This window comes from Opisthocomus hoazin, chromosome 2, assembly GCF_030867145.1.
Source record: "Opisthocomus hoazin isolate bOpiHoa1 chromosome 2, bOpiHoa1.hap1, whole genome shotgun sequence".
In the NCBI taxonomy this organism is placed as follows: domain Eukaryota; kingdom Metazoa; phylum Chordata; class Aves; order Opisthocomiformes; family Opisthocomidae; genus Opisthocomus; species Opisthocomus hoazin.
In genome coordinates, this window is record NC_134415.1 from 119,474,201 (window position 1) to 119,762,558 (window position 288,358).

The window sequence follows — 288,358 nt, forward strand, 5'->3', positions numbered from 1 at the left end:
GTGTATAAATACCGTAAGGGTGGGTGTCGGGAGGATGGGGCCAGACTCTTTTCAGTGGTGTCCAGTGACAGGACAAGGGGCAATGGGCACAAACTGAGGCACAGGAAGTTCCATCTGAACACGAGGAACAACTTCTTCCCCCTGAGGGTGACGGAGCACTGGAACAGGCTGCCCAGGGAGGTTGTGGAGTCTCCTTCTCTGGAGATATTCAAGACCCATCTGGAGAAGGTCCTGTGCAGCAGTAGGTGACTCTGCTTCGGCAGGTGGGTTGGACTAGATGACCCACAGAGGTCCCTTCCAACCCCTAACATTCTGTGATTCTGTGTGAATGTCTGTAATTAGCTATGTGAACATTCATTACAGGTACCCTTTGGTGAGGTGTCACAGCTCAACCCAGTAGCCGGCATCTAAGCACTAGACAGCTGCTTGCTCAACCCTCCTTTTCCCTCCATTGGGATGGGGAGGAGAACTGTACAAAACATAAAACTTGTGGGTTGAGATTAAGACAGTTTAATAAGATACCACAGGAAATAATAATAATAATAATGAATACGCAAAACAGACAATACACAATTCTATTTTCCTCACTGCCCAAAGACCAATTTGCAGCCAGTTCCCCAGCAGTAATCACAGAATTTGTGGATTTCATGGAATTACTGAAGAAAGACCGAATTCACAGAGAAGTTTGAACTCCTGGAAAAAGAGGAGTTTCCTGCCGTCCAGCAAATCTCCGTTTATGAACTGAGCATGACGTCCATGGTATGGAACATTTCTGTTAGCCACCTTGGGCTGGCTGCCTGGCTGCGCTTCCTCCCACCTCCTACACACCCGCTCGTTAGCTGAACACGGGAGAATGGAAAAGGTCCTTGATTTCTTAGCAACAAATGAAAACATCAGTGTTATCAACATTCTTCCCATTTTAAATTCAAAACACAGCAGCTACTGGGGAGGAAAATTAACTCTGTCCCAGCTGAGACTAGGACATGGGGTCACATCATCTCCATACATGACTTCACAACTTTTAGTGATGTGACTGATTTCAGAATGATGAAGGCCATTTTTGTGAATCCATGGTGGACACTAATAACGTAGACCCAGAGTTATGAGGCCTCCATCCCAGACTTTTAAGGCCTTGACCCCTAGACATTACAAACTCCAATCAGTCTGTGCTGTGGAAGCTGGTGGCAGACACACGCGCTATGGTTATCATCCTTGCGCTGATCTGTGAAGTTCTATGGTCAGTGGCTTTTTTTAAGGCGGTTGTTACCCAGTATCACCATGCTCTGAACACTGGGATTGCCCAGTTGTGCTAGGACTGGGCATATTTCCAAGCCATGGTCATTAGAGGTGCCCCACAACTATTATATATGAATTGTTTTCATTCTATTTCCAAGTTTCATTAGTGACCCCAGGCCAACACAAGAAGAGAATATGAGAAAATGGCTCTGTGGAGTAAAGTTATCTTTTCCCACCTGAGCTGTGGGACAGGGAAAGACACAGAGAGAGGCTTTCCCAAAGAGATCAGATGTTGTAAATACAGAAGTATCACTCTCAAATTGTAAGAAATCCTCCTATTTTTAAATTCAACCTTTATGAATATGACAGAGAAGCTATTGGTAAGATGTCGTTCCTGAAAGCCACTTCACGTTGGGCAGCTCTCAAGAAACTGTGAGGACAAAACTCCAGGGGGGACATTCAGATACCTACAGACCAGCTCTCCTTGCTCTGCGCTGGGTACACACTTAGCTACAGAATTTTGATCAGTTTCTACATACTGCAACCCAGCGAAACTGAAGCTGATACTAGTTACAGAGCACTGAGAAATCAGCATTCTTTTGTTGTCTGTTCACAGCTGGTAAAATCTAAAGACCTCACACTTACAAGGGCTAAAATGATGTACAAGGAAGACAGAGTAGCGACCTCATTTAGGGGTTGCTACCATGCAGAGGCTTACAAGCTCTTCCACAGTCACCCTGATGTATAATGCCAAGTTATCCTCTCTGAGACAGAGATGTCTGCTGGTGATGGTGAAGGTGCTGTGGAGTCGAGCCCATCCCGTCTCTGTTCAGCTGCCTGAGTGGACTCCACCAGCTCATTTGCACATTCCCAAGGGAGTTGACTCACGGTCCTGCCCTCCTAAGAGCTGATTCTGAATTCCTTCTGCATTTATTTTCTAGCTGCCTATTTGCTTAGCCCTTTTAAACTTTTACGTAGACGTGGTGTGCTGATAAATAAAGTATAATTTCTTGTCCTGTGATCTCCATAAAAATGATTTCCATTGGCATGGACAGTTTTATACTTGCATTATCAGATTTTTAATGAGCAAGTGTCTGGTTTTGGCTGGGACAGAGTTAATTTTCCTCCCAGTAACTGCTGTGTTTTGGATTTAGTAGGAGAAGAATATTGATAACACAATGATGTTTTCAGTTGTTGCTAAGAAATCCAGGCCTTTGTTCAGTTTCCCATGTTCAGCTAGCGCGCAGACGCGCAGGAGCTGGGAGGAAGCACATCCAGGCAGCTAGCCCAAGGTGGCCAACGGAAATATTCCATACCTGAGATGTCATGCTCAGTTCATGAATGGGGGTTGGCCTGCGGATCAGGAACCTCTTTTCCAGGAGTCCAACTCTCTCTTTTCCCATGACTTCAATCTACAAAATCCACAAGTTCCACGATTGCTGATTGGGGCCTGGCTGTGAATTGGTCATCAGGTGGTGAGAAAAAAAATCTATTGTGTATTGCTTGTTCTGCATGTTCTATTTTTATTATTATTCCTTCCTTTGCTGTCTGATTGAACTGTCTTAATCTCAACCCGCGAGTTTACTTTTTCCCATTTCCCTCCCCACTGAGGAGGGGCGGGAGTGAGTGAGCGGCTGCGTGATCCCAGCTGGCTGCCAGCTTAAACCACGACTGCAAGTTAGTAAGTTTCACTGTTTAAAATTATTTTTAGACCAGGCTCATAGCACTTGCTACCCGTTTTGGACAATCTATGATCCACGGATAAGTTTAGAAACCCGTGGTTTAGAACCAGCTGTTCCTAGAAATAAATGTTCATCTGACATTTTTATTATTTTGTATGAGAATAACTGAAATTACAAACCAAATCCTAACCATTTTCTTAATTTTATTGTCTCATTGATTTTCCTCCACGTTGTGCACTGAATTTCTGAGTTTGACATCTACAGGATAGGCATACTGATACATTTATTATTATATATGACATATTCTGAAGGTTGCTGTTAAATAGATTAAACTATGTAATGCTTCCATCCTTGCACTGCCACTATAGATTCTATAAAAAAATTTATCTATAGATGTATTTCCCTATCAATTCATCTTGTTCAGCTTTCCTTGCGTCAGCTGCAACCAAGTGTTATGCACAGGGGTTCGTCGTCACTGTTCTGTAACGTTTATTATACTGAAATTCTCATCCGCTACGGTGTAAGCTGTGCTCTTTTCAAAAAACTTGGTGCAATTCCATACAGAGGGTTTCTTCTTGGTATCTGTTATTGGATTACTCTTGTTCTGACACTTTTGTGATTTTTTTTTTCAGATTTCACCCACATTTGCTTCTTGCTGTGCTCTAATTCAGTTTAAACTGTCACTATTATTTATTAGATAACACAAATATCAGTATACTAACAATTATTAATAGATGTCCGTAACCAATACCCATATGCTTCAGATCAGCCCAAGTTTCCTCATTTTCTGAGATACATTGTCTCCAGTATTTATGTAGCGGTACTGTGCTGCCATGTTGTATGCAATGAAATGAGCATCCTCAGAATAAGACATTCTGTCTGTAACATTTATACTTTTCCTCCTTCCCAACTCTGCACTGAAAATCAGGAATCTTCTTTGCCTAACATGACAAGTGCACGGCGTTTTTCAGGACACACCTGGAATATTGTGTTCAGCTTAGGTCCCACTACACAGGAAAGACGTGGACAGGTTGGAGAGGGCCCACAGAAGGGCCACAAGGATGATCAAAGGACTGGGAAGCCTGCCGTGTGAGGAAAGGCTGAGAGAACTGAGTTTCTTCAGCCTTGAGAAAAGAAGGCTTAGGGGAGACCTTGTCACCATGTTCCAATAGTTAAAGGGTGGCTACAAAGAAGATCAAGACTTCCTTTTTACAAGGAGTCACATGCAAAAGACAAGGGGTAATGGGTACAAGTTACTCCTGGGGAGATTCTCATTGGACACAAGAGGAAAATTTTTCACAATGAGAGCAATCAGCAATCAGTCATTGGAATAATTTCCCCAGGGAAGTGGTGGATTCCCCAACACTGGACACTTCTAAGATTTGGCTGGACAGGGTGCTGGGCCATCTTGTCTAGACCATGCTTTTTCCAAGAAAGTTTGGACCAGATGATCCTTGAGGTCCCTTCCAAGCTGGTATTCTATGATTCTATGAACTGAAAGTACATCAGAGGAAATGACCTCTGAAGCCTAAATCGTAATCTTCCTATTTGGTAATCTGAATTTACCTTCCTGAAATTCTCCTCTACATCTCTCTAAGTATTTGTAACAAATCCCTTTAAAAATACTGAGTTTTTATAACTATATAAACACGCAGAGAACTCTAAGAATGTCTGAGTAGGACAGAAAATTTCAACTGTATATTTTAATAGATGAGAAATACATGTCAGATTATATTAATATTACATAAACTTTAAAAGGGCCTCATCTTCCCATTAACATTTCCACTAGTAAACATTCATTATAAATCCCTTTGCTATCAAATATTCACAGGAGTATTCCTAAATAAATCACTAGCAAATACTGCAATATTAATATCTTAAAAACCCATAGACCACAAAGATCAAACTATCAACAAAAAAATCTAACATGAAAACATTTCAACAGTTTTCAGGCAGAATGAGTCTATTCAAAGACTGGTAAAAGAAGCCAGTAAGTCATTTCAGATATGGATGAAGCTGTTTGGGCCGAGCTTTTCTTGACAGCCCAATCCTGATGGGGCCTTTGCATGTTTTGAGAGGCTGTACTCTTATAACTTCATGTGACAGAAAGTATCCTATATTAGAAAAAAAAGAAAGAAAAAGTGAAAGTAAACCCAGAATTATATATGTTATACCCCAGAATTACATACTACCGAGATATGTAAATCAGATTAACAGTAATTGCAGCTGCTCTGGCTATTACTACATCCTGTCCCATCTCCATTTTCTTCAGCTGTAGAGCATCTAACATATGCTTTTTGGATGGAATTGAAATGCTGACAGCTGTGTCACAGGCAGATTCCTTCCAATCAGCAGGATCCTCAACCTAACACTATATAACTTTCCTAACAGACTGGCAAAGGCATACAGTTTGATACAGGTCACCATCCTGGGACAGAGGACACATGCCGAGAGGAGAATGCTTCAATACTTTCCAAGGGTCTGAGGGGCTTAGATATACAAATCCAAATTACAGAGCTGGGCATCACTCTCCTGGTGATAATAATCATGATGCTTCTTCTGTCACTCATTTTAGAGAAAGTACGACAGCAGGATGTGGATTTTCTGTTCCGTAGTCTATTAGGTAAGGTGTACACCATCTAGTAACCTGAAGCGTGATTCAGTCATCATTTAGAATCTGTTCTGTTTTGCATAAAATAATATACTCACTGTAGAAGAATGGGAGACCATGATCTTGTAAACTAGAGATTAGGACAATGAGTCATCTGGAAGAAGTAATAATCTCACAAGAAGGTGTCACATTTCTCAAGATCCTTTCCAGTTCTATTTTCCGTTATTCCATAAAATGATGAAGCACTGAGCAATTAGCTAGGATATGAAATAGTGAGTCCATCAGAGCCTAAGGCACTCAGCTGGAATCATTCTAAACGGAGAAAAAAAAATCTCTAAGTCTTCCACAAAAATTCTAAATGATGGGATGAGAAAAAACCCAAAGCTCCATTCTTAAGTCAATGATGACATATTAGTGCTGCTATGCCTTTTATAAGGCTCATAAGAGTCACTTGGAAGAGGAACTGCATGCACTAAAAGTCAATCAAGTGTAACGAGTTTATACGTAGCCAGTAAATCCTGGCAGTTAGTCATGCTGAATTGTAAAACTGCTGAAGTATAAAACGTCTTGTCCTGCCTAGGTATCTTGTTTCCAAAACAGTCACAGTTTCTGAGGCAGCAGTCACTTCATGTGACCAAACAGTGGGATGTAAAACAAAGAACTCATTGATACCAGCAAGTACAAAACCTGTAACTCCTGTTCTTCTGACTACAGGAGCCATATGCTGGATTAAACCACGTGTGTTGGCAACTAAATTGGCTAAATTAACAGGCTTGGATTCCGCAGCAGAAAGAGAGTGATCATATCCAAGACACATAACCAACGCAAATCATCTAAGAGCACATGTGATGGCTCAGAATCATACTGAAAAATAAAGGGAGACAGCAACACGTCAGCAAAACTTCTGACATTAACTCCTATCAGTACAGTAAGTATAGCATTCATCAACAAAATCAGATATAGTCCTTGCTTCAGAATAATCTCTGAGGCAATATTCAGTGTAAATGAAAGAGAAATGTCTCTGCCAACCAGAGCTTACAGCACAGAAGCAATGTACCTCCTCAAGGAAAGAAGATACTCAGCAGTTCCCTACTTGCTGTCAACTGAGTAATGTGATGAGGGGAACATTACATTTCTTCAGCTTCTTCTACTGCAAGGATATTAGGCGCCCATTGATTCCAACAAAGCTCTGGAAATAAAGTGCAGAATACCTTAGAAATCTGCCACTGTCCTAGAAATCTGCACGACTTTTCAGCAGTTGTGGGGATAAAAAGAGTCATTCATAACTGCTAAGGTTTCGTTCAAAATGTTTCTGGAGAAGCTCAGATGGGAACTTAAAAAAAACTAGGAAGCAACGTAAAAGGAATGGTTACTACTAATGGCAATGGAGAAAATGTTTGTTTTTCTTTGCCCTTAGCCCTGTGGCCCAAAACAACAGGGCAAGAAGAAAGGGAAGATGGTCCAGGCTCAGTCGTCTTCTGATCTGCAGGAGCTACAATGTTCCATCTGTAAAGCTCCAACAGCACCTGAACAAAACTTGCAAGAACAAGTTAGTATCAACTACCTTGTGCTGTTGTGCATAACACAGCATTCTGGAATTTAAATTTTCCCGAAGCAATAACAACACCTAGTACAAAGGCAGAAACTAGAATCCACCTGCCACAAAAATAAAACCCAAATACCTTACAGAGCAGTGATAAACAGTAAAAATGTGGAGCGGTATTCTCTGTAACATTTTGCATTTGGTATATGAAATATTAACATAAGGTGACAGACCTTCAATAAAAACCAGGTGAAAAGAACACCAGAAATCATCTGTAAATGTTCAAGATTTTCAGTCTCATTTCACAGAATGGCCTGAATGAAGGAAACAACTTTCTGAATCCTGAGAACAGCAAAGTGTGCATCAGTTTTAAGAGGTGCAATGGGGAATAAAAGTGAAAATATCTGTACATGGTTTGACTTAGTGAAACAGAAGTTATCTATAGCCTTTTCCTTACAACGTCTTAGTACTTCATTTCAGGATAAATCAATACCCTTGTTTTCCTAAATGTTTCCAAGTGTTGGAAAAAATGCAAAAGCATGCTTTTTAAAATCCTAATAACAGATAGATCGGCAATATCCTACTGAATTTCCTTCCACAAAGTGTCCAAAGCTACAAGTCTTCCAGGAAAAGTATATCAAATCTTGTTCTCCTTGTAGTATATCTTGGCTATATCACACTAGTTGGAGGCCCAAAGATGCTTGTTCCAAATGGCTCCAAAACAAGCAAAAATGGAAACCCCACATTGTTAATTATTTTCTTCCATCCAAAAAACTAAAAAGCTCATCTGCACGACTTGCTCCGTGACCAAAGCCAAAGATAGAACAGCTTTCTAGTAACCTACAATTAAACAAAATGTGATTGCTCTAGCAAGCTAAAAAGGGAAGAAACAAACACAAGTATTTGAGAAATAACTTTATTAGCGCTGGTATTTGTGGTATAAATAATGGAATAATATTTCTCTTACCTCCCTCTTTCTGTAAGTTATAATTTTGCTCCTTAAGCAGTGTGTAGGATAAAAAAGCAGGGTCCCATGTGTACGGCTTTTTATAAGCTGCATCAAAATAGCCTTAAAACAGAAGCATAAATACATTTAAGATTTTAACTCATTTCTATAAATAAATAAGTTTTTTCATCTAGTTATTAATTTGTGGTTCTTGTTGACATGAGTAAAACATATATGTGCATATTATGGGAAATACTAATGAAGTTACAAAGTCTCACTCTCAGAGTCTTGTCAAAAGATATCTATACACCTCCTGAAGTTCCCCTTTGCGTGGATGCAATGATGCAGTCTTTAATCCTCTGATGGCATATCACTTTCTCCACTTGGATCTTCCTATTACAGACTTAGGCAGGAAAGTGATCACTTAGTGGACAATTTATCCAGTATCTGTTAGGTTTTCACTCTCTGGGGCAAGGCATTTGGGTGTAACTTGCAGCACGGTATACTGTTAAAACTCTACTGAACAGATTTCCCTCCAGGGCTTTTCTGTGATACTTTTCTAATTGCTTCACAAACACAAATTACCTTCACAAAACCCCTGCAATCTTCACTTTATAAATTTAGAGCCAAGTCCCTGAGAAATTGATTTCAGATGCCAAATTTGAGATGGCTGCAATTTTTTCAGAGAATCTGCCAAATATGACTCTTACTGATTTTATCTGCAGCTGTGAGAACTCATCCCTTCTGCAAACTGACTTTCGGGTACAAAATCTGATAAACATGCTGTTTGAAAAGTGCCTGAATAATTTACTTATCACATAGGAGCTATTTGTAAAAGAAGGTACAGCACTGAACTGATTTTCTTCTTGGTGTCCTTCCCTTACTCGTTAAATACCTCTTGATTCTATGGCAAATGGGGTAGGAGTGTTAGAGTTTACAAAGCAGATTTCCTACATAATGTTTGAAGTGGGAATTTGGTTTCTGCACTTAAAGATTGGAAAACAAAAAAAAAAAAAGCAGCACCTAAACTTTAAACAAACTTAACTTCAGTACTGCCTAAGCTTTGTGAGTGTCTGGCCTGGAAGCCAGAACCATACGCAAGGTACATACACTCCCTTTAAGGTGGATGGAAAAAGTTAGGTCCTTCAAAACAGGATGCTGTACAAACAACAAACCAGGCAAGAACTGCTTAGGGTAATGTCATAAGAAGGATTAAGTGCAGAATATGTTTAGAAACCTACTGCCACTTTCTGAGCTTAATATACTCAGTGCAGCAAACTGCCTTCACCTATTTGGGATCTATGGTCCAGAATTAACTACTGAGGACAGACAACTAGCGCACACTTGAGAGAAATGTGCAAGTTATCACACATGATAAATAGTGCCTACCATGCATGAACATACTCATATGTATCTTTATTAATCTATTACATGAACTTGTGCTAAACTACCTATTTTCCCAAACTATTCTTTAAATAGCAGATACTTGTGTCCATGTCAGATGTAAAAACATGTAAATGTTTCAAGGCTAGCTGCTGTGTTCACTTGCAGGTCTTAAACAAATCAGAGAGATTTAGCAGGTGGCTGTCACCACTGATCAATAAACTCCAAAAGAATTTTTTGTGAGCATTCAACTCCCTATTAATATCTCCTTCTGAATATTACGCAAAATCCATTTTGAAAAGAAGAAGTTGATTTTCATGGCACTACAAAAGTTTTTAGTAGAACATATGCCTGGAAATATTCCAGGTTAGGCTGGACAGGGCTCTGAGCAACCTGATCCAATGGTAGATGTCCCTGTAGGGGCATTTGGACTGGAGAATTTTAAAGGTCCCTTCCAACCCAAACCATTCTGTGATTCTAATGATTCTATGACACCAGTTGTAAGGAAACAGTTGTCTCCTTTGTGAATATTGTATCATGTTTTAATTGAACTTTTTCTCTCTGTAAATGTGCATCTTACTGAGTTTTTGACTCTTTTAGGGATTTTAGGGTGTATTATGATGAAATCCAAGACAAAAGAAATAATCTATAACGGAATTTGTGTTAAGACAGGTATGCACAAGCCTGAGACTGACAGACCCTGAATTCTGAGCTACAACCGCTACAGCACAGTGTGCAAATAGCAGTAGTAGTGTAGTTTTTCTGCATTTAGCTGTTCACAGGCAAGTACCTTTTTCTCAACAAACCTTGTACAATTCAATGAAAACTCCCCTATTATTATGGAATTTTTTGGGTAGAGAAACAAACCTTGTGTAAAATTTAAATTTGCTTATTAACATAACAGCAAATAATTCCTTGTGCTTACCTTCTGCAATAGGTGAATGCAGAAATTCTTCACCTGACAGTCTTGAAATACAATATTCCTTAGACACTTTTTGGTCTTCATTCTCATTGGATATGTTTTCATTCAATGAACTGTCACTACTGTCAGATACGTTTTGCTCTTCTATAGTATCACAGATATGAGAAGAAATACTTATTTTCTTTTGAGAACCACTTTTCACATTTTCATCTATCCTCTCAGAATTATTTAATTCACAACAATTATTGTGTGAGTTTGTTTCCAAACTAGATAAATTGTTTTCATTTCCCTTGCTAATTTCATGAAACATACGTAGCTCTTCTAGCACTAAATCAAATTTTCTCTTCAGTTCAAATTCATATGTGATTTTATTTTCTAAAGGTAAATACTTATCTTTTACATCTTCAAGACATCCATTGTTCATTATGGATAAATCCACTTTTATTTTCTCTTCTGCAGCAATAAATGTTTTAGATTCATCTTCTGAATATGGCATAATCAAGTCATTCAATACAGTCTCACATTGACTTTCATTAGTTACATGCATTTGTTCGCCACTTATCTCTTCCTGTGAGTTTACATATTCAAGATGTTGTTTCAATGTTGCAGGCTCTAAACCAACTGCCTTCCTTGCCTGGGTATGCCCTTGTAAAGGAAACTGCACTGTTACTTCAGCCTGAAATTGCAAGTAGGTATCTGTCATGGTAGGAAATCCTGCAGGCTGATATCCTGTAGTGGCAAGAGTTTTGTCACTTTGTTTTTGTTTGTCTGTACTCAAGGAACTCCTGCAGTGTCCATCTTCACTTGCTATTCCATCTTCATTGGCAAAAGAGCTGCTATCTGATGGCAAAGTGACAGACTGATAAACATTTGACGAACTAGGAAACAAATTTTCAAAATCTAAATAAGTATTTTGGTTTTCTACTTTTTCATTTTTATTTGCTAAATGTGGGCTATATGTATCTATTTTTTCACAATATTCAGGTTTGATTGACTGGCTATCTTGTAACAAGAGAGAAATACATTTTTCCATAGATGTTTTTGACTGCTTGGGTAGAATTAAGACATCGTTTGATTTATGAGGCAAAGTATGAACCTCTTCTGAACTAGTGACTGCATATTTTTCAGACAAATTGTTTTTGAGAAAAATGCCTTGGTTTACAACTGGGATCTGGTCAAAGTCTTCAGAATCAGTACTAAGAGGAATTTTTTCATACGTGTCAAAAATAGGACAAGATTTTTCAGAAAGAAAATTGTCAGAATTTATTTGCAACTCTTTTGACTTAACACGTTCTTCTCTATCAGCCTTTATATAACTAGAAGTACCCAAATATCTCTTCATGTTGAATGTGGCTTCATTTGTGACTTCATCTGTAGACTTCATGAAATTTTTACATCTGGTTGTTTCATGGTTTTCATTTTCACATAAGACAAAAGGGAAAGCTTTAAATCTTTCTCCATGAAAATAACTATTAAACATTTCAGTTGGTTTCTTCTTCTCCTGCTTTACTGTAGCTACCGATATTTCCTGATTTGTACATTTGCTAGTCACCTTTTCAAATTTCAGTTGTGAATAGGCAGGAAAGTAATTCCAAAATCTGAGATTAGCTCCTATCAGATACTGTATTTTTGTGATATTGCAGCAATATATGTTGTCTAGTGAAGAACAATCCAACATGCCCTGTAGCAAGATTAGGCATTTAGCAACTAAAATGTGCTTTTTTGTACCGTTTTTGTGACTGACTGACCTCAAATAGGTGACAAACCCTTTGGTCCCTCTGGATGAGAGGTGGTGCTTTCTAACATGTTTTCCTTTACTTAATCCACTTTTCTGGTTATAAAAGATGGTTCCTCTTTTTAGGAAAGCGGAGTCTTCTTCACCTAAAGATCTAGAAAAATGTCTTCTCTGGAATTCATTGTGTGATTCAAAACCAATGCTCTCCACAAATTTAGACCTTACAAAGCCTGGATAAGCTTCATTTTTTTTACGAAACACTCTGTTTTGTCTCAAAGTATTATCTTTAAAAGAGTTTAATTGAACTTGCTTTCTGCCACATAAATGATGATTCTCCACTCGCCCAGACTTTCCTTCAGTTGGCAATAAAGTATTTCTGCTATTGAAAAAGGAAGAAAGAATTGTCTTTAGCAGTTCCACCTTCAGATGCTTTGAAATAACAGCCAGCAAACAAATGCATATTCTGTTGTTGTCATTCCTATTTATATTGCTCTTTACTAACTCTTGAACACCACATTGCTCGTTTAATGTTTCATGAAAACAAAACCAATGTTTAACACTGTCATCCTGACGCACGGGCACGTCTTTATGTAAATGTGTAGTCCCTGTCCTGACCCATCCAAACAACATGTTTTCAAATGAAAACTTTAATTTGAACATTTCCTTTCCCCTAAATATATTCAAACTCACTTTTGTATCTGGAAAATTCTGCACAATAATGCAAGGACAATTCCTTTTAAATATAATGTTTTTAGCTAAACATCTTTGGAAATAATTTATTTCCTTTGTAGAGAGTTTTGACTCTGCTTCATACAAACTAATATCACTGTTGGAACTATGCACACCACGGTGTATGTCTATCTTATTTTTCTCTGATGCCTCTGTTATTACTGGAATATTTGTCTGTATATGAAAAGTTGCCACAGTCTCATTACTGCGCTTTCTCCCCATTCTCTTCGAAAGATCATTACAGATGATACATTCCTCATTCTGAACGTTTTGGGCACTAATGTAAATGTGAATCCTTGACTTATCATCATCATCACCATCTGAATTCTCCAGCTCTTCATCTTTAAAATAATTTTCAGCAAATATTTGATCACATTCAGTATCAGTGTTGTTGTCTCTGAAATAAGTTACAGACACTTTTCTTCCTTCTGCCAGAGCACCGTACTCCTCTTTGCTAGTTGACTGGTAATTCTTTTCTTTAAATTCAGAACCATCAGTTGAAGCTTTTATGCTGCTTTTATCATTTTGCAGTCTTTGTTTCCCTATCTCAGATATTTTTTGCACACCATACATCTGGTTAGATTGCGTCAAAGATGAATGGCCCTTAAAACTCTTCCAGTCCATCTCCTTCAAGTTAGTTGGTGACATTTTATTATTTATTTTGTTAGAAATGCTAGGAAATTGAAAATTTGGGATTTCCAGTGGTGGCACATTTTTAAAAGATTTTACTGTTGGAATTATATATGATGAAAAATCTTTTTCTTTACTATCTTTTTCTGTAGTAGTTTCACTATCATTACTGGAATAATCTTTGTCTTCTGTAGTCCATGGATTTTTCAGAAAATTATTTTTCTCATCTTCTATGTGTGAAAACACAGAACTGGTACCACATAAAAATGGAATTTGCAAAAGCTGGTATTGTTTCCACTTTTTATCAGAGACAGACTTATGATTTAAGATTTCCATCTGGAAGAAGTCTCTGTCTAAGGGTGTAACTGAAGAATTTTGTTTGAGTTCATTATCACCATTTCTTTTATTATTTTGTTCTATATTGTTGTTCCACTGCACTTGAGGTGGATTTCGTATGTGTAGATTTTTATATGTGTCAGCAGCACTCCACACATGAAGTGACTGTCCACGTACATTTGATGAAATGTCATCTTCTATGGTATTTCGGTCTTCATTTTCAGGACTCCTTTTTTTGGTAGACAGTTTATTTTCTAATACTCTACATGGTAATCTGTCATTACTACAAGTTTGAAAATGGAAAAACTCTCTCATACAAGTTTTTCTTCCTTTATCACAACTTTGCTTTTCTAACGGCCACCTCTTTTGTCTTTCTGATAAATATACAGGTTCGTGTGGTGACGTTTGGTATCTGTTCACACAGCGTATGCTTTGTTCTAACTTTTGCTTCTCCTCTTTCTCTATGCTTTTTTGATTACTTTCTACTTTAATTCGCTTTGGATATAGGTAGCATTCAGCTTCATCTAATGATGAAGAGAAAAATCTTTCAGAACATGTACTTTCCATGCTCACAAAAATAAGTTCTATTCTTGCTGAGACAGTCCTGAAAGATAAAAGAAATATTAAAGTATTAGGCATAAATCATCTTTTAATGATTTCCAAAATGTACAGGACAGAAAATTAGTAATTTTATTGTCTATACATGTTACCACATTGTTGTTTGTTCTGTATACACTACAGGCCTGAGATAAAGGCAGGACCACTGAACACCTAAAACCGAGATCTAGAATTTAAGATAGAAGTGATTTACTAAAGTTGCAGATGTATGCAAAATTAAAATGTGATAATTTCACTGTGTCAACAAGTCAAAGAGATTAATTGAATTTTCCATGCATTTGTCACAATGTATTTTTGCCAAAAACAAATACTGAGAATAAATATCACGAATATAATGCCCACTGATGAACTCTTCTGAACTTGGGGAGTGGACCCTTTAAAACTGTTAAAAGCCGAAAGAAACTGCCAGTCTTATCTTCACTGTGTGATAATGTGTAACGTGGAACTGCAGGCAAGTTTATCACAAGTCCTCAGGTATGACAAAACACTGTAGCAGATTCATGTTCAAAGAAACAGCAGTGTTGCAGGCACAAACCTAGATTGTTAAATGTACTGGTGTCCCTGTTGTTTCAGTGCGTGTGTCCCCAGGTTAGATGCCCTCAGCAGGTTCAAGTAAGAAGTGATATACCTAGGGTGTGGAACATAATTTGAGCAAAATGAAATTTCATCTATTGGTTGAGGGAATTTATTCTACTTGTAACAGACCGGTTCATCAGTATCTCTGAACAACCCCATCACCGTGCAGAGCTGGCCTCAGAGGTCAACAGGAAAGCGTTCAAAACATTCCATGAAGTATATAATTAACAGAATTATTTTAATCACGATTCAAGAATCGAGTAGCGTTCCTAATTTGACTGGTGTACTTCTTTTATGGCACAGGAAAATCCATTTTTGGCAAGGAACGCTTCTGGGACTGCGGGATGTACCTGCGAAACGCAGAGAGAGAACGAATCCTCAAGCTGGAGGCTTTTTCGCCTCCCTCAAGGCTGCTCCTCCCCTCCCAGCCCACCCCGGGGAGGCTTCCCCTCACTGCAGGGGACCGCTCCCCTCTGTCCGCTCCCTGAGGCAGTCTCCCTCCCTGGAAGACGGCCGCCCTCCTCTTTGAATCGAGTTTTACCGTGAGGGAAGCCGTCTCTCCCTCCCGGTCTGCATAACCTCTCGCAAGCCTTTTTTTAAACAGTCTTCCGCAGGGACTGTTCCCTCCCCCCCCGCCCCCTGCAGCAGGGTGGCTTCTCTCTCAGAGCGCCGACCCCGCTCTGCGACGCTTCCCCGCTGCCCCCCTCAGGGACGAGGGGATCCCCCTCAGCCTCCTCGCCCGCCCCGCCTCAGCCGCTCTCTCCGGGCGCTGCCTTCTCCCGGGGCTCCGCCTGCCCCGCACCGCGGCTGCCCTCCGAGCGCGGGGCACAGCTCCGTTTCAGCTGAAACCTGGAGAAGCGGAGCGTGACCAGCCCGCCACACCGCAATCTCTCCCCCACCCGGCCGGCCGCTCCAGGCGCCCCAAGGCGGGAAGAGCTCCAGAGGCGGGAAAAATCCCTCCGCCCGGCTGCAGCACGGCGCCGGCGGTCTGCAGCGCTGGACTCAGTACAGCCGTGTCCCTCCGCCCGGGAGGAAAGAGGCCGGTGGCTTCTCCTCGGCCCGGGCTCCCAGCGAGAAAGACGGGTTGGGATTTACGCGGCTCAGGCTGCAGGTGGAGGCGCATGGCTGCCAAGATGCTGTGGAAACGGCATTTTGGTTGGAAAATCCTTTCTCTGGCACCTGAAAGATGAGGGTCACAGACCAGAGCCAAGAAACCCGCCGGCGACTGCTGCTACCAGCTGGATGAATTTTTCTAAATTGCCTAAATCCTAAAGCGTGAGATGCTGCACGCGCAAATCCTCACGTTCGCGGCCCTTTCCCACCACCCCTCTCTGCTTAACACAGCAGAACAGACATTGCTTCTCCTGCCTTTTTCCTCGTGGTAGCGACTGTTGATTCAGCCGAGGACTTCATTCCAAAAATAACCAGTATTCACACAGCTTCATGCTTTTGAAATAGGAGTTCCAACTGCTGAAATTTCATTTCCAATAGGTTATATTTTAACTTTTGTACTAAACCAGTGGGTTGCTTTAATACCATTAAAGATGAGCAATAAAAATAGAAACATTCTTAGGGCCTGCTGCTGCAACTATATTTTTTTTTGAATGTTTATCACCCATACTACAGTGAACAAATCCACTGAAGCCCAACAGACCTATTGTCCCTGGCAGCAAACATCACACGCAGAAATTGTATAGGACTCAGCCTTAAAATACCTTTCTCTTCAATATTTCTGCTTTTGTAAATAAATCTGGATAATAACTGCTTTCTAATATTTAAGAAATAATATTACTTCAATGTTACGGGTTTGTGTGGCAAGGTTTTGGTAGCGGGGGGGCTATAGGGGTGGCTTCTGTGAGAATCTGTGAGAAGCTTCCACCATGTCTGACAAAGCCAGTGCCAGCCGGCTCTAAGACGGACCCACCGCTGGCCAAGGGCAAGCCAATCAGTGACAGTGGTAGCACCTCTGTGATAACAGAGTTAAGAAGGGGAAGAAAAAAACTGCTGGAAAATGGCAGTCAGCAGAGAGGAGTGAGACAATGTTACAGAAACAACTCTGCAGACACCAAGGTCAGTGAAGCAGGAGGGGGGAGGAGGTGCTCGAGATGTCAGAGCAGAGAGCCTTCCCTTGCAGCTCGTGCTGAAGACCATGGTGAGGCAGGGTGTCCCCCTGCAGTCCATGGAGGTCCATGGTGGAGCAGATCTCCACCTGTAGCCTGTGGAAAGAACCCCACACCAGAGCAGGTGGATGCCTGAAGGAGGCTGTGACCCCGTGGGCAGCCCCAAGCTGGAGCAGGCTCCTGGCAGGACCTGTGGACCTGTGGAGAGAGGAGCCCACGCCGGAGCAGGTTTGCTGTCAGGGCTTGTGACCCCATGGAGGACTCACGCTGGAGCAGCCTGTTCCTGAAGGACTGAACCCCGTGGGAAGGACCCACGCTGGGGCAGTTCGTGAAGAGCTGCAGCCCGTGGGAAGGACTCACATTGGAGAAGTTTGTGGAGAACTGTCTCCCATGAGAGGGACCTCACGCTGGAGCAGGGGCAGAGTGTGAGGAGTCCTCCCCCTGAGGAGGAAGGAGCGGCACAGACAACGCGTGATGAACTGACCGCAGCCCCCATTTCATGTCCCCCTGTGCTGCTTGGGGGGTAGGAGGGAGAGAAACAGGAGTGAAGCTGAGCCTGGGAAGAAGGGAGGAGTGGGGGGTAGGTGTTTTATAAATTAAACTTTCATTTTCTCCCCAAGTTCAGTCTGTTTTGTCCATGACAGTAACTGGTGAGTGATCTCTCCCTGTTCTTGTCTCGACCCTGAAGCTTTTCACCATATTTCCCCTCCCCTGTCCAGCTGAGGAAGGGGGAGTGACAGAGTGGTTTTTGTGGGCACCGGGCATTTATCCAGGCCAAACCAAAACACTGAATCAATGTTTAGTTAACAAGATATGGTTCCTCTCTATTTTTAAGCAACAAATAGTCTGACTGAGATCAAATATATTACATTCACATTTTAAAATATTTAAAATATTGCAAGCAAATAGGAGTCAGTTTAAAATTACTCCTATCTTTGAACAATGAAATGACCAGCATTATATGAAAAATAAAGAAAACTCCTTCTTCTTGCATCTACACAGCTATAAATCAAGATTGTTTATTAAACCCCATCCAGCTGTTTCACCTCTACATCTTACTTTGTTGCATATAACTTAGATACCTAGCATAAGCTGACAGACTTCCACTGAAGCATATCCTGTATGTTCTGCACTTTTCAATTTGCAACTCATGAAAAAAATTTATTCATACTGCATGTTTACTGATATTACAAATTGAATATAGCATATTTCTACTAATGGAGTGGAAAAAAAGACATAATTGCTTTCCTTGCTACTCAGTTCAGTAATATATTAATAGGATGCAAACACATTTTTGTTGTTAAATTTTGACGATTTAAAACTTTCACTTTCTGTTAATTGATTACATCTCCATCACACGTACCAGGTACATCACTATTATTATACTGTGTTTGAAATTTGACAAAGTGAGTTGTAGAGAGGCTTCTTGACAAAGTCAGCAAAGAAGATTTGGGTTCTGATGCAGTAACCAAATCTCACAAATAATCCTTCACTTCAAACCATTATTTAAAACTCACAAAAGGTTTTGTAGCGCTCTTTCTCTTTTTTTAATTTTTTTTTCCTTCTTATTGAAAACTAGAAAAGAAAAACATTGTAAAATATTAAAATAGAAAGGTCAGGAATAAATATTAAGAAAAAAAGTTAAATGTCAGCAAAGACAACACCAGAAATAATTATGCTACTCTATGTGATCAGATGCTACTGTGATCCATGCTACCCTATGTGATCAATCGGATGATCTTGGTTTGTCAAGTGAAACAGTGCAATTTGGCTCAAGTCCTTTATCTCAATTTAGCAGTGCTAGCTTAATGATTGCAGCCTTGTCCTTACAATTCGTTGTAAGTAAACTGCCTTTTTAGAACGTGAAATTTCAAGACTGAAGGACTGTTGTAATCCATCATGTTTCCATCGTGAACTGTAACGCTAAAAATTTCCGCTGTGAAAGTAGCTCACCGTGTAACACTGATTCATCAAAGGTCGTAATTGAGATTCCAAAGGGCATTTCCTGCTTTAGTAGGAAAAGGTTCGTTTTGATACTTGTTTTATGAACAGGATATTGGTCATTAACGTTCTTAAAACTGCATTTTACAAATTGCCTTTTTTGTCATCTTAATGTCACATCACACAATCACTTCATCATTAAAAGTATTTATTAACAAAGTTGATGTGTGAAAATACTTTCTATACTTTTTATCACAACTGCTGTATCTGCAGCCCTAACTCATGTATTTCCTATCTATCAATGCAATTTTGAAATATCTTAAACAAAAACCTGAGCCCTTCCCTCTGTGCCAGAGTAATCCATATTGTCCCCAATAACTAATGCTGTTAAGCTTCTATGCTCCATGGTTTTTGGTAGAATAAAGATAGAACTTCAACTTTACCCAATGTACTTTAAATCATAAAGACAGTAATGTCTCTCTATATGCATTGCATATGTTAATTCCACTCAGCAGAGTGTCTCTACTCACTAAAAAAACCATCACGGAGGAGGTACACTATGTTACTATCAGCTTCCACGCGTACGCAAGCAACAGCCCTAGAGTGATCCGGTGATATATTAGTCCTTCAAAGCTGGACGCAGAACAAAACCGTCCTGAGAATCGCAGTCTCACAGAAAAGTTGTTTAGTAAAAGTTTACTAACTGCTCAGCAGCATTTCTTGGGATGCTATTATTTTTACATTTCCTGCCATTTTTGTACTCCATTTTTTATTTTCCTTTTTGTTTCTGCTGTTACAAATGGTGGCAACTCTTTCCTGACCAACACAAAGTAACCCTCATAAAAGAAGGAAGCTTTTCCAAAACCCAAATTGTTTTCTCCTGTAGCCTCATGCAGAGTTAAACTGAAATTAAAATACTGCTGTAAAACAAGAGAAACAAAGTGTGTGAAGATTCACAGGGAGAGATCTGGAAGGCATGGTATCTAAAGCTAAGAGTAACGGGGAAGAGCGGGACAAAGGCCCCGTCTTTAACCCTTGGAGAAGGGACTGTATCTGACACCGACCATCTTCTCCCTGCACTGGTCTGTCACTGCCGCCTGACTGCCACGATGACGACTTCAATTCTTTGAAGATGGTTTGGTGCTCTGATTTCCACTGGTAATAGACTCTTCTGTTGCTTTCAAAGGGAATTCACTTGCATCTTGAGGGATATGAAGAGAACACGCTCAGGAGATGTTTAAGAACCTACGCCAGCCCTATTTAACAGTAGGGTGAATCATACCCCTCTATGACCCCTTCATTTTGTCCGCTGCAATGAAGCCACTGCTCGACTGCCTCATATCCTACGCATTTGACAGCTGTCACTTTGAATAAAAACTGCTGTTTATTGGACTTGATATTTTGGACACATTCTCTTCCTATCACCTGATACACTGTTTGATCATACCGCTCCACTGCTGCGAGCATATCATTCTCTATTATATTAACTCCCAGTACAATCCCAAAGATGTTCTCATTTTCCAGCTGAAATACCTTGTTTGCAGCTTAATTCCAAAACAGAAGTAGCAAAAAAGGTGTTTTGTATACAGAGCACTAAACACAGTGATACAAAGGCTCTTCATCCAGTTTTATCTGCCACTATCCATCTTCTTCATAAAGGGCAGTGAAAATAGTTCTGCCTGCCAGATAGTTCAAAAACTCTTTGTTGAAAGTCTGCTGTGCTGCTGAATTCAGGTCACACACATCCAAAGGCACTTGGAATGCAGTGTTCTTCTTTTCATGCTAGCAGGGCAATTAACGCGGTCCATATGATCCTAAGCCTGATTTACTTTTGCTCAAGATACTGCATAGAACACACAGGCTTGTTCATAGAGCCATAGAAAAATTCAGGTTGGAAAAGACCCCTGGAGATCATCTGGACCACTCTGCTCAGAGCAGAGCCAATTTTCAAGATGCATCTAGTATCAGTAGTTTTTTATGTCCTTGGAAATAAGCCTGATTGATTAACGAGAAGCCTGATTAACCACAAGCACAGCATCCCTTCTGCCACTACCAACTGGGTATAGCATAGAAGTTGCAGGGCTTAGCTGCTCAGGCAGCTTCTCAGACAAGTGAAGCCATTTAAGACGTGATAAAGTATTGCAGAAACTCACAGGAAGTACAGTTCATGTGGAGAAGTCCAAGGTGTGAAAGCTAAATGTGATCTGCACCCACATAGCATTCTGCCAAAGTATATAATCAAAGTGCAAAATATCCTTGGGACAATAAAGAAGTGCCACAAGATACTTTTCCCTATATTGATTGCACCTCAGTTCCTACATAAGCAAAAAGACAATTAAAATAGGTACTCTACTGTCTTCTGGCAATAAAAGCAGTGCAGATTACTGATTTTGGTTCCTGGACTTTCACACAGAGGTATTTGACAAAGTTCATGATCTATCATTTCATGGTAGTTTGGGGATGTATCAGATGCAGGAAAATAATAAAGTCTTCTAGTTCTCCTATCGATCAGGTGAATTGTTGTTCAGCCACTTCTCATCTAGCTTCTTAAAATTACCCAGATTATAATACGAGAACAGACGAAAATTAAGTGTGCAAGATGAAAGTGACTTTGAAGCAGAAAATCAAAACCTGAAGTGCACTTTTGAGCAGTGTCTATTTAGTATGTAACTCTGGCCATCAAACTTCATATGAAAACAACTGAGGAGCTTGACAAAGCCTTTATTTGTTCTCTTTTTATTCCTGAATAACCTGTGTTGGGAACTATGCTGTTTGACATAGTCATAAATTACCTGGAAAACTACCTAAGACAGATCACAGTTGTTGGAGGTATTCAAAGTTACAGCTGATTGTGAAGGATCCCAGAATCATCCCACAATACTAAATGACTACATAATAAAACTATAGATAAACTTCATTATTGATAAATGAGAGCTAATATGTAGAAGAAAATTAACCTCAACTGTACATGTACATTTAGTATACATTTACTAGCTACTACTACTCAGAAAAAAAAGATTCAGGGGAACCTGCAGACAATCTCTGAAAACAGTAAATCGACATTCACCAGCAGTCAAAAAAAGGAGAAAAAGTAAGAAATTATTGAGAAAACATTACTGATATTTTATTTCTATAATCCATAGTATGTTCAAATTTTTAATAGTGAGTTGTACTCTGGTAATTCCACCTGAAATAGAAGACATAATAGAACTGGAAAATGTAGAAAAAGCAACAGTGATTATCAATGAGAAACAAGTTTTGTATGAGCAAAAACCAAATATACTGGGACTTTTAACTGAAGAAAGAGGAGGATTAATGGGGAACAAGATATGAGTCTATAAAGTCATTGGTAGTGTAAAATAAGGAAAAAGGAGTATTAATAGAAACTGGACATATTGAATCATACTGAGGTCAGTTCAGCCCAGCATCCTACCTAACAGGAGCTAAAAGCTCAGGCATGTTGTAAAGAAAATAAGAATGGGATAAAACATAATGCACCTCCCAAGAAGTCTCAGTCTGCAACCTTTTCTAGTTTGGTCACTGCCTAAGTATTCAGAATTTCCATGTATTTCATTCATATATGCAATAGACTTCTTTCCAGTCTCCTTTTAATTCCATGTATTTTTAGCACCACAAAAACTGGTAACAAAGAATTTCACAGCTTAACCTCAATAATTTTGAGAACAATCCCTTATTATTTATTTGGAACCAGTGCTCTGCTTTGATGCCTCCCTTTCTTGTGTTGAAAGACACAGTGAACACTCCATCCCTATATACCCCTGCCATGCTATTCATGCTTTTCAGACCTCCGTCACATCCTCATCAGGCATCTATTTTTGCAGGTTGAAGAAGAGTCTTATTTGACTGATCCCACTACAGAAGCGATTTCATACCTTTGATCATCCTTGGTGCCCTTCTCTAAGCCTTTTTTATTTCTACCATATCCTCTGTAAGATGAGGGATCAGAAGTGCATATAGTGGTCAACTTGCAGGTGCTTCACATATTTATGCAGCAGTATACTAATATTCTCTGGTTTATTTTTTAGTCCTTTCCTAATAATTTTTAACATTCAGCCTGTTTTTTTGACTGCTGCTGACCACTGACATTTTCATTGAACCATCTATCGTAACATGAAGAGCTGGCTCCTCTCCAATAATGGTCATTTCAGAGCCCATCATTTTAAATGTGAAGCTAGAACTGTTTTTCCCCCCTCTGCAGCAGTTTACATTACTCCAAATTGAATTTCAACTGACAGTTTATTGCCCCATCTCACAAGGTCCTTCTACAGTTCTTCACATGTGGTTCTCATTTTTACTACTCTAAACAAGTCAGTATCATCAGGAAACTTTGTCACCTTGCTATGCATTCCCTTTTTCAGACCATTTTTGGATGTCTCCAAGAAGGTATGAGAAATTCCTTGCAGGACAAGAACTGGGACATATCACTAAAATTACTGTTCCAGAAGCTTACAAACAAAATATAGTACTTTTCATATATAATTAAATTATGGAACCCATGGTAGCATGTAGGGGTGTGGCTCAAAGGTATAAGAGGTTTCAAAACTAATTAAAATAAAAATCATGAAAGATACCTCCATAACCTATTAAGCACAATCCCTCGATTGCAAATTCAGAAAGTTGAAAAATGTTGATTGTCAAAAGTTAGAGGGTACTGCATGAAGGATTATTTTATATTTGCATCGTTTCCTATACACTTTCTCTAAGCATCAGCTACTGGCCAGTGCTGGAGGCAATACACTGTCCCACCTGCATATAGATCTGACATACACATCTGATCCAGTATGGCCATTTTTTGTGTTGTTTTATTATATTTGTATTTCTGGTTGTTATTAATGCTTCAGAAATGTGCTGTATTTTTACATTTTCAAGAAGATACTGTATTCTGAAATGTGCTGCTAATGAAAACTAATAAAACCTAAATATTCATGAAATAATAAATGACCAGTCTTACGAACTCAATGTCCATTATGCAGGTTAATATCCATCACTCTTTAAACCTGTTAAAGACTTTTGAATGAGTTCTTGCTTCCTTTTTTAATTATTCTTCTCTGAACTATTTCTAAAAAGTGTGTCTGTCCAGTAATAAAAGAGAAGATACGTTGATCCTCCAGCAGGCAGAACAGCATAAGGGTATGTTTTGTTCTAATGACAGAAGGTTTTGACTTTGAGCGCAATTGAGTGGAATTTGAAAAGCACATGACTCCATGGCAAATGTTTCAGGGGGAGCTTTCATTATACATTAGTTTCTCAGAAGTTCTTCAAAATTAAAATGTCTGACTTGGACATCAGAAACTGTTTGCTGCAATGGCATCACAATTGAAGACGTCATATTTCTTAGCAAAATACCTACTCCCAGTTATTCACATACGCATTCCATGACTCTAAAGCTCTCCTCCAGACACATGTTCCTCTGCTCCTATATGTCAGCTGTGATAAATAAATATTTTCTGAATTATTTAATTTACTGTCATTACGATGTATTTGCCAATCATGAAGCAAGATTTCAATATCAATAAATCAAATGCTTTGTTCACATACAGTGTAACGGAATCAGCATACTGTAATTGATACATAGATTATTTTTTGTTTTTTATAATCCTCCACCATCCTGATTTAATAAATAGTATTATTTGTGGGCATTAAATGTGGGCTTATACACAACTGTTTAGTTAGGTGTCAAAATGCGGTTGTCGGGGGTTCACTTTTGGCTGGCACACAGAGGTAACAAGGAGCACCTGAAGTGTGTCATTGAGCGTGTGGGCAACCTGTGTGTTCCTTGCTACGTTTTTTAAGTCTCCAGACGTTGTGGCTGTTAATATAAACAACATGGGTGGAAGCTGATTCCTGGATTTCCAAAAATTAGAAAAGATTGAGCTTCTGAGCTACATAAAATACCTAGGTCTCAGCTGGCATCCCAAAAATATAATTTACTATCATCTTACCAATGCAAAAACATTTTTATAACATATGGATCACACCTGTATGAGCCTTGTAGTTTGGCAACTGAAATTCTTACGTTTATTTGGTTCTCGGTTGGAAAACACTTAGCAAAGAGGCACATTGAGGACATCTAGATGAGGTACATCTAGTACATCAGAACATCTAATGATGTGGTGATTTAATGTCCTGGATCTACACTTTTTGTGACATAGTTTGCATAACGGGGCATTTAAAAACTCTTTTCATGCATTTAATATGGAACCATCAGGAGCTGATTATGGCTTATTGTGAATAAAATATCTACTATATTTTAAATGATGACTAAAGGATGAATGATGTAAACAAAGTTGACAAAGCTGAAACAAACTTCACAGAGAATTACAACAGCAGGAATACTGTCATTTGTATTTGAGAAAACTGTGGGATATAATGAGGAAATGGTCTAAATGGCTGATAATCAAAATGGAAATATTTTTCCCCATGGAAGCACAACTCACAAATATCTGTTGAATTTGGAATATTCAAAAATAACACTTTGACAGCTTGTGCAGTATTTGTAAGGTGAAACCAAGTGAACCTAAAACGTTTTATCCAAGTTAATTTTAAACATAACGAATGGCACTTTCCTCTTAGTATCTTTTAAAGTTATTGTAGTCTGAATGCGATTCTCTAATTATAACAACATATATAAAACACTGTAGATCAAGATGCATATTTTTATTTGTTAGCATATAAAACTGAAAAGAATAGGAAAAATTAATAACAGGATACATTAAAACATGGGAGTGATGATGAAAAATGTTATGTGATCATTAATATGAGCAATCCTGTACCTGTTAAAAATAAATCCAAAATAAATAGAAATAAATAAAAATATAAGTAAATAAATAGCACTATTTTTTATTTTTAGGAAGGGAACAGTGTAGAATGCTGCTGTTAGGCACTGATTCTACAACATAAAACCAATGTAGAATTCTTCCTTTCTATTTCTTTAAAGCTTCAACAGTCAGACAATTGGTTGTTGTAATAACCATCACTGTCTTTTTCTCATTATCTTGGAAAAAATAGCAGCCCTTTATTCACATAGTTTCATGTTTAAGCTGCTTTATGACATAGACCATGAAGTCACAGTGTAGATACACTGTTAGTCTTCCTCCACAGACACAGAGAAACACTGGAAGAAAGGAGAAGTACCTAAAGTAAGCAAACAGAGGGATAAAACGTCCATTCACCGACACTCAGTTCTGCCCATCCTGTTGAGTGGGCTGGGTGGCAGTACATTTCCCTGTGATCCCAGGCTTTCCTGACACTGCTGTAAATTGCAGGAGCATTGTATCTGTCTTCAGCAAGCCCCAGGAATCAGGCGTAGCGTACAGGTAGGTAGGCTATTCCTCTCCACTGTGTCACAGCATGTAGTGAGTTGATATAGCTGAAGGTCAACTCTTTAAATGAGACATCCTAGCAACTGGTAAATGGTTTCCACACTGACTGCTTGCTGAAACTACAGCTAGACTATGTTGATTTAATAAGCAGTTTGCTTTTAAATTCAGCAATTATTCTTTCTAATCTATTTTCATCTATTCAGGTGTTGCTAGCTTGAAAGAGAGAAGAATTTCAGTAATACTCGTGGTATGAATAGAGATTGGTTAATAATTTTCATCAAAATCTCTCTTTTAAATGTTTTTCACAGCTTTAGGGAGAAAAAAAAGGAAATTATGGGTGGAAAAAAAAAGATTGAACAAGGTCTATTGGGTCCATAAATCCAAGAAGAATTTAATGTTCTTTTTTTCAAGAATATGAATCAGAAATTTGTGTTCAATAAAAGCCTCAGGGGGAAAAAACCTCTTTAAGAACATTGAGCTTTTTGTTGAGGTTCATTCTGAACAGCTGCAAAACTAGATAGCCTCCTGCTTGGCCCAATCTTAAACACGCTCAGCTATCAACATACAACATGAGAAAGACTGCAAGCGTTTCTTTACTATAAAGTGTCTTGTAAACTGATCAGCATCGTTCTCACATAAAAGATACACCAATTACACACATTTGATACCTGTATAAAATTATTATATATATTTCTGTATATCATATTTATATACATTTATACAATTTCATACAAAATTAATTATTATGTGTAGACAGAGGTATATATTAAAAAATGACAGTTAGGCAGGTCTTTACAAAACCCCTACACTCAACCGCCATTTCAACTATGGATAGAAATTTAGAATAGACTCAAGATGTGGAAAGAAACCTGATTGATTAAACATCTATGAAATAGCTTAGATGATGTCCTGTTAAACATCAACAAATTGGTAAAAGGGACCATTCTGTAGAATGGCTGAAAAAAACCCAAACTACCCAGCTGCCTGAAAAACAACTAAGAGACAGGTAAGTAACAGCCTAAAATTTTCATAAATTAAATTTTGTAAAGACAGTGGCTAATTCAACACATGAGACTGGGCAGTAAATAACGTAGATTTAATATTGCGTGTGTGTGTAGTTGCATATACGCACACAAATTATGTGTATATATACTCACCCACATTTATACAACTCTGATTGATAGACTGTAAGATAAATTTCTCAAGAGAAACAACAGTATCTCAGTTAAGCTATTGCTCAAAATTAAATTAAATGGGGCAAAACACTTATTAGTTTGAAATGGCATCAGAGTGAGAGATCATTAATTACTAGCTGCTTTGCAAAGAAAAAAGGCATCTAGAACACAACATGACTTTAAAACCTAAACCACCACTTCCTCAGGATATTGTGCCTTATAGGGATCATCCTGGTAATAAACAAATGAGCTCTAACCTCTGGGCCCTTCTGCTGTGTAGCTAATTATTACTTATCATTTCAAAGTTAAATGTCCAGTGTGGGAGGCTCTCACCTAGATGATGATTTATCTAAGTCTCTAAGACAGAAAAGTTGTTTTGCCCTGTGGTGATATCTCACCCAACCATGGAGAGAATGTAAAATGATTTGCAGTAATGGTGATTTCTTTATAATAAAGATTAAATTAGGTACAATTATTTCCACCTAAAATGCTGAAAGATCAACATGCTGTAGTCGAACAGGTAAATCTACAATTGACCCATTTCTTACTGGACTTGTCTAAAAGATAAGACTAAAATCAGAGTAATGATTAACAGATTATTAGACTCAAATGATGGTACATGGACCGAATTGCCCTGTATTTTCTAAAATACATTATGTCTGCAGAAGAGGAAATATAATCTAAATTAATGCAAATTTAACAGTGAAGCAACTGAGTGGGTGTAGATCCCACAGATTTGAGCACCAGGATTGCCATTTTTACAATAAGCGATATTTCTTATCAGTCTAAAAACTACAGGGTGCTTTTCATGTAACCTAGTTTAGGACATCTGCGCTAACCACTCCACGTTTCCTTTATAGACAGTGGCAAAAAATAGGCACTTCCAGGCTGACATTGAATCTCAAGTGTTTTAGAAGTTTAGGAAGAGATAAACCATCAAAAATGCCTATTTGTTTAAACTGACTGTACTGGCAACACAGTGTGGCTAACTCAAATGCAGAGGGCTACTCTAATGTCTAAATTTGGTGGTCAATCTTAGCACACATTTGCAACTAGATGTTAATCACTTGAGAAGAAGTTTGTAAAACATTGCTTCAGAAAAGGCTGGAGACAAAATGATGTGACAAAATATCATGAAATGAACGGCATTGCAGAATGCAGTGTCATGAACTCTGAACAATTTTTTGTATAGGAAGCAGTTGGACCAACGGGTAAATAAATCTGGCATCAGGGATGCATTAGCATGACTGTCTTGTTGCTGAAACCTAAGTAAGCTCACTCAGGACTAGGTGTCTCTATCTCGAACAGCGTTATGAGCACAGACATGCCTTTTGACCAACACTATTATTTTATTGACAGTTAACCGATAGTTAAGCTGTCGCTTTTCCACTATGCAAGCTCAGCGGGATTGCAGGGGGAAATATTACCTTCCCTGAGACTGATGCTTGCACCAGACATTTAGGCTGAGCCATCTGGGCTTCTTCTCGAGTTTCTAGATTGTGCAAGCACGCAGAGTTGCTCTACTTGGAAACAAGAGAGCAGAACACGCTCTGCATTTATTAGCAGACAACTCTTTGGAGCAAAAAGAACGAGGAACTGCCTCCCTCCTCTGTCTTGTCCCTTCCTAAGACAACTAGTTCAGAGCACAGCAATTGTATGTTGTAATCAGCCCCTGGAAAGCTCATGGTACTGAAGAAATGCGAAGAAAGGATCTGTCTTATCTATGCGCAACAGATACACAAATACACATCTTCATACATGTGTACAGGGTATGGGGAATCTTTGTCTCACAATGTATGCCAGAGTACAGTACAATAAAGGGAACAGGTCTAAATAGGTTTGCTGTGTTCATGGACCTACTCAGTTCTTGTTCAGTTATTTGAAAATTATTTATGCCCATAAATTTTTAACTGGAAGATATTAGCTCTTTTGATTTAGAACAGCCTTCAGAGTAAACCATTTTCCTTATAAAATTATTTTTAAAATAATTATCCAAGGCAATGGATGACAGGCATATTATAGAGATATTTTTTAGCTGCTCATCTAACACTTCTGATCTGGAGAGACAAAGTACTGCTCAAAAACTCAGGACTGTTTGGTCTAATAACATTACTTGAAGTAAAATATACTCAGCGTTTCCCTAGACCTTGTTAAATCTGATGAAAAGATATTATAAATAAAGGTAAGTTAAAATATCTAGTCTAAGGCCTCTATTAGTTTCTGGGTTTATTAAAACTCATCCAGCTCAATATTGCTTTCATTTCTTGGCTGTTTATGCTGTGGTACAGTGTTATGTTACAATACACCACCCAGTTCGCAGCAGCCTGCAGTCATATAATAATGAGCTAGGGGCAATCTTTTTTTTTGCAGAGAGTTGATTTTAAATTAATTTCAATTTACTCCACGATTTTTGGTTCACCTCCCAAATCACAAACACTGACAGCCTCATTATTGAACAAAACAGCACCTAGGAATGACTTCAAGTATGATGACCAGAAATTTAGACTTCACATAGAAAATATTTATGGGTACAAAAATCGTGATCAGTAAAGAATCTGAGAATGGAGGAAGATTAATTGTACGGTGTACTAGACTGTATAACATGAAATAAACTACCAAATTATTAAAAATAAATAAAAATTTGTGTCAAAGAAGAAAAAAAGATTTTATGCACATAGCAAACATTTGTTATTGCTATATTATACCTAATCTGGATTGTTCAACAAGTGTATGGAATAATTCATGAACATTTTTCATTAATCTCCAGATACATAGATCTCTCAGGCAACCACAGAATAATAAACATAGCTAGAAAAGTTGAAAATGCTTATTTGAGACAACAGTTCTGCAAAGTAGCTGGTGCATTTGTTTGAAGTGTTCTGGCTTCAAGTCTGTATTGCTACAGAATCATTTGTTTATGACAGCCACGCCAGACTGTTCCCCTTTGCTTAATTTGCCTTTCTGTCAACGCTAAACAAATCACAAGAGCAAGTAAAAATATCAGAATTCTCTTTCTCTTGGATAAAACAACAAGCCACATTCGAGCTTTAAAATATAATATGTGCACAGCTACCCTCTCTTATTTTTTGGTACAACCCTTCTCTGGCAGCAAGCAGCCATTTGGAAGAGGGCTTGTGCCCCAGGTAACGGGCTACTCTGTGCAGCGGGGAGCATGGCGGATTCCAGGGCTGAAGGAGCAAACAGTGATGCAGAATGATCAGGATCTGAGAGGGAAGACAGAATGGATGGAAATTTAAGAAGAAGGGCTAACCATAGGGCTTCAGAAGGGAGTGGAAGTTTTTGAGGAAGGCTCGGGGAAGCAGAAACACTTCATAATAGTGTCTGATGCCAGGCTAAACCAGCTACAATGGTTCTCACACGTGAAGGGTTTTGAAGCTCTTAGAGTTTTAGGAGGCAGGTTCTGAGAACACTGCCCCTCTTCACCCGCCCCTCTTCATTCTTTCCCATGAAATATAAAAATCCATCTGCACATGCGTACCCCAGGTGCTCCCCAAGGCCGTCTCTGGGGAAGGCCCTTGAATCCTGCAGCAAGCACACATGGTGATGGGATATGCTTCAGAATACTTGTTTACAAGATTTAAAAGTGGTTGCTTTTTTCTTTTTCTTTTTTATCAAATAGAAAAGAATGGAAATCAATACAATTATCTCAGTATTAATATTTCCTATATTTTTATATTATGTATTTTAATAAACATTTATAAATTTGTATTTTCTAAGTTACTTCAAATTAACATGCTGATATTGCACAGCTTGCTTTCAGTGTTGCACTACATTTTTCACCACTGGATGTGGAAAATGGGTTCTGTATTAACGGTATGGGCAAATATTTTTTCACATATCTAAAGCATAGTTAACGGTGAAACTCCTTGCAACACGAAGTTACAGAAACCACAGATGACAAATTCACATCTAAGCAGCTCATCAGTGCCTGTTAAGTACCATGATCCAAAGGTATGCTCCAGCTCTTCTTCTTCCTAACCTTGAAACTACTAGAAAGGGAGGTGTTCTCGTGAAAGAAACATTGTGTAACTGCTTTGCTTTTGACAAGCTTTGCTTAAGCTGACATCTCTGATACCAGGTACCAGACTAGATGCTATGTGATGTATTATGGGAAGAGAAGGAGCAGCCTGATTTTCACAAATAGGGATGTTGGCAATTAGAAAGGTGTGTGTAGAGGACTGGCACTTATTTTAGGGGTTAACAGATATAGAAAAAGATGACCTAGTATTACAGATGGAAAGATTTCATTGCAAATGACATTATGAAATACATTTTCAATGTTTCATTTAACATCTCTTTTCTCTGAAGAGCACCTTTGTCTGTTGGTTTTGAACTTATTTTATGCCCAGTAGCCTACTTTCTGAGAGGTATCTCCACTCTTAGCAGTACATCCTGCTTTGGCGATTATGGTCCAAGCGTGCTGATTCACTGCTGTTTTCTTAAACAAAATTACATTAAAAAGTATTACTTCTGAAATAAAAACAATTACGAGAAGTCATCATGTCTCACAGTGCAGTTTAATTACAAAAACATAACTACCTAAATGTCCACCAAGATTCAAGTACATTTTGTCCATAAGCAAGTAAACAGTCCTGCTGCAAATTTTGTCCTCCATCTACCCTCCCCGCCTTTTTTAACAGAAAGCACAGAAAGAATAGAAGTGTATCATTAATCAAAAAGAACTGTATGACAAACATAAATAATAAAAATAATGACAAAAATGCAAGCAAACTGAATAAGATAACCTGACGTCCAAAAAAAGGCGAGGTAGCATCTTGTTTACTTTGATGGGTGTTGGCACAACCAAGTATTTCATTATGAATAAAGCTGCTAACCTACCCGAAATTTGTGTCCTTTTCTTTTATTATTTATTTTTATTTCCCGTATTATTGATTTCCACAGCTGCATTCCAAGTTTTTACATGTCACCGTTATAATATTTTAGCTAAGGACAATCACTCATGGATCAAATAAGCAAACAAAGCTTTCTTGGAACATCTCACGACTGCGTGACCATTTTGATTTCACAGGAATTATTTTGTATATGTAAGAGTTCTGCCTTGAGCTAAATGGCAGAGGAAAGCACGATGCTATGTTTAGGACATTCGTAAAAAATGAAATGCTTCTAAGTCTTGTCATTCCTACTCTTCTAAACGACCATTATTTACTTGAAGCTTGTATTTCTCAGGTCCAGAATGTGAACCTTTTACTTCCGCTTGAGCAAATGTCTCACTTAAGAGAAACAAGTGGAAACAGCCTACTGGGGTAAAACCTGGGCTCATGCTATGGAGCTTTAGATACTTCATTTAGGTGCTGAAACTTAAGCGTATTTTTTCTCGACTCTTGGTATCCAGGTTCCCGGTCTGAATCACCCCGTCAGGGCTTTTTTTTACTTTCATTGACACCAGAGGCAATGCAAGGAAATAGGCAAGTAATTTAGCTATCGAATTTAGGTATCTAAAGTTAGGCATTGCATGCATTCCCCAGTCATGACTGTATTACACAACATCAGAGACGATGTTACATAAATGGTATTTTCTTTACATTTCATTCCATGAGCCTGAGAAATTGAAGACTTACAAATAATCTCACTAATAAAAAGACTAAATTATCAATTGTTTGTTTTGACACATACAAGAGTGATCTGTATACATAAAATCATCGCATTTCATAAAGAAGAAAAATCATATTTATTACCGAAGTACATTTTGTTTTATCTATATTCTCGGGGGCATTATTTAAAAATGAATGAGAGATGAATGTGAAAGATAATACACATACATAAAAATGTAATTTTCATATAATTATATATAGCACATTAAAGAAGCAAGACAATCTACAGTCATTTTGAAACTGATTATCTCGGTCACACTCATTGTTTGCTTTTGAGTATCAAGAATCTCACCCTTTTCGAACTGCAGCGTGTTGCAGCAGCCTCATTTAATCAGAAAGCCTTGAAGCAGCTCCCTTCTGCCAATCCTCGCAGCCGCATTGCTGCTTTCAGTTCCCCATGTCACAGACAAGTGTATTTCAGCGTGCAGAAACTGCATGAAGGGAACACAGAAGGGAGAAAGGAAACACCTCCTTCCAAAGGCCTGGCAGATCATAAAGTATACAGCTATAGATGTAGACACAGACTCAAATTCCTTCTTGTTATATTTATTCTGCTATTGATTCTCGTAAAATATATACACAAATAAATTCTGAGCAACAACTGAGCATAAAAAAGAGAGGGGAAAATGCAACCCCTGAAAGGGTATTCTGCAATTAAATTGGTCTCTGTAAAACAGGAGGTCATGCTAAAAAAAAAACCAAAAAACTCATTACCAGTAAGCCACCTGCTGAGATAGCGACTCCTCTCAGAGACTACTGTGTCTTTTAATATTGAATTCTCTACTCTGGAGCAAAGAAGGGAGAGAAATAAGGAGAGGAAGGTCCTCGATTTCATTAGATTTTGAATCTCCCTCTGGAGACGCCTATCTGTCTCTCTTGACAAGATCAGAGGCTTAGAGCATCACTTGGCTTCCTGCAAAGGCATAAGCAGAACGTTTAGGATTCAAAGCCTAAAGGAGACCCGTGTACACCATGGCGGACTGTAAAAGGAGCACGTCCCTACATTTTTGTGCTATTTATTCACACGCTAAGAATCCTTGTATTTACACTGTTCATTGTGATGTTATCTACCTTGACTTCAGCAAGGCTTTCGACACAGTCTCCCATGATATCCTCCTGGGGAAGCTGAGGAAGTGTGGGCTGGATGAGTGGTCGGTGAAGTGGATAGAGAACTGGCTGAATGGCAGAACTCAGAGGGTTGTCATCAGCGGCGCTGAGTCTAATTGGAGGCTGGTAATTAGTGGTGTCCCTCAGGGGTCAGTACTGGGCCCAGTCTTGTTTAACTTCTTCATCAACGACCTGGATGAAGAGTTAGAATGTACCCTCAGCAAGTTTGCTGATGACACCAAACTGGGAGGTGTGGTAGATACACCAGAAGGCTGTGCTGCCATTCAGCGTGACCTGGATAGGCTGGAAAGCTGGGCAGAGAGGAACCTGATGAGGTTCAACAAGGGCAAGTGCAGGGTCCTGCACCTGGGGAGGAACAACCTCATGCACCAGTACAGGCTTGGGGTGGACCTGCTGGAGAGCAGCTCTGCGGAGAGGGACCTGGGTGTCCTGGTGGACGACAGGTTAACCATGAGCCAGCAGTGTGCCCTGGCTGCCAAGAAAGCCAATGGGATCCTGGGGTGCATCAAGAAGAGTGTGGCCAGCAGGACAAGGGAGGTTCTCCTTCCCCTCTACACTGCCCTGGTGAGGCCTCATCTGGAGTACTGTGTCCAGTTCTGGGCTCCCCAGTTCAAGAAGGATGAAGAGCTACTGGAGAGAGTCCAGCGGAGGGCTACAAGGATGGTGAGGGGACTGGAGCATCTCCACTACGAGGAGAGGTTGAGGGAACTGGGCTTGTTCAGCCTGAAGAAGAGAAGGCTGCGAGGGGACCTTATAAATGCCTACAAATATCTGAAGGGTGGGTGTCAGGAGGATGGGGCCAAGCTCTTTTCAGTGGTGCCCAGTGACAGGACAAGGGGCAATGGGCACAAACTGAGGCACAGGAAGTTCCGTCTGAACATGAGGAGGAACTTCTTCCCTCTGAGGGTGACAGAGCACTGGAACAGGCTGCCCAGGGAGGTTGTGGAGTCTCCTTCTCTGGAGATATTCAAGACCCGCCTGGACAAGATCCTGTGCAGCCTGCTGTAGGTGACCCTGCTTTGGCAGGGGGGTTGGACTAGATGACCCACAGAGGTCCCTTCCAACCCCTACTATTCTGTGATTCTGTGATTCTGTGATGTTCAAATGAAAAATATACACTAAACAGAAAACTTTTGGTCAGATCCTGACTTTGTTTAAATTTCTGGAGCTCCATTATGAGCAATCTGTTCTTTGGGTTCAAAACCCATTTAAAGGTGCTAAATGGCAACAATTAGTTTCATTTGCAAAATCCAAAGAACTGAATAGCAAGAAAATGAAAAATCCTATAATTATTTATATGCTAAACAAGTGCAGTGGCTCTAATTCTCCACAGTTTAAAATACAATATTATCATTTACACAGATTAAAAATGAATGTTAAGTGGCTGAAAATGCCCATGGTCTTAACTGGAAAACTTTTACACCCAGCTTACAGGTGTAGGACAGCACGGTGTTAGCCACATCATAACAGCACAATTGCTGATAATGTCATAACTACTTTTCTAATGATAACCCTATGCACTGTTTAATGGGCAACAGTTATTAAATTGTTGATTTGAGGCAAAATCAAGCTTCTTCACGGGCATTTTGGACTAAGCAGTAATACTGTAAATGGGCAGGTTTTACATATATATACACACACACTCTTCAAACAGGATTTCGTATTGCATTGTTATTATAGTACATGAAAAAATCAGTCAAAGTTTTCCATAATAATACCTCAAAGTGCTTCTTTTTTTTGAATGAGCATCATGTTTTCAAAAGTATTTGAAAACACAGTCTAAGTAACCTGATCTTGTACAGAATTATCTAAACGTAGACCAGGAAAGTCGTACATGAAAACACACTACATAGTATCTTCTGCTTAATCTACACTTTTTCAGAGTAGACAGGAATTCTGCCACTGAATTCAATGAAAAAAAAAATTACCATATATGAAAAGTTCTATTGAAATGTGCAGTAGCCAAAATGTTTTAAAATTCAATCTATACTTCTTGCTTTTTGAGGACAAGCAAATGCTCAGCACCTTTTTGAAAAGCATGCCCCTGAACGATATTGAAAGGCTTGTCATTTATAAGTGCCAGTCACCCAGCAGACAACCCCAAGCTAGCTCTCCACCAGCTGACTGAGATATTGTTGCCTAGGTAGCTGTAAAAGAACAAAACAGCCATAAAACCGAACTAAGACACCAAGTAAATACCTGGTCTTACAGCCAACACAGAGCTCTGTGCTCCCATAGCTACTCTGCTGCCAGTGGAAGAGTTACCAAGAGGAGACGAAGTCGTACAGTCTCTGCGCCATGGACAGAGTCAAAACAGGTCACACAGAATTAATGTTGCACTGCGATAGTAAAAGACAAACTTAGAAAGAACTGAACAAGGGACAAAATATGAGGGAATAATGTGGTTCAAACTTACCAAGCAGACACCACAGCACTCTAACTTTCATTTTGCTAAAGATGATTATTAACGATCTGGCAGGCCGAGGAAGCAATGAGGTAGCAAAATATGAAGATGATAGAAAATAATTTAAATTAATCAACAAAAACAGGAATTTCAGAGACACTCAGCGAAGTGGATCACCTCCTGTTTGTTTGTGCTAAGTCTGAAATCAACCTAAATTTTTAGCATCTTCAGCCTGTATTTTTGCACATACAGAAAATCAAAATATCAAAATCAAAAAGTTCAAAATATGAACTGAGGAAAAGGAATGCACTGACAAATGCAAAAGCAAGTATAAAATCTTAAAATTATTGTCTTACCACACAAAAAGTAATTTGGGGTGTAAAATCAGTTATTTTTGCTCATCACAGACATAACTTGTGAATCCAATTGCCTGTGTTAGCAAACTGAAAATACTGCAGTTTCCTGTGCATTTATATGGTACCTAACACATCTGTTTGTGTCAGAATTGAATTCTTTGGCCATTTCAACAATACACTAAAAATTATTACCATCTATCACGTATTATACGATCTTCCTGTTTTCATTTTTCTCTGAAATAATGAGTAGCAGGTTAAACATGGGCATGGTTTGATTTAGGCACTCTGTTTTTATATATGTCATTATTTTGCCCTCCTGTCACCTCTTTGCTGTACCCATCCACTTTCTCTAGTGTTATGCTTAGGACATGCTAAATAGGCTCCATTTATGTACCGTAAACGGTCAGGGACAGCACTCGCCATGCATGAAAGCAAACATTTATGAACGTCTTTGCCCGAGCAGGGGCCTACCCATCAGCCATACGCCGTGCAACGTCGAGGGAAAAAGCCCCGGCCTTTGCTGCTACGTGAAGAGCAGCCACCACGGCGGCAGCGCCAGCAGCGAGGGAAGGCCAGCACCGGTTGGGTTTTACACGGAAGGGCAAGATCAGCTGGATTTCTCAGCTGGATTTCTCAGCTGGATTTCACACCCAAGGGCTGAGCGCCGCGCCAGTGAAGCCACCTCGCCTTAACTTCCACGCCGGCGTCAGAGGCTCGTGGACAAGAGCCGCAGGGAAGGCGCGGCTGGCCAGGCAAGAGGACGGCTCCTCGCGGCCGCGATGGCCATGGACGGCTCCGCGCAGGGGACACAAGCGACACCAGCCCCAGGGCAGCCTGCGCCGGGGGGTCTCGTCCCCGCGGACGAAGCAGCCGCCGACCGCAGCGCAGCCCACGGGGCAAGGCCACGGCCCCGCAAGGCGCACGACGGCTACGGACGACGGCGGGCAGCGGGCGCGCCCGGGCAGGCCAGGGGCGGTTTGCTCCGAGCCGCCGGCGGTGACACCGGGGCCAGCCCCCGCAGGGAGGGTCCTGCCCCGTCCTCCCCCCGGGCTCCCAGCCCCGCCGCTCCGCCCGCCCCGGGGCTTCCCCCGCTCCCCCTCCCTCACGCCCGCGGCGGGCGCGGCGGCCGCGCGCATGCTCGGGGCGCGGGGGCGGCGCGTGCGCGGGGCGGTGCGGGGCGGCGGTCTGCAGTGCGGGGCGGGCGGACGGGAGGGCGCGGGGCGCGGAGTGAGCTGCGGCGCGAGCGGCGGGCGGGCGCGCGCGCGCGGAGCGAGGCGCCGTCCCTCCGGCCCCAGCAACCCCGGCGGGACCCCGCGGCCCAGCGCCCTCCTCCGCACCGCGGGCAGCGCCCGGCGCCCTCTGTAAGTGCGCCCGGCGGCGGGGCGGGGGCGAGCGGAGCGGGGTGGGGGGCTCCGCGCTGGGCACCGGCGGGGGGGGGGGGCGGCTTCTCCTCCCGGGAGGGCTGCGGGCGCGGCGGGGCGGGGGGTGCTGGCGGCTCTCGGGGACCGTCCTCGGCGGGAAAGTTGGCGTGCGCGGCGGGGTCTGGGCTGCCCCGCGCGCGGGGGTCGTTGTGTCGCGGGTGGGGTGGGGCGGGGCGGGGGGGGGGAAGGTCGTGTCGTGAGCTGTTGCGAGAGGGCGAACCCCGCATCGATCCGGGTACGAACGCCGGCAGCGCCGAGAGGAGGCACCGGTCCGTCGCCCGGTGGTTTGCGCTCGGGAGCGTTGCGGTGGGAGCGGGAGTCTTCGCCGTTCTTGCTCGTTTGAAAAGAGATCGCGGAAAGGCCGTTATTTTATTTTTTTTTTTCCCATTGAGGAAAAAAACCAAACCAACCCAAAAACCCCGAACGATCCCGGGTGCGGCAGGAGCCGGCGCGGTCCTCGCAAGGTCGCGGCCCCCGCGTTGCTGCCCGCTGCCCGTCAGGGACCGGCCCAGTGCCCTCACCTGGCGCGCGGGGCGCCGGCCGGGTCGCGGCTGCGGGTGGGCGCGCTCGGTGCCGCGCTCGGGGTGCGGGGGGGGGGGGGGCTGCCGCCTCCCCATCCCCGCTGTCCCCCCGCTGTCCCCGCCGGCCAGCGCCTCCTCGCAGCCGGGCCGTCCCCTCCCTGCGCGCAGCCACCTGCAAGGGCCCCCCGCAGCCCCTCCGCATCCTCTCCCCAGCCCCCTCAGCCTTTCCTCTGCCCCACCCCCCGCAGACCCCTTCGTTGCCCCCAGCTTTGGCTGCTCCGGCCCCCGGCGCGGGGAGAAGCGCTCGGAGATCGAGGGGGACAAAGGGAGGGGGCTGATCTCACGCAGCTGCGGACCCCCCCTCCGCGCCCCTGTCGGAGGTGGGACGGGGCTCTCTGCCCCCCGAAGGCAGGGAAGGGGCAGCCGCAGCTCCCGCCCGCCCGCCCGCCGCGGAGCTGCCGCGGGGGGAACCGCGCTCACGGGGCCGGCGTCCCCCGAAGCAGCGGAGCGGGGCCGGGCGGGGGGAGCGGCGGCTTCCTACGCCACCAGGCTTTTCGGCTGACGAGGAAAGCGGGCCGGTAATAGCGGGATTAACAAACCTGCGCTTTGCATTAAAATTGGGATGTGGTTACTTGCACGCCAGAGCCGTGGCCAGTTAGCAGAAGCCCAAATGTATGAGTAAATTCCACGTTCTTGTGCAGAAGGTGCTGATGTAACGGATGTGTTAAAGAGGTACAGGTACTTCTCCCAGCAATTCTGCCGGCAAAAATGTTTTTCACAGTATTTTGTAGCGAGTGTGTCTGTGGATAGGCATTCTCTTCCTTCATATATTAGAAAGTTCAGCTCTCAGAGTTACCACCACCTCTCTGTGAAGAAGAAAAAGCTGCGTGCATTTACTAACTGGAATATGATAAGGAAGAGAATCCTTCAGAGAAAAGTGTGTGAGGAACCTCAGTATTTGTAAAATACGTATTCACCAGCACTTTCAGATAACTTGCTTACTAGTAGTTTGTTTCTGTGACAGATTTTCAAACTCATTAGTTTTCACTACTACCCTTTTTCTTGACAGAATGCCTTTTTTTTTTTTTTTTTAAGAACACAGTTCATTTAAGAACATCAGTTTACTTGAAAGGTCTTCCAGTACAGTGTTAGAACGGCACTATCCATTTCCATTTCAGGTTTGTGGACTGTGATCAGTTTTAATTAAAACTTTAATTACATTTTGCTTCTCCATTCAAGCAAAGCAGAAAGTAGTCTACGCTAATGCTGCTGTCAAGGAAAAATAAGGAAACACATTCTTTATCTTCATTGTGTATTATTTCTGCCTTTTAATTAAGGACTGAATCCTTACCCTGTTGGGCTCTAAAGGAATTTAGCCACAAACTTTTCTGACATAAAACTGCAGTATTCAAAGGGTTTTCTAGGTTGGCCTATCTTCTTGCCCCATACAAATGCATACACATACACAGAATTACACCACTGATTTTCCACTAATTTTTTGATGTGCCTCGTGTTGTGGAATGTCTAGCTATTGACAGCACATCAGCTGTGTCGTCGAGCAACATTGGCTTCAGACTGTCACAGCGTTACGTAACCTCACCACCGCAGAGCAAATGCCAGAGACGTCCCCGCCGCCGTCAGTTCCCTGCGTGCGCTCCCCTCGCCTCATAACACCACAAGAGCCATAGCTGATCTCGCACGGTAGCACCAGCCAGAAGAAAAATTGAAGAAAAATTATGCTTTGGGCAGAATGGTGAGGCAGAGTCTGAAGGTGGGGTATGATGGGGCAGGGCAGAACAGAAGGTGGCTGCCGATTCAGGACGCAGCGTTCAGGCTGGCCGTGTTGGATGGAAGCGATGCGCTGAAGCTGGCTGTGGGGCTCTTTGGATAAGGCACCGCACGTGTACCCGGGCACGACGTGCCGCTAACCACAGCACGTCCCGCTGTGCGCTGGGGACCCCAGCTTGCCTGCCTGCCAGCGTGGTCCCTCTCAAGGGCACGGGGAACGGGTTGCAGTCCTGCGCTCCCGCAGTGCCGACTCTTCCCTTTTCAGTGCGTTGGGGTGGTATAGCCCTCTTGACTTTTCTTCCTGTTTCTACTCTCAATACAGCTGCAGGCAGGATCTAAATCTAAGAATATGGGTTCCTTTTAACAAACACATGAATATGGTGAACTTTGTTATGGGAGCTCCCAAAACTGCCTTCTTTTCCAGCTGTTGTTCTGGTTCTGTTTTTCAGTTTTGGAGTTCTAATTTTATGTCTGGCTGCACTGTGCATTTCTGTGTTTTCTGTATTATATCTGTGCCTCACACTTGTGCCTTAGGTATTCAGTTCTGTAAATTTTGCGGATTCCAGTGGATTTCCAGAATTTTTTGTCCCTTGGGCACATAACGCTGGCTCATCCTCTAATTGTGAATTAAACAGCAAGGTAGACTAGCTGAAATTAGAGGTAGAAAATTTAAAACACGATAGGCAAATTTGTTTTTAAAGTACTTGGAACTGAAACACATAGCACTTACCATGAGAAACTGCGCTTCTTGTCTGTGATGTCTAACATTTTCAGCACTGGTCTTCATCCTTTTGTTTATAACGCATATTGTTTTACCAGCGTGGACTGAGGCTAAATACCCTTCATCATTAGAGTGGTCTAAAATGAAGATTTTTTCAGAATGTTTTTGATTGCCAGTGGATTCTGCACTTCCCTTTAATTTTGTCTTGCACTAATACAGAAGAGCAACCGTATGGTCTTCTTGTGTTGTTCCTCATGCCTAATTTTGACTCAGACTTCACTGTAATGAACCTAGACCATTTAATCTGTCCCTATTTTCTTGTGGGTGCACCTTACCTGCATTTGCATACCTTTTGCCATTCTGTACATCCTTTGCCTTATTCTATATTTATTTGGAGTGTAATTTTGTTTCTTCTCCGATCTTTGTGTGCCTTAATTGCATCTTTGGATCGCTTTTCTCTTTACCAATTATCTTCTTCACTGTTTATTTCCTCTGATCCTTGGGAGAGATCACGACTCACTCTAGCTTCTCTGTGTGGCATTGCTGAAAGCAGGGAAGGCTGTGATCATATGCAGTGCTGTAAAATGTCAGGATCCAGATGGGCTCCCATCGCAGGGAGGCGCCTTCTTACCTCAGCTCCAACTCTTGGCTTTTTTCATAGAAAGAGAGAATCTTATCTTTTGAATTTTATACTGTTGCTCTGAGAGTAATAGCTATAATCTTTTTCAAAGATAATAAAACAGATGATAAAAAGGATACTTATTTGTAGAATACAAAATCTCCAGGTAGTGCTTCAAATCCACGTTGCTTTTTAAGTTATGATTTAAGTTACCAAGAATATATATAAATTTTTTTCAGTTTGTGTTTTAAGCTTTATGTGGACGTTAGCCACAGGGTCTCTGCTTTCAGGAACTTTTCCACATTTAGATATGAATATGACCCAAAGGACAATGATACACATGTAGGAAATTAAGGCGGATTATTAGACATGGTGTCATAGCTGAGAGTTGTAAAAAGTGAGAAGTTTCAAGGAGGCAGTTGAAGGAGAAGGAAAAGACAGAAATCGCTTGATACTCAGTTTCACTCGTGTGGAGAAAAATAAACTGTTTTTCTTTGTGATTGTTCCCATGAGGAGGGTAAGGAGCAGAATGTGTTTTGTAAAATAACTTGTAAAACCACAGTTAATTGAAATAAACAGTGTTCGTTGGGAGTGAGATAACAAAATGCATCTTTTGTTGACCTAAACATGGTGTATTCTGAAACCCTGATATCAAGAACAAAGGAAAAAGTATTACAGATCTTATTGAAGATTTTCTGCCTGGAACAAACCCCATTAAGTCACATTTTCAATCCCAGATTACAAATTTAACAGAACATATTATAGCATCCCCAGTTTCACTGTTTTGAAAGAGCAAGAGTTTGATACTTTCTTGAGTTTGTCAACAGTTTAGGATTTTTGAAGTCATAGGAAACGATAATTTGAGATAATCAAGTGGCTCTTTTAAGATAATTATAATAAAATAATTTCCTGCTAGAAAGATGAAGAATTTTAAAATTTTATTCCTTATTATCACAACTATACAACTGTGTATTTTACTGAATACCAGAAAGAATTACTGTACCTGTTACTTGTTCACTAGCAGATGTTCTCAAAGTTCGTTGACGAAAAGACCTAAAAACTGAGATCCATAATGGGAAGACTTATGTGTGTTGTATTAACTATTTTGTTTGTTTGTTTTGTTTTGGTTTTGTTTTGGTCCTACTGAGGTATTTTCATACCATAGTAAGGCATAAGAAAATAGTGGAATTTTTTTTAACTCCCAATGAGTTGAATCAACGGGTATAATAACAACCAATGGGATTACCTTGGTTGGTCAAACTTCGATGAAGAATATACTGTCAGCACTGTACAAGTCCAAATGTGTACGCAGGAAGAAAACAAGCTGTGATGGCAATTTACAGAGCTTTTAGACTAATAAATATAAGGCTTTAAACCTTTTGATGAAAATTACTTTAATTAGCTTTATCTTGTAGCTAAATAGGAAGTTGCGTTCGAGAGATGAAAGCTTTCAGATTCATAAATGTTTAACTCTACATGGGATAATAATGAGAATTTTAACTAAGTGTCTAGCAGAGTCCACAACGTTTGACTCAGTGATACCTCTATCTAGTCTCTGTTCATGAACCACATACAGATTTTTGGAAAAAAACAGTCTTGATTTAAAGACTACAGATAATGGAAAATTTATTACAGTTGTCCCCAAGCTTTTCTAATAGTTAATTATCCTTAGTGTTAAAACACTCACCATGTGTCTTGGTTCTGGACTTCATTACCAGTTCTGGAGCCAATCAGTCCCTGAAGTAGTTCAAAGAATATTAATCTTAAATAGGTCAGCTGTTGAGCCAGGGTTGTGTAAAGTATCTGTGACTTGATTTTAGTATCTGAAAATAGTTTCACAAAGGTAGTATGTTACTGGAAATGATTTTTTTAATAAAAGATTAGTGTTCCACTTAGTGGAAAACATTTTTACACAAAAGTAGATATTAAATAATTCTCAATAAGATGGAATTGAATGGCAGCGAGGAGAGCTGAGCATTATCCTTTCTGGGGACTGCATTTGTGAATATCTATGTATTTAATTAGACTTTGTTCAGAATGGAGTCCTCTAAAATTAGAACATCTTGTTTATAAAAGCTCTTAGAATACAGCATATTTCTGCATACTCTTATCTGGTATGTTTAGGAATATAAAGTAACTGCAGACTGTTAGAGAATGAAATTTGGAATATTAGTAGTTTGAATTATAGAAGTTGATACATAGGAAAAAAAGTGATTTTGAAAAGTTAGTAAAAATTAACATTTTTAGAAGGCCTTAGCACTGAAAATAAAGTCAGCTTACATAATGGATAACACTGCAAAAATTTATTTGTCTAAGTATTGCTAATATCCAGCACATATCCAGTCAATATCGCTATAGTCGATGTTCTTTCATTACAACAGAACTTTTTTAAAGCAGTCATTTTTCATTTTAAACTTTTTTTTTTTTCAAAGGATACAAATGAGTACTGACATTCAGGAATGGTCTTGAAATATCTGTCTTGAATTGTGTAAAAGGGTTTCGGTTTGAATATATGATAGCCTGAAAAGGAATTTTAGTTTGATATGTAAAACATCGGATCAAGCTGATGAATTTTGCAAACTAGACCAATTTATGTGAAGGGGCTGCATCTTCAAATGCCCTCTGACAAAGTTTGACCCGTATTTTTCACCTGGGTTTTTGTTTTTGCATCCGAGTTGGATATGTTAGTACCCTTGGATCTGATCACATCAACTACATTCTAAGGTCAAAGGATGCTCTGCTACGTACTCCAGTGGGCTTGGAATCTGGTCCTTGGCATCCATGCTGAATGAGAAAATTTAGAAGATTAGCATGCTTATTGGCCTTGAAATCAGAATGTTAGATGTTTTACCTTGCTAAAACTTTTTATATCATGCATCCTTAATGAGGAGAGTTTTTCCCATGTAAGTACGTAAAGTATGCTGGCCTTCGTCTGTCAATGAATTTCTAGTGATAGAACTCTATTACTGAAATGCCAGAGTGTTTAAGAAGAGTAGCTACTAAGGTTCCATTTTCCTCCTCAGATATGGTAAGTAGATCATGAAGTAGCCTTTATCATTCGTCATTAAAGAGTTTCGTTTACAAAAGGTGTTTCATGCTATGGTACACATTGGACTCTTGCTGTGGTACAGACTGGGCGAGTGCTGAGCTGTTTAGTTGAATGGCTGTTTTTTATTTGTTTTAATTCTTGTCTGGGGAAATAGGAGGGTTTGAAGGTTTATGCTTCTTTGCATTTTTCTCAAGTGCCTGCGACAGAGGTGTGACTGAAACACAGATCAATAAGTAATATTAGTTTCTACACGGTTTAAGAAGTGAACATTACTCATCTGGGCTTCCCCCTCTGTTATATGAGAATGTATATGAGAATCCTGAACTGTCAGCAGGTGCTAACTCTGCCTCTTGTTTTACCTCATCCTTCAGCTTTTAGTGATCCCTTTTTTCCCCTCCCTCTCTGGCTCTGCTTCCTCTCTTCTCTGATTCTGCTCCAACAGTCTCCTGTTGCCTAAGAGTCTTTCTCTCTTTGACGATACCTGGCTGTGCATGTTTCACTGTAGTTGATGCTTTCTTCATCTTGCATTTTAACTGTGGATTTGTGTTTGTTTTTTAAACTGTGAGCTTTATAAGACAAGGATCTGACCTTTGTATGTGTTCTAGGAAGTGCAGCTGTATGTATATTTACAGTGCTATAAACATAAATATTTTTATTAAAATTTTAACAACATACAGGAGATACCGTAACAACAACCTGTGCAGAAAGACAAGATGTGTGTTCAGGGATTTGGTGGAGTGACTTTGAACCAATCCATGTCTGATAGCAGCAACCGAGTCCATCTCCCACAAAGCTAATTAGAGTGCATTTATTCTGCAGTCACTAGATTGTGAATGAAGGGTGCTGACATACTCAAACTAGCCCTAAACCGAATATATGATATACCTGCAGCAAGCCAGACACAGCAGTACGCCGCTTAGCATGGCTTATGTGCTCAGATGTCCATCTTGCCCTTGAGCAGGTTACGCAGCCGCGTTCTGCTTTGCCTGGCGGGGCTGTTCATGCGGCAAAGCCAGGGAGTTAGGAGCTGGCTCAGGCACACACTCTGCTCCAGCTGCAGGGGCTGCAGTGTAGATACGCCCCAGAACACGTTCTAAACAGCTGGGTTTGTATCCAAGTGTCTCTAGACCGCTATTTTTGGAGAAGTCTCCAAGAAGTTACAGCACAATGTGAACAGATGTTGAATACAGCTGTGCGCTTTCTGTGTGCCTGTAGGCTTTGTCTATTGAATCACTCTCTGCAGTGCCCCAACTCCCGTGTTTTAGTGCAAGGCCCCAGATGTAGACTCCTGGTAAATCTGCACATTAGCAACAGGGCCTATGTGTTTCGTTTCTTTTTTTTTTTTTTTTTCCCCTGGCTTGTGTAATGTCGGGGTAGGAAGATGTGACATAGGAGACTGAAAACTTTATAATAATTTAGCATAACATATTCTGCAGCTTTTATTTCTGCATACTGTTACCAACGGTCCTCCTATCAGTCTGTACATTTCACTTAATGCTGTAACATCTATGTTGTCAGTTAGCTTAACAAAATGTATTAATGCAAGTTCTTCAAACACAAAGCAGTTTGCTTTCTTTAGACAAGAACGAAGTAGAGAACTGTTTGCTAATTAATTGCTATTACTTGTGAGATACATCACTTTAGAACCTCCTTCAAATATTTCACTGAATGAAGACTTTTTCATAATATGCCATTGTAAATAAAAAAACAATTTAACAAGGTTCTGAATTGTTACGTGAGAAATCCACGGTAAATATAAAATAATGAAGTAATTTGTATTTAAGCATCAGACACTTCTGTCATTGCTTTGTATTGCTTTTTTTTAATGTTGGTGAAACACAGATAGTCAATTTAAAATAAATTTTTAAAAATCCTGCAATGTCATCTGCTTCAAATATGTGAAAATAACTATGTCTAACTGTGGCTTAAGTTTTAGTGGGTGTCTTATATCCCATAGTCATCTGAGGAGGAAGCAGATATTTTGAAAATTCCACTTTCTTCCATATAAATTGCAAGGTATTGCAATATGTGAGTCATTTCAGCTGTATGTGCCTCCCTGTTGCCAATAGGAGTGTATTAGTGATGACCAATAACGATATATCAATGTCAGCTCATCTCCAGATAAAAAAAAGAGTTCATGAAACGTTCAAGGTTGTTCTGGGATTATATGTAACAGAGATATCTGGAGATTGTAATTCTCGGTGTTGCCCAGTAAACCCAACCGTTTACTGTTGTCAGCATTGATATACTCAGAAGGGCTTCAACATCCAAAGCTGTGTGAGACAACTAACATATTCCCTGTTTCTGCAACTCTGCATTTTGTCACTCAGTAATTTAGAAGATTCCTGATTCTAGTAAGACCTGCAAAGCAACTAATAGCCATTTCAGTCTTGTACTTTTGTTTTCTGTTGAAAATACCTCCAAGAAGTCTGCAGAAATTAGCAGGTTTTCGTTTGTTCTGAATGATCAAAGTTAGTGGTATCACTCTGGACACTTGAGTAACGAGGTACTCTTTTACAAATATTGAATCTAGGAGAATGAAGAAAAAAAAAAAAGTGATTGAATTCGCACAAGTTACAGGGGCAAAGTCACTGCGTGTCAGCTGTGCTATGGTGATTGGCCGTGGTGCAAAACTTCAAATTACAGTAGAAGAGACTTAGATGTGGTTGTACAGTGAAAGGAAAGGTATGCCATCAGTGGGCAGTGGCGTTAGCAGGGCTGTTGACAAGCACAGACATCAGGAAATATTTAGGAGCAAATGGAAGGATGACTTCATGGTGCTTCATTATTAAAAATTCCCATAAAGTTGAATCTGAACTGGAAATTTCTTTTCTGAATTGAGCGCGCTCTGAAGTAGCTGGACCAAAGTCTACCACCATACAAATATCAGGACTCATTCTGTGAGCTGATCTGTCAGATTCCTGCTGGAAAAATTTGATCGGGGAATGGATTTGAATAGTGCTAAGTACATCCTGAACCACCACAGCACTTCTGCAGGTGATTATATTTAAATACATGGGAAAATCTGTTGGTTTGAACACATAGAGTTGACTAGAAATGTAGGTGTAAGTGTTCAGCAAGCTCATAGCCTAAAGGAGATGAGACTCAGGGAAAGGGAGAAGGTGTGACCATGAATCATGTCAAAGATGTAGGCGGGATCAAATCTGTGAGGATTTCGGTGCTAGGGAGAAGACATTTTAAATGAGTCGAAAAGGAAGGGGGAAGTGAGGAAAAGGAGTAGGATCTCATTTGAAGACAGCAGGACGTAAACTTATCATCTAAGAAAGGCTGAGAGACAGAGGAATGGAGAATGTCTCACAAAAGAGGTGATTAATTATAAATGGAAAATTGCCAACAGTTTCACCACTTTTCACCATTTACAGGTGTTGTGAGAAAACTTTGCTGAGAAAAATTGAGTTGCCAGGAAAAACTGGATTTAGTTACGAATCCAGCTGGTATTTGCCACTTTTCTCTGAGCTGCTTCATATGTGATGGTACACAAGCTGTATCAGAACTGTTCTAGGGCAAAAGCACTTGCTGAGTTAGGTGCTTGGAGGAAGCCTTCCTGAGGTGCCAATAGCTAGCTAGCTGAGCTGTGGTAACTTTGTTTGTATGTATGTAGTGAGATGGGCAATAGATGTAGCTGTTGGGGAAGAAGGTGGTGAATTGAGATGGTTTTAAGTCACATACAGGTAACTCCTAAAAATGACGAGAGGAACACCCCCAGTGCAGCCTCCCTCTGGCAGTGAGTTCTGTGTGGGTGCAGGGAAATTTGCTCGTCTAGAGGCATTTGGGACATGAAACTTCAGTGAGGAGAAGGATTGAAAAGTAAAATGTGATGTATTTGCATAAGAGTTTTATGTTCTTTTATCATATGATTCATTGATCTTATGACTGAACTGCTACTTTGAAAAATCCTGCTTTTCTGCAGTAAAAAGCTGTTAGTTTGGGGCCCTGATTTTGAAGTATTTAAATGACAAGTTGCTCATTGTTTTGCATTTGTATTTATGTGCCATGTAGTTTTTCATTGCTGATGTCAATTTTGAATGGGATGTGACACCTACATTATTGGCAAATTTATAGAATCTGACATGATTTCATTCACATCATGTTACATGATGAAGCAGGAGGCAGAAACGTGACTTTTCCAAGACCTTTTAGAAAATTGTTGAAAAGCAGAGGATGGAATCCAAGACCCTGATTCTCATAGTGAATTGTAGACCGTATTTTATCTATTTCTTGATCACAGTGCTATAGTGAAGTTACTTTCAGGGGAGGAGCTCAGTTTGCACTGCTAATTTGAAAGAGATTGGACAAAACCTCAATAACCCCATTTCTAGTTGTTACAAGTCAAGATGGAAAAATGTCTGGCATTTGTGTAAAATTTTCACTTGATAAACTACAAGCATTTCAGTTCCGTCCATCAGTAAAGACCAGTCTCTTCCTCAGAGTTCATAGAGTTCAGGTATCGTTCTCACATTAATAATTGTTTTCTGCATCTGGCAGTGAGACTTGTAATACAAGATCTGCTGGTGGGATGACCACATATGGGGTTTGAAAAGAATGAGGATGCAGACCTAGAAACCTGGATGAAAGCAATGCCCCACTGGACTTCTGGCGTGACACTGGTCTGTCCCGAGTGAAACGCGACGTCTGATTACCCCAGCACCAGGTGATCGATGTTCCTGGCAGTGGGAGGATGAGTGGTGGCACCAGCTTGGGCTAAGCCCTCTATCCAGCCCAACCCAGCCTCTCCTGGCTGGGTTGATATGGTCACTGAATCACGTGCCTCTGCTGGAAAGGGAAGCTTTCCCTGTTGCCTCGCTTCCCTGTTACCACCTATTCCTTTGTGGTCTAGCTCACCAAAATGACCTTTTTTTTTTTTTCTTTTCTGGGTGAAGGGGCATGGCCAGTTTTTTCATATCTTGCCTTGCACATGGCCGTACAAATCCTAGGGTATACACAAGACATTAGGCAAGGAGTTGTTTTCAAAAATGAGAGAGGTTTTCTTTGGAGGGTATAACCCTTTTTAGCAGCAGAACTGGATTATGTCAGATTAGAATCATGATGTAATCATCCTCCCATGGAATAATAGGACCAATACAGAGTTGTTATTGTTGTCTGCCTGTGACCTGTTCCTGAGGCTTGTCTTTCCTCTTGATTCTCTCCGGTACCTGGTATGAAGCTAAACAGTGCAGTTTAGAAATACTGGCTATCCTTATAAATTCTTATAGAAGCAAGTGCTTGTCTGTAGTTGATGAAGTAAAATTGAAATAAAAATATTAATGAACTAAAATAATAATTATTGTGTAGCTTAAATTTAAATGATTAGGCCACCACCAGTCTAATTTTGGAATATCTATTATAAAGTGGAAATAAGCAGGTATTTACGTCTCTCCCAGGTTCCTGTGCTTTTGAGATCTCAGTTGAGTGGTGTTGTGATAATAATGATCCACTTTGACTAGAGCTGATGAGGAAGTGGGCTGCCGAGCACAGACTGAGCTCTTTAAGTAGATAGTGAGGAGATGCATGTCTCTGTTATCTCTGAGTTTTAATTACATTGGATAAATTACATCACTATATTACATTTACATACAATTATTACATCAGTTTTAATTAGCAGTGTAGCCATAGTCCTTGACATATTTTTTTCTTCTTAGGGTTTTGCATAATAAAATACAGGTGTCAGCACTCCACTACACGTATGAAAATTGCTCATGTACACATGGTTGTCAAAGTATTATGAAAAAATAAGGTCTCAGATCAGTTTCTCATTTGGATTTGGAGTTACCCTATAGAAAGAAGCCAGCAACTAACCTCTTCCTAGTTGTGTGCTCTGCGGCAGACTATAAAATGCTAGAGCTCTCCTATAATTTATAGCTGAATTCCATTTTAGACAGGCTTTGTGGCTTTTCCCCTTGGACATGTGAAGCATTACCTAGAAAACAGTTGGACTGTAAATAAAATGGAGTGTGAAAGTTTCTTAGTACAGTGCAGTAAACAGACATAACCAGTTACATTCTGCTGATCTGTGGGGTTGTGCCCCAGATTTGTCACCACAGTAAAAGCTGGCAGAAATGTTCGTGCTTGTATCAGAGGGGATTGGTTATAACACTGTAAAGACTGACACCTGGTAAAAATTGTTTTTTAAAAAGTACTAGAGTAGAATCATAGAATGGTTTGGGTTGGAAGGGACCTTTAAAGGTCATCTAGTCCAGCCCCCAAAGAAGAAAAGGACAGGTATGTATTTTATGCGGAATGGTCCAGAATTTGTGTGTTCACTGATTTTCCTTTGAAAAATCTCTATTTCTTTGGCTAGCCGTGGGGGATCATTACTTCCCATTTATTATTATGGCAAAATATTTAAAAGTGGAGTCATTTGAGCACCAGTCACACTGGATATAAGCCAATTCAACTCCATCAGGGTCCATTAAGTTGTTATTAAGTGTTGTCAGCCAAGTCCATGTTATAGAAGACAAAAGATGAAAATCTGCCATGTGTAATTGTTGGTTGTACAATTTTTTTTCAGCATAGCAAGACTCTGGAGCTTGTACAGCAAACTTTTCAACTTAGGTGTGTATTTTCAAAGTAGAACTCCACAGTCTGCTTGTTTTTCAGCAGAAGAGCTTGCCAGTTTTAGTCTGTTCCTGTAGCTTCAGACCGTTCAATGGCACTTTTTATCACTCTAAATGAAAAATTTAAAGGTATGGTTTAGCTGTAGCGGGACTTTGGTTAGGCTGGCACAGCCCTATATCCCGTGACTAGCTGAAGGGGCTCAGTCACTTTGCTCATTTTTCTTCCTGAGGCACTTTTGACAGCACATACCCTAATGTGTCACTGCAGTTTTGCTTTTTCCCAGGGGGACAGATGAACAAGCAGGGAGGAAGCAGTGCTCGCCCTGCCTCTCCTCCTGGGCAGCGTGTGTCACTTAGGAGACAGGGCAGCTCCCTGCGCTCTGCCATTCCTGCAAGGATTTCTCCAAAGCTTCCTTCCACTCAGCCAAAATAAAAGCAGGCCTCAAGCAGTGGAAAGGCAGAATACGGCTGATGGGAAGCAGCAAGAAGCCTTTTCTGTGGTGAGCAGATGAAGTGGCTGTTCAAAAAGGAGATTATGATAGGAATATATGCACTGGCATGAAGCTTACTTAACCTGTCCAAATTTTTTCTCTCAAGTTTATCAGATGGTTTCTTCTTGTTTTGTGTCGGGTAATAATGTCCTGTGCATCTGCATTGTATATGTATTAGCTAATGTCTAGACTGCTTTGGAGTGAAATAAATGCTTCCTTGGTTGGGGAATGGATGGTGTGGAGTAAAGCACAGAGGATGCTGCTGGGGTCCTGCTTCTGCGTCTGGTGTGGGCACAGCCTGCTGGCACAAAGCCTCTGCTGCGGGCGGGCTGGGGAGAGCCGGCCCGGGGACGTGCCTGGAGCAGGGGCACCCCGGCCCTCCGTACACAGCTCGCCTTGGCACCCACCGGTTTAACCACAGCTGGCACCTACCACGGAGACACTCGAAGTGAACAAAGACCTGAAGACACCAGGGACAGCTTGAATGATAACCTGGTTTTCCTAAGAAGTAAACATCCCGCGTCAGTTAAGCCCAGGTCGGAAGTTTAACCTCCCATTTCCCCAAGGTCTCTGTGAAGCTTTGAGAAAAGAGTTTCTTACTCAGCTGTTTCACACATAGACTAAGGATATTGTGCCATTACCTCCGCTCTGTCAGTTGGCTCCAGAAAAGCCTAAATTTTCCATTTTTCTCTACAGTATTCATGAGGAAATTTGCAAAGCTACCTTCTACCTCTACACAGTACCTCTATACAGTATAGTATGGAGTATATTGTTTGTAAAGTATTCAGCATCAGTGCGCTTAGCATGTGTGGGATCTGTGGATCTGTGGGGAACCTTTTAAAATAGATTTCATTTTAATTTAATTTAAATATTTTTTAAAAGATTCTACAGTTCACTGCAGATTGTTTAAAAGTTTTGATTATTTTTATGCTGTTATTGTCCTTCCCATGCACTTCTGATAAAATTCCATAGTAGAATCAATTCTACTATTGTTTAGCCATTACAATCAATAATAAATAATATAAAAAAGATTTCTGTAGGTGTCTAGGTCCATGGATCTTATATCTTTGATGTAAAATGAGGGATCATGTTTAAGGAGCGAGGTGAATAGGAAAGGGGAGCTCTCCAGTTCCTGATGTTCTTTGGGAAAAGCTATTCTGAAATAGTTCTATGTATAGATACTTTTACTGTAGAGAATTGTTATTCTCTGGAAACATAACTATGTTAATAAGATGCTTTTCTGAAGAATAAGAAAGGGATGAGAGTGTTATTATCTTGAATTTCTCAGGAGTACCTTTTGTAGTTCATATCCACTACTGATTTTAGTCTGAACTGGTACTCAGGTATAGGCATGTCCGTTGTGATTGAATCATTAGAAGAGTTTGGAAGAATTGCATGAACTTGAAAGATTGCAGTTATCAAGGCGGTAAAAGCGACTGTCTATGTGGAAGAATAGAAAGCTAAGCCCGAGACTGAAACCACAGCTCCATAAATGGACTTGCTGCACATCGTGTTCCTACCCGCAAAATCCAGCAGGTAATTACCTGGTTTAATCAGGCACAAAAGAAGGGCTGTCTCAGGGAGAAATTACCTCATCCTGAAGTTGGAACTAGGACAAAGCTTCCTGGTCCTGAGAAAGGTGTATTTACCTTTCTCAGGGTTTCCATGCTGTGACAGCCCGCTCATGAGGCAGTTGGTGGTTAACATCTCCATTTTGTCTCAGTGATGCAACCAGCCTCAATTCTTTTTCCAAAAGCTTGATGTTGTCTGAAATGCGACCGTGTGACCCGTGGAGCTTGCTGCTTGGCTAAGTGAAACTTGAAGGACAGCCTACGCAGTTTCCAGGGTGTAGGAAACGTTAGGAAATACTGACAAAGCCAGTGTGATGAAATAAACAGTATTCTCTGGCTGCTCTTTGTCTAACTTTGAAAACATTACTTTTTATGGCCACAGATTTTCCAGTGGGAAACACTGAATGCAATTCAGGATCAGCTTTGTCTAGACTTCCCCCTGGTCCTCCAAGAAGCTACTTGGGTCCTTGTTCATTGTAACAGTGCTAGAATTAAATTCTGTGTTCTGACAGAAAATCACACCCTGGTTTTGTGACTAAGGCTGTTAACACTAGTGCTACATTAGAGATCCACGTCAGCAATTTTTGATTGTTATCAATCTAATACCGTAACTCAGGTATAGCATTTAATGTGGTGCATTTAATGGTATTTAGTTAACTAAAAAGTGCTCTGTCATAGCATACCACAGATATCTAGGTGGTGGATGTAGTTTTGCTATTTATATCATAGTGTTCTACCAATATTAATAACACTGCACTTCAGAGTGAGCTATAGCCATAAACCTGTAAAATAACTCTCAACAGTTCATCTTGATAGTCTGTTGAAATTGGACTGCTCTGACTATACCCCCTTCAGGCTGACTGCCAATCTCATATTTTATCCTAAAATTCCATGAGGAGACACTCAAAATAAACACTATGCTAGCAACAGCTTGTATTGTCTTTAAGGCAGTAGCTAACATCTGTTTCACTTTAGTCTCTCTGTGGCTTTTTTCATTTGAAAATGAGTGAAGTTTGACCTTTTGGATACATTTTGCTCTTATATATTTCCCCTGTTCACTACAGTGGGAACTGAATGGATGTCGCCGAGAAGAGAATGGTTATGTCGTAGATGCTAACCTGTTATGACTAAATTATCCGTGTTAGTCTCGTGTTGCCCAGCATCGGCCACTTTATATAGTGTGTACCTCCTCACTGGCTTGCTTTCTGGGTAGAAAAATACAGCTGTTAGGTTTGTGTTTGAGTTTGCTTAGGACAGGGAAAAAAAAGGCAACCTGGAAATTACAGGATTATTCTAGGCACCATTTCAGAGATTTTCAGCTTTTTGTTCTGCAAATGCTTTTTCTTTGCTACTACTTTTGAAAATAAGCTGATCTTGTAATTCACTATTAAAGCCTAAAGGTGAATGTGATCAAAATATCTGATCACCAAGGTCAGTATACCCTTGAACCAGAGAGGTTTGCTAATTTTAAACTTCAGTGTTTTCCAGAAAGTATTGTGTTTTGCAAGAATAGAAGAGGTAGAATGTAGGATTGGGACAATATGAATGCGCACACATCGCTGCCAATGAAAGCAAAGCTTGCAGGTCTAATTTTAGGCTTTTCAGCCTTGGTATTGTTCCTTACAGCACAGTTATTTTCCATATGATACAAAGCAGTCCTTTTTTCAAGTTTTATAAACTGCTTTAGAGAGCAAAAGCAAGGGCAAAGTGAGTATATGTCATGGATGAAAGCAAATCAAAGAAGCTTAAGTAAGGTTGAGATTAACAACGATTGCATGTCATTTCTATATTCAGAGGACAATTCTTTAAGAAAATCAAGAATCTAGAGAAACATATGATGAGACCTGGAAGTAAAGAGTTATACGGTGTCTGACCTGGGGCCATTGGATGTGAATGGATTTGCTTCAACCCGTTTAATTAATTTACACTGTGCTTAGATGCCTAGTAACTTAGTCCTCTTAAAAAGTCAAAATGACCTGTGCTGTTTGGAGAAGTAGGACTTAGAGGATATCTTCCTGAGTGCTTGAAAGTAAGCATTGTAGATGCAGTGGGGATGTTACAACTAATTCTTTACGCAACACCAGATAGATAGATAGATGCTGTTTTCTAAAGTTACCTTTTACTGATATATTCATAAAAAGTGAGATTGTAGAATTATAGAAATATAATACTGTAGAAATACTTGTGTTCTTTGCTATATATGAATTTCCAAGGACTGGAGGCAGTTGGTACCAAGCCATTTCCCTTGGAAATGTCAGCAAGTCAATGGTACTAACATGTCAAAACTATTAAAAATACTTTTGAAAATAATTAACATAGTCCCCATTTTTCATCCATGAGAAGCTTGTTGACTGAATGAATGTATGACAATGGCCATACAAGGGCCAGAGAAATCAGAGAACATAAAGCTGTATGGTTTTTATTTGTAAATCTGGACCCCAAAAAAGAGCTGCTTGAAACAGGTTGGTAACTGGCTGTACTGGCAGAAAGACAATTTCTTGGGAGGAGTCTGTGAAGGGGCTGCTGTAACGTTGAGCTGGTATTTTATCCCACAAGTTCAGCCAAGATCCACTGCCTCCTCACTGGACTTCACCAGTCAGACAGTGCCTAGATTGCTAGTACCTAGTGCCTAGAGTCATGAGGATTGAAGCACATTTTGGCTGTTGGCTCTGCAGTTGTCCCCAAACTGGGAGAATCGGCTCAGTCTGACCTTAAGGGCTGGAATTTTGTTTTCATGGCATTCTAGCTGTCTAGAAGTTAAAAGTTTAGTCTAAACTAATTGTGTGGGCTGTCTCGTTAGTCAGACAAGAGTAGGCATCTCCAGAAAGCAATTAATCCCACTTATCTTGTATATACACTTTTAGCATGGGATAAATTGGGTGCCTGTTTCTCACCATTGCACATTGGAGCCTTGATGACTAGTTTAGATTGGATATTCCACTTCTAATGGCTACCACCCAGGTAGAAATAATCTGGATTAATCAAGCTCTCTGCTACTGACTGTATAATAGCTTTCCTGTTATTGTTTTGTGCATGAGTTGTGGATGCTGTGCTAGAGAAGTGTCTGCTCTTGGTTTTCTTTGCAATAATTTCAAATAGTTTGACAGTAATAGTACAGTTGCTCAGCTTTCTGTTGTCCCTGGTCATATGAAAGTTTTAAAAATTGTGACTGATTTTTGTTACTTACTGTCATCATTAATAATAAAAACACATTTTCATTCAGTTTCTTGAGGGAACAGATAAAGTTACAAACTGGCAGTTTGATGTCCTGGATTCTGGCCAAGTTCTCGGAGTCGTAAATCAACCTAGTTCCTTTCAAGTTAAGAGAAAAATAAGGTATCTAAAAATGTTTGGAGCACCCATACTGGAATAGGGTGAAAGTATGACATCAGCAATGAATGAGCTGACTGTCAAGTAGCTTTATTTGGTGGCAGGCGCTAATTTGATGGGAATTTCAAGACGGTAATTGTTTGGTGGTTTGGGGGATCGCAGCTCCTCAGGGCTTTCCCATGGCTGTCAGATTTAAGGTTTGTGTTTTTTTCTGCTTGTTTTGGGCTTTTTTTTGGCAACAGATCTGCATGGCAAATAAAGCAGAGGAGCAAATTGATTGTTCCTCTTAATAAAAAAAGCTTTTTCCTAGATGTTCTGAAAAGGGTTTTTTTGAGAAGTGTAGCTAGTTTTGAAGAGAGAAAGTACAAATACAAGTGACATCTCTGACTCCAATGCCTTTTCCATTTCCATTTTATCCTTTTATCAGGGGCAGACTGGCAGCAGCAAGAGTCAGGTTCATTTCTGCATTTGTTCTGGGAAAAAATGAACAAACTAAACCAGTTCAAGCCTGCACCTAGAAACCTAGGCGATAAGATGGGTGGACAGTGGTGTCTGCTACAAGTGACACACAAATAGGTTCACTCAATGGTGCTTCGTTAGGGTTGAGGAGATAAGAAGGGATATAGAATAACATGTAGAAAATATAAGTAACAACCTCTCTCCCCAGTAGTTTGAATTTTCTTTCTCTCCTTGAGGATACAAAAATTAATCTCTCTTAGGGATATCAACTGTCACACTTCTTCCTCCTATCCCATTTTTTAGGGAATTAGATTCACCAAGACCCTTTAGGATCTGAAAACGTTGTGCTGCATGTCTCACTGGCCGTTATGGCTAATGGGATTTCGGGTAGTCGGAGGAGTACACATAGGTGTAAAACCCTGCATGTTTACCCACATGTGAGGGAGACACTTATATCAGTCTTTCCTTCTTCCCTGCATCTGCATCTCATGCCTGTAAATCACAGTGTTTCTCAGATGGCTGCCTTGGGTTGTTTAAGCTTTACACAACATAATTATAAGCTGCCTAATTCACTTAGCTTTATAACCTATTTTTTAACATGAAAAGCTCTCAAATATTGTGTAGTGTGCAGCATCGTTTAAACATGCTGAGGCCTGCCCCTGGTCCTTCCCGTTTGGCGGTTTCCTCTCTGTGAGATGCTGACAGCCCTGCTGGCAGCCTGGGCATCCATCCCTCTCTGCTCTTTGGGAGTGGCTGTGTTATCTTTGTGCCTGAAGATGCCAAGATTGTTTAAATGTCAGTAAGATGTTCCCCAGATTAATTTCTCTGTGGCTTAAGCAAGCCTATCTCTTTTTTTTTTTTTCCTTATGCATATACCTTGCATGCTATGAACATAGCTGCTCTCAGTGCTTTTGCTGGTGAAAAGCCAAAAAAAGGAAAACTGCAGATAAAACACCAGGGGTGATGAGAACTGGCATTGGGTACAGAATAAGAGCCAGGTAGGAAGAAGAGAGGGAAGGAAAGTGGAAGAAAGAGTCAGGACGAGCTGATACAGATTTGCTGGGAATGGCTTGGCAAGCGCACTGCCAGGGAGGGGGACAAGCCAAAGGTACAGGGAAAAGATTGGATTAAGAGGAAGAAGAGGGACAACTTGGGGCTGAGATTCACAATCAATTTACTGTTACCTAACCGTCTGACAGCAGAGCCATGGTAATACCGTGTAGACACTCTTAATGCTAAGCACATCTGCATAATAAAACCAGCTTAGCCTATATTTATTGCATGTGTACATCTATATATGTGCCGGTGTTTCTGAGGAACATTATAGACAGTAATTTCACTGAGCTGTTCAGGCACATTCTGTACCCCACTCTGTTAATGTGCACTCACAGCTTGGCACTCTCAGCTTCCTAGGATGAACATTAATGTGACATACGATTACTCATGTGCCTGGCTATTTTTATGAAGAATCAAATGCCAACCTGAATGTTTCACAGTGGCAGTGTGTGAGAATTTGGGACCTTCAAAATGCTAAGAAGTGGTACCACATAAAACAAGGCATGAATGCACAGGCTAGCATTATGAAGTTCGGTGCCTGGCCTGCTTTGTATGCTGGTGTCATATTCTTAGAAGGTAGAGGTGACACAGATTAAGTTGCATTTTGAGCAGGGAATGCAGCAACTGAATATTTCAGATGAGATTTACATAGCCGTTTAGGTACTTGGTGAGATTTTGTAAGAGCACTCAAGCTGCTGGAGAGACGGTTGGTACATCTATACTGAACGTCACCTTGACTTACTTGAATAGAAACGAAGCAAGGCAGTTAGGTAACAGTCTCTGCATTAGCCAGTAGTCCAGACCCACAGAACTGCTTACATGTCTTTGTAAACTTGGCTTCTCATACCACTTGCCTTGAAGTCTACATTTTTTCTTTCCAAGATACACACGTTTTCCCACAGAATATAATACAGTTTTTTACAAGTGAGAAAAGAGATTTTTGATCCTTTTTCCTGAATCTGTTTCTTCACATACGCTTGCTCCCCTCCCCTTTTGCTTGGCCTTCGTAACGGGGCTGCTCTGGTCAGGAAAGATGAAGGGATTTTTTCCACCGTGAAAAAGCAGGCAGATTTCCTGAAAATCATTTGTTCTGTGTTCCCCTTTGTCTTGGAGATTGAAAAATATCGCTACTAAAAGTCCATCATTTGGAGTCTTGTTCAGTTCCAGAGGGAATTCTGTAACAGTTTCTCTTGATACTGAGTCTTTTTGGAGTAATTTAGGAAAAAAAAAAGAGAAAGAAGAAAAAAGAAGTGCTACAACTATAACCAGCTCAAAAAATTATTTGCCTGCTGGCAGCCGACAGTTTTTATATTGCGTCCTCTGATCTGGTTTACTAGCTATTCCAGGCTTCTGGCAAGTGCCACAGTAGCTTTTGATTACTCTGTTTCTTGCTGGTGGGTTTTGGGGTTTGGGGCTTTTTTGTTATTATTTTATTCCACTGTTTACCTTATTCCTAAGCTGTATCCTTAATTTCCTTAAATTTTTCCCCTGTATTGTCACACCAGAAAGAGTTAACAGCCGTACGAGTGCAGCATTTAGCATAAGCACGACCTGATCCAACTATAGATCTGGTAGATTATCTGTTGTTTTAAAGCTTTAGATCAAGACCAGGTGCCTATCTAAAAACTGTACTCTTGTTTAATGACAAAGATTGCATGAATTTGTGTGTGAAATTCTATTTCCATCCTAAACGATCACAATCCTTCTTTCCAGGTTGTTAAAATACATGAATCTATGAAACATTTTACCAAGTTTTTAGCCTTTAATGACAGCAATGTGTTTAAGCCATCTTCTGTCTAGCTTTGAATTTTCTATATATGCATAATGCAATAAAAACTAGTAGGCATGAAAACGGTTATCACACATTTTTACAATTTATGAAGAGTGGGGAAAAAAAAACAAAATACATTCGTAAATGACTTGTGGAGTTGACTAGTGAAAGGAGAAAGTTTGCATATGATTTGAGATTGCCCATAATAGTCAGAGTTAAATCTGATTACAAAGTGCTGCAGCATGATTATGTAATACGGAATATTGGGAAGATAAAACGGCAGGTGACTTTGTTGGCAGTGAGAGGAAGGTAATGTCCTTGGGACAGAATATATTGATGACTATGGATTAAACAATAGAAATCAGGAGAGGAACTGGGCATTACTGAGGATAGATTTCTGCAAATACCAGTTCATGACAAATAGCAGTTAAAATGGCTAGGAAATACTAGGACAGACGCAGAAAAATGTTCTGCTCTATAAGCACATGCAGCATCCTATCAGTAATTATAGTCACTTGTATGATAAAGAGTTAGTAAAATTGTAAAAAAGTCTTGAAAAAGAAAGTAAAGTTAGTTAGGAACATGGAGCATAGGCTAGGCAGAGTCTGGCTGTTTCATGACTGATGAGGAGCAGGTGAATAAGAAATACACAATGTTTCTCACAGCAAGAGAAATAGGGTCACCAATGAAATTATTGTATAACGTTAAATTAAATTACGAAACTGATTTCCACAGGATGTTGTGGAGAGCAAGATATAAATATGGTCAAAAAGGGATCAGACAGATTCAGGAAAGCTAATTTAATCAGTGATTATTAGACATGATAGTCTGGAGAGTCAATGGAGAGAGTACAGCACCTCCAAAGCATGACTCATCCCATCCTAGGACAAATGTCTTAGATCAACTTGCTGAGTCGCTATCTGGAGTTGACTGTGTCTCCATTGGCCTAAATGACTATCTTGGTGTAGACACGAAAATTTGAGATCCTTAAAGCCAGGTGATTTCAATACAGATGTTATATTCCTATGCTAAGGTTGTGGGGGATTTTTGCAGTTAAAAAAGGGGTGGGTGCAATTTAAATGGTGAAATGCCATTGATTATAAAGAAAGGATATTTTTCTATTTGTCATCCAAGCTATTTTTGTTCTTTCTTAGCAGCAATTTAATTTGTGTACCTTATTGCAGAAGTGTAAGAAATATGAAAGAAATTATATAATTCTCAAAGTCACTCCCAGCCTCTGAAATCATTACAGAGAGAAATAACCGTTTTTTTTTTATCATAAACCTTTTCACCTCCACATTCTCCAGCTATGAGTGAAATAATCATGAGGTAATGCCAAGGAAGGCAGTGTTTGATATTTCTAGCTTTCCAAATTCTACAGACTTAAATAGTCCAGGGTGGCTGTCAATGCAGTTGCAGCTGTTTAGTATCATGGTTGGGATTAAAAATATTTCACCCACTTCTGTCTCCTGTCACCTGTGAGGCACAGCCATGTGAATGCTGTCCACGCTGTTCATCCTCGCCTGTTACCTCCAGCAGTTCCCCCTTGACTTGAAGAGATACTCCATGATTGACTTCAGCCAGGTTGTCTCAGCAAGTGCAACTCTGCTTTAAAATGGGACTGTCTTTTTACAGTTATTTTTCTTTTCTGTCCAGCACCTTTGTAGTCCAGGTCCATGGGCCTCAACTATTCCCATGGACAATTCAGTGACAGCCAGCCCCAAGTTAGGAAAAAAATGTCTTGCCCTGCCCCTTGAGAATTAGAGTTATATGTCAGCTTTCCAGGATTCATAGCCTATAATAATGTCTTTTTCTTGCTAGGTTTTCTAAAGTAGTTTTACCAGGGGGTCTTTATCTGCCAGAAGTAGGCAGTGAATCAGAACAAAATTTTATTTTCCTAGACCATTTCATGAAACTGCATGCTGGTATTTTAAATTGGCAATTTTGAGACCTTTGAGAAGATTTCTGAGTCAGCTTGTCTGTACTTAACAACCTCTATCAATTGCTTTATCCTGGTGGATGATAAGGAATTCAGCCAGTATTTTTGATGAAATTCATAATTTCATAATTTCATTGCTTAAATTTTTATATAGCTTTCATTTGTTTTCTTTCATTTTTTTATCTGAATCACCATTCCTTTTTCTGTTTTCGTGGTTGTATTGCTATGCCCCGTTCCAGAGCTGTTCCTTTGTAACAGCTTTCCATGTGCTTTGCTGAAGGAATTCTACAGGCACTGATGTCCAAATCAAAAATGTTGATAGCATTTTTTTTTGCTTAGCTTTTCCTGTCATCGCCAAAAGATAACTCCTGAACTGTGTGTCCTAGAAAAACATCATTTTAGAAAGTAACGTGAAAAGCAAGCATCTCTTCAAAGTGGGAAAAAAAAACCAAAAAAACAATAGATTGTCCTTTGCAGGTTGGGGCACTGAAGTTCTCATGGGTGCGGTGGTACTACATATATGTGATGTGTTGTATAGGTCTGTGCTTTCTCCTCTTTTTTCAGTATAGATTTTACTGTTCTTGGCCATGGTAAATACTACGGGAGTTTAGACTCTCTCTCATTTTTTGTCTATCTTTTATTATCTCATCAAAAGAAAGCGTGTGCACACACACAGATTCAGCTGAGCAAGTATATGAGTTTTATTAGCACAGCCACAATAACCAGTTGCTATAAAAATTTATTCCAGTAGAGCTCTCATTGAAAAACAGTTGGAAGAAATTGTTCCTATTATTTTTAATACATGAAAAGATAAAATTGTGCAGTCCTTTAGCATGAGAGGCTTTCTCTCGCTTCCTGCCTCCCTCTGGCTTATCTTTTAACAGAAAGACCCTATGCTGTGATTCATATTTGGTACTTATCAAAAGTTATATGTTTTACCATGCTGTCTCTCAGAACTGTTGTACTGTTTAAATGAAGTCAAAACTTGAAGAAATATGTAACAGCTTTCAATTATTGCTATCCAAGATTTTCTGTTTTCTGTTTATAATTAATTTTTTGTTATGAAGGACATACACAAGGCATAGAGGCTTGCCAGTAAGGTCATGAAATAGCAATGAGGTTCCTGTACTGGGGACACAGAGTCTCCTCAGAGACAGCCAACTTTCTTTTTGCTTTGTCCTTATTGCTCATTTTGCAGTTTCTATCAATGTTAATGTCGGAGTGCATTCTTTTTTTCCCTCAGTGATATAACCTTGCTAGGAGCTCTGTAATCTTTAAAAATACTTACATTTTTCCAGGAAGAAGAGTTGGTGAGACTCATATGTATTGTCTGACAGTGTGATTTCAAATAGCAGTATTACTAGCATGTGCTAATTAATGAGGAAATACTAGGTAATGGTTCTGTGCATTATTGCTTTTTGATGCTGTGTTTACCCAAGTAACAGAAATACTCTGTACTGAAGAACTCATGTTCTTAATCTGCATTAAAGCCATTTTTACATTCTTAATTAATTGTGTGCTTTATGACAGAAATTGGATTGGCAGCTCTGGAAAGTGAAACTCCTGAAGGAGGAAGCACAAACAATGAATACTTCTAAATTCAGTCCTGGTGGGACCAGTTCAGTTTCACACTTTTCCAGCCTTGACCTATTTGCTCCAGTGTCCATCAAGGATACTAGTCAAGGCCAACAGATTACTCGGACATCAACTATGATTTGAACCTTTTGTACATTATTTTATAAAATAGCAAAGGGAATTCTACATGCACTCTTTGCTGGTTGTGTGTGTGCTAGCATGAATGCATGGGAAGGCTGACAGCTTGCTGGTTAACACAGCATAGCACACTGACATCGGTGTGTTAAGCTAGATCAGAAACACCTTATTTCCCACCTAACCTTCAGGTGCACAACAAAGCCATCTTCCTAGCACAAGTGGGGAGTAAGGGAAAGGCAGCCATTTTTCGTGGACTCAAGAGGGAGACCCTACAGATGTAAGCTTGATGAGTTAATTTAGGTGAGCGGTGTTTCTCTGTGATGGCGTTTGTCTGTTGGCAAAATGGGGTGCTTTCGCCCTCAGCTGGTTCATTAGGCTTGAGTTAGCTGTCTAAATTTGGTGGGCAAGATCTCGTTAAACTGATTCATCTGCTTAAGCAGAGGTGTCTAGTGTGATCTGAAAGGCCCTCAGGTGTCTGAAACATCCACGTGGAGCTAGCAGATACTAACACTGGGACCAACTAGGACACCCTGTATCTGGGCAGTTGAGTTGACCCGAATGGCTTAAGTCATTCCCACCGATACTCGCTAAGGCATCTTGTCCTCTCGTTGTGGTGAGATGGTTACCAGCGTGCCTGCTTAGAACTAGACTGAAGGAACTAAAATGTTACTTCAAATGAGCCATCAAACCACTCCAAGTAAAATTATTACATTTATACCAAATCATAAAAATCAGAAGTGATGGAAAACTTTACATTTCATAGTAGTGTGATAAGGAAATTTCTGTATGAAAATTCTGCCTTAAGAAAACATTTTCAGGTTTTCTTCTGTGTTTCTTTGATAATAAGTGTTACTGCCAGTCAAATTTTAAGGATGTTTTTCCTCTTCGAGCTGTTTACGTGATTCATTTGCTCACTTGTTTGTATGAGTAACTTTTTTGACCGCCCCTCAATGTCCAGCTCAAAAGTGTAAAGCCATTGATTTCATTCTGCAGAATTATGATTCATCTGCGCAATAATGTATTTGCGCTGCATTTAATCGTGCTCCATCTGAGCAGTCACAAGGGATAGTTCTGACGATTTGTTTGTAATGAATTTGGGGCGGGCGTTGCACCAATGGATCACTAGCCACAATGATGTAAACACTTTGTTTTGACTTTGAAAGGTTTTTAGTAAAATAAAAAGCTGTAATCTGCTTTCCTGCTAACCACTTCTGTTAATATCTGTCGTAATACAGTCATGTGGTTTTTAGTAATGTAATTGTTTAGCACATAGGTCAAAATCATCAGCTGAAATCAGCTCATTCACAGCCATCATAAATGTGTGTTCAAAAGCGAGCTAACTCCAGTGTCTGAAGCATTCCTTTTTCATGTAGAAATTAAATGGAAGCAAAAGATTTATGTGTTAGCTTATATTTATTTCAATTATCACAACACTGTTTAGAGACCATTTGCTGATATCCCTACTCAGAGTTTTACTCCATCCTTTGTCGGTCATAGTTGTCATCACAGGACACAAAAGCATGAACAAGACAAAAACCAGACCCTATGGCTGCTTTGTGAGGTGGGAACAGAGGGGAAACAATCTCGGCACTAGTCTTGCTGCCATTACTCCCAGCAGAGACTGGAGGAGGACCATACAGTGCTCACCATACCCGGCTCTCCCTGTGAATCCAGACCTATGAGACAGTGTCCTGCGCTGCTGGACACGGCTGCTAGGAAGGCTGTGGTGGATAAAGAGAGATCTGGGTATTAGAAATGGGTTGGAGAAGACCAAACTGTAATATAGCATTTAGATAGTCAGAGGGAAGTTTCTAATAAAGAATACTGTATTTAATAATAAATGATTTTCTTACTCTTCAAGGCCAAGGCTTTACTTGGCTAAGAACTATACTGAGGAAAAAAAGGGAATGACAAGGACATGATGAAACAAAGTATGTGAGCAGCCCGATCTCTACAGTTACAGCTACTTAAAACTATTTTGGTTTTGTGGGGGCTGGAAAAAGGTAGAAAAGAGTTAATTTTTCCACTATTTCAATGGAAGTAAGTAGCAGTTCAGGAAAGACTGCCTGCATTTGGTAGAGTGTTGTACTTACAATGGCATCAATCACACCTGAATACAGGTTCTGATACATAGGAGCAACAATCAACCTTATGTTGTAAAGCAAATGTATGTGCTTCCTAGTGAGATTAGGAATGGCATTTTGATTCTAGGTTATCCACTGTCGATGAGCGAGGTAGCATTTTTCTTACTTCACTTTACACATTTAGAAATCAAGTTTCAGGTCTACGCAAGTTTACAAGGCTGCCTCTACAAGCAGCAGAAAGAAAGAGACACTTGTAGAAGGTGATTCATCCAGTCTTAAAATAAGTGTTCATATATTCGTCCTGCCTCTTTCAGACATCTCTCTCTGCATGGCGTGAATCACTGAAATTTCTGGCCATCTCCATTGACTGGAGAGGGACCAAAGATGACTGACTTTTTAAACAGCTAATGTTTGATGCAATTAATCCACCTTTGCAGAAAAGTAGAGCAGTATTGTTTAAGAGCTGTGATGAGGAATATGGATATAAATGAAGAGTGAAACTTGTACCATGAAGTAGAGCCCAATGACTTATGAGTCAGAGATGCAGACCAAAAAAAGCATGTGATGGATTCAAACTCAAATTAAAATGAGGCTGGAAGAAGAGCACCAGAAGTACCTCTTGGTAAGCATACCAACTTAGAGAGTTTGGCTTTGCACATATCAAACGTAAGAGTACAGTGGTGTTTCATACTAATAAAGCAAACTGATAGCGAATAAGAAGACCTGCTACAATTGGAGAGAAAGCATGTATTTCTATAGGCAATTACAACAGAAAAATTCAGTATCTATTTAAAAATGAAAAATAACCAAGAAAAAAGATGATGATTTATGTAAAAGTGTTCAAGGCAATGGCTAAAGTCTAAAAACCCTTATCCCCAGGCCTGAACCATCAATAGCGTTTATCTCAAAGGAAAGTGCATTTTAATTAGTCTCTGCTAGTTATTAGTCCCACTAGTCTCTACAGATTGCAAAGATTCTGTATCTCAGGCAGAGGAAACGTTGGTCTAGTTTGGCATAACCAATCTAGTTGGAAGTTTACAGTCTACATAAAAGTTGTCCTGTGGTTGAAGAAGATGACTGAAACCTACTCAGGGAGACTATAGGGGTCAGGCATGCCTTGTCAATCTTCCCCTCCCCCAAAAAAAGAGATGTTTGCAGTGACTATCCCAGATGAGGTGGAATACTGAAGAGTGGATAGATCTCTGAAATAGCTAAAAGTTGTATAATCAAATCTTTTGAAATGCAAGGCTTGGAAAGTGAACTAGTGATACCCAGAGGTTAAAGATTTCTCTGTTAACATATCAGGGCATCTCCTGAGGGAAAGTCTGTTGGAAATCATATGTAGAATAAAACCTCAGAGAAAGCAATCAAAAACTGTTACACGTGGTGCAAGCATGTAACAAACTTGTCACAGCAATCAAGGCTAATGTTGGAGCATTCTGGATAATCAGACTAACCATCACCAAGGTGATTAGAATGGTATTCAGCATATGAATTATTACAAAAAGGTACAGTAAACGTTCTGCATGCATTTTAAGATTCTTATTGATGAAGACAAAATTTAAGAGAATAGACCGTGAAGAAAATACTCATTTCACTGCTGAAAAATGATGCTTCTTCTTCAACTCACACCTCCTTGTTACTTACTGATCACCACAGTTGATAGAAGCTAGACCAATAGCAAAATGAAACTATGGCAACAGATGTACTTACGTGTTTGTCTGACACTCAGCATTAACAAGCATATTGTTCTCTTCAGTAATTAATCACTAAATTCTCTAGAACATATAAATCATCAAATTCTGTCGAAATGTTGGAGAAGAGGGGACATGAAAAAAAACCAAACAAATTTGAGTTGTGTCATGCAACAAAGCCAAATAATGGAATTAAGTAAGAGATCAAAATTTTCTTAAGGACCACTGATCATCCAGAGCCTAAGCTTTCTGTAGAAATACGGGCACTGTCCTCCTTGTTGTCTAAAAAGAGACTGAGAGAAAGAGCAAGCAAAAGGGATTTTGTCCCTATCTCTCCAAGTCTAAAGCCGAGTGATAGAGCCTGGAAACTTCTGAGCACTTGGGTCTTGTTGAACAATCCAGATAAGTCTCTGCTTTATGCTACGTACCTCCTCCTATGTCCACTTTCAAAGGAGGAAATCCAGCGATGGCATGCTGTAAGCAGTTTCCCAATCCAAATGAGAAGAGGGCACAGAAATAATAAGACCGTGCAACGTACTGCAGACCATGTGTCTGCAGGTTAGTTTATACCCAAGCAGCTGGCTTTGGCATTGGGCTTTGAATAGAGCCCTACTGTGACCCACAGAGGGGCATCAACAGTGGAGCTACTGGTGAGTCTGGTATTGCCCTTGATTTCCATATTGAAGATGTAGAGAACTCCCTTTTGTTTTATTCCAGACTCAACAGAAATAAAATCCACACTTTTAATGAAATAAATTAACCTAGGGAAAAAAAGCCCTACATACCAGTCATCGTTATGTTAGAGCATCCTCCTGCACAGCTTTTACCCTTTCAAATGGTTTTTTTATTGCTTGAATCTAATTGAATATCCATCTCATTTCAAATAACATTTAAAAATATATCTCTCTTCTTTTGCTTAAACCTCTTCTCTCCATTTATTATTCAATTCAGTTAGATAATTGCATTCCTTAATGTCATTACTCTCTATTTTTCCCCATTTCTTTTACACAGAGAGATTGCAGGCCTGAATCTGATCTTCGGTAAAGCCAGTAAAGTAATCCAAAATCACTGGATTTATTCCAGTTTTTACTGTAGTGTAGTATAAATCAGAACCTACCCTGTTTGTTTCACCCTTAGTTTGAGGTTTATATTATCAGCAGTAAATTATGACTGCTTCTAACTTCAGTAAGGTGTTACACAAACACAGAAATTCTGCCAATTTTTCACTGATGAACTTCCCGTCATTTTGGGATGGGAAGCAGAAGTTTGGTTGCAATTTCAGCATAGAACCCAAAGTTTTGTGTGAAGGAGAAAGCTCGTAGTTCAGGGTGGATTTTGCTTCTGCAGTGGGGAGAACAACATGTTCCTGAGGTCACTGATGGGTGGTATACCAGTATCATGAAAGTACCTTTGCCTATACCTATAATAAATTTCTCCCCAAATTATTGTCTGGCTCCCTCTGGCTTTCCCCATGTCTGGTAGTCTCTGCCCTGGTGGCTCTGCCTGGTCTGGGGTGGTGCTCTTTCCGTGGCTTTTCTGTCCTGACCGTGAGCACCTAGAGGTGGATTGCTTTCATCTTCCACTCCTACAAGTTGTCGCAGCCCTTCCTGCTTGCCGACAAAGTGCAGGCATGGAGCTGCTGCGTGTTTGGCTCCATGGGTTTGGAGAGAGGAGTAGGAGGATGTGACTGGGCCGAGTGAGAGAGTCTTTCACCCATGGGGGTTTTGGAGAGCTACAGATGCCATGGCACGATGCAGTGTCCATCATGAAGTCAAGGCTCTTGGTCACTGAAGAAAATCCAGTTGGCTGGCTTACAGGAGAGACAGTGAAAGAAGGACAACTGCTGTCACCACTAGTTCGTTCTAAGCTGACTGACCCCTTTTTCAAAAGGTTTAATAGTAGTGTAGTACTTACTTGGTATCGGCATATTAAAAGATCTGTATGGTATCATACAACAGTACCAGAACCTTCACCTCTAAAATATCTTCATCTTTTGCACGTTTTGGGGGAAAAAAGGACTTTCTCTGTCCAATGTGGTTCTGCTATGCAAGGCACAGGACAGGGCTCAGGGTCATTCCTGTTTCATGCAAGCTGGCTTAAAAATTGTGTTGACAACTGATGTAAGGAGGTGCTTCACAAGTTGCCAAGGAAGCACAGAATCATAGAATGGTTTGGATTGGAAGGGACCTTTAAAGGTCATCTAGTCCAGCCTGCCTGCAAGGAGCAGGGACATCTCCCACTAGATCAGGTTTCTCAGAGCTCCATCCAGCCTGGCCTTGAATACTTCCAGTGATGGGTCATCTACCACCTCTCTGGGCAACCTGTTCCAGTGTCTCACCACCCTCGTGGTAAAAAATTTCTTCCTTATATCCAATGTAAATCTACCCTCTTTCAGTTTAAAACCATTGCCGCTCATTCTGTCAGTACAGCCCCTGGTAACAAGTCTCTATCTTTTTTGTAAGTGCTCTTTAAGTATTCAAAGTCTTTCTCCATCTTTCTTGTAAGCCCTCTTTATATATTGAAAAGCCGCAATAAGGTCTCCCCAGAGCCTTCTCTTCTCGAGGCTAAACAGCCCCAACTCTCTCAGCCTTTTTTCATAGAAGAGGTGTTCCAGCCCTCGGATCACTTTTGTGGCCCTGCTCTGGCCCCGCTCCAATAGGCCCATATCTTTCCTGTGCCGAGGGCTCTAGAGCTGGACATAGTACTCAGGTGAGGTCTCACCAGAGCAGAGCAGAGTGGCAGAATCCCCTCCCTCGACCTGCTGGCCACGCTTCTCCTGGTGCAGCCCAGGATATGGTTGGCCCTCTGGGCTGCAAGTGCACATTGCCGGCACATGTTGAGCTTCTCATCCACCAGTACCAAGTCCTTCTCAGCAGGGCTGCCCTAAATCCCTTCATCCCCCAGACTATATTGATGGTGGGGGTTGCCACAAGCCAGGTTCAGGACCTTGCACTTGTCTTTGTTGAACTTCATGAGTTTTACATAAGCCCACTCTTCAAGCTTGTCCAGGTCCTTCTGGATGGCACCCTGTCCCTCAGATGTATCTGCTGCACCATTCCACTTGGTGTCATCCACCACTGATGCACTGCTGTTGGACAAGTTCGTTTTAGCTGTAGCCTTTGTTCATGGCTTGGATGGGAAAATTCCTCTTTTTCCACACATACTGTTCCTTGGGTACTTACTTCCATGGGGCTTTGGGTATGAGATTGTTGGGTTTTTTGTGTATGAAAGACAGGATATGGCTCTAGATTTCTTCTTATGTGAAACAGTAAGTGTATTTGAAGGAATGAGGCATCTGTGTGGCTTGATAGCCTGCTTCTATTTATCGTTCATGCTGACATTAGTAGAGAAAAGGCAGTCAGGAGTAGCCTGAGGAGGAGAGAACAATGCTGGGAGTTGTCAGGAGTCACAGTTATTATCAGCACACGGCTGGAAATTTGATAAACAGCCTGCTCAAAAAAACCCATGAAAATTATTCTGTCGTTGTAGATTATAGACAAGTTCTCTGCTTTCCCCAGTATTTAATTGTTTGGGGTTTTGTTTCCCCTATATATATATGTATGTTGGAGTCTATACAGTGTTTAATGTACCGTTTATAGATTTGTATTGTGTCAAAGATTGTGAAGACACCCACCTCGCTTGCCTGCTCAAAGCCTGCATTTCACATGTAATCCCCAGGAGTCAGCACGCTCCTGTGGGAGCTTGTGGGCTGGGAGTGGGCAGAGGGGTGGGGATGAAGCACAGCTTTCCTTCAAGCCTAATGAGTGCCTGCCAGCACAGCTGAGCTGGCAAAGTGAGTGTTGTCATTTGCTTCTGGCATAGTCCACACGACTCATTCCCGCTTCCAAGAGCCAGGGAAGAGCAAAAAAAACATGCACCGTACAAGGGAAATCAAATGCACAGGCCTCATGAGGCTGCAGAAATGTTGGTTGACTACTCTCTTCAGCTCATGCAGGGTTACTGGGAAAACGAGAACGTGAATGGGCAGGTGTAAAAGCAGACAAAATATACTGAGATGAGTTGGGCTGGCCCTGTTGAGTTAGGTGCCTTTGCCCGGTGAATCTCCCTCCACTCCTGGAGTCAGGGAGGGGAGGGAGGTGACTGCAGTCACCAGCACATCTCCAGAGGATCCTTTGGATGAGCCCTTTTTTCTCTCAGCTACCCGTGGAGGGAATTTAGTGAAACTAGGCAGCTACTGTGGATACCAAAAGTTAGGCGGTATGTCTGCCCCGTTTCTCCCTAACTGTTTCACAGAATCACCCAGGTTGGAGGGGGCCTCTGGAGATGCTCTAGTTCAACCGCCTGCTCAAGCAGGGTCAGCTAGAGACGGCTGCTCAGAGATGTGTCCAGTTAGGTTTGGAGTATCTTCAAGGATGGAGACTCCACAACTTTTCTGGGTAACCTGTTCCAGGGTTTGATAACCTGCACAGTAAAAAAGCGTTTTCTTCTGTTCAGACAGAATTTACTAATTTCAGCGTGTGCCCATTGCCTCTTGTGTCTCTGGGCAACCCCTGAGAAGAGGCAGGCTCTGCCATCTTTGTTCCTTCCATTGGTTATTTAGACACACGTTGATAAGACCCGCTGAGCCTTCTCTTCTCCAGGCTGAACAGCCCCAGCTCTCTTAGCCTTCCCTTGTATGACAGATGCTCCAGTCCCTTCATCACCTTCGTGGCCCTTTGCTGGACTCAATCCAGTAAGTCCATGTCTGTCTGGTGCAGGGAGCCCAGCACTGGGCCCAGCACTCCAGATGTGTCTCACCAGTGCTGAGCAGAGGGAAAGGATCACTGGCAACACTTTTCCTAATGCAACCTGAAAAGAAAATGATGTATGTAACTGGGTTTAAGGAAAGCAAGCAAAACGACACAGAACTGGGTTTTTAGGGACACGGTTGGACATTGTTGGTGCTGTCTTAAAGGAATTTGGGTCCTTTTTCAGCACAAATATGAGATCTTCAGTAGCACTCAGTTTACTCTTCCGTAGGAACAGCCAGAATTGGATTTGTTTGCGCTGGGTCCCTGTGAACATTGAACATTTGCCGAGGAGGCCAAAGAGGAACGGAGAGGAGGGAAAAGAGAAAGCAGAAGGGAACGGAGCTGTCTTAGCAACAGTTTGGGGGTGTTTTGAAATTGTTAAACAGCAAACAAGCTTCTGTAAGTCATGTTTTGCTATTGAACTTTAACTTTTCCTTATTTTTCCTTCTTCTTAGGTTTTCAGTAAAATTTTGATTTGTAAAACTGTGCTCACACTGTCAGTTTAGTACTGGCAAGCCAAGTGGGAGAGGCAGACCTGATAAACCTGTGCAGGAATTGCTGTAAAATATTCCAGGGAAAAAAACCTTGCCATTGCCCAGGAGGTTTGAATGATGATCATGTGGAAAGCAGAGAGCTTTTGAAACAGCACAAGCATGTGTGGGACACGTGATAGCATTGCCAGAAAGATGTTGAAAGATATAAACCGGGAAAAACTGTTTTAAAACCAGGTATGGTCTTAGAACTGGAGGAGCTGTCTTCCTCTTCCTGCATGTACCTTCATGGCCGTTACCTCCAAAGCCCCCAATAAATCATAGAAAATCAGCTTGCTAAGCTGTGCTGCTGAGTCATTTTAGAGTAACTTCCACCTGCTGCTGCAGCCCTGTCCTGCTTCCTGGGCTGGCTGGTGTAGACCTCCTGCGGTCCAGTGGGGCAAAGAGCAGGCAAACACATCCTCATATTGTCCCTGCCTGCTGCTGGCACAGCCCCGGCTGCTTCAGGTTGGGGATCAGTTGTTTATAAAATTCCATCTTTTAAATCTGATCCTCCTGCGGACCTGTAAAAGCAGCAGTTAAGGTGTTACTTAGTGAAGTACTGAAGTACTACTTCACTAAGCATTTCTGAAAAGCTTGTTTCTCTGGGTAGCTGAAGGCCTATTTGCAGCATGTCAGCCAGGAGGATGTGTCTTTAAACTCAGCCTTCATTGCTGTTGCTACCTGTGGCACAACAGTAGAGTTCTGGTGTTTTTCTTGATCTCTAACCTGGATAATGTTGCCCTTGCTAGTATTAATAAGCATTTTCCTGCCAGAGTAATCTCATTGGGAACAGACGTGACAGCTTTACTGATGCGCAGTGCCACCCACATACCTGGTTCCTTGTTTACTGTGAATCTCTCCCCCATGATGGTTTGGAATTGAAGCTGTTGCTTTTTGGTTTGGGGTTTTTTTTCTTCAGTTTTTCCCTTTCATGCTTTTTGCCAGTCGGAAAACACAACAGAAGACAAATAGCAGTGTTTGGATTGTCATATTGCATGGTTGGATGCATGGAAGTTGGAAGCAAATTTATAGTTTGAAAGAATAGAATTTACTAAACAAAGAAATGCTTGCAGAGTGACCTTTCCTCCTTTTGAAAACTTAGTGATTGTGCAGCTGTTCTCTCCTGTCTTTGCCTAATGCATATTCATAGATTTTCACAAGGAAAAAACATGTTTGGGAAACCATGATTATAAGTTAATTAAAAATAGTTTTAATTTTAGAAAATTAAGTGTGTTGGCAGTGGCATACTCATTGCTAATGGGTGATTGTATTTTTCAATAATAATAAGAGATTCAATGAAACTCTAGAAGATGTTAGAATATGATTAACTAGATAATCTATGTATTTGAGTTTTTATTCTCAAATAAGACAGATCTCTCAGAGCCAGAAGTGTGAGTTTATATTTGATAATTATATGAGACTCTTGAGCTTTCTTGCAGATTGTAATTCAATTGCATAAGAAAAGAACTTTAAAACGAGAAGAAAGAATGAGTGCCTCTAATTACAGGAAGGCATTGTGACTGGCTTGGTCAGCTTGTTCAGCCTCTTGTCTCAAACACACCCTGGCAGATTATGCACTGGACTGTGCTGGAGCTGCAAGTAAGAGTACAGAACCCAGCAGTCCAAATTATACCTTCCTCAAATACTGGTTTGGTTCTGTGGCAAAAATAGTTTCTGACAGTGTTTATCAGCTGTGGTTTTAATTTAGCAGAGGATATTATATGGTGAGGTGCATCAGGGATGCCTGGGAGGTGTTTGGGAGCCTATGGCAAAACAAGCAGCTGACTGAAACTAGGGACCTGTATCACAGAGGCAGAAAACTGGTGTCTTGTTTTTCTGAATCTGAAGACAGAAAAGGTTATGTGTGGATATTTTTGTCCAGCTCTTTATTCATGTGTTCTTATATAAGTGCAATCCAACTCCATTTTCTATAGGGTTAAAAGTCCGTATTACTGAAAAAAGCATAGCTAACTTTGGAAGATGGTCCTGAGATTCACAGTTCTGTTTGTTTCCATCTCTTGTGCAGTGCCAGGTCCAAGGGCTGTAAAGCTAACGCAATAAATACAGAAAAGTTGCTATTACAGAAAATTTGTCAGTAAAACCACCCAGTCTTTGCCCATTGAATATATTTTTTTTCATGTGTGTTGTTGAATTAAATATTAATGGGGATAAGAATCCAGGTGAAAAGAGTCAAGTAAAAACAGACTTGGCTAAATTAAGAGAGCCGGAAGATGCCTTATGAATCTGCCTAAAGCAGTTAATGTAATTGCTGAGAATTTTTAAGAGTCCTCTGGGTCCTAAGCAAAGCACCTTATGACTGCAAAGGGTAACACAGTTTAAAGGAGAAAAAAGGGGAAATAAACAGCCCCCTTAAAGATTAAACCAAAAACAGTCTGTTGTTTCACTTAAAAACCATCTGAGTTGAAGCTAGAGAAATAAATGTATTTGTATATTTTAGTCTCGATGGGATTTAAATACAGATTATGACAAATGAGGTCAGTGTCACACATGAGAAGATGGGGACTTCAAAGATGAGGCTGAGGCAGCTGTTCTAAATGCTATAAATTGAAAACCCGTGGTTTAGTCAAAATGACCAATTTCTGGGACATCTGCATGTGCAGTTAGGCCTGTGGCAATCAACTGAAAGGTGGAACTCTCCCATACTTGTGCGAAGTTTACCAAAACATGTGGATGGGAGCTTGGCAAAGCTTCAAAGTGAGTTTAGAGCAAGCGGTGTGCTGCCCTTAACAGCTGGATGAGTCCTTGTAGCGGGTTCTTGTAGTTTGGAGAGGATGCCGGGCCTCGAGCGAGAAAGCCCTGTGGCATCTGTCAGTGGTGGTAGAGGAAGGATGTGCAGAGCCTGGGGAGGGAGGAGCTGCTTGCTGGAAGTACCCCAAGAAATGGTCGCCCACTTCCACCTCCAGCTACATCTGTGCACAGCACAGTGCGCTTGTCTAACAGCTGTCTCCCGAAGGTGTTGAGGCATTTCTGGCTGGCATTTCTAGCCCGATGGGTTGTGGCATTTTGTACTTTCCGATGACTGCATTTCCCAACTTTGTAACAGCAGAATGCTTTGACGAAAGACACGTTGCTTCTCGGTGTTGGGGCTGTTTGTGCAGCCATGTCGTACTGTCTTGGTGAAGGGGTTTGCTGTCAGCCATGGTTGTCCTGGTGGGCTGGGGACTGTGGGAGGGGGTAAGTACAAACCGGGGAGGGACATTGCTAAAGGGGAGAGGGACCATGAGGTGTTTCAGGGAGACCTGGTGCCACTGGTGTAATGGCCCCAGAGGATAAGTTGGTCACACACAAACCAGGAGGAATGGCTAACTTCGTGCCTGCTCAAGGAAGTTTCCCATGAAGGAAGTTATATAAATATGTTGATTCGTTGGAACAGTGCAAAGTATGTCCTTCTGAGGAGAAAGAAGCATCCCATTCTAAATAGAGGAAGATGCCAAAAGCAATAGATTAGTATCAGGAATGGTTGGTGATATGGACTATAAACCAATGCATTCAATGTGGTGCTGTCATTGGAGATAGATGTTATACTGGAAGATAAAAATGCTAAGCTAGGCTCAGGAAACAAATTATTCATCACTTTGCAGTTCTGTACAGGACAAGTTAAGTACTGTCTGTAATCTGATTAAACAATAATTGCAAGACATCTCCTGTTATGAAACAAACTAGTAGAATGGGAAAAAGTTAAAAAAAAAAAAGGATGTCTCAGAAATTCTCTCAAAGGACATCTTTGGTCGGATGTCAAGGACCTGTACGTATCTCAGAGGGTCAGCATGAGTAGTACTGAAATTACTGTATTTATCCATACGCACATGCATATTTTGTGTATGTTTTATGTTTAATATTTGTATGTATATAAAATGTGTATAACCAATGTAGCAGATATCTCCAGTGATGGGATCTAAACCATCCATTGTGTATCAACTATACAGAAAATACATTCTTATAAATAAATATATGTATATAAACACATACATGCACATATATATAAAAATTAAAGTTGTTTTTTCAGTTTGGTTTTATCATTTTTTGAGACCAAGTTTGTGGACTCTCATGTTGCTTCCTTCCAGTGGATCATCTAGTGGTGTACGTTACAAGCTTGTCTGTCCACAGCCTTGTACAGTGAGGAGCAGCTGCTAACATGGGTGTTGTATCAGCAGATATTTTCAAGACAAAGATAAAGAGGAATTCTGTGGACACTCCTGAATCCATGAAAAGTTTTTGTTAAATTCAAAGAAAATGAAGTAATCTTTTTCAGCCTTAGTGTAAAGAAAAGCTAGAATTTACCTAGCTTGAAGGCAAATGATCAGACTGTCTCCAGGCCTTAAGACTCCTAAATGAAAGAAGAATGTGGTCTTTTTCACCATTTCAGCCTCTAATTTTCAAACATGGTTTAGGTTCCTGCTCCCTAGTGTATCTGTGAAGTTGCAGTTGACTAAAAGCAGCAGTGAGTACAAAACAAGTGATGCGTTTGACCTTTGTTGCTAATTCCAGTTTGAAATGTTCACAGCAACTTGGCTAATTGTATTATTTTATTTCTTCTGAAGGCAGAATGGGGAAACAGAACAGCAAGCTGGCCCCTGAGGTGATGGAGGATCTGGTGAAGAGCACGGAGTTCAATGAACACGAGCTAAAACAGTGGTACAAAGGATTTCTAAAGGACTGTCCAAGTGGTAGACTGAACCTTGAGGAGTTTCAGCAGCTCTACGTAAAAGTAAGTTATTTATTTAAAGTTCCTGTTATATGGTCCTAGAAAAGGTTTCAAAGTAACATAAAGCAAACGTGGTCAAGAGCTGCCATTAATTTAGACTAAGGAATGCTTTTGCTGGAAGAAGCAATGGAGAGGACGAGGAGATAAATGGGAAGAGCTGCGCCCATCATACCAGCAATTCATATAGCTACAGTGACCAGAACCAAAAGTTTAGGAAAAAAGCTGTGTTTTACTCACAAGAAATATACTCTGCACTCTGTAATTTATGGACCTATTTCACCTTCAAAGACTGGTTGTGGTCCTGTTCAATGAACTGCACTGTACCTGTGTGATAGCACTAGAATAGAAAACCCTATGATTGCTGGACCTACTCATATAAAAACTGTCCTTTTGGTTTCAGCAAAATCGGTGAAGTTTCACGGGAGTATGTTCTGCTGATAAATTATGCACTGTGCACAAAGGATTTCTTTCTCTAAATTTTAAGTATTGTCTTTGTTTTTTCCCTGCTGTCTCTTTGCCCTCGTTATGTATGAGAGGAAAACCAGGCTGCTTGGTTTATTTTCTTCTTATTTTTCATTATTTTATCAAGTTCAGTGTAGTTTTTTCCTTACATTTATTATGTATTTATTCTGTAGCAAGAAGAGTATGGGGGCAGCATAAGAAGTGTATTCATGTTATAAAGATAATTATATTTTAATTTGGAATCGAGTGTCTGCCTAAAGGTCAGAGACTTCAAAGTAATTTTAATTAGAAAAAACATTGGATGGCAGTGATGAACAGTAGGATCAGAATTGTTCATAAATACAATGTGAGGCTGAAGAAAAATAAAAAAGCCTTTCAAATATAAGTAGTTAATATTGAGCACGCTGATAATTTCTGCAGACAAGTGGGACTGTGTTTTCCCTTAAATGCATGCTACAGTCCTTTCCTAAATTTCTTCAGCCTTGAACTAGATCACTCTGCAAATTATTACCTAGCCCCTTTTTCCTGCTAATGAGTGGTCTAGCAAAAACTGCTTACTCCATCTTACATAAATAAGCTTCTGTTGTCATATTTCAACATTTATGGCTCAAGATGTTGCCTCACAATCCTTCTCTAAAGAAACGACTGACTTTGTAATAACTGTTACTTTCAGATGAAAGAATTTTTACTGCCTCAGGTATTCTTCTTGTTATTGACTGATAATTTATAGCTTCCATTTTAAACAGTACTTGGTGCGCATCCACCAAGATCAGACGTCTAATCATTTTTCTTACATATTGCTGAGGAAAGTAAATGGTCTTTGCAAAATATCAGTTCCTAATAAAGTACGTCAACTGTTTAACTCTCTAGAAATCATTATTTTCTTTTTTGGAAAATCACAGTGAAGGGATTGAATTATTTGTTTCTATAATTTGAAAATAGCTCGAAACTGTTAGGAATTCCTCCCTTCATAGGAGTGTTTTAAGTGTTCACAGATATTTCATAAGATACCTTACTCATGAAGAAATATCAGAGAGTAAGTTCAATATTGTGTTTACAAAAATGGTAGTGCAAAAAATAACATGAAGAGCACAGCAGTATTTTGCTCTTGAAATCTGGAGACAGCTCTGTAGTCTTACTAAGCTGCAGTATGACTTTTAGTTTTATGACCTCATACATTTTTAGATAATGCACATCAAATAAGATTGTCTCCCTTGCTTTGGTAGTTATGGGTTTTGAGATCTGCTCTGTAATGGTACAGCCATATATTTAGTCCAGTTTATCGTAATTTCTTATATAATGGCTACATACAGGGCTAAATACTAATTTTGCAGAGGAGAAGTAGGATGAGCTATAGGAAATACAGAGCTTTACTTCTCCTGTCACAGAGATGCTTGTAAAATAATGGCCCTGGACTCTGCGAGGAGCTGATAGTCTGAGTGCTGTCAGTGGTGGCAGCTTCTCCTATGTGGGACGTTCTGCCTGCCCTGGCTGCTGGCTGCAGACGAAACCCCAGATGCACAATTTCATCTTTCCAGGAGGAGCCACCAGCAGGAGACCCAAATTGTTACGATTACATTAAAAGCATTTCAGTTCCTTTAATGCATATTCAGGGTGAAAATGTATGAAGCGTGTATTGATCAATAATTCCTCTGCATGAACTTGTAGTTGAGAGGCATGACATTTTGTCTCTTGGTCAGAACTGGAATCTGTTGGAGATTTCCATCACTAAATATATTTTGACAAGAGTTATCTTCAGATTTATATTTTTCTTGACACCATTACTTTGGTCATGAGAGTCGTGTGGTGCGCTTTCACATGGATTGATGAAAGGGTGCTGGTCATCAGACTAAGATGCGAAGAAAGCTCTTCTTTTCTTTTACTTACACACAACAGAAAATATACTTAGCTTAAAGAGCAAAAATGTTTTAGGCTATATCAGGAGCTTTATTTTGAAGTGAATTTCCTGATTAACTCCAGTTACTGCTCTTCCATGGTAATTACAGAGTGGGGTGCACAATCTTGGGGCACAGAAACTGCATTTTTTTGGTTGAAAAATAGCCAGAAGATGTGTCCTGGGTTCACACCTAAAGTATTACCGTATCTAATGCCTGCTAAGAACCCAGAGTTGGTCCAAAGTAAAACATCCAGAACATGTATGATGTGGGTGTCAGGTCCTCAACACTAACTCTTCCACTCTGTGTTTGCATCAATTGTACTGTGCTGTTCACTGATGTAGATGAAGACTGTATTGACTAAAGGGGGAATTACTCTAGCTTGGCTTGGAAGCCTTTGCTATTGAAGTTTCCATTGTGAATACCAATCATGCAGTGCTTAAAATAAATAGCAGTTATACAAACGGACTCTACAGAAAAATTATTTGCAGCACTGTTAGTGGAAGTGTCTATGAAAACATTTAGTCAAGAATACCTCTTTTATATAAGCAACTAATAGGCAGAAATGTACTTTGTACTGTTGCATATTTAGCGTTGTCTACAATCTGACAGGTTCAGTAAAAATATTGGTGCGTTTTTGGGTGGATAGATTCCTCTTGGGATCCAGAATCTGTGGCAAGCTATTAGGACTCGTGTTTCCCTCCATGTTACTGAATGAGGTGAATGCTTCAGCAGTTTTTGAAATAGTTTATTGAAGAAGTCTTTATATGCTATAAGCCCAGAGCCACAAAGAGACCTAAATGCTGAAACACTGAGTTAGCTGCCCTGGCAGTCTGCACAGAGCTTGGGAGGAGGAAAAATTTGTGGATACTGTTCTGAGAAAGCTGAAAATCAAGCCAACATGTTATAAACAAATGTGACAATGCAAAACCACAAGGTAATGCTCAGGACAGAAATTTGTAATAAATTCTGCATTTCTTCAGGGTATATGCATCTGTCTTCCTGTGGGAGCTGCATCTTTCAAACCTCTCCTGCAGAGACCTATCTAGGACATTGGAAGTCAAAGCAAAATCAAGTGACTGGAGTCTTTTTTCTTCCTCTCTTAAGGAACAAAGACTGTGTGAATGCCTTATCTTTACCACAGTGGTTTAAGTACTCATCAAGCTGTAGGAGTCTCTGAATCAATTATCATGTTCCTGCAAAGAGCTTGAATCTGCACTGCTCACCCTCTCATTGCTCTACCTGTGATGAGTTAGGCCCTTCTGGGCTGCTGGCAGTATCCCAGTTGACCTCTTCTTCTGCAGAAAATAGTGATAAGTAGCATTGGACAGTCTGGAACCTACAGTTTCCATCTTCAAAGTGAATATCCTAACTCGTAAGCTTAATCGTTGTTTGCTTTCTTCATTTTCCTTTTTTCTGTTCTAAAAGTCCTTAGTTCTTTTATCTTACATAAAACATCATTAGCATTGTGGGCAGAGAGCTGAAGGAATTAATATGCAAAAGTGTCATTAAAATAAATATACCAATAACACATTCTGGAATGTTCCTGTTATTCTTTAGGATTTCTTGCAGTGTAGAGGCCTAAATACATTTTCCTTCAGATCTTTTGAATTCACTGGGTTTAGACGAATATGCCCTAGAGTGTGTAAGTGTGCATAATCAGTGCTAATGTTCACAGGAATTATGCATGTTTATTAAGTGGAAAATAGGCTTCTATATTGTGATACTTCTTGGAACTGGGTCACTGAACATGAGAAGCATATCCTCTGGATTAATAACAGAAACAAGCACCAATGGTCCTTTAACTGAAAGGGTAGGGTTGGGCATGATGATGACATAATGCTAGCATTAAATAAAAAGTCATTTGCTTTGTGAATTTATTGCACATCTGTAATTTAGCTATGTTTTGGGGTTTTATAGATAACGTTTAAATAAAAAAAAACAGTAATGCCATTGATTAATTACAATCAAGTGGTTTGTCATATTTTTGGCTTCTATCTCACATTTCCTGCCTTGAAGGGAATTGATTTCTAGTCCTTCATTTTAATGTGTGTAGAATAAAAGAATCTCAAAAATCTGTTGAAATTTAAGTGGGTATATTTGCAGCCTCTTTATCCAGATTTTCAAGACAGACTAGCATCTTTCTAAAGATGGCACAGAGCTCCTCCAAATGTTAGTTTAGAGCTGCGTTTCAGGCTTTCAGTGGCTGTGAAGAAGTGGGATTCCAGAACAGCAAACTGTGTTTACAGATACCCCTAACATTGATGCAGTTGCACTGGCAGAAACTGATTTTCCTGGGATCATCTTGTTTAACTGGAAGAGCCGTGCTGGCTTTATGAGTGCAGTTTGGCCACTTAAGTTCTCCCTATAATAGGAGTACTTTTTAGTTATGTTATACCAATGTTAGGTATATTACACCTAATATAATTAATATATTTAGGTATATTGTACCAATCCTGTATGCTAAAGAACAACAGCATGTTTTGAAATCAGGCAGATTATCGAAAATGCAGATACATCTACTCATACAATGATTTTAGCCCATGCTGTTGCTCCCTTTCAGGAGATCACATCTGGGATGCTAGCAGTCTTCCTGGACAATATGACAGTATGTTTGTTGGATGCACCACTTAAAATTAACTGCAACAGAGAAAACATGATATATATTTATTTATAAACATGACTCTAAAATGTCCTTAAACAGGTTAATAGTACTGCTATGTTACTGAATTTATAAAACCTATATGGAATAATAGAACAATTGTTATTACGTTAGAGACAATTAGAGGTAGCACTGGATGCAAATAAGCTCTGATCCAGGGACATCACAAGGCGGCTCTGTAAGAAGCAGCACATATATAGCTAGACAAATAGAGGCTAGAAAGGAATAACAGTAACATTATTGCCATCAGTGGAAGTTTTTCTCTGGGGGGGTTTGTAGAACATCTACAAAGTAAAGATTTTTAATGCATTCCTTAAGCACTTAATACAAATCTGCACATTTGAGACAATTACAGTAAAATCATTCTAATGATTTGATGAACAAATGCTCCTAAAGAGTAAAAAACCTTTCACCAGAAGCGCAGTGAAGGTTCCTGTGAAAGGAAATTTAATGTAGCAGAATCAAAAGGCAGTATGCTCAAAAGCAAATGTACTTGCAGTCCAGCATTATCACAGGGGAGCGCTTTTCAGGATGCAGTATATATTCAGTGCTCCAAAGCTGTATTAAAATTAGGTTCTGATAACTTTAAAAACAAAAGAGACTGCAAATGCTTTTCATGTAGGACTTAGTTAAAAACAAAAGTCATGGTCTTGTTGCCTGGATGTTTTCCATGCAAAACTGCTTTTGCCATTATTCCTCCTCCTCCTTCTCCTCATAAACACGAATAGGCGGGTGCTGTGCCAAAATGCAGGTCTACTAGAAAACCACATAAGAGGCTTATTATATGTTTCAAACAGAAGCTGAGATTGTGCTGCATGAATTTTAAAACAAAGAGCCAGAATGCTTCTTACATATAAAACCAAAATGAAACAAACCCCAAAGGCAGTGTTAACTTTGAAGCTGACTTTGAATGATTCAGGGAAGGGCAGGATACTGGTAACATGCCCTTCTGCTGCATTTCTCTCTCTGTGCTGATCCCAGGAAAAATAAAGGCTGGGTTTAATATCATTTTATGGAACATTTTTTAGAGTCTGTTTTTAGTAAACAGAGCTTTAAAGATCAGCAGCCATACTGAAAAATAAAATACAGTAAATAAACATGGATTCTCATTTAAGCTGCAAAGTAAAATGATTTTCACAAGAGGACCAGCACACTGGGTAGTGAACTGTTCTGAAAATACAGCCTTAAATCACAACACTGGATGCTAAAAGCCTTTAACAATGCAGAATGGAGGCAGTTTAGATTGAAATCCTAATCTCACTCAAGCTGATGGGAGTTTTCATTCCTGATCTTTGTTTAAGCACTTCAGACTGCTCTTGAAATTGTTTATCGTGGTGAGACTCAAGTCCTGTGAAGTCTGGTGCAAGCTCCATTAACATCCAGTCCTACAAGCTGCATCCAGCATCTGGAAAGCTCCTCTCATCACATGTAAAGAACGTATGCATTGCTAGCTGTCATTTAAAGCAGCAGTTATTTAAAAACTAAGTCTGTATGGATGAGTGGTGAGAGTAAGGGTCCTGAAGTTAGTAGAAAAACAGTTTTGGAGGCAAAGAAGGATAAATCCTTTTCTTTTTGCAGCATTATGGCTAGTGGTTAATTTTAAAAGCTAAAGTATATTTTTCTTTGCTTGTGTTGCAGAGCACATAATGGTCCATATCCTCCGGATGATCTCTGGAGACTCTAAATCTAGGAAATGGGGAAGCTGGACAATACTAAAAGATGAAATCTAACTAGCTAAATCTTAATTGCTCCAAATAGCAGCTTGTGGAGCGTCCAGACTTGTGGGATGAATCTTCCTGATACTTGAACAATTCAGTAGCATATGCTGAGAGGCAGAAATGATGGTCACATGAATCCATAAAGCAGTCTGACTGTACAAAGGCATCTCCAGAGCTTACAAGAGTCAGCAGATGTGTGTGGATGTCAAGGTTTAGTCAAAACCTCTGATTATTACTAAGTATTGAATAGTTCTGTGGTTATATGTAGTTCCTGGAGGCACTCCAAACTAACAGGAAGTCCAAAGTATTGAAATGAGTACGTCCGGCCAAGGCAAGACGATCCAGCCTGGAATGCTTAAAAACCTCACCATGTACATGCATGGCCTAGTTTTCATCATAGCCCACTAAAAGAATCCAGGCTGGGTGAATTTTCCAACAATAACATGCAAAGTACTTTTACTTCATCTTTTATTTTGAAAGAAGCTCACCAGTTCCAAAAACTGCCATGCATTTTTATAAGGGACCTTGTTCCTTTGCAGCTCACCTTTGCTCTGTGTTGGATTCCTCAGAGAAATCAAAACGAAGAATTTGGGATACTGTAATTAGGTCTGTAGCAAAACACTGAATTCATTAATACAGTTATGATTTCCCTGAACGGTCATACAGAAGGAGTGGTGCAGCTTGGATGGAGATAGCCATTGTTAACACAAAGTATCAAAGACCTCGAAGAAAAAAAAGCCCAACAAATTGTCAGCACCAAATCCCATAGCTGTTATGGTATTCAGGTCTACTATTTGTTGTAACAGTACTTACTTTACCATTGTTAAGTAGTCCTCAGAGCAGTCGTCAAGACTGATCAGTGGTTCGCAACCTTTACCCAACCTGTTGCAAATGTCAAGTGTTTGCGACTTCTTTCCTCCTGAAACTGCTTATTTCCTAGTTCCCTTCATACCACCTCAGTGCTTTCCTTCTCAGCACAAGGAAGGGTGTTCATGAAACCAGTGAAAACCCTTGAGGATTTGCAGTGGAGAGAGGGAATGGTGATAATGACTGGTTTTTTTCAGAGATACTCCCTTCTCTTTCAATCTAAATAAAATAGCCATTAATGGAGCATATGAAGTCTCTATATTATGTATGCATAGGTGAGATACAAAAAGGCTAAACCACTTGCTTTGGGTCTTTGCAAGTTTCACAGATCAAAATACAAATGTCCCTTATTTTATTACTTTGGACTGAGAGTTTTTCTCCTGCAGAATGCCGTAGGATGGAGTTTCTTTGACTTGCTGGGTTCATACATGCACCTTAATATGGCACTTCTGGCCAGACTTTAATCGAATGTCTACTCTAAATCTACACTGTGATCTACAGTTTACAGTTAAACTGTGACCACATCTTGATGGAAAGCTGTATTTTAGGTCTTCAGTATCTTTGATTTGTAAAACTGGATCATCCTAAAACTTGCTTTGAAGGCTAGTAAGCATGTATTTTTGTTACTTGAGACAAAGTGAACTATGGTCTTTCAGGGACTTTAGCTTGTCACATTTCTTGAACTGTAAACACTTCTGTTTGTTTAAAATATGAAAAAAGCCGTTTGGTATTACAGGGTTCCTGAAGGAGCCTTTGAAACCAGGACACTTCATTTCAACACTGGAGTAAACTAATACGATGCAAAGTATTTTGTTTTAAAACATAAAAGTGTTTTCCTGTAGTATCAAAGTCTGCTTCCAATATGTAACTTGTACACAAGGCCTGGGGCTGAAAATAGCATTCTTGTTTCGTAAGGTGCAAACGGGAACGTGGTGCTCTGAACTGAGTCCCTTCACTCTGATGTGATGTCTCTGACCTCATACCTCAACTTCACCTCCCCCTCTCCTCCTGGGGAATTCATCAGTCCTTCAGAAAATTAAATTACCTTAGTGCTATGTACTTCCAGAGCTTCCCAGATGGACAGTTGCGAGTCACTGTAGCTGGGTATGAATACTTCAAAATTTAAAGGAGCCCGATCAGTCTGGACCATGGCTTTTGCAGCCATGCGTCACGTCTCAGCTTGCTCCATCCGCTTGTGGTACTGTGAGATGGCGAATCACTGTTACCACTGCGATGCACACTGCAGTGGGTAGCTATAGCTATGCACGTAATGAACATCAGGTGTTTTTGCAGGGTTCTGTGGTGTGAAGAGACATTTGTGAGCTCGCTTAGTTACTAGGTTAAATCCAGTTTTTATTATCATGTAGACATTAGTTGAGATTCCAGTCAGGTTTCTACTAATCATAGTCTGAACGTTTCCAGTACCTTGGGGTATCAACTTTATTTTTCTTCGATGAGAGTAAATTTCCATCTTTTCATGTTTAATTAAGGCTCATAGGAATAGACTATTTGCACCAACAAACCTATTGATTGCTGAATTGAGATGATGTACCACATGAGAATTATCTGGCTATCTATTATATTTAGTCACAAACAAAACAAAATGAGAAAAACATGGTTTGGAAGATAGAGTAATCAACGCGAGGAAATTCAGACTGGAGGAGATTTTGCCATTTTGCTGAAATATATATGAAACATTCTCAGCAGAGGTTAGTGTTAAAACCACCTGTACGAGAAGTTGTGAAGTTTGGCTGGCTGGTTGCATGGATAGCCCAGAAATGAATACACAGCTTTAAATAAAATCTCCCTGTAGTCCAGAGAAACAGCAGTATAAGCAGAAGTGTAAATCAACACTATAGTTCACCTCAAAGTGAATATCAAAGTCAACTGGGGATTATTTCTATGTTAACAAAGCTATTAAAAAAAAAGGAATTAAAAATTCTTAGGTTGTTAATTGAAATAAGATTTTATATGGACCTTGTCAGCAGCTTTCAACAGAATTATATTCAATTACAAAGTTATTTCTAGATGCTTGTGTCCCCTTTCATTTGGAAGATATATCCTAGAATTACTGTTGTCCATTACTAGGAAATTCGACACCTGTGTGCATACTCATGACTCTTCACAGCTTTCTTTGAAAGGTATTCATTCACTAATTTGCTGCTCCTTGCTGTCAACCTGATCAGGCTGGGTGTCGGTTAAAGCCCTGTTCCAAGATACATGAGTTTTGCCTATGTGATTCCTGTCCCTAGTGCTAATACCAACTACACAGGAACTGATTAAAAGGAGCAGTCCTTGAACTTGCTTTCATGTTTGCAGGCTCCAGCTACCACTACTTCTTGTGTCGTGTTGGCTGGATCTGTGTCCCTCTTCTGAATGCCTTCTTGGTACTGGAAACACTTTTAATTGCATTGGTGTTTATTAACGTAGCACTTACAGTGCCTAATTTTATAATATGTATCAGTGCAGACAATTATGTAATTAAAGCATGTAACTGTAATGATGAGTTGTCTTAAGAATGGACCAATTAAAACAAGAATTTCTGTTGTGAAAGCCTCACAGGACACCACAGGTAAAGCCTGTAGATGACTTCAGGAGACGTCCCTCCTAGCATAGATATGTTTTCACCAGAATAAGCTCCAACCAACTGCTTTTCAGCCAGCTGCTAAACACGGGTAGCTGGGAGGTGATGCTCTTTGAATGTGGTCCTGGTGCGATACAGATGTCCTCAGTCCCCTTCAGAGTCTCCTCTCCCTACCCACACACACATGCCCTAACCCCAGTGGGAGAGGAGGCGGTTGTTCCACCCACTAAATCACTGCTTCCCACTTTCCCTCTCACAGGTGCTGGTGTCACTTTGGCAGGTCAGGTGGTGTCCCGTGTATTCCATTAACACTCCTGACTTCATTCAGGAGTAAGACAACTCTCCTTTCCTCAGGGTCCAGTTTCTCCATTTCAGTATAAAGCATCTACAGCACATTGAGTCTTACATTGCACGTGGGTTGGCAAACTTGGTACAAACATTATAGACACACATCAAATTTCTCCTGGTTTCTTGATGAGGACAAGTCACTTAGGTGGTAATCCACTGCTCTGAGCTCACAGTTGCTTAGGGCTAACCAAATCCCAAAGTTTTCTTGGAGGATTACAATCATTCCATTTCATGCATATCTAAGGCCACAGAAAGGCACAGATGAGCATCAGCTTCACCATAACGGTACTTGCACACACAGTTTTCTTCTTAGCTCTTCTGTTGCTCATTTGTGCAGAAAAGCGATGCCCTAACACTCCATTTATTGCTTTAGTAAGTCATAGTTACCAATATTTTGGCTTTTTAAAATATAATATCCACACAAGGAATTTGGGTTTGGGTTTGGTGTTGTTTGTTTGTTTTTGTTTTTTGAAGAAAAGTAATGATTAGATAATACTTGGCCTGACAAAAGTAAATTTTCTGATGTCCAATATATGGTGGTTCTTAAAAAGTCAGCAAGAAAACTGGTTAAATTGCAGAACAGCTCTTTAAAGCTTATGTAATGACTTTTTTTCTTTTTTTCTTTTGAGCTGGAAGAAATGCTGGTAAATGAAATAGGATTCTGAAAATGTGAGTTTATAATAGTAGTAGTCCTATATAATTGTAAAGGTGCTGTATTAATCTTGGCTTGAAGAAGCAATTATTTATCTATCAATTAGTTCTTGCTACAATTAACTACGGCATATGACAAGTGAAGCCCAACAAATTAGTGGCCTTGTGTTAGAACTGCAAATTCCATGCCACAAATTAGCCCCTATGGTGTATTAGTCTATCCGCTCATTTATTTTTAAGATTCTTTTCCCCTGGAGTTTTTCTGTATAGCAGGAAAATTGTGTTTAATGGGCCTGGCGTTATTTTCACAGAGGCATAAATTCTGGGGTTATTCTAATGTACGGCTAGGAGTAGGTAGAATAAGGACAGTTTCTGCTTCCTCTATCTAGTACCCTGGGATATCTTTGAAACATGAAAAATCACGAAAATAGAGCGCATGCTCTAAAACAACATGTAAAGAAACCCTATTTTCACTCTCAGAAAATTAAGTTTCTTGTATAGAAAATCACCAGCATGTCCAGGGCAATAAAGCTGAGTTAAAAACTAATGCTAACAAAAGATAAATGGTGGAAATAAGAAGTTGTCTTTATATTCAGCAGTTTCTTTTGAAGTGATGTACCTCTTTGTTACCTCTCTGTAAGAGTAGTGACATTTTGCCAAAGAAATCAAATCTGTTTCCGAAGGCAGAACGTAACAAATTTGTTGAAGTACAAAGTACAAAAGTACAAGTACAAAAATTACATTAACACATAGCCAAATTTATTGAAGACTTTCAGAAATTATTAATTTGGCACACAAACTTCTAGCAGTCATCCTATAGAAGTGAACTATGAGTGGGAAATTAGCTCTTGAGCTCTGTCCAGTGGGTGATTGTCAGTGTGAGATGAAAGAACTGCATTCTGGCTGTCCGAGGGTGGAATTTTTTCTGCACAGGCACAATAAATAGTTTTTTCCTAGCAATAAAGAGGCTGCCAAATCAGCCTATCTGAATAAAAAAAGTATGTTGTGCTTTACACATGGGAAAAGTGCTCCAGAACAGTTAATCCCTATGCAAACATTATCCCTGCATTATTGCCGATAGTACTTGCCTTCAGGCAGTTTTCAGTTATTTGTTTCCATTTTCTGTACGTGTACCCAGTGTTCTTTATTTCCATGTGATTGTTCATCTCATTCATTTTCTTTGCTCTCATCTATTCTGGGCTCATGCACATGCATTTTACATACTGCCAGAATATTTTGGGCTATATTTAAGTTTCCAGATTCACAGAAATACTATTCTACATACAATGCTATGAAAGCAAGTACATAGTCCTAAGAGCACCACTGATTTCCATGGGATGGCCCATGGCACTGTGAAGTACACCAGTGGACAGGAACACGTTTTACCTTTTCTCCTTCCCTTCTTATGTAGAGTAAAAGCCTGGAATGGTATTTAAATTCCATGGAAGTCCTGTATATGTGTGGTGTGAGTGAGCTCATGTAGCTCACTGGTTGAAGAAGGCTGTTCCAGGTTTTATTACCAGCACATTGGTGTATTAGCTGGGTCAAGGGACAGCTGAAGTCGTGTTACTGTGCAGACAAGAATGCATGTCTTGGAGCCAAAAGAACAAGAAGAGACAAAAAAAAAACATTTTACAAGAAAAGCAGTCCCTAGTTACTGTGTAAATCATTTTGCTGTATAACAGAACAGAGCCATAACAATGCACAAGTCACACGTGTGGTGAAGTGGAAGCATTATGGTGGAGGATAAGAGTTTGACCCGAGTAAGAATAGTTCATTTAATATAATCCATGATGGACTAAAAATGCACTTTTTGAATTTTTAAAACTTGTTTATTGTATTAGGGCCTCAATTCTTGCTATCACTGGGTAAATCCACACAATGCAATGTAATAAGAAAGGAAAAGTTTTCTCCCCCAAGGAGCAAAGTGCCTTCCTTCTTCCTGGAGTGGCATCTCCAAGGTTCTGCACAATCCTGACTGTCAGGCATGCAGAGTCTTGAGCTACACACCCATCTTTCTCTTTACCATAACATGCCTTGCTTTGCTTTTCTTCTCAGCTAGCTCTGCTCCATCTTTCCTAGGGCACTGGCTAGATGAATGGTGAAGCCTGATGTGATATGTGTACCTTTTTGTCCTTTTCTTCTCCAGGGAGAGATCTTCTCTTTCAGATTTCTGCAGCTCTGCCTTGTTGGTCAAGTGATGCTGTAACATCAGCATAATGAGAAGCTTGCTCTTGATTGTGCTCGGTCAGCCTATGATGTGGACTTGGTCATTTTCTTTTGATTTGTCTCTCGCTTTACCTTAAGAAAAGGGCAGTCCAACATCAGAAAACCAGCCTGATCTTTTATGCAAAGGAGGACTCTATAGCTGAAAACTTTTCTGAAATATGAGTCTACCAGCTCTGGCAACACTCTGCATAGCAAACCAAAATGCGTGGGCAGAGCTGAGTGTTTGTTATTCATTGTTAATGGAGCAGAGAAACACTTTAAGAAATGGAACTATCTAGAATCTTTTTACTTGAACTAAAATGAAATGTCTTCAGAAAGATTTTTGAAATGCCTTCCTTTTAATCTTTGAATGAATACTTTTCTAATTTACTGATTTAATTAATTTACTAATTTTCTAATTTTTCTAATTTACTAATTTTGTGTTGTTTCTTATTTTTAAATATTTTTTGCGCAGTAATGCCAGTGATATGAATGGTGGTGGTGTCAAACAGTGTACATCTGAGAAATAGAAGGAAAGTAAAAAGAGCAGAAATTGAGGCTGGATAAGTGTAAACTTGTGGTAGACCTTGGAAGATTTAAAATCACACATTTTTTTATAAACCTAGGGTTTTTAAGACAGATAATGAAGAGAAAGTTGTCAGGGGGACATTGTCTAGACAATCCATTCCATGTTTAAGGTTATACATTGTGGAAGAAAGTGGAAGAAAAGAAGGTTATCAGGAGTAGTCAGCATGGATTCACCAAGGGGAAGTCATGCCTGACCAATCTGATAGCTTTCTACAATGACATGACTGGCTGGGTAGACGAAGGGAGAGCTGTGGATGTTGTCTACCTTGACTTCAGCAAGGCTTTCAACACAGTCTCCCATGATATCCTCCTAGGGAAGCTGAGGAAGTGTGGGCTGGATGAGTGGTCGGTGAAGTGGATAGAGAACTGGCTGAATGGCAGAACTCAGAGGGTTGTCATCAGAGGCGCTGAGTCTAGTTGGAGGCTGGCAACAAGTGGTGTCCCCCAGGGGTCAGTACTGGGCCCAGTCTTGTTTAACTTCTTCATCAATGACCTGGATGAAGAGTTAGAATGTACCCTCAGCAAGTTTGCTGATGACACCAAACTGGGAGGTGTGGTAGACACACCAGAAGGCTGTGCTGCCATTCAGCGTGACCTGGATAGGCTGGAAAGCTGGGCAGAGAGGAACCTGATGAGGTTCAACAAAGGCAAATGCAGGGTCCTGCACCTGGGGAGGAACAACCTCATGCACCACTACAGGCTTGGGGTGGACCTGCTGGAGAGCAGCTCTGCGGAGAGGGACCTGGGTGTCCTGGTGGGCGACAGGTTAACCATGAGCCAGCAGTGTGCCCTGGCTGCCAAGAAAGCCAATGGGATCCTGGGGTGCATCAAGAAGAGTGTGGCCAGCAGGACGAGGGAGGTTCTCCTTCCCCTCTACACTGCCCTAGTGAGGCCTCATCTAGAGTACTGTGTCCAGTTCTGGGCTCCCCACTTCAAGAAAGATGAAGAACTACTGGAGAGAGTCCAGCGGAGGGCTACGAGGATGATGAGGGGACTGGAACATCTCCCCTACGAGGAGAGATTGAGGGAACTGGGCTTGTTCAGCCTGAAGAAGAGAAGGCTGCGAGGGGACCTTATAAATGCTTATAAATATCTGAAGGGTGTGTGTCAGGAGGATGGGGCCAAGCTCTTTTCAGTAGTGCCCAGTGACAGGACAAGGGGCAATGGGCACAAACTGAGGCACAGGAAGTTCCGTCTGAACATGAGGAAGAACTTCTTCCCTCTGAGGGTGACGGAGCACTGGAACAGGCTGCCCAGGGAGGTTGTGGAGTCTCCTTCTCTGGAGATATTCAAGACCCGCCTGGACAAGGTCCTGTGCAGCCTGCTGTAGGTGACCCTGCTTTGGCAGGAGGGTTGGACTAGATGACCCACAGAGGTCCCTTCCAACCCCTACTATTCTGTGATTCTGTGATTCTGTGATTTGTAATAAAATACATGGTTCTGAGAAGAACTGCACTGTAGTCTTTAAATAAAGTTATAAATTAACAGTTTGAATAGCCAAGGGTCCTGTTCGAATCCATGGGAGATTTGACACCTTCTGTGGGACCAAGACTTGGCTTGCATTTTACCAGTTTCTTGTTTTGTGTGGTATACTCTGCAAAAGAATGACAGATGGCCTTAAAACTAATTTTTTGTGATGAAAATATGTTCACCTCTTTTTGTCTTTTGTATGGAAATGCCTTCTTTCTTGGTAACTTCCTTATGCAAATAATCTGTTACTGAGTTCATCCTGAAATGACAAATATAGTATCTGGAAGTGCATGAGAGAAGATGCTGGACTGTGCACTCCTGGGAACTCCATTCAAGCCATTGTGGTTTTTTTGTTGGCCAAACAGATCACCACATCTGCTTAGCCAGATGGTCTTATCTGGTGTCATGAGGCAGGTGTAGTCAAAATACTATCTACGACTAGCGCAAGGACAGTATTGGCAACTTGCTGCAGAAGATCAGTTATATTATGGAAAACCACTGTTGATGGCATTTGATGGTGACTTCCTTTTCTAATAGGCGGATGAACTGAGCACCATGTCCAGCTGCGGTTGGGGTATGCAGGTAGTAGATGGCAGCCTAGAAGAGTAAGTAGTGCTCTGGTTGGTTTCTGGATTGCAAGTTAGGAACATTAATCTTCCTATTAATCTTCTATTAATTTTGGCCTGACCTGCTTGATATCATCAGATCTTTTTACTTCTTTGTTTCTTTTTCCAGCAGCTGTCAATAAAACTGTATTGTGTGTGTTTTGGGTTCATTAGACTACTTGTCTTTCTTTTCTTCTGCTGGATCCACCGTATGTACATTAGTACTGTGGAGTCTATACTACATAATTAGAAAAATAAGAAGAAAGAAATTGCACAAGTGCTGTGCTTCCAGCTAAAAGAAACTACCTGAGAACCTTCTCCAAATTGTCATTCAGTCAATTACAGCCTTATAAGAAAGCTTCTTCCATAGGCTGATCCAGCTGTGCTTAACTCCTAAGAATTTGCAGTGACTGGCTGTTATGATGGAGCCAAATCAAAGTTCAAAAGTTATATGACACTTTTGTGTGGTTACTAAAATGGATTTTGTCCCTATAGACCTTGAAAATTCCAGTATTATAGGAGAAACGTATGGGACTATGTTATTACTGGAGAGCAAAGGCACCTTCAATGGGCAGATCATCTCAATACAAGATAGATGTGTGACAGAGATGGCAGAAAACATTCTCTGAAGGGACCTATGTACCTGTATCTAAAGGGTACCAGTGAGCTGTTAGATAGCTAAAATTGGGAAGAGGAATCCAGACACTGGTGAGACACAACTGTGGTCTCTGGCAAGATTTTGTTGCCCTTTGGTGGAAGCAAGATCAAGTCCTGTGGACTCAGATGGACAAAGGGAAAATAGAAGCTGAGATACATGGAAATTAAGTGTACTTTTCATAATTTGTGAACTCTTTGTTTGCTTAGTTCAAAGCACATTCATACTAAAAAAAAAAAGGTTCTTTTGGACATTTTGTTAGTTTTATGATAATTATGATAATTACTTTAAAAGTCACAAGCCAGGAAATTCTAAATGAGACAGTATAATTATAATATATAACCATAATAATGCTTCCTTCCATTCCTCACTGAGGTATTGTGAGGCTTAATTAGTTAATGTTTTTACAGTAGTAAAATGCAAAACACCATAAAAATATTAAGCATTTTTCCTGGTTTGGTGCTTCAGTATAACTGTATATCTTTCACAAAGTTCTTAAAGAGGGACGATTTAAAAATATCTACATAAGCCAAACTCTATTTTGTATCTGTCTTGCTGGTAGTTGGAGTAGCAAATCAGTGTTCAATTGCATCAGTATTTCTCATGAACATGCTGACACTGTGACAATGGATTTGACCTAGAAATATTTGTTGATTATCATATTTCTGGACCTCGCAGCAAAACTGAAGTGTTCTCATGGGAGCCAGAGGCACAGCTGATGGAAATGAATAGAGAATGAGTGACACAAGCTGACAAACCATCATATTTAGAAGGGAGAAAAAATCACAAATAAAGGGTGTTCAGTGGGAATAAATAAAACCTTTTGTCAAATGTTCAGAACAGGAAAATCCGTTATTTCTTCTCTTCTGATGAACAGAGTTCAGTGGGAAAAGAACTTTGTGCAATGTGTAAATCTGCAATGTATAAACAACAAACAGAGGTAGAGCTCAGGGAATGTGGCACTGTAGACTAAAATATGATGATTTCAATTATCTCTAGATTGAAGGAGTCCCAAACAAGATCTGGGTATCAAAAGAACTCTGTTACAGACTGCAAGAATCAGTCTGGGTTAGAGGTGGAAATGGACTGAAGTTAATTTTCAGGAGATTATTAGCACCTTTGAGGATAGTATTCAAAGCTTGTAAGTTAAAGTCCAGGACGTTCTCCACTAGGTCATTGCTTGTTTAGTCATCCTCCTCCCTGCCATTGAGCTTCAGCACAGATGTAGGGTGTAGGATTAATTGAATCTGAAGGCTGGTTTGTCATGTGGGCTCCGCTAGTGTTGATGGAAAGAGAGAGGCATTTCCAGAGGATTATTCATTTTGTCTGCCTTATACAGAACCACCTTTGTTTCTTTAATAGCTGATGGGCTGCAGGAGAGTTCTCAAAGGAATTAATCTGATCTTGAACATTTATTTTTGGAAGAAATGAATGATCCTTTTGAAATGCCTTCTCCATTCACTATAAAGGGATTCTCAAGTTTCGTAGATGTCTTTTACACTTAGACTATTAACTTTTAGATGCCTAAGCTAAATTGCACCCTCCATGTGCAAAGAATTAGACCTTAAATCTGTAATGGTGAGCATGGGCACAACCCTCTGGGATGTTACATGCCAGCAATGCAGAAGATAATGTAGGAAGGGACAGTCCTCATCATTGACCTGGGTCATGATCAAGTCCGTTTGTTTCAGTTTGGAAACCATTTTACGTTCCTTCTTGCTGATGATGCTGTAGAGTTAAGAAGCTTCAGTTGTAATCCACATGTTTCTGTGACCATATGGACTTGTTAAATACAGATTAGACCAGGTATTTTTTTAAGCAGAGATGGAGTGCTAAGCAGTTGGCTTTCGATTCACATGAACACTTGGATCAGTGGTTTAAAAAATAAATTTTAATGAAAAAAGTAGAGATAATATGAGATCTTCGTTCTATAAAGGCAGCAAAAGTTTTGTAGTTGATTTTCATAAATCCTTTAGTTCACCCATTAAATTAAATGGAGTGTAGTCTGTTATACTGGTAATCATACGGTGGTTCAAAAACTAAGAGTGATCAATACATAAAAACAATCATAATTAAATATTGACTTTTTTTTTAACCTCAGTCTCCCTATTATGTAGGTTGTGTCAGGCTGTTTGGCTTTGTATTCAAGGCTGTATTTTGTTTGGAAAAAATTTTTCTAATCTAATATTGCCCCTTACTCTGCTTCCAGCCGATTTATAAACATCCGCTTTTAGCAGGCAAGAGCTTTCCACTTTTGTAACCGCGAGAATTTCCATTATTGCATTTACATGTGTCTCAGCTGCTGCTAAGCAACAGGGCTGAGTTACCTGCCAAAGCTTGGATGTAGATCCCAGCTCTGTAAAAAGGGTGGATAGAAATATAGATGTGTAATATACTTAAAATAACAAGTGAAGAATGTGTTTTTGGAAATATGTAAAATTGTGAAGGTATAAGAGGAATACAAATCCATTCTAGAAACATGTAAATAAAGGTAATATAATGTATTAGGGAAAATTTAGATTCAATCCATGTTATATTTAGGTGAATTGCTCTTGAAAATAAACTGTTGTCAGATTGGTTTTGCTTTGCCAAAATTTTACCACGAAGTGTTAGATCTGCATGCAGATACTGGGGAGCGAGGAGTAGGGAGAACGTGGAGTAGAAAACTTAATTGAATGCATATAGTACTCCTAAATAGACCAAATTTGATTCATAGCAGTTTGTGTAGTGGTTTTGTTTCTTCGTTTAAAGACAGATGTATTTATATTTGGGTAAGAAATGAGTCAGTCTCAAGTGCTTTTCAAAGACTTGATTGACTTTATTTTCTATTGGTATTTTTCTTTTTGGTCTCATGCCTTTGGCTTGACAAGGTAGGACTGTTTTCTGAGAAATGGATTGGATGTTAGAAATGCTGCTGCAGCTAATAGCATTAGCATTTAAGTCCAAGGGTGCACAATGAGTGGTGGTGTACCAACACAAGGCAGAAATATGGTCTTTCCCCTGCAGACCTTACAGTCTATATTTAAGGAGGAGGTGGTGGATAGGGGGAAATGGACAACGAGAATAAAAGTGAATAATCAAACAATACCAAGAGCCCCAGAAGTGACAACGCAAACGCCAGCTGACCGTTGTCAAGCCTCGGGTAGCCACAGACAGATTTCAAAAAGACAGTTTGAAGAGGAGGAAGTACCCTGCAGTGGGCATGCACTGGAAGAACACATAATGCTGCTTGCTCCGAAACTGTAGATAGTTACAGGTAACACCACTGCTTGAAGTGAAGAGCTGGTCTATATTTGTGCCTTCCTACAGTAAAGAAAGAGGTACCATGAGGGCTGCAGGCTGAAGTGCCAGGACAAGTAAATAATTTTGCAGCAGTGTTGGCATGGTGTTAACAGCGGGAAGATAAATTTTTGTAGGACAAAGAATGTTGTCAATGAGCAGGTTCATACTGTTTGGACAGAGAATGTCAGATTTTCATCATATACAACAGAAGCAGCAGTTCTTTATTCTCCTCTGAAGTTTGTTCATATCCTTTTTTCCCTGCTTTTGAAGGCATTTTACAATTCTTTAAGGCATTGCCTCCTTTAGAAGAACACTACAAGACAAATAAAGCATTTACCTGTCTTTATTAAAGTATTTAAGAGAAGTTTCCTACAAAATGGTTACTCTTTCCTGCACTTCAAGACACATCTGATATAACACTATAAAATGTCATTTTAGACAGGCAATTTATGCAGTAAATTCCTAATTATTTAGTTCGCTTGGTTTGCTTGGAAGTGATGTGTATACATGTAATCCCTTAATTCTAGAGTTGTAAGATACAAACCATTTTCAGATGTATTGCTTGTACTTTGGTACATACTGTTTTACTAACAAAACTGTTGAAATGAGGCAACAAAACTGTTGTGACATTTGGGGCAAAATCTTTAGGCTGTGAAAAACAATTAAACAAAATACTATGCAGAAAAAATGATAATGACACATTTATGACTGTGGAAAACGTGAATAGAATAACTGTATTTGTAGCATAATTTTAAAAATTTGGGACTAGTTTATCTGCCTGTAATAAAATGGCACTATTTTTTAGAACAAAAATTGGCAAGTGACGTGGAAAAAGTGACATACATGAAATCAGATTAAATCAATGGTTTGGTCTAACTGAACACACATTTTTTTTCCTCAGCACTCAGGTAACTACGTCCAGTTTAGCCATAATTCCCCTGTCAGCATCGGTAGTATGAAGTCTGCAATTTATCCATTGGGATTTACATATTTACTGTCTAGTGGGGAAGAGTCAATACCATGTATTCTTTCCTCGCCTCTTGGAGATCTGTGAAGGGGTAGGTGGGCATGTGCATAAAGACAATCTGGTTGATAACATTTACTTGACTTTGCCAAGAATTTGACAGGGCCCTTCACCAAAACGAGTAATGAGTGTCTCTTAGGTTTTGTCAGGTTACAGAAAAGAGATAGTCTCCTCTCTAGGATCACCCAGAACAGTATCTCATTTAAGCTTTCTGATTTGACCCCATGTGAAACCTTTCACACTCTGTTGATTACAGAAGACCTTTGGTAAACAAGTACCCCGTGGATAATTCCAGCCTTTGCAACTGCTCCCGTGAATATCCATGCTGGGTCTTTAACTGGATTTTCTGGATTCCCATGTCTCACAATGCTTTGTTGTTTTTGTTGAATATAATATATTAATGCTGTTTTAAAGGGCAATGTATTCTCAGCCTTAACTGTCTTTTCTGCTGGGGATATATTTAAAGCTGTAAGGAGAAGCAGTGGTTATCTATCTCATTTGAAAATCTTACTGCTATTCTCAGAGCAGTAATTGATATCTCACAGAGTATGGCTACCTTTTTCTTTTCTCGTGTGTATTATGGTTCATAAAGGAGGATCTTATTACTCCTTGAATAACAGTGCCTGAAGTTGCCAACCTGAAGTGCTTGAAATAAAGAGATTGTGTCATGGGCACCAGTGGAGAAAAACCATAGGAAGAAAATAAACCTCTAAATAATTTGATTACTTCTCATGCCAGCGCTTCCATTAAAGCTCTCACCTGAGCTGTTGTGTTTTAACTTAACTGAAAGAATTTGAGCTAATGCACCCAGGGAGAAGTTGAAATGCAAGATAAGACTAAGTAGCATCATGGGTCACAAATATAAGAATTGTAATAAAACCAAAACAGCCGAAAAAAGACATGATGTGGTGCTTAAAGATATGATTTAGTGGTGGACTTGGCAGTGTTAGGTTTACTGTTGGACTCAATGATCTTAAGGGTCTTTTCTTATCTAAATGATTCTATAATTCTATAAAAAACACGTCTGGATAACATCAGTCAAGACAGCCACTTAACATAATTTTTGGTAGCCCTTTTGAAGTGGAGAGTGAAGGAACGATGTCCCTCAATTAACTAGTCGAGAGAATGAACCCCTTAATCGCACTGATGCTGGATGAGAGCAGAGTCTCTACTGCATCTGCTCTGGCAGTGGGGAGCTGTGTTTACCAGTGGCTGTGCTGGCAGCGGTGCTCACAGTGACCCCAGCTGGGACTCCCTGGGGCACAGGGATTGGTTATCACTCCTGAACCAGCAGCGTTGGAAGCTGGGACCGTAGGACAGATCCAGAAAAAGCAGGTAGGCTTTGTCCCTGCCCTCTTCAAACCATCACCCCGGTGTCCTTGCAAATTGCTGTTCAGTGCTGAAGGAGCAAGGAACAGTGCTGCGAAGCTGGAAATGCTCTTTCACTTGCAGGTATAATAGGAGCAATCTGCTGTTAAAATAGTCTACTGGTAAAACAGGAACAGTCTGCTAACAGAGGGAGAAGTCATAGTCAGATGGGCAGTTTTGGTAATGGACAGATAGAAGGAAAAAAGAGTCCAAAAGCTGTGATGGTTTCAGTCAGCTGTCAAAACAATCTTTAATTCCTCTGGAGAACCACCCATCACTAAACTAAGAATAAATAAATCATTGGCTGGTCTTGTGAAGCAATATTTGAAGTCATTAAGGACATATCTTCCTCTCGTTGATTTAATCTTTAAAAGACATCTTCCTTTTGTATATAAAAGCACTTTTCCAGCAACACGGCTTACTGATGTCAGTGAGCTATCCCTCCACAGCGTTGCAAAACCAAGAACATGTGGATGTTATTTTGCCTTCTGGTGCTAGCAGAGGGCTCAACATGTGATGGGTGTAATCAATAAACTCTGTGAGCAGTGGCTGTTCTGTATGGCAAGCCTTACTTTTTTCAAGCAAGGGTCGCATTTGATACAGTGAGTTTGCTTGGGTTTGATCTCTTTTTCTCGTGCTATCTTGTGAGAAAACCATACTTGATTTGTGAGAAAACCATACTTTATCTGCCTTGGACAAGAAGAGGGACCTGGGATGCATGATTCAGTGCTATGTCTTAAACATCCCTGTGTTGTACTCTGGCTTCAGAAGTGAAATCCAAGTGGTAACAATCTGCATACAGGAGATGAAGCGCTTCCCAGGACGGAGCTTCCAATTGCTCGTGAGTGGTCTGGTTTGGAAAAAGTAACATGGACAGTCTGCATAGAAGGAAAGTACCACTGGAGAGAGTTTGTGCAAATGACGTGCCCAAGACATCCTGGGTGTACTGGCAGAATATAAATGTTAAAGAAACAGAAAAAAAAAATAGTACAGTTGACCTAACCAGACAGATTCAACAGGAATTAATTTTTCTTTTTTAATCCATACAAGGTGTGTGTCTAGGTGCCTGCTCAAGGTTTTAAGTGGAGAGCTGCTTCTCCGATGAGAAATGGCCAGGAGGGTGTTTTAAGTTAAGCCCTGCTCCCCAGGAAACATTGTGTCCTGTGACCTGGGCTGAAGATGTCTGTGTCCCTCAGTTTTCTTCACTCCCAGAGTGGAGAGCCCTTCCTGGAGCAAGGCACCAAAGCAAATTCAAGCCTTTCCACAGAAGTAGTGGTTCTGCCTGCTTTACAGCCCCCGGAGTAGTGCCTAAAGTATACTGGGGGTTCAGGTGTAGTCTTACCCCTACTCAAGAGGTTTTAAACGTAGTTTTCCAAACTCCCATTAAGGTGCCTTGACACTTGGTGTTAATGTGTCTTTGTCAGTCTCCCTCAACCTCTCCTACATGATGCTGAACAAAGGGAAGCAGCATTGGTCTGTCCTGTGTCAAAGCTTCTGACCAAAGTCACTGGTTGGTCCTAGAGTTAGTCTGTCATTTTATATCTGTCTGGACAATATTTGCTGTCTCCTTTCTTAAGGAAATAAAGATTATGTGATTAAGCTGTGTGCATGTTTGTGTCTGTCTTTCTGACTTCCCCTAATAAGTTTTGAATTTGTGTCCATGATTCCTGCAATTGGGACAGAGGAATAAAAGTCTCAACGCAAAAAAAAAAAAAAAAATCTACAAGTTTTATGTAACAAATATCCACATGAGGCCAAGCACGCCTATTAATACCCTCACGGAGGACAGTCACCAACATGTGCTGAAACCTTAGGTGTCAGAGAACTCACTCGATTGTGAGGTGCAATGATGAGTTTCTCCAAGTCTGCTGCTCAAGAGGTTATCTGTCCTCTGTTTAACAAGTTTAATAGCTTGCTCAATAATGTACTTCATAAAATTAGTTATTAAAGAGTTTAATAAAGTATTTGATATTAACTCATTACGGTTATGAAGCCTATGAAATCAATCAAGTTCTTGCCTCTCTCCCATTCTCTTAGTAATTTAAAATAAGATTAAAAAGTATTAAAATATTTTGGTCTTATCATTTTGATTTTAAACTTATTACTTAAAATCTAGTAGATTGTAATAAATAGCCTTACATACAGGTCTTGATAAGCCTCCCTGTCTATTATAAGTTTGTAAATGACAGTTTCAGGTATGCACTGCAGACTGTTTTCATGGCTTTTTAGTTGTGATGTAGCCCTTAATGCTCCAGTGATGAGATACAATGATTGTGTGTGTGTAAGGGGACTTCATTAATAAAGGTTATAGCTCTTTTTAATAACTGAATTTGGTCAAATGCCTCTACATTTTAGAATCATTGTTAGATTGACGTTTATCTGGGATTTGTGTCTGATTTTTGAGGAATGAACAGTTCAGTGCCTCAGACAACATCACGTATGTTCATTTCTTCCAGTCATGAATCAACGGATGAAATCTAGAGACTTCCCTCCCAAGTGTTCCCCATCAGTGATATCTTGAGCAGCATCACCCAGTTCACTACCTGAAGAACTGTATAGCCTGTATGAGGAAAAAAAACCACTTATGAAAGCAATATAACTAGGGCTTAAACAGAAATAATATTGGCAGACAATATCATACAGTCATTAGAAACCATGACCTTGCTCAATGACTTTCGTTTGCATTATAGCTGAGTTTAATAGGTATTTCACTACAACACATCAGTCTTTTTGTACAGAATATTGTATACAATATCGTATACAATACAGAGTAACCTATCCCTTCCACTGCCAGCCATCAAGTCTATTAGTCCCCATGTAAATGGAAGTGATGGAAAGATACACCAAAGGAGACTGGGCTGTGCTTTCTGCACACTTGTCCCATCAGTGTCATGTTGTTAATGTACTCGCCTGTTTGTAAAACTACCCAAATGATCTTTTCTCAGGTTAGATCATTAAAATAATCTTTCTTTCTAATCTGAGATGATCAGCTTTAAATGAGGTTTGGGGGTAGGGCTTTCCTTTTGCCTGCTGTTACCAGCTGGTGGTGACTGTACTGAAATTAAAAGTCTCTAGAGCTAAGCTGTTAATGCCGTAAATGATTGATTTAGTATCACTGTTTGGAAATGAGTTTGTCGTGGATGGGAGGTCAATAAATCTGAAATCTGTCTGTTGCAGACTGAAGGGGACAGGTTCTCAGTTCAAAAAATAAGCAAAGCATGAAAAAGGAGCTAGGAGTGAATGCCGCAGCTGGTAGACTGCTAATTGGAGGGACTGCTTGGAGGGGCTGGGGCTCGGTGCGTGTTCCAGCAGCCTGCTCGCAGGCAGGGAAGGGGGCAGGAGGGTCCTGGGGTGCACTCTGTGCCCGGTGCGGTGGGCGATGTCCATCCGCATGCGTGGAGCGGGTCCCAGCAAGGGACATGTGCTGAAGGGGCCCCCTGCACGCCCTTGTCCTTACACACAGCCTACAGACGAGGGAGGGGTAACACTGGCTCTGGGAGCTGCTCTCGGCGAGGGGCAGCCGCGGCGGGCCCAAGGGGTTGTGCAGGAGCGGGGCTCCCAGCTGCTCCCCCTGGGAAAGTGTCCCTGCCTCCGTTTTCCTCGTCATTCTCCTGGCTGGCTGTGCAGCACTGACTGCGGTGTTCCCTCTAGCATCTAAAACCCCATGTTGTTGTTTCAGATCAGGTTGGGGTGAGGGTTTTTGAGGAAGATAAGTCAATTTCAGCAAAAAACCTTCAACACGGAAGAGCTGTTGACTGCACAGCTTCCCTCTGCTCAGAGGCTGGATACTCCAGGGGACGTGGTTTGCAGAGTGAGCTGTATAATCTAACTCTACATCAGCAGCACGACTCAGAACTGGGCTGCCAGTAGTAACACCTTTAAAAATGAAGAGCTCTTAAAATGCAAAATGCAAGAAATTGATATACAGGAGATTCTGTAGTATAGTACGGTTGAAGAAGTATTTTCACTTAATGCTGAAAAAGCCTTTGGGATACAGTCCCATTTCATCCAACCTGTTTGCAAATTAATTATGCTAAGCAGGTTCCTTTAATTACATTGCTTGAAGGAAGAGCAGCAGAACATGTAAACTCCGTAAGACAGAAAGCAAAGGTTTCCACTACCAATTATGGAGCTAAATTCAACAAAGGCAGCTGTAGCATGATGGGGTAGAATGTGATTATTTTAAATTAAGTCCTGAGAAACTCCTGAATTCCTCATTTTTGTTTTTGTCAATGTCCTGCAGCACTCAATTGTATCACACTGGGCACACTGGGCATGACATTTTTCCAAAGTATTAAGACTTTTCTGTTATGCAACTTTTGTGACACAACAGCCTGTAGCAAGTTAAAGCACTGGTCTCTTGCTTGGGAAGGACCAAGGGTATTTGACTGACACCACAGTGGAGGTCTGATACAGCATGCCGAAATGTTTCTCCTTCCTTGCGGTTTCTGAAAAAGGCAAGCAGAAAGTGTCAGGTACTGCGTGTGTGGCATCCAGCACCACCATCTAGTGGTTACCTTACAGCTTGATGGATAGCTGGCTGGAAGGTACTAAGCAGAATGATCCTGGAAACAGGGAAAACTCTCACCCGGGGCTGTTCTACCTTAGTACATTTCTGTAGTGTTTATTTGTTTCCTTACTGAAAGTATTCAAAGTAAAAAAAAAAATCTAATTCTGTTGGTAAGTTGGTCCCTGTTTAACAGCTGGAGAGGCTGTTTGAATGATCAGTATAGAACTTGCAGAATTCCAAAATATAAAATGAAAGAGCTCTCTTCTTCATGGGAAACTGCTGAATGCAAAATATTTGGAAATGTGACTCTTGCATGTCACTTACACAGCTCCAAAAGAAAGTGGAGAAGTTTTAAAAGGAAAATATTTCAAAAAAACAAAACATGACTCCTTTTTTGTCATGTTTCTTATGCTGAGCAGATAAAACAGCACTGGTAGTTGTGAGGAAGAAAGTCTTAAACCCATCATTTTTATCTGTAAGCTATTCTGAGTAGGCATGGGTTTTATTTGACATTGTGGCTAACACATATCTTTAGATAATTTGACTATTACATGTAAAAATGCTGTGCTTCATATAATAGCATCAAGAGTGCATTGTTCAAGGCTTAACCCAAAATATCCACGCAGGATGTCCATGAAATCCTTGAAGAGTCACTCTGGTTACAAAAGACTGTGTTCAACTCACTTAACTCTTACTGTGTTGGAATCTAAGCTAGTTATACATTGGACACCTCCACTTCTGAGAGGAGAATTCGTCCTAACTACTATTTTAAGACATACAGGTCTCCTGTTGGAAGTGATTGCTTCTCTCCAGTCACTGTCACGGGAACTTTGATAACTAGCTTAGGTGGAATACCTAGTTTTGGGACAGATAAAGTGAGATAAATGTCATCCAAAAAAATAAAAGAAGTAATTAGAGGGAAAAAAAAAATCCACCATTTGCTTTTCCAAGTCAAAGTTGAATTTTTAAACTCTGCCTTTTCTAAAAAAAAATAAAAAAGAAAAATCTTTTATTTTTCAGTTAAACATAGAAATTAGAGCTCTCTATTCTGATCTGCAACTGGGAGGATCTGTCTTACAAGTTGTAGGATAATCTCTGCTCTCACTTCCTGATGTTGATGTCAGGTATTTCACACGGGCTTTGGGATTTCAGGCCTTTCTCTTATTCTAACAAAAAAGGCTTTGAAAAGGCAGCAGTAAGGAGTTTTGTTCCTTATTCATCATTTCTGGGTGGACCCTTTATTGCAATTATGTGAATCACAGCCTCACCTTCTCCTCACACCTTGCTTCTCAGCTGGCATGTTGCGTCGTAGGAGGGACCATGGTCTGTGGGCCCACATGGGTTAGCGAGATGTGGCCACGTGCGCTGTTCCTGCACTCCATGGCATCCGCTGTGACCCACCTCAGAGACAGCAGTGGGACCCACAGTGCACATACGAACTCTTTGCTGGACCAAGGTTTGATGACCTCTGTGTGAGGAAAGACTCATGCTGAGGTCATCTTTGTGTTGTCGTCCTCTAATCTTACTCAGAGCTCTTTCTTCCTGCTTACTCTCCTTTTTTGTGGCCTTGGTCTGCTCTCTGTCTTCCTTCCTCGTTCCACGGCTCCATGTGTCTGCCCTCTCATCTGTTGTTTCTGGTTTCTGTGCTGCTCTTGTTGAAAATATCAGGGAGAAGCCCTGGGCCAGTGTGAACCGGTGTACTGCTGGCGCTTCAGTGGGAGCACCAGCTGGAAGACGTCCCTTTGTCTGGCTTCAAGGCAGCAGAGTTTCCACAGCTCTCTTTGAACTGTTTTTTCTTTTCCTTATCCTCTGTTCCCTCACAAAGATTTATTGCCCTTGAGATATCTCAAGTTGACACTAATAGAAAATGAAGCTTTTTGGTGAGGGAGCAGAGGTCCTCTCTCAATGCCCAGTCAGTCCTTGACCTTCCTGCCTAGACTTCTAACAGCATTACAGTTCTGTTGATATGCTTTATTTCGCAGATACTACTAACAGTGGAACCAGGACCACCATCTCATTCTACGTCGCTGCCAGACAGCTGTTAGATATTAATGACCGGAGTTTGCTATGACCAGAGCTGGATTAAAACTGGTGACCTACATGTGGAAGACTTTGTATCTCATTACCTCAAGCTATTCACCCCTAGATTTCTTTGAAATGTGATGCTGTTGGCTTGCTCTTATAATCATGTTTGCTGGTGTCTGCCTGCTTTATTCAGTGAGGTGTCTGGGGATCGATATTCCATGGTCCTCTCTCTCGTATCACACACCATTTTCACCCATCCTAATTTTTGTCCACTCTGATTGACCTTAAGAGATCTAGAAACTGGATAATAACCCAGGATTAAGAAGATCAAAGCTTTTTACATCTAGGTCACTACTAATAATCCAGTGCTGGTCATTAGACCATATGTTTAGCAGCTGATGTAAATTCTTTCAATCCCCTTCCTTGTGGTCACAAAATAAAATGTGCCTTCATTTTATTGGCACTTTTGGTGACTTCAGTGGCTGTTTGGCTAGTCAAGTACAAATCTGTGAGCAGGCATCTATTCAGGATTTGACCCCGGTTTAGTAAGCTGCTTGGAGACTGCAGTAATTTCTGTAAGGTGGGAACCAAACAAAGATCCGGTGTTGGAAAATTAATATGCTCCTGGCTGTCAATACAGTTTAGACCCTGCCTTGCCACGCGCTTCCATTCTGAGGGAAGATCGTTGGTTTGGGGGTCCTACAGAAAGCCTGCAGCTGCTGTGTGTTTCCAGTGAACACTGAATATGAAGAAATAAAGGTTCTAGGCAGAGATCCAAAGCAGGGACATTGCCAGGGTTCAGTCTGCGTTTTAATCCGCTAGCAGACAAATTTTCCAGACAGACGGGTTCAGCAATTCAGATGGTCCCACCCCAACTCCTGGACAAAGTGAGTGAGACACATGACACATGCACGTGTGAGAGGGAGCTCTGTATGCTGCAGAGCTACTGCCAGATACAAAATACTGTGAAGGAACAGAGAAATGCTTTGCATTCTGTCATGCATGCTTTTGGAAGGAGAGTGATGTTATTAGCAGTGAGATTGTCTCCTGAAATGGAAATACATAATTCAGTTTGTGGTTCGGTTAGTTCTATTAAAACTTTGTCTTTATTTCTGCTGTCAAAATACATTTAGAATAAAACCTTCAAGTTGAAGGCAGGAAAGATTAAATTGCTCTTATCTTTTCAAGTTAAACTGAAAAGAGATGTTGGTGGAAGGGTGTTCTGGAGGTAAAGCAGTGCCGTAGCCTCATCATATCTGCTCCCCAGGCAGAGGAGGACAAGCCTACAGGATCTCAGTGCAAGCTTAGGAACACAGGGTAATCTTCCTTGCAATGTCATGAATGTTTCCAGTGAAAATGGTCACTATTTTCAGGAGCTCTGCCAGTTCCCTGAAGCTTATTCAGATGCTGCCTGGCTTTTAGCAGCCCAGAAGCGTTAAGCGGCAATAGACGCAGGGGCACTATGAAACTGGCCCCCACTGTGGAAGCTCCTGCTAGGTCCTTCATGCTTCATACTCTTCCTCAGCTTTGGATAATCTTTTAAGTAAAGCTGAAAACCTGGCTTTAGAAGTGCAATGTAAAGCAATGAATGATGCAGTATTCAAGTGTGAATGACTACGTAAACGGTTAGGACTTGTTCAGGAACATAACACAGACGTAGAAGACTCATCTTAGCTCATGGGTTAGCCTTGGCATTTCTTTCTAATGCCTAAAACCAAAAACCAACCTTTCCATTGAGAATTTGGAAGAAGATCAGATTCATGATTCAAGGTATTTAGAAACCAAGATCTCACCTGCTTTGCATGGAAACTGTAATTCCTGGGCTTTTCAGAGCAGCCAGAAATTGGCCTGCCCTCTCAGTAATGCACTGTTTGCTCTCATGGCTCGAGAGCTGTCTATGATTCAACCGCGCTAATTCTTGCCAGTATCCAAAATTCAAAAAATGGCGTTTCTCATAGTTGTGTCTGGACTTCTTGGTAGTCTTCCTGGGGGCAGGTAAGTGCTCCCACACCATGCATTGTGAATAGCCAGTCGACACCTCCTGGTGTCTGTATGTTGTATAGCTAATGCCTGTATGCTGTATAACTAATTTGCACTGTAACAATGAGCTTTGCACCTTCTGGTCTCAGCCCTGGGCATGTTGTACATGTGCAGACTGAGTCTGCAGTGCACGGGCAGCCACTCTGGTGCTCCTGGTGCACATCAGACTCGCGATGCTTCCCTGGGGACTCTTGTGTGCAAATACGGGGTGGCCCTATATCTGGGAATTTGAGTTTTCCTGAAGGCTACTTAAAGCGACTGTTCCACACTGTTCTCCACCCAGAAGTCCCGTAAAATAATAAGGGGATAGGTCAGGTGTAAAAATGGTAAGAGTAGGTAGGTGGCTTATTTATGTATGATCTCACAAGCTTGTTAGTTTGTTGCCTTGCTTTGTTGGTGCTCTAGTGTCCACCCGTGTGGGTAGGTTGTCGGATTAGGTTGATGCTAGCAAAGCACTTTGGAATCACTCACATTTCTGTAGGTGAGAAAACAGCTCTTTTTAAATTGAAAACCTGTTATTATCTACCCATTTTACAGACTGGTATAGCCAGCTAAATCTACAGATTGTTACGTCTTCTGAGGCAATGCGAACATTGATATCTGTCAAAGGAAAAGCACAAACTAGTTTTCTGTGACTAGAAAATGTACATTGCCCTCTTGTGAAAACACAGTCAGCTCTGCTGCAGCAGTAGAAATATCCAAGGATACATTTCAGTTGAAAAGTCAATGTGTTTTGCCACTCTATAAATATAGCACAGGTCAGTCATTGCTTTAGACTGACATCTCAGAGAAGGTGTGCTCATAAGACAACAGAACCAAATCTTTGCTATTTATGTACACAGGGTAGGAAAAAAAACCATCTTTTTTTCCCTTGGCTCTGCAGTCATTCTGGATTTTAGTCACTTCATCAGCATGCTGAACTCTGCTGTCACTGTGTCTCCATGACAGCTTCACTTGTATTTCAGCTTCATGACAGGTCTCAAACACGTGAGACTGTGACCTCAAATCCGCATCACGTTCAAGCTTCAGTGCCACACCATCCCTTTCTCTCCCTATCATTTCATATCAGCAATTAAAATAGTTTGTTGCAGATTGCAGATATTTATGAATTTTAGTGGAAATGCAAGGGGACTGTCTAGTTCAGGAGTAAATCTGAAAAGGTTATAAGCACATCATCAGTTAAAGACAGCATGAGGAAATATCACTTTGTATTCCAGTTGAGAAATAAAATCTTGTTCTGTACGTAACTATTCATGTATTCAGCCTATAGTTATTCAATCCTTCATAACCCAAGAAATGACAAAGTGCTCACTTGGAATGGGATTCAATCATGCCTCCTGTTGGGATGTATAACCTGTCTTGGGATATATCACCCCATCAAGATGCAGCATCTCTTTCCCTTGATGAAGAAGAATGAAGCAATGAGCTTTGAACCGGTGTTTTTCGAGCCAATTGTTAAACTAAATGTGACAGAACATTTAAACACATTGGCTCGCAAAAATATTTTTTCAGCGAAGAGTGCTACCAGTATAGAGATGGTGTGTTCACAGATGACAAATGTAGGTACTGTGATACCAATTAGATATCAGGACAGTCCACAGCTGAGTGGTGGTCAGAAATCTAATCCATAAGAGAAGCTAGACATAAATATTTTTTGGGGTGGGGCTGAAAGAGGAAGTATTCATGCTGACAGCAGGTAGAAATGATTAAATTTAAGACCTGCTTTCTCTGCCAGCAGGGCTTTATTTAGATTGAGTTTAGATGGTTTTCTTCATGAATAACCTGGACAGCTGTGAAAAACTGGTGGTTTTTTGTGCTTGCTTTGAGTATACTCTTACTGTTCTCCAAATGAAGAGAGCCAAGACCTTGACACAGGGAGCCTCCAACTGGCAGACTTCTGTGAAAATAACCATTGAGCCCTGGGAGCTTGCTAAGAGTTGGAGGTCTGCTTACACAACAGCAGGAGAGACTGAGATATTTCAGATGTACAGACACTTGCCGACACTTGTGTAAGAAAGGAAGAACAGAGCTACCTCAGAAAGCAGTTGCAGTGCTTTCAGAATTCTCTCTCCAGTCTACTCAGATAACCCAAAAACTGCTGCTAACTGGTAATGGTGTTTACTTGGGTGAGTACTTAAAATGTTCAATTTGAGAGCTCTGGTGCTGTGGTTTAGGATTTTGCCTTCTTTCTTATGAGCTGTCTCTGCCCAGGGTCATGGCAGATGATGATGCTAAATCTGCCCTGGCAGCTGGACTTGGTATCCTCTGGGCTCCATCCCAGGTGCAGGAAGAAATGCCAGTGTTGTGTTTTCTAGTTGGACCCGAGACTCCAGCCTAGAAGAAGAGCTTCTCCATATTTTGACAGCATTAAAAAGCACTGGCGCCCATTAGCTTAGTAGGCTATTTTTTTTCTTTAGACGTGTCCTGTCCAAGGCATATTTCAAGTTTCTTCTCTCCTATTGTTTAATAGGGACTATATACAATTCTCGTGTGTTTCTTGTTCAGTAGGTATTTGTCACATCCTCAGAGACTGAATTCCCTGGCTGGTTTGTTGAAGGTCTTTGCCTGGGCAGTATTATCACCCTTAGGTATTTGGCTGTCACTGATGAAAGATGTCAAGAATTTTGAGACTTCTTTACAAGGAAATATGGTTATAACCCTAGTTATGAAGATGCTGCCACCTCTCCATAAAGATCTCATGCTATGAGAATGGGGGGGCTTTGCCCTATTTTTATCAGAGCATGAACTCTAAATCAGTTGAAATGCCAACTCTGTCATATATTTTAAGTAAGATGCCACATGGAGTCTCACTGAAATGAGTTACATTCTAGAGACAGCTGCCTTAAGAGAGTGGTTGTTCCATTGAACGCCTCTCACAGATGTTTTATGAAGTGTTTAGAGGCTTGAAAATCCTTTGACCGTCAAGAAGACCCTTTAATCGAAGAGTGCATTGAGAAAGGAATGTAACAGAAAGACAAATTCAGAGAAGCCCCTGTGCTGGAGAAGGTGAGTACCTATTACTTCTGTGATACTAGTGACCAGTCGAGAGAATGCTTTCTTTTTTTATTCTTGTCTTCGTGTAACTTTAGTTTTGATATTTTTTTTTGTTTGAGAATTTAACAACTTACTAGAATTAGCTAATTATTTTTCATCTTTAATTACATCTGGTATGAAATGTGAGTCTATTGAATACGTGTGAAATATATGTCATTACTGTTCCTCTAGAAATAACTCATCTCTAGAGAGCATTACATGAAGTCAACTCATAGAGGAGATATGTCAGGAATTGGGCTGTATCTCCCAGCTGTAAACTTTAAAAGGACGTTTTGGGAACTGGCATCACCAAGAACAGTGTTCCTGGGAGGATCGCTCTTGGCAAGCATAAACCAGAGTCCTTCTGGAAAACAGTTGGTAGCATAGTAGTTTGGTCATGATTACATAGTTTATTGTTCAACCATTAATGTCTGTAGGGCTTTTTATTAATCTTTATTGACTCTGGGGTACAAGAATATTAAAGATGCTGTGATCTACTGCTCTTATAAGATAAGAGAGTTAACCTGTCCGAAGGCATGTAAGACTAAGCTTCCTTCGAATTCTCAGCTCAATACTGAACTCTTTTTTTGCCATTATTATTGTTATTGTATTGGTGCGTGCTTGCTAAGGACTGAGTAGCTGTTGTTGTGTATTCATGAAAGCCTACAACCTGATTTATTTAACATGTTTACCAGCATACTTGGGGGAAAAAGTCAAATCTATTACTCATATTCATTACTCAGTGTGGAAAAGCAACAGTTGTTCCCGAGTGTTAGCTAGTTACCATAATTATACTGCTAGGCAGTTCAAATTGCATCAGTCTACATTTTTGAACGTATTTTTGAGGTAATGTTTATTAATGGGAAATATTGAATTTGTTACATCCCTTTAGTTATGCTTTGCTGTGTCTATAAATAGACCTTGTATTTTTCTCCTTGCAAGTGGACTTGGTTGAGCTTTCAGGTTTTTAAAGATTTTTTTGTAGCTTAGGGAAAGAATTCAAATGGATCTGATTTTGAAATGAAATTGCATTCACCACTACACTGAAGACATTTGTTTTACATTTGTCATGCTCAGAATTTTGTGCAACTGAAGTGGTACGGGTATCTTCAGCTGGTCTGGTGCACAGAGGGTAACTTAATCCGAAGGAGAACATGTTACTACACTAAGCTTATGTGATAAATAAAGCACCAAGGAATCAGCATTACAGAATTGTATTGCTTAAGCGCTTTTTATTGTGTCTTCTTTTCAGCTGACTCCTAATTATGTTGTTGAAACTTCAGTTGTTATAATAGTGTCAAATAGTGCATGCAATGAGATATTCTGGTGTTGAAAAATGGGCATGGATAGCAGCTTTCTTTTAAGCATGCATATTGATGCATCTTTTTTGCTAGTATAGTTTTGTTCACCTTTATAGATAAAGATATATTTTAATTAAAAGTAACTTATTCTCTGCAAATTTTAGAATTTATTTTATACTGTCACTTTGTATGGTCTTATTACATTATAGTGTTAAGTCATTTATAGACAAAATATATGAAAAATTATAAGGTCTTAAAGGAACCAAGTGGCAGGTAAGCTCTTAGCTAATTGATTTATGTGTAACAGAAGAGGCTGCTCTACCCATTAAAGCTTTTTGCTTCAGTGGTGGTTTTCTCATGGCAAAAAGGAGCTGAAATTCAACCATATGATGTGCTGAAGTATTTAAGGTACTTCAACAGGCAAATGCAGGAGAAGGCAACCCTGCCTCTCGCTTGCAATGCTTTAAATCAACAAGCAGCATGTTCCAGTTCATACTAACAGGTTTACAGATTTCTCTAGCATGAGCCCTTGTGATCATGTCTGATAACTGGAAGAGTGAATGAAACCACAGAAACCCACTACAAGGTGATAATACAAAGTCACAGAACTAAGGAAACAGCATCTGTGAGTAGTTTTCCCCCTCCTAACATCTGGTTCACTTAAGTTAATCTCATAGAAGTCTGCAGCCCCCGAGAGTTCATTGGAGTAGAAGGGATGAAACCCGAGAGAAGCTCTACTCTCTGGGATGTTACTGTCTTCTTTAGCTGACCAGTTGCCTAAAAAGGAGACACCTTTGGCAACCATCTATCATCTGAGTGTCACTAGTATCAATATCCACATTTTGTCTGCATTGGCTCATGAGCACAGTCAGTACCAGCACAGCAACAGCACATTCAGGGAGATGGCATCTCCATGGGAAAGCAGTGATACATACGGTCCGCAGGGAGTTTTTCTACATCTCTTTCTACAGATGGCAGAGAAAATAAATGATGGAAAATAATAATTTGTATACAATGACAATTTTCCCTTCTTGCACCATGTTAGACAAGGAACAAGAATGTAATGCTCCTTCGCATCCTTCCATTTAGCCTTTGAAAGTCTTTGTTCAAGATCGCTTCTGCTGAGGGAAGTTGATATGTGGAGCTAATAGACAAGGAGACAGTGTGCCCAAGAGCTGTCTTTGTTAGAATACCTGTGGTTTGTTCTAGACCTGCCCATACCTTTTCTTAATTCCCAGAAGGTGGCACAATGGGCTGTGTCATTCCCTTCTCCTTTCCCACCCTTGGGAAAATCCATTGGATTCAAGTCACAAAGAATTCTTCCATGCCCCTTTCGCTGACTCCTCTTTCCTCTCTTTTTCTGTGTTGAGCTTTAGGTTTTATCCAAATGCTGCTCAATCAAGATTCCTAGATATGTAACTGTCAGCAACAGCAATAACAATGCTGTTATTCACATGGAGCTACAAATGTGCACTACAATTCACATAAATAAAACTGGGGTTTTTTAAATGTCAGTGAGCTCAGGAGTGTTGTCTTCCAAGACAGTTTTTCTATGCAAGAACTGATTTAGTCCACTCCCCTGATATGTATCTATATATATATATCTATCTAGATAGATATACATATAGATGTGTATGCATGATCCTTTGCACCAGAATGCTGGTATTTCGAAGTTTTTATATCCTATTCGGTTTGTAAGTCTTGGCATGACCTTTGAAAAGGTTTGTGTTATCAGAGAAAGCCTAGATATGGAAGAAAATACATTATCTTGCAAAGCTGGAATCTTAAAACTGCACTGTGTTAAAAGAGTCCTTTTTAATTATTATTCTCTGTAACAACAGAATTGAAAGTATTACAGATGGACGGATCTCCTGAGTAGGGTTGCACCAAATTTTCAGAAGGAACCCTGAAAACCTGTCTGCTCACAGCTTCATTGCAAAAGAAAAGCTTTGAGACAGGCCTTGCAATAGTTAGAAATGTGGGCCCATTTCCAATTTCAAATGATCAGAAACTTCATTTTAGTACAGTTCTGAGTTGCTGGATTGCTTTCAAACTCCATACTTGTTATGGGTTTGTGTGGCAAGGTTTTGGTAGTGGAGGGCTATAGGGGCGGCTTCTGTGAGAAGCTCTGAGAAGCTTCCCCCATGTCTGATAAAGCCAGTGCCAGCCGGCTCTAAGACGGACCCACAGCTGGCCAAGGGCAAGCCAATCAGTGACAGTGGTAGCACCTCTGTGATAACAGATTTAAGAAGGGGAAGAAAAAACTGTGGGAAAACGGCAATGAAGAGAGAGGAGTGAGACGATATGAGAGAAACAACTCTGCAGACACCAAGGTCAGTGAAGCAGGAGCGGGAGGAGGTGCTTGAGATGCCAGAGCAGAGAGTTTTCTCTTGCAGCTTGTGCTGAAGACCATGGTGCGGCAGCTTGTCCCCCTGCAGTCCATGAGGGTCCACGGTGGAGCAGATCTCCACCTGCAGCCCGTGGAAGGGACCCCACGCCGGAGCAGGTGGATGCCTGAAGGAAGCTGTGACCCCATGTGGAGCCCTGCGCTGGAGCAGGCTCCTGGCAGGACCTGTGGACCTGTGGAGAAAGGAGCCCACGCTGGAGCAGGTTTGCTGGCAGGGCTTGTGACCCCATGGGGGACCCACGCTGGAGCAGCCTGTTCCTGGAGGACTGAACCCTGTGGGAAGGAGCCACTCTGGGGCAGTTCGTTGAGAGCTGCAGCCCGTGGGAAGGACTCACATTGCAGAAGTTTGTGGAGAACTGTCTCCCATGAGAGGGACCTCATGCTGGAGCAGGGGCAGAGTGTGAGGAGTCCTCCCCCTGAGGAGGAAGGAGCGGCACAGACAACGTGTGATGAACTGACCGCAGCCCCCATTTCCTGTCCCCCTGTGCTGCTGGGGAGGAGGAGGGAGAGAAACAGGAGTGAAGCTGAGCCTGGGAAGAAGGGATAGGTGGGGCGAAGGTGTTCTAAGATTTGGTTTTATTTCTCACTATCCTACTCTGATTTGATTGGTGATGAATTAAACTTCTATTTGTCCCCAAGTTCAATCTGTTTTGTCCATGACAGTAACTGGTGAGTGATCTCTCCCTGTCCTTACCTCGACCCTCATATTTCCTCTCCCCTGTCCAGGTGAGGAGGGGGAGTGACAGAGTGGATTTTGTGGGCACCTGGCATTTATCCAGGCCAAACCAAAACACATAGCTATAGCATAGTTATCCACAAAGGCAGATATGCACACTGACCAAAGTATTATTTCCTCTTTACTTATGATGCTTTTTTTTTCAGTATTTTTCTTTCTCAAATATAGTGGTTGTTTGTGGCTTATTTCTGCTTTAGAATTATTTCAGAAATACAGAAATTTGAAGAATGATTTAATAATCTATAAGTAATAAAGCTTCATAATTCCCATTTCCCTCAAGCCTTTCATCGTATTTCCTCTCCCCTGTCCAGTTGAGAAGGGGGAGTCATAGAGTGGTTTTGGTGGGCACCTGGCATTTATCCAGGCGAAACCAAAACACTACTGAAAATAAAAGTCAATAGGATATGCCTAGGGACAATGGGGAAAAAAAAATGATACCAAGTCGTTGCCCACCTGTCCCTTATATATTATGCGGAGTGTTGCTTCTATTGATAACATCCTTCTTGCCTCTCACCTCTAACTTTGGGGTCCTTTCCATTTCCTTAGCTCTTCCCCCTTTTGTCCCACATGGAAACCTTATTCTCCTGTTACTGGCTCCGGTCAGATACCTGCTTGTGTGCCAAGACCACAGGAGCTTAGGGACAGATGTTGTGTGGTCTCCAGGCAAAGAGAAGCCAGGATTTACCCGGGTGGGTTCCCAAGTACTTTGTGTCAGTAACTCTGCGGAGCCTTTAGGTGTTGTTAAACGTTTTGGGTACAACACAAAAAACAGCCACTCCCAGTCCATTCCCTAGGGCTGGTTGGGCACAGAGGGGTGAAGTGCACGCCACTGCACTCCGACTGACCTAGGGACTGTGGCTGCAGTTCAGTTACTCATCCTGTTCCCTGTGTTCCTACTGGGACCTAGCTGCCTGGAGGTGCTGACTGGGGTCCCCTTTCCTAATCTGTGATGGCAACGAGCAGCAGGGCACACTGATTTTGGGAGCGGTCAGCCCTTCCCGTTTTCTCTCCTTGAATACTCCATGCATTTCTCAGCAGACCAAGTTCTTGCAAAGTGCTCATGGTATCATACAGGTTTCAGCTTTTTCCACTCCTTTGGTCTTTCTGGACTGCAGGTTGTGGTTTCTTTCCTTGAATTGAAAGGTTTATGGACTGCTCTACAGCCAAAGGTTTTATGAGCTAGAAAAGATATCTGAGTCCACTAACTTCCAGCTCATTGGAGTGAGCTGTGCTTGTAAGGGAATTGGTAGTTCTCCCCAGAAGCTAAGGCTATTTGTTGGTAACTCCTGAATTAGCAGATTTTGCACTCAGTATCAAGAAAAGAGATTTTGTAGCTTAGCATTCCTTGAGATGTCGAGGTTCAAATGCTCAGTTCTCTGATAGTCCCAGCTACAGCCATTTTCCTTCTCTTTCTGCAGTTTCCTTTCTGCAGTACTGGGCTGTAACAACTCCATATGTATAAGAATTTTAGGAGGACGTATTACGTAAGTCTATGAGACAGTCAGGTCTTTCAGGCACAAGAATTTTTTTCTGCAGTTCCATCTGTATATTCATAAGATAGTTGTCTCAGACTTTAGTGACTTGTGTTTCAAATCCCTGTTTGACTGGAAATAGCACTTACTGATGCTTCTATAGTCCTGTTCTTTTGGGAAAATTGCGCTAAGGACTTCACAACACAGCAGGCACAGCGTTCAAGTTAATACTCTGAACCTTTGGAGCCAAAACTCACTGGGAAAATAAAGCCTTTTTCAGAAATGTGAAGGAGTCAGATGATCTTTACTGGAGGGGGAAAAAAAAAGGAAGGGGAAAAAAAAAAGATACGTCCCAGATCAGTGTATTCTCCATCTGGTATGTACCCGGATTCCTAAAAAGATAACATGGTGTCAAGAAAAAGGATGTTGTAATTAGGCTGGGGCATAGCTACAGCACAGCAGGATCCTGACAGTGCCACAGCCCTGTGCTATCGCTGAACTTGGGGTGGTGGATGGCTGTGCCAAACTTAAAATAAATAAAGTGTTCCAGTGCTGCTGCTCAGTTAAGGAAGATTAAAGAAAAATAACATTTAATCAGTGGTAGTCATGGTGTTATGCACTAGCAATACTAATTGTTTTGACGACAATTCTCTCTGAAGATTTTTTTTTGTTAGCACTGAGTAATAACTGATCTGTTAGTGTATTGACCTGTAGCACTACCACAGCTCAATTGGGTTTCTTATTGTCCAAATCTAATCAGAGAAAAGCTGAGATTGAAAATCGATTCATTTCCTGCTAGTTAATGACTAATTCCCCACAAATGTGAATATAGAGATTAACTTTTCAGGTTTAAAGTTTTTTTTTAGAGGTGAACCCTGCCAGATGGATGTTTGAGAAGAAGCGTGGCTTCTCTTTTCCAATCCATCTTCCTGCAACGTCTTGGCATATGCTGACTGTAGCATTTGTTTTTTTACTGTAGGTCTTGCATCTGGAAGACAGGGTAACTTAGTACTTAATGTAAGAGCTAGTCACTGGCCTTGGAGGTCTGGGAAAGACAGAGACTCTTCTCTGATGCCACTTCAGCTTCTACAAGTTGTGAGTTTTCCCCGTAAAGGCGAGAAATCAGGTTTCTTGGCTCTTCTAAATATTTCTTCTTTATGTGAAGAACAGCTGCTTATAAGCTTCCCTATGTGTCTATGTATGCGTACGTGTTCACAGCATTAAAGCTACTGAGCAGAGACATAAGCACTAAACATCCACGAGGTCTGGCCGTTCTCCTGATTTCTTGCTAGCTGTATGACTCCCACTGCAGCACTATCTGAAATGGTCGCAGTCCTTTGTTGTGTTTATCCTCGCAGCATGCCTGTGAGGTGGAGACATCTCATGAATTTACACATGGGGAACTGAGACCTAGATCTAAATAGTCATTTAGACTCTGGTCTTTGGTGGTCCTCGAGATTATCCTTTCCAGAGACTCAGCTGCGTGGCTCAGCTGCCACTGAAACCTGTAGACCCACAGCTATGGATGCTGCCCACTGCCTTGGGATGCTCTGGCAAGCTGCAGCCAGGTGGCTGGAGGCAGTTGTCCTAGGTGGAACATTTCTACTGTACACTGCAGATATGCTTAAGAGTGCAGCTGTACCAGACTCAGCATCTGTGGGGGCAAAGGGCTGGAGGGCTTCTACCACAAAGATTAGCTCTGGGACAGTGTATCAGGTTTTTTTTTCCTCATGTTTCTGTATCATTCCTGCTCTGTGACTGATGCTCTTTCCCTGATGTCTTTTTTTATTTGCCTTGCCACAGAAAATACCATGCTGACTTCTGCTTTGCAGCAAGAAATTTTGCCAGTGTTGAAAGGTTCATGTCTGTGTCCTGTCAGCCTGAAGCCCAGATTCGTGTGTATCAATCCGTTGTAATCCTGTGGGTAATCTCTTGCCTGGTAACTCATCAAAACATAATCAGACTAATTCTTTTGGCTGACTTGAGAGAAGAACTTGATTCCTCCAAAGGAATCTGTCTTGTAAAAGCCATGCAGACCTGCAGTACTGGGTTGTGGCATTGCATGCTCCTATTCTGCATTTTTCTAGTTGGTCAGCCCAGTGGACCTTTTGTCTGTGTAAAGCACAATAAAAAGGCTAGAGCTGGGCCAGAAAATGGCCTTTCTCCCAGATACTGAGTAGGGACTCATGTGCTTTGGGTGTGAAGTGCTTTGGTACGTGTATGACAAGGTGGAAGGAGATAATAACCCTTCACAGGCTGAATGGGAGAAGAGGGAGAAACAAGGAAGCTGGTAATATTTTGTTCCCAGTAAAGGCAGTTGTAGGAGGAACCAAAATGAATCTGACTTCTGAAGCGGTGTAGCTATATTAACATGCATGAGAAAAAAATAACATCGATGCAGTTGCTTCATTGTGTATTCCATCAGCAGAAGCTGCAGTCCTACATACCGACAGGCTAAATATCATCATCTGCTTTGATAATCTTGCTGTTTCTTGAGTTACATTAGTGCCTTGGAGTAACACATTGGGCGTGGATTTCAAAAGGTACACACTCTGACACAGTATACCATTTTTATCCGTTTATTTATATTTTGGAAGTCAGAGGAAATATAAGTCACTAACCATGAACAGACTTCGTTAGGGTTTTGCTTGATCTTTCCAGTTTCATCTGCAAAGCGAAAATAGCTCAGCAAAAAAAATTTTTAAGCTAACTAGCCTGGTAATACACACAAGATGTCGTTGGGCAAGGCTCTTAGATTTGAAATGTGCTCCACAAAACCCTCCTGCTATTCCAGGCAGTTTTACATGCATCATTAACCCACAAGACCCAACCAACCTGCCCACTGTCCTCTGGCTGTACCTGTGGTGGAGCAGAGATCAGGGATCCCCACCAGCCCTATTAGTGCAGCACTCGCTTCAGCTCATGTGGAGATCAGTGGCATCAGTGCTGTAGCTGGGGGTGAGCTATTGCAAGAGCTTTTAGACCTCTCCCAGGATTTCTCTGCCTAACAGAGTGATAATGCAGGGTGGGGAGGAACAGCGGATAAGGACGAGGTTGAGAAGAGGGTCACCATCTGTACCACAATTCTGAATATCATGTCTGGATCTGTTACAGCATCCCATCTCTAGCGCAGTGCAGAACCACCACCCAGCTCCACCCCCTGGAATCTCAGTAATGAAATTAAATCGCTGCAGCCCTCACTTCATTTTTGGTGCAGGTGAACAAGACCGCCCTAGACCTTTCAAAGGCATATGTGCCTTTCGGTGCTGATGTGCTGCTACTCTGTGGCCGAGAGGTGGGAACAGGACAGGAACCTCTCTATCTCTGGGATCCGAATCCCTTAACGTTTGATTAAATTATTAATGGAAGCATGCACAACTGCTGAAATTACTTCTGCTTCTGTGGAGCCACATTCTTGGGTGCTCGTTCATTGCCTGTTATGTCTCTGCAGTAAACTTCAGCCTCGGAGAGCTCTGAGACTGAAATCCTCAGTGGTTATCTAAATGCGTCTAAATGCTTTTCATTTAAAGGGCAGTAGGGGATAGGAACCACAGGACCTCAGCCCAGTGAGGGGTGGTTAATTGCCTCTGGGAGCAGGATCTCCAAGTTTAGACAGGAGAGTTGTCTGAGAAAAGCCCTTGGAAATCCATAGCCAAAACATTTGGGTATCTTAGAGTGATGGCAGACCTGGCTATGGAGGCGATTGCTCAGTTCCCTTCCTTGCCTCTATCCCTTTGTGGGTTTTGCCTTGGTTGCCTAAAGGCCCTTGGGGGTCTGGGCTTGGATGAAAACATTTGGATGTGTTCCACTTCATTAAAGATCTCATCCAATGAAGAGTAACTCGGGGAAAACCTTTGACAGAACTAGAAAGGGGTAAGGAGATGCTTTCAGATTTAGTATGGTCATAGGCCCAATTCAAAACCCATTGAAATAATTGGATTGTTTGCATTGGCCCATTCTGCTAATAATATACATTCTGCTTAGTTTCATAGCAGTTAAGGTGCAGATGAAGTGGAAGGAGAATTATGAAAATTACCTAAGTTAGAGTAGATTTTTAAATGTATTTGGGGGGGGGTGGAACTTGAATCCAAATATTATGTGTCCTAAAGCAGTTCCTCAACCACTAATTTGTTAAAAGAAAAAATAAAGTTTGCTCTCTTTCTGATCCCTTCAATATTAGTTCACACAAGCTGTTCCCTGTTCCAGTTTGGGAACTCCTGGTTCCCTGATCCATACTATGCTGTAGTCAGTGCTTTCTCCTGAGCTGCCTGTTTGGTTTGTCTCAGATAGGGGAGGGAAGAAAGTGTGGGGTTTCCACATCCAAGCTGAGACCTTTCAGCAGGGAAAGGAAGTTGAATCGTCCCAGTGCTGTGATTTTGGAAAGCCTGTTTTGTAGGCAAGCCTGTTTTGTAGGCAAGCCACATTTGTTTAGCCAGAAGTATGTAGAAGATAGCTGGGAAGACGCTTAGTCTGAGAATTACAAGGACCAGAAGTCACAGAATCACAGAATCACAGAATCACAGAATAGTAGGGGTTGGAAGGGACCTCTGTGGGTCATCTAGTCCAACCCCCCTGCCAAAGCAGGGTCACCTACAGCAGGCCGCACAGGACCCCGTCCAGGCGGGTCTTGAATATCTCCAGAGAAGGAGACTCCACAACCTCCCTGGGCAGGCTGTTCCAGTGCTCCATCACCCTCAGAGGGAAGAAGTTCTTCCTCATGTTCAGACGGAACTTCCTGTGCCTCAGTTTGTGCCCATTGCCCCTTGTCCTGTCACTGGGCACCACTGAAAAGAGCTTGGCCCCATCCTCCTGACACCCACCCTTCAGATATTTGTAGGCATTTATAAGGTCCCCTCGCAGCCTTCTCTTCTTCAGGCTGAACAAGCCCAGTTCCCTCAACCTCTCCTCGTAGGGGAGATGTTCCAGTCCCCTCACCATCCTCGTAGCCCTCTGCTGGACTCTCTCCAGTAGCTCTTCATCTTTCTTGAACTGGGGAGCCCAGAACTGGACACAGTACTCCAGATGAGGCCTCACCAGGGCAGTGTAGAGGGGAAGGAGAACCTCCCTCGTCCTACTGGCCACACTCTTCTTGATGCACCCCAGGATCCCATTGGCTTTCTTGGCAGCCAGGGCACACTGCTGGCTCATGGTTAACCTGTCGTCCACCAGGACACCCAGGTCCCTCTCCGCAGAGCTGCTCTCCAGCAGGTCCACCCCAAGCCTGTACTGGTGCATGAGGTTGTTCCTCCCCAGGTGCAGGACCCTGCACTTGCCCTTGTTGAACCTCATCAGGTTCCTCTCTGCCCAGCTTTCCAGCCTATCCAGGTCACGCTGAATGGCAGCACAGCCTTCTGGTGTATCTACCACACCTCCCAGTTTGGTGTCGTCAGCAAACTTGCTTAGGGTACATTCTAACTCTTCATCCAGGTCGTTGATGAAGAAGTTAAACAAGACTGGGCCCAGTACTGACCCCTGGGGGACACCACTTGTCACCAGCCTCCAACTAGACTCAGCGCCGCTGATGACAACCCTCTGAGTTCTGCCATTCAGCCAGTTCTCTATCCACTTCACCGACCACTCATCCAGCCCACACTTCCTCAGCTTCCCTAGGAGGATATCATGGGAGACTGTGTCGAAAGCCTTGCTGAAGTCAAGGTAGACAACATCCACGGCTCTCCCTTCGTCTACCCAGCCAGTCGTGTCATTGTAGAAAGCTATCAGATTGGTCAGGCATGATTTCCCTTTGGTGAATCCATGCTGACTACTCCCGATAACCTTCTTTTCTTCCACTTGCTTGATGATGGCCTCCAGGATAAGCTGCTCCATCACCTTTCCCGGAATGGAGGTGAGGCTGACCGGCCTGTAGTTCCCTGGGTCCTCCTTCTTGCCCTTTTTGAAGATTGGAGTGACATTGGCCTTTCTCCAGTCCTCGGGCACCTCTCCTGTCCTCCAGGACCTCTCAAAGATGATGGAGAGTGGCTCAGCAATGACATCCGCCAGCTCCCTCAGCACTCGTGGGTGCATTCCGTCGGGGCCCATGGATTTGTGGACATCCAGATTGCTTAAGCGATCCCTCACACAGTCCTCCTCAATCAAGGGAAAGTCGTCCTCTTTGTAGGCTTCTTCTTTTACCTCCGGGGCTTGGGATTCCTGAGGGCCAGTCTTAGCACTGAAGACTGAAGCAAAGAAGGCATTCAGTAGCTGTGCTTTCTCCGTATCCTCCGTCACCAGGACACCCGCCTCATTCAGCAGCGGCCCCACGTTGTCCCTAGCCTTCCTTTTGCTGCTGATGTAGTTGAAGAAGCCCTTCTGGTTGTTTTTGACATCCCTTGCCAGATTCAATTCCAGGTGAGCCTTGGCCTTCCTCGTCGCATCCCTGCATGCTCTCACCACCTTTCTGTACTCTTCCCAAGTGGCCTGTCCCTCTTTCCACATTCCATGGACCTTTCTCTTCCACCTGATCTCCGCTAGAAGCTCCTTATTTAACCATGCAGGTCTCCTGCCTCCTTTGCTCGATTTCTTTCTCAGGGGGATGCATTGCTCCTGTGCATGGAGGAAGTGATGTTTAAAGAGCGACCAGCACTCATGGACCCCCCTTCCTTCGAGAGCCCTGGCCCACGGGATTCCTCCCAGTAGCTCCTTGAAGAGGGCAAAGTCAGCTCTCCTGAGGTCCAGGGTTTTGATCCTGCTTATCGCCCTGCTTCCTCCACGCAGGATCCTGAACTTGACCATTTCATGGTCACTGCAGCCGAGTCCACCTCCAACCTTCACATCCTCCACCAGTCCCTCCTTGTTTGTTAACACGAGGTCCAGCAGCGCACCTTTCCTTGTTGGTTCCTCCACCACTTGCATCAGAAAGTTATCATCGATGCTCTGTAGGAACCTCCTGGATTGCGCCTGCCTAGCTGTATGGTCTTCCCAGCTGATGTCAGGGTGGTTGAAGTCCCCCATGAGAACCAGGGCCTGTGACTGTGAGGCTGCTTGCAGCTGCCTGTAGAAGGCCTCATCAACCTCCTCCTCCTGGTCAGGTGGCCTGTAGTATACACCCACCGTAATGTCACCCGTGTGAGCCTGTCCCTTAATTCTAACCCACAAGCTTTAAACTCGGTCCTCATTTGCCCCCAGGCCAAGCTCAATGCATTCCAGTTGCTCCCTCACATATAGAGCAACTCCCCCTCCTCTTCTTGTTGGTCTGTCTTTCCTAAAGAGTCTGTAGCCATCTATGACAGCATGCCAGTCATGCGAGTTGTCCCACCACGTTTCTGTGATGGCGACCAAGTCGTAGCCGTCCTGCTGTATAATGGCTTCCAGCTCCCCGCTTAGGACTGTGAAGACTTACTTTGCAATATAAAACATCATTTAAGCTTAATGATCCCTCTGCACCTCTTAAGACAGTCAAGGGAGAAGTCTCTGACACTTAATTTGACCACTTTGGGTGGCTCTTTGGAGAAGCCTCTCTCCGTTGACCAAAGAGCAATGCATGGCACCGATTCAGGGCGATGCTGTGGCTCTCAGACCCGCAGGCGCTCCTGCTCCCAGCCCCATCCTGCTCGGCCCTGCCCCGTCCGCTGGTCCCATCCCTTGGCGGGATGCTCTCTGCCAGCCCTCTGCGCTCCGGCACTGGGTGTGGAGGCAACTCACCTTTCGCATTTGTTTCACTGGCATTACTCCGGAGAATAAGGGCGAGACACAACATGAAGAAGAGGGGCACATTGTGCCTTATCCATTCTTAATCCACACGTCCTCAGGAAGTCTTAAAAATGTGTCTTTATCTATATTAAAGGTGTATCTGTCCTGACCTGTCCTTCAGCTGTGTATTCCCAGGGCAGCCAAATCTCTTCCAGAAGAAGGATAAATGTACTGGCGGCGTCTTTCTGTGCTGCTGCGGTTATGCTCTTGTTATGTTAGTTTTCAGTTTTGTACGAAGGGGTGCTGGCAGGCAGAGGCTGCAGCCCTGCAGCTCGCCCTGGTGCCAGAATGGCATGACCTTCCTGACAGGTCCCGACAGTCACAGCTGTGCGTCTGTCTTGGGTCTGGCTGGGATGGAGCTGATTTTCCCCGTAGCAACCCTGGTACTGCTGTGCTTTGCACTGGTAGCTAGAAAGGTGTTTTGACTACTGCTGAGCAGAGCTGGCACAGCATCAAGGCTGTCGCTCCAACGTTTTTCCACTGCCACCACCAGTAGTCTGGGGGTGGGGGGCAGGATTTGGGGAAGGGACATACTTAGGACAGCTGACCCAAAACTGACCAAGGGGATATTCCACACCGTATGACATCTGCTCAGCAATAAAAAGCTAAGAGAAAGGAGGAGAAAGGGGAAGCATTTGTTTTTATGATGTTTGTCTTCCAGAGTAACTGCTATGCTCCTGAAGCCCTGCTTCCCAGGAAGTGGCCGGACATCTCCTGCTGATGGGAAGGAGAGAATAAGTCTTTTGGTTTTCCTTGTTTCTTCATGCAGCCTTTTGCTTTATTAGACTGCCTTCATCTTGACCCAGGAGTTTTCCCATCTTATTTTCTTCCCCCCGTCCTGCTGAGGAGGGGAGCGATAGGGTGGCTTGGGGGGCACCTGGCATCCAGCCATCCAGCAAGGTCAATCTATCACAACATCTCTTCCCCTTCTCATGCCTTAACACATGAAGTGCAAGAGTACAGTACGTTGTAGCAAGTTACAATTATTTTTTATAAAGAAGAGAATTAACAAGTGATCTGTTTTCTTATCTCCTCAACTCCCACATTTGCACTGCTGGCAGGAACCCAGAGCTTCATTCTCTTTAAAAACTGTTGAGCAGGCTGCTCCCCAGCCATCACAGGCATCCCCCTCAGTGAGCTCAGTTCCGAGGATCTGTAAGGTGGGGCTTCACCAGCAGCTATCAGCGTCTGGGTTCAAATTTAAGAGGTTTGCTATAAAAAATACCAATGTGAGCTTCCACCAGCAGCCAAACTTCCTGATTCTCAAAGTGCTCATGTTCTCCACTTACAAAGGTGAACTGGGTGCCTAGCAAACTTATTAAAGGGAGGAAAGAAAACCCTAACAAAGTAGACAAAAAGGGTAAGTAACTCTTTCCTAAAGTGTAACAGCATCAAGTGTATAAGGTTCTTCCCATGGGAGCCAACTACTAGGCTTGTTTCCACGTGCTGGCCCCCAACGATGCTCGTACTCCTTGCGCTGGCTGTGCCGCACTCGTTCCTCTTTGCTGCTTCAGCCCTCAGCAGAGCGTGGCAGGGCTGAGCCCTGAACGGGGATTCAGAAACGATTCCTGGGGCAATCGGCGGCTGCCTCCTCCATCTTCTCCAAGCCCAGGACCACCTCCTGCTGTCCCACCTCCCATTCTGCGCTCCAGCTCCCACCTCGGTGCTGGAAGCTGTGATCTTACATCAGTGACTCAGCCGTCACCCGGGCATCTGTAGGCAGCACGTCCAGCTTTCTGAACACTAATTCTGATGGTCTCCATTTTATAGCAGAATTTCCCTTTTAATGGAAATGCATTGCAAACAGGATAAAACATTGCATGAAAAACAAAGCATGTCTCAGCCTGTCTATAAAGTCTCTCCACGCTACCCCACCAGTGAAGCAGAGCCCCTTCTTTTTTGGATCTCCCCATCACTGGGGAATTTGGGGAAGTGCATTGCTTTTGGGTTTTTTTTCTTTGTATTTTAGCCATATGCTAAATCTTTAGCCATATATTTTAGCATATGCTTCATGGTTTTTCAAGAAGTCCCTCCCAAAGATGATCTGAATAGAGCTGGTCACAGAGTTGTCTGTGAGCAGCATCACTTCAAAGATGCTAAAGCATCTGCAGCCAAATATTTCTAGGCATTTGATCAGTTTCCCAAGACTTCAGTTATGTACAATTTGTAGATGCTATTCACTTAGATATTCCAGGACCGTTTGAAAGCCCCCAATATACCAGAAAAGTGTCCAGAAACACTCTGGGAGCTAAGAATCTGCAAGACAATCTTCGCTTCCAAAATTCAGAAGCAGAAGAAGAGGGACTTTTTTTCTCTCTTCCTCTTTCCTTTCCTAATTGGTAGTTGTCTGTAGAGACACTTTCCTCACACACCAGCATGTTGATCTAACTGGTCAGAAAACACCCAGGCCATGCAAGAGATGAGACTAGAAAAGCAGAAACACAGGAATGATCAGCGTTTGCTCACCCATGGAACCGCCTGCTGTAAAAATCCCAGGCAGGTACAGTTTATCTTGATTTTGGGGTGAAAAGAGTAAAGCAGGAGGCAGTGCTGGTGCGCAGAGTGCACGGCTCAGTAGCACCACTGCAGCAGAGGGGAACGAGTCGCTTTCACGTGTAGATTGATCACCCAGAGAAGGGTTTGCGGAGGAGGCTGAAGAACCCCCTGCCTTGCCCAGTGGCTGCAGCCACTGAAAATCCCAGCTGTGTTTCTTTACTGGTTTTTGAGGCATTCCCTGCGCTCATGGCAGAGTACCATATAGGGCAGAGTAAACCACCCTCATATCCCCCTTGCCAAAAATGGGTGTTTGTCTGCCAGTGATCCCTGCCTCCCACCGCACTTGGCTCAGACTAGTCTACAGTAGTTAACAGTCTGTGCCTGTATGGGAGAAAGAGCCGTTACAGCTTTCTAAGGCCTCACTGTATTTTAATAGTCAAATGATGTTTTGCCAGAGCTGGCTTCTTTTGCTTTGTAATTGTTTTGGTTTTTCTTTTATTCCATTTCTTATTTATGAATCGTTTCAAAACAGGCCAATGGAAGTCTTCAGCTAGGTTTTTAAACAAGTTTAGACAATGTTTTTTAGTTGTTCTGAGCTAAAAATAATCCAATCAGCAGGTACAGACTGGAGAAGTGTGCCTTCAGTCGCTGAAGGACCTTTTACTGCATTTGCTCCCTAGAGGGAGGCAAACTGGGGGGATGGGGGGGGAGGGGGGGGCGGGTAGGCAGGCATCAATTCTATTTGTTCACCTTACTAGGCTGTAAATGCCAAGGCTTAGCTCTGAGCAGTGCCACTGCCTTCCTCACCTCAGAAGAGAAAAAATCGTTGTCTTGTATGTGATGAAAAATTAGAAGGAATCTGTTCTCCCAGCGACATGGCATTAAAGGCGTATGGTATGACTGGCACAGAGGTGGTCACAGCTTGCTTATGCTCCTCCCGTGGGAGACTGAATGATAATGTTCATGTTTCCCCAAGAATAATTTAGAAGTGGTCTTTGGCATCTCCAGCCACTGACGCCCCCCTAATCCCCTGCTTCGTTCTTGGGCTCTTGAGTATTTCTGGGTGTCCACCACTTCTTAGCCGTTTTTGTAGGTGAGCTTCTTCAGTGCATTTTTTTAGTTCTTTGGTTCCGCCAGTAAGTTCATTTGTACCATTTCTCAGTCTGGATCATAGGAGAGTAGCACCTGAATGTATTTTGGTTCTCTGGACAGTGAAAGGGACGATTCCATGTCCTTCTGCCTCTCGCCTTTCCGTTGCAGCGACTGGGGAGTGGCAGAGCCACAGAGATACTGCATCGGGCTGCATCCTCAGCAACAGGCAGCCCGTAACCGAAACGCTTGGAAGACTATCAGACTTTGAAGTGTTTTGATTTGTAAACTATACGTCACAGGACAGTGATCAGCACAGATATAAAAAGCAAGAGATTATTCTAATTGTCTTTTTGGTTTTGAACATTTTTTTAGTTCTTTTGTTCCACCAGTAAGTTCATTTGTACTTTAAAACAGATTTTAAAAGCAAGAGATTATTCTAATTGTCTTTTCGGCTTTGAACAGCCAGCAAGCTCCCAAGAAATAGAAAGGGGGGACAGTGGAGTCCCGGTGGAGCCGCTCCTGAACTTCCTACCAGTGATCTGTGGAAGTGAACATATATCTATACATACACACACACAAACATAAAATTAACTATCACCTATGTTAACATCTGCAGTTGATACAGAGGTTGGGGGAAAGGTAGATCATAAAGAAGAGAAAGCAATGAGGAGGATTTTCAATAACCTTCAAGTAACGTTCAGGTTTTGGATAGCATCCACGTAACTTTGTTCTGATGCAGCCGAACCTAGAATTGTGAGCCCAGAGACTCTGTTTGCTTTGACAAAAGGTTCAGGTTTGCACTAGAAGAGCAATTCGGCGAGGTCTGATAGCTGCAGTCACTGCAGTCCTGAATTGTAGCCGAGAATCCTTTACATGTGTTCATAAGCCCAATCATGCTTACCATACCAGCATCCAAAAATGTTTGAAGGTCAAAACCAGAAAGTACAGAAAAGAGCTGCAGCAGTACCTCGAGGTATTTACAGGTCCATCAGTTTGGATTATTAAAACAGAAACAGGGGCTGGGTTGACGACAGACACTTAAGTTACTTTTTCAGGAGGAGACGATACCAAATGCCCCTTCCAGCTGTTGGAGAAGGGGCGTAGAAGCAGCAGTTGGATGCTGCCCCATACTAAGCCAGACAAGGAAATCGCAACTTAAACAGCAATGTTAACCTGGACAAAATACCGCTGGAATGGGTACAGCGTCCCTCTCCCTTGATGCTTCACACCCTGTTCAAATGTCTTCCTGAAAAGATACTTGGGAAGCGAGATGGACGTACTTCATACCTCTTCTGGGATAATACCGCGATTCGCATCCTTTTGGGGGTAACTCACCACAGGGCAATATTCTGAATGGATGGCGGTGGGCAAAATTTAAGGAAGATTTTGCATAGACTATAATGCCACTGAGCCAGAGAAGAGATTGCATAGCGGTTACAGTAATGCAAATGTTGGCCAGAATTGAGTCTGAAAAGTTGATGTCAGAGAAGACAGTAAGTTTAAAGGAAACTTTCAGGTTAGAACCCCTTTGGCAATGCAGCGGTGGCTCCTGACAGGACCCGAATGGCCACAAATTTGTGGCAAGCAGCAGGCTGTGCACTAAGCTTCGCGGTTTTTGGGGCGTGACACAGAATCCAAATGGTCATTTGGTCTCCTCAAAGGAAAAGCAGCGAAGGCTTGCCATATTCTACATCTGTGTTTAGTCAGACAATTAATAGCGCCCATTTCTGTGCGTGCTGCGAGATCCCTAAGATCCTCCACAAAATCCGAGTGTATTTTTCAAGAGCTTTTGCAGCTGACCACAGCAAACGTCAGCCTGCAGTGAAAGCTCTGGACGGGAAAACGGAAAATCGTGCAATGCAGACCCACTTCCTTGGCTGCCACCGAAGCCTTTGTGTTCAAACGTACATAATTAACAAGTAAGAACTGGCATTTTAAAAGGTACAAAAGGAGGTGGCTCTCAGAGTGGGGGTAATGCACTTTGATATTTTACGAGCATGAAAAGCTCCATGAAATTGGGCAGGGAATATAGAAACAATCCTTATTTTCATACAGTCTCTCCACTGCGACTGGACTTTGGCACTGGGTTAAAACTCCCTTTCTTGAGTCTGCGCCATAGAAAGAACAACTCCTGTCTCAAATGTCTTAAATCATACATTTCTGGAGGGGAAAAAATATCAGCTGAAAACTTACACGTTATGGTCATTTAAAATACTTTGTTAAGCTACAGTCAGTTGCAGTGCTCACTAATAATGGATATTAAACCTGAAAAGCATTGTCCTGTGTTGTTCAACTGAATCTCAGTTCTCATTTTCTGTACTTGTGTTATGTTGGTTGGCAGAAGAGAACATATGTTCCTGGTTTTTTATGCTGTGTGTGGATTATTTTTTTTTTTAAATCAATGAAGTTATATAACAACAAGCCCACACATCTACTTGGTTGCGACATGTAAAGGGCTGGTTACTCCCAGGCAGAATAAAGTACTGCTCAAATGCACCTTGGTTGCTGTATTTCATAGTTAGAGAACATTACATACAACCTCCCATTTGCACCCAACTTCATTTTAAGGTTCATCTAGTTAATTTAGCTTTAAATTTGTGTTAAATATATTTGTAATACAGTTGGCAGTAAGCAAAGAGATATTTGTAGAAATAAGTTTTTAATAATCATTACACTGTAACTATTACAGAAGCTTATGTTGTGTATCTTCAGCTTCACACAAAACCCACCAGCAACTCCTCATCAGTGCCTCACACTTCAGCATTTTGCAGGCGGGTACACAGCTTGCTCCCTTGTGTTGCCCACAGTTCTATTTATTATTTTATTTTGCAGTTTTTTCCATATGGAGATGCTTCAAAGTTTGCCCAACATGCCTTCCGAACCTTTGATAAAAACGGAGATGGGACCATCGACTTCAGAGAGTTCATTTGTGCCCTCTCCATCACCTCACGAGGAAGTTTTGAGCAAAAGCTGAACTGGGCCTTCAACATGTATGACCTGGATGGTGATGGTAAAATTACAAGAGTGGAAATGCTGGAAATTATAGAGGTGAGATCAATATAACACTCAAAAATAACATGTCTGAACACTAGTAAAGTTTGATTACTTGTTCACATACCCTTTAGATTTTAAGCGCGCAAACTCTGTACTGTATCATCATTGAAAGCCTTCAGTACGTACACTGATCCTATACGGACTCATACCCAGCTGAGGCAACCACACACATTTTAATAGATGCAATCTCTGAGAATTGCAGAGAGTACATGTAAGCTTTTAAATATCAAGAGGTATTTTTTTTTTCCCCTGATCAACGGGTTAACCATAAGAACGGCACAGCAAAGGATTTACAAAGCCCATCTGAAAATCGCTTGACACTCATGGAATTACTGGTTTGTAGCTCAAGTAGCTGAAACCTGACTGGAGATTAACTTGAGATGATTACAGAAATTTACAGGGATAACACCACACTATTTCAAGTGAGCTCTCGCAGATGGGCTTTAAGATGACCACAGCGTATAACAGGAAGGATAAAGTTTATCACCCTCATCATCGGTTGGCTACTCGCCACAGTAGTTAATAGCAGATTTTACTCACATGTACACATAGAAAGCTATTAAAAGGTGATGACTTCGAAAACTGATTATTTGGAATTTATATTGAAATCTTTCAGTGGGGTAACTAAAAGCCAACAGTTGACCAGAGAATAGGTTACAACAGTTTTGCACTGTGAAACAGAAAGCCACAGAAATCCATTCCAGGATGGAAAATGCAACCACCAAAATAAATCTACATCCAAAGAAAGTAAAACACATTCTTGTTTGGTTTACGTATACAGACATCAGATTCCAAAGAAAAAACCCCAAATCTTTAGGGAAACTGGCAATCATCTTACTGTTGGAATGTCTTTCCAGAATTTGATCACATCAAAAAATCGAGTTATAATTCGTATATTGGATTTTCTATTTGCTTTCTTTCCAAAGGCCATCTACAAAATGGTGGGCACCGTGATAATGATGAAGATGAATGAGGATGGTCTGACGCCTGAGCAACGGGTAGACAAGATCTTCAGTAAGATGGATAAGAACAAAGACGACCAGATCACACTGGATGAATTCAAAGAAGCTGCAAAGAGCGATCCTTCCATTGTATTACTTCTGCAGTGTGACATTCAGAAATGAGCTTGTGTTCAATGCGTCATAGACTGCACAGAAGTTTAATGTTCCATTCAGTTTGCAGCTATTTCCACACACACAAAAATTTGCTTGGACTACCTATAAATGGACTTGCTTCTTGTGTTTGAAACACTTGTGTGCATGAGAATGTCATTTGCTAAAGAATTTTAAAAGTATATACTATAAAAATAAACTGCCACAACGTGATGTGTGCAATGTCATTTCATAACAGCCCTATTCCTCTGAAGCCTGTGCAGCAGTCCTGTGCTGCAGTGAATTATATTATTTATTGTTCATGTTTTACTGATGCTAGCTCTGTGTCTCCTAGACTGAGTAATGTTAGTGACACTGAATTCACATGGTAATGTTAACTGTTTATTATAAATCATGTCACCATTCTGCTGTAAAGTAGTACTGGACAGACAGAGGGGCACAGTTCCTCAGCTCTGAAGTCTGATCCACACATGTGCTTGTATCGTCAGTGGGTATCAATGTACTTCATTTGCATGCCTTTTAGGTTTGCCTTAATTCTTACCTCATTTGCATCCCTTCAATCCAGAAAGAGCTATGTCAGAGGAATGCAGTATTAAAAAAAGAAAATCCTGCTAAAATGATCCCTTTAATTAAAAGTATATATAAATATATATATAATGTTTAAAATATTGTTTTATTGGAAGTTTAAAGGTTTTATTGGAAGTGTATTGATCTTTGCCTGAATTTTCAAAAGCTTCCACAGAGGTTGCAATATATATGTCCCAAAATAAATTTATAACATTTGACCTTTTCCCCTAATTCTTATTTCATGTCTTCAGCAAAGTAATAGAAAAAAGAAGTTCAATCTCATTTAATTATCTGTCACTGTACTACTGGGAAATACATATTTCGTTATGAAAGTATGAAGATGACTGCTTTGCACTCACTCACTCACTCGAAGAATCCAATTATACGAAACCAAAAGTTGTAGTTCTTGTATTTATCAGCAGAGCAGCAGTTTATCCTCTAAGATGCTACTGCTGCGATTTAACAGCATGCCTACGAGACCTGTGCTAACGGAGCTCCCTCCTCAAGCTAGCTGGAAGTCAAATACAGTTCATTTGCTTGGCCTAAACCTGGTCGTTAATGTTTTTCCCTCCTTGAGTTAGAGTCTTTCCTCTTATCATCTGGCACCGTATCAAACCTGGGGTAGTTTAAACAGACATGTTGTCAAAAACCATGACAGATAAATACACCATAGAGTATGATGACTGAGAAGGGATACTGAAGAGAAGCACCTTCTCCCTCAAATCTATGGGCACCAGGCAAGTTTATACTGTGGCAAGTGCGAGTTCCGCGCAGCCCTGGGAAAGCACGGAGAGCTAGCCCACTGCCGAAATCCCAGATAAAAATCTTCCCTTCACCGCGTTTCCCAGTTGCTTTAAACAGTTGTTTGCTCACAGGATTACAAAAAAAAGTCCAAACATCTTACAATTGCATGTTTGGTATTTCTTCTTTGCCTTATGAAGAAACAAGATGGTACTTTTAACAGCTAAAAATCAGACAATGAAACACGACACAAACCAAACCATTCTCTGTATTTTCAAATTTTAAAAGTGAAGATCATCTCAAAATCGAAGGGGGAAAAAACCCACAAACAAAACAGTTTCACATATTTTGCTAACAAACACGGTGGCCAAACACAGAATCAGTTGTTGCCACAACCACAGCCATCCTCTCATATTTCAGTTTCTTCGGAGTCCAAACAAACAGCAAAAGGCAGAAATTTCAACTACATTTTTTAACACCAGGATTTTAGTTAGGCTACACTGGTGACAGCCCTAGAAAATAAGAGTGGTATACTTTGTACGTTTGGTTGTAACTTACAAATAAAACACACATTCTGAAAAGGTTACGTACTTCTGAGAGCACTATGTCCACTGTTTCCACTTAGGATTATCAGCTGTAGAGAAGATGTTGAATATTCCTGGGCGTTTCTGCCTCCCTGGCTCACACACATATGTCAGAGCAGCAGGACCTCAGTCCGTGTCCCCCTGCGCCTCAAATTCAGGCGGCTGGACGGGCTCCGTTTGCTCTGCTGCAGCGCTACGCAATGCGCTGCCACGCGGAAGGGCCACGGGCGCGCACACCGGCACCCAACGCGCCAGCAGCACTGCAACGCGGTTTTGGTAAACTCTGGATTTAAAGTATCAAGAACGACATAGTTTCGAGACCTTAGTGGGATCACTGCAAAAATAAGCGCGTCCAAGCAAGGGCTTCAGTAATTGTTTATTCAGAACTAATCCTCTACCATGAAAACAGTTGCATATATTAACGATACAGCCAGGCACACATTTGCATCATGTACAGGAGTAGATTAGAGTGAATACAATGTATTGATTTCAGCCAAAGACCAGAATTGTTGCCAACTGCTCCAATATTTCAAGTAAGTCTACAGAAAACCTGGGAGAAAGCTGAAGCTCAGTAGGAATGTGGCAATTTTCCTTAAGCTCTTTTCTCCACACAACTCATTATAAAAGTACTAATGAAGATAAACGCTTTTCTCTCTCCTGCCTCTGCATTCATGGTTTATTTTTTAGATGCTGAAGGAAATCAGGAGGAAATAATGCTATGCCATTCTGTAATTTCATATTGTAAAAGGGTCTGAAACATATCCTAGCTTCCCCATAAAAATTGAGTCAAAGTGAACGTGTGGTTCATGATCATGTAACGGTATCAAGGACTCCCAGTACAAACTGGGCTTGTGTTCCAGACAGGTTTTGCCAAGCACGCACGTTGTAGTGTCTCATCCCCACCCTCTGCCTGGTAATTTCACATAGTCCTAAACAAGTTGTAAGTACCTTCAATACATGTTCCATCAGACCACAGGATTATGGAATTGTTTGGTATGGCAGGGACCTCCAGAGGTCTCTTGTCCAACCTCCTCCTAGAAGGAGGTGCAGCAGCCTGTTCAGATCCCAAAAGCCTCCAGGGGTGGTGGTTCTACAGCTTGTGAGGACAACATGCTCAAGTGCCTCCTACCTTCACCACGAACACTCCCTCCCCCTCCGGTTTACCCAGCCAGAACCTCACCACCTCAGTTCATGACAGCTGTCTGTCTCTTCTGCCACGCAGCTCAACAAAAAGCCAGGCCTTGTTTTGCCAGGGGCCTCCTCACGGCTGCCAGAAGTCTGCTAGCCCATTACCCTGGGCTTTCAGCAGTGAACATCTGAAGCCTTCAAAAGATTGCTAGACTTCATTCCCAAAGTCAGAATGCACTAGAACTGCAGTTGGCTTTCCCAGTGTGTCCTTCAATCCTGTGCTAGCTTCCATATTTTAGATATACCTACAAGTGTAATACACACTTCTGTGCAAACTAAACAACATTAAAGAACACACAATAACGTGCGGCAGCTGAAAACAAATTTGGCTATGAAGCCAAGTTAAAACCTGAGTGCAGTGAGGTTTTATTAAGGAATCACTATTTGGTAAGCAGCTGTAGAAACTGGAGAACTGTTCTCTGAATAGTCTCAATGGCTTTTGTATCCCCCTAACAGCAAAAAAAAAAAAAAAAAGTATGTCTTATGTATGGCTGAACTCTAAAAAGTGATTGTTTGTGAAGAGCTCCCAACAATTTCAAGTTCCCGGAGAAAGGAGAAGAGAAAAAAAAGTTAATTTGGGGCAGTCTGAAAAATCTCATCCTTTCTCCCTCTTATCCCCAATAAACACTGGTATTATTTAAACAAAGCAAGTTTATTTTATCGTAACTATTCTAGTATAGTCCTGCTGGAGGTGGGGACAGCCAACAAAACGCAGGCCTACAATGCTGACCCTGCTTCAGCAGGGGTGTTGGACTAGATGACCCACAGAGGTCCCTTCCAACCCCGAACATTCTGTGATTCTGTGAAAAGTTACTGTATTATTTCGCAAAATTCTTATTCCACATCATTCCTCTATATTGGAAAGACTTCTGTCACTTCAGTTTGTGCTAACATCATGAATATATACAGACTCAGCCTATACCTGCAAACTCACACTGTGCAAGAGCTTAGCTTTCTGGAATTAAGAATCTAAGTTTATTAAGCCACAGTTTGCCAGGTTTTGTAAACTCAAGGCCAGGCTGTGTGGGGCTCTGAGCAACCTGGTCTAGCGGAAGGTGTCCCTGCCCATGGCAGGCGGGGGTGGGAACTAGATGGTCTGTAAGGTCCCTTCCAACCCAAACCAGTCTATAATTCTGTGTCCAAAGAAGCTGAAACTCTTCCCTATAAACTCTTCAGGAAGAAATAAAAGCACTTTTTTTCCTGCCCAGAGAATATAATGCAAATAAATGCTTCACTTCGCTAATTAAGAAAGTACATACTCTAAGCACTAATAGTTTTTCATGTTCAGCTCCTGTGATTCCACTGGAAAAAAAGCAAAACACGTGTTTTACTGCATGTATTAGTTAGCACACATTTAAGAAATAAATTAAAGCTAGGAAGAAAACATTTTTAACTTAATGCTAATATTAAGTGTGTAAAGACACTAAAACATTACCACAAGTATCAATGCTCACTGTTTATTAAAATATTACTCCATAGATATACAAAATATATTTCATCTTTTCCAGAAGAAAAAACAGAACAACTGATAAAAAAATTCTACTAGTTGACAGTTAAAAATATCAACTGAACATTCAGGATTTGCTCATCATCAAAGCTGTGCTTGTTCTTGGTCTGTACATACACAGTAATTCTTAAAAAAAAATTAAAAAATAAAAAAAATACAGGAACCTCTGCTTTTCCTGAGAGTATCTAACAGAAGAGCCTCTTACGCAGCATCAGGGAACAATAACTTTGCACACATCATTACACGTTTATCCTCAATAGTATGCCACATTCATACACAGAGATATTTATTGATCTTCCTCTTTGTCATTCCTCTTTTGGAAATTCAGTGTTTTTTGGCCTCTTTCAGGGTCTTGCATTCGGAGGATTCGAATACGGGAACTCGTAGGCAGAGAACTAAAAATAAAGTATGCATCATTTAAACAGTGTTTCTACTCTACAGATTTTAGTATTTCCATTTGGTTCTTTCCATTACATCTTTTCCGTTAAGTAACTTCATCTTTTCTCTTTGACAGTTTTAAAAACAACAGTAACATGGGGTGAGGTTCTGGCTTCGCTGAACTGATCTTGGAGCCAGACTTCAGTAAAAGCTCGAGGTAAAGACAATGACTGATTACAGTCGTGATTTCTGACAATTAGACCACTTTAAATTATAGAAAAGGTACTTTCAAGAGAAACTCCAAATTAAATAATGACCAAAGATAGTTCACATTTGCCTTACAGATCCTGCAGTGGCATGCACTTTATATGTGTGTAATCACTCACCTCATACTAAGAACTGGCACAGTTACTAAACATACATTGTACAGCCTTCTCCACCAATTACCCTAAGTGTGTTTTTTTCTGAAGGTGCCTCTGTACTTTTGTTAAGTTAAATGTTTGCTGAACACACAACACAGAACAAAATATAACATAACCGACCCACAGGTGAATTATTAAACTTTTAAACAGCAACAGAAAATTCCCATATGTTTACTGAATAGTTTCAGAAATTCCCCACAAAGCATTTCCACTTAAATAGCCAGAGAATACCATTGCTCTACTTTTTAAAGATTTTAGTAAGGGAAGATCATTAAGATTAAATCAACTTCATTTTGAAGACTGCTTAATTATCCTCTGCAGGCTTCACAGATTACATTTGGCTAATAGAGTGAAGAGTCGTCCCCTTAAGCTGGCACGGCTTTACCAGCGACTTATACGGAGGTTTTAAAAGAATTTTGGGCTACTAAATCAAAAAAAAGAAAATAGGGAGTAAGTTACCAGTTTCTAGATCAGTCGTATTAAAAAAAAAAAAAACAAACAAACAAAAAAAAAAAACCCACCCTCAAATGACAACCAAATTGAAAGTACTGTTATACTAACAGGAAAAATAGAAAAACGCAAAGTCTTCTGTCAATTTTGGGAGAGGAGAGGGAGATACAGGGCTAGAAGCTACCAGGATCCTACTTTACACAGGAAAACATTTCAAAAAGCTGTTCTACTTCAGATAAACGGAGTCAAGCCCCACGGAACTACCACATTAAGAGAAGGAGGACATAAGGAAGGACACTGCCACATAAGGAAGAGCGAAAAACCTATTAAATTCCCAGGACCATCGCTTAGTTGTTGGTGTTCTACTGCTACAACAGCAAAATTTCTTTCTCCTCCTATTTACTTTTTCCAGGTTCTACTCCTTGCAGTAGAACTTCCTTGTCGTTCTTGTACGAGGAAACCTAACACAGCAGTATTACCTCATGCTTTGTGGGGTAAGCAAAATGAACTGCCGATGCTGCTGCGAGTCAGCCACCTTAAGAATCATATCCATTGCAATTCTTCTGTTAACCATGTCCTAAAGACAAAAGATTGATCAGGGAGTGATACTTCACTGGCCTATTATTGCACAAATTAGGACAAATGCTTAAGAATAAATTCATTAGAAAATAATAGAAAAGCCTACTGAAATTAATTTATATACAATAAAACTTAGCAGAAAAAAAGTCGAATAAAAACTAAGCTGGAGAAACATTAGGGTTAAATTCTAAAAGCTCCAAATTATAGTCTGGGAAATTCTTAAACTCCACTTTTTAGTAGACATGCACAACAGAAAGCTTCTATCGGAACAATCCCACGCTCCTACTCGCAATGTTTTTCTATCAGCTTTGATAAACACGTAGTACTTCTTACTTTATTGGGATGCTGAGATGAACTCTATTTTCATAGAATAATGCTTCCTACAAAATCCTGCCTCAAAATTACCTGAAAGGATTTAAGGGCTGCATGAAACCCAAGATATCACGCAACGTGTTTTTATTATAATTACTATTGTTATTATTACTATTTTGAACACAACCTTATGCATTAGGGCTTACTAAAAAAGGTCTGTAACGGGAAGCTGTTATCAGCAGGGGTTAAACAAAGCTCTGCTGCTACACGTTGTTACACCGCTCCCTTGCAAACGTGCTGATGGAGTCCTCGTGCGGTGGCTCTCCAGGATCACATGCACAGGACCCACAGAGCGGGAAGACACTGCGGTTGTGCTTACTGGCACAGCAGTGGCACGACAGATTGCATGGAATTATTTATGGAACATACGACATGGAAGTTCTCTGCAGCGCCTACGGTTCTGAGTATCCATCCTCTTCTGGACAGATGGATAAACTTTTGCACCACTACCATGTAAAACAGGACCTAAGCTTTACAAGTCAGCTGAAAAATAACTGCTTCAGCACCTTAGACACATACATTCCTTTTTGAAATTCTTTGAATATAAAGTATATTATCTTTTCCCCCCCTAGGTCTGTCATTCTCAGTAAATAAATCATTGATGGGGGAGGGACACTGAAAGCAAAATGAAACAATGCAGTATCAACTCGTTGTCTCACAGGACTAATTATTTTCTCAAACCATATCACACTGCATATTAATAAGGAGGAAATGAAATATAAATATATAAAAAGTTCGTTAATCACCTATCCAGGGAAGCTGTACACAAAGATGAGGTTTATCAGCTTTAGCTGACATTAGTATTTACTGTTCATTATTGTGCATTTTCGCATCTTGGAAAGATGCTACTAGGTGAAGTATAACACAAGTTTCCAAGTAGCAACAGTGAACTCAGTTGCTACACTTTGCTCTGAAAAAACCCACACTGATCTCAAAATTGGTAGAAGCCAAAGCACGTGCTAAGCCCAGAACTGTCACAGCAGTCAACATGCAGAGGCCACCTGTGATAAACACAGTAACACTGCTTGGGGGACTAGTAAAAAGCTGTATTTTATGATTTTTGTGCTGAAGTAAGGTTTAAACATGTAAAGTAACAGAGATGCTCATAGCTCTGGATACTAACTTCAGAAACAGAATAAGCTTCAAAAGTCATTACGTAAAGTGAACAAGATCCCTAACAAGTGCTGTTTTGGAGGATTTGGGTTTTGGTTTGGGGTCTTTATTATTTACAGTTAACTCCAGTGTTTTAAAGTCTAATCATATATAAATAACAATCCAACTACTTAATTTACACAAATCAGAATGGCAAATATAGTTTAAGTTTAAACTATACCATGTAGACATCGAATTCATCCAAGCATCTGAAAGGAGACTCAGTAATGGACCACAGAGAAAGAACGAAACAAACTGTTGAGAAGGAACGTTCACCTCCTGATAAGGATCTCACGTCATTAAGGGCAGCTTTGTCCTCCTCTCGAGTCTGAACCTTGAAATAAAAGTATTAGAGCAATTTTCAAACCTGAGATGGAGACTTACTAACAGAATCATAATTTTAATGGCAAACACATTACACATGAATAGATGGAAACCACCTGAGAATAGTTTTATGAACTACTTCAGTCACTGCCATTCTTGGAACGGGATGGCTCCTAACCATTCGAGTGACCCTAGAAACACGTTACTGAACTTTCTCCGTCACAGTAAGATACACTCAACAGACTGAATGACTCTGCCGGTGTTTTCTTATTCAATTCTCTACTTTTAATAAACAATATTTAATAAGTGTCAACCAGTGTAGTTATATTACAGGAAAATCCAATGGTTACCAGCCACAATAAAAAAGCAAGTAATTGATTTATGCAGGAGTTTAACGGAGGAACAGTTTCTTTACTGGAATACACGAAACATTGTGAACAGTCCTCTGGTTCCATTGACTATGATGACACCTTGTGGCACTCCCTCCAAGATTCAACTTACACATTTTCCTGTCCTGTTCATTACATTACCTTTAGCAAGCTAAGCAGGAAAATAAGAATTATTTTGGAGTGGGGCCTCTTGGTGTGTTTTGAGGGGTGATTGTTTTCTTTTTTCAGTTTACCTTCCTTGACAAAATAGAGAGTGCTTGCATGAGAAACATGAAACATCAGCTATAAAAAGCAAAGCATTCTGGTACAGCCAGGTAATGACTTGACATTTTATGGACTGAGTTTGAGTTCTTCAGATACATATACGTCACCTGTTTAATTAGGACTGTGTCAATACCTATTTATATTGTCACTACACACTTTTCCCCTCAGTTCCTAAAACTGAAGTCTCCCACAGAAACACAATACCCCCATGACTAAAACTTTTGTGGGAGCTATGTTAAAACACACACAGAAAAAAAATCCGTAACATTGAAGCTTTCAGCCATTAGAAGTTGTTTAAAATAACAACTGGAGACATTAAACAATCACACAAATAAAAGGAAATTTCTCATCAATGAAAATAGGAATGAGTAATTTTGGAAGTGTGACTAGGATGACTTGTTAGTGAATTCTTATCCTCAGCATAAGACGACAGTCCAAATGTATTCCTAGCAATCAGCCCATATAAAGTGGCAAGATGTTTTTTGTTCTTGCTCGTTTTCAGCAACATCCTAGCACATCACATTTTGGAGAGGGGAGAACAATTCATTCTGTCCTTTGCAATGCATGTTCTAGCAGGTGATATTAAAAATAATAATAATGATTTATCACACATTATGATAAGTAATATAAAATAACTTACTGTTATTGAAAGTGTCTCATTCTTGTGATCAAAAAGTATTTTTCCAGAGCAAGCTCGAAGACGTAATAAGTGGTCAAAGTACAGTTTGCATCGTAAAGACAGGAGTCTTAAATCCATTAAATCAAGCACACAAACATTAAGTCACTAAGGTTTAAAATACATGAAAAAGTGACAACAGAGTTTTATCAACAGTTCCACACCATAAAATCTTAAATATTAAGCTCTTGCTCCATTTATAACATTTTCCCAAATCAATTACGCTCTGGAGCAAGCGACAGTGGATACTGGACATACTGGAGAGAATCACTGCCACAAAGTAAAAAGGTAAGAAATGCAGATGTACAGGCTTTGCATTCTCTAGGAGTCTGTTTCAACAGGCTGAAAGCTTTTTACACCTTTCTTCCACAACTTCAACAGAAAATGACCACATTGCACTACTTTCCTACCCAGTATTTGGACGGCACAGTAAGGATAGTAAAGAATCTACATGGGCTCTGCTAGACTCTGGACATTAAACAGTGTTGCGTATTAATTTCTCCTCCCACCCCCTTCCCCCTACCCCGATTCTAGCACACAGACACCAGACAGTACATCACAGTTCCTTAAAGAAAGAACTCTAGTGCTTTAACACATCTTAAAGTGGGATTCACACTCAAATTTGGGTGCTAGGAACAGGATTCAGTTGGACATATGTCAGCACTGTAAGGCAAGCACCAGATTCTGCAGGTAAATCTCACCCACTACTATTTCTATACTTCCACCTGCAAAGGCTGGGATTCTCCTGATCATTACTATTCGTCAGGATCATACCGGCACCCCCTCCAAATCCCAGGGCAAGAAGTACAAAAAGCAGAGCCAACACAGATATCCCTCGATTTCTGCTGAAGGGAATGACAAACGATGAAGGACTGCACTGGAAAACAGACCATCAGTCCTTCTGAAGGGAGGCCACCAAAAATCCTCACTGGTAGGTACAGGATGCTAAGGGACTGAAGCAAGAAGCAAGGGGTGCACTCCTGGCATGGACATTCCGTGACCGCAGAGGCTGTCAAACTGCAGAATCTGAATAAAGATTGTGATTTTTTTTTTTTCAGCACGGGTCAGAGCAAAAGTGTTTGGCCCACAATGAAATTATGTTAGCACAGCACCACTCATTCTACTCAATGAAAATAAGTGACAGTCCAGACGAATTCAATGCCAGTATGTCGCTGATATTTTACTGACCAAAACCAGCACTGAATCACTGAAACAAAACTGCCTTGGATTAAGTCATAGTCAAGGCCTTTGGTGTGAGACAAGATATGGCCTCCACCGACCACGTTGTTTTTCCTGCTGTCAGTCCAGGCTGCCCCTAAACCGTCAGGCACAACAGTACTGGATCTGGGAGCAAGATTAGGTTAGAAAGATTGCTGTCAATACCGCCTTCAAGATACCTCAATCTCACAGGTCTGCTCTGTAATTTTCACCCTGGAATATGTGCACATACTTACGTACACATGTTAGTTTATCTGAAACCTGAAATTACAGTACAGTTAACTCACCTTAAGAACTGCCGATATATTTTGAATCTCTGTGTCATTATTTCTTCCAGCAGTCTAATGAATTTCTTTAAATTCTTTACTTTACTGTTTGCATCCTCATATCTTTCCTTTGCATCATGAAATTGCCTGTTTTAATTAAAGAAAGTCTAGGATTAACATGCATTACATTAAAACCGAGCTATTGTAAATGCTGAAAACTGATTTTATAACCAAAACATTAAAATAAAAACTTCTCTTCTGAGGATCTATGTTAAAGCTAAAAGCATTTGATGAGACAAGTAAGACACTGTTCACAAATGAAAAGTGGTCAAAAATTAAGTTTTACTTCTAATTCTTTTGAAAGGAAACTTTTACCCCAGGGGGAACGAACGACTGGGCTTCCCATGCTCAAGAATATCCGAGGTGAGTGATCCCTTGAAACATACTGGAGTCAAAACCTCAAGTAACTGCCTAGCTTCCGTATTAGTTGTTCAGACTAGGAGTATGCTTAATGCTCATTGCAGCACAGAACAACAGCCAGTTATGTTTGCACCATGGAGATACAATGGGGATACTTCTACACACTAAGAGAGCATCTGATCAATGGTAACTTTGTATGGTACAGCCACTGCCTAAAATCACTGGAGGGTAGTTCAACACTCCTAAACCTGCTCGGTACTGGCTGCCTGAGCAATCAGCGCAGCATGTTTCCATACCTTCGTACAGCGTTTAAGTACTAAAAACACATATAAAGGCATTATGAGTCAGTAAGAAAGCTCTCCTTTCTCCCATCTTTTCCATCTTACCTGAACTACTTTAGACATTAAAGATGACTTACTGTACTATTTCTTCTCTGTTTCCATGGCGATCATTTTCTGAATTTATCCTCTCTCTCAAGCGATTCATTTCCGCATCAAGACTCTTAACAGTTCTGCTGACCTCTATGCGCTCTGAGTAGATTTGCCTAGCTTGTGCAATTTTTTCCTAAAGTAAAGTTTGAAACTCTGTTATTGTTACATTTTTTAAAAATCTATTTAGTCTTCACAACAAATATTTTGTGCTATGGAAAAAACAGGTTTGAAGCAAGAACAACATTTTCATATTGTTCTTTGTGTAGTTATCAGAGCCAGCCTAGTTATTATTAACAATTTTACTAACAAAATTTACAGATAGGTAGTTATTTCAGTGCTAAGAACTGTATCCACCTGAGATCATTACTATGTTCACAGTTATTCAGCTAATACAGATAAATAAGGAACCAAATTCACCATATTTAAATAGGACAGTCTTCCAAAAGTCTTTGTGGATGTGATTTCAGAATTAGTTAATAAAACTGGATTAGATAAGTCTTCAAAAGATCAGGTATGAGGTCTGTACACATGGATAACACCTAACTTCTTTGTCAAGACAAAAATGGTGCTATACCAGACAAAAAAGAGGTGTAGATTAATTTATACAAAATTACTTTTACTTGATTTAGCTGCAGTCACCGTAAGACATAGCTGAGAGAATACTCAGTGTAGCTGAGTATTAATATGGTCTCTATATTGTAGAAGTGGAATGATTCATTATTAAATATTAGAAGAATCATGACCATCTGACTTCAATACAGAAAAAACCCTACACCTACGTCTAATTGTTTTTCTTTGGCAGCCAGTAATTCCTTATGTCTTTTTACGCAAGCCAAGTGTTCTTTCTGTTTCTCCTCATAGTGCTGCAAACGGCGTTTACTGTTTTCCACTTCTGAGTCAGCTTGGTTTAATTCATCCTGTTTGGAATAAATCAAGAGGTGGTAAGTGAGCTGTTTGGGGTAGATTCCTAAGCATGTCTCTAATGTTTACTGACATCACAGGTAATTATGTTGGTTTCAACACGGTCTAATTTATTTTGCTTTCAGTAAGACTACTCCTAAAGCTTTAGCAGCAACTTATCAGAAAGCCTATACTCAATTCTGACAAGGACATAGTAAATGCTTGTCACGTTTTTAGGAATCATATCTTGAGGGGATGTTTGGATCTGAAAAAAGCCATCCTTTCTCCTAATCCTGCAAAAACCACATTTATTTTATACACTACATTATAGCCAGAACTTCTGATGCCTATGTGACATCAGCCAGACAAAAATAAAAAACAACCCCAAACCAAAAAACAACTCCACCCCCAAAAAACCAAAACAACAAACAAGAAAACCAACCATCACCAACAATAACGGATGCTCTTACCTTTTTCTAATCTTGCCTTAAAGCCACAACTTGGTATATGTGAACACATTAAACAACTGCAGAACACAGCAGTACATCTAATCTAAAATCCTTTCATGAATTTAAGAGTTGCCCTCTATTGCTCAATAACTAGCAATAATGTTCTAATATTCTGAATAAATCTATTTTCTTTCCTTACGCTGTTCTTTTTAAATAGAACATATCTTTACAATTTCCATATTAGATACATGATAACCAATATATTTATCAGTTATTTTCCTTACCTGTTTCCTTCCTCTTTTTGTTTGCTCTTGCTTTTTTAATTTGGTCTGACTACACAGCAATATACAATTTAAGTGAGGCATACAAGATTCCTATAGTGATCTTTCTAAGATTTTCCTCATTCCATCCCCCTACAAGCTTACAACACCGTAAACATGCTGGACCCCGTTATTTCCATTTTTCTTTTCAAACCATTAATTCTTCTTGACAATGTGAGATTACCTTCTATTTGCCAATACCAAATTTTGCATGTCACCACTCTGCTATTTATTTTAAGTCTTGCTACTTCTCTGTGATTCCCAGGTGCCTTCTGTAGTCTTGAATAATTCAAACTATGTATTGGTACCTTCTGTGATTATGCAACTTTATAGAGTAATAACCATTGCATACAGAACTTCAAATGCTATTTTGAAAACTGACCAGTTATGAACATTCTTAGCCAGGCTTTATCATAAACAAACAAATAAACCAGATCAACAAACGTGATGCACTAAAAAGGAAAGTCAAGAAAACTATTTTTCCTTCCTTTTCAGTCCATGACCAGAAATACCTGGAAACAAACTCTCTTTAAACAGAAAACAGTACAGCAACTACACTTAACAATCAACATCACCTTTGAAATATTGCCAGCCTTATTGCTTGACATGCTCTACATGGAATGCTCTATTTCCATTTCCATAGGCAGGCCCTAAACATATCAGCCAGGAGCATACTCTTTTATCCTGCCTCCTTTTAACCCAATTCCCCTTGGCACACAAAGAGAACAAATTAAAAATGCAGTATTAAATTACTGCTACCTTAATTGGACCAGCAATTTCTTCTACTTGATGAATTTTTTCTTTCATTTCTTCTAATTTTTTTTCCGCTACCTGAAGAATATTTTTCAGTTCTTCCATTTTTATGCTTTGCTGCTGCATATCTTTTTTTACAGATTCCATCTTACTCTTATTTTCTTCAGCTTCATCTTCCTGTCAAAATACATGAAAATTAAGAATAAAAGTAGACAAACATTTGAAAATTACCATACAAGGTTTTTATTTTTATCATCGCTATCAAGGTAGAAGACTACATGCAATACTCTAACAAGAATACTAACAGTTCCATGTAGTTGCCACTAAAGCCCAAAAGAAGAGACTGACAGATCTTGTAGGAGACCACTAAATCAAATCACAAAAGTGGAATTTCCTTATTATGTGACTGAAAATTAAGGGGACTTTATTTGGCAGTTGTGATGAAAACAACCAATATCAGAAGTGACAAAAAAAAAAATCTGGGTAACTCGCTGATCCCAGATAAAACAGTGGGAAAACTGGCATGGAATTCAGCTGAAACAACTGTGGTCAGGATTTTTATTAACATCTCTCAGCATGATTCTCAGAATTTAAATGATGGCCATCCATATATTAGATTATTACAGAGTAACAGTTGAAATTCATGGCCACCATCATGCAAATCGTAATAGATTACTAAACATCTTTTTCTGCTCTTAAACTACTATGCCTGCATTTTAAGAACACAGAGACAAGATTAAGAACTTTGAAGAAATCATCATACGACCATGATCCTCCCCTAGGGTGATATATGATCTTTAAAACTTCTGCGTGGTGAAGCTACAGTAAAGCAAGAAACAGTGGGTTCAGGACAGAGTGGCAGTGCTGGGACATAAATTATGCTCCAGAGTGGCCTTTACTACGCTCTGATGGCACCACTTCTGACCTCCAAACCTACACCACCTCTTCTCCCTAGCCAGAGTTTTACAGCACTGCAGGTCTGGAATAAGGGAAGAAAATGTATGGAATATCCCCTTACAACACCACCTCGCTTTCCATAAACCTGCGGTGCTACTGGCTTGAAAAAGGGCAGAAGAAAAAAAAAAAAACAAACCATGACCAAACAAAAACTCACCAAAACTAAATAAAATTATGCCATTGCCGTATTTGTAGACATTCTGTAAAGACATTCTTCACTATTTATCCAACTTGTACTCTAGTTGAAAATCTACAGTATTTGCTTATTCAAAACACCGACAATATTATATGACATTACTTCATATCCTTATTAGATATAATTTGATAATCTATTCTTACTAATGTACGAATGTCCACTGACTGGTGTTCTTCCATATTTTCAAGATCTGCTATTTCTGCATTTGTTGTTCTTATTTTTATCTGAAAAGAAAAAGAAAATAAATATTCTTAAGCTTTTCTAAAGAGAAAAGTTCACATTTGTTCATTTAAATCAACACAGAAAGCAAGACATTTGGTCTTTTATTTTCATTGGTGCCTACAAAAGACAGTACTCTTCCCACTTACCTGTGGAATCCGTTTTTATAAGACATAACTTGTTCTGAAAGCCACATACAGTTTAAATCATGGAGTTACAATTGTATTTCCATTCAACATGACAATTGAATAAAATATATCTTGTTTTTCCTTCAAATATTTACCTTCAGCAATTTGAGTCCATGCGCCAGTTTTTTTGCTGGTTCTTATTTGTAATTTACTGAATATAACCTTATGTAGTGTGTATTATCTTATACTGCCTAACTGTAACATTACTGGCCACCAGAAATATATATCCTACCTAGAAGTACTGCAAAACAAAGACAGATGACTAGCGGTTGTAAAATGGCTTATACAGAACATAACATTATGAAAAAGCTTAAAGGTGAAATATTCAGTGTATTAAAATGGTTAAGAATATAAATGAAGAGCATGAAGAGAAACAAGATCCTGGGAAGGAAAAGGCAAGGCTCAACAGAAATAAAGGAGGGAGAAGCAGGGAAAAGAAACTTGTATCAAATATTGCAACAATTTCCTATTGGTGTGAAAAAAAGCAGTAGAAACTTCTGAGATTTAGCACAAGAGGAAGAAAAAAAAAGAAAGATACCAAATAGAAACAGCATATGCTACGATTGATGTGACCTCTGTCATTCTGTCCTAAACGATGAAAACATACTACAAAAGTAAATAACATGAAAGCAAACAACAAAAGTAAGGATAAATATTAAATACTATCATCCACTCAAAATATATTGCAGAAGTCAAAATGAAATAAGGAAAGACTGACCAGTTTCTAAACATTAACTTTGTACCTGTAGCTCTTTCTGGTGTCGTCGATGACCATGAAGATGATCTTCATTCTGCCTAATCTCATTTTCAATGGAATATAAACGTTGCTGAGATGCTGCCATCTGTGTCTTTTTGTTTTCAATTTCTTTCTCCAAGTGACTTTATAAAAAAAGTGATATTGAGATATTATATATTTCACAGGTATTACTTATTACGCACACACAGAGAAATATACAAAATTCAATGCATGGCAAGACAAAGGGTAAAAAAGCATGCCATCCAAAAAAAAAAAATTCTGAAGTTTGTTATGCATTGGCTGGTTTGAGCAATCAGTAAAGAAACACCAAAGCTCTACAGCAGAACTCAGACTTGTTAACCAGCAGACAGCTGTTTGATGGTCCCAGTTCAATGCCTAGCAGATAAACCACTCATGTAATTTGAACCATCTATAACCTCTGTTAGCAATTTTTGCAAAGAGGCCAAATGTTTGAACTAAACAGGGGTGTTACTTTTAAAATACTACTGCATCTTGAGAGAAAACAGATACTTTGATGAGGACAAAACACTTCCAGACAGGAAGACAATACATTCACAGAGACGTCAAAAAAAATATTTTATCTAGTTTCATACTTTTCCTTCCACAAAGGAGGTCATGTCCAGAGATTTCCGTAATTAATTCTTTCAGTTTGTGGTAAAACTATTTGAAAGGCAAAACAAAGCTATTTTGCATTATTATTTATAGACAGCAAAACTTTGATAGAAAAAGAAAAGGGAAGCCTTACTAATATTACTGTAAAAAATAAACCCCCACAACCCTTAATGCAAGTGTTTAACTCTCGCTACAGATGCATGAAATGGACTGATTAAGTCTGATCCTAGAATCAGTGTTTAATAAACTGCATACACTATTCTGGATAAATATCTCATTGCTTGAGGCTAAGTTCTGAGGGGAGTGGAGGTGGGAAGACATTTTTCCTTTTTAACCCCATAGCAATGTTGGTAACGAAATGCCTGTAACACTTTGAATGTTAAAGATAATCTTTGAGTGAAGTTCTTTGTATACTGACATGAGCAAAGTAGTTATAAAACTTTTGAGTTTGTAGAAATTTTTAACATTCAATTCAGTCTACACTATCAGTTATTAATACTAAAATTAAAATATTTACTTAATAAGTCTGTAATATAATCTGAGCCTCAAAACAAAAGTATTCTATTGTCACCTGTTTCCTTGATGACAGTTCAAGTTTAAAAGTTAGAAATATGTTTGGCTTTTTAAATTACCATTTTAAAAATAATGAGAAAACAACACAACTGAAAAAATAAGAAGGAGGAGAGAGGGGGAAGTCAAATTTATCAGAGACACCTACCATGAGTGAATTCAAAAGCCTGAGAACACACAGATGCAAAGTTTGAAACAAGTAGGACTATGCAGGCCAACATAATTTTGGTTTGAATAACCAGGCTTCCTTTGAAGTAAACTACGATACCACTGGTCAGGTACCAGATTTTTACAGAAACAGCATGGACTCCTTACTCTTTTTCAGCAACCAGAAAATAAAAAGAGGGCAGCTAGATTTCCTGGAGTATTCAGCCTAGCAAATCCCTACTTGCTGGGCAAGATTTACATGCCACAAGCTGAAAAATATGCAGGTAAACTCAGGTTTGTACCTATAACAGAAAGGCACTGAAATAAAGAGGTTTTCTAGAACTGTCAGAAAGGAAGCGTAAGTCTCGAAGAAAACGGAGAGACTGAAAAGTAGCGTACATGCAAACAGACAAGTACACAGTTCTACTGTTCATGTCAACAAGCGTACTTTTTACAAATACAACATTTCAAGATGCTAACCTTATTTCTGCTTCAACATCTTTGCTTAGGAACTTGGGTCTGAGGTAGTCAGAAGAGTAGTAACGTCTCTCAAACACCTGATCGCCTTCAGCAGTGAAAGCTTCTCTACAGTTTTTTGGGGGCTGATTAAACTGCATTACTTCACGAGCTTTACGGCTACTCTGAAAAATACAATGGTCTTATCATACCAACAGAAAAGCAACCGTAATTCAAGATATGAATTAAAAACTTGTCTAGAAGCTCTTACCAAGAAATAATTTCAATTCCTAATGAAAATTAAGAAATAAAGTAATGAAAGAATGTGAAAAAACCCTATAATGTCAAGAACCTGCTTTTCTTAGTTGAGCAAGACATTTACGTTCCCAAAAACTACCCATTTAGTTTAGCTGGCCATTTATTTTATTCTATTACAAAAAAAAAAACAACACCAAAAAGCCACACATTGCCAGTGCAATGTCACAAAGTGGTGACAAGGTGACAAGTGCCTTTGTCCGAGGCGATCACAAGCACCATTCGGAAGTATCACTTCTTCCATACAATACCCATTTCTTTCAGATCATCTTCAGATCTCAGTCTTTCAGATTCAGTTCAAATTGTTCAGGTAGGGCTCAAAGACAGTAATGCTACGAAAACCAGTGGTTAGGTAAGGTGGAGGGGGAAGGTCAAAAAACTAGCATTCCTATCATTAAAAAAGCCTAAAAAGTTCAGCTGTTACGCATCCCACTCAGTAACAGCCGTGCTTGCCAAACAGTCAGTCAGCTCCACACCAGACCAAGCATAAACTGCCTGTTTTCCAGTAGGAATGTCAGGGAACAAACTGGGACGAGTGGTTTTGGAGAAAAACAAAATCCACAAAAAGTAAGCATCATTAGTTCTGCTGCTCATAGAATACCCTGCTTTCCTTAATTAAAAATACATACAACTTATTTTTGTCTTTGAATGTTTCACCTGTCATATTATCTGCTGGAGCTGGCATCTTCAGTAGTAACAGAAAATCAAAAATCAGTAAAGATCAGAAATCATATAATGACAGAAAACAAATCATTAACATGTTTTTATGGTGATCAAAAAAATAAGATTCTCATCAAAATAGTATGTAATCTTAACACCAGTTGCTAGTCACCTCATTCAAATCCTACTTAATAGCTGATTAGTGCTATTTTTTTATTTTACCAGATTCTATCCACAACAGTGTTTCTTTTCACACTCTCATCTCAAATGCTTCAACACCGCAGAGTGTTCACCGTAGGTGAAACATAAATTAGGCTGTGAATGCTAATGGGCGGCTGATGATTTCATGTAAGAGTGGGTGGTTGAATACCCAAAAAGGAACTTTTGGACTTTCAAGCAAAAGCCTGCTACAGCTACAACTGGTACCAAGCTACCAGCTGCTACGTACAGCTGGTAGGGGCTGGTTGCAAGTTTTATAACACCTGGGCTACACAAAACTGACACATCCTGAACCCACCAATTAACACGGAGACATGAGACAGCGACAGCAGTTAGGTGGCTGATCACACGCACACAGATGGTTTAGACTGGGAAACTAGACCACTTAGAAGCCCAGAAAGGTGCTGGTGAACGTTCCAGAAACAAACAGGGAAGATCCCAGAAACAGATGGGGAGAGGTCTGTAGAGACAAATCCCAGGGAACGCCCATGGCTCTCAGCCAGTAACAGCCCAAACAGGTATCTGTGAGTGGCTGCACAGCAGGAACTGGCAAGATTTTCTGCCTGACCTTCTTGGACCAGCAGTGATGGCCCTGCTGTGACAGAAGTTGAGAGCTATGAAGGCAGTGTTGGGGGGGGCAGGGAAACAAGCAAGTGTGCGGAAATAAAAGCTCTAACCTTGCCGATTCTTAAATAAATTGCAGTATCGAAATCCACTGTGGGTTGTCAGTTTATTCTGTCTCGCCCATGACAGACAACAGTGTTTGAAGTGGGATTGCTGACCATCAACTGAATGCCACAAGGGCCTGTCCAGGAGCCCTCCCAGTGGAAACGCACATGTACACATACTGCACTGACACCAACAACTGACCCAGTCGGGGTCTACTGAGCCATCAGGGTCCTCATGTCTCCTCACAGGGGCAAAAATAAAAATAAAACAATCTTTCTCTACCTCTTCTGTCCATTACAGACACTATCAGTGAAGATATTGTATATGCTTCATGCAAAGAGAAAATGCTTTTCTTTAAAGACCAATAGGGAGCGTAGAGCCTTACTTTGATCAGCAGGATTGTTTCTATACCCCTCACATCAATCAAACAATTGGCAACCACTGGATGATCTATTTCCAATGCTGTGAGAACCGATGGGAATTCCAGATGATGAACTCCTCTGAAGAAAAGAGAAAAAAAAACCACCATTCATAAAGCTCACCTAAGAGCTTTTAAAAAAATCACAAATCATTATTTTCAGCTAATAATAATTTCAACCACTAAGGCTAAGCAATAAAATTCAAAACACAACTTACCTGTGTCTAACATCATAAACTTTATTCTGAAATTTATTTACAATTATTTGAGGTCTAAATCCATGTGGATAATATTTCGCCATCAGTAGCTGAAGAGTTCTTTCATCGCTATGATTATCACAGCAAAATGCCTGAACAAAGCTCTTTAAACAAGCTTCAACAGCCAAGGTCAGTTCAGCATCTTTCGGATGAATGAAAGCACCTAAATAAACATATGAGACAAGGCTTTAGGAGCTGTGTTCCATAGCAAAATATCCTGTAGTGCTTTTTTACCACTCGAGGTTTTTGTTTTGTTGTGTCATGGATTTCTTAAGAGTCTAAAATAAACTCTTCTTACAAGAAGAAAAAAAAATTAAGAAGGTAACTAAAAGATAAAAACTCCACAACAGACAAGTTACCCTGAGAACACAGACATACAATTTCTCTTTCTATGAAACACCTATACATGTTTTGAGGCTTACATTTTCTTCTAAGATCTTTGACAGGTCACTACTAACTTCCATTAAGGTACCAATTTTATGGCAGCTCAGCAGGAGTATACCAAAGACTGATTATCAACAATTTAATGCTTGAAGGGTGAAGGCAGAGGAACAACTATGCTGCAAGTTAAACAAACATGAAGATTTCCATTATATCACCCGTCTTCAGTAGTACGTGTGTTTGCACATTCTTACGCTGCAGTAAATGCCAAGTCTTTAAGTACTTGGCCTTTACACTTACATCCAGATTAGGCTGAAGCCGTTACACCCATTCACAAACTGAAAACAGCAGTCACTGCCAGAGCTGGTCAAACACACTAACAAAACCAAGCTTTCCAAGAAATTCTCAATTGATTCCGAGTTGCTCCATGCAAGACATCTCAAGTTTGACAAGCCCACAAGTCAGCCACCGGACATTCGGAACAAAACCTGTCCGAGAGCTGGACAGTGCTATCCACCAAGGAACAGGCAGTCAAGGCACAGCAGCCTAATGCTTACAGAGCGTGGGGGAGTCAGAGGGGTGCATGGAAAGTTTGCTATTGTAGCTACATAAAATACGTTCACAAAAAAAAAGGGTGGAAGATGAGGAAACCCAGCAGATGTTAGCTAGTTCATGCGATAAAAAGGACAGAAGCAAAAGATAACCTACCAGGATAAAACCTTTAGTCCAGGAAGTACAGAAAAAAAAGATACATCTGAAGGTCCTTAAAGAACAAATAATTTTTCTAAAAGATCACTGTTTACATCAACAGCCAAGCAATAAATCCCACGAGGAAACAATGTCTTATTCAGCAGTCATTCTTACCTAAAGGTCCAATAGGTTTGTGTTTAAAGCGTCCTTGCCTATAGGCTGTTTCAACTACTTCAAGAAACGCTGGTATATGTGGTCCAAATCTTTTCAAGGTATTTGTTTTACTATCTTTCAGCTCTCTCAGCTGTTTCTGCTTGGCATCCACTGCTTGCTTTGCATCACAGTCTTCTCTCCTAAGAGAGCAGAATTTTTTTGAGTATCAACAGCTTATGAAGCCTTAATTTGATTAAAATAACGTCTCATTTTTCAAGTACTAATAGGACAGTGTATCAAGATCTCAATACTTCAATGTACAGCAAGCTACACACATGCAACAATATTTTTATAATTTCGAGAAACACGAGACAAAAAGCAATCAAGAAAATTACTACTTTGCAACAGTTTTACAAGACACTTGTATTTCTAACAATTTCTAATAAATTTATTTTATTTCTAATTATATGCTTCAATTTCACTGTCTTGTACAAAAGTCTTCAACCAAACACAAAGTAACTGTTGGTTACAACAACTGTTGGTTACAACAACTGATAAAAGACCTTTAAACTAATGCATCAGGTGCAATAAGCTAAAATTCTCCAACCTCTTAAGACAATAAATGACATCATCACCACAATCCCCTTCAGTAATCATTGTTCAGGTTTCCAAATCAAAGCCAAAGGGTACTTCATCTTTCTAGCTCGGGTATGGGCTAAATTGGTATTTGAACCACTTGCTTCAAAACCTCTATGAATTTATACTACATTATTATTTATATTATATTTGAAGATACAATAATTACCCCAAGGTGCATCTGTTTCCATATATCACGTTACATAACTTGTGACATCATATCAGGATGTACTAGCGTATTAAACAACATGAAAAAACATAAATCATAGTCTGCCCATAGGACGGTAAGAGAGTAAGGGACAGATGGTGGGAGGGAGAAAGGGCAGCATTAAATTGACGGTATGGATGTGTATCAGGCTTTAAATTAGTAACAGCTGCCACCTTTAACAACAAAACAGTCTTCTTAATCTACAAACTTCTGGAAAATTAAGTCATGTTGTGCCAAAGACAAATGTTTAGCAAGTCCTAAGACAAAGTAGGAAAAAAAAAAAACAAAACTGAAGCCTAATACCTCAGGGAACGCAGGCACATAAGGGACCTCTTGCAACTTCAAGCAAAGGAAAACAGTTACATTCAAAAACCGTAACTTACCTAAGTCTAGCATGTTCTTCCTTACACTTATATACAGCCTGCTGAAACTGATCCACCTGTTGACCAATCATTATTTCTTCATCATGGAATGCCTTCAACTGTTCCCTTAAGTGTGCAACTTTCCTTTGTTTTTCCAGTTTTTCAGGCTCTGAAACCTGATTAGCACTAGAAAAAGATCATACTTCAATATGTTAAAACCACACTGATGATTTGTGACACGAACTTTATCACCTGTATCATACAAAAGATTTACACATCAAAAAGCTGTATTTAAGATTTTGTGCATTTACAAGATCTACAAAGTACAAACACAAATTTATTTCTTCTTTATTTGTAATTGCACATAACTCTCCCCAGTTACATTCCTGTTGCATTTAATTTAAGGTATATTTGTTCTTCAACACCATGGAAGCTACAAAATGTATACTGTCACCAACAAAACAGAAAAGCTTTTTTTCTGACCAATTACCTCATCACCTTCTAATCAAAATCTTGGCATGCAAAGAAGCAGGATCAGAAGTATTTAAATATTTAACTGGACCCCGCTAAAGTTCAAATATTTCCTGCTACTGCAGATTTTCTCATTAATTAGAAAAGCTCACTCCCCGCATACCTATACCTGAATAAACATACACCATAATCACTGTATCTGCATTTACCTGCTTTTCAGTTCTTCAATTCGTTTATGTAGCTGTTCATCATCTTTTCCCAGACGTTTTAACTCAGTTTTGAAACGATTATAAAGCACCTATGAAGGAAACAGGATACAGTAGTTTAACAAATAGAAGCAATAAATAATTTCAGAGAACTACAGTTTTGAGTAAATAAACACTGAACTGCATCAAAATAGACAAACATAACTTGAATTTCAAGAATGTAAAAAAGGAATAACCCAGTTGACTTGAATTACATTTATTTCGACCTAAACTTAACACCCATGCAAAGACATAAATTCCATGGCCCCCAAACTGAAACCACTTGCAAGTCAGGCAGGAGATTGCCCCTACTTTGAACTGCACAATGGATTCAGGAAGCCTAGACACAGATGGAGATACATATGGGTAGAGCACGGACAAGATTAAAGCTTTAAATTGGTATGACCTTTGGAAGTTCTTTTTGCCTACCTCAGCTTCATTGACTGCTTTTCTTCTTGCCTGCACATCAGCCTTCAAAGAAATACACTGAGGATGCAGGGCTTGTGCCTCTTCACTTACTGTTATTAGCTTGTCTTGTATTGCTTTGTACTTTTCTTCTGCTTCATTAACTTTTACCTTTGGTGCAAAAAGAGAATGATACACAAGTAGTAATGAAGCTAAATTTTCTTCAAGACCTCTTAATGCTACAGAAGAAATATCTCTCAAAAGAATCCATCCAACATGTCTCATCTGCGGTTTTTTTGCTTAAAAAAAAAAAAAAAAAAAGGCAAGTCATTCCCACTATGGGTATGCTAAGATGAAAACTAGTAAAACAATACACTCTGGAAACCAATGGACTACTAAAATCTGTGAAGTAAACAGCAACCTTCTTCAATGGTTTACTCAAATACAGGACTCCATACAATATGGCCAAGTACAATGGTATGGAAACAAGTGAAACCAGTATCTGGACAACGTTCCTTCAACACGACACAGCCAGAAAGTAAAAACGCCTCAATTGTAAAACAAATACATACTACTTCTAAAAAAAAAAAAGAAAAAAAAAAATCAATGGAAAATGAGTGCCAGTTCAGAAAGTTTGGAGAAGGAGTTTTAATCAACTGAAAAGTTCAAAATAATGACGCCTACTGTTTCTCTACAAAAGATGCATTTCATACGTGAATCTGAATGTTTAGCAAAATTATTCTTTCTTGCTACCTACACAAGTCTTAAGTACCATCCACAGAGTCTGTCAAATTTCCAGATGTCTCCCAAAATCAGACACTGATCTCTTCTACAGGTGATGATACCCAAGAAAACTTACATGACAGATCTCTGAAAGGTGCTTTAACGTTACGGAAATAGGCATTAAGTACTCTGAGCAATTAACAATTTAAATTCACTGGTATATGCAATGCTAGTCATCTCAAATTCCCAGTCCAAATAATATAACCCTCATCTGAAACAAGAAACAAAAGGATCACACATATACCCCTACTAAACAACAGAAAACAAAACGTCCTAATATTATTATTCAATGAAATGTGGAATGCAAATGTTACTGTTAAGTTTTAGATAGCTAAAAAAGCATATAAATGGGAATGTTCCTAGCTGCTTGAGAAAGGCTAAGATGGCCAGTTTCAATAGCTTACTAGCTAAAGGACAAACATAGTTTAAATATTATTTTTATTTTAGAGTGAAGGAACCAAAACTAGAGTGACATATGGTGTAAACCATATACATACCCGGCATTCTTCTAGCTTCTGAACAAACTTCTCTGTATTTCCTTCTTCAGCTCTGATGCCTTCTTTGATTGGCTGTATTTCTTTTTCCATCTCACCCACCTAAACAGAAGAATATATTACCATATATCAGAACATCCGCAGCAGATTGGGAATAATATAAAGTACGTTTCATATGAGGAAACATATTTTAACAAGACATTTACCACTGCCCATGCCATTTTATGTTTCAGATCTTCAAGATGATTTCGCATGTCGTTCACAAATCCAATGCTTTTGTAGCGTTCCTTTTTTTCACAATAAAGCACCTTAAGTTCTTGAAGACGCTTAAAAAAAAAAGGAGAGGTTTGATCGTGATTTCAAAATGCTGTACCATAATACGGAATATTGGAAAGATTTATTGTTTTAACGTTTAATGCCACTGAGATCTAATCAAATCAAAACTCTCTCTTGTAGTTACTTCAGTGGTCAGATCTGTACTAATCATAGAGTCATCACAGAACGGTTTGTGTTGGAAGAGACCTTAAAGATCATCTAGTTCCAACCCCCTGCCATGGGCAGGGGCACCTTCCACTAGACCAGGTTGCTCAAAGCCCCATCCAGCCTGGCCTTGAACACTTTCAGGGAGTGGGCATTCACAGCTTAGCTGGGCAACCTGTGCCAGTGCCTCACAACCACCACAGTAAAGAATTTCTCTCCTATATCTAATCTAAATCTATCCTTTTTTAGTTTAAAGCCACTACCCCTCGTCCTATCACTACATGCCCTTGTAAAAAGTCCCTCTCCAGCTTTCTTATAAGCCCCCTTTCAGTAGTGGAAGGCCGCAATAAGGTGTCCCTGGAGCCTTCTTCTCCAGACTTAACAACCCCAACTCTGTCAGCCTTTCCTCACAGCAGAGGTGTTCCAGCCCTCTGATCATTTCTGTGGCCTCCTCTGGACCTGCTCCAACAGGTCCATATCTTTCCTGTGCTGAGGGCTCCAGAGCTGAACACAGTACTCCAGGTCGAGTCTCACCAGAGTGGAGCAGAAGGGCAGAACCCCCTCCCCTTGACTTGCTGGCCATGCTGCTTTTGATGCAGCCCAGGATACGGTTGGCCTTCTGAGCTGTGAGCGCATGTTGCCGGGTCATGTTGAGCTTCTCGTCAACCAGCACCCCCAAGTCCTGCTCCTCAGGGTTGCTCTCAATCCATTCTCCGCCCAGCCTGGATTTGTGGTTGGGATTGCCTGACTCATGTGCAAGACCTTGCACTTGCCCTTATTGAACTTCATGTGGTTTCCACAGGCCCACCTCTCTCAAGCCTGTCAAGGTCCATCTGGATGGCATCCCTTCCCTCCATTAATTACTCCAATAATTAATTTTTACATACCTCTACTCCTTGTTCTATCTGAATACAAGTATTATCTTTAGTTTTCATAACAGATGAATAATCTTCTTTCATTTGTTCCAGCTGCGTTGCCTTCATAAAAAACTAAAAAGGAGTAAAAAGATGCAGATGTCAGATTCAGCAGCTTATCTAAATGAACTTTAAATTATTACAATAGAAAGACTAATCATCCCAGACTTCACACATGCTGAATGATAGCCAAAGTAAAATAACTGGTGGGGTATTTCTGAATAATGAACTAACTCAGCAGTGTCCTGAACTTTTTTTAAATTTATCAATGTCTTTTGAGAAAAGAAACTTCAAAAAAAATTGTTTTTGCAAGTGCATGACTGCTACAATCAGATAGTGTAATGGATCTGGCTGGGATGGAGTTAAATTTCTTCATTGCAACCCTTACAGTGCTTTGTTTTAGATCTGTGATCAAAACAATGCTGATAACAACACTGATGCCCTTCTACTCTGCTGTCGCTGAACAGTGTTTGCATAGCATCAAGGCCTCCTGCTTCTCTCTCTGCCCTCCCAGTGAGTAGACTGGCAGGGTGTGCAAGAGGTTGGGAGGGGATACCCCCCACTAACCAAAGAGATATTGCATCCCATAAAATGTCATTGCTGTTGTTTAACCCCAGCCAGCAACTAAGCATGACACAGCCTCTCGCTCACTCAATCCCCCTCAGTGGGATAGGGGAGAGAATCGGAAGGGTAAAAGTGGGAAATCTCATGAGTCGAAATAAAAACAGTCTAACAAAGAAAAAGCTGGGCATGCAAGCAAAGCAAACCAAGAAATTCATTCACTATTTCCCACCACAGGCAGGTGTTCAGCCATCTCCAGGAAAGCAGGGCTCCATCACACATAATGGTTACTTGAGAAGACAAACGCCATCACTCTGAATACTTCCCCCCTTCCTTCTTCCCCCAGCTTTTTCTTGCTAAGCATGACGTCCTATGGTATGGGATATCCCTTTGGTCAGTTGGGGTCAGCTGTTCCAGCTGTGTCCCCAACCCCAGCCTACTCGCTAGTGGGGTGGTGCGAGGAGCAGAAGAGGCCTTGACGCCATGTAAGCATTGCTCAGCAGCAATGAAAACATCCCCGTGTTATCAAGACTTCTCAGCACAAATCCAAAATATAGCCCCATAGTAGCTACTATGAAGATTAACTCTATCCCAGTCAAAAGCAGCACCGTCCTGCTTAGCAATAAAAAGGGAGAGGAGAGGGCTGAAGGGGGTCAGCCATCATTTGCTCGGGAACTGGCTGGGCATCGGTCTACCCATGGGAGGTGGTGAGTGATTGCCTTCACATCTCTTGTTTTGCTTGCTTTCTCTCTTCTTCCAGCTTTTCCCTCACTTTTTTTAAACAATTTTTACCTCAACCCACAAATTTTATTGCTTTTACTCTTCCTTTCCTCTTCCTCCATCGCAAGAGAGGGGCATCAGGGAAGGGAAGTAAGCAAGAGGCTGCATGGTGCTTAGCTGCTTACCTGAGTTAACCCGCAACAGGTCACTGAAGTTAAGAATTCTGATTTTTTTTTTTTTTCCTCCAAATGCCACCTCTAAAAATTTGAAATCAGTATTTTATTGTTTAACCAAAGTGTTAAACAATTTTTCTTACCTTGTACTTGTCACCTTCATTTTTAGACTGTAAAAAGTGTTTACTCATCTCTTGGGTCAAAACAGACACAGGATTATCTACCTGTAAAAATAAATTACTTTCATTTTAAGTAAAACGATTCTCATGTAACTGAATATCCATGAAAGTGAGCAAACCATCACCCTGTTCCATGCCCAGCAATTCAGTAACAAGCTGAGAGAAGCAGATCCAGAAATTAAGATTTCTACTCCTCTCAGCCCTTTTTTTTCAAAAAACAAAATCAAACCAAATCAAAAAAATTAAAAAAATCCAACTCCATCAAGTACAAATAAGAACTAAAACAAGGACAACTAAGGAACCATTTCCAGCAGGATAACTGACTTCTAGAAAGCTTTTTCCACTTATTTAACAAGATCAGCACTAGAAATTTTGCTAAATGCTGTTTAATTTCTCATTATTTAATAGATCAAAGTAGGGCATTAAATGCAATTAATTACTCCACATATTCCTATCGAAGTTTCCACAAAGTAAAATCAATACAGTCTAACAGAAATTTATACTAGTTGAAAGGCTGAGTATGTTCAATATTGTAAACTTCATGTGCACTCCCTGATCTTTCCTTAATCACTTAAGCAGCAAAACCACTCAAATTTCTGCAACAGCAAAAACTGAATAAGGAGCAGAAAAAAAGCTCCAGGTATGAAAGAAACTTACATATGCTAAGACTTACATTAACAGGATACACGACCCATAGCTCACAGGTGACAGCAAATACTTCTCTGTCTGCGACAGAATCTTATTCTGCATTGTATGAGGTATAAAGCTCCATTTTCTTTTGCCATGGCATTTGATCGTGAAAGAACCTCTCTCATTTAACTGAATGGAACATTGCTTTTATTTGATGAATTATATCACAGGCTGATGTCTTAAACTGCACATAATTTAAACACTATAACTATTACCTGTATATTAAAGTGATCCAGTATTCCTACGAGTTCCTCTTTCTTTGAAGAAACTAAGGTCCCTAATGGTAAAAAAAAAAAAAGGAAAAATATCAATAGGTCCAAAGTAAAGAGACATACCTTATGTATGTATGTAATCACAGAGACATGCCCTAGCTTTTTGATCAATCTAGTGGTTCTTAGTAAATGTAAAAAACGAGATTAGTATTTTTGTAACACAGATTTAGTCCTAAAAGAGAAACACTAGTTGGTTGGGTTTTTTAATCTTTCTGATATATTTGTATTTGTACAGAAAGACTTCTAATTAAAGTCCCTCCTTGCAACATAAATCCCCTGTGACAGAATTTACGTGAATCAGTGTATCGGGTTTGCATGGCAAGGTTTAGGTAGCCAGGGGGGCTACAAGGGTGGCCTCTCTGAGAAGCTGCCAGAAGCTGCCCCCATGTCAGATAGAGCCAATGCCAGCTGGCTCCAAGACGGACCCGCCGCTGGCCAAGGCTGAGCCCATCAGCGACGGTGGTAGCGCCTCTGGGATAACAGATTTAAGAAGGAGGAAAAAAACCCTGTGTAACAGCAATTGCAGGAGGAGAGAGGAATGAGAATGTGAGAGAAACAGCTCTGCAGACATAAAGGTCAGTGAAGGAGAAGGAGGAGGAGGAGGAGGTGCTCCAGGCGCCAGAGCAGAGATTCCTCAGCAGCCCATGGAGCAGACCATGGTGAGGCAGGTTGTCCCCCTGCAGCCCATGGAGGTCCACAGTGGAACAGATCTCCACCTGCAGCCCATGCCAGAGCAGATGGATGCCTGAAGAAAGCTGTGACCCCGTGGGGAGCCCGTGCTGGAGCAGGCTCCTGGCAGGACCTGCGGACCCTTGGAGAGAGGAGCTCGCGCTAGAGCAGGTTTGCTGGCAGGGCTTGTGGCCCCATGGGGGACCCACGCTGGAGCAGCCTGTTCCTGAAGGACTGCAGCCCGTGGGAAGGACCCACGTTGGAGGAGTCTGTGGAGAACTGTCTCCTGTGGGTAGGACCCCATGCTGGAGCAGGGGAAAAGAGTGAGGAGGAAGGAGCAGCACAGACAGCGTGTGATGAACTGACCACAACCCCCATTCCCTATTCCCCTGCACCGTTCAGGGGGAGGAGCTGGAGAAAATTAGGAGCGAATTCAAGCCCAGGAAGAAGGGAGGGGTGAGGGGAAGATGGGTTTAAGATCTGGTTTTATTTCTCATTATCCCACTCTGATTTGACTGGTGATAAATAAAACTAATTTTCCCAAGTTCAATCTGTTTTGCCCATGACGGTAACTGGTGAGTGATCTCTCCCTGTCTTTATCTCAACCCATGAGCCTTTCATCTTATTTTCCTCTTCCCTGTCCAGTTAAGGAGGGGGAGCGATAGAGCAGCTTTTTGTGGGCACGTGGCATCCAGCCAGGCTAAACCAGGACAATCAGCAAATCCAATAAAAAGTCAAAAAGATTAAAAACCATGTTCAGCCTCATCACACAAGCAGACTTTCATAAAGTGTATGACGTTACATCATGCAGAACCTGACACAACTGCTTTTGACATGCTAAAATATTCTTAGTCTAAGGTAAACACAAAAAAATGGACATCATCATCCTTGAATGAGGAATGAGAAACACCATCCTTTACTAACATCAAGGCATTTAAAGCAATGAAAAGAGCTTCTAAGACTGAGATCAAAACAAACTACCACCAACCAGATTTGCTTTTGAGTCTGTAACTTCTGCTTCCATCCAGATTAATGTGCTGATTCACAATAATAGAGCTACCATACACTTCTGGTTTAAAAGCATCTCTACCTTGGTTTCGCAATGTTATGGAAATATCTGCAGAACTGCAAAATAAAAAAGAGCAACTGAAATTAGTTCCAAATCTTAAAATTAAAAAAAAAAAAAAAAAAATCAGAACATTCTAATTTTTCCACAAAAACTACCATGTACAGGTCACAACTGAAAGTCAGTCATAGTGCCAACCAGAACAAGACATATTTATGCTGTTTGAGCCAAAACAGCATTGGAGACACATGCTGACCTGTCTGCACCTTCTCTGCTTCCAATAAATCATGAGCTAAGAGCAAATAGTTTTAAGGGCAGATTTCCCCCACCTTCCCTTCTGATCTGAGTGTCCCCATCTTTAGGTTGCAGAATCAAGTTGCTTTTTGGTGTTCTCCTGTCGCCAAACTGCATTCTGTAGAAAACAGTTGCTTACCTTCTAGAGCCATCCCTAATCAAAGTAATCTATAACAGAATGCTTAAGGAGTTCTTCTAGAAAAGATGAGATTTCAGTTCTGAATTTATATTCTCTTTCTCAAGCGAATGCTGAAACATGAAGTCATTATACGTCAGGCAGGTACTGCTGACAATTTTCCTCCAGGCACCTCTGACAGGAAAACCTGGGGCTCCGAGTTGCAGATCTACGTAAATTTAAACTTTTAAATGTCTTCTCCTATCTTTTTATTGATTCCCCTAAACATGTTAACCTCACTCTTGCAGCACACATGAATCCACTTCCTGCACGTTTAATAGTCCACCTGTATGTCAAGATCTTTATAGTCTATATTCATTCATGTCACCAGAAAGACAGAAAAAGAATTAACCTCACTGCTCACAGAACATCGATAAGTAGTTTCACATGAATTTTTTCTAATGAACTCAATTCTTCTGCAGAATATTCAAGTACATTGTGGAAGTAATACACAAGACCTGGGCAATACACTGGACATACCACTACGGTAGCTAGTTCAGAGATAATGGTGTACTACTGCTATATTACTGGTAAAATTTCTAGTGTGTTTTCTGTTTGCAGTTTTGCATTTTTTTGTTTAAATATGGTCTCTTCAGTGTTATGTTTTTTATTCCAATCTGGTAGAACCAATCAAAGAACAGACAATTCAAAGGTGAACAGAAAACTGATCACCTAACCTGAACTACAATCACTAAACAACACATTCAATTTTAAAACAAAAAAGTTTTACTTACGTCTCTCCATCTCGTACAAACATTTTTAATGAGGAACCTCTATTAGTTGCAGTGGCTTTTCCACCAAGTCCAACAATTAGAGCAGTTAATACAGAACTTTTCCCACCTGCAATAGAAGCATTGAACTTTTTTAAAAAAGAAGTTCTTGTAACTCTTTATCCAGTTCATCCACATTACAGATTTTTGTTTGACTGCTTACATATTCATGTACTTAAAGTCCAAATTCTGTCCTTATTGAACAAACATAAAATAGCAGTAACTCTAGAAAAACATCCGCCAGTTACAAGGTTCTCTTTAAAAAAAAAAAATAAAATACAAGCTGAGCCAAACTTCTGTTACTTCTATTTAGCAATCTGCATTCAACAAATGCCCTGTCTCAGGAAGAAATCATCTCCTCTTCCTTACAAGCATACAGAAAACATGTACACAAGAAAAGAAATCAAACACACATTACCATTTACATAATTATCTGAAAGGTTTTAAGCTCTCTTTCAAAATTTATGTTTAATTTTTAAAATTCTCTCTCCAAAAGAGGAAAACTTGCATAAATTGTTCCCAAGTCCAAAAGTGAATCTGTCCCCATTCCTAGAACATGGCTGGCAATTCTTTTTCAAATAAAAATTACATCTTCTAAATTACTATCAGAGGTGTTCTTTGACAAACAAATTATGCAATTAATACTTACTTCCATTGTTTCCAACAACAAAATTGAGATTTGATCCAAACTGAAAAGGCCCCAACATGGCATGGCACATGAAGTTCTTCAGCTGGATACTTTCAATTATCCCAACTTCCCCCACAGTCTAATGAATTAACAATTAAAACTGGTGTTATGCATGCACTTTAATGAAATACAGTTTACATATTCTAAATACGATGTGAATGCAGATGACAGTATGATATAAGCCATCAATGTTTACAAGCTACAAGGAAATCAGAAGTGTTTCGTGACACTATGAGAATTTGTTTGCTACAGAGCAGTTACATAATAAAATAAAACAGTTACCAGAGCTGATCACTCACCCATAGAAACTTTCAGTTCTCCTCATAACTAACTCATAATTAATACAACATAAATCATTAAGATCATAGATTCTACAGTTGTCAGAGCAGTAATAAAGAGCATCATAGAAAGACTTTTTTGTTACTTGGATAATACTATTTGTGAGAACTCTTAGCACAGCTTAGAATAAGGGAAATTGAATTAGACCAGGAAGGGGAAAACCAAACTGAAAGTGGGATGGCCCACTGTTCAACTGGTGAAGTATTGTTTTGACAGGAAACTTTAGTTTTAGAGCCAGTGCTTCAGAAAAGCAATGTTTTCTAAGAAAGCAAAGTCCTCAGGAAGAATAAACCACTCTATGATACAGAACAGCTGCTGTTCAACAAAACGAAGAATACCGCTTCTGTGTACCAAAAATCAGCTGTGGTGTCTTACAGAACAGAAGAGACTATTTTAGTTGGAAGGGAGCTGCAACGATCATCTAATCCAAGTGCCTGCCCAACTCAGGGCTGACCAAGTCAAAACATATTATTAAGGGCATTGTCCAAAAGTATCGAACACTGACAGTCTCGGGGCATCAACCACCTCTCTGGGAAGCCTGTCCCAGTGTTTGACCACCCTCTTTGTAAAGAAACACTGTCTAATGTCCAGTCTAAATAAGTAAAACAGTACTTGCAATCTCAGAAATTATTTTTTAAAAATCCTCCAACAAATTAGAATTCTGCTATTACAGAAAACCAGAAAAAAACCCCAGTATTCTGTTTTCAAGTTTCACTTCCATCAAAACACGCATTTCGAACACGAGAATTTTTTTTTTTTTAGACATTTGAAAGTATCAGCTATACAAAACAAACAAGTATTTGGTGCTTCTTTGAGCAAATAATTTTCTTTCTAACTATTTTATCTTCTTTCACTACAAGCATAAAGCAAATACACCATATTTCTATCAAACTAAATCTGTTTCCTTTATTTGGTTATTTGACAACTTCAGTAGTATTCATTCTATAAGACCAGAACACTGTTATTTTACGATCAACTGCTGTAACTAGATGATCCAAAAGAAATAAGGTAAGTATGAACTTCTGCAGCAGTCCTCGTCACAGACATTACATCTTGCTTCTTTTATCAACCAGAGGCACAGAACTTTTTTATATCAACTTAATATCTTCCCCCCCATGACTTTTTAAACAACTTACCGACAGTAAAGAGACATTACTATCAGCCGATGACTGTGAATTTTCTTCTTCATTAGACTCATCGCTATGTTCATCTGCGTATTCTTGTCTCTTCCTCTTATGGGATCCAGGCTTTGAAATACTTTCTTCCTTTCTCTTACCCATGAGGACTGAAAAATGAAAGTAATGAAAGATTGTAGGTTTCAGTCTTCTAGACAAAGACAAAAACATACCTACAGATGATAGCACAGACTGCCCCATTTATTTAGTTTGGTAAAACAAATATTAAGATCATAGCAAACATTGCAACAAACAAATACTTTTTCAGAACCCAAATCTCCGTGAATTTATGCCTAAGTTTACTATGATTCATTTGTATTAGAACAAAAGAAACACAACTTCATTATTTTAAGCAGGCTGAATTTATTTGTTGTTTAACAACAAAATCAACCCTGATTCTGTTTTTCTTGGTAGATTAGACTTTGGGATATTTGCTAGAATTGTTTTTGGTCAGAAACGGAGTTGAAGATTGAGTTGTAAAAAAGTACATAACTATTATAGTATGATCAGCAGCATCAACGCAGGTTTGATTAAAGTGAGCTACACAGCCAAAAAGAAAATGTATTAATTATATGTGGTTGACATACGCCTATAAAATTCACATGCAGAACACATAAAAGTAGAATAAAGGAAAATTTAGATTAACAGCACTGTTCCTGTGCTGTTTCTTGCACACAGCCATCCTGCTGTTGTGAGGCAGTGTAATGTGATCACTGTAAACAAATAAAGTATGCTGTTATTTTACTAATGAAGGATAACAATTCTCTATATAGTGAACATTCATATATCTTTCCTCTACAAATTAATAAATAACGCAGAGACTCATGCACTAATACGACCAGTCAGAAATGAACCTTGCAAAAGTAACAAGGTCTAATAAAGTCACATAAAACTGAAACAACAGGCATAAAAATCAGTCCAAATTTCACATTTTCTGTAACCGTAACCTGAGGGCATGGTTTTTTTCCCCCAAAAAGTATATACTACATTCCTCATACCTAGAGTCCCAAAGTACTACACAAAACATGGAAGTTCACACACTTTTGCCCAAAGTAGAAGCAAGGTGTTGTTTATACAAAGACAATGCACAATCTTTTCATGCGCCAGTAGTGTAATCATCTACTGTTAACTGTCCAAAATACACTAAAAGTGACATCAGCTGCACAGTTTTCTGATGTCAAAAAGTTTCTGAAACGGAGTACATTCTCCTACTCAACCAACTTTTACTACAATTCAATCTAGGGCTCCCTTCTAGGAAAGATGGTAACGAACTTAAACCCTTCTCACCAGTTCCAGCAAAATTCAGAGGCATTAAACGTATTTAACATCCACTGCTATAGAAAGATCACTGCATGACACATGGCCTAAGAGTAGGCTGAATTTATTTATTAAAGTAAATAAATAATAATATTCATTTTCTAAATGAGGTGAGGTGCAGAAAAGGAAAGAATGACCAGCATTAGGGACATTGAATGTCCAAATTTGCTACCGTGTGTCACGGTTTGAGACTGAACTGACTCCGTGGAGACTAAACACACTGGGGGCTTGGACACTAGAACACTTCTAGTCAGAGAAACATTTAACAATAATGAGCGACCGCTTCCCTGTCCCACAGGACAGATGGGACGATCCAGGAGAGAAAGCAGGTAGCGCAGCCTAACAGTTCCTACACGATCTCCTGTCTGCAGGGGAGATGGCAAGGTCCGTGAGCAGGCTGGGTGGATCAGCACAGCTGTTCCAGCTGTGCAATGCACAGCCTCAGGGCCCCACCAGGACCCCCCGTTAAAGCCCTCAGGCCCTCCCAGAGCTTCTCTGTGCATCTTGCTCCACATTCTCACTTTAAGTGTTTTAAGATTAATAACTTCAAGAATCTACAGTGAATTCAACGCAATAAAGCTGACAAACGGTCAGAGAGCTCACATTACCAAGCTTAACGACAACAGTATTTATTATATGAAACACTACAGACATTAAAATTTGTTACATCGTTACAAAGAGCATTCAATTTCTATTCTACTCATTGACTGTTTTATAAAATACAGTGTCTAATAACTCCATCATTAATTTTCTTTGTCACAGCATCTAAACTATAAAGAAAAAAATAATATGCATCTTTTTCCATTAAGTGCAATGAACAAAATTCAAAGTAAATGCAGAAACGCAATAAAATTCCCATCTGACATTACTGCAATAATTTTGTAAGGCAGGTATTTCAGATCAAATACTGAATTATTATTATTATTATGTCCATTTAGTATTTGCAGGCAACACGCCATTTCCATTTTGTTACGTAACTTTAATACCACACACCTAGAAACCAAGGAGTAAATACACTTTATGATTCAGTTGCATATCTTTTGTTATGCTGCTTTCGGTTTTCTACATAAACATGTCTTCAGGCTTAAATTACTCAGACCAGGAAAGAGCTGCTTGTATGCTCTTGGAATTTATCGATCACCCAAATATGAAGACAAGCATTCATTCAATGTGCTGTGCTATTGAAAACTCCCTTTAGAAAGAGGGGAAAACACAAGATTTAAATGTTGCAATTATTAGTGTCCGCACTAAAATCAGGGCTGTGAGTTCCATCACTATAACACTTGGACATTTAAAAAAAACAGAGTGTAAGAGTGGAAAACAGAACAAAATAATGTAGAAGAAAACTCACTCATGTACTCTAAACACGCCAAAGGCAAAGGACATAATAGTCTGCACCCCACCACTCTTGAAGAGCTAGTACTGCAAACAAAACTTAACTGGAACTGACAGCAAACTTTATTGAAGTAGCCTCAGAAACTACTACGACAAGTACCAGCGGATTTAATACCTATACTGAGTATGAAAAAGCTGGAAGGAAAGAGAAACTGACTGCAGCAACAAGGAATCCACTAATAAGACTTCACAAGAAACAAAGCTTTAAAAGCTAAAGGAAGAAATAATCAACATTTAAAAAATAAAAAAAAAAAATTGTTTAAAAAAACCAGAAAATTATACATACATTCATTTCATTCATTCAAATTATACATACATTCAAATTTTATCTTATCTTTAGATTATCTTGACATTTTTTGACAGAAAAAGTTCCTTTTCTTACATTAATTGCTCCCAAAACTCTTGCACCAAGACAACCCTAACCTTCTTCATTAAGTTTTTGACTGAAAAAATAGTTGATTTCAGTCTGAGCGCAACTTACCATGACTTTACCAACAGTTTGGGAATAACTATCCAAGGCAAAGGAAAAGCAGCTGATCTGACTTATCTGAAAATTATTAAAATGTGCAATACTATACTGGAAACAACTAAATTCGCAAAGACATACATTAATACTTTAAGATATGTAGTATATTAACAGGAAGCCAACAATGGACACTATTAATAAATGTTAACAGAAGAGTTGTTTTAACAGACAGGCATCATATTTAAAAACTGAAGTCTAAATTTATGTCTGTATAGCACTACAAAGTAGGCCTGTGTTAATGAAAACTTGTGATGACAGTCAGGAACATCAACAATTCAAACAAGAACCCAACTGTTTTTCAGAAAGACAAAACAAAAGTACTGATACAGAAAAGAAGGTCAACTTTACTATCATGAAATGTAAGAGCATGCAGTTATGAACAAAAACTGGAGCTATGCACTGGGAACAAATAAGGTCAAGACAAAGCCAATTATAAGAACTTCACAGAATCATTAAAAATTATTACAAGTAATTGTCATGCATGTAATGAGAACAGGAAAGAAAAACTCAATCCCCAAGTGTGCTGTATAAAGCTATTAGGACTACTACATGCTATATTAGAAAAGTATTAACCCTGTTAACACCGAAGTATAGGGGAACAGAGGCTGCACCCACTGGAAGCAACACGCACCGATGGCAGCCCATGATCCAACTCAACCAACGGCATCTCTTCCCGCAGTTTCCCTTGCAATGTGGTTCTACAACTTTCTCCCCCATTTCCCTACCTGGATGGTCACAGTCGGCCTCGTCCAGAGCAGACACAACCAACCCACCCCCACCAAAACCCCTCCACTAGCTTCCCGGCAGCCTTCTGCTGGCCTGGTGTCTGCGCAAGACAGCAAGGTACTGCCACCCAGAACATCTACGTTAACCACCCTGCACCCAGGGCAGCTACAACCTGGAGTGCCTTTCGTCCGGTGAGCAAAACAGGGGTAGGGAAACGACACCAGAGCAGAGCTACGGCGGGAGGAATGCAAGATCTGGGAGGAGGCAAAGCCATAGGGCGGAAGAAGCAAAGAGTCGTGGTCTTCTGCTGATGTACAGCACACTACGTTTGTTTAAACGGACACGAAGATAGCAATAAATAAGGTACAAATTAACTCTAGCGGTTTATAACAACGAAGGACAGGAATCTACATTATCTGCTGTGCTCCAAAGCGGCACATTTCGGAGGACTGACGCCAGGGACACAGCGGCGGAGCACCGTATGTTTTTGCGGGCTACCCAAGCCAGACCTCCCGTGTCAGACTACCTGGCTGACACTCACGACTCCCCTCCGCACACGCTCACAGCCAGCGCAGAGGCCTGTACCACCCCGCCCGGGACGGGACGGGCACCCCGCCCGGGACAGGCACCCCGACAAGCAGCATCTCCACCTCCGCTACGGCGGGGCACAGAGCAAAGAGGGGGCAGAACCACACCCCCCCACACCCCGCTCGCACCCCCAAACCCACGGCTACCCCTTGCTGGGTCCAACGCCTCCGCGGCCAGGAAGCCCGGGCGGCAGCCGCTCCCCGGTCCTCACCCGCAGAGCCGGGCACCCGGCGGGAAGCCCCGACGCCGGGCAGAGCAGCCAGGCTGGACGGCGGGTGACAAACGCCCGCTCCGGCCGCTAACGAGGCCCCCGCAAAACCGCCCCGGGCGGGCGGGAGCGGCGCGAAGGGGCGCGGGGCTCCCGGCCCGGCCCGGCCCGGCCCGGCCCGGCCCTGCAACCTCCCTCCCTCCCTCCCTCTCAGCCGTCTCCCGCTCCCAGCCAGCAGAAACGCGCCCAGCCACCGCGACACTGGCCTCCAGGATCCTCCGCCCCTCACCGTACCGCTCCTCAACAACCGCCACCGGCTCCCAGCCCGGGAAGCTCCCGCGCCCGGCGCAGCACCGAGTCGGGGCGGTGCGGCCGCCCGTTGCGACGGAAGAACGGCCGCGGCGCCTGCGCGCTCCCGCCCCCCGCGCTGAGGGGGCCGTTTCCTCGCGCCCGCCATTTTCAAGAGGGAGGAGCCGCGGAGCGGGCAACCGGCCCCGGGGGTTTCCTCCTCTCCCCTCCTCTCCGCGGCTGGGTCTGCTCGGGCCTCCCGGGGTGTAAGTTCCTATCTCCTTCGACGGTTGAGCCGCCCCCGCTGAGGAGGTGTTGGGCGCCTCAAGGCGGCTCGGCTTCGCGGGTGCCCGCTCGCCGGTGGGCCGGGGGGACCGTTGCGGGGGGGAGGCCCCCTGCCCCCGGCCTGGAGTCGGGGCGTTGGGCCCGCCGCGCTGCTGGCGGGCGGGGAGAGCCCCGCAGGCAGGCGTTCCTCTCACGGCGGGGTGGGGGGGGAGCGCCCGCTCCGCTCCTCTCGGTGCGGTGCGTTGCGTTGCGTTGCGTTGCGTTGCGTTGTTGGCTCTGGCTCGCGTCACGGCGGGAATTTTAAACGGGGAGAGGAATGTGGAAGCGCTGAAGGGCGCCGGTGCCGAGCGGGAGGTGCTCCGGGTTACTGGCAGAGCTGCGCTAGCTGCTGGGGTAGCGCGGAGACGGGGCAGGGGGCTGTTAAAAACGCGTCGTGGGCTTTATTCTTTTTTCTTTCTTCTTCTTTGTATTTAAAGGCCTCTGGGTCAGGCATGAAGTATATGCGTGGTAGTCTTTACACGTTACCATGGCAGTGAGTGAAAGCATAGCTGTATGAATTAAAGCACTAAATGTCTCCTGTAGTTATTTTCAAGTAACTAACTTCCTTCTCCGGCTGTGCAAAAAAACTTTGCAGAGTAGAATATAGTCTTAAAACATGATTTATAAAACCTGAAAGCTGTATAGCTATAGCACATACTGGCTCAATAAGAAATTGAAAAGGTTTTGTGTGGGGTTTTTTAGTTTATATTTGCTGTCATTGACCCCATAGTAGCACGATGTCTTCAGTGATTTGTAAGTATGTGAAAAAAAATCAGGTTCAGTCACCCTGCTTTGGAAGTTACCATCTCGCTAAGTAGCTTGGAGGCTTTTGATCAGCTCCTCAGTACAGTCTGAGTAGACAGATCACTCCTATTAGAAGTAGTACATCTGTTTTTTGTACAGGATCCGGATCTAAATGTTTTACAGAATACACTCAAAAATGCAAAGACTGGTAGTTCTCACAGGCTTTCATAACTCAACCTTAGAAGTGTATTGTGTGGGCTTAAGGAAAATTTCTGTCCTGAAATAACAGTACTTGATTATCTCATAATGAAAAAAGGGGGGTGTTTTTGTAGTTTTCAAAGATTTTTTAATACCTTTTGTTTTCTTTATTATTTGTAATCTTATGAGATGTTAAGTGTTTGCAGTGTATTTTTCTTTCCTGTTAATTATATACCATGTGACATTCCATAACAATATTTAGAAACCAGCTAACACAGTGTTTTTAAAAACTTGTATTGATGTAGACTGGCAGGAACCAAATGGTAGCATAAAAAAGACGTCTCCCTTTTTTTGCTAGGTGTATTCTTGTTAAACCCCCCTGAAGCTGAATATCACGCATGTCTTTTGAGAAGGTTTGGATGCTTTTTGTTAGCCTCCCTTGTGCATCAGAGAAAACAATCATCCTGGACTTCAAGAAATTAAACCATGTATTTGCATGCTTTATTTATATTCTTAACTCATTTTATGTGCTTGAGGTAGAACAACAACAAAAGTAGTACATTATGCCCTGTATGCATACAACTAAAATCAGGTTGAATGATTGAAGTAGTTAAAGGGATTAGAGTGACGTGATTTCTGTTGAAAGTAAATCTTGACATGAGGGTTTGATTTAAAAACAACCTGGAATTGCTGCAGTGGCAGAAATGATGTGTTATTGATTAGCTGCCTTGCTTTGTTCTGGCAGACTGTGGTGGTGTTAAATGTGGAAGATTGCTGAATTTAACATGGCCGTGTTCACTGGAGGCCGCAAGGCGGCATAGCTCCTCACGTGTTGCAAGCAGATCTCGGAGCACAGGTCGCTGGCTCGCCTAGTGATGAGTTATTCAAAGGAGGGTTTTATTTTATATATATCATAGTATATGGTAGTTTCAAATTCGGGATGAAAGAAATACCAAACGTTCAGGATTTTGTTTGATTTTTATCTTCTACTGTTGAGGGAGAGAAAAGTGGAGAAATAAGCATGAGGCAAACTTTGTATAGTAAGACAGCGCAGGAATAGATTGGTATTGTGAGGGGGAAAAGCAGAGTATGTGTTAGAGTCCGTGTACAGAAGTGGCAAGGTGTGAAAACCAGAAGAATAATGAAAAAAAGAAAGATGGAAAGGAAGAAAATGAAATCCAATAATGGAGTAGCATGGAGAACAGAGCTGTATAAGTAAAGTTAAAGAAGAGGCAAAGAAGTATACTATCTAATGTTGGTCTGTTTTCAGCTGGTGTTCAGTGTAGGTAGTGCCTGTCACACAATAGCAAAATTAAAATAGTAAAAATATACACACTGGTGTGTTTCTGCAATCACAGTGTTATAAATGTTGAAATGTTTGTTGGAAGGGACCTCTGGAGGTCATGCATGCTGACTCCCTGCTCGGAGGGTGACTTCCACCTTTATTGGATTGAATCAGTAAGACAGAATGTTGTCTGGATGTTGAAAGTCTCCAAGAATAGAGATTCTGCAACTTCGAGGCAATCAGTGCTTCAGTACCCTCTGTGATTTTTGTCCTGAAGTCCAACTTGAATTTCCCAAGCCAGAACCTGTGGCTGTTATATCATCTTGGAATATTAAAGAGAGTTTAAGTTCTGTCATCGTTGTAAATATTCCTCAAGTTGTTTTAATCTACTTCCATTTGAACAGAAACATTTTCGTGTGGATTCTACCCCTTCAGATCAGGAAGTAATTCCTTCGAGAAGTGTGGTTTTTCTTTGTTTTTAAATAAAGCTTGTATTGTGCCTATGTAAGGGACATTTGAGACTGGAAAGGAATGAATCACCCCCAACTAAGGTTTTGGTTTTTTATTTATGTTCAGGCTATTAGCAATGAAAATGTACAGTCCAAAGAAGGTATTTAGTAATAAACCAGCTGTGAACAGGAGTCACAACACACTTAGAAGGCTTGATTGCAAGTGTTCTTTTCTCATAAAAGTAGAACTGATAATGACTAAATATTTATTTTCTGAACCTCACGTTCATAATTGACATACTGCATGTTATATTCTGAAAGTGTTTTACTTTGCTTGGTCTTCACAGCTAAAATCTTCGTGCTGACAACAAAGAACTTAGAACAATGGGAGTGACTAATCTGTGGCAAATCCTTGAGCCTGTGAGACAACCTGTCAGCTTGAGCAGTCTCAAAGGAAAAACACTTGCTGTTGACTTAAGTTTGTGGGTTTGTGAAGCACAGACTGTTAAAAAGATGATTGGAGTGGTTACCAAGCCACATCTGAGGTATCGTATCCATAGAAATTGTTGTAGCCAAAAGTCTTGGAGCTGTTTATTTTAGGTATGATACTTATTCTAAATTTAAGACTTCCTGCGAGATTCTTATGACTGTTGTTTTGATTCTGTTGTCATCACTTGCGCTACATGCGTAAAGGGTTTGAAGTGAAGACTCAGTCGTACTGGCTGATTTCAACTTAATGCTTGGGTCCAAATAGAAGTTCTTGGGCCCAGCCTACTTTGTCTCGAGGCCTCAACTGCAGGTAAGGATGAGATGGATGTAAGCAGAACCATGTTTGTCTTAATGTGATACAGCACTGTGTGATACACAGATCATCAAGGAACACAAATCAATGTGCTAATTTGTATATGTTTCTGAGGCTGTGTGATGGAATGTGGTATGAGATTTTTCAACTCTTTATCACAGCAGTTTAGATGCTGTTCAGTTCAGAGCATACTGAGAGTCATGCATGCTCTAGCCTGGTCTACCTTACAAATTAAAATTCTAGTTAGACCCCATAATGAATTAAATATGTTGAAATCATTCTTCAGGCTTATGAACAGTCTTGAAGTATTTTTTAACTTAAGCGAATCGCATATTTGAGGGATGAGCAAGTAGAAGCAGCTGTAACTTCCAAGCACTGGTTTCTGCAAGTGATGCTGACAAAAATGAAAATATATACAGATTTTAATAAATGACCCATTCTTGGTTAGCTCAGGAACACTGAGTTACTAGCTGCTGTTAGACGTTCCTGTGGCTTCTCTTGAGTTCAGCTAATATGAAATACCAGCATCTTCTGAGAATAATTTCTAAAAATGTTATGCTTATGACCCCAAATGGATAATTAACTAAAACTTGAAGCATGACCAAAATCATTACTTTTCTCTGGTAGGATGTCCTGTGTGCAGTGGAATGGAAACATCAGTCCAGATCTCTTACGCAGTCTTTCCAAAGCAAGACAAAGAGCTGAACAGACTTCTACCAAAAAAAAAATGTTTTCAGGCAGTGGGAAATTAAATTCTTTTGCTAAGTGTTTTAGATAAACTTATTGTAAGTGATTGATTTTTATATCATTTGTGAAAATAGAACTAGCCTTAAAAGATGAGCTTATCCGTTTTTTACCAGTAGCAAGTGTACGAAATTGAATCTAGAGTAATGGTCTTTTCATGTCAATCAAAGAGATACAAAAGTTTGGTCTACTCTTTTTGAAAGATTGATCCTGGAATTACTGGAAAAAGCATATGCTGTCTCGTATTACTGCTCTCAATTTTACTATTATAGGCTAATTAATTATTACTGCTCCCTTGCAAATACCACGCGTCAGTGATGCTGGTTTGCATATGAAATAAATTGGCATGGTAATGGTATCTGAGTCTGTCTAATACCATAGCATTCAGTCACTTCAGAATCTGATGTACCTGTATTGATAGATTTGGGATTAAAATTTGATATAAAAGAATCAATGTGGATTTGTGTTTGGAAGCAGACTTTGGATATTGAATGGCTTTTTATTAAGCCTTTTATATTTGCTTAAGTCTTTACACCTAAAAAAGATCTTTCTTGTGCTTACGTGATATTTTCTTGCAAATTTTGTAAAGCTGTTACAAGTGTATAGTAAAACAACTACAACCAAAGACAGGGATATAGATAAAAGGTTTGTTAGCTTGGGGGTAAGGGAGTTGTAAAAGGTAAGTGGAAAGCTAAGATTGTTCCTTGGGTGGGCAGAGAGATATAAGGAAAACATCTGAAGAAATCAGGTTTTGCAAATTCTGCAGCTTATGGAACACCTTGCTTTGTTGCAGAAATCTATTTTTCCGGTTCTCTTTCTTAACATCAATGGGAATTAAACTAGTGTTTGTCATGGAAGGAGAGGCTCCCAAGTTGAAAGCAGACACCATGAGTAAAAGGAACGAGATGCGCTATGGACCTGCGAAGAAAGTTGGAGCTTCAAGAACAGGGAGATCTTTATTTAAAGCCATTTTAAAAGAAGTGAGTAACTGGGGGCTGTTTTTCAATATTTTTAACGTGATAGGAAGAAATCTTAACCAAATTAAATACAAGAACTCGTAAGAATTAATAGTTTTCTACACAACAAATTTCAACAGTGTTTTAAGGAAATGTATGCCTTTGAGATTGGGCCTTACAGCCTGTGTTAGCTGTTGTTGAAGAAGAGGGACAATGTTAGGTAGAATAATTTTCTTGTTTGATGTGTTCCTGTGTATGTTATGCTGTGGTGAATCACAGTCGTAGTTGAGTGTTTATTACAGAAATAATAGTGTTAGTATTGATGCTTTTTTTTTTCCCTACACTGAAAACAGGAATGTGTTGTGTACCTATGTAAGCTAAGCTAGTGTGTTTTTGAAGGGCTACGCAGAACTCTTTTGTAACCTAGAGCTATGACTTGGTAAATAGCTGTACAGCTAAGAAGATGCACTTGTTGGAAACCTGCTGGATTAGACTAAGGGGAAGATTGTGTAGTCTTCTTGGTATAGATGATTGAGACAGCTCTGGCTGCAAAGACCTCCTGTTCAGTAGTTTGTTTTTCATTCATTGTTGCAGATATGTAACCATTTTTGTCTATTCAGAATTTTCTGAAATTGAATTTATGGATACTCCTGGCTTCAGTAGGATGAATGTGTCAATTCAAGTTTTTATTCTTAAACTCTAAAATGAATACTCTTCTCTGAAATTTGGAAGTAGTATGTATGAGTGTATATCAGTATGTCTTATACTGGGGTCAGGTCTCGCTAGGCCAACAGTGCAGTACTTTCGTAATTTATATGCTTGGAGAGTCTGGCATCTGTTGAAAGATGTCTGTGCTAGCCCAGTACTACTACTTGAGTGAACAGTGTTGCTTTATAAAGATAAATATTCCTTTGTTACTCTTCTGAAAACATCCTAAGTATCTTTTTAAAGTGTAAAGAATTTTGTGAAGGAGTAACCATTAATCATGCTGTGTTCAAGTCCTGTAACTAATACTTTGCTTTTAGTTGGATATTTCTTTTCACTGTTACGGTAAACTATTTCTCCTAAAGTAGTACTTGTATGAATGTAATGGTGCATAGGCAGTGCAACAGTGGCAGTTTTTGTATACACTTGTGCCTGAGAAAACGCATGCTGATAAGTGGGTCTGATTCAGCATTCAATCTCTCTTACTCTTTGGATTCCTTTGTTTAGTGTCTTGAACTGCTAGAGTGTTTAGGTGTGCCTTGGGTTCAAGCAGCGGGGGAAGCAGAGGCAATGTGTGCCCACCTGAATGCAAAAGGGTATGTGGATGGCTGCATCACCAATGATGGAGATGTCTTCTTATACGGAGCTCAAACAGTTTATAGAAACTTTGCCATGAATGCTAAGGTAATGTATCTCGCCCCATTCTCTCTTTAGAATCTTCCCAAAAATGTAAATAGAAAGAAGGGACTTGAAATGATTATTTAGGTATTATTGCACTTACCTTCTTGTAGTTGGGTTTGTTTAAAATTGTACATTTAAGATTGGAACATTTTATTTGATTCACTGTCAATCTGTATCACAGAATCACAGAATGGCAGGGGTTGGAAGGGACATCTGTGGGTCATCTAGTCCAGCCCTCCTGCCCAAGCAGGGTCACCTACAGCAGGCTGCACAGGACCTTGTCCAGGCGGGTCTTGAATATCTCCAGAGAAGGAGACTCCACAACCTCCCTGGGCAGCTTGTTCCAGTGCTCCGTCACCCTCACAGGGAAGAAGTTCCTCCTCATGTTCAGACAGAACTTCCTATGCTTCAGTTTGTGCCCATTGCCCCTTGTCCTGTCACTGGGCACTACTGAAAAGAGCTTGGCCCCATCCTCCTGACACACACCCTTCAGATATTTGTAAGCATTTATTAGGTCCCCTCGCAGCCTTCTCTTCTTCAGGCTGAACAAGCCCAGCTCCCTCAACCTCTCCTCGTAGGGCAGATGTTCCAGTCCCCTCACCATCCTTGTAGCCCTCCGCTGGACTCTCTCCAGTAGCTCCTCATCTTTCTTGAACTGGGGAGCCCAGAACTGGACAGAGTACTCCAGATGAGGCCTCACCAGGGCAGTGTAGAAGGGAAGGAGAACCTCCCTTGACCTGCTGGCCGCACTCTTCTTAATGCACCCCAGAATGCCATTTGCTTTCTTGGCAGCCAGGGCACACTGCTGGCTCATGGTCAACCTGTCATCCACCAGGACTCCCAGGTCCCTCCCCGCAGAGCTGCTCTCCAGCAGGTCCACCCCAAGCCTGTACTGATGCATGGGGTTGTTCCTCCCCAGGTGCAGGACCCTGCATTTGCCTTTGTTGAACCTCATCAGGTTCCTCTCTGCCCAACTTTCCAGCCTATCCAGGTCACGCTGAATGGCAGCACAGCCTTCCGGTGTGTCTGCCACTCCTCCCTGTTTGGTGTCATCAGCAAACTTGCTGAGGGTACATTCTAACTCTTCATCCAGGTCATTGTTGAAGAAGTTAAACAAGGCTGGGCCCAGTACTGACCCCTGAGGGACACCACTAGTTACCAGCCTCCAACTAGACTCAGCGCCGCTAATGACAACCCTCTGAGTTCTGCCATTCAGCCAGTTCTCTATCCACTTCACCAACCACTCATCCAGCCCACACTTCCTCAGCTTCCCTAGGAGGGGATATCATGGGAGACTGTGTTGAAAGCCTTTCTGAAGTCTAGGTAGACAACATCCACGGCTCTCCCTTCGTCTACCCAGCCAGTCATGTCATCGTAGAAAGCTATGAGATTGGTCCGGCATGATTTCCCCTTGGTGAATCCATGCTGACTACTCCTGATAACCTTCTTTTCTTCCACTTGCTTCATGATGGCCTCCAGGTTAAGCTGCTCCATCACCTTTCCCAGGATGGAGGTGAGGCTGACCGGCCTGCAGTTCCCTGGGTCCTCCTTCTTGCCCTTTTTGAAGATTGGAGTGACATTGGTCTTTTTCCAGTCCTCGGGCACCTCTCCTGTCCTCCAGGACCTCTCAAAGATGATGGAGTGTGGCTCAGCAATGACATCCGCCAGCTCCCTCAGCACTCGTGGGTGCATTCCATCGGGGCCCATGGATTTGTGGACGTCCAGATTGCTTAAGCGATCCCTCACGTGGTCCTCCTCGACCAAGGGAAAGTCGTCCTCTCTGTAGGCTTCTTCTCTTACCTCCAGGGCCTGGGATTCCTGAGGGCCAGTCTTAGCACTGAAGACTGAAGCAAAGAAGGCATTCAGTAGCTCTGCCTTCTCCGCATCCTCCGTCACCAGGACACCCGCCTCATTCAGCAGCGGCCCCACATTGTCCCTATCCTTCCTTTTGCTGCTGATGTAGTTGAAGAAGCTCTTCTTGTTGTTTTTGACATCCCTTGCCAGCTTCAATTCCAGGTGGGCCTTGGCCTTCCTCGTCGCATCCCTGCACGCTCTGACCACGTTCCTGTACTCTTCCCAAGTGGCCTGCCCCTCTTTCCACATTCCATGGACCTTTCTCTTCCACCTGATCTCCGCTAGAAGTATACTGGATGTGAGAGCAAAACCGCTGACTTGAAGTACACTTATGGTGGTGTTGTCATATATATGTCATATGGTATGATTAGGGCATACGGGAGTGGTCAACCTCCTGGGCCTAATAACTGTCCACACACTTACTTCTTACAAGTTTGTTCTGTTATGAATGTACTTATCGTTAATACTATTTGTCTCCAATTGAACATGAATAGCATAGGGATTGTACCTCTGTATCATGATCATGCAAAAAAACAAAGCAATGTATGACCTTAAGCTGAAGTGTTCATTTGTTAGGAATGCAATTTTCCAGAACTGGCGAAAGGCAACCCCGAATTTCCATTATTTATACTATCTCTGCGACTCTGAGAAAGGAATGCATGTGTTCTGTCTGGTGAATCTAAAAAGAAAGTGGAGGAAATATTGATGGTATTGGGGTTGGAATTTTAAATAATGTTCATTTGAAAGAGTTTGAGAAAATACTTCAGTAGCAGGAGAAAATCAGTAGAACAGAAAAAAAGCAGCTGTTGCAGAAGACTGTATTATTTTGGGTTGTTGACTTGTGTGGTTTGGGGTTTTTTTTGTATTTTTTTTGGGGGGGAAGGGGCAGTGGCAGTGTCTTAATGTCTGAATTCATGTTAATCTTGACTTCATGTTGTTACGTACAAGTCCCTCTACCCTTCAGAGCTTCAGGTGTTCCTTTAGCTCATGGCTACTGTTCTAGGTAACGTATTAATGATTTTTTTTTTTCTTTTTTTTTACTCAAGTAGCATGTTGACATGTTTATGTGGATTTTAAAAACTGCAGTTCCTGAGATGACTTACACAGCCACTAGTACTGGATAATTTTAGTTTTCCCACACTTTTTCTGCAGGTAGTAAACAATAAATAAAACACACTTTGGCTTATTTTAGTTTCTTTCAACAGTTGATGCCCATACTTAAAACTTGAAATTCCAGCACTGTAGTTATTCATGGGGTGTCCATGCATTACATTATAAATTTTTAGTTGCTGCCTTTTTTTCTTTTTTTCTTTTTTTTTTTTTAACTATCAGATCCCTCTTATGTTGTAGACCCGTTTGCTGCAGATGTGGGTGAATAGGGGTGGGTAAGCAATTGCAGCTGAAGGTGATTCAGGGCAGTTCCTTCCCTGATGTTACAGAAATAATGTGTATGATAAATCTCTCTTGCAGGATCCATATCTTGACTGTTACACAGTGTCATCTATTAAGGAGAAGCTTGGTTGTGACAGAGAGTCTTTGATTGGGCTAGCTGTTCTTCTCGGTTGTGATTATCTTCCAAAGGTAAGCAGTATAAATTTTTTTTTATTAGATACTTACATTGTCTTGAAAAACAATAAACGTTATCAAGGGAGACATGTGCGTGCTGACAGAACTGTATGCTTACATGAATAAACATGATTACTGAGATGTAGTTGAAGAAGATGCTTTGTAAGTTGCTGTAAGTGTTATTTGTGCAGTCTGAAAGATAATCAAAATGGCTCATGAACATTAATCTTTCTAAAACTGTTATGTTTTATTTCAGTTCTTTTTTTATAATGGAGGAGAAGGCAAAAGTTTGGATGTTAATTACATCGAGCAAAGGTGTGAGAACTCAGTTGTTTGTGAGGATGCTTTGTAATCATTCGCATATAAGTACATCCCTGGCAGAATAGCTGTTGGAAAATGAGAAAAACAGCTTTGTTTATGCTGTTTGGAAGACTTAGTGGTGATGTTTTTGAGCTGTAGTTATTAGTAATGCCAGTTCTGGATGCGATTTGGATGGTATCCCCTTGTAGTTCTATCATTTGTAAATACGTGATTTATGAAGAAGTCACTTATTTGAAAGTTTGCCTAATGAATGAGGTGAGAGGGATCTCGCTCATTGCTATGTCACTTTTTTTTTTTTTCTGAAAGTTCTTGAATGTTTTTTGAAACTTTGAACGGAAGCTGTTGTAATGGCTATTTGAAATGGAAAGGAAGTGGGATGAAACTTGATTTCTGTACAGATCATCATACAGTGACTTCAGGCAATGGTTGCTCCCATTTGGGCTTGCAATGGGTATCTAGTAGTTCTTAAATCATTGTGTCCCAGTTTGATAAAACTGTCCTCCTAAACAACTGATACTGCGAAAGAGCAAATGGCTCTAATTATTAAGTGTTTTTTCTGAAAGACTTGCTTCTGTTACAGGAATCTTTAAATAGTTGTTAATTATTATTATTACAAAATAAATCATAGAATCATTAAGGTTGGAAAAGACCTCTAAAATCATCAAGTCCAACCGTTGACCCAACACCACCATGCTTGCTAAACAGTGGCCTGAAGTGCCACATCTACACTTTTTTTGAATACCTCCAGGGGTGGTGACTCCACCACTTTCCTGGGCAGCCTGTTCCAATGCTTTACAGCTCTTTCAGTAAAGAATCCTAATATCCAATCTAAACCTCCCCTGATGCAACTTGAGGCTGTTTCCTGTCATACTATTGCTAGTTACTTGGGAGAAGAGACCAACACCTGCCTCACTACAACCTCCTTTCAGGTAGTTGTAGGTCTCTCCTCAGCCTCCTCTTCTCCAGACTAAACAGCCCCAGCTCCCTCAGCCACTCCTCAGAAGACTTGTTCTCCAGACCCCTCACCAGCCCTGTTGCCCTTTTCTGGACACGCTCCAGCAACTCAGTGTCTTCCTTGTATGTATAGAGAAGGAGTAAAAAAAAAAATAGTGGCTAATCAGTGGTTATTGTAATGGAACTAGCAGCTCCTGAAATGCCAGGTTCTTGCATAGTCCTGAAGTGACATGGTTACATAATGTCAGATAGGTCTTTTGAGTTACTGCAGCCCAGCGAAGTGGATAGAGATAGAAACTTCTAAGGAAAGCTGAATTACAGGAGTGCACTGGGAATGGAGATTGGTAGAACAGATAAAGTAGAATACCACTCTATAAGTGCACCTAGTTTGTTGAATACATATCAAGATGATGCTTTCCTTGCAGAGCTTGAATATCTGACTCTCTACCTGAGCATCTGGCTGCAGTCCAATGAGAACTCCTAAATGGCTTTGAATGTACATTTATTTCATATGGTTTTATATGTTCAGTTCACCCATTACAGCTGAACAAAAATAAGCTTTAGATTTATTTGTAATAATGCTATAGAAAGCAAACTCAATACAATCCTTACATTCAACTGTACTGATTCTTGGCAACATAGAGTAAGGATTGAAAGAAGAACTGGAAAAGCAGTATGTGTGTTTTAAACGATAGAAATGTTTGCGTTGGAAGGGACCTTTAAAAGTCATCTAGCCCAATCCCCCTGCAGTGAGCAGGGACACCTTCAACTTGATCAAGTTGCTCAGAGCCCCGTCCAACCTGATCTTGAATGTTTCCAAGGATGGGACATTTACCACCTCTCTGGGCAACCTGTGCCAGTGTTTCACCACTCTCATCATAAAAAAAATTTCTTCCTATATCTAGTCTGAATCCACCCTTTTTTAGTTTAAAACCATTACCCCTTGCCCTGTCGCTACAGGCGCTACTAAAAAGCCTGTCCCCATCTTTCTTATAAGCCCCCATTCAGTACTGGAAGGCCACAATAAGGTCTCCCTGCAGCCTTCTCTACTGCAGGCTGAACACCACCAACTCTCAGCCTTTTCTCATAGGAGAGGTGTTCCAGCCCTCTGATAGTGTTCGTGGCCCTCCTCTGGTTGTTTTGTATCAACTCACTTTCACTCTTCAGTATGTCTGAGGGTTACTACAAAGTTCTGGATTTTAGTCCATGAGCTAAGTTCCAGAAAAGGAACATCTGAGGCTGGGTTGGAAGGGACGCTGAGCAACCTGATCTAGTGGAAGATGTCCCTGCTCGCTGCAGAGGGGTTGGATTAGGTGAGCTTTAAAGGTCCCTTCCAACCCAAACCATTCTGTGATTCTGTGAAAATACTTGCTGTTCCTACCTATTATCCATAGTGACAGTCTCCTTTCCTATAGAGGACATGCATACTACAGATGTAGTAATGGAATAAGTATCAAAATCAAGCAAGAAATTATTGAAAGAGAGGGAAGAAATTCTTTGGGTTTGTGGTTTTATTGGGTTTCTTAATTATTTTTCAGACCATGCTCTTGCATTTTTCTTTGTTACCTCTTAGTATTGATTTTGCATAAGTGCTTGAAATATTAATATTTTAAAAGTTGTTGCTGTTGCCGTAAAGCATCTCTTTCCTGTGAGTGAAAGCTTTTTGCTGGATTTCTGCAGTCTTTCATGTTCCAGCCTTTTGACTCTAAAATCCAGAAGATCTGTCTTCATCTTGTCTTTCCAAAATAATTTTGATAAGTTTCAGCTCTCTGACAGTTAGCTGGTAAGAATGTTACCGGTATTTTATATTGCTATCCTGTTGCAGATAGCAAGAAGGAAAACAAACCAAACAATATTTCTTTTCAAATTGTTTTCTACTACCCTCTTTCTCTGCCTTGTTTTGTCTGAGCTACTATTGAGTATAAGGACACTTTATGCAGCTTGTGTGTACTGGCAGTACAGCTGTAATCTGTCACCTTCTCTGGCTTTAGAACTTGGGCAAAAATTATTTTTCTCATTTTACTCTCAACATCTGGAATAATTTTTGTCATTTCTGTGCATGAGGTTACAAAGGCAGTTTTGATGAAAATCTGAATGCTTCCTGTTTGTCATTAAATAATGTTCCGTATTTCTGTCTCTCCAGGGCATTCCAGGAGTTGGGAAAGAGCAAGCTTTAAAGTTAATTGAGACTTTGCAAGGTCAAAACTTATTGCAAAGGTAAAGTGAAAATTTATGTTGTGTGCTGAAGTAGTTTGATTTTATTTAAAGACTTACTGACATGTACTTCAGCTCCAAGACTATGTTTGTAATACTTTAATTTTGAGGGAGGGAGGGGCAGGCCAGAGAGAGATTTCCACATTCCTTACTTTGTTTGCTAAATGAATTATGTGTTTTGCTAGGCAAGCTTCTTAACTGTTTTAAACATTAGATGGCTCCTAGCTCTTGATCTAGCATGTCTACGTTAATAAATTGGAAAGGAAGTCATAGGGACTGATGAGAGACTTTTTGCTAGTTTTTAATTGGGTTCTAGATCAGGACATGAGATGCCAAATGCTTTCTGTGTTTGTTATCATAATGTGTGTGTCAATACTAGAAATCCATCATATAATGTACTTTAAAAAAAAAATCTATTTCATAAATTAGAAAATTCTGTTTCTTGGGTAGATGCCTGAGAAGTATAAAGGGAGTATTTTTTAGTGTTTTATTTTAAGTATGAAAGTTAAAAATGTTTCTTAATCCTTTTAATATCTCCTGTTAGGTTTGAGCAGTGGAAAGAACAATTTAAGTGTGATGATAATCCACCTTTGGTTGTTAAAAGGGTAATTCACTGTTCTGAGTGCCATCATCCAGGTCAGTGTGAAAAGCACTGAATTCTATTTTTTGCCCAATTGGTTTTTTTTTTTTGGTTTTTTTTTTTCTGAATGTGTGGGGTTGGTGGTTTTTTTTTTTGTTTGGTTGGTTGAGTTTTGGAGGTTTTTTTTAATGGCTAGCATTAAAAGCTGCTTTTTGTCATTCAGCTTGTGGGCTATCTTCACATTTTCAGTATTGTGTGTATGTATCTTTATACAAATGTTTCGAAGTCTGGGGACTGTCTTTCTTCAAATGTGAAACTAGATGATAGCAGATGGAGTGTTATCACAATGCTGTTGTGTGATACCAGATATTTGCCTTTTTAACATTACCAGTAGAGAAAGTATGCTATACTGACAAGCAGCTTTTTCTTTAGTTGCCTGAATTGGTCTCGCATCAAGAAGACTGAATCCATTAACATTGCTGGGTTTTGCTGCAATGTGTTTTTAAAAACAAATTAATCTTAAGGAACCTCATTTTGGTAGCATCTTTGATCAGTGAACTCATTCAACCCCATTACTTGGAGAAGGAAAAGCTTGTTTCAAGTATGTTACTTATATATGTTTTTCAGGATGTCACAGACTACTGTAATTTTTTAGGTAATAAAGTTTTCAACGTAGGTGTGAAACTTTAGAAAAAGTCTTCAAAAAAGTGAGAGCTTGCTTGTATTTGTCAGTTTTCACTGTAGATATATAAATACAGCTAATGCATGCAGATCTGCTTACAGCTGCTATTCGTGTCAGATTCATATGTGTTCTGAGCTCTGTATTCGTTCTGTTAGCGTTGTATATTTGGAGATTTTGGAAACCTCTTTTCTTCTCACACTTTGTGCATCTGCTTCTACAGGATCTTACAAGGAGCATGAGCACAGTGGATGTAAATTCTGTGGAAGCACTATATACTGCAAACCCAGTGACTCCAAATACTGCTGCCCTTGTGAGTGGCATCAGTTAGAGCGAGTGAAACAAGCAAATGCAGTGGAGGACAATATCAGAAAGTAGGAATATCTTGAAAATTGAACTGCTTTTCCCTGTGTTCATGTGCAGGGTGAGCATTTAAATTCTGCATTTTTCCCATTTGTATTGAGTTCCTAACACATTTGTTTTACCTGCAGAAAAGCTAACAGTTGTGAGGGCTTTCCATTCCCTGAGGTAACAAACCAACCTATTTTAAGTTTTCATTTTTTTAATAATTAACTGAAATTTCAGTTTTCTGCTTTCTCAAACTTTTTTGCTTCATCTCAAGGTTATCCAAGAATTTCTTATAAACAAGAACAAATTGATCAAGATAAAGGAATGCCAAAGGCCAAATTTACTGTCCTTTCAGGTATATAACAAAACACTGGATATTCAGCTCTGTAGTTCTTTGTTAGTAAGGAAGACATCTGTGATAATTTTGATCTTCATTGGTAATTTTACTGGAAATGAGAATTAAAGAATCTTGCTACAACTTCTTTATATACCTCATTTTTTGAAAGCCTAAAATTGAAGGCTTTGAAGAAAAATCAGTTGATGTAAATAGGTACGTAGGAAAGTGGAGGAAAGAGAACTCAGAAGAAAGGTCACTTGTTGTTTTGTTTTTCAGTCTCCAGTATTACTAGATTAGGTTGCAGAGTGCTGCATTATCTGTGTAGTGTAAAAATATAAATAGTTATATAGCATAATACATGCTTTGGGATGTTACCGTTTTTGTTTTCATCCACCTTTCCTAAAGGTATTAACAGATACAGCTCTTGTTTTTGCTCATACTTGTTTCATCATACTGACACAGTGCGTATATAGTAGCTTTGAGTATTATAGCAAGTCATCAATATGAAATTTTTTTTAACATTAAGCTTTCTTTTCAATTATATTTTTGGTATCGAGATAACTAGCTTCTGTATAGAATAACCAGAAATGGCTTTTATTCTGAATGTTGCATGTTTTCAAAGAAACAGGTAGCAGACTTGTGTTTAGCATAATACTGCCAGCTTTCAATCAGAGTGCATAAAGCTCAAAGGTGGTCTAGCTGATTCCTGTGTCAATAGAAGAAAGGCTAAATATCCTGTGAGGCTTCTTCGGGGGGGGGGGGGCGGTGCAGGGGAAGGTGTTAATATATGGATGTTAACATTATTTTCTAAGAATAATTTTTATTTGTTTTTTTGTTGTCGAAAGCAGATCTTTTACTGTGTTTCGTTTTCAGGGATTGATGGCAGCATGAGAATAATGTATAGCATTATAGACCGCTGTTGAGCAGTGTGGCTTTGATGAAAATCCATGTTGATCCTTCTCTCACATGCAAAATAATTTTCGCAGATCCTTGTATAGCTGATCTGAATCTGATAAGGTGTTCAGCAACTCTTATTACTGTTGCTGCCACTACACAACTGTTCCCTTGGCTGCTTATTGATGAATTTGCCCTGTTATGGATGACTGTTCCCTCCCTTGGCAGTTAGCTATTGTTAGGCATTATGCTAGTATATATAAACGTTCTAGATGTTTCAAATATTTAATCCTGTGTCCCTACTATGTAGCTGTCTAAGCATGATATCTAACAGAATAGGAAAGCTTTAAAGTTTGGGGTGATTTTTTTTATACTAACAGATATTTGCCTCTGAGAAGATGGAGTGGACCAAACATTACGCTTGTAAGAAACTGTTAGCACTATTGACGCGTTATGATATGATCCAGAGAAAATCTGGATACATTGATTCAAAACAGCTGCAGGCAATACGGTAATGTATTTGATTTCTTGAACTTAATATGTTTATTTCTGCTGCTGGAGGAAAATGATGTGTTTTTTTCCTTTTTGTACAAATATAATGGTTTTCTTCCATCTCTGTTTGGAACTTTGTGCTCATTTTGAATAGAGGTAAAAATTTAGATCAGTACACCAATTCTTATACTGCCACTGCACAAAGTAGTACATGTAGCAATTTCTTTTTGTTCTAACTGACAATACCTGTTTTTCTCTATGCTTACTTTCTGTTTCCTTGGATCTACACATGAGATTTAGCATTACAGGTTCGATCCTTTGCTCAGGTTCTTAGCAGAAGTTTGACTTCTGTGGTTCAAAACAAGAGCCCGGGCTTAGAAATGAGCATCTGCAGATTCGGTCATGGTCTCAGATTTCTTATCAGACCCTGCTGACTGTCGTTGTACTATGTGTCTGATTAAATCTATGACTTGCCGTTCTATTCTGCTGTCCCTTCTTCTCAAAACAACACTTTCCTTCAGGACTGGTGCATTTAGGAATACAAAAATGGCCAAGTATCCTGTTACTAAAAATGGATAGACAGGAAAAAAACCCAAGATAAGCAGGTAACTACTTTCCTCCACAATGTTTTCCCACCATCCAGGTTTCTGTTAAGGTTTTTCTGATCCAGCATTAGTACCTTCTTATTATTTCAGCCCTCAATCTATTCTTTCAAATGATCTAATCTTTTCTTAAACTTAAGTAAACTTTTAGAATCTACAGTGTCTATTGGCAAATCTGAACTTAACAGTTTCATTTCCCAAATGAAACCCAAATTCCCCCCTTCTCCCAAATTCTTGTATTGCAAGAAGATTAGTAGTTTTACCATGTTCCTTGAAGCTGTTCAAGATTTTATAGACCTTGATTTTGGGGGATGGAAGGACAGTCAGTAGCAATGGACTTGCCTGGACAAGGTCCTGTGCAGCCTGCTGTAGGTGACCCTGCTTTGGCAGGAGAGTTGGACTAGGTGACCCACAGAGGTCCCTTCCAACCCCTACCATTCTGTGATTCTGTGAATGTGATAGTATCTCATCTGGGTTGATGTGTCATAGTTTGCTAAGTTATTACTTGCAGAAAAGCTGTTCTATTCAGTATTATCTTTTGAAAGAGTGGAGAGACTGGTTGGGGGCTGCTTTTTAAACAGGTTGGCTAGATAAATTACCAGTGTTTACCTTGTATTAATTGACATCCTCTATGTATAACACTTTCACGTGTTTCAAGAGTTTAAAAGACAGATCATGTGTGCTCTAGAAAATTTATTTTGTTAACAAGTATTTAAAAATGCAGTAATGAGTCAGCAGGAGACCCTTCATACGTAGCAACCTGTTAAACTAGGGGGTAGATAAGGTTTTTAGAACAGTCTCATAAAGACTGACTGTGCCTACTCAGTTCATGTTTTATCTTCCTTCATGCTCTCATGCAAAAGATATAAATAACCCTGTCTGGTCATTCAGAAAACTACTGTCTATGGCAACAGCCTTCTCTGTGGCATTAGTTGAAGGTATCAAACTGATGTCTGTAGGAGTCTGCGTTACAGATGTCTGTTACAGAATAGTTCTTTTGATTTCCTGTTATGCTCCTCTGAGCTGTATCATTAAAAAAAAAAAAAGGTTCCGTACTGAAATCTAGACCCAAAATTTTACTGTGTAACTTACACAGAGTAGTAGTGTATTTTTTTTAAAAGCTGTATTAATTTCACTATTACAAGAATATTTTTTCCTCTGAATCATTACAAATTAGAGTACTGAAATATTTCTAGATAATTTAGATTTTTCATTTCCTGTTTAAACAAAATCATTTAATGCACTTCTTTTTGTTCTTACAGGATAGTCAAGACACGTGTTAAAAATGCAATTCCTTGTTTTGAAATTGAGTGGCAAAAACCAGGTTGGTCTGCTTTCTGTACACTACGGAACAGAAAAGTTCATAGAAGAAAAGGAAGGTGTGCTTTAAAGAGGAAAAGAGTTTAGACACATTCAGAGGCAGTGAAATGTGGGTGGGATTGGAAACTGTTGTATGAAAACAATAGAAAATGCGCATCAGACTTCACATACCCTGAAAGCAGAAGCAATGCTTCAAAAAAAAATCTACCTAGAAAGCAAGGGACTCCGTCTTCAGATACTTTTTCTGGTAGATGTTAATAAGACCTGAACTCTGTGTTTCATATCTTATTTCACTACGTACCAGAAGCTCTGACTGTTTACTAGCTAGAAAATTTTCTATGCTGACAGACTTCTACCTTTAGAAGTTTGAGCCAGGAGACTGGCAGAAAGAAAAAGAACTTACTTGTAGCTAAATCTCAAGCATTGTACTATTGACCTGTTTACATACCTTCTTTGTACTTAAATAAATCTTTTGTTCTTTGTTATTCCCTACTTTGAAATGTGTGTATATACATGTCTAATGTATATTCATTAAATTTTTAGAACATTATGTTGATGCAGAAGATGAGCCTGTGGAGTTGTTTGTAGTCACAGTAGAAGAGGAGTCTTTGTTTCAGGCTGCTTATCCTGATGTCGTTGCCCTTTATCAAGTGGAAAAGTCAGAAGTTCTGAAGAAGAAACAGAAAAGTAAGTCCAAAAGCTTATTTCTTATGAACTTACAGATCTTACCAGAACACAAGAAGCAAAAGCAACAAACGTTTCTCCCCCTGTTGAGTAATGTCATGTTTTGTCAAAATCAGGGCTTGATATCTTGCAAGGACTGTGCTTTTATCTTAGCATTTCTTACTTTAGCGCTAGGAGATCTGAAATGTGGTTAATGCGCTATTTTCATATCCCCTTTTTTATTTTTTTCAGACAGGAAAGACAAACCAACAGAAGAGGAAGTATCAAATGTGTATGATGAAGTTAGCGATCTTCTGTCTCAAATCAATTTAAAATCTAGATGTGGAATTCTTCCTGTCCCAGACTCCATGTCAGATATAAAAACTCCCCCAGAAGATCAGATACACCAGAAAATTACTGAATCAAAAAACCTAGTGTCAGCTGCAGCTTCTTGCATAACGACTATTCAGATGCCAGCACCAACAGCTGCTTTTCCTCCGACTGCACCGCCTTACTCGCTCTTACAGAGTACGTTGGCTGACTCAACTGTATTGCCAGCACAATTTACTAAAAATTCAGGGATAGCATCCTCTTCCTCTGTAACACCTGGTGTACCATTGAGCAGTATCAATGGGGAAGGAACCTTCTTCAGCACTTCACCAGCCCATGGGGGTGGTACCCGTGATCCAGCAGCTGACTTAACTATATGCATAAAACACTCGCATCCACTAGGTCATGAAATAGAAAGAAGTAGCTCAGAATATTCTGATGCTGTGCAGCCTGATCAACATCATTCTGATAGTGCAGATGATTTGGTTTCACATGATGCTATGAGGCAACTTCAGAAGTGGTCTTCAGGTGAGCGAATGCTTAAGAAGACTTCCATTCCATCCAGCCCTTTGTTGTCTGAAGATCTAATGCAACTGGAGTCTTTGAAACGTTTTAAACAAACAAAAGAAACGTTGAATCATGATAAAGATTATGTCTCTTCCTCGTGTCAGTTAAACAAACTAGTGCAGGAAAGTAAAAACGTGCTATCAGAAAACTACAAAAGGGAATCCAGCATACATGTTTATCAAGATCAGTACAAAAAAGTTGACAGCCTGGCTGAAATAATGCAGAAGGACCTTCAAGCAGGCAGTTCAACATCTCTAGCCCTCAATGGGCAGACAACAGAGACACTGCATCCTAGGTGTGAAATGCTTCCAGCGTCTCTAAAGCCAGCAGGTGTTGTAACTGGCTGTCACATGAAAAAAGCTTGTACTCAAACTACTTGGAAAACTTCTTTTAAAAAGAGTGTGTGTCAGAACAGATGTTCTTCCAGTGAAGACAGTGATGATGGGAGTATGAATAAAAAGCTGATTTATGAGCAGCAGAAAAGGCAACTGAACCCTAGTCAGTTTAAAAAATATTTTCCAAAGAAAAGGAGTAACATTGTTACTAGCAAAAGAACAAACAGTGACTCGGCGCTTATAATTAGAGGAAAGAAGACAAAGACCAATTTAAAAAAAGCTGGTAATAGCTTGTCATTGCAAGTATCTCCAAAACCATCCTCTGTGGAGGAAGTTAATTGTTCCCAAACTCCAGAGCAGCCATTGGAGAGGTCAGGTTCTGGTCCTACACAGCAAGCCGAAAGTGCTGTTCTGACTTACACATGGGCAGACAGTCCCCTTCCCCTGTCTGAAAGACTAAAAGGAAGAATCAAAATCAGTTAGGTTCTCTGTAAAACAGAATATGGTAACAATTAACTCTGAGCCTTCAGCTCTTACAGAGTTCTTTCTCAAAGCTTGTACAGTGTGCTTTATAAGTGAACAGTTTTGATAAATAAGAAGTGCTGTGAAATACTGCATACCGGAGCTGAAGTTTGAAACTAAAATGTTAGCAAAAGTGCCAAATAGCTGACTGTAGGCAAGTGTCGGTTATTCTGGACTTGATTATATTCTGAACTTGATACATAAGCATCAGGATATAGTATGCAAGGGAGCAGGGAGGTTTGTTTACGAAACAAGAAGGGTTTTTTCCCAAGCAATTGTGAGGATTTTGTGTACAGCTATTACTACTTCTGCTTATAAAAATAGACTTATTAAAATAGTGCCTGCACTGCTGTTGGATATTAATAAGACAAAGTGATACAGCTCTTTCCAACTGAAATTTTCCATTCTGCTCCACTAACTTAATTTTGCTAGTCTTAAAATGGGTTTTCAAATCCTGGGATTCTGGTTGTGTGCATTATCTCTGAGGGACCAGATAGAGACATGCAAGCAGATGTACCTTGCAAGGGTAGTTAAATTTTATATCTGCCATGCCCTACAATAAACTCTTCTTTCGAGTGTCTGCATCTTCCAAAGAATGGAATAAGCTGTGTAAGGATATTCGGGTTTTGTAGCGGTTATATCTAATATTTAGGGAAATTTGATGGCTGTTTTAATCAAACAGTTATAATTTGGGACATTTTTTTTTCTTAAGATATGAAATCCCATATAACACTCACTTCTGCTTATAGTAGAATGAAGGTTAAGTTACCAAAATTCAAAATCTAATGATGATATTGCAGATTCTTTGAATAATATCATGTAAATATTTGTTTTTAAAGGGGGAACTTGAATACAAGTGCATTTTTGAAGGTGTTCTTCCTACCTCTTTAATACAGAAGCAATCTGTGTTAATACAAAAAAAAGGAGTGTTCAACAGCTTATTAGAAAATGCCTGCCTGCCTGTATTTAAGTGTTCATAACTTTCTGTGGACCAACCAGAAGGAAGGGCACTCTTACCAAGATAAAATATTAGCAATAAAAATTAGAATATCTATGCCTTAATGAAAATGTAAATTCTTTCTTCATAAAGTTCAGGGCTTTAAAAGTTAGGAAGCTAAGTTCCACGTGTGTTTAAGGGAGAAATAGGTAGTCTATAGATAATACAATCTGTAATTAGCCAAAATGGTAGTTTTGTATTTTACTCTGTGGGCAGATGGAGAATGTTTATTTGTAGTTGATTTTCCATATGAGAAATGTATTATGGAAATGGACAAAATATCTAAAATATTAGAAACCTATTTTCAGTTTTGATAGGTGGTCTCTCTTCTGGAGACTTTTAACCACCCAGCTGATGCGAGAGGGTAGCTAGAAGAGTAGAATTGCAAAGGCGAATAGGAGTGGTGGTCATCTGGGGACTGTAAATGTAGAGATTCCTTATGCAGTGCTCAGCAGTGGAGAGGTCAGACCATTTTTTGTGGAAAAGTATTGTTAGGTTATGTATGATTCTTTTCCTTACTGCTGGTTTTGAATACTGGAGGTTGGAATCCAAGGTTTGCCATTAATAAAAATGGCAATATCATGTGAATGACCTCTTTTGTTTGCTCCCAGTGTGGGAATGCACTCTTTTGTTGGAGGGATCATACAGTTTCACCCACAGGGTGTGGGTTTCTGTGGTTTAGGGTTTTGTTTAGAACTGGGGGGGCAAGAGTGGGTTTTGGAGAGTTTTTTGTTTGTTTTCCAAATCTGTCTGGGCTGACGGCTTTAATGAATGATTTGCTGAGAATACTGTGCCGGAATTATGAGAAGTTCATGTTTTGCCAATAATGGAAACCAGAAATAAGATGTAATCATAAGATGTTAAAATCTGCAGAGGGGAAGAATAAAAACCTATGTTGCTGATTATCACTGCGAATTAAGTTGGCTTCATAAATACAGTTCAAGCATGAAAATCAGAAAAAATTCTTTTTTTTTCATTTGCAGTGCGTCTCAATTTTCTGCAAGTTCTCTGCCGCTACTTTAGAAGCAGCAATAGATGTGAAAACAGCTGTATAGGATGGCCTCTCTCACTTAGGCTATAGCTGCTCATTGCAGCAAATAAACACAGGATTGTTTATCATTGTGGGTGACTTACTTGCATTAAACTTGTGATTCGTTACAGGAGGGAAATTACAGGGTTTTAAAGTGTTTTGATTTCTCAACTTTCTGTAATTTAATCAGTCTAAGAATTAGGGCTGATTTTTCTTTGGGACTGTGTTTACCATGCCAAAGCTGACTTGTTTTGCAACCTCTCACACTTGTTAAGAAAATTGAGTGGGTGTAACATAACTTTCTGCTGCAGAAAATATTCCTACCAGATTACGTTAAACTGGTCATAATCATAAGTGAGTGTGATGCATCAGCCTGTTGACCCTGAATATATTTTCATTTATCATTTGTCTTGGTCATCCCGAAGAGGCTGTATCAGGGTGCTTCATCTAAAGAGATAAAACTATACCTGCTCTGTGGACAGGGCAAGTAAAGTATGCAGCATTCTTTAGGTAATTTTTTGAAAGTGTTTCTGTAGAACTGGCCGCAGTCCGTTACCTGCTCTGTCACTCCTGAGGTCAGCATCCCTCCAGCTTGAATGATTCCTGCAGGGAGATAGGGCAGATCCATAGGTTCTGTCTTAGCAGTATAGATATCATTATTTCAACTTATAAAGACTATTAAGCATCTACTTAAATGCAAATTTATTATTTAGCGTATCTTAACAAAGGGAAACATGTGTCTGGCACTCCTTGTGATTGTAAGTCACTATTTCAGGTCCATGGGGAATCCACCAGAAAGGAGAATAAATACTGTTGACATGGACCATATACATAGAGAGCTACAAAAAATACAATGTAAAAAAAAAAAAAAAACCCACTTCTTAGTTTCTATATATCCCACTGTCAAGCTACGCATGCTTTTACATTCCTCATTGGAAAATATTACTGAAATACTTACCAACGTGTGTGAACATGCTCAACAAAAAGAAAAACTCATATTCATTGCATTTACCAATTTCTACTCTATCAATAGAATTGGTGAACTCAATAAATCTTTTGCTAGTTACCAGAGAAGTTTCCTGGTTTGAGAGAGGGATTATTTAACTTCGAGGCTTTGCACACGCTTGGCTCTGTCCTCTTATGACAAGAAGGATACTTGGAAATAAAGTGGTGAAAGAGACGAACGGCAGCTGTTACTTGAGACAAGATAAAGTCTTTTCATGTCTAAAAAGGTGTCAAACCCTGCTGTATTATATCAGCAGATAAAAGGAAACTGCAGTTACAATATTATTGAGAGTTGTTATAAACCTAAGTGCTACTGACAAAACAATAAACTCAGCGCTAGATTTAGCGCTTTTTCCCTCAGGAAAAAAAACACTGTAACTTTCTCAAGAAAACAAAGTTACGATGGGTGACAGAACCACTCTGCACAGTTCTCTTGCTCATGTATCCTGCATCATAGCTACTATCAGTACTGAGCTTAACTTCGTCAGATAACCACATATCAAACTTCAGAAGTTCTTTAAACCCAAGTCTCGTCTCCACCTCCCACCCCAATTTCCCTTGATGAGGTTGGAGAGATTTTGTCACTTCAGAGTCTGAGCACAGCTGGAAAAAGGGACGTGCCTTTGAAAGTTTTGCTCTGTGAAAGCAGCTGCCTATACTAAAATTCTCCCTGATGGATATTTAAAGTGAATTAGCTGCCTAAAACAGAATGAAGGGAAAGAAGCCAACCAGGGATATTTTTAATGCCAAAATGTTGTAGAAGTAGCTGTAAATTAGCTTTTTTTTTACTTTCATATCTACTGTAAAATGCGATTTGTTCTGCTAGAGCACCTCCCCATCCAAGCTCGAAGCCAAGTTAGTTGTCCTACCAAACGTCCTTGACAAAGGTTGGGTCTGTGACAGTTCCTCAGGACACGGTGGGAGCAGCTGTGAGTGTGGCCGGCTTTGAGCAAGTTTGTGGGCAAACTAGCCAGATGAACCCTTACGTGCTGCCTGCTCCACCCATCCCAACATCCCAGGGCTGCCCTGGCAGTGATACCACATAACAAATAATGGACAGAGAAGATAGCACAAATCCTAGAAACTGTCCAAGTTTTGTTTGCTGCAAGAACATTAAATTTGTGGCCTCATTTCAGGTCGAATTCAGGCTGTCTCCCAGCTCAATGTGAATGCCAGGTTTCAGAGCAGCTTTAGCCTTCAAGCCTCTGTCTCTCAACCCACTGTGATGTCTGGTAGACATTTGCTTTGAATCTTTTGCAGCGGTGAGCTAAATTCGCTGTGTGATCCGCAGCTGGGTGGAAGAGAACCTCATGTTTTGGCTCAGGTTCCCTGCAGCCTGGTGTTGAATGGAACAAAGGGCTCCAGGAGTTACGGCCCCGTGCATGCCTCCTGTACAGGGGCTTTGCAAGAGTTTTCATCCAGACTAACACGTTGCTAGTTTTTATACTTGTTGAATGGTCTCTATCAAATAAGGCCTGCCAGGTAGCAAGGTGGGGGATGGGCTATTTTCTTCTGGTTGGTTACAGGGCTGATGTCTCATCGTAGATCACAGAATCTGTTCTACTATTCTGTGATTCTGTGATTCTGTGATTCTGTAATCACAGAATGTTCGGGGTTGGAAGGGACCTCTGTGGGTCATCTAGTCCAACCCCCCTGCCAAAGCAGGGTCACCCACAGCAGGCTGCACAGGACCTTGTCCAGGCGGGTCTTGAATGTCTCCAGAGAAGGAGACTCCACAACCTCCCTGGGCAGCCTGTTCCAGTGCTCCGTCACCCTCAGAGTGAAGAAGTTCTTCCTTATGTTCAGACGGAACTTCCTATGCTTCAGATGACTGTATGGCACTGGGACAGTTATGTTAATAGCAGCTTTCTGTACTTAAATTGGTTTTGTGGTTTAACTGTGGGTAATTGTTCTCTCCAAAAACTTGTTTGGCAGTGCAGGCTGCCAGTCTCTGACATTCTTTGGAGTTTATAGAAATCTGAGTTTCTTGAGAGTGGATAACCAGAACTACTGCTTGGTAGACTTAGTCAGGCCTCTTGTTCTGTTGGATAGACCAGAAGAAAGTGGGGTGTCTTTTTCATAGAAATTCTTAATAAACAGAGAATTTCAGATATGTCCGTGGCGTGGATGGGTTCAAGTAATCCGCCTTCTGCTCTATATGTGAGGGAGCAACTGGAATGCATTGAACTTGGCCTGGGGGCAAATGAGGAACGAGTTGAGAGCTTGTGGGTTAGAATTAAGGGACAGGCTCACACGGGTGACATTACGGTGGATGTGTACTACAGGCCACCTGACCAGGAGGAGGAAATTGATGAGGCCTTCTACAGGCAGCTACAAGCAGCCTCACAGTCACAGGCTCTGGTTCTCATGGGGGACTTCAACCACCCTGACATCAGCTGGGAAGACCATACAGCTAGACAGATGCAATCCAGGAGGTTCCTGCAGAGCATCGATGATAACTTTCTGATGCAAGTGGTGGAGGAACCAACAAGGAAAGGCGCTCTGCTGGACCTTGTATTAACAAACAAGGAGCGACTGGTGGAGGATGTGAAGGTTGGAGGTAGACTCGGCTGCAGTGACCATGAAATGGTCGAGTTCAGGATCCTGTGTGGAAGAAGCAGTGCGATAAGCAGGATCAAAACCTTGGACCTCAGGAGGGCTAACTTTGGCCTCTTCAAGGAGCTACTGGGAGAAATCCCATGGTCCAGGGCTCTCGAAGGCAGGGGGGTCCAAGAGTGATGGTCGCTCTTTAAACATCACTTCCTCCATGCTCAGGAGCGGTGCATCTCCCTGAGAAAGAAATCGAGCAAAGGAGGCAGGAGACCTGCATGGTTAAACAAGTTCCTTCTAGTGGAGATCAGGTGGAAGAGAAAGGTCCATGGAATGTGGAAAGAGGGACAGGCCACTTGGGAAGAGTACAGGAATGTGGTCAGAGCATGCAGGGATGCGACAAGGAAGGCCAAAGCCCACCTGGAATTGAAGCTGGCAAGGGATGTCAAAAACAACCAGAAGGGCTTCTTCAACTACATCAGCAGCAAAAGAAAGGCCAGGGACAATGTGGGGCCGCTGCTGAATGAGGCGGGTGTCCTGGTGACGGAGAATGCGGAGAAGGCAGAGCTACTGAATGCCTTCTTTGCTTCAGTCTTCAGTGCCAAGACTGGCCCTCAGGAATCCCAGGCCCCGGAGGTAAGAGAAGAAGCCTACAGAGAGGACGACTTTCCCTTGGTTGAGGAGGACTGTGTGAGGGATCGCTTAAACGATCTGGACGTCCACAAATCCATGGGCCCCGATGGAATGCACCCACGAGTGCTGAGGGAGCTGGCGGATGTCATTGCTGAGCCACTCTCCATCATCTTTGAGAGGTCCTGGAGGACAGGAGAGGTGCCCGAGGACTGGAAAAAGACCAATGTCACTCCAATCTTCAAAAAGGGCAAGAAGGAGGACCCAGGGAACTACAGGTCGGTCAGCCTCACCTCCATTCCGGGAAAGGTGATGGAGCAGCTTATCCTGGAGGCCATCATCAAGCAAGTAGAGGAAAAGAAGGTTATCAGGAGTAGTCAGCATGGATTCACCAAGGGGAAACCATGCCTGACCAATCTGATAGCTTTCTACGATGACATGACTGGCTGGGTAGATGAAGGGAGAGCCATGGATGTTGTCTACCTAGACTTCAGCAAGGCTTTCGACACAGTCTCCCATAATATCCCCTTCTAGGGAAGCTCAGGAAGTGTGGGCTGGATGAGTGGTTGGTGAAGTGGATAGAGAACTGGCTGAATGGCAGAACTCAGAGGGTTGTCATTAGCGGCTCTGAGTCTAGTTGGAGGCCGATAACTAGTGGTGTCCCTCAGGGGTCAGTACTGGGCCCAGCCTTGTTTAACTTCTTCATCAACAACCTGGATAAAGAGTTAGAGTGTACCCTCAGCAAGTTTGCTGATGACACCAAACTGGGAGGAGTGGCAGACACACCAGAAGGCTGTGCTGCCATTCAGCGTGACCTGGATAGGCTGGAACTTTGGGCAGAGAGGAACCTGATGAGGTTCAACAAAGGCAAATGCAGGGTCCTGCACCTGGGGAGGAACAACCCCATGCATCAGTACAGGCTTGGGGTTTAGCTGCTGGAGAGTAGCTCTGCGGGGAGGGACCTGGGAGTCCTGGTGGATGACAGGTTGACCATGAGCCAGCAGTGTGCCCTGGCTGCCAAGAAAGCAAATGGCATTCTGGGGTGCATTAAGAAGAGTGTGGCCAGCAGGTCAAGGGAGGTTCTCCTTCCCCTCTACTCTGCCCTGGTGAGGCCTCATCTGGAGTACTCTGTCCAGTTCTGGGCTCCCCAGTTCAAGAAAGGTGAGGAGCTACTGGAGAGAGTCCAGCGGAGGGCTACAAGGATGGTGAGGGGACAGGAACATCTGTGCTACGAGGAGAGGCTGAGGGAGCTGGGCTTGTTCAGCCTGAAGAAGAGAAGGCTGCGAGGGGACCTAATATATACTTACAAATATCTGAAGGGTGGGTGTCAGGAGGATGGAGCCAGACTCTTTTCAGTAGTGCCCAGTGACAGGACAAGCGGCAATGGGCACAAACTGAAGCACAGGAAGTTCCTTCTGAACATGAGGAAGAACTTCTTCACTCTGAGGGTGACGGAGCACTGGAACAGGCTGCCCAGGGAGGCTGTGGAGTCTCCTTCTCTTGAGATATTCAGGACCCGCCTGGACAAGGTCCTGTGCAGCCTGCTGTAGGTGACCCTACTTTGGCAGGAGGGTTCGACTAGATGACCCACAGAGGTCCCTTCCAACCCCTACCATTCTGAGTAGCCACACCCCACAGTTATGGGCATGGAGCCTTATGGAAAGATGCCTTGTCTATGTCGTGTGACTTCTTTCCCTTTTTCTTTTGTTGATACTTTTTAACAACTGGCTAATTTCAACCAAATGTGATGGTTTCAGGGCTATACATTTTTGATAATCAGTTGCACAGGGGAGAGAGAAGGACTGTTCATGCGTTCCTGATGGAGCGGTGGCTCTGATGACAGCCAGCTGGTCAGTCATCTCAGACGTGCTTCTTTAAGCTGGGACATCATCTGTCTTTTGGCTATCACACAGACCAAAAAAGATGGAGGACGCACGGGGGGACATGGCGGTGTAAATGTTGATTTGCCATGAGGGGTTGTCAAAGACCTGAGGAAGGTGCTGCTGACTTTATGGAGAAGTTTAGGAGATAGAGCAGAGGAGCAGGAAATGCTGCAGTGAGGTGGCATAGGGCAGATGTTAATCCTGGATTCCAAAGCACTTGTGTTACAAGTTTTGGCATAATCTTCTGGGAGAGCCCAAGGCATTCAGTTCAGCAACTGCCGTTGTACAAATCTGTGCCAAACAGCTGTCCGCTCCCATCTGGCTCCCAGCACAACTATTAGTAAGGCACATACAGCCCAACATCTACGTCTGCTTCTCTATTGCCTTCTTAATCTTTTACAGCAGGATTTCGTATAGTGGTTTGCATTTATCTTAAACATCATGAGATGTGTGAGATTTGTAGGTGTTCTTACCTTCAAGTCCAAGTGGAGGTGATGGGATCACACCTACGTGTCTCCAAGCACAAATACACCTTTGTTCTGATGTCTGCTGATAGGCCTTCGTCAAAGAGATTGTCACCCTATTTTCTGGACTTTTCTACTTTTCTAAAAATCCCAAATCTTACTGTTGCAGATTGCTTAGAATTTGCAAGATAGATATTTGGGAAAAATTGTAGCCTCATAATTTTTGTCTATGATTTTTAATTCTTTTATTGGTGGTATATTTATGTTTTATTCCAATGGTACTGTCAGTTGCCAACTGTTACGGTGGTTACTACGCTAATCATAAAAGCTCATAGGATGTGTTACTCTGTCATCCTGTTTTATGAATATTCTTTTTAGCAATATTGTAAGAAAACACACATGGTTAAGAGGTTCTGAGATACAACGTAGAAAAAAAAAGTAGGATTCACAATGAAATTTTCCATTTTCTGTTTTGTTTTATTTCATTTGAAAAGTCTGGTTCTATTTTCCAGAAAACCCCCTGTCCAGCACCACTCCTCCAGCACCTGCCACGTTGCAGTCTCTGGTTTTAGTCATTTGGAAGGTGGGCTGGAAGGTATCCCATAACAGGTGACTGATTTCCATATAGCAGCCTAGCAGATTCCATAAATAATTTTTAAAAAGCCACTAGTCCTTTTCTTGTTCTGTTGTCTGTAGCCCACCACTTAAGACTTACAGAGAGGACTTTCCTCTCCCTGCATTGATAAGCTGAAGAATATAACAGTAGAAAATGAGCATGTGGGTCTTGTATTGAAGGTGCTGGAATTTGTACACAGAACTGAAAAATTTCTTCATGGAAATTATATTTCTTCCAATAATAGTGGTGTGGCTCTGGCAACAACTTCTTAGTGATAGCATATTTATCTTATAAAATACCTGCAAATTAAGTTTTGTGTTTTTTACTTTTTTTTGTTTCTCATTAAAAAACCAAAAACTTTTTGTGCTGGGACACCATGAATTAGAGATGCAGAAAAAATTACTATATGCAACCATAAATGTCTTCCAGCTGCCAGGCCTCTCCCACCACAGAAGCCAAAGATTTGGAACTGCTTTGACATGACAGCGAACAGGGAAGAGCTTCCAAGACTGTAGGGTTCTTCTGGTGTGACATGCGTGTAGGTATCTATATAACCTTCTATCGCCGCCTTCTATGAGCTCATATAACCTGGTTACTTGCCCCTGGGAAAAGACCCCAGTTTGTATATTGTGTTTAACCAATCGTGTAATTCAGAATACAACCCAAATAGGTGACTGTGGAGGGACAAATGTTGCAGAGGGGGAATATGTCAAAACTTTGACCAGCAGAAGAGCCACTGAGGTACAAAGTGTCCCTGGTGCAGTGCCGTGGTTTTACCCAGTGGCTGGCAGCTAAGCACCAGGCAGCTGCTTGCTCACTCCTCCCATCCCCAGTGGGACAGGGAGGAGAATGGACAAAAAGTAAAACTCAGAGGATGAGATAAAAACAGTTTAATAAAAGAACAAAGGAAGGAGTAATAATAATAATAAAATGTGAAAAACAAGCGATACATAATACAATTTTTCTCACCGCCCAACAACCGATTGCGCAGCTTGTTCCCAAGCAGCAACTGTAGAGCTCACAGATTCCTACCCCACCAGCTAACCTACATTTATATACTGAGCACGACGTCTCTGGTATGGAACATGTCCGTTGGCCAGCTTGGGCGAGCTGCCTGGCTGTGCTCCCTCCCAGCTCTTGTACATCTGCTCAGCAGCCAAATACGGGAAACTGAAAAAAGGTCCTTGATTTCTTAGCAACAGCTTTAAACATCAGTGTATTATCAATATGCTTCTCATACTGAATCCAAAACACAGCGGCTACTGGGAGGAAAATTAACTCTGTCTGTGCCGAAGCTGGGACATGCAGATAGAAGTGGGGACAGATGTGGGGAGTCTCGCCAGGACACAGCCAAGGACACCTGGAGATGCTTGCTGAGCTCAGGGTCCCCAGTCAGCTCCCCTCAGACAACCCCGCGTCCATCCCGACCGCAAGCTTTCTGATCAAGGCGCATCCTCTATGAAACATCCCAATAAAGCTTGCTTAACAAAACCTCTTTGCAGTTGTTTGTTTAACAAAACAAAGTGCTAGGATTTCCCCTTGTAAACGAATATTAAGTGTAGTGCAATTTTTTTTTTTAGTCTTTCTCTTCTAGTCAATTAGATCAACCAAACGTTCTACTACAATACTGAAACTATCTATAAAAAACCCAAGACACAGTACTTTTTAAGAAAGTAATTATGTTTTCAGAATAATGACAGCCTAAAATAAGGAGAAGTGTGGCATCTATCTGGAGAACATACAGTTTAAGAAATGTACATTAAAAAATTCCCCTAAATATAACTCAAGCTAAGAAGCCAGCTGATAATCGCTAGTACATAAATCACAGTAGCTCATAGTTTGGCAATTAAAAAGAATGGCTGATTGCAAGTACTCTTTTAATAACCTGTTGTCACAGATCTCAGTTTAATTTTAATAGCAAGATTATGTGATCACATATTTTATTTATGGATCATTTGAAGAATTTGTTATCTGATTAGTGGGCCATGGGACCATTAGCCAAATAAATCTAAAAGTAATAAAACTCACAGGAAGATAAATGGCTTTCTTTTTCTTGTTCTTTTTCAGCCAATTCAGGCTAATTTAAGCCTTTCACAGAATGGTGATAATGAAGGATTTGTTCTCAGCGCCGTTATGGCAGGTGATTTGCATTTGAAAGTTTGACACATTTATAGGCCTTTGATCTTTTCTCTCCAGTGCTTGTGCCCCTGGCCAGGCACCTACATGCACGTTTTACCAGGTAGAAGCTCTAGGAGCAAAAGCAGCTTTGGGTCGCTCTGAAGATGTGCACTGGAAAAAATAATTATAGCATTTGTGTCCAGAAAATAATCTATTGCTGAATATGAATAGCCTTAAAGACTCAAGGCAAGATATATCTGAACTTCTGTTATTGGGGTTTCTTTCAAGTTAGAGAAAGTCCTCATGGAAGATTTTAAAGGACTATGGAGTCTGATGTAAAGCCCACTGAGCCTTAAATATTGTCTTCTTCTGAAGGTTTGAAGTTATTGTTGAAATGGAACTTCTCACTGTAGGACACTTCAAGAATTTTGGCACCAAGCGAACTCAAGACAAGACTGTGACAGCCGTGGAGCCATTTCTTAAATATTATTTAAATTCTTGCTTTGTTATTAAAAAGAAAAAAAATCTGGGCAGAAGAGCTATTTTTAGGCTGGAAGAGGAAGCCTTGAAAAAAAATCAGGGCGTTACTGGCACCATGAGCATGTGAGCCATATCAAGTGCGTAACCTAGGAGATGTAAAGGATGTTCTCACTGTTTGCTATATGACCCCCAAATAAGTAGCAAGTCACAGGATTCAGGAGGAACATAGCTGAATATTGGACACAGGACTATTGTATCCCTCATGATTGTCTAAAATTTAATATAATCAGCGGATTTCTGTGCTGGATCATAATGGTAATGCCAGGTCTGTGAGCCAGGGGCTCATTTCAGTCTCACCTCAGACTTATTCCTATGGTAGACTGGGTTCACTGACTGACAATTGCCTGCATGAAATTCCTTCCTGTGCCATGGGCAAGTGATACTTCTTCAAACAGAGCTTTTCCTCTGAAAGAAGACAAGGCTTGCAAGATTCCATGGAGGACAACGACCTGGAAAACTCCAAGGATGGCGGTGTCCGGCCAAATAGCTGGTTCAGGCTGTACCTTGGATTTGGGAGGAGGCAAATGTTGGATTTGGGAGGATGCAGTTTACCACCCCGGAATATTCAGCCTTTTCAAAGCTGTGTAATGAGTATTGATTAGCCATTGTCTGAAGTACATTGAAAGTAACAGAGACTATGTAAATGTTAGCTTACTTTATATGCACATTAATAGGGAATCCCCACTAGCCCTTTAGAGTTTTGTTTTTTTTTTTTCCCTCCTTCTCTCACCTTTAAAAGTTGCTCCTACAATCTATGAGTTCACTTCACGTTGAATATACTTGAAAATTCAGTTCCTGGTACATTTTGTTCTTCAAAAGACAGCACTATCCATCTGTGTTACTTTGCTTTCAACTCATCACAGAATGTCAGATATCAGATAAGAGCAAGAGACTGATGCATCCCAGCCTGACAGGGCAGGTCAATGTCAGGGAAATTTGTTTCCCTCTTTTGCCTTTTTTTTTTAGTTTGCTTTTTGACTACAACCCATTTGCCAATATTTACTTTAGAAAATTCCTTCTCTGGGGGCTTAGCTGGTTTAAAGCAGTATTACCTGGACAATTTAGATTTAATTGTTTTCTGATACTGTCTCCATTTTATATAGTATTTTGTAATAGGACAGTGTCACAAGCTTTAATTTAACCACTGTGGTGGGCATCATATAGAAGATCTCTGCAGAGAGGTAATCCCTCCCCTGACATGGTCTGTATCTAGGGCAGGGAGAGATGCAGGGAGGGAAGCAGGAGCACAAGATGGAGATCTCTGTGATCATGCAGGTCAGGAGCAGAGCTGAGAACAGGTCATTTGTGACCTGATTTTCCATCTCTGTGATTGTGCCGCATCTCCAGACAGTGCTTTACTGTTCTCCCTGGTTTACAGCAAACTGGATCCTTAAGAGAGCAGAGTTTTAGCCAGGACCAGCTGCCCTCAAGATTTGCATACCTGCTGTTGTGAGATCTACCTGCTTATTCATGCATGCACCGATTTTACACATCCCAATTACCATTAACTAAGCAGGAACTTAGGCAGGGTGCAAACCAGATGTCTGTGTCTCATCAGAGTGACAGGGTGGCCAGCAGCATACAGTTAAATGGGCTCTCAGAATGAAGGCAAGTGAAGAGTTTGATTAGTAATCCCTTTTTCCCACTAGTTCTACATTTTACCTTCTCTTCGTTTGACCCAATAGATTTATAAGCTTGACTTAATGGCCCATGCATAAGTTTTCCTGGTATGAGTTTAGTTTTTTTGCTGTCTTGTGTGTTTTAAAAATGAAAATAATAGAAGAGTTTTGTAAACAATGGTGGCCTGAAGTAACTGATTTCTTGCAAATTTACAACCTTAACTTAGCCCTTATCTATAACTATATCCTATAACTATTTATTCGATGACTCGTGCTTTGTACTTCCTGAAAAGCCTGTTTCAAGTGGAGATTTAAATATTTCCCACTTCTAACATTAACTTCATCCATGCAACTGAGCAGGTAAACAGATGTGTTTGATTTATATGGGCAGGGAATTTTAAAAAAGGCATCGTGTTCTACTGTCAGTATCAACAAGCACGAAAAAGAATGAGAAAGAGACTGAAAATTAAATAGATGAAACCTGAAATGAAAGAGAGAATGGAAAAGAAAAGATAGAGAAAAGAGGAAAAGAAATCATGTTTACTCACAGATGGGACAAGCTAGAGGCAGAAAAATTGAGAAGAGGTGGAAAATAAAAGCTGATCATGAGGCAAAGAAAGGGGGCAGGGTCTTTAGTGGTGCAGAACACAGACATTTGCACCATGCCCTTGTCACCCAAACACAACTGTTCAAAAATCTAATCAGGCAGGAAAAAGATCAGTGTCTTCTGTCACCAGAAGCGCAGGAGGAAACCCGCAATGCGTTATTGAAAGGTCAAAGGCTTGTAAGACTCGGAACTTTGTTTTCTCTCTTTCTTCCACTGTGAACTTCTGCAAAGAGTTTGGTTGCTCTTCTTCTGGCTGTCCCATCAGGGAGCTTCAGGCAGCGGTGAGGTCTCCCCTGAGCCTGCTCAGCTCCGGGCTGGGCAGACCCAGCTCCCTGTGCCTGTCCCCACACGCTGTGGTTGCCAGCCCCCCGGCCAGCTTGGTGACCCTTCACTGGACTTTCTCCAGGCTGTCAACCCACCACGTTCCCCAGGTCTTCTGCTGCTGCCTCCTGGCACCCTGAGCGAGTGCTGCTGTGTGGGTTATCCCACCTGGCGCAGGGTTTTGCATTTGCTTTCCTTGCACCTTCCGAGGCTGCTCCCAGATCATTTTCTCCATCCTGTCCAGGTCCCTCTGAACAGCAGCTCTGCTCTCCAATGTATTAACCACTTCCCTCCAGTTTCATGAAATCTGAAAACCTGCTGTATGTGCAACATTTACCTGTAAAAAAAAAAGGGAATGCTTTTACCCAAATGTATTGCTACGACACTGAGTTTGATTTGTTAGGCAAAATTCATGCCAGCATTCAGAGCAAATGCAAAAAAACCCACCAAACTTAATATGCCATTCATGTTCATCAGTAGACTGAAAGATAGACTTGTTTTTTTGTGGGATTGAATGTGATTAAAATTAAGATTTAGCAACTTGCCAAGAGATTTATGATTGCAGTTTAAAATCAATGGTCCTCACCCACAGTTAACCACGTGCTGCTGAAAGGTGGCTTCAACAGGCACACAGCGCTTTATTTCAGAATGTGAAATATGTAAGAGCTAGATAAAATTTGTAATCAAACACTTGTATTTTGTCTCTTACCCAGACTACCGATCTGTTTCATAATTATTAAAATGAACTGCAGGCTGTGCCCAGAGCATAACTTCATTTAGCACCGAGATGAAGCATGGTTTCTGTTAGCAGCATACAGCAATTCTGCACATGAGTTCTAGGGCACGGGGGAGGAAAAAATGAGCAGATACTGATGAGGAGTTTCAGCGGATGAAAAGGAACAGCCTGAGCTCAAATGTAATCACAGCAATGGAAAAATAGCTCCCTTCACAAGCACCCAGCTTCAGCCGCGCAGCTCGACTGGCAATAGTCACAGCTGAGCTTTTAATGCAGTTTTCCTGGTTATTGGAATTTCTTGTAAGATTTACCTGGTTTTGCAAAATTCATCGTGCTGCAAAATGAACCATTTAGAGCACAGGGCACGAAAGCACATTGTGATAGCAGGAAAGCGAGAGTACAAACCTTGAACTTCCTCCGGGACCCTTAGGTGTGCTAGCCCAGTGTTTCGAACAGCCCTGTGAAACCACTACTGCACACGGCAAAGGATATCATCAAGCTGTTCGTGGGGAGAGTAAAAGAAACACTTGGAGAGGAAATATACGGTACTTTATCATTTATTAAATTTGAACATATGCTTTAGGGTGGAAAAGGAGGCATTGCTGATGATCTTGAAATATTTGCGACTGGTAACCCTCCACCTCTCCCATGAAAAAATGAAATACATCAACTTCATCACAGCAGACAAATTTTTTTGAAACCAAATGCGAAAGCTGATACAATGAAGCTGCAGTAAAAACAATAATGGAGTTCTCCTACTTATCCGACTTCTAATATTTTGATAATATCTGTTACTTTTCATTTTCTGAGCAAAGTAAACCTTGTCAGGGTCTCGTTCCTCCCCCAGCTTTGCCCTTTGCTTCTGGCTGAAGTAGCCAGTAGACATTAAAGACCAACCACATAGTCGAACGTCCTTTCAACTCCTGTTAACAGGGGTATTAAAAAGACATTCCGAAATATCAGCTGAAAACCACTAGGTAATAAACTCCCTACTTAAAAGGTGGGTAGGTGTAAATTCCACACGTAGGCCTTTTCATCTGGGAAGCCAGTTGCTTGGAGATCAGATGTTTTAAATGAGTAGCGGAGCTGATGTCACTTGTCAGTCGCTGGAGACTGCTGCGATTTGGAGGATCAAATACTTACATCTGAGGATGTAAAGCAAATAGATAGGTCCTGATCCTGCCAGGGCAATGCTTGTCACTGTGCAAAACCCCAGTGAAATCAATGGTACTTGACTGTTTCTTCTCCATGAGCAGGCTCTTAGTTTGGCACATTGGAGTTGCACCCTGGAGAACATTAAAGGGTTCAAACGCTTACGGCAGGATTTTTTAACAGCATTAGAACTGACCTATTTCTGGTCTTACTACAAATTACTAACAACATTTTCTCTCGTGCTAGCCACAGGTTTCTTTGGCCAAAGCTGGTAATAACAATCAGAAATCAAATTTACACTTGGTTTTCATTTATTATAGGAAGGGTTGTTGGGCTTCCTTTCATAGGGCTGGACTCAAGATCAGTCCTGGTTCTCTTACTGCCTGCTTTCCCTCTGGGAATTGTGCCTGGTTGCTCATACATATTCTTTGACATTTGACCTCAAAAAAAACCCTGTCTGTATTTGTTGACCATCTTGCTTACCTAGAAGTCTTATTTCAGTTGAGGTTGGATGCAGATTAAACCATCTTCCACAAGCAGAAAAAAGCTGCAAAGTCTACTCATTTAAAAAAAAAAATGCATCTATCCAAATTGAGGGAAGGCCTTAAAAAGGAGAGAAGCATCGTCTGGTGGGTAATGTGACTCTGGATAACAAATGTGGTGGATCCTTTCTTTCCTTTATTGCCAGCTTGGGCGTAAACCGAGGTGTTCAACACTGTTTTTCAGAAGTGTTGAACACCTGCTGCGTCTGCTGAGGTTAGTGAGAACTGCAGCTGCTTGCCCCATGTTTTATATAGGGACGATTGTCTCCCCATCCGTGCCTCTGTGAAGCAGGGTGGTAACAGCCACCGCCGCAGCGAGTGGGCAGTGTAGCGATTAATGCTTGGGAAACCTCTTGTTCAATGAGAGATGAAGTAACTTTAAAAGCTTATGGGAGGTACAGATATTTTTTCATGGTGCAAACTGCAAAATGAGGCTTTATTGTCTAAGTGCTCTGCAAGGATATTAGTCTGAGCTGCTTCTTGTCAATAAAGTAAGACTGGACTTCTGTCCCAGTTGTACAGGAGGCTGACCATTATGGATTGAATGTTGCTGAAATGTATTTATCCATGTTAACGCAGCTGCAGCTTGCATTCTTCTCATCTGATATGATTTTTTACTTATTGCTATATGTCCGTTTCTCCTACCAAACTCACAGACTGATGAAAATGTACTCTACAATATTCATCGAAAAAAAAGTAGACCAGTCCTTAGATAGTTATACACAAAAATACATTTACCTAACATACTCAAAGATGACAGTGATTACCTGGACAACTTATTGTGAATTTAAAAGCTGAACCAGACCCATACAGAAGAAACGAATACGAACCAGACCAGCTGAACCAGACCCATACAAATAGAAACAATTTTCTATTCCATGTCTTTTTTTGTAAATGGAAAAATTTTTGCTCCTTCTAAGCATCCTTTCTTCTCCTCCATTCTGTAGTGAATTCTAGAAATATGAGCAGGGAACCTTTCATTTTAAAGGAGATCAAGATTGAGACGTTAGCCTTTGTATTGCAGAATAAATTACTGAAATGAAAATCAAAACTATCAGTCAAGCAGAAAATGCCTTATCATTTTTTAAGTGTCTGTTCGTATTTCATTGGTGTTAGCTCATATCTCACTACTCTGATGTTTTGGCATTACTGACAGACAAAGAGGGAATTCCCCAAATTTGTGGGAGTTGGAATAAAATAAAGATTGCGAACATACTTTATTTATTTTTATTTTATGGATTTAATTTCTAGGAACATGCCACCTGAAATACTTGACTTTCTTAGCTTTTTAGTGAGTGAGCATCAAACAGCCATAGGGTGTAGAAAAATAAATCAGCCTGTAGCCATGCCTTCCTCTGTATGGCACTTTTTAAGGCCCTGTTGTAAAACAACTGTGAACTGTTCTACCATTTCCAGTAATTTTTGTCTGTTACAATTGTCCCTGCTTTGCGAGATCATTTCCTAACTGAGGATTCCCGTGCTCGCAGGTGGAAACATAGTGCTATCCAAAACTAACTAATCCCAGTCAGCTAAATACCAGGAGACTCTGTTGACTTATGTGGGATCACACAGGGATCGTGGAGAGAGACGTGACACAGTGTCCCGATTTGGCCAAAACTGGGACACAATTCCTGTGGGTCTATATTGGGAACCTGGAAGCCATGGGTAAAAATGGGAGTTTATTTCTCAAAAATGAACCTTTGGCTGCCTCTATACCAGGAGAGCAAATGGCCACAGCCCCTTGTTTGGCTCTGAAGACATGTGTTGCAGCAAAGCTTGCTTTCATATGGGTAAACCCTTTGCTCACCCCTGTGCCCTCTGGGGCACCCCCTGAACCACAGTCAGGCAACGTTTGGGACATAAATAGGTGGGTTTGAGCTAAAACAGCACCAGGGAGCACGATGGTAATAAAACAGGATGCACAACTGGAAGACAGTTTTCAAGTATGAGCATTAGCCCCTTATTATTCACAGAAAAACCTGAAATTTTTCTTGCCCATGGAACAGTTCATAAGCCTGTAAGCTTATAAGATCCAGTGATCTTTCATTCAACAAGAGCAGTTGTCCGCATACTCTAATATCCTGCCTTGGTCGCTCTAAACATTCACCTACAAGATACAAGAAAAGATGTAGCTATCGCTATAATAATTTACATTATTCTTCCCTGCCTAATCTCATCCCAGTCCCTCTGTATAGAAATACAGAGATGAAATCTGTGTTCACCTGTCACTTACAGCAATGGCACCTTGGACAAACACAAAACCTTTTCCCCTTTGGTGTCTGAGCAACATTTTCTGTGATTTACCCATAGATCAAAGGTATAAATTAACTGGCAATATACGTTGTTTATACTCAGCAAATAAGTAACTTGTTGAAATTTTTGCTTCCAAATTTGACTGCATGTAATTAACATTGCATTCCAAAATCAAAACTGGTGAGCAGAACAGTTTATATATACATATATATGCTCAATATGAGTATTTTTATATGTATACATATATACACACACACATATATTTGCAAGCTCCTTTTTCTTGGCACACCCTGAGAGAAGTTCCTCCTCTTCCACATCCTCCTCCTGATTTTTGTCCATTTGTAGACTTTTAATTGTTATGTTTACCAAAAAAGGGAAATGCATAGCATAAGAGCTGGGGGCGTGTCAAATGGAAAAGGCTCTATAAACACAAATACTGGGAGGAAAAGAGAAAAAGAGTGGGAGAAAGATTTTAACTGGGACAAAAACAAGTCCTCTGTTTACGCTGAATTAGACCTTGCGTCTAACTTGTAGCCTTGTGCCCATTGTCTTGGTGCTCTGTGAAACTAATTCAGTTCACTGCAGTCACAGAAAATGCCTGTCGTTCCACTGGTCCCAATTCGAATATGTAGATTTGTGATTCTTAGGGCGGTTTCAGCTCATTTTCATTAAAGAAGGAGTAAAGGAGAATATGATCAAGTAACCGTAAAACCCAAAGCAATCCTGTTTGTGGTGAGCTGTGCCCCACATTTCTGAGTGGGGTAGATGTCATCACATCAAACTGTCTCAGCCCGGGCTGAAATGCTAAAATCCTTCACCTTTTGTTTTTTTTTCTAGTTCATCTCAGCATAAAACCAGTAAGTCTCCCACAAGCTGCTTCCCAATGTTTTGATCCCAAACTCATAAAAATTCACCAAAGCCTTCCTAATGACTACAGTGAGTATTGGACTGGGGGTTTTTTGAGTGGTTGTAGTAAGGATTTTACAATCAGAAAGAAAGAAATGGCATATTCCAGAAAGCCCCAGCTTGCTTCAGCTGAGTGCTATTCGGAGGCACGCCCCCCTTTTTTCAGAGTGGATTATGGTGCACGCAGAGATTGTAACGTAGAAGCAATCTCTAAAATAAATCCTACTTTCCTTTTTCCTCCAGGTTGGCACTCTTTCTCGCCTTCTCATTATATATGATATTTTGCTTCCATTACCAGCTGATACAAAGCCATGGCTGGCAGCCGAGCTGCTCAGTAGAGCTGCGGAGCTCGGTAGTTTTGGACAGTTTTCCTGGCACTCCTCATGACTTGCTGTGTGATTTTGGGAAAGTTACTCCTTGCCTCTGCTTATCCATTTCCCCAGAGTAACAGAGATCGTTAATCATCACTGTAAGCTGTTCTGAAGCCTAGAGATGGAAAGTGCTCATTATCAATGCTATTAATTTATAGGATATACATTTTCACTTGAACTGCCTAACATGCAACTTCACTGTTATGCTGAATCAAGGCTGGAAAAGGGTTGTTTTGCACAAGAATGAATTCCTAGAGGTAGAAAATTTTATAGCAGTAGCTTCTACTCTTCTCTTACATGTCTAATGTGTATATTACTTTGAATTAAATTTCCATGTAAAACATTTGTCTGAGCCCAAAGTTTATACACTGTTTAGCTTGTTTCCTAGGCTTTTTTTTTTCTAATACATCTGACTACTTCTTTTGTTTTAAATGGGACTTTGACTTTTTTTACAATTACAGATTTCCTTTTTGATTTCTCAGTCATGATTTAAAATAGCAAATGAATCTACAGACTGCAGGGAATGCATTTCTGTTCTTTCCTCCTTTCTCCTGTTGAAAACCGAAGCGATCCAGAGAGAAGTTGCAATGTCACGAGAAGAGAAATCCATAGAGCCATAATGCACACCAATCTGAACAAACCATCTTTGACTTTCACAATTAAGATGCAGATAATGAGAGACTACTTCAGCAGCATTCAGCATGGATCAAATCGGCAATGCTGTGGTGCCATCGCCCTCAGTTACACAGAAATCGGGGCTCGATGGCTGAAATTCAGGGTTTGTGTTAGCGGTCATGATCTTTAAATTCCATGTCTGTAAATTGTTTTGTAAAATGGCCAATTTTCTTTTTCCTCTCCCACCACTTATCCCCCCAGTGCAACATTACATGTAGATGCACAGCCTTAATTGGCTTAGTTGCAAGAAGATAATCTTTTTTCCCCCCTTTCTCACTGTTGCCTGTTAGCTTAAAGGCTTTTTAGCTGAAGGTTGATAATTATCACTGAGAAGAAACTAGCACATCAGGAGTTCATTTTCCATCTTAGCACTTGTAGCGCTCCTTTGAACTCCTCTCGCCAAACTCGCGTTCCCACTCTGTCACTTTCTTCCCTCCATCATAAAAAGCTCTCGGCAGCCGGCGGCTCCAGCCTTTGCTGGCGGGCGGAAGGCGTTGCGTCTCCCAAGCGCTCCTCCAGCATGGAGAAATTGCACGAGACGTTGGTAGACATGGAAGACGCTTTGGGTTCAGAGCACTCTGACTGCTTATCGTCCTGGGACTGGAAAAGCACTGCCGGGTCTTTCGAGCTGAACCCTGTCTCATCTCCACACAGTTTGTCCCCGACACCCTCCTTCGAATCCTACTCCTCGTCCCCCTGCCCAGCAGCAGCGGAGACCCCCTACGGCAGCGGTGGCAGCTTGGTGGGCTGCAGCCTGGTGGACTTCGCCCCTGCCTACCTGCCCAGCCCCGGGCAGGCTCGACTGCCCAAGGGCACCAAGGTGCGGATGTCCGCCCAGCGCAGGAGGAAGGCCAGTGAGAGGGAGAAGCTGCGGATGAGGACGCTGGCTGATGCACTCCACACGCTGCGCAACTACCTGCCCCCCGTCTACAGCCAGCGGGGACAGCCACTCACCAAAATACAAACCCTGAAGTACACCATCAAGTACATCAGCGAACTGACGGAGCTCCTCAACAGCGTCAAGCGGGCGTAGAACCCACCCGGAGCACCCGCCCCAGTGCGCCCAGGGTCTTTACAACCAAAAAACCAGCAAAATTTCTTCCTCGCCAGAGTACGGCGGCACGGGGTGCGAAAGGAGGATGGAGCAAAGGAAGGAGAGTAAGGGCTGCCGTTGTACGTAGGACATGATGCTGGAAGGTGATGTTGGATTGCCTAAAATCCTGAGCTGCAGGTTGCTGAGACAGAAGTCTCATTTTTTGCTTTAAATCTTTTTTTTTTTTTAATAATAAGCTTCTGAGAAATATTAAACCTAGCCTGATACAAAAATTAGGAAAAAAAAAAAGCCAACGGATCTTCCTAGGATTTACATATCACTGTGCTGACTGATGTTCTGTTTAATAAGGACAATAGTAAATCCATAGGTTTTAAACTTAATTTTAAAAAAGTAAATGACAACAACGCTATAGGAATACTAAGTGTATTGATTTGTAGGCACTTTATATATTAGGATGAGGAAGAACACCTATTGTTAGTTCAAGTATTGTCTATTTATCCATGTTTTCACTGTACCTAAAAATCAAGAAACTAATAGCGAAAACATCTTTGCTCCTAAACAAATAAATATCAGTGTTACAGTCTGTATCTTGTATTATATATATCTGATTAATAGATAAGTAAAATCTAGCAATGACTGCTAAATATCAGAAATTAAATATAAGCAAACTGATATTTTGTGTCAATAAATTCCTGTTAAATCCTGTGGTTTTAATTAATATATACGGAATCATATAATATTTCTCTATTTTATGTATACAAACCCCTTGCTTCAATACCTGGTAAATTATGAAAGACATTTTTACACCAAATTGCTAGAACAAATAAGATTAGGCTGAGTCACTTTCCTTCTCTCTGACATAAAATAAATTGATTCAGGTATCAGAAAGATGCAAAATTTCATCCTCAAGGTGTACTGAAACCTAGAAGTGCTCTAGTAACCGTAACATCTCCTTATTAAAAACTGTCGGATTAGCTGTTTCCTACAGCTAGTAACAGTCCTGTAAACCACACACATGAAACCCTCCAAAAACCAAACAAATGAGGACATAGTCTTAATCCTTAATTACTTTGACTTTCATCTGACAGGTATCACACAGGTCTCATCACACCACCAACAAATACAGCTTGCTTTGTGAATCTCAGCGCAGGCTGATGCGTAAGACTTGACTGTGCTGGGGCCAGAAACACACAGAGAGGAGCAAAACCCAGGGCTGAGTTGTGTGGAGCTGATTAAGTGAGATGACCCTTTTCCCTGTGGGGAGATGTACGGCACAGAGGGAGCAGCAGCCAGGAGTTAACACAGGCTTGTCTCACCAGGATGGATAGAGCAGCATGTCTGTGTGGGGCAGACGGCTTGGGTTTGTGGATACATCCTGTAGCAAAGCACCACAAAGCTAAAACTTTATTGCATCCTTCTCTTTTTGTCTTTCTCTCTTTCTGTTTGTTTGGAAGGAAATACAATTGTCTTTGTACGGTTTTATTCCTCCAAGGCTCAGCCTAAGCTGACTCAGTGCCCTTCTCGCATCTTACGTGCATATTGGAGCAATCAGTATGAAATCCATCAGTGTCTCAAAAGAGCAGCTACATTCAAATTTATTCAGGTAGCACTGTCACTCAAGATGTAATCACATTTAAGTGTATCCCATATGCTTCTGTTTTGTTTTAAACCTTGATAGATTTCTCTGAAGCTTTAAGGTTTCAGCAAGAATGTAAGTAGAATCATTTTTTAAAACCCTATAAAATTGTCAAACTAGAGAAAGTTTTATTCATGTATGAGATGGCCCCACTAATGTCAGCATAGCATTCCTCAGTATAAGCCTGTGCAGCTGATCCAGGTTTGAGCAGATAAAGAGCCACATTGGCCAGGTCAGTCTGGACTGTGTTTTGCAAGGCAGGGAAATTGCCCATTGCCCACGGGATCATTCACAGAGCCATAACTGAGAGCTTGATCCCATGTCCTTGCTCAAAGACTCTCATTGTCACTGACAGCTCTAAAGGTCTACCTGCTCACTAGCACTGGCAAACCACCAACAGATGCGCAGGAAGATAGCCCTGTCCTTCTACGTCATGTTAGTTAGAGACTGTCATCATGCACAAGTATAGTGGTTAGGTATATTTTCTATATTTGGGAGGATATTTAACCTAGTTCCTTTAAGTCTTCCCCAGCTGAAACTACAGGTAATGACTACAATTCTCATCTCTTTAGCTAGGGAAGCCTATAGGTTCATGGTTAGCATAGAGGAATAGGGAGTTAGAAGGATCCACTTCTATTGCTAGTTTGTCTCTGACCTTGGCTGGTCTTCCAGCATTGCTGCCTCAGTTTAGCCACCTACAAATGAAGACTCTGATAGCTAATGGCTTCAGAAGGCTGCTGCTTATCAACAAAGCTAAGTAATACTGTATGCAGGAGGAGTGTGCCAGCAGCAAGTACCCTGCAGATTTAAGAAGTGGCTCAGGGTCAGTATTTCCCACCACCCCAAAGAAAGTGCCAGGTGAAGGCCCTGAATGTGCTGGGCTATAGCTTCTCAGGTGGCTGTAGAGTTCCTCTGTTTCCCTGCAAGTCCAAGGTGAAGCAACAGCTCTGAGTAACCACAAAAGCAAGGCTTTGAGTTTCAGAAAGAGACTTCACTACTGCTATGCCAGTGAACTAGACCTTGCCTGTACCTACTCCCTAGCCCCAGAATTGCAGTAGCCACTGCCACACCGTTGAATACTTTGAGCTCCAGCACGATGTGGCTGCATCAAACCAGCCTTAGGGAAGGGTCTGCTATAAATCACTCCCTGTGCTGCCATAGAAGCAAAGCCCATATCCAGGGTGGGGTTAGTTTACTAGAATACATTGTACTCTTGCAGTGCTTAATTTGTTTGATCCCATTTCCACCTGTATGTGAGGGTGGAAAAAAGTGACCAAGGTACAGAAGGAGAAGGTAGGTTCAGTGCCTGCCTGTGACCTGGGATCTCATAGGACCTGCCAGGTTTGTTTCTCCCCTCTGAGAAATAAATGAATTCTTGCTCTGCTTGACATGGAGCATCTCTTTAAACAACTCCATTTGTAATTCTTCCCCTTGGAACAGACATTTCACTGATGCAGAGGAAATAGTGTGAATTATTATATTCTTGATAGTACAAGTCCTGTTGCTACTAAAAGTTGGATTTTATTAATTTTTCAATAAAATGGAATACAGTCAAAGTTCCTCCTCTTTTCTCTTTCCTTTACCCCCAGGAATTCAGGATATTTAATTGGTGTGAAAGAGATCAAGTTAAGGCCCCTACTTGAGGGAATGAGATCTAGCACCCAGGACTCTACGCAAGGTCCATAAAGCTATATTGAATTCCAATAACACCACCATAATAATCCATAGAGTAGATGGAAACTCAGTTTGAAGAAATTGCACAAAGTCACAGAATTAGAAGACATCTTTCATATACAATCATCTTCTCCTAGCACAGTATGTTAAAAATCTACATAGAAAGAAAGCTAAAGTAGCAGCCTAATCATCACTGGAAGTCCATGGCTGAGGAATTACATTACATTCTGCTTAATGAATAGAGTTATTTACCATGCTAAAGAGAAAGATACGGGAGAACAAACGAAGTTTAGTCCCAGACAATGAAATGAACTGTTCTGACCCCAAGATCCTCCTTTTCCAGATTAGCGTGTAATTGTGGAGAGCAGAACACAGGTACTAAAGAAGAAACAACCGGCACCAAAAAAACCAGTTTTCTACTGCATTCACAATTTTCTTATACAAGAAGTTAGTACATGAAAGCATACTTCGTGAGTGATACCAGTCATAATACTGCAAGGTCAGCAGAGAAGTGCTCAAATATACAAAACAGAGGAAGGATTAAGAATATCAGATCTTGTGTAAAAATTAATTGAAACATATTTTAGAATTTCAGGAAAAGCCTTGAGATACAGAAACGTGGCAATTCAGTTGAACTACTGGTCCTTCACTCTCAGTGTACTGACGAGGTGATTACACCATCCTGCTGCTCCCACACTCAGTTGCTGCACACTATGAGTAAATATTTTGCCTTCTAACAAGTGCTCCCGGACCATAAATAAGATAAAAAACAACAAAAAACCAACAAAACCAAAAAGCATATGCTCTACCTGTCCAAAGACAGTGAAGAGCAGTGCAGTGAGGCAGGTGAAAGGAAGGAGAAGAGATGCACAAGATGCACTAAAAGTGTAGCTGAGATAGCTGGACCCCACCAGCCGATTTCCTGAGCAGCTCTTCCTACTTGCTTCCACTCTGGGTGAATTGCTGAAGGAGAACCAGCTATGATCACAGAGAGAGAGTCCTTAAAGTTTCGGGAGCCAGGGAAAAAGGACTTTTTCCCCCCATAGTCATCCTAACCCTTTTATTAGGGAAGAATAAGGCAGGGCAGAGCAGGCAGTTACATATAATGGATTTTATATAGGTAAACTCCTTTGGTGCCATCAGCCAGGCAGTTGGTGCTAGTGGAGGGAGTTATTGCTGCTGTTAAGAGTACGAGAATAGGCTCTGAGTTTCTTCTCCTCCCTCAGAGATCAGAGGCTGTTCTGGTGCAGCTGGAATTATATGATGCTGCTTTATTTAGCAAAAGGCATACTGATGGAAAGGAGGAATCCTACTAGGTATGATATTAGCCCAGGATTCAGGAGACTCCTAGCTCTGCTCTCCAGGGCAGGCTTTCCACCTGAATTCAGCAGTGACAACTTCTCTGTGCACCCTATGCAGAGGGTGCAGCGGTGTTGCCTGCCAGCAGCAGTAATACCTAAAGAAACACCCTGAAGATGCCAAGAAGGTCAAGTTCCTTCTTGATGGGGAGAGTAGGTACCCCAGAGAGAATATTCCCCAGTAGTTAAAGGATCACATGTGAAAGAAGCTCCCCAGGCAAGCCCTGGCTCTGTGAGCAGCAGAGCCCCCCTGACCCCCACCCCCAAAGCAGAGGGGAGCCCAGGGCCACCCGCCTCCACACACACAGCGCTTTGAAATTCTGTGCTGAGGAGCACCACGTAGGTGCCAAGAGGTTTTACGGTTACACATTTGGGCTGCACATAGGTGTGCCTGGGGGGAAGGAAGCCTCCTGTTAAAGGGTTTCAGCCAGTTCTTTGGGGGAGCTGCTGATCTGGTAGCTCCACTGGCACCACATCGCCTCTGCCTAGGGAGGCCAGAGGCCATCCCTCCAGCTCTGCATGCCAGTAGCTAAGGCGGGGGGGGGAATCCTCCCCCCAAAACTCACCCACAATAACAAAACTAAAACACCCACACACACTGCAAACAAACAAAAAACAAACCACAACAATATATGTGCACCCCAGCTTCTGAGGCGCCAGTATCAGACTGGTTTTTAGTCCCCAACTTATCTGCCATACAACCACAATTACTATTATTGCATTTAACAGATGGGATACTCGGTTGTGAAGTCCCAGCTCCCAATAAAGCAGCTCATTTTTAATGAGCTATAGAAGTTGGGTGCATCTGAACCCTCTCTCTGATCAAGCCCCTGACTTTTTGCTTCTTTACAGAGCAACAAGAGCCTAGGCTTACTCTTATCAGTACGCCAAGTACCACGAAGGAGACCAACTCAGCTTACTTCTGCTTTAAAGCATTTCTTCCAAGGCACATTCCTGTCTGGGATTTAGGGATCTAGCTAACACTGTGTTTAGGTGTTTCTGGACTCACACACACAAATGGAAACAGCATTTTTATGGGAGTGACTAGCTGAAGCCTCAAGCAGACTTCTGGTAGAAGCCTAATCTTGAACCAAAGCTTCCCAAATCATTAGATCATTGTCAGAACGTATTTTCCTCTGGATATAGGTGCATAGCATTTACTCTTTTACTGAAAACATTGAGATTCAAAACAAAAAAAGCAAAGAAATATAGCAAAAGAGAAAATTAATTGGGCCAGAAAATGTAAATATTACTTTTCTTAATTTTTCAGTATTAATATTAAGTTGTTGCTGCTTTAAATCACCAAGAAGTACATAGTTTTAAAACTACTAACCATGTCATTGAACATAGACTACAGTAAAAATGAGAGCTCTGTGTTTTTATCAGTGACCAAGTATGATGAGGCTACTTATAGCACTGACTTACCACCTTTTATTTGAAATGGAAATAACTGTCTGCAATACACTTCTATTATTGTTCCTATTTTTCTATGAAAACAAATCCCATCAGACTTTTCTTTTCCCTTAGACTTTTATCATTCACCTGTTGAAGTTTCAGAAGACAAAGCATAAACAAAGAAGATTGATCTCCTTTCAACTTGTGTTAACAGGGATATAAAAATAACATCCCAAATACCAGGGGGAAAAGCATGTGGTCATAAAATATCCACTTAAAAGGCAAAGAGGTGTTGATACAACACTTCAGGAGGACTTTTTTTATCTTTTTTATATATATAATTAGGACAGCAGTTCCTGAATTTTAGTATAAACAGACACCTCTGAGGTGGAGAGAGCATTACTGTCACGTCTTCAAAAGATTTTACCGATATTCAAATGGATTTTGTATCTCTTGCATGCTGTTGGAAAATCTGACAAGCAGCTTTGTATAAATAGTAGTCCAACCATGGAGGGGAATCTCCTTGAATTTTCCAACATACCAGAAAGGTAAAGGACCATCTTATATATTACTTCTGATTTTGGAAAGTGTCACTAAGCATATATTTTAGAAGAGCTGAAGAGTAGAGCCACAGTTTACTTGGGGATCACATTGCTTTTCAACAGCTCTTAAATCCTCATCAACGGATAAAAAGTCTCAAGATACTAAATGATCTTATAAAAAGTAATGAAGGTGCATCAGACAAGATTGTAAATACCAGATTTCTATTCTTAAGTGATGTTGTCCTTGAGTATTGCTTCGAAGAAAGGAATTAGAAACCCAGGAAGCCACAGCTAAGACTGAGTTAAGAGCGCTGAAATAGGCTGCCCAACCTCATGATGCTTGGTTCTCACATCAGTCCCTAGTTGCTACATTTTTTTCCCCTGGCAGATATAAGAGGGGAGAAGGGGGCTCAGGCTACATAAGACAGCCTACGCTGTGCTGATAGAGCACTGTCATGGCAGACGATTTCCACTCGCCTATCTGGCGAAAACGCTGTATTTCTTGGGAGACAGCATGATGTAACACACAGGGAAGTCACCATACCACTTAAAGTGCCTATACTTCTGTTCTGTTAAGTGCAAAGTGCTGGCAGCATATGATAGATGTGTCCTTTGATTTCTCAATAGATTGTGCCTGCAGACTGAGGAATAGTTAGCTCTTAGCCCACTGGGTTAACTTAGGGGAAAGCACTAAGCACAAAGTCACTGACTTGTCAAGTCTCCTGTCAGGCTTATATGTTCTGCATTTTCCTTTTATCCCCACGCTGACATATTTAGAACTCATTCCTCAATATCACAGTTCCATGGCTTTAGCCTGCACCTACCACAGGAGTAACAAAATAAGACTCCTTTAGCACAGTAGCCTCGTCTATTGGAAAACAGTCTTGCTGCACAGCTAGAGACTTGACACGTCCCTCATCATGAAGCACACACAGATTTTTCCAGAAATTACATAAAGACTTCTACTACAGATATGCTTAGAAAGCAATCAGAAGACAGACAAGACTTACAAACTTGAGCTAGTAATTATGGCACAAACTGTTTAGTGGGATATCTGTACAGGTATTATAGCAACACAGCTACAATCTTTTTTAGACACCGTACTTTTTCGAAGTACAAACAGATTCACAAAATATTTTCTTGCTCAAGCTAGCCTTCACAGAAATTCCCTTTAGTGTATTTCTATCTAATATAAAGTTAAAAAGCAGACACCTATCACTGTATCTTTAGCCCTAAGGGATAATGATACATGCTAAGCAATAGCTTTCCTTAGAACACGAAAATACAATATTGAATCTGAATTTTTTCACGTCACTGTTCAGATGCAGAGAATAAACCAAGATTTTTTCCTCCCATAAAAAAAAAAAAGAAAAAAGACAAGATAATATGTCAGGAGTTCCTAAGCATCATGTTCTTTAGTAAGGAAGAATCCTTAACACTTTGTGGATAGAGTGCACGTATTATCATTACTACTACTACTACAACTCTTCAGTAAAAGTTTTTTTCCTTTTAGGCTGGTAGCTTATTCAGCTAAGCAGTCACTGATGCTACCTGTAAGCAATTTCCCCACAGCTAAGGAAGGCAACCTGACATTGCGGAACCACAACACTGCTGCGAGATCCAGAGTTCACAGCTTTTCTGTCAACAGCCACTGTAGAATCAAGTAAGTTCATCCCTGTCTTGCTTTGAAAAACACCTTCTCTAACTGACATTAGACACTGTGCAATCCTTTGTTCATACTGAAGCTTTAAAAATGCTCAAAGTGATTTACAATTGACTTCACACCTGCTGCCACCTTCATCCCCTACTCCAAAACAGATGCTTCTAACTGCAAAGTGACTGGACACAAACTTTGGACATGTTGGCTGAGCAGACTAGGTCAGATGCAAGGCGCAAAAAAAAAAAAAAAAAGTTCAACACTGTAGAGGAACACAAGAGAACACCACACTAATTTAACTCAAAGAAAAAGGTACATCCACACAGATTAGTGGACCCTTTTCTCAGTAGACACCAACAATGTGTTTTCCCAGTAGATACTTTTGAGATGTCCTTACTTGTAAGACTGGGCAGGCTGTGCTTGCATAGGCTACCTAACTGCAACTTCATAAAATTAAGTAGTTCTTGCTTTGTCTCTGTCAACAGTCAGTGTATTCGCCTATAGGGAAAAGAGAGACGTACAAAAATCCATTATGTTACAACAGCAGTATACCTGGTATTTCAGTAGTGTCATCTAAAATCGACACCAACCTCTCCTGGTCATTTTTCTTCCTAACAAGCACTGCTCCAGATGATGTTTTCCCATGTGGATGTCGTTCTGCACCGCGGTCTAGTGAGACATTTCAACTTTTAATTTTCTGTACACCACACCCTGGGACTAGGAGTCTGTCATCTGACACAGCTCCTGACAGCATGTGCCATATTGCTGAGCAAAGATTCAGGAGTAACTTAAGTGCCGATTTCCTTACCAACTCTGTGTTTTCCAGGATTGCATCTCCTTGGACAACGGAAGCGTGACGGCTGTTGCATAGTGCTGCAGATCACCACACTGCAGTGAAAATACAGCTGCAAGACAAGAATATTTAGATTACATGTACGGAATTCTTATTTGGCAAACATCTGATATGTGTACTGACCCCAAAGGAGATGAATGGAACCCTTGAGTAGCTATATTTACTACTCTTATAGTGCCATGCCTTCAAAGAGGCGACTACTAACTCCAGGCAGCACCTGGACAGCTGAGACCTTCCACAGTGGTTGCTGCATGCACCTCTCCAGGCTCACATACCAGGACCGCCAGACTGCAGAGACATCTCACCTGCTCTTGTAACATAGTTGTGCCTTGTACGAAGGTGAACATCCTCACTTCGAATCTCTTTACATGCTGAGGAAATTTTACTCTGAGGCTATAATTAACTTCGTGGAAGACAGTTCTGTAGGAGTCTTCACTGTTTTCACACCTTTTTGGAAAGGTGAAAGAAAGCATATTTAACGTAAGCCTTCATATCTTCAACCAGATCTTTAAACAAAGCAAGGAGGTGAAATGCAGAGGAGCTTCCCTCTCTCTGTTTTTGTTGAGCCATAGCAGTATGTGTAGAGCCTCCCCCATTCATGATCCCTGCCTTTGACCACCGTCAGGGTTGCTTCTTTCTTTCCAGCTGGAAGGTTTTAGCTAGAAGCACTGTTGGCCACTCCCATGACCTGCTGCCACCTGAAGACATAGCGACTGTGCTGAAGCTAACATGCTTTCCACAGCGTAGCAGCAATTGCCCATCAGGGCAAAACAACGCATACAAGCTGGCTTCTGTCCTCTGCCTCCTTCATCCTACATAAGGTAAGAGGCCTTGTGCTGAACAGTTACTAAATTCAGGAGAGAAGCCCTCCTTACCCATTTATAAGGATGGGCCACTGTGGAAGGCTGTCCTGGCTTTGGGAGTTCGTAGCCCAACAATCATCCAGGTTTAGTTCCAGTCTCGCATCTGTAGGCTGGAGCAGTTCGACTTCAAAATACAGTGCCTCCCTCAGGTATTTTACCACAGGATATTCTGATTCCAGGTAGGGCTCTGAATAGGATTTGTCTAGAAGACAGTATTGTTATTAGAGTTTGATTTTTCCGGAGTAAGTAATCACAAACATTCTGCTTCTCTCTTCTGTCCATCACCGTTTACTCTGGCACAGTGTTACTAAAATCTGGGGGAGCATATGAATGTCAACAAATGGGGGATAGGACGGCAGAAAAAATAGTAGAAAAGGAAGAACTGGCAATGAAAGCAAAGATCTGAACTGTATTCCTTGATTCTAAGGATCTAGAAGGCACTCATCCTTCTGCAAATACCCACTGGAGTAAGGTCCTCATTCAAAACTCTCTGTAAAGGTATGGGGGGGTGTAGAAAGTTCATCAGGGCCACTGCAGTCAGGGTTTGGTGCAGGCTTCAGTTAGCCCTTTCAGCTAGCATAGTTACCATTCTACAGTAGTATTGCATGTAGCTTCTTTCACTGACACAGATTATGATTATTTCAGTCAGTGTTAACTCTTCTTAGCAGCACTTGAGGAGTTGATATGGAGAAGCAGCTGACATCACATCTGCTAGACAACACTTTTCATATGTCCAGACCAAGCAGGAAGACCATAAACATCAGTGATGCTAAGTCTGACCCGCTATAGGTAGTTTCCATTCCAGAATGCAACATAAATGGTCAAGTATGTGTTAGAGGCCTTAAAGAGTTTTCCACCTCATCCTTGGAGATATTCAAAAGTCATCTGGACATGGTCCTGGGCAACCTGTTGTAGGTGGCCCTGTATGGGCAGAGCGGAGGGACAAGATGACCTTCAGAGGTCATAATGTTCGGGGTTGGAAGGGACCTCTGTGGGTCATCTAGTCCAACCCCCCTGCCGAAGCAGGTTCACCTAGAACAGGCTGCCCAGGACCTTGTCCAGGTGGGTCTTGAATATCTCCAGAGAAGGAGACTCCACAATCTCCCTGGGCAACCTGTTCAGCGATTCTATGCAGTTTAATCATAGAAGTTACCTTTGAAAATCTTCAATGAAAGAGTAAGAGAGCCAAACCCTGGCTTAATACTGGGTGGCGAGTTCTTCTTAGATTGATATTGGACGTCAACAGTCTGCTTGACTGCATACCAGCATACAAATTTCAGTCTGAGGGAAGAGGTTTAGCATTAGGTTTTTAGAAACAAAAATACCTTGGACAACCTTCTTCTAGGGAATGACACTTACTGGTATACTGGTGTATCATTGCCAGGTCTGAAATAGAGTACATCGTTTTCATATGTCATAGCTGTGCTATTGAACTGAAAGATACACATCATTACAAACAGGAGGGTTACATTAGAGTTTACTTTGGTTTTGACACAATATACCAATACCAATCCCTTCACTTGACTGGCAGATTGCACTGAGCAGAGCACGTTTGGAAATGGCCAGAAATTATCGGCCAACAGACCTATGTCTACTGAACTAAAGCTGACTACATTTGACAGCTATGACAGTTTATTAGCTAACAATACCTTGAATATGACACAACAGCCCAGCAATGGAGTGCACTGGGCCTGAGAAAAAGAGATCAGTTGTTTCTGTTGACAAAATCAATGTATAGCATGAGATGCAACACTTGCAGAAGCAAGCTGCATTTGTGGTGACCCAAACTTGAGCATGATCTGTTCCTTTGTTATTTTGTCTGTTTTCTATTTATGCAGTACATAAGTGACAGGAACAGGACCTGCTCTAGTCTTGGGCCAAGTAGTCATTAGCAACACCTAACCAGCTTCGGCAAGGCGTATCAGTATATCTCAACAGCATAAACTCACATTCAAGTCTGTTACTAAACAATTCAGAGGTGTCAAACTGAAGACTAGTTTCAGAAAACACCTCTGACCTTGAAAATCATTTTTATCAAATAAGAACTTCTGCCCAACTGAATTTAGTATCTTCAGAAGGATGTAGATGTACGATTTAACAAGAAGTCAGCTGTGACCTTCTTGTACCTTCTGCTCAACTCTGCCAGTTCTAGTAATAACCCTACCCCAATGCAGAGTAAACTTGATGTGACTAAGCCCTTACCCTTCTACTTGTTCCACAAGTGTTCACATTGAACCTGAAGGTTGCAGTCTTCTCTGTCACTAGACTGGGTTTGCACTGCCTGTCCCTCAAGACAAGCAGGCTGGTGTCCAGGTCTGCAAGTCGTACCAATTTTACTGCAGTAATAACCACAGTACCATTGGGCAGGCACTCTGAAAGAGAAAGATACTTTTTCATACAAGGCAGGACTCAAACTCCTTTAGTTTGTAGCCTAGCACAACAAAGAGGTTCTGCATGGATTTGCTAGCAAGTTTTTTGGAAGCTCACAAGGATTAAGTTTTGAGCAAGACTCTTCAGCTCCAACACCTGATTTTCTTCCAGCTAACTGCCAGTAGAGTGTGCACTACATGGATGAAGATGAAGATTTCATTTACCTTTCCCTTCCTAGGAACTCTCACGCTCTCCCCAAAGGTTTTTTTCTAGCCAGGATTTTTAAGTATATTCAATACTGATAAGTAGCTTTAGAATGACCAATTTATCTGTTGACAACCCATCCACCCTCCACCCACTTCCCCCCACCCAAAAAAAAAATTGAACCCCAAAATCAACCACAAAAACCCTTTACAAAAGATTTTGGAGGTGCGAGGGGCAGTAGTATTTTCCATCTCCTTCCACCCCTCCTGTACTAGGCAGGATAGTCACTCCAATCTGTAATTTGACTTGCTTTGTAGCATATTACTTTGCAGGATATCTGACAGACAAATAGAGTATCACATAAGTATAAAACCCTAGAAACATTTCAGGCTGTGTGGGCTTGTGGGACTTAGCTACCCAACTGAAAAAACATTAACAGCTAATCCCCAATGCATTATTACGTATTAGTTCTGAAGGTGAAAATCTGCAGGAAATTGAGAAGTCCTTCCTATTAGCCAAAGTGATGCCATCCTTCAGGGTTAAATGGAGTGAAGCCTTTACTCCAGAGGTATGAAAATCCTGGAGATGACAGTCACAGGTTAAACGAGAATAAGACACACACTGTTCAACTAAAGTATGCAAAAACTAAGAGGGCAGGTTATCACAAGCCAAAAGTAATGGTGCTTGATCAAAGTCAAATCCACAGGAGATTTTTTTAAAATCTAGAAACTGACAAAATGAGCTTTTTCAGTCATTTTGCAATGGAGTGCAATACAAACTCCTTTGCATGTACAGTTGCCACTAAAAATAGCTCAGCCTTGAAGTGCTTGCAGATTTTTTTTTCTTACCTGCTTCTGCCAACATTCACCAATGAAAATTAAAGTGTTCTTTCAAAGGCAGAAAACAGTCCTCTATTAATCCTTCGAAGTGGGAAGTTTTATTTCACCTTCAAGGATGTAGTGTACCATGTTCATATCTGTCCTGGTTTCAGCTGGGATAGAGTTAATTTTCTCCCCAGTAGCTGCTGTGTTTTGTATTTTAGTATAAGAAGAATGTTGATAATACACTGATGTTTTAAGTTATTGCTAAGAAATCAAGGACCTTTTTTCAGTTTCCCATATTTGGCTGCTGAGCAGGTGTACAAGAGCTGGGAGGGAGCACAGCCATGCAGCTCGCCCAAGCTGGCCAACAGACATGTTCCATACCATAAACATCATGCTGAGTTTATAAGTGGGGGTTGGCTGGGTTAAACCACAGAAATATCTCACAGCTAGAGCATGCCTTTCGGTTGCTACATGCTGGCATCTTTACCTCATAGTTCACATGGGAAGAAAGGAAACGGACAGAGATCGCCAAGTGAGTGCCATTGTCCCTCAGGCTGTAGTTGTATTTCTGTGCAGCTTCTGGTGTCAGGTGCCAGTCTGAGATGAAGGGTAGCCAGTTTTGGTCCACATTCCCATGAGTTATAAGGAGATGAAGGCTCCTCCCATCACAAAACCCTCTCGCACTGGGTAGTACTGTAACACAGTCAAGAGTCAGCCAGCATGTTAGCTGCCATCAGAGTTTAAGAGAGCTGTTTAGGACTGACAGCATCCCTGGCTGAAGTTAACCCAGTTTACAGCTGAGTTCACAGCCAGGTTGGTATAATTTTCCCAAGTTCCACTAGTTTACCTGCATCTTTAACAGTAGCCACTGTTATGACTGGGACAGTGAAGATCTCACTTGTTGGGTGGGTTATGAATGTAAGGGTGACATTCAAGGTGTATGCTCTCATGTCCGCTCTCATGTACTAGGAAAATCATATTTAGAAATGAAAATCATTAGGTGATAGCATCATTTCCATACCATGGTATACTGCAGTGTCTTAGTACACACCTCTATCTTAATGCTTGGTGCATCAAATGGGATTTGTATTCTGTAGGCTTTGCTTCCATTAGCATGTCTGATCTCATATGTTAGATATCCATGCTGAACAGCTTCAGGTACAGCAAGAGTTTCCCCCTCAATGGTGAAGTTCACAAGCTCCACATCTGGGAGGAATGTTCCCACTGTCACATTCATTAGCCTTGCACTCAGATTTGAGTCTGAAAAAGAGCACAGTAACATTAAACTCTTACCAGTACCAAAACGTTCCGTAAATTCAATGTTAGGCTACTTACTGTTGGTTATAGCAAATTCTACTTGTTCAAAGGGTGTTTCTATTTCCTTGATGATAGTATGTTTGGTTAGTCCCCATTTGTCATCTTCCCACTGATGTTCCAAGAACAGGTTGATGGTGTATTTTGCCCCATGTTGTCCACTGCTCACAGAAGTCTAGAATTTCAAATCAACACCCTTTAGTATAACATGATTTGACATTAAAGTTGTATTATAGTATCTCAATGTCAGTTAGAGCTACAACTCCAAACAATTGTCCTTCTCAGCTTTGTGGCTCTGCTTTTATACTGGGAAAGAAATCTTGAAAAAAGACACCTGTGAGGAATCATAAACTCTTAAGTGGCACTTGCTGTATCACTGTTATGGGCTCTATTTTTATCTTAGATTATCTCAGAATACTCAAAAGACTTCCTTTTGAATATTGTCCCCCACCCCCAAGTTGCAAAGCATCAGGACTAAAAGGTGAAAGCTCTGCATTAACCTGAGGAAGGAGACATATTAATACTTCCATATAGGATTCTGTCCATCTACGCTTGTAAAATAAGAAATCCTTCACAAAGTAGTGCTTACAAGAGCTATCTTTGGTCAGGACTTCAGGGATTTATATATAACCTTTCTTCCCGCTCACCCCCATCTTGAATTTGAAAGGAACAGGATGAATAATTATTTCTTCCCAGAAAAAAACCCAAACAAACCCAGAAAAAGTACTTGACCTGCCACCTAACATAAATGACTAACCTTGTAATAGCCACCTTCTGCACCTACTGGTATCTTCATTGTAATTGCATTTAGGTCATTTGATAACACATATTTCTTGGAAGCCATTTCGTCAGCAGAGAGTTTGTGTAGATCCACACCAGCTTCGATAAGCACATCCTTAAAGATAGTTGCTCCAGCAGAAAGCAGTTGAATATATTTTGGAACAGTCCAGATGATTGTTTTGTTAGCGTAGTCCACACCATCTTCGAGACAAGATATGAAAGCTGTCAACTCTTTACTCTAGTCGTAAGTCAGTTGCTATACATTTGAGCACTGGAATACGGGACCACATTTCTCACCTAGAGGACACGCCACAGCAGTATCCACCACCAGGATCATCCTTTGCTGTTTGTAAAAGGTACTTGACCTGACTGCAGAAAAGGTAATTCCCTGAGCCTGTAGGAAGAGATCCGGTTAGACTTACACATCCTGGCAGCTTACTGGGTCAGAATGAGCATACCAACCTCGACCAGCTGAACCTGCGCAGCAGTGTATGGTATTCGCAGCAGAACCCTGGTGTCCGTTGTGTTGAGTCCATAGCCTGCACTCCAAGCATCGCTCACAAGCACAGCCTTTTTTTCTTCTGGCTCATGAAACACTATTTGCCACATTGAGGCTTCTGCTGCTTTTGCCTACCCAGAGAAATTCATTAGCAGTTTAAACGTTTTGTCCAAAGTAACTTATTTACTACATTGAACGATTTACTGTATTGAACTGCCCAGCAACTCTGTTGCCTTATTGTAAATACCTCTAGTGTGATACCACTCCAATCTTCTCTATGTGAGAGGCTGAGTGGGAGATAATTTTCCCTTCTCTGCAGATATTCAAAACCCATCTAGACAAGGTCCTGTGCAGCCTGCTGTACGTGAACCTGCTTTGACAGGGGGGTTGGACCAAATGACCCCCGAAGATCGCTTCCAGCCCCTACCATTGTGTGATTCTGTGTATTAAGGGCATTGGAGATTAACTGCACTGCTGCAATGTAAATATATTGTCTCAGAAGAAAAAAGCTTATCCATAGTTCACTCCTGGGCCATGAGGTCTTAGAGACAGTTTTTGTTGCACAGCCTCTTGCCTGGGGAAAACTTGATTTCTAGGCTGAGAAATCAGTTTCCATTGAAGAAATGGCCTACAGCTGCCTGTGTTTCTGACATACATCATCTCTATGCTAAAACCACTTAGTATAGAAGTTCCACCCTTCCTACTAAAATGTTTTTTGAAAGGACATTTTACGCTGTGCAGGCATAGAATAGAAGGATATTGTGCCAGAAGTACCACTAGCTTTTACTAGGAAGAAAACCTGTACTTTTACCTCTGGAAAGGCAAGAGTCCAGTCCTCAGGTTCGTCTTGAATGAAGTCTTTTACAGTCTGTGGAACCTCCTTCCTGACAGAAACCTGAAGGGAAAAAGCCTCTGTAAGGGGTTTACCGGTGGCACTCGTTTACTTGTCTCCTACACCCTATAGTCCTTTTCAATACTTTCAGAGCAGTATAGGATTGAGCTGGGAGATGAGCATTTCCTAAATGGAGGTTCCCACCCCCTTCAAGTCAAAAAAGCGGCATAGAATGCCATCATGCATGGTGCATTATCTATCAGCCACTTGATTTCAGGTTCTTTTTATTTTCAACATATCTTCCCATTTCTACTTTCAGCCACAGCACAAATCCTCTACAAAGCAAAGTCCTTACCTCCCTTCCCCACCCTTCTTCCCAGAAAATTTAATAGGGAACCTTTCTTCAGAAAGCGTACATTTCTGTTATCATCTTGAATCAGATTTGTTGAGGCAACATTCACTGAGTTCAATCCATTAGCTCAATCTTTGGAATACTATTTCATAACTTTATTGGCTATTAATGCTGGCTATTAGGCTATATAAGCATGATAGAAATGTGTCACTAAACTCCAGATGCATGCTGTGCGTTCGCTAGTGAGCTGTTCATGGTGTGGCATTCAAATTCTGCTTCCATTACACATTCCTAGCATCTAAAAAGTTTCCAAAGAGAGCATGTTTGAGTATTTAACTTCTTACCTTAAGTGCCTTCCCATTTCTGCTTCCAGTACTTACCTCCATGTAATTACTTTCACACACTAACTCTCTTGGACTCCATGGGCCATAATGGCAACTTGCACTTTTCAGATGAGTTGCGGCATTTTTCATGTCAGGAGTATGTGATGCTTTGATTTGTATAGTTACTGTGAAAACATCTTTCTGCATGGACACAGGGAATGCTTGCTTGTTAGACAAATATTTCCTAATTAGACACCATCTGCCCTTGTGAATTAAGAGCAACTTACAACATGCACCCACCAGCCTCTGCACTGAAGAGCAACTCCATGCTGAAGCATTACTCTTTTCTACTCAGTTAACTACACAGGCTAAATGCCTACAGGTGTATAGCTACGTAAAAACATAAATACTTTGGGAGGCAGCTTCAACCTGTCACATAAGGTCAGAGCTGGACAGAAAAAAAAAAGTCCCTAAAAATATAGCTGATCTTGTGTTTTATGACATAGTAGCAGTGAGCAAGCCACACAAGCAGCCAGAGATTTTGAGCTTTTACCTTAACGTGTCTCAGACACTAAATACTATAGCAGAGTGAAACACAGCTGCCAGACAGAATCTCTATTCTTATCCAAGAGAAACCATTTACCCTTCAAAGGCATATAAGTTATATGTGCTATATGTTATAGGCTTCTTCATGTGTTCATCTCTGCTTTGCTGTAGGACATTCAAATGGCAATAACATGGTATGTCCTCAGGCCTCTGGACACATTCAAATAGAATTAGACAATTTTTTTGCTAATAGACATTCAAGACTTTATGACAGCTCAGTTAATACCTATCAATAAGTAGGTAATCTTTTGCATAAAGGTTATATACAACATCACTGTAGGCAAAACACCTAGAACAGACTTACCTCTAAGCGAGAATGACAGCTTAGTGCAGAAGCACGAAACTCAATGTTACTCCAATTGCTGTAAGTTACTGTATAGCCACATTGCGATGCCATGGCCTCATCTAGTTCCCAGGCTATGCCAGCTTGATCTAGGGGCAGTTAGTGAAGAGCAGTATTAATAAGTATAACTCCAGTTCTGCAAACTCCCCAACTGACCTGCCCTTGCCCCAGGGTTCAGCTGACCCTGCTCCATGCCCTGGGCTCAAACGTAAAAGAATTGCAAAGTGGTAAAAAAGAGCTGTAACGGTCTACAGCAAGTGAGAAAGGTAAAATTACAGACAGACTGAGACAGGGAACACTAGCAGCTCAAGGACTGAAGACAAAAAAAAAATCTCCAACATGTAAAGATAATAAATCCTAAGGGGGCAAAAACCTGGGTAAGCACAGAAGTGTCAGTTAGGTCAGTGTCAAAGTTGTCAGGATTGACAGATGACAGCCTAGCAACATCAGGAGTCTGACCTGCAGCTGACACAAGCCGGTGTTTCTCTCTGATGCCTGCCTGGCCACCAGAGTCTCTTCAAGGGTCTAACCAGGATGACGAGCACGCTAAAGCTTAGCTTGGATTTTTCTAGACTATAGAACTGTCTTTGTGGGCTTTTTTTTTTGTTAATGAAAACTCTCTGTTCCAGAAATAATTGCTTTATACTTTCAAGCTGTACATATCCTAATTGCAGGATGTCTTTATGTATCTATGAAGATGCCAGAACAAAGAACATACATCAAATAGATTGTTACATAAAAAACATTCTGGACAGATGGATGGTATAGAATCATAGAATGGTTTGGGTTGGAAGAGACCTGATAGATCAGCTAGTTCCACCCCCCTGCCATGGGCAGGGACACCTCCCGCCAGACCAGGTTGCTCAAAGCCCCGTCCAACCTGGCCTTGAACACTTCCAGCTTCTCTGGGCAACCTGTTTCAGTGCCTCACCACCCTCATGGTGAAGAATTTCTTCCTTATATCTAATCTAAATCTACTCTCTTTTAGTTTAAAGCCGTTACCTCTTGTCCTAGCACTACATGCCCTTGTCAAAAGTCCCTCTCCACCTTTCTTGTAAGGACCCCTTCAGGTACTAGAAGGCTGCTGTAAAGTGTCCCCAGAGCCTAGATCTCTCAGTCTTTGCTCATAGTAGAGGTGTTCCAGCCTTCTGATCATTTTTGTGGGCCTTTATGTCGTGGACTATATCTAGACAGACAGCTAATTAGCACAGACAACTAGTTCAGAGCTGAGTTTACGTTTTATGCATGTAATCTTACACCTGATGATGTTTATAGCCCCAAAATTATCTCACTCTGTGTTCATTTTCACTTAAATGCACCACTTGTTGATTACTTAACCCATAGCCAGAGGGTCCAGCTTATTTTTCTTAACTTCATTAAGAATTTATATGCCTCCACCAGGTCCCTTAGCAGTAAGTAAAGAAAGTGGAGAGCCACCAGTGCAAAATCAGTAATGTAGTGCCAGCTTCATCTAGTGAATTTTCAGAACAGTATGTGCTGTATACTGAGAAGCATTTTTACTGGGAGGGAAATACACCAATGTTAACATGCCTAGAAACTACCACACGCATTTTGAGTTCAAAGACAGCCATGATTAGACTTGGTATTGCTAAGTTATCACTCAACAGTACTATAGGATAAGTTATACAGAAATAAAGGTAGCATTTGGCTGTTACTTACAATGAGGTGCAACCTACTAAGCTCTTTGATCTCAGTATAATCCAGGAAATTCTAGTATAGGAGGACCTTAGAGAATTTTAAACACGTCACCACGTGTAATTTCCTCTCCAAGTTCTTCTATATCAACTTACCAACAACAGAAAAGGAGAAGTATTTGTCCTCAAAGTATTCTGTGCTCAGTGTTATACACAAAAAGTTGCCCAGGCACTCTGAACTCATGGGTCCTGTGTTGAAGATACTGAAAAGTTAGTAAGTAGGGGATTAAAGGTAACATACAAACATAAATTTGTTACTTCCCAAACTGCTTTGTAAAGTCAGCATTGCGACAGTCATATTCTAGCACATCTGGCCAAGTGGTGTTGAAGGTTTTTTTTAAGCCAGCTATACTTCCAGGAGAAAAGCAAGCTCTGAAATTAGTATTCCAATAGTAACTGCCTGGTCAGCTGGCAATCCTGCCTGCAGCAGACAGTCATGGAAATAGGATTTTGGAACAGGAACAAGAAAGTACTGAATTAGCTGCTCCTATCTGAACACCTTAAATAGAATAAAACAGAAGAAGAATGTTAAGAAAATTCCCCCACCCTCCTGAAAAAGAGAAAAAACCCTAGAAAATGCAAAACCTCAAGCAACTAACGCCCCCCCCAAACAAGCTCCAAAGACACTCACACCTACTCACAGGAGGAGCCACAAGCCAACTCAGGATGAGGAGCAACCACATCAGCTACCCACCAACCTACCCTGTTCACCTGCCCAAGTACAAGCACCAGAAGCCAGTTAGGTCATGCTGGGAAAGGACCACACAGGAGCAAAGAGGGTGATCTGAGAAGCTCAAGTCCCAAGCTATCACACCACAGCATAAATCAGGCTATTGCTGCCAAACCCCTTAAAGGCAGGAAGCAGGTACAAACTCTTCTAAATGTAGGACTAAAGACCAGAGAAGACTTTTCATTTGACATAGATTTCTAATAACATGGGATTTTTCGTTTCAAACAGAAGTTTCTAGTGAGCTAATGCCAGCTAGACCTTTTTGTAGTAACAGTGCTTTTCAAGGGCTGAGAGGATCCTTCTTCCTAGAGAGTTCAGCACTATACCCGTAAGTTAACTAGAGATGCGACTTCCATGTCAGAGCTGGTCATACTAAGGTACTTCGGACAGGTGCTGGCAAACATGACCTTATTCACCCCATATTCTAAGCTACCAGGTTGACTCAAGTGCAGAAGTTATATAATTGCTCCATGCTGAATAAAGCCTCCTCCAGTATCTTCTTACTTTGATCTTTAATAAACATTAACATGTTCATACAGTGCCTGTAGTGAGTAGTGCAGGCAGTCCTAGAACCAACTCCCTGCATCTGCTTTTCCAGCACCAGCTCTGTTTTGTAAGGAAGAGGTTAAAGAAGACAGCAGTTTTGGTTAAGAAAATGGTTTCTACTCAGGCAAAGCACTGGTATCTTTATACTATTTAAAAGACCTTACCACATTGCATGGTCAATAACAATATCTAGGCTCAAGAAAACAAGACCAACAATAAAGTTCCTGTTAATTCATCAGCGCTTGTTACCAGAGTGAGGAAAGGTAGAAACATTTGTTTAATATGATGGTACATAAACCTGAAGAGTTGCCATGAGTGATTACCAATAGACACCTCTAAGTTTGGAGTTTCTCAGAAACATGTGCAAGTATCACTGCCATAAGAGTTTCTTCTGAAACACACACAGATATCACCTATGAAAAAGCCTGGAAAATGTTATGTGAAAGCAGTTTACAGCAGCATTACCTGGCCTCTTTTGAGTCCATATTTCAGAGATTAATATCCCTATTAGTAGCAACCTGTAAGAGAAGACAGGAATTAGCAGTAACTTCAGCTGTGACAACAGCTTGCTAACAAGTTTCTGTGCTTAGAAAGCTCTAGTCTGTATATTAAGCTAGTCTTAAGTTTAGAGCTACAGGTCTAGACCTGGAAATAACAATATGGAATTTCCTTGGCCACCACTAGGAAGGTAGGGAAGGTAAATCAGACAAGTTAATGTATTTAATGCCTTAGATAAATCCATTTATATTTAGGAGCTATAAAGCTCTCACCTCTGCACCAGACTCAGCTCCATTGTGCATTTGCTCAGCCTCTACGTATGGTGCTTTTTCCTTTATAGTTGCACACAAACAAAAATTTCCTTCAGCAGCTTTGCATAAAAAATACCACCTTTCCAGCTTCTCAGAGTCTTGGTTAAACAGAAAGGCTGCCACCTTTATACTGATGAAACTCATTTTCAGCTGCTTACCTTCTGAAGTATGAACCTATAATTCATGTCACCTGTTCATTTGCTTTACTGATTAAATCTGCTCCTACTTGCATCCTTAGGTTCCCCCATTTTGATGGTTGGCAGCTTCTAACTATGAGGTTGTCAGGGGGCAATAGGATTACTGGTGCTGTTCTGGTAAATTATGTGGCAGTTCATTGTTTCGGAGCTGCTTGTGTTCACCCTCTCCTGTCTGTGAAGGATTTTGCAGTCTTTTCTGGACAGCTGAAGTCTGCCAGAAGCAAATGTGTAAAATGCAACTTTAAGGCAATCGGTCTAACAAAAAAGGGAAGGAACTTAAATTTTAATGTAAGTGGTCAAAACTAACAGTGTACGGGAACCTCACTGGAGACTGATGGGTGTCACAAACTGAATGAAGAACTGACTGGGTGACCTGTGGGACACCTAGACCTGAAATCACCCCCCCATATGGGGAAAATTTACCCGAAAACTATGGAGGAGTAGATCTGACCACAGACTGTAGAAAGGGATCCTGCCTTTGCTGCATGCCGAAGGCAGAGGAGTTACACCTGTGACCCTGAGTCTGGATCAGTGATGGCTTCCCACTGATATCAGCATGGGTGCACTCTGGTCGCTGTGGGTGATGCATGGGAGTGTGATGTCCCTGGGGCTGAGCTGCTGATGGTCAGAAGGTGGCCAGGTCGCCTACTGTGCAAAGGTGTGGTCGTGGTGTCTGTTCGCAGTTTCTGTAAGTGATGAGCACTGTTTGTGTACAGTTATACCAACTGTTTGTATACAATTATAGCAGTATCAATAGCATAAACAATAGTAGCTGCAATGTTGTTTTATGTAATATAGGGTGCTAGAATTCAGTATTCCTTGCCCTGGTCGTCGTTCGGTTCAGCTGTCAGTCGCCCTTTGCAAATACATCCTCAGAGCTCAGAGCCATAGTTTCCCTGTGCAGATAATAATTTCTCCTCCTTCATGGCTAAAATATTGCTTTGATTTTCCTGTTTTCTTTGTGCACCTATGTATTTTCTAGCAGCTTTACTAGGACATAATGAATATTGTGCGTGTCAGCACATGTTGTTCCTCTGTCTGAAACACCTTTGCCAAGAGGCAAGCTTGACAGTGTTTGCTAATTGCCTGCATCCCTCTGTGTATATTTCATATCTAGACTAACCTAGTGTTGGAGGCCCTTTTGTCCTAGGTTTATGCTTATAACACTAGGGTTTTGCTCCTTCCTTTGCATGTGTGAAGGCTGCAGGAGCAGCGGAGCTGGAGGACTTCTTTGTAATTAACACCGATGTCCTCGAGAGGGAGCCTGAGGTTTCCCTGCCGGGCTGCTCCCTGCTGTTATTCGGGGTTTGTTCTTAGAGCTCACGATGCTTACACAGGGTCGTGTTAGACAGACAGATGTATTTATGCTGCTGATCACGGCCAACCTGGCTGCACCACTCCCACATCTTCGGGAGCATCAAAAAATTAATTGGATGGGAAAAACAGAGCTTGCCGTGTTTCCTGATGTTGGATCTTACCCCAGAAACAAATTTCATCCCCAACTGGTTTGTGTTGCTGTTGTTTCCTTTTGACTTTACAGGGAGCTCTCCTGAGAAGCACTATCCACCAAGGATACTATATAAATAATTGATTGTATCAATAAATAAAACCATGATCAGGCAGTCAGGGCTTAAATATTGGGTAGTGCATCCTTGTTTTTTATTATTGGAGATCATTTGAATTATGTCTTTATTTCACTGTGTAGTGTGTTTTTACAATACTAAAAAGAGGTTATTACACTTTCCAGAACTTGATTTTAGGTACCACCGGGGAAGTGCCTGAGATTTCCTCCAGCTTCTGTCAACTCTACCTGACATTTAAAGCAGATCTGCACTGTGGACAAGACCATCACACCAATTGTATGCTAAGTGTCAAGGCTGCTCATGCTTTTCCACCCTAAACAGATTCTAGCCACGTTTCTATTAAGCTTTCAACCTGCCAATGCTCACACGCTGAGCTTGTGGGGCCAAGTGGCATCCTGGAGGTCTCTTATTCACTTTTAGCAGTTTGAGCAGGATCATGAGGGCTAGCATTCACATGCTGGAATGTAAGGACAATTGCTACAACTCAGCCTTATCACAGCAGTACTGAAAGCATTACCTGTCTAGTTTACCCACACAGCTGCTCTTTGCTTGATTCTTTCTTTTTCTGTTTTTACCAATCAACTGTAGATTAATTCCTAGATACTTCTATGTTTCTGGGTTGTTATGGTTTTTTGGGGTTTTTTTTGTTTTGTTTTTTCTTTTCAGTATGTAGCTCATGTTGGCTTGGACCATAATTATGATTCTGGGCAATATAATAACACAAATCAATCTGAGATTATTAATATCCAATCAAACCTAAATTACCAGCTGACTTAACTAAAAAGCAAGAAGAAGTCTTGTCTGACACAATTTTAATGTCTAAAGAATACTGAAATATAAAAGGCTTTACTCAAATTATCTAGCCAAATATCAAAAATTTTGCTTCTGGGCCTTTCAGTCAGTATCAGGGCAAGAAGAGGAAGAAATGATGTAGTATTATGCACACTTTCAGGGCTAACTACTATGTGGAAGCGTGTGCTGGTATCAGCATTTCCTAATGTTACCAGCCTTTCAGCTGGTAACTGATAATTCTCCCACAGCAAGCAGTGACTGGGCAGTAGAGTTAGGATGTGTAGTGCCATGACCCTTGGATGAAGAAAAAAAGGTGGTCTGTACAATCTAATATGGCTCTCTGTTAAGAGTACCTTAAAAGCTATTTTGACTGCATGCAAAAATGCATGATAAATTAAAGTCAAATCAGTTCCTTTAGGATTAGGTAATAGATAATTCTATGCTAATAGGAATAATAAAACCAAGAGAAATTTTGGAGTCTCACCCTTATAAAGTGATACTTATGAAATGTCCACAAGGAAATGCATTACTCATTTTCTTGACAGGGTTGCAATGCAGTATAATAGATATTCAATCAACTACTCTATCTGCCTCATTCTGTTTTCTCCTTCTCCCAGTAATCTGTTCCTAGACAGTGTGTTTATGCTCTAGCCTGATTAAAATGTTTTCAATGTAAAAAAAAAACCCAGGGAGACAGAAAACACTGTTCATCTGTAAGTGATAGCTGCAAGAGCAGACACATTAGATAGAACGAAGCCATTAACTAAACTCAGCAACTTATCCTGGGCTGTCTCTGCAGCAAGATATGCCTCCTCTGGGGATAAGAATGGTTTCCTAAATCATCACTGAGTTGATTTTCAGTTAGGCACAGTCCTGCTATGGGCATACGGTAGAGCTAAGATCCCCAGAGCATCAGGAAACCATCTGTCTCAGAGTTACGGGTGGTTTTCTTTGAGCTCCCTGTTATTCAGGGGCAGTAGGTATGATGATTGTCAGCTGGCAATTCAGATTAAACCAGGGGCCAGCACGTTTAAAAGGACAAATGTCCCCAGTTAAAGCTTTGAAAGATGTGCTATGTTAGTCCTTTCTTCTCTGAATATGGTACAGCAGGACATTTGAAACAAGCCTCCCCTCAAGAGAGCCAGTCGTGATCAGATTTTCTTGTGAAGTGCATCGTGTTTTGCACAAAGAACATGCCTGAAGCCATGCCTCCATCCCACCTTCTCCCCGCTCGTGCTTTCTGAGTATCGCCTCCTTCAACAAGGTAGTGTAAGAGCAGTGAATGCCCTTCTCTGAACCAGGACCGTAACCTATGGAGTTATGTAGAAGATCTCCTAAAACTGAGAATACCACTCTAAAAGTTTGTCTGCATCAATAAAATTGAGCCAAATTAAGTGAAAGAGTTACACCAGGAAGTAATCTGGCCCTTGAAGTCCAGTTAGAATTTGAGAATAGGAATTTATGTGTGGTGGAGAGCAGTCTGTGGAAATGTCTGGAACCAAATGCAAAGCAATTTAGATTACTGTGATAGTACAAAAGCGCTTTGTGTAGGCAATTTAAGACATCTGCCCATGGTCCAGACATCTGTGTGCAATGAATACCATTTCTGAGCTAGCTCTTTATTTATCGTTCAGTGATGTCCATTAGTAATTGCTGCCCCCGTACAACTCTGTCTTTGTCTATATGTAGTTATATATGGTTACTTGACAACTGTAATAAACAAGGAAAGAATTACTTGTTCTTAAATTGAAAATACAATCTGTGATCTAGTTCTGTTTCAAATAGAGACAAACACATTTTACTCTTCCCTCCCATTCTCTCTCTTTGTCTGCATTTGAAGATGCTATGCACATTTATATGCCTCAAAGTAATGGACACATAAACTAGCTCCTGTCATGCAGATGGGTCGTGCAGATATAATTCTTTTGCATTTTTAGCTCTGTCTTCAGTTTCAATCCTCCTGCGATGCTGAAGAACCTGAAACACTCAGGCCTGTACTCAGAAGCCAGGCTTCTCTTCAGACACAGAGCCATTATCTTTGGTCACTTCCAATACTTCTCCGTATTTATACTCACTATTTCATGGATTTGGAATCCTATCTTTTCTCTATTTATGCAACATCTCTGAGACCTTGCAATATCATTTACTTATCTAGTAAGTAAGTCTTTGGTATAAGAAGGAAGGAAATTTTCTCTGGTGCAAGATCATGCACCAGTACTAATTAGACTTTGTAGGAACAGAGACAGCAAGTGAAAATAGTGTGTCATCTTCAGCAAACAGAGATTTGTTCCCTCTGTTCAAGTAATTCCACAGAGTGTCTTATTAACAGTCAAAATGAAGCAATACAGAACCACAGGAAGAGTAGTCTTCCCAGAGTATCTTTGTAAAATTTAACTTCTAAGTCTAACTGTGATTTGTTTAAATGCAGTTTAATGCTTGTCTATTGACGTCTTTAAGGTTTAATGCTGCAGTCTTGAGCTAACAACAGTCTGATCCTCTCTGATTTCAGTGAGCTTTGGATTAGACTCTCAACGTTTGGAGGGCGAGGTTGTCTATGTTCCCAGCATACTGAAAACAGAGGGTTTTTTTTTTATTATTGATTGATTTATTTTGCAGTTTGGAAGTGTGTTCAATTGCATCAGTGTTTATCTGTGTTGCTTTGCTGATAGAGCTCCATATTGCCTGTAGGGAAGAAGATAAGTTCAAATTTGGACAACACGTCTCCTCTCCCCAGAACTGGCAGCGATCCAGCATTAAGTTAAAGATCTCACAGCACTTTTCGTAATGGTTAGGGGACAACTCTGTCTTTTTGACAGATTTCCTTCTTCTGTGGAAACATATTCTAACCATAAAGAGCCAAATGATGAATAACCTTTATGCAGGACCATGAAATATATGGATAAGGTCTGGGAATATCGCGAGCTTGTGCAATGGATTGTGTAACGAACCAGCCAGTCTTTTGTATATGGAGACCACACTATGAATGAGACCAGAGAGGCAAAGCAAAATGGGCTTAACCTCCAATTGGACTCCATAGCAGTCTGTGGAAAACACTGTGCTGAAGAAAAGCCATGCCGGCTCTTCCAAACTCCCCTTCCATCTTTTCCCCTCTTCATCTTGAGCAGGGAGACTAAACAGGAATCATTGCACTGAATTAGGACATTATACTGAGACTGGAGCAGTCGGTTTCAGATTTTCTATGTGATCTCGGAAATCTCATTAGACATCGGTATCTACATCCCCCATTTATAAAACAGGGTTAATAATGTTTCACAGTACTGTTAAACAAGATATAAAATAAGCTTGTGAACTGCTCATACACTACAGAATATGTGTACCAAAAAGGCAATAGAAGTATGGAAGATCATTTGTGTAGCAGCATTATTTAAAATATAATCAATCTAGATTCACACTGCCTTTGGGTAACTACAGGGAAAATTGGCCCTAGATGAAGTATTTTACAGGAGAGAGAGAGAGATGTTTGTGGCATGAGGAGATACCGCTCACATTTTTTCTGAGTTTCATATACTCCTATTGATTCCACGATAAATGTCATTGAACATTCATCAGTTCCAGTCAAAAAAATGGCTTTATGTCCTGGTAATAAGTTTGACATTTGTTTTACTCCCAAATAGAGATAAAGAGCAGAAGAGCAAGTTCAGAAGAACTGAACTTCGGTCTGGAAAGAATAATTCAGAAGTTCAGTCTGGAAGAATCTAGGGGCTTCCCTTCTGTTTGCTTTGATGTTGGGCTGAAATCTTTTGAGGTTCTGTGGTATCGTTTGGAGATTATAGACTATATGTCTTTATAGTTGGACTCGATGACCTTAAAGGTCTTTCCCAACCTAAATGATTCCATGATCGCACTGCTCTCCACAGTAGGCCAAATTTCCCTGCCAGACTTCCCTGTCTGCAATGCATTCTTGTGTCTCGATGGCTAACAGTCTGTCCCATGCCCTGGAAGATGTCACGTGGCAAGAGACTCCAGACCATAGAACCACAGAATCACAGAATAGTAGGGGTTGGAAGGGACCTCTGTGGGTCATCTAGTCCAACCCCCCTGCCGAAGCAGGGTCACCTACAGTAGGCTGCACAGGATCTTGTCCAGGCGGGTCTTGAATATCTCCAGAGAAGGAGACTCCACAACCTCCCTGGGCAGCCTGTTCCAGTGCTCCGTCACCCTCAGAGGGAAGACCATGAAGAAGAGCAGCAGATATTTAGCAAATGAACCACAGCTTCCACAAGGTACCATGGTAGCTGAGGACAGTATGCCAATACTAATCATTTCAGAGTTGCATTGACATGTAACAGTTTGGCAGTAAGTCATGGCAAGTTTTAATATAGATGCTGATGTCATCTTGCCGAAAGGAGTTACTCTATAGTAATTACACTCATAGTTGAAGGAGTCAGGGTGATGCTGCAATCCCAGGATGGATGAGGGGTGTGGAAATCACTTTTACCCAACACTAATCAGAACACCTACGAGTTATTCAGGCATAACAACATACCCTCTCTGAACCCCATTTTAATTTGACCTTGCCTTATACGTTAGGTTTTGCTTCTTAATTTCACTTTGCTGACAGAAAACACTTATTCACTAAGATTTTAGAATTTGAGTCTAATAAGAAAAATAATAAATTGACCCTTACTGATTTTATGTGAAAGCTCACTATTTTCTACTGAAAATTCCAACAGTTCTTTTTGCCTCCATTTCAAAAGAAGCAGCAGAAACCGGTTGTTAAATCCCACAATTTATCAAACATTTGATTATGATCTTACCCTTATTACAGGAACTAGGAACTGTTCTTTTGAAATCAGTGAAGACCAGTTAGGAGAAGACTCATGTTGCATGACCCATGATCTAGTTCTGGACAGATTCTGGCTGTAATTTCATTATTTAGGCTGTAGAAGGGGTGTAAAATTAGGGGTTCTTGAAGAGTTCAGGAGTACTTTTAGTGCAGCTTTGTGAAAACACTTGTTTATTAGCTTATTTGGCTCCTTTCAGAACAGGCTCTGCTTTGACTATGCATTGTCCACAGTGGCAAAATTGCCTTAATGTCTTCCCTACTGGGATCCCATGATCTGGTAGACCTCTCTGTCTTCATGCTGCAAGGTGCTGCCCCCATAGAAGCGTCATTTTGACTATTTATGGGGCTCTGCTGTGGACTGAATTGGCTGACTGCACTACCATTAGAAGAAAACATGTGTTTTCGCAGTTCTTCAAAATCAATCATAGAATCATAAAATTATAGGTTGGAGCAGACCTCTAAGATCATCAAGTCCAGCTGTCAACCCAACACCACCATGCCTGCTAAACCATATCCTGACGTGCCACATCTACACGTTTTTTGAACACCTCCAGGGATGGTGGCTCCACCACTTCCCTGGGCAGCGTGTTCCAATGCCCGACCAATGCTGGCACAGCTGGATGCAAGGAGGGGAGATGGGTTGTTTTGGTGTGGGGAAGGGACTGTGTATCGAGATGGTGTACTGCTACTGATAACAGATTGTCAAACAATGTATTTTCAGCACAGATGTTTTGACAGTTATTGCAGAGAGAGGTAGGATCTGGCAACCTTGAATAGTAGGGAGTGTGACTTACTCCTCTCTTGAACTTAGGTGATGTGGCTGTAGCCAGAATGCCCAGGTGAGGCATTTGTAAAATGTGATTTGAGCATGGCATGTAACTACTAGAGAAGCCTCCTGAAAATTGTAGTTTAGATGCTTCTATCATAGCCCATTTATAAAAATACTGTGTTACTGTGCTGAACTTGCAGGTCCATTTGCAAGCCTGAGCCTGCGATATTGCCCAGCAAGAGCAAGCCTATCAGGAGACTCCAGACTAAGAGCAGGAGAAAAACAGGGAGGAGAGCTGAGGAGTAGTGGCTTGACTCTTTTTAACGGTACAATTGCACTACCCTAAACAACATATAAATATGCTATAACGTATTAGAGGCCAGATAATAGTTTGAGAATAAAATCGTGTTAGACTTTGCGATATGACCGACTTTTACATGAAGGGAACAGAAATTGAAGGGATCCCCTATCAATGTTGTTTTTAAATTAAAGAGCAGCACTCTGACATTAGTATAGGAGTAGTGATGCAGCTTTTAAAATTGTCAGCCTAACAATATTGCATATTAGTCCAGTAGATGTCCCAGAACTGCTTTTAGAGATCCTGTGTGTAGCAAGTGAATCCTGTATGTTTGCAAAGCAGTTTGCTTTAAACTCCTTTGCAGTCTCTTTATAGCACAGGACTGGGAAGCAATGCTGATGTTAAGTTGATTTTCTTTTGAGAAAGCATTATGTGCTTTGAATGTCTTCAGCTCCTTAAGGTGATGAGTGGTTTTTTTTGCCTCTTGCAAGGCAATGAGCAGTGGCTGGTGTTCAAGAACTTCTTAATAAAATACCGGATTCTGCTGCAACTACTTTAATTCAGCTATCTGGAAAAATGCGAGTGTTGTAGGGATCATCCAAACATTTTTCCTGTAGAGGTCAAAAACCTCATGCTTTTTACTGTGTTAGAACTCTCTTAATTAATCCAGATAAATATTTTACTGAGATCTATACTTGTTATTGTATTTGTACAAAGGGGTGCTACAGTGCCATTAAACCTAAGGTCACTGTAGGATTCGTGTATCTTTCCATTCAGCAATCGGGTTGCTCCATAGCAGATTCATAATTGGCCCACCTGTTTTCACTTCGGGAAGCCCAGTCTCATCAGATGCATTGCTTGCATCTGTGTTCCTCTAGTGTTTCCACATTCAAAGTGGGCATATAAATAGAAGTTTGTTGCCGAAGGAAGCAGTTCTTAAAGCACCTGATTCTAATCACTGTGAGAAAATGGATGTAGCATTAAAAGGGCTTTCGATCAGGGTAACTATTGACAGCTTCCTTTGTGCAAATGTTAAATGCTGCTACTTCAGTTCAGAGGTTTTCCACATTTGCTTGCAGTTGTATCCTTAAAAATCTCAGGATTAGGCAGAGGTTTGAGTCCATCAATCCATGCACTTAGTACCCCACTATTGGAGGCATTCCCCTATACAGTAATTTTCATCAGCTGATTAAAACCCACTCCAAAAACAATCAATTTTATTGCCCTCCCCAACTCTCTAATGGAAGAATGTTCCAGATCTTTATTTCCTTGACATTTGGAAGTGTTCTAATTTTTATCCAGATTGTGTTCTTGAGTAGTTTATATTGATTTGTTCTTGTACCAGTATGGGTCTTGAGCGTAAATTACTCTTACTCACTTCCTGGTTTTATTTCTCATTTTCAAAAGAAGTCATAATCACTGTTACTCTTCATTTTGCAGGCTAAAGCATCCTAGTCTTTCTCATCCCATCTCTTATACTTGACTCTCCATTCCTCTGAACATCCCAGTAGCATATTTTTCTGTGATATGGAGGATCTGAAGTGAATACAGATGAGGTTTTGCTAGCACTACGATAAGAATGTATGTCGACTGAAAATACCTTGGGTTTTTCATGGTCATGTTCTGTTGATGGCTCATAATCCATGCTGCGACCGGTTACCTTAATGACATCTTTCTCTGTTCTTTCTAGTCAGAACTCTGAGCAGATGGATGCAGCAAGAGGTGTATCTCCTTGCTGCATTCGAACTGCTGGATGTGAAATGGCTCCCACCTTTAAGCAGCACAAGACTGTATCATGTTATATGCCCTGTTAATACATCTATATGAAATGTAGCTTGGTCACATTCAAAATATTTCCAGAAAGGGCAGAGAAGCCCCACAAAAAAGGTATGTGCTGTGTAAAAAGACAGTCACATGCACTATTAATCACTAGTGCAGCCTGTGTCCCGCTTATCATTCCTTGCTGGACATTGGACCTGATATTAACCAAAGAAGTTAACATTCTGAGTTCAGGGAAATTCTTGGGGAGGTGATACTGCACACTGAGCATAATGCAACACAACATGCTGCTGTTTGATGGAAAATTAGATAGCAGCCAAAGAAGACTTTGGCAAAGCAGGGCTTTACAGCTGATAGCAAAGCAAGGTCAACCACCCCATTTCAGGCACTTTCTTCACTCAGCATCTATATGTTTAGCCAGCTTATAGGTAGAGTGACGAGGATGGTTATCAATTATTTTGAGGGCAGAACAAGCATTCCTTCTTGAACATCAGTGTTTCTTCTTGGTTGTGTTGCTGAGAATGCGTTAGTGTCTCATCTGCAGTGGGCTGTGCAGTTGTTTTGCTGGTGCTGCCATTTTGGTCTATGCTTCTTCCATAATTGCTAAATCACAAAAAAAAAAAAAAAAACACCCAGTGAATATCCTAATATCCTTAGTCTTAACCAGAAAGAGATTTCCCTGATCTTTAATCCCATAGAATGTGATGGAATTTACATTACTTTTAATCCTTTGATTTTAGTTTTTTTAGCCTAAGTCATTAAGCTTCAGCTTTTCCTGTCGTCAAGCACATGAAAATGGGCACCCCCAAGAATTCAGTTATTCTTGTCAGGTGTGTGTCTAAGATGCATGTAGTAAATCACTGTCACTGACAGAAGCAGCTCCTAACTGATTATCTTAGACTAAAGATCTAACCTTTGAAGGGATGCAGATGAGTGAACTTCATATCATTTCATTAAAATGCAATATGTCTAGATCTGAAAGACTTCTGTATTGACCCTCTTTGGAACTTACATGGTAATTGTGTCGATGGGTTGTCCCCATAGATTCTTCGGAATAGAAACTTTCCAAAACATGAGCAAAGTTCTTAGCTTTTAGTGCTCTATTTTTTTGCAGAAGGCATTAAGTAAACACAGGATGGTAATGAAGATGTAGTAGTCCCTTCATATGCTCCAAAGACTTTATTTGGCTAACCCAGACCCACAAGAATGCTGTAACTTCCTTCATTATTCATGAGAAGAGCATGGTGGAATGCTTTCAGATGTAAATACCCTTACATCTCAATAATCACTGCTATATGCCTGTATAGCAATATTGATTCCTGACCCGTCTTTCTCTTACGTATTGAAGGAGACCTTTGCAATTCTTTCACCCACACAGACGGCGATTGATGGCAAGCCAGAGAAATGGACATGTCAAGGACTTCAGAGCTAAACAGAAATGCAACATGACAAATCTTTAAAAGGAAAGAAAAGAGACTAGAACTAGGAGGAAAAAGTATTGTAGATTTGAAGTGAAATAGAATAAAAGAAGATCTAAAAGTATAAGATAAGCAAATTGAAACACTGCTGTATCTTTAATATTGCTCCATTCATTTTAGTACTACCTTGTCTTCCAAACCCTGGAAGGTTCAGTTTCTTCTGTAGGCCTGACTGTCTTATCCAATCTTCCGGATTTCTTCCTTTGTACCTGATTGCATCACATATACCCAAATGAAGTTATGTGCCTGGACTGAGATTCCGAAACGACTACCTTAGTAACACTGAATAGTAATAGAGTTGAAAACGAGGAAGAAAGACAGCAAAGGATAAATAAAGAAATAAAGGGAAGAGAAAGAATGTTGAAGAAAGAAGGCCCCAACCTTCTTTTACTTCATCTTCCTAGCTAAGAAAAGACCCCTCGATAAACTTGTAGGAGGAAAGAAAAGATTACATATGATCCTTCTTCACCATTCTTTGCAGACCTGCTTTTCCCACTGAAAGACCCTGTCTTCTTTTACCTCAGTAACTATGCTTTCCCATTAATTTTTAGAAAGATGTAGCACTGTACAGCCCAGTGTATTTGTTGTAAGCCAGAATTCATCTGTGACAGGCAAGCCAGATCACGTATCCAATGTGTAATTACAGTATTAGTAGCCTGTGTAACGATAGGTGCCGCATTCAGCATTCCCACACAAGTTGTCATTTATATGTTGTGCTTCCAAAGCCCTACTTTAGACCTATTCCGCTACATGTGACATTGTAATTTTAGATTAATTTGAGTTAGAAAAGATACCAGGAATTTCCTATCTACCGCAGCGAACAGTGATTCAGTCACTTGCCGTCCATCACCTTCTATTAAACAAGCTTCTGCATTAATATGTTTTCAGAATAAATGGAAAACATACTTTCCAGAAATGGGATATGCTTAATGCACATTTACATTTGACTTCGCCTCCTTAAAAACATGTCAACAGCCCCGTAACCAGTGAGTAGCTGGGACTGATAATTTTTTTTTTCCTTCTCCTTGATGGAAGATCTGGTATGGTTTATATATTCCTAGAAACATTTACAGATGCTTTTAAAATCAAATGCTAGCATTATACTCCTCTGACTACTCATACTTTACTGCCAAACTCAGCATTAAAAAAATTAGTAAAAAACCCTGGAGCTGTAAGTTCTGTTCCTAGCTCTGCAGCAGATGTAGTGTTTCTTCAAGTTACTGGATCATGCTGCCTTACAAACCCTTTAAAACTCTTTACCTTTCTTTTGATAGTACTTTGTTATCACTGGAAATATGCTATGTAGTGAGTTGAAGGTGCTATGTTGCATTGTATGAAATTATTTTCTCACCCTAATTGAGGATGGACCCTGCCATTTACCAAGAAAGTTTGTCTTTCTGAACCGAATAGCAAAAATTGTAAATTCCTACTGATTTACTCAAGTCAAAGGAGCATAGACGGTCTCCAGACTGAGGACACAAAAGCAAGTACAGGAGTGCTGTGTTTCCAGTCTACCTCTCACTTGTGACAATGTAAAAACATAATATCACAACACTAGTTCCCCTGGTTTGTACGAGAGGGAGGACTGAGCCTCTGTGGATGTGGTGGAAACTCCATGTAAAACTCAATTAAATGAAACTATTGGCATCCTGCCAGCGTGCAAATGAAACCCAGAGTTCTGCGCTGAGAAACACCTAAGTCAAGAGGACAGTGAAAAGCTGTGATTGGCATGGGTGGTTGTGCTGCAAGTGACAACTCCCTGTGCTTGCTGGTGTGGTGGCCGTGGATGTGCATCAGTGACTGCTGCAGGGACTGGAAGCGGCGTTGCTGGTGGCCATCAATGCACATCAGCAATGACTGCAGGGACTGGAAGCAGTGTTGCAGTCCCTGTCCCACGTGCCCTCCTGCGGGCTGGAGTGGATGGCGTTGCAGGCGGCAGAGCAGACCAGATTCAGATCTTGCTGACAGAATTGCCATTTTAACTGCCATTTTTTGTTTCCTTTTTTTCCTCAAGAAAGTACCTAGGGCAGAGTTACTCCCCCTTTGTCCCACAGCTGTGCAGTTTGAATTATGAGCATTTGTAGAGGAAGAACATTGAGTCCATTTGCCTTTAATAGGGTCCCCCTTGTGTAACTGCTGACAGAATTTGGTTGAATGAAGGCAATTCAGGGAAGAAAACAAATAGGGGGAAAAATGGCCAGCCCTTAGGGAGTGGCAGCATTACACAAACACAACAAACTCATCCACAACTGTGCTCAGGGCTTTATTGTTTCCAGTTTAGATTAGCCAGTGGCAGCCTGACTTTGCTCACTGCATGCTTTAGAGAGCCATAAAAAGGATGTAAGCCGTTTTATGGGGGGGTCACCATCCCTTCCGATGCAGCCATATGTTCACTAGTGCAAACTTTTCACTCCACTGCTGAAAATCTTCTCATCTTAAAAGGGATTTAAAAAACAACTGTTTTGTCTCGAGTTAACTTATTACCAGCAGCTTTGAGGGGGTTAATATTTGTAAAAACTAATCTGGACACTGTAATGATTTGTTCCAGAATATAAATATTTCTGATTGACCTTTGGCTAGAGCACAGGATACTGTGAGCCAGCCTTGTATATGTCACTTTCTCTAACAGTCTGCATCTCACAACCCTTTTAAGCCGATGAGCAACAGTTAACACTATTTTGCAATATTATAAACCACTGCAGCGCAATGAAGATGATGGCGTTTTAGCCTAGATTTCCCTTCATCTTTTTTCCCTGCCACCAGCGACTAAGCTCATCCTCACCATAAACAGCTGCCAATAAGTTTTCTTGCATCAGGAAGCTAGAAATGACCTCTCTCCATTTCCAGATGAACGAGTCAAGTAAATTCCAGGGCATGTTTTCAAACGAAGATGTAACAACCTGCCAAAAACCTCAAGTCAGCCCTCTGTGTAAAAGCATGATCACAGCTCAGGGGAGTTGCTGTGTTTTAGTGGAAGCACATTAAAAACTGCTTTGTAAGGAAAGATGCTCCTTCAGACAGCTCAGTCCTTCAAATATTGCTTATGCGAAAAGAAACCATGATGCATCAAATACAAAAATAAATGCAGTTCCTAAGCCTTGTGATATTTCTTGATGCAGATAAAAAAAGAGAAGATGTCTGGGTCTGCAGAACACCGGGAGGAGAGAACTGGCATTTCTAAATATGCTGCCCCAAAGGGAGTGGGCGTGTTGTCCAGAAAAGAGCAATGCAAGATCATGCTGATGTAAGGAGCTGTAAGTTATGATAATGCAGGTTGCAGCTTGACAGGCTCAGTGAGAAGCCAAGACAGCACATTTCTGCCCTCCATGCCAAGCAAAGCAGGACCATGGGACATATCCAGTGGCCACAACAGTGGCTAAGCACAGGGTCACCAGGGTCATCAGGCGTGTTGACCTGAGCAATGAGCCCATCACAGCCCCCTTTGCCACTGCAGATCTCTCCGGGTGTCACAGAAGTGTATGTGCCTTGCTGCCCAGGGAGCTGCCTCGTGCTTTCCTGGGCGATTTCCAGCATCTCATTCTCCCATGTGATCACAGAATCACAGAATCACAGAATAGTAGGGGTTGGAAGGGACCTCTGTGGGTCATCTAGTCCAACCCCCCCGCCGAAGCAGGGTCACCTACAGCAGCTGTGATGACTTAGGTTGTGTAACCATCTGATGGGCTGCTGTGCTGCAGTATCATTTCCAAAGCCAGTGACAATATTTCTGCAGGATCTTTCAAATTTTATACTGAAATCTCCAAATGACCCACTAAGATGACCTCATTTGCCTTTAGGAAATATTCTGTTCACATTCTTGTATTCGGATAGTTCTGAGAAATTCGCTCTGCACTCAGTCCATTGCTTTCTCAGAAACTTTCTGTAACTAAATGTCATTCTGTGCAGGTCATTACTTTTGATCTTAGTATTACTGCTGGTTAATTACTTTTTTTGTAAACACAAGTAGCAGAAATACAGATTGCTGTGCGAAACATTGAAGGTTTCATGTAATATCTGGACAAGCCATATTCTGCAGCGACTAAACTTTCTGTGATTAATGAAACAGGAAGGTGATAATGCAATTTATTAATACAATTATATACTATAGCTCATAAGAAAAAGAAACTTTTCTGCACAGCAATAGTAATTTACGGGAATATCAGTAAACACAATCAGAGAGAAATATACTGTCTTAGGATCTCCACTCTCCTCAGCCTTCACAAAGGAGGATGCTCATAACACTTCAAAATTATTACCAGGAACACAACAGCACAGTGAGTATTGATGTTGACTCTACAACAAAGGGTTGTTTAAATCATGTATTGAATTCTAACCCTCCCCCCTCAGCCCAAATAAAAAAAAAAACAAACAAAAAAACAGAGGAGAACCAGAGGAGAATTTTCTGTAACATTTGTGCATCTTTTATCCAAGGGAAGACTGATTAGGAGAAAAAAATGGCAGGAAGGGTTACTAAGATTTTATTTTTTTTTTTTTTCTAAATCCAAAACCCGATGGTGGTTTAGAGGACTTTTTAATTTAAAAGTTTGGAAAAGTTTGCCGAAAGTGCAGGAAATACTTGTCACCGCGTCAAAATTCGTAAGGAAGGAATAAACCTCCACGTTCACCCTGGGCGATCTGCGGGACGGTGCCGGTGGAACTACCGAAACGTTCCGTTCCCGGAGGCCGGCGCGGCTTCGCCCCGCTGCCCGCTGCCTTTGGCTGAGGCAGGAACGAGCACTGGTACAGGCAGCTCATTGGGGGTGCCATTAATTAAGGAGCAACCGCTTCCCCCCGCAGCGTGCGGGAGGACGCTCCGCACCTCGCCCCGTGCAGCGGCGAGGAACGCCGCGCGTCTGGCCGCTTCGGGGGGATCGATAGCGGATCAATCCCCCCGGCCCCGCCGCTGCCCCCGCGGCCCCGGGCACCGCCGCCGCTCAAAAGCGGGGAGGCGGCAGCCGAGCAGCCCGGTTCGCGGAGACCCGCGGCAGGCGCGGAGCTCGCTCCCGCCCCGCCGCCTCTCCCGCCCGCCCCGCCACCGGCCCGGCCCTGGCGGCGTCGCCCGCTCCCCGCGGCTGCCTCCGGCCTGGCGGTGCCTGGTAGGTGGTTGCGGGAGGGGGCGGCGCGGGCGGGTCCCCACGCGTGATGCGGAGACGAGGCCCGGGTTGGTGCGGGACCCCCTTCGGACGCGGAGCGAGGCTCTCCGGGCGCTACGGGAGACCCCACGGGTGCGGTGCAGGAACCCCAGGCGAAGTACGGGAACTCTCCGGGAGAGGAGAGGGACCCCCGGGAGGTGGTGCGGGACCCCCCCGGGACCTCGGGGCAGGATCCCCGGCGCGCGGAGCGGGACTTCTAGGGAGCGCTGAGCGGGACCCCCGGGGTTGCGGTGCGGGACCCCCCGGAGGCGGGGCGACACCTCTCAGGGACGCTGCGGGACCCCGGCGTTGCGGTGCGGGACCCCCCGGAGGCGGGGCGACACCTCTCAGGGACGCTGCGGAACCTCGGCGTTGCGGGACCCCCCGGAGGCGGGGCGACACCTCTCAGGGACGCTGCGGGAGCCCCGGGAGCTGTGCGGGACCCCTCGGAGTCACCCTCCGGGGACAGTGCCGGTGCGGCGCGGGGACGGGAGCGGGGCGCCGGGGCGAGGGGTGCCCGAGGCCGGGCTGGGGACTCGCCCGAGCCCGCCCGCCGCCTCCTTCCCCCCCCCTGCTCCCAGCGGGAGCTGCGCGGTGCGGGGCCGGGGGGAGCGGCCGGCGGGGGCCTGCAGCGCCAGGTAGGCAGGTCCAGCCCGGCTCGGCGCGGTGCCGGGGGTGCGATGGTTTCTCCTTTGTGTTTCGCGGGGCAAAGAGCCGGGGAGGGGGGGAGAAGGGGGTGGGGGGGGGGGGTGCAGCCTGTTCTCCGCGGCTGCTTTTCAATGGCTTGCGCGGGAGCGGATCGATAGAGATGTCTCTGAATCCCTTTCGCATTGCAGAGCTCTGCCTCGCCTTTTAAAAACGCATTTAGATTAAAAAGTAAACTAGAACTAAGCAGCCGTGAATGGCTGCGATAGCCTCTGTGGCTAAAGAAATGGGGGAGAACTCTCTCCTCTCCGCGTGGCCGATTTAAAGTAGACTTACTCAGTTGGGGACAGTTTCCCTGGTTTTAGATCCGGGTGGATTTTGAAGGGGCTTTCTCTTTTTATAATAAAGACTTTTCTTGTGTGCTGCTGTAAAATCCTCACTGCTCATTTTCTGGATATTCTTGCCGGGGAGATAGCCCTGTGTCAGTGCTATCTCTCTTTTGGCTAATGCAAAGCCCAGCTGCCGATTATTCTGGGAGCTGGACTCAGAGTGTCTGCTGGGGAAGGTAGACCTCAAGATCTGAGCAGTGGCAACGTATTGATTCCATTAGCAGAATTTACAGATCTACCGACAGCTCGCTTTAACACAGTCGCTTTCCCAGAACTGAAGTTCTCCTCAGAGCATCCGTCGCTGGTCTAGGCCAATAGATGGCACAAGGCACTCGGGCTAACATTCTCTGAGGAGAGACGAGGCAAGAACACACTTGTTCATGAGCCAGGATTTTCGGAGGGTATGTGTGGGTCAAATTCTGGGTGTCCAACCTGGGATACCTTGGGAAGGTCTGCTTTTCAGAGGCATGTCCCAAGCCATGCATTCTTACTTTTCTCGGTCACAAATGCAGCATTTTCCAAAGTCCTTCTCTGCTGTAAGCAGTTAGGGTTAAAGCGTCGCATCCACAGTTTTGCTAGGAATTGATCAGTGTTGGTATCCTAAACTCAGTAGGAAGCAGGGGTGGCTTTTCAAATTTGTGAGGTGTGTTTGGTATCTGCTGCTGGGGAGAAGCTGCCTATTGCAGCTGGGTTGAAACCAGTAATCATTTGCGGTGAGAACAGAGTTTTTTTTTACAGAGAACTGTATCCTCTCCTCGTTACCTTCTACTTTTCTAGATTTTACTACTCAAAGTGGTAGTACTGGGGGGTGGGGTGGGTGGGTAAAAGACAACTGGCTAAGAAGGAAAAAAATTCTTTTTTTCTGTATCTAAACTTCTGCTGAGATAGCACTGTGGGTAGACAAAGATAACTTTGTGTCCTGAAACGGTGTAAATTATTTGTCTATAGGTAGGTAGCTAAATGATGATAAAAGAACTTTAACTGACAGTAATCGTACCTAGCTTTTATATGGTGCTTGTTATCTAAAGATTTCAAAGTAGTTCTTTTTACAAAGAGGTGCAGTATCATTATTTCAATTTTTTTGAATTGCAGGAGTTGAAGAATGGGAAAGGTCCAGAAATAGTACCCAAATTTCCTAAGTCACAGTTCTTTACTTGTCTGTTAGATCTTTGTACAGACTGAAAAGATTTGTTTAAGTTGATCTCAAAATAAGAAAGAATCTATACGTATTCATAGCAGAGGACATTAAAGCTCTTTTTGAAGAGACCTTTTTCTTTGAACACCACATCTGAATGTCTGCGTCTTGTTACCAGTCTCAGCACTAAGGCAACCCACAGAAATGGTAGCAGACCTTCAACTTCCTATTTGTGAGTGCGGGCAAAAGAAAATCAATGACCAGAAGTTTTCAGCAGAACTAATGCAAACTGCAGTGTGATCCCTAGCCTTATTCCTGAGACAGGCGAGGTCAGATGTTCTTCTAAAATGTCCTTGGTAGAAACAGGGAGGTTCTGAAGGAGGAGCATTTCTTTGCTCGCCCTGCCTAGGACTTGGCAAATTTCTCAGGGCGAGAAGAATAAAACCACCTCAAACTCAAACAGATGCCGAATTGGTGTTAACCCACCAATATCACCTTAGCTGTGGAATCATAGCTACAGGCAAGGTAAAATCAACCATTAATACTCAGCGCCAAGACCATGGGCCAGGTTCAGGCTCAACACAAAACAAGGTTCAGCAGTGACTGAGCTGGTCTGCGGAGGCACCTTGAACCTCCACAGAGAGTGGAGACAGCCGGGCTTTCCCTGCTCTGCATCGGCGCATCTGCCAAGCTGTTGCCCTTTGCTCTGGCTGAGCCCCCAGCGAAGCTGGCGTTGGGCGCATTGCCTGCCGCTGTGGTGGGACCACTGCCAGAGACTGCTGCCACCGCTCCTGAGGCTGCTGGCTGCTGGCATCCCTCCTCCCTGCCAGCTGGGCAAGCTGGGCCCCGCATGCTTGCAGGTGAAATTAGTGCCGGTTAACAAGGTGTGCGTGTGAAAGCCAGATGCTCGGCAGAGTCTGGCGTGAGCTCGGGTCAGAGTGAGAAGCAGACTGTGTCTGGTTGGGGAATATCTTTCCTCGCAGCCCATCCTTCCTCTTAGTTACTTGAAAACAGGTTGTGGCCAGGCTTGCTTATTGTCTTTTCTCCCGGAATCTCTCTCTAGCTAAGCCCATTTGTTTGCAGGATGCCTCCTGTCTAAAGGCTCTTGATTTAAAGAACTTGTTTACTTGCTGCTGGGGCACGTATATTGAACAGACCTGCCCAAGGCTAATGACTAGAAACAAGGCTCAAGTCTCTAAACTCGCATCATTCCCTGCCTTGCAAATTTTCAGTTATGGGATGTCTGCCAAGGACATATAATAAAACAGAGCTCATGAATAAATAAAATGTGTTCCACTAACCTGTGGATATTTTCTTCTTATCTTGTCTTTCGCCCATCTCTTTGTTCTTATTTGTGCTCTTCATCCATTATTTTTTTTAAGTTAGCTTTTCTCCTTTTGTAGAGTTTGCTTTCTCCTTTTTAATTTATGGGATCATCTTCTTTTCTTCCTGCGTTGCCTCTTCACTTTCCCAGGGGGGAAAGTACCCCCAGAAAACCAGACAGGATGCTGTCTGATTACCCTTGTCTCGTTCTGTGTTGAGGGCCAAATCCTCATCTGACAGAAACTGTCCTTGACCTGTTCTACTCAGTGGTTCTGCACCAGTTACTGTCAGGTGGTTATCTGCTCCAAGGTGTAACCCCAGTATCCTTGTCCATTCTTTACCATTTATTCTTGTTTATATACTATTTCCTTCTGGCCGCTTTGATTTTTCCATGTTTTACTGATTCTTCTTCCTTTTTGTACTCTACTTTGCACTTTATTTGACTATGTTCTATTCTGTCTTATCTTACCATCATTTATAACGTATCTAAAGGCCTAACTAAGTGTGTTAAACTGCTGTCATCTGTCATTTTGGCTAACTTGCCAATTTTTTCTTGGGAGGGTGTTCTGTATGTGATAGTTGCTTGTAATGGTTTTATTTTGTTTTGTTTTTCGTTCTGCTCTAGAAGAGATAACTTCTTGTGTTGCTTGAAGAGGAAAATGGTGTTGACCATGTTGGTCCTTAGTTTCTGAGGGAGCGCATTCCACAGTCATGATCCTGTTTTCAAGAGAGATTTGTCATCTGGAAAGATGAGCTTTGTCACTTATCTTAGAAGGTCCTGTTGTGGTCACTGTTCCTGTTTAGGAGCTTAGTTTGCTCTGGATTTAGGCCATTTGCTCTCTTACAGATAAAGCATGAGACCTTGAACTTCATGCACTGTTCTGCAAGGAGCTAGGGTAAGTCTGGAATAAGCATGGTGGTCTCTGTGGATGATTTGGTGGCAATGTTGATATAAAGGATCGTGGAGGGCTTCACTCATTTTGGCCTTTCTAAATTGTTTCCTTAACTGATATCTGTCTTCTAGGTGCTTCCAATGTTCTTGTTCTTAGCATGATTTTCTGTTCTCCATCCCTTTTATTTGCAAGCCCTCCAGGTCATCTCGCTCTTCACACCAAAGTGTCTTCTCCGTTTTTTCTTCCTATCCCTGGCTGGTGAGCAGGGACTGGGGTGAAAGACCTTGATTTAATGGCTCTGTAGCTGGTGAGGAGTTGCAGGGAGGTGGCACAAAGGGAGGCTGCTATGACTCAGCCCTTTGGACTCTCTTCTGCTCAGAGTGGCCACGTGCCCTGGCTGCGGACATCAGCCTGACTTCAGTTTGCTCTGTGCATGTTGCCATCTCTTCCAGGTAGGTTTACGTCTGAAAGATTGAACTTGGGCAGGAGGAGCTGCCTGATTTTGATCCACCAGAATCAACCCACATGCGGTGGCAGTCAGGCAGCATTGCACCATCCTTACCTCTGCCAGCAGCAGCAAGAAATGCAGTTGTCCCCTCTTGCCCTGCCAGGGGTTGTGCTAGCAAGGTGTGAGCGCTCTGGAGGTGTACCTGTTCTGCTGGAGCCGCCTGCACTCTGAACAGGATTGTTGTGCAGTAAAGGCTAATAAATGAACTTTAATTTTTTCCTTTTGGGGAATGTTTTGGTATTGCCACCCTGCCAGTAAAAATCAGCAAAGGGCACATGTACAAAACAGAGTCTGACTGGTTTAAGGAGGACAGGTTATTATCAGCTGAGACCGAGAATTTTGCTTTCCTTTTTTTTTCCTTCTCTTTTGTATATTTTTGTCCTTTGTTCATCAACTTGGACAAGCAATTTATCTTAATAACTGGCTAATTCTTTCATGGTTTTAATCATTTTTGTCCAGTGCTAGTCTAATGACAGGCTCAGAGCTCAGCCTGTGCAGAGGGCTGCTGGCCTCTCTTCTCCTTCAGTTTTCACTAAAAGCAAAGCAAAGACAAAGGCTTTATGGACTTGGGAATGTTGAAGTAGAACGTGTTGACCTGCTGCCTAACACTGAACAGGTCACTTCTCAAGTCTCAGGTTCAGCTTCCAAAGCATGGAGCTCAAGGCATCCACCTCACAACAGTTTTAACTTAATAAAGTGGTGTGAGTTTTATAGACAAAAACTGTATTCTATGTAAGTCTTCTAAAACTTAGTATTAGAAATTTGCTGCCCCATATAGGGGGCATTTTATATGTCTCTGTTTTTTTTGTTCTTTTTCTCTGAGCCTAACAAGTTGATTGCTGCAGTTGATATAACTACAGGCCGGTTACCTGTGGGAGGCAGATAACCAACTCGGGAAAAACCTATGAACAGCTTTGATTTGCATGGAGGAGCTAAGACACAGCCTGGGTAGTCTGATAAAAATTGGAAGCACTTCTGGTAGCTCTGCTGTGCTCCTTGCTTCTCTTCTACCTCCTCTCCTTGAGCTGACAAGAGCTGATGCTGCTTCCAGCAGTGTTAATTACGGTGAAGGCTTCAGCTCAGAAACCACAGTGATACTGGGGGAGAGCGTGTTGCAGAGGGCAAGGGGATTCTCACTCTTGACTTTAGCGAGAGAAGAATTGACCTCATGGTTTGTGAGATGCAACGACAAACCTACAATACTACTTCAGTGTACAATTATTGTCAATCAGTATGTTTAAAAGAGAGGTGGGGGAGGATCGGATATGTCCCAAAGAAGACTCCTTTTTATTGAAGGTTTTGTTACATCTTTTATCTTTTTTTTTTTTTTTTTAATTAAAATTCTTCAGTTATCTGAATCAGTGTAACTGCTGATTTAACTGGATTATGATTCCAAAGCTGCTTTGTAGTTTTATGGACTCTATTTATTGCTAGTTGAGAGAAGAACAAATAGAGCCATAAGTTAGGTTTTGGTTTGGAAAACAACGAAGTCATTACTGCAGCACAAATTTAATCTCCGTGTTTTAGCCCTAGCTAGTGACAAGCACTGAATGATGGTTTCAGCATGACATTTTAGTGGCAGACACCTTTTCCCTGAATAAGCAGCTGAAAAGGATGCTGCCATGTGTATTATTCTTAAGCTAAGAAGACCTGTGTGTCTCCCTGTCCAGTGCAATATTTGCCAGTATGGATCAATACCACTCTTTAAATTCACCCATGAAATTGGTAAAAGCTTGAGCTGAACAAGTGGGGTAGCATGGGTCCTTGCTGATATTTTAGCTCAGTGCCATCTGTCTGGAAACAGTAATGGTGTTTATGGTCTCATTTTTTGTAAGCTATTCTTTTCAGGGGGTTGTGATTTTGTTTTACTGTTTGCTGGGTGTTAGGCCAGGCATAGAGCAGTTTTTCTCACCTGCATTTGTTAGTTTGTTAGGATGACAGAAAAGTGCAATGCTAAGGACAAGTTAGCTCTTTAGGTCTCATAGTACATTTGATGCTGAAATAAGAATTGTTGTGGGACACGCTGAAACCTGTGAAACTTAAAAATGAGCAAAGCCTAATCTGCAAAGCATTTGCTACTTGGCAAAGTGCTTATTCCTGGCTCTCTGGGATGTTCCATCCATCTCCTGTTTGTGAAGCCAGCTTTTTCTGAGGCCTTCTGTAAGTGCTAGAGGCAGGGGATGTGTTTCAGCTTTCTGAAGCTATCAGGCGTCCCTGGAGGTGAGCAAAATCTCTCGTTGAAGGAAACAAATTTATGCATTAGCTTGTAAGAAGTCCAGTGTGACTTGAAAGAGACTCTTTCTGCTTGTGCATATCCACCTCTATCTGATAACTTTGGACTGAGTCTTAGCTGGCATCTCTGACAGCTACTGCCCACAGGCCTAAGAGCTGGATCTTAGGCAGTCAGATATGTTTCTCTTCGTGACAAAGCTTACTGATTTCAGTTGATATCAAGGGTTGATGTATCGAGATGCAAAGTCTGAACCTTAAAGACCTTCAGAGCCCCTTGGGCCTGTGGGAAACTGCTGCAGAAATGAAGTGAGAGGTAGAAGTCATCACTGTTCTCTCCAAGGTTTTACTGGGCATGTACTGAAGTACTTCATTCAAATACAGTGAAGAAGAAAGAAGGGTAATTTCAGGTGTCTTCTTCTTCCTCCTGTTGAGTTGTGGATTAGAACTGCTGCAAAAGCCAAAGAGATTTTTGCTTAAAGTGGTGTTTGGTGGTACTTTGCTTCAAATAGCAGCTTCTAAAGGGAAGCTACCAACTAAAACTGAATATGTATTTCTCTTGAATGAGTTTCTTCCAATGCACTGCGTATGCTTAATCAAATCTAGTTCTTTCTCAGAAGATACATAGTCAGGGTCTCAGATCTTCCTCTGGACCTGTTGGTATGAACTGCCTCAATATTGTGGTGCATTCAAAATCCTTGGGGCTCGTTGTGGGAGTTTATGAATCTGTGTAGCTGAAGTTTGGCCCAGGTAAAAACCTAAGAAATCCCTCATCCTGTTAAAGTCTTCGGCAAAACCTCTGGTGATTTTGTCGGATTAGGATTTACTCGGCCACCTGTCTTCATTTTTCATCTCTAGACTTTTGTATGTATCTCAGACATTAGCCAAATATGTTTGTAAAAATAAGGTGGGAGAAAGAAGGAGACAAAGGGCTGTTTCTGGCTTCTGAAATTCCTTCTAGTTAGGTTTGGCTTTATATTCTGTTCCAAGCTATCTGTCATTGGAAGGCAATAGTAAAAATTACACCTCAGTAACTTTATAGGGCCTGACATTGGGTTGAGTAAATGGCTATATTGTTACGGGCTGTGCAAACACATGTATTAATATTGCCAGAATCCAGCCCATAACATCTATAGTACCTTACGAGTTATGCCAGTGTGCGGTAATATTTTGCATATATAAATCCAGGTGTTAGTAGCTACTCAACACTTCCTGAAAAAATGATGGGTAATAATACTGACAGATACTGAGATGAATTGCACTTGTAGGACTAATGCTTATTTGGTGAAAAACTTATTTGCTGGATGTTTCTTTTTCTGTACAATGACAATGCCTCAGCTATTTCTATGAGTATTCAATTGAACAGTGGTGCAGTGATGCAATTTTATAACCTAGCCTGTCATGTACTTGCTTCATTACATTTTCTGACAAATGTCCTTTCTTGCTGAATCCTTAGTGGGGACAGCCAAGTTGAAGTAAGTGGGGAAAATACCTTTGGTTTTTGAGGACTGAGATGGCTAATGCTACACTGATACGCTGACTGGACTCAGTTAAAAGCGATTTCGATATCCTGGAGAAACTCCATCCACGCTGCAGTAACCCCACGCAACAGCGCAGTTTTGGGGGCTAACTAGATGGAAAGAAGCTCAGTAGAGAACGACATGGGCATCCTGGTAGGCAGCAAGCTGAACACGAGTGAGCAGTGTGCCCTTGCAATGAAGGCCAACTGCATCCTGGGCTTTATTAGCAAGGCTGTAGCCAGCAGGTCCTCAGAAGCAGTTATTCCTCCTTGCCTGGCGCTGTGAGGCTGCATCTGAAGGACTGTGTCCAGATTTGGGCTCTCCACTATAGACATTGACATACTGGAGTGAGTCCTATAGAAGGCCACCAAGCCGGTTGGGGGTTGGAGCACACAGCATACAAGGAGAGGCTGACAAATATGGGTTTATTCATTCTAGAGAAGAGAAGGTGCAGGGGAAATCTTACTGTGATCTACAGTTACCTGAAGGGGAAGTTTTCTCAGAGCTGCACAACAACGGGATGCAAGTCAGTGAACACAAGTTGGAACAGAAAAGCATCTGATTAGACTTCAGGAAAAATATTTTCACCAGAAGAGCGGGCCAACACTGGCTCTAGATTGCCCAGACAGTTTGGGAAATCCTGGAGATATTCAAAACTGAATTGGCCCTGTACAACCTACTCTAACTGGGCCAGCTTTGAACATTGGGTTGGACAAGATGACGTCCAAAGGACCTTTTCAACACAGATTAGTTTGTGAGACTACCTGAAAAGTCAAGAGGAGGGCTGGAACAAAGCAATATCCAATATAGGAGTGGTGAGTATGCGTCCCAAAATCTGAGTGGTCCAAGAAATTGAGGCTTCTAGAGGCCTAAGTCAGGATAAGGCTTACACAGTGGCTCCAAACAGTATGTCCCCAGAGCTTGGTCTTCATCTAGTGTTTCTGTAGCACCGTGCTGCAGTCTGTCTCCCACTCTGGGATGACACCTGGTGGACACAGCTGCCTGGCTTGTCCTGCAGCATACTGGATCAGCTGCTTCTAGTGTTGGCTGGAAGGCTGCGTCCAACTCTTTTTTTGCATCTGGAGGTTTCTATGCTCGAGAAAGTCTTTCTTGCAGGTATTCTCTCCAGCTGCCTCCACGTATCATTCCTTAGCATGTGGCCTCATGTCATGCATGCTCACATGTTATAAAAGTTACTTGGATGCTTTGAAAGTTATTGTGGGATCGAAGCAGACTGCAAGACTTACGTAAGTGAGCTCTGGAGCTCTGCTTCAGAGTTGTCTTGGGTCAAGAGAATTTCTTTTTGAACAACACAGACTCCTTAACTGAAATCAACATGCTTCAAACACAAAGGTTTTTAAGTTTTTCAGTTGAAGTTTTCACCCCAAATATCCACAGTAGGAATTGCTTGTGTTCTTGTTGCCTAAGAGACTCTGCAAGTATCTTGGAGAATTTCACCATGGTAAAGAAAACCTTTGTTTACCTCTGAGTTTAATACACTTTTTTCAAAACATAAATAAATAAATACTATGTAACTTTAGCTACTCAGATGGCCAAGTAAAATTAGTTATAGAGCAAGGGTAGTCAGCCCCCAGGGCTGGAAGATAGGGAAGGAAAGCGGAACAAACCTCCCATAATCCAGGAGGAAGCAGTTAACGACCTGCTCTGACACCTAGACACATATAAGTCTATGGGGCTGGATGGGATCCACCCAAGAGTGCTGAAGGAATTGGCAGAGGAGCTAGCCAAGCCACTCTCCATCATCTATCAGCAGTCCTGGCTAACAGGGGAGGTCTCAGATGACTGGGGGATTGCCAGTGTAACACCCGTCTACAAGAGGGGCCTGAAGGAGGATCCCAGGAACTACAGACCTGTCAGCCTGACCTCGGTGCCGGGGAAGGTTATGTAGCAGTTCATCCTGAGTGCACTCACTGGGCATGTGAAGGACAAGCAGGGGATCAGGCCCAGCCAGCATGGGTTCATAAAATGCAGGTCCTGCTTGACCAACCTGATCTCCTTCTATGACCAGGTGACCCGCCTAGTGGAGGAGGGAAAGGCTGTGGATGTCATCTACCTGGACTTTAGTAAGGCCTTTGACACTGTTGCCCACAGCATCCTCCTGGAGAAACTAGCTGCCCATGGTTTGTATTGATGTACTCTCTGCTGGGTAAAGAACTGGCTGAATGGTTGAGCGCAGAGAGTGTTGGTGAATGGAGTTAAATCCAGCTGACGGCCGGTCACAAGTGGTGTTCCCCAGGGCTCAGTTTTGGGTCTGGTCCTGTTTAACATCTTTGTCAATGATCTGGATGAGGGGATTGAGTGCTCCCACAGTAAGTTTGCAGATGACAGCAAGTTGGGCAGGAGTGTCAATCTGCTTGAGGGTAGGAAGGCTCTGCAGAGGGGTCTGGACAGACTGGATCACCAGGCTGAGGCCAACCGTATGAGGTTCAACATGGCCAAGTGCTGGGTCCTGCACTTGGGTCACAACAACCCCATACAACGCTACAGGCCTGGGGAGGAGTGGCTGGAAAACTGCGTGGTGGAAAAGGACCTTGGGGTGTTGGTTGACAGCTGGCTGAACATGAGCCAGCAGTGTGCCCAGGTGGTCAGGAAGCCCAATGGCATCCTGGCTTTTATCAGGAATAGTGTGGCCAGCAGGCACAGGGAGGTGATGGTGCCCCTGTACTCGACACTGGTGAGGCTGCAGCTGGAGTACTGTGTTCAGTTTTGGGCCCCTCACTACAAGAAGGACATTGAGGTGCTGGAGCTTGTCCAGAGAAGGACAACGAGGCTGGTGAGGGGTCTGGAGAACAAGTCCTATGAGGAGCAGCTGAAGGAGCTGGGGCTGTTTAGTCTGGAGAAGAGGAGGCTGAGGGGAGACCACATTGCTCTCTACAACTACCTGAAAGGAGGTTGTAGTGAGGTGGGTGTTGGTCTCTTCTCCCAGGTATCTCGCGATAGGACAAGAGGCAATGGCCTCAAGTTGCTTCAGGGGACGTTTAGGTTGGATATTAGGAAACATTTCTTCACAGAAAGAGTGGTCAGGCATTGGACCAGGCTGCCCAAGGAGGTGGTTGAGTCACCATCCCTGGAAGTGTTTAAAAAACGAGTAGATGTGGCACTTCAGGATATGGTTTAGTAGGAACTGTGGTGTTGGGAGGATGGTTGGACTCAATGATCTTAGAGGTCTTTTCCAACCTATGATTCTATGATTCTATCATGCTATCATGCTTACCGGGGAAGTACGTGAATGGGAACAATGTAGGACTCAGTGGAAAATGGGGTACAGATTATTAATTTGAGGAAGGGAGTCTATAGAAACTGCCCTCATTGCAGAGATTCTTTGACCTGCAAGTTACAAAGTTCACTTCAACAAGTACTTCTTCTTTTGAAACTGTGCTCTTTATGAGTGTCATTAAGATGACCTGTCAAACAAGATTGTTGCCAAAAAAATGAACCTGCAAAGGGAGAATTTATTTTACCATCAAGCTACAGCAATGCTGACCTGGTCATAATAATGCCTTGGGGATCTTCTGCTTAAATATTTCTGTGAACTTCAGCAACTGGGACAATACAGCTCAAGGAAATTCTTGGTGTGGTCAGCTGTCTGTGGAAGCCGATGGGTGTTGTAACTGCAGCATTATAACTATGTTTAATTGGTGGGGATTTACAGGTAGACTGTCAAGCAAACACATTTTAATCTGTCAATTCCCTTAGTTAAGGTGGTTAATGATCTTTTAATTTTAATATGAACAGAATATAAATTAAGAGCCTTTGGGAACATTGCAAGGTGCAAGCCTTGTTAACTGTCATAACGTGTTATCTTCAGGAGCTTTTCAAGTTAGGAAGAGGATACCTTTTTCTTTTTTTTTTTCTTTAAATCATTTTACAAGATGACATTCTGGTAACTGGGTGGTATTAGATCTCACTACCTGCTCTTTATGTATACAAGAAAGCAATTCAGATCACTGCCTACATTCCCAAAGAAGCTTCTGTCATGTTGATGCTACATCTGGTGCTGGTTTTCCTTGCCCCCTTTTTCCTACCCACCCCTTGGCATATTGTCTGTCCTTGTCAGCATCCTTACAGTGAAAATCAGAAGAATTTCACTTTGGGAGGATTCATTTTACCTAGTATTAGCCATATGCAAGTCAGATACCTGATGATGCTAGTCATATAGGCTGCTTATCTTGTCAGTACAGAAATGGACCTCTCAAATGGGTGAATCACGCCACCTGAATCCATGTGCCTGAGCTAACCATGGGCTGGAGGTGCTTATTCTTCTCTTCTTGCTTGTGTTCTTGCACTCTGAGTTATAATAGCTCCATTTCTTCCTTATGTAGTCTTTAGGAGGAGGTGATTTTTTAAAATAAACTACATTTTGCCTTGAAGAATATTTTTCCACAGATAGATATATTGAAATAATTTTACATTTTATTGTCAGCAGTGCTCCTAGCAGCTGCTGTTGTTTCCAAATGATGACCATTTCTTCCTGATCTCCATTTTATTGCAAAGACGCACAAATATTTGGTACAAGTTCAGTTTCTGAAACAGTCTGGTGACATCAGTAGGCTTGTACCAGGGATGAATTTAGCCAAGCAGGATTATGTGGAAGTAACATCAGAACAAAATTTGGCCCTGGATATTTCAACTCAAACTTTGTTTACCTAAGGTCTCCGGGGAGCTTGTACTCAATCCATTTTAAGAGAAATGTAGTTGCATAATTCTATTATTTTCATGGCATTTTAGTGCAATATTCTGGATAGAGGGCGTCACTGCCAATGGAATATAAAAAGTAAATTACAGCTGAGCAAATAATTTAGCTGATGAATTTATCCTCTTTGCCTCATAGAATGTTGATAACCACACAGCAGTTTCCTCAGATAGTCTTGCTGTTTGTGCTAGATAACTTTTTAAAGTTAACCTCTGATTCCACAGACTGTTTGCAAAGGATTTTACAGGTAACTATGTCAAATATTAAAATGAGAGTTGATGGTTACAGCTTATATCACAGTGAAAGAGGCTCTGCCAAGTAATATTGCTGTACACTTTTTCAGGCTTAATTATGTGTGCTAAAGCAGTTATTACTGCCTAGCTGACAGGCAATAGCTTTAAGTCATACTAATTGGGTTTCAGTCCAAATCCTTAATTGTGATTTATTAAGTAAATTATACATGCATTTAGATATTTTACTGTGCTCAGTGAGTGAGAGAGCATAGACGGTACTTTTAGGTGGTGCATTAGGCAAGTACTTGCCCTATGATGAGTGGTCAAATTCAGACACTTCAATAATCAGTGAAAATGTTTCTTCTAAGCTGAAGATTGTTAGGGTAATATCCACAGCTTTTTAAAGGTACTTAGATGTCTAAAACTGCATGTGTGTAGCTGGAGTGATTTGTAGAATGTCTTAATTGTCAGGATATCAGCAAAAGTTAGAGCCCAGCTGGTTGTCTGCATCATTAGGGGGCAAAATCTGGTGCCTGGGAATATTTGGGTGCCCAAATAAGACTCTTTAGAGTGAATTTGCTCAAAACTCAATTTTCTGTGTTAAGAACCCTAAAATGGCAGTCTTCCAAGATCTTTAGATTCTTTGGAAAAAGAAAATCCCTGAGCTCTGTAAATAGTTTGTAGAGTTACAGGGATTTGCTTGCCCTTCCAAGTTCATGTCAGTATTGTACCCCTCTTGACTTCACTGTGAGCAGGACTTGGCCCTTTTTATTTATATTCTTTCAATTTAGAGGAAACCATCCTGAAATGTGAACTTTCTTAGTCTTGAGAGGTTTGTGAAGTGCTACTGTGTAGCAAGCAGGTGGTGAGGCTATAGACAACTTAATCATGAAGCAAACTGGTAGAAAATCTGCAGAGATGTGCTGTCTTTGAGTATTTTAAATAGCTAAGCACAACATAGTCTATCCAACTGTAAATCAGTTCAACTTTCTTTCTATTGTGCCTGCATAATCACAGACAGATTAATGCTAACAAAGGCTGAAACTGTCCCAATTTGGAATTATCAGTAGCTGAGGTACTACCACATTCAAATGTGCAACACGTCAAAAAAGATGTGGTGAAGCTTGTGATGTAGGACCTCACAGAGTACGGGGGCTTTGTGTAGAGAATATGTGAAAGATAACTGAGAAAGAGAAACTTTATTGACATATAAATTTGGAATGTGGGGATCCACATTGCCACTAAAAATCTTTTAGGGGTTTGTTCCGGAAGAGACTGGAAACCACAGCACTTTGGGGTGTGTTATATATCTGTGGCATTGCTCCCTTGGAGGGACTGTACATGCAAACTCTGTCTGTGTGACTCTCCTTCTGTGAGCTTTAGGGGCTTCACAGCATGCTAAAAGCCCAGAAATTTGCCATCCCTCTTCCAAGCCAGACAATGGGCCTGTGGCCTCACCAACAATGTATGACTGCAGAAGCGCTGGCTGGAGCCCATCTCCAAATTGGGAAGAGCTGGATCCTGTCATATTGTTTTTTATTCTAATGTTTGTATCCTTTTCACACAGCTTTGCTTATGACTGGCTTTTATTTCACCCTCAAGCTTAACATTTGGAGCTTCTATTTGTTGGGGTTTCTTCATTATCTCAGAAAATAATGTTGATTCTTCCAGTAAGCATCTTTCTTTTGTGTTTTGTTTCATTTTCTATTCTATATGAGTTCTTATCCAGTAGCTCATTGAAACAACAGAAGCAATTAAAGCAACCAAGTAACTAACATCTGGTATGTGTTTTCTTGCTCTTTTATACTGTCTCCAGGGCAAGAAGTGTGTGCTTTGGAATGGTTAGCAGTTTATTATGTTATATATGAATACTTGTTGTTTACAGAAGATCAAAGAGGTTAATGTTGCACTTCAAGTTGAGAGTTGCAAAGTTTATGGTAGCTCTGTGTTCTTAGGATGCTCATGACACAGGCTTTGGCACTCTGGGAAAGCATCATTTCCAGCTGAGCACAGTTTTACCCTTGAGTAAAAAAGTCAGTTGAGTGAGTAAAGTGTTCCCTTGAGTAGAGAGCATGTTGTTTTGAGACAGAAGTTGTCATCTGTGGTCTTTGCCCTGTGGCTGGAGTCACTTGTTTAATTGCCACAAATTGTTCTGATGGTGCCTGGCACAAAAATGTCCTGGTCCATGGCTCAGGGGATCAAGGTCCCTGCAAGTTGAACAAAACATTCATGAAGCTCCTCTTGACATAGTTATCTCAAAACTTTCCTGTATGTTCTTGCCTTAATCTAAAAATCACTTCACAGTAGTGTTATAGCAGGTTCTGGATCATGACCTTCCTGAACAAGATCCATTTTCTTTCTGTGTCTTGCACAAATTATGACAACAGTGCCCTCAAAACACAGAAGTAAATTGTTGCTCACTGAATTTATTATACAGAACAATTACATGGAGGCACCATTATGAATATCATCTGCATAATCAGTATGGTTTTATATTGCTGTCTCAACAGTAATTCAGAGCCTAGTGTACTAAGGATTTGCTGAGCACTAAGTTCTTGCTTTAGTTATTTCTGAGTAATACTTGCTTCATTTTTGTTATGATCAGAAGCACCCCCAGATAATCTGAGATCTGGCCTGTTTTTTGTAGTACTAGCTTACATTGCTAGTGCTCTCATCTTAATGAATTGCTGAAAGTGAAGTAGAGATTTTACTCACTGAAATTAGTCAATAATTAGAGTCTCTTTGGTTTTGAATATACTTTGACCTCCAGTCACCCCAGTCCATGAGATTTATTTTTTTTTAATTTATAGTGTTGTAAAACACAGCTTGGCTCTAGATCATGAGTGAAGTGTGGTAATGTTTATCAACTGAGTCCTGTTGCCCTTTATCTGTGAGCAGAGATCAGTGCTTTTATTTTATGTCTTAATCATTCCTAAAAGCTGAGCCTTGGGATATGCCCGAAGCAACTGTGTCTTATAATCCTTCTGTTAGCCGGTAAATACATGTCTTCAAACCACATCGTAAGTTGCAAACTCACTTCTGCGTACACAGTTTATCATGCCATAAAACCTGACTGTTCTCTGTCTTAGTTAGAAAGCAGTACGTCTCATAATGCTTTCCCTCCCCCCATGTCTTAGCAGAACAAGAACTTTATCTTGGTTGTATGGTAGGCTATGCACACAGTAAAATTAATGTTTCAAACTAATTTGTATTTAAGAAAAGTTGTTTAATGGGGGTTGTAGTATGGCCAGAAAAAGAAGTGCTTTTCCCCATGTTTCAAAATAACATTTTTTTTTTTACTATATAAATAAAGCTCACTCTGGATAGAGATCTGTTTTTGCAGAATTAATTACCAGAGCAAGTATGTAGTTTCAGCATCTTCTTGGCCTGGTTGTTCGTGTGTTATATGTGTCAGTAGCTGTTATACACAGGGAGATTACTATGAGATTTTCGTTAGCTTTGGCTGGAATGAGTCCCATGAAAATGCAGAAGTAGAATACGTGAGGCTTATAGCATCAGACTCTGCATTCCTACTTGTATGAAGGACTATCAAAAAATAACACAAGGGAAATGGTAGGAGAGAACAGCACTGAGTAGACCTCCAGTGATGTGTGTGACAAACCTAATTAAACCCTTGCATGTGGGGAAGTTAAAGGCGAGGTGAATGAGAAGATTATGGCTCAGAAAGTCCTTTGTAACCTCCCCCTAAAAAGAAAAATGGATCTGTATTAAAGCCTGATGTGCCTTAACTCATGGCCTGAAATCTTGCCACCATGAGCTCCCAGTGATCCATTTCTCTGTTCTCACTCCATCCGGAAGGCACTGGAGTGGCAAGCAGGCAACAGAAGCCCTTTCCTTTATGGCAGTTGCAGGGATTTGCTGCTCCTCTAAACAGTAGGTGTTCTCCGTCACAGAGAAAATAAATCATTGCATTTTACAGATAGTATGAAATAGTCTCAGCTGGAGGGATTCAACTTCTGGCTGATAAACTGTTCAGCTCTCTGGCCAGTTTGGTGCTTACGCTCCCAGCATGGATCTGTGTGTCCATTTCCTTCTCCTCTCCTTGACATTTCATGACAATTTTGAATCCAGTTGTTAAGGCTGTTCCCATTTCCATCTTTTGCCATAATCAACAAGTGACAAGGACAACACAGCGCATGAGGCCTACTGTGAAGCAGGATGGGGTTGTCTCCTTTTAGATCTTGCTGCAGTAAAATATGGTCGGGAGCTCTGCAGCAGAGTGGATCCCTCCAAGGCAGGCAGCCTTGCTGGGTCCTCCTATTTGGGATAATAGACTCGGGATCAGTAGCTGGAAAATGGCCCCACCTCCATGATGCACCTGTTCAGTCAGTTTGTTTTAAAAATGATGAGGAAGTCAGTTCTGGATTAGACAGAGGTGCCTAAGAAGCTGTGTAGTGAATTACTTTGGGTGACTGATGGAGCTGTAGGTAGCAGTGGTGGAGATGTAGACTTGTCTCTGTTCAGGGTATTCACAGTAGATTTATATCAAGAGATCAGTTCAGCTCAGTTGAGTCTTCCCTTCTCCACAAGACCCCATGGCTGTAGTCTTTTATTTGAAGCTACAGAAGGAAAACACTTGCTATCTTTACAAATTCAGGGAGTGGGGCTATATGGCTCAAAAGAACTAGTCCATCCATACAGGTACCTGAGGCTGAATGGAAGCTGAATTGTTCTAGCTGACAGTGAATAAAGATTGTGGGGTGGGGTTATTTTTTTTTCTTTTGCCTCCTGCTTGTTCTGGTGGTGTAAAGTGCGGCTCACTGTTCAGGCCTAGTATCTCAACCATCCCCTCTGGCACTTTGTAAAGTCTACAGCGACTCCTGTTTGATGAAAATGCCTGGGTTTCTTTTATGTAAAGAGGTGCTGGTGCTCCTCTCTCATGCTGACATACAGCAGGGATGCAACTGTGGTGCATACGCTACTAACAGGGAAATAGATATAACTTTAAAGACCTTCATTAACTGAGTCAGGAGACCTTGAGAAGCAGCAAAAATTATTAAAACCTTAAAATGTCCCAACTTTGAGTAGTAATTGATGCTATTGCAGGAGGCGCTGAAAGGTGGACAGGTATAGAATTTATTGTCTGTTCCGTGAGTATTTTTCCCAAGCCACTAAAGAGCACTAAAGCAATTTCTTTGCATCATATGAGTCCATCTGTTAGGACTGGAGAATTACAATACTCTCTTGTCACATTTAAAATTCATTGACTTCCATATTAAATTGAAATAAATTAGCTTAGCATGCACCAAGTAATTTTTAAGTGTCAGAGACAAAAAACATTGCTCTCCTTATGATCAGAAGTTACATATAGTCTCGTGACAAGTGTAAGAACTGCCAATTTTGGCTTGAAGAAAACAATACATAGAATCATAGAATGTTTTGGGTTAGGAGGGACCTTAAAGGTCATCTAGTTCCAGTCCCCCTGCCTTGGAACTTCTAAGTTCCTTAGAAGGAAAGCAAGAGCTAAATTATCCTGAAAAATTTAACTTATTTGCTAGTAACTCTATCTGCCTTTTTGAATTCAGTTTCAACTGAATGATTTAACTTACAGTAAAATATGGAAATATTGAAATATCCTTCTGTCTATCTGCAGGTATCCACAGCTGCTTGCTGAGGCAAAATTTCTGTGGAAGTTGCATCTCTGGAATCTCCTGTTTCCAGAAATGACATTTCAACACCAACTTCTCAGCATTACTGTAGTGGTTGTGGCTATGCTGTGGCAGAATAGGAAGAGCTTCTGGAACTGACCAAGGTCATAAGAGGCTTGTGACACTCCAGGTGAGTAGGAAGACAGGTAGAAAAATACCTTGAGGGAGCGTAGATACCCAGATATGTACTAGACAGAACACTGAAGTCAGGAATTGGAAAGCTTCAAATGCACGTCTGATGTGTTTTCAAGAATACGGAATACTCTCTGTGGATGACTCTAGAAAGAAATTAATTGATCTGACAATGTAAGTAATTGCACTCCACATTCAAGGAGATAATGTTAAAAGTAGTGGATTATAAATGGCAACATCATATAAATCAATACAGCCCTGTTGAAACCATAATTAAAAGACACCTGCCCTTAAGCTTTGTCCTAATAGTTTTGATGGATTCACAAGTTTTCTGTCTTTAAACTAAAGATTTTTTACATCATTGAAGTAAACTCATTTCATAACTATTAATTTCAATGTGATAGTACAACAGAGACTGATATACTGACAAATTATGCATTCTTCCTCCACGCTAGAAAAAAATGAGACCTAAACCAGAACCTATTGCTTTCAAATTTGCTAAAGCTGTGTTAAACCGTCAAACTGATTTAAACCTACTTCTGTGAAAGGCTGAATAATGGTATTCATCATTTTGTTTCTTTTTTTTTGTTGTAGCATTTCACAGTAACTGGAGATGAAAAAAAAGAATGTATCATAAGAGCAAAACTGAATTAAATGCTCTAACAATTTCTTATGTTCTTTTCAGGTTCAATGTAATCTTGTTGGGCACCAGCAGTGGAACTCCTCTGTTCAAAATGGTTTATGGTGAATTTTTCCGCAGACCTGGCAAAGATGCAGAACTTATCAATTTGAATGTGGGTGGCTTTAAGCAATCAGTGGATCAAAGCACATTGCTCCGATTTCCCCACACCAGACTTGGGAAACTTCTCAAATGCCATTCAGAAGAGGCTATTCTAGAACTGTGTGATGATTATAGTGTGGCAGACAAGGAATATTACTTTGACAGGAATCCTTCCTTGTTCCGATATGTTCTCAATTTTTACTATACAGGCAAACTTCATGTCATGGAAGAACTTTGTGTCTTTTCCTTCTGCCAGGAAATAGAGTACTGGGGGATAAATGAGCTGTTTATTGATTCCTGCTGCAGCAATCGATACCAAGAAAGGAAAGAAGAAGGTCCTGAGAAAGACTGGGATCAGAAAAGCAATGACAGAAGTATAGACTCATCTAATGAAGAGTCATCCATATTTGATAAAGAGCTGGAAAAGTTTGACAGTCTGTGTTTTGGTGAAATAAGAAAGAAGATCTGGGTCAGAATGGAAAATCCTGCGTACTGCTTGTCTGCCAAGTTAATTGCCGTGTCATCCCTGAGTGTTGTCCTGGCGTCAATCGTGGCCATGTGCATTCACAGCATGCCAGAGTTTCAAAGGCTGGACGCCAATGACAGGGAGATTGAAGACCCTGTGCTGGAAGCCGTGGAGATTACATGCATCATCTGGTTCACCGCTGAGCTAGTGATCAGGCTCGTCACTGCTCCGAGTCAAAAGAAGTTCTGGAAGAAACCACTGAACATCATTGATTTCGTTTCTGTTATCCCATTTTATGCCACGTTGGCTGTGGACACAAAGGAAGAAGAAAGTGAAGATATTGAAAACATGGGGAAAGTGGTTCAGATCCTGCGGTTAATGAGGATATTTCGCATCCTGAAACTGGCCAGGCACTCTGTAGGACTGCGGTCTTTAGGTGCCACTTTGAGACACAGCTATCAGGAAGTTGGACTTCTGCTTTTGTTTTTGTCTGTTGGGATTTCTATTTTTTCAGTGCTTGTCTACTCAGTGGAGAAAGACGATGACTCATCAGAACTTCACAGCATCCCTGTTTGCTGGTGGTGGGCAACTATCAGCATGACCACTGTTGGTTATGGGGACACTTACCCAGTCACACTTGCTGGAAAGCTGCTTGGCACCCTATGCATTATCTGTGGGATACTAGTGGTAGCACTTCCAATCACCATTATTTTCAATAAGTTTTCTAAGTACTATCAAAAACAAAAAGATATTGATCCAGACCAATGCAACAATGATCGCAAAGAGAAATGTAATGACCTACCTTATTTTAACATTAGAGATATTTATGCAAAAAAGATGCACTCCTTCATTTCTAGCCTTTCTTCAGTGGGAATTGTAGTCAGCGACCAAGATTCAACAGATGCCTCCAGCATCCAAGAAATGGAGGATGGTTATAACACAACATCTTTAGAGAATGGTGGAGGAAAATGAGTTCAAGCACATTCTCTTCTCTTTATTTCTCTTTTGAGTCGTGGTAAATGTGGACTTACAAACTTCAGTGAATTTATTAAGAGCAGTTAATTCTCAGGGTACTTAACTCAGCCATATTTGGACATTCTTTGCTCTGAGGATGCCATAAAATCTTCATTGTTTATATGAGGCTTTTAAATATGCCTCATATGGTGGTTTAGTTTCTACACAACTAATGTTATGCATTTTTTGGGAGAAAAAGTCAGGAAAATAGTTTTAAATGTGAGATCAGTGTTTGTTTGGTTTTATGGGGCTTTTTTGTTTGTTTGACTGGTTGTTTTCTTCCCTGCAGCAATCTGATAGCTTATACAGAATCTGCTTTTATAATTTGCTGCTGTTCAGGTAGAGATATATTACAAACATGTAAGAACTATCGCACAAGTCAGTGAAGTTTTTACTTGAAAATACACCAGGAAAAAGAAGGAATGATGTACATGTAAAACTGTGCTCACCAACACATTTATGTAATCTTGGAGTTGGGAACCCGTTCCCTAAGTTGAGGCAGAAAATATATTGGTACGTATTTTTTTTACTCCCTGGAAGCATAATATTTATGAATTTCTTTCCAAAAGCACAATACATTTTTAGTTTTGTTAAAATAAATTAATCCCATTGTGCCTATATTTTTCCCAGTGCCCAGCATGGCCAAGCTCTATCAGGTCCTAAAGGGTCTAAATCATCAGTCTCAGGATGAAATGTCTGGCGTAGGGTGGGACAAAAGCTTTTTGTACCTTTTAGCCACCTCTTCTGCCATTGCAAACCTGAGCAATGCTGGTGCCTGGAGAAGATCCTGCTGTGATTAAGACCACCCTGGTGGCTTCCACAGCGGCTTTGTTTTGTGAGCACTGGAGCAAATGTTTGTGGTGGTCTTTAGAAGTTATTGCTCCCTGCTGTCATCACCACTTCTTTGCTGGAGGTTACCACCTCGGTGGTAGGAGCAAATGTAAGCAGCATCTTGGCTGGTTCTCAGTCCAGGGCTGTAATGCCAAGCAACGGAGATGTGCGGACATGCCCTCCTCTACCGTGTATCACCCATCAGAGATGTAGGGTGAGCACTGCATGTGGGCACCCATGTAGGAAACTATTTCCGTTCCTTTTTCTAAAGCTGATCTGTTGGTGACGGCAGCTTTCCTGGTTTGTACGATCGGCTGGAGCGGTGCTCATTGCCTGGCAGAGTGCTGCAGCTCTGTGCATTCCTCTCCTCCCCTGGGATTTCTTACGCAGCCAGCTAATCCTGCTGTGGTTCAAACTGGGTCTTCTAGGGCTATTTAAAAGGAAAGCCAGCCCTTCAGCCTAGCATGAAGGAGTGCTAAGAAACCAGAGGACCTTATAGAAGTCCATAGTGTTTCTGAACACTCATTTTCTTTTGTTTGTCTGGTGACAGAGAGTTGAAGATACTATGATGTTGATATTTACCATAAAGAAGGGCTTCACTATTTTTTTTTTTTTGTTTTAATTATTGGACCAAATACTGAAGCCCTTACTCAGTTTCTGCTCAAGCGGATCAAACTCAGTAGCAGTTGACTTGAAGACCGAGTAAAACCAGAAGATGGCAATCGATTTTATCCTCTGAAGACAGTTGATTTTTCTGGTGTCTGCCAGGTTTTCTATTGAAAAATAGAGAGTAGCTGAAGTGTAGTGGTATTTACTGAGCCGCAGAGCTCTAACCTCTTTCTGAGATGGAGAAACAGAATAGGATGGATCAACCTATGCCTCAGAAAGAAGTGTCCCTCAGGGCTGCTGTGAAACAGTATAGTGATGTGGGTCTTAAAGAGAGTATTTTGAGTTTTGGAGAAACTTCAAAATTTGGCTTCTTACTTGCTGATTGTTGTAAGTGTATGTGATGCTTTAGAGAAAATTAAGGTTAATTTTTCCCATAGTTAGTGCAGGAATACCAAAATGGAAAGTTATTTTAGATGTGTTTTGTTCTCAGTGAACAATTAGCATTACAAAGAAGCAATGATATAAAATATTAAATATGTATGTGCATATGAATATAATAGGAACCAGCAGAATAACAACATAAAAATTGCTCTCTGTCCAAAGAAACTCTCTTGGTAGTCTCTCTATAAAAATATATTACATTGCCACTGAAGTTCAAAAGCAATGAAAACTATTGTAATACAACAAAAACTGCAAGAAATTTGTATTAAATAGTCGAAAAAAAACCTGTGGCTGAAAAATCTAATCTTGTCTATAAATAATTACCCAAGGATCGCAGAATATAAAACTTTTTGTATTAAATTTTACTGACAATTTGTCATAAAATGGAGAAGTTCTTGATCAATCATATGAATCACTTTTAAGGCTGTGACACTGCTTCAGTTCCTCTAACTTGTTTTTATGCATAGATATATCTTACAGCAAGGTCTTTTGGAGCATATCAGAAGGCAGAGTGCATATCCATCCATCATACAGTGTATGGTATTTTGATTTCTGGGATGAGATCTTGGCTTTTTTTCAGATCAGTTGCATCTTAAAAAATGGCTTCGTTGTTATCTGTTCCCTTTGCTGGAATGAGCCCAGCGCCTTACTTTCACACAGGTGCAAGTGGGAGCAGGAAGTGAGCCCTGTTTCATGCCCAGAGATACTCCCCTCAAGGCAGAGCTGCAGTCCGTAACAGACACTGGTATTAGAGAGTGTCACATGTCTTGAGTGCCAGAAAAAAGCAGATGAGAGCAAATACAGAGAAACTGCATGTTCTTACTGCTAGTAGATGATTTTAGTAGAATAATGTACTAGTAAGAGGGATTGTTTCTTATTTAATTTATATTTTTCCTTGGTCTAGAGTTAGGTATGGTCAACATGTAATATCAGTATCAATGAATAAGGTAGATGGTCTTTACTGGTTTTGTATTCCCTTACCATATATTTTTCTCTTTAAAAATGCATCCTAAATTCTCTCCACCCAGCTGCTCTCTTTCAGACACCAAAGCACAGAAGATGTTACTGTTTCGATATGTGTCCCATTTTGAGTGGGAGAGATTTGTTTCTCTTTCTATAAAACAATTTCCTGGCATGTTTGTTTGTCTTGATGGCAAATGCTTCCCCTTCGATATTCATTTCTTGCAGACGATTATCTGCCTTTGCAGCATTGTTCCCTAGTGTAGCACGGGAAGACACCACTGCACTGTTGTGGTTCCCTGTTTGAGCAGCTTCCAGTATCACCCAGCTACCCACAGCTTGTGCCTTGCTGGGAGCAGTCTCTGTCACTGCCACACTTTTTTTTGATGTGTGTTAGAAGAGGGAAAAGGACAATGTAGAGGAATGAGAAAAGAGAAATGGGAGAAGGTAGGAAGCTGTCAGTCAAAAGGAATGGCAGAAAAGCCTGAGAGGACCTTAGGAGAAAGAAAAAGAGAAAGAGGTTGACAGAGTCCTCACTTGGCTTCACTTTTTTTCTTTCTTGTATTTTCCACTAGTGCTTCTCTTCCATTGCCTCTCCTTCTGCCTTGCATCCCCTCCTGCTACCACCCTACCCCCCCCCCCCCCCCCCCCCCTCCCCAGGCTGGGGTCTGTCAGTCCTGTTTCTGTCCCAGAACACGGGTCTTTCAGAGTCCAGAAGGCATGTTTCAGCCACCTGGGTGGCAGCGGGCACAACTTAGTGAGGATGAGATTAGTGAGCACTCCTGCTCTCTGTATGAGCAGTGATTAACACACTTATGGGCTGTGCTTTTTTGTAAGAAAAGCCACAATATCGCTCAAATCAATGGGCGTAAACGTGAGATAAATAAACGGCACATCTGTGTCAGGCATGTAAATGAAATACCGCTTATGACTTGGGTAGAAATTAGTGTCAGGGACCAGAATGCGGGATACTACCATTTAAAAGCAGACTCCATGCTGCTCCCGTGCGAACGGGTTGCTGCCGGGGAATGCTGAGAGCACCAGGCAGCTTTCGCTGGCAAATGCCGTACACGGGCTCACAGCACGCCAAGGGCTCCTGACAGGCTGCTGTGCGTTAATACATTCATTCATTTCCACACATTCCAAACATCGAGAGCAAGTGACAGAAAACCACTAAGCTGTGGAGAGTTCCTCTAATATTTTTTGATTAGCTGACAGTGTTTGTGAAGCTGCTAATACCTCTTCATCCAAAAGAGGACATTTCTCAAACAAAATCGGAATAACCCTGTGCTAGACATGCAATTTGTGACTGATAGCAGTAGCTCGGTTGCAGTCGGTCAATATTGCTGTCTGGTGCTGTATGGCTGCAATGCTGTTGTTTGTATTTCTGAAATGTTTATGCTCTGTCAATCAAGAGACAGCAGATGCCATTAAAACCATCTCAGCACTGTCCCACTGCACAATAATTGTGGCATCTCTTCGAAGCACAGAAGAATGTCATGATTTGATGAGACCTCTTTTTTAATTTCTCGCATAGTTGTAGTTAATTTTTCATGATGGACCTATAGTCTAAGCACAATACAGCAGAAGAAAAAGACAGTGTATGTCTCTGGACGTGCTACAAGATTTTGCTATTGACTTCCCCTCGGGGCATTGCCCTCCCACCTGACTGGCACAACTAAGGGGGTACAAGGAGTGGTAACTCACTGTAGTATAGGCTGAAAGCTGTTACAGGTAGTTAAGGAGTAAAAGCCAGAGCTCCTGGGGGTGCATATAGTTTATATGTAATTGTATATATGCCCTCTGGGCAGAGCTCAGAGCTCATATAAGTGTGTAATATAATCAGATTACATGCCAAATGTGACACTTCCCTTGAGAAACCACCTACAGTTAATTTCTTTTTAATTAATATATTATAGAGGGCAGCTTTTGCTCCGTGTTTTAGCAGAAAAGCAGGTCAAGGGCTCTCTCCTCTGCACACACATTAGTTTTCCCTAAATTGCATATACCATTGGGAGGGAGATACTGCCCAGCACCCTCAACAGGCCTGTGAACCTGTCAGCCAAGGAACTGGGTTCCTAAGCTGGGGGCTGGTTGTGGAGGAGAACCTGTCCCTTGCACCTGTCTGGAAAACGTCTGTCTGGTTTCAGCCATGGCAATGCAATGCTGGGAAAGAGGAAATCTTAAGCGGTATTGCATTTTGTCAATTAAAACCAATACCATCTGTCTTCATGTGATGACTTATGAAGGTATCTGCTGTCACTGTTTCTACAAAACCATTTCAAGGTAGAGCCCAAGAAGGCATTGCATTACAATGGTTTAATCTTTAGTTGCTTTCTACTATTTAATGGCATATATATTGTCTAAGTCATCTATTTTTTTATGGCATTCATCACTATTTCCGCTGCAAACCCTTCTCTAACTGGCATATGCCTTTGTTAGAGAGTGGTATAGCCTAATTTCTGTCATTGTCATAGGATCTTCTATGAATCAGCAGAGGCCCAAAGGTACCCTGGGCAGAATTCATTTCCCTTAACTTCGGCTATGATGTGGCTGGTTATTTGGGCTCTCTTTGTCAGCAGAGAAACAACAGACCTCCTTGGGAGATGGCACATTCTATCTATACAAAGGTCCTATCTGTAGATGGGTCCTGTATGAAGATGGTTACACAACAAGCCTATATGGTTTATTTAGGTTGGATACCTGGCCTTTGGGTAGCTGAAGTTAGATCTGATGAGTGCTAGATGACAAGAGGCAGGGACTTGACTATGCTCTGGTGATGCCATCCTTCCCCTCTCAACACTGTGTATGCAGGAAAGACGGTGTTTCTGATGTTGGCATCTGAACTTGGCTGGCATGAAGCCAGACACAGGAATTCATTCTGAAGCCTGGAGGCTGGTCAGTGATAGCTACAGGGTAAGGATTAATGCAATGTAATATTGATAAAACCAGCTTCCTATACAAGAAAATTTGGACTTTCCCAAAAAGCCTTGCTAGCTGTCTGTTAGAGTCTGTAATGACCTGCAAGTTGAAGTTCAGACTCCTGTAGTAATTAAAAAACCATATAGTAATATAGCAGAGGGAGCAAACTGGTGTTGGCAAAAAGGCAGGCACAATATGCTGACAGTACTTTTGTGACCCAAATTTGCATGATTTTTTGGCTTCCTGTAAGCTGTATAAAATATTCTTATGGTGCCTTGTGTTGTAAATTCTGCCCCTGTGCATTAATATAATAATGGAGCTAAGTCCTGGTATTACAGCTGTGGAGCTGGAAAAAATCCAGGCTTGAAGAAACTGCAGAAATGTTGTTTAGCTGCAACTGCTGTTTTAATGTTGCAACTGACTTAGTGGCGAGGGGGAGCAAGGGACCATGCACAGGCACTAGTAGTGATCTTCCCTTTCTTTCTTTGCTGACTTAATGCTGAGCTCCTCTTGGTTGAGCTTGTAGGCTGAGGGACCGCTATAGCCTTGGGGCCTGCTCAGCAGACCTTTCCTGGGTTTGTTAGGTGTGTAGCCAGCTTTCCCTGGAAAGGGATGGGGTTGGCTCAGAAAATAATGAGGTCTGTATGAACAGACGACTGGAACAGGTTGCCCAGAGAGGTCATGGATTCTCCTTCTCTGGAGATACTCAGGACCCGCCTGGACAAGGTCCTGTGCAGCCTGCTGTAGGTGACCCTGCTTTGGCAGGGGGTTGGACTAGATGACCCACAGACGTCCCTTCCAATCCCTAACATTCTGTGATTCTGTGAAATGGCCTTTTGGCAGGTAGAATAATATCACCAAATTTGGTGTTGACCCCCTCCTACACCTCTAAGAAGAGACCTGGGAGAGAAAGCAGAAATAGGGAAGAGCTTCAAGGCTCAGATATTTGGCAGCAGCAATTCGAAGGCTACTCTGTGTTGTGTTAATCCAAGGGCTTTACTGAATCACAGGTAGAGATTTGTATATAACCTTGAATCCATTCTTCTAGCTGGAATAATATGTTGTCCTCCCATAGGCTTTGAGTTGCAGGTACAACATGTCCTGTTCTCTGAGCCAGTTGCTAGATGTGATGCTGTCTCTGCCTTTCATGCCAACTGGAGTTTGGATGTTTCTGAGGTATTGCACATGATATAAATCATCCTTACAGCTTCTATCCCATTTCCTGGAAACCTGGAAACTACAAGCACAAGAGTTCAAAACAGCTGCTCTAGTCCAATATTATTTTTTGACAGCATCAAATGCCATGCATTTCACAGAAAGGGATTTTCCCTGCTCCTGAATTGTGAATTTTAGGACTTTAGGTATTTTTTTTTATCAATTATTTGAAGACCAGCTTAGGTACAGAGACAGGCAAATATATAAGTTTGGTGTATTATTCCAGGTGGTGTAACCCTGAGTACACAAATAAGTTTCCATTTCTTCGGTTTTTGGAAAATGAGGTTGCAATCTTGCATATTTGGATTGTGGATCTTTGGAAAAAAAATATGGTGAATGAATAACTCTAGGTGCCAAAATGCCAGCTGAATGCCTGTTTAATGCACAGGAATTTCTTATGAACCAGAATGATGCTGGTGTCTGTTGGCATGGCTTCATGAGCCTCCTAGGTGGAAAGCAAAACACATTTTTTTCTTATGTCTAAATATTTCAGGAGGGGATGGAGTAACAGTCTTGATGTTCTGTGGTGATGGTGAGTGTTGAAAGAAATGAAGGGCACATTGAAGTTAAGGTAGTTAAAAATGAACGTGACTTTTTTGTAAAGACACCCCTTCCCTGAGGACAAGAATTTTTCATGTTGTTCCAACTTCTGACTTTTTTTGTAGTTACAAAAACAAAATGTACCAAAACCACAACAATATTTTTCCTTGCTGGATATTTTTAAGATTAAATTAGCTCTAGTCATAGGTGTGGAAAGAAAAATGACTGGTGGGTATGTGATGGGTGCTTGTAATTTTTTTGTAATTCTGTTCTTCTGCCTTTGGCATCACACACTTTTGCATTAACATTTTTTTTGTATTGACTGAAGAATCAAATAATAGACAATATTTATTTGGAGATTTTTTTAGACAATTGAATCTGAAGGAAAAGATAGGGTATAGCATTTCAGTCCGGAGTGATGTCAAATATACTGTTACAGGGCTTGAAAATGAATATGAAACTCATCAGAAGCAATCCTAAGCAACATATGGATTCATATATAGGTATGGTATATTTAGCATATCTCAAGCTACAACAAAAGCTCTATCAATGTTCAGTTTATGAAAAGTTGATAGAAATTCAGATATTAATGTGGTTCTGTTCTAACTGCAGCATTTGGTGCAGTAACGTACTCTTGGCTTTTAGAATGCCTCTGTAAATGGGAGGCTAGTGCTTTGGGGTTTTGTATATATGTGGACATGTACAGACAGCTGTCAGAGTGTTATTGTGCAGGCTTTTAGAAGCTGGCACCAAAGTTAACCTCTGTTAATCTGCCGTGCTGGCACTCACCGAGGAGTTGCTGCGTTACAGGGCTGTGCGGTGCATGCAAAGTGATCCCGTTAGGCAATGCAGAGCGAGCATGCAAGAGGGAACGCGGGTCTTTGCCGAGGGCACTTGCAGCGGATATGTTGGTTTCTGTTACAGAATCACAGAATCACAGAATGTTAGGGGTTGGAAGGGACCTCTGTGGGTCATCTAGCCCAATCCCCCTGCCAAAGCAGCTAGCTTGTTTTGTCTCTATTATCACCTGCTGAAAACCTCTGTGTGCCCCATTTAATGTTTTAATTAATCCCAAGAAGATTTAGGGTGTCTGGAAAGGGTTTAGAAAACACAAGTGTTTCTTTAAAGCAAACACTGAGATGAGGGGGAAAAGGTGGCTCAAAGGCTTTGTTTTCCCTGGCTTTTCTGCCCTTGCATAGGAGTAATGACAGGGCAGGAATGGGAGCAACGTAACGAAATTTAGGTGAAAATTCGGTGTTCAGACAATCTTTAGGACCACTCCGAGTCCATATTAAAATAAATGTTGGAGGGATCTGGGGATTGGGGTAGGGAATCTGCACGCTGGAAGTGCCACACGGCTCTTGCATACTCAATGCTCTGAGTGGAAAGGAGATGACATCTCTGTACCAGTGGTTTTCTCCTGCATAGCTGCACTGCATGGATTGCAGCCTTCTGTGCCCTATCCACAATGTCCTTCTCATTCTGATGCCACTTTCCCTAAGCATTAAAATGCTTCTTCAGTCCTGAAATCAGAGGAGAGATACAATGAGAGCAGCTGGAAGGAGGTGATGGAGCAGGAAAGAGGGGCCGATGGCAAGAGATGTGTCTGTAGAGAGGACAAGCTACAAAGATGCTTTGTTGAGAAATCTTACCCCCCACGTCCTGAAGCTTTTCCTCTCCTCAACTCCTGCAGAGAAACATCTTCCACAGAAGAGGACTGTGCCTTGGCACAACTTTGGCAAAGTGCAGACTCGTGTCCTGCAGTCCTTTCAACATGGGTAGACATTGTGCAGTGTAACCTGGGACACACATTTGTTTTGGGGACAGTCTAGCTCAGTTCATGGTATTTCTTTTCCTTTTGATTCTGTACTTTGTAGCATCCAAAAGGGCTCTGGCAACGTGTACTCCCCTTTTAGGCATACAGCATGTGTTAGGCTATATAATCCAAGCAATGTTCCCAGCTATTCAGCACGCTAAAAGAAAGAGTGAAGCAAATGAGGTCAGGAAGAAATGCTTTGTACTGCCAAAATCATGTTCTCCCACAAGTAATTTTAGTATCCAGTTCCTTTAAAATGCAGGTGACTTCCTCACCACAAAATCTAGTTCTCCATACAAAAAAATGCTCCCAATAAACCTTACATGGGCTGATTATTTATTTTATTTCAGATAGAGGAGAAAAAGAGAAGAAAAATTCATGGCTTTTCATGTGGTGAAAAAAGGCAGGCAAAAATATTTGAATAACTCTTATGGCCAAATAATTCCACAGTTATCAGAGTGATCTTTGTTGGACTAAATCATCAGAAAGAAACTGTATATACATTTGAGCATAAAAAAATAAAGAGACGAAAGAAAAATTGCTGACTCTTTCCTATCTCTGACTCCTTTCATGGCAGTTGAGATACCTTTCTCTTGGCAAGTCAGTTGATGAACGAGTTGTTAATTAAGTGGTCAAAAAAGTAGCTGAAAAAGGAGTTTGGAATCTGCGACATCTCAGCATGGAGGAAACCATCTCTGTGATCAATCCTGTCACTTTTTGACACCTTAATTGAAAGTTATCTTTGGCACTGTGCAGGCAGCTCAGGTGCTGGGAATGTGGACAGCTTTGCGTTTTGTTGTGGTCATTTGGGAACAGCTGTACTGAAGTGATCGGCAGCCAATCCTGCTGCTGCTGGGAAGACAGAACTGCAGGTATGGCGAAGCAGGCGGGCTTGGAGTGGCAGGGACGGATCTAGGCTGGCTCAGACGGATCGCTCTCGTGGTGGAGAGCAGTGGCTTTGGGCTATGAAGGATTGGGATCTTCCCTCGCGGCTCTAATTGAAGTTTCATGTAATCCCGTGCCAGCCATTCTGTCATCCAGCACTTCTGGTTTCCGTCACGTCTTTTGCCTCTCTTTTCTGAAATTTAAGCTATGTAGTACAGCAGTTGTCTCTCAATCTATACGCTCCTTCTCTAGAGGGAGTGTGGTGGTCAAAAATGGGGCTGTGATATTGAACTAGACCTCATGTTACTGGGAAAGTGGTGACTAAACTGTGGAGAAGTGGAAAAAGTTGAGGTCTTGTTGGAAGAGCTGATTTTAGTTTTGGCCAAGCTGTTCAAAATGAGCTGTCTTTAATGAAATGTCTAAGGAAAAAAAGCACAACCCAGAACATATTAGTCTGGGGGGGAGGAAATAATCATCCTCTGTGCTGTCCTGTCATAGTTATATAAAAACAGTGTAATTTATTACAGCAAACAATAGGTTTTTTATTTGGTTGCTGAACCAAATTGTTTAAAATATCCATATTAAAAAGCTCAAGGGTGAGCTTTTTTCTTTTAATTAATGTTTCATTTGAATTTGAGGGGTTAATTCT

The 288,358-nt window shown here is 41.2% G+C and overlaps 6 protein-coding genes across 9 annotated transcripts; 4 read left to right on the forward strand and 2 right to left on the reverse strand.

The window, feature by feature from the left end:
- The first annotated feature begins 38,297 nt into the window (after nucleotides 1–38,297).
- On the forward strand, nucleotides 38,298–133,998 carry VSNL1 (visinin like 1). Its single transcript, XM_075414875.1, has 4 exons — nucleotides 38,298–38,408; nucleotides 77,696–77,862; nucleotides 131,880–132,095; nucleotides 133,028–133,998. Exons 2-4 carry the CDS (start codon nucleotides 77,701–77,703, stop codon nucleotides 133,223–133,225), a joined length of 576 nt encoding a protein of 191 aa, XP_075270990.1. The 5' UTR covers nucleotides 38,298–38,408; nucleotides 77,696–77,700; the 3' UTR covers nucleotides 133,226–133,998.
- Nucleotides 133,999–135,249: 1,251 nt separating this feature from the next.
- On the reverse strand, nucleotides 135,250–173,332 carry SMC6 (structural maintenance of chromosomes 6). Of its 3 annotated transcripts, XM_075414872.1 has the most exons (27): nucleotides 173,251–173,332; nucleotides 168,158–168,306; nucleotides 166,644–166,761; nucleotides 165,959–166,064; nucleotides 164,678–164,814; nucleotides 162,964–163,025; nucleotides 162,023–162,103; nucleotides 160,399–160,500; nucleotides 159,238–159,357; nucleotides 159,035–159,133; nucleotides 157,779–157,925; nucleotides 157,314–157,402; nucleotides 156,655–156,819; nucleotides 155,449–155,627; nucleotides 154,165–154,366; nucleotides 153,914–154,028; nucleotides 151,690–151,850; nucleotides 149,867–150,002; nucleotides 148,860–148,940; nucleotides 147,570–147,740; nucleotides 145,921–146,058; nucleotides 145,129–145,274; nucleotides 144,312–144,437; nucleotides 142,771–142,876; nucleotides 141,335–141,487; nucleotides 139,530–139,627; nucleotides 135,250–138,195 (listed from the first exon to the last, which is right to left on the reverse strand). In XM_075414872.1, the coding sequence occupies exons 2-27, from the start codon at nucleotides 168,299–168,301 to the stop codon at nucleotides 138,087–138,089; spliced, it is 3,291 nt and encodes a 1,096-aa protein (XP_075270987.1). In that variant the 5' UTR covers nucleotides 168,302–168,306; nucleotides 173,251–173,332; the 3' UTR covers nucleotides 135,250–138,086. The 3 variants fall into 3 exon arrangements, with proteins under 3 accessions (XP_075270987.1, XP_075270988.1, XP_075270989.1); XM_075414873.1 differs by lacking the exons at nucleotides 135,250–138,195; nucleotides 139,530–139,627; nucleotides 142,771–142,876 and having other exon boundaries at nucleotides 141,355–141,487; XM_075414874.1 differs by lacking the exons at nucleotides 135,250–138,195; nucleotides 139,530–139,627; nucleotides 141,335–141,487 and having other exon boundaries at nucleotides 142,784–142,914.
- A 93-nt stretch (nucleotides 173,333–173,425) lies between these two features.
- GEN1 (GEN1 Holliday junction 5' flap endonuclease) lies at nucleotides 173,426–196,879 on the forward strand. 2 transcript variants are annotated; one of them, XM_075414876.1, is made up of 14 exons: nucleotides 173,426–173,510; nucleotides 176,592–176,789; nucleotides 178,584–178,770; nucleotides 179,959–180,135; nucleotides 183,457–183,567; nucleotides 186,971–187,044; nucleotides 187,586–187,677; nucleotides 188,524–188,674; nucleotides 188,792–188,828; nucleotides 188,923–189,003; nucleotides 190,260–190,390; nucleotides 192,236–192,297; nucleotides 192,837–192,980; nucleotides 193,209–196,879. In XM_075414876.1, exons 2-14 carry the CDS (start codon nucleotides 176,629–176,631, stop codon nucleotides 194,669–194,671), a joined length of 2,871 nt encoding a protein of 956 aa, XP_075270991.1. In that variant the 5' UTR covers nucleotides 173,426–173,510; nucleotides 176,592–176,628; the 3' UTR covers nucleotides 194,672–196,879. The 2 variants fall into 2 exon arrangements, with proteins under 2 accessions (XP_075270991.1, XP_075270992.1); XM_075414877.1 differs by lacking the exons at nucleotides 173,426–173,510; nucleotides 176,592–176,789 and adding an exon at nucleotides 177,785–177,831.
- A 19,366-nt stretch (nucleotides 196,880–216,245) lies between these two features.
- Nucleotides 216,246–216,758, forward strand: MSGN1 (mesogenin 1). Its single transcript, XM_009937400.2, has one exon. It carries the CDS (start codon nucleotides 216,246–216,248, stop codon nucleotides 216,756–216,758), a length of 513 nt encoding a protein of 170 aa, XP_009935702.2.
- An 8,761-nt stretch (nucleotides 216,759–225,519) lies between these two features.
- Nucleotides 225,520–238,988, reverse strand: LOC104332043 (uncharacterized). Its single transcript, XM_075445129.1, has 22 exons — nucleotides 238,966–238,988; nucleotides 238,661–238,713; nucleotides 237,016–237,108; nucleotides 235,166–235,293; nucleotides 234,313–234,456; nucleotides 233,560–233,643; nucleotides 232,712–232,879; nucleotides 232,547–232,643; nucleotides 232,227–232,450; nucleotides 231,491–231,644; nucleotides 231,207–231,415; nucleotides 231,003–231,120; nucleotides 230,643–230,848; nucleotides 229,793–229,910; nucleotides 228,960–229,129; nucleotides 228,117–228,190; nucleotides 227,911–228,038; nucleotides 226,770–226,959; nucleotides 226,200–226,341; nucleotides 225,850–225,946; nucleotides 225,594–225,710; nucleotides 225,520–225,539 (listed from the first exon to the last, which is right to left on the reverse strand). Exons 1-22 carry the CDS (start codon nucleotides 238,986–238,988, stop codon nucleotides 225,520–225,522), a joined length of 2,757 nt encoding a protein of 918 aa, XP_075301244.1.
- A 36,087-nt stretch (nucleotides 238,989–275,075) lies between these two features.
- On the forward strand, nucleotides 275,076–288,341 carry KCNS3 (potassium voltage-gated channel modifier subfamily S member 3). The gene is made up of 2 exons (XM_075414878.1): nucleotides 275,076–275,227; nucleotides 275,915–288,341. Exon 2 carries the CDS (start codon nucleotides 275,964–275,966, stop codon nucleotides 277,446–277,448), a length of 1,485 nt encoding a protein of 494 aa, XP_075270993.1. The 5' UTR covers nucleotides 275,076–275,227; nucleotides 275,915–275,963; the 3' UTR covers nucleotides 277,449–288,341.
- Nucleotides 288,342–288,358: the final 17 nt, after the last annotated feature.

Coding starts and splice junctions, on each gene's coding strand:
- VSNL1 (XM_075414875.1), top strand. CDS start 77,701: ATGGGGAAACAGAACAGCAAGCTGGCCCCTGAGGTGATGGAGGATCTG. Junction 77,863..131,879: donor TTCAGCAGCTCTACGTAAAA/GTAAGTTATTTA, acceptor TTTATTTTGCAG/TTTTTTCCATATGGAGATGC. Junction 132,096..133,027: donor AAATGCTGGAAATTATAGAG/GTGAGATCAATA, acceptor TTCTTTCCAAAG/GCCATCTACAAAATGGTGGG.
- SMC6 (XM_075414872.1), bottom strand. CDS start 168,301: ATGGGTAAGAGAAAGGAAGAAAGTATTTCAAAGCCTGGATCCCATAAG. Junction 159,358..160,398: donor AGATAGAACAAGGAGTAGAG/GTATGTAAAAAT, acceptor TTTTTTTTTAAG/CGTCTTCAAGAACTTAAGGT. Junction 151,851..153,913: donor AAACAATCCTGCTGATCAAA/GTAAGGCTCTAC, acceptor TGTATTTTTCAG/AGTAGCCGTAAAGCTCGTGA.
- GEN1 (XM_075414876.1), top strand. CDS start 176,629: ATGGGAGTGACTAATCTGTGGCAAATCCTTGAGCCTGTGAGACAACCT. Junction 176,790..178,583: donor GTTACCAAGCCACATCTGAG/GTATCGTATCCA, acceptor GCTTTGTTGCAG/AAATCTATTTTTCCGGTTCT. Junction 188,675..188,791: donor GTGGAGGACAATATCAGAAA/GTAGGAATATCT, acceptor TTTTACCTGCAG/AAAAGCTAACAGTTGTGAGG.
- MSGN1 (XM_009937400.2), top strand. CDS start 216,246: ATGGAGAAATTGCACGAGACGTTGGTAGACATGGAAGACGCTTTGGGT.
- LOC104332043 (XM_075445129.1), bottom strand. CDS start 238,988: ATGGAGCTGAGTCTGGTGCAGAG. Junction 232,880..233,559: donor GGACTCTTGCCTTTCCAGAG/GTAAAAGTACAG, acceptor TTCTCTGGGTAG/GCAAAAGCAGCAGAAGCCTC. Junction 231,121..231,206: donor CACCAAGCATTAAGATAGAG/GTGTGTACTAAG, acceptor TGATTTTCCTAG/TACATGAGAGCGGACATGAG.
- KCNS3 (XM_075414878.1), top strand. CDS start 275,964: ATGGTTTATGGTGAATTTTTCCGCAGACCTGGCAAAGATGCAGAACTT.